This window comes from Carcharodon carcharias, chromosome 14 (genome assembly GCF_017639515.1).
Source record: "Carcharodon carcharias isolate sCarCar2 chromosome 14, sCarCar2.pri, whole genome shotgun sequence".
Taxonomy (NCBI): domain Eukaryota; kingdom Metazoa; phylum Chordata; class Chondrichthyes; order Lamniformes; family Lamnidae; genus Carcharodon; species Carcharodon carcharias.
In genome coordinates this window covers 130,155,564-130,443,921 of record NC_054480.1, presented here as the reverse complement: position 1 = coordinate 130,443,921, position 288,358 = coordinate 130,155,564, and the positions used below count along the sequence as shown (strand labels likewise).

The window sequence follows — 288,358 nt, the reverse complement described above, 5'->3', positions numbered from 1 at the left end:
CAACCCAGCCAATACCACCTCTGGACCGCACCAAACGCACACAGGTCGTTGAGAGGGGTGGGGTGGGGGGGGAGGTTGGGGAGGTTGAAATAACTTTCAGCCCACAGAAGTCGTCCTGCCTCTCCTCCTGACTGGATCGACGAACTCGCTCATCAGTGCTGCAGCCGTGACGGGCTGTGGGTGGAGGAGTGGAATGTAGGCGGCGAACGCAGCGTGATCTGCCCCCCGAATCCACTGCACATGGGTCCCTCGCAGCAAGAGAAGGATTTTAGGCCTAAAGCTTAACCAGTAATTTAAACATACATTTATTTACAGGATTACAAAACTGCTAACTTTTCCTCTTGCCCTGGTGCAATATATTCAATGATGGACTTTTATTACATTTGTGCTCCTAAATTTTCACTGATATGTTTGCAAAAACTATTAAAACACATGAATCTGCAACGCATCCGTGTAACAGCTAATCAAATGGACGTGGTTGGTTCCGAGGTCTGTTTTGAGATTCAGCAAGTACAGCTTGCATTCATGTCGCACCTTCAGCACAGTAAAACATACCCTTCGCAGGAGCATCATCAAACTGGGTTGGACACTGAGCTACATAAAGAGATTTAAGACAGGTGACCAAAAGCGAGATAGTTTTATGGAGCGTCTTAAAGGAGAAAAGAGAGGGAGAAAAGTTCAGGAAGGGAATCGCAGAGCTCAGTGTCTAGCAGGCTGAAGGCACAGCTAGCAATGGTGCAGTGAATAAAGTCAGGGATGCGCAAGCTGTCAAAATTAGGCAAGCACCGAGATCTTGGAGATTTGCAAGGTTGGAAGAGGTAGGGAGGGGCGAAGCCATGGAGGGATTTGAACACAGATGAGAATTTAAGAATCTGTTATGGTTCAGACACAAACCTCGCTTATGTCTATCCAAAGTGGGACGAGAGTTACCCAGCCAGTCTCTCCTGGGTGCAGGCATTGCCATAGTTTGCAGACCTGGGCAGCTCCAGGTTCAAGCCCTGTTGGCACGGGTTGGGTTGTCAGGTAGCACCAAGAGCTAGGGGAGAGGAAAATCAGCAAGGATCTTCGCTCCTGATCAGCTTGCAGTCACTTCCCAGTTGGAAAGTGCACATGTATTGTGCAAGGACAAGATAGGGTTTGGCTGTGATGGCTTCTGCAGTTGGATATGCTGCTGACACTCGGTGTCTTGGCTGACAGCTGAAAAAATTGCTGCTCCAGTACAGGGAAGTGGCATACTGGTATTGTCACTGAAGGCTCTGGGGACCCGGGTTTGAATCCCACCACGGCAAATGGTGGAATTTGAATTCAATAAAAAAAACCTGGAATTAAAAAGCCTAATGATGAGGATGAAACCATTGTTGATTGTTGTAAAAAACCCATCTGGTTCACTAATATCCTTTAGGGAAGGAAATCTGTTGTCCTTACCTAGCCTGGTCTACATGACCCACACCCACAGCAATGTGGTTGACTCTTGATTGCCCTATGAAATGGCCTAGACTCACTTGTCAAGGGCAGTTAGGAATGGGCAATAAATGCTGGCCTAGCCAGCGGCGGGCCACATCCCATTAACAAATTTAAAGAAGGGCTGCTAACTGTGAAACTGTACCCCCGGTAAGCAGCAGAACCTTCTGGAAACAGGTGAGAAGATTCTCAAAATTAAGGCCCAGTAACTATTATGGATCTAGAGTTATGAAACTATGTGAGTTATTTTAACTGTTCTTGGAATTTCCAATTCACCTTGTTTGAAATATTTCAGCAGTTTGTAAATTCCACCCGGACACTACTGTGGTGTCTTTCTCAGTCTGATTATATTTTTTGCTGTTTAAAAGTTGCCTGCCTGGTTTCTTGTAAACTTTGCCCATCCTCTGTCATACAGTCTGAGGACGGGATGGTTGTATATTTGCTCTAAGGGGTGTGCAACTTCCATTTGGCAATTAAACTCCGGTTTGAGCGCCGATGGTGTGAATTCAAGCAATTAGCGAGCCTTGCTGCTGGGGAGAGGGAGGGGGAGACACTCTGTCAAAGCTTTTCATCCTGAGTTCATCAGGACAGGTGTGAGAGTGCCAAATTTCAAAAGGAGCAACAATTTATACTGCATGAGAAAAGTGCTGGTTGGTGGCAAGTCGACTGTGGTGAAAGTGTTGCCATGGAGAATGCACCAGGAACCTGTTGTTCCCCCTATGCCTTTTTGTTTAATTCAAAATTGCCAGGACATGTTCCTTTTGCCTGCAGAGGACAGCAGGCATCTGTGTATGAACGTACGTAGCTTCCAGCAAGCCTAAGTGAGCCACTTTGCAAGCCCGACTGAATCTTTAATTGGTTGTCAGTGCAGTTAGGGAGCATGCTTTCTCTTGGCAGCTTTTAACCGCTTAGCTTTCGGTCTGCATCAAATCTCACTCACCTCCGTTGAATGTCGAGAAGTGGGATTAATAGGTTTGAGATGCAGTTCAATACTTTTTGGCTGCAGTGCTGTAGGTGTCCACCAGATGCCAGCAGTCAGCCTGTTTACAGCCTTGAAGCTTAAGTTTGTTCAGTGATGGAGTACCGGAGAGAAACCTTCATCGTGATTTAAGTTTTCTCTCTTTCTCAATGCTGAGCAAGCTACTGCGCGTCCCCAAAAATTTGCTTTCATTTCAAAATTCATCAAAGTTCTTTTTTACCTCTGCTGTGATTTTAAGTGAACTCCTGCACGTTATTTTATTCTTTCATGGGAATGAAGGAAGAATTCTTTATTTCACCTGCACATCGCTGACCAGGCCATCATTTGTTGCCCACGCCGAACTGCCCTTGACTGTGAGGCTTACTAGGCCATTTCAGAGGGCGCTTAAGCGTCACCTACATTGCTGTGGGTCTGGAGTCACATGTTAGGTCAGACCGGGTAAGGATGGCAGATTTCCTTCCCTAAAGGACATTAGAATCCTAGAATTGTTACAGTTACAGCACAGCCCGTTGTGCCTGTGCTGACTCTCTGAAGGAGCAATTCACTTAGTGCTGCTCCCCTACTTTTTCTCATGGCCCCGCAAATGTTTTCTTTCAGATAATTATCCAATTCCCTTTTTGCCTCAATTGAAACTGCCTCCGCCCCACACTCAGGCAGCACATTCCAGATCCTCACCACTTGCTGCATGAAAAAATTTTCGTCATATTGCCATTGCATCTTCTGTCAAATATTTTAAATCTGTGCCCCCTGATTCTTGATCCTTCCTCCAATGGGAGCAGTTTCTCCCTCTATCGAGACCCCCTGATGATTTTTCATAACTCTATCAAATCTCCTCTCAAACTTCCCCAGGGAGTACAATCCCAACTTCTCCAATCTTTCAACGTAACTGAAATTCCTCATCTCTGGAATTATTCTTGTGAATCTTTTCTGCACCTTTTCTAAAGCCTTCCTAAAGTGTGGTGCCCAGAGCTGGACACAATACTCCAGTTGAGGCTGAACCAGTGTTTTATCTGCTAGCAAACCATATGGGTTTAGATGACAATTGATAGTTTCATGGTCACCGTTACTGAGACTAGCTTTCATTTCCATATTTATTACTTGTACTTGTTAACTTATGAATTTAAAATCCACCAGCTGCCATGGTGGGATTTGAACCCATGTCCTCAGCATAAAATCTGGGCCTCTGGATGACCACTACACCACTATCTCCCTTGTCATGGAGATCCCAGGAATTGGAAGATTAATCTGGATTCTGCTGCGAGCAGTTTGGGGAGAAAAGACATAGGAGTTTTTTTTTAAATATCATTTTCTTTGAACTGTTTAGTTTATTAGTTATATAAAGTTAGGATTTGTGGGTAAAATGGTTGTAAACAGTTTAGGAACAGGAGGAGGCCATTTAGCTCCTCGAGCTTGTTCTACTGCCACTCATTGAGATGATGGCTGATCTGCATGCTAACTCCATATATACCTTTGCCAAATCCCCTTTACAACGTTGGATGATGAAAATCCATTAATCTAAGACTTGAGCGAACAATTGGCCCAGCGTCATTTGCCATTTGCGGATGAGAGTTCCAGACTTCCGCTATCTTCCAGTCGAACCGTGAAGAGCCTGTGCGTTTTCCAGTTGGTCCTGGGAATGGCGATAGGTCTCTGAAGATGGCCGTCTTGGGTGGTCAGTAGTGGGAGGGAGCACGGGGTGGGCTAGTGGAAGGTCATGAAACCTCCAGGAATGCATCCAACCAGTGTTGGGAACCCTAAAGGGCGGTGAGGAGAAAACCTGTGTTTGGAAAGGAGGAGGTGGGCAGTATTTGATTGGTAACTGTTCCAAAAATTTTTTTAAACCACCTTCTTTATTCTGCTGCCTTTCTTATTGGAATTGTGCCATTAGGGCCCATGAGAGACCTATAGAGTTTCTGACCCTGCAATCTTGTGTACCCCATTGAAAGTGGGTCCCGAGCATCGAGTTCTTTAGTTAAAATTTGCCTTTGCTCAAACGGGAATTGGCATTCCTTGCATTGCTGGAGCTGGAAGTTTATAGTTGGGGACTGTAAGCTAAGCCTCTACTCGTTGGGAGTTATTGGGTTTTGAGAGTTGCAATATTGCCAGGTTACTTCCACTTAATTAAATCCTAAAACACTTGTCCCAGAAATTAGTGAATTAAAACTGAGTGTGGTGTCAGCTGGGGCTCAGTGGCTTTTGCCTCAGAGTGGCAAGGTTGTGGGTTCAAGCCCCAGTCCAGATACTTGAGCACAAAATCTAAGCTGACACTCCCAGTGCAGCACTGTGGGAGTGCTACAGTTTCAAAGGTGTTGTCTTTTGGATTAGACTCCATCTGTCCCCTTGGGGTTGTTTTAAAAAAAAAGTCCAGCGGCAGTATTTTGATGAAGAACATGGGAGCTCTCCTCAGTATTCTGGCCAATATTTATCCATCAATCAGCATCTTACAGGAAAAAATTATTATTTGGTCATTTAATTCCAGATACCTCCCGCCCCCCCCCCCAACCAGAGAAACCCAGTGCTTCAATGGTGCTGTTGTGCATTCAACCAATGAAGGCAGATTGATCCAAAAATGAAAATAAAACCAGCGTAAATCATGTGAATTGTCCAGATGAAAAATATTTTTTGATTCCTGCAAAATTATTCCCCTGTAACAACCCTCCAGCTGGATCTTAAACTGATGAGTGCAAGACAAAAAGTTTTGATAGCATGTCTCTCTTTTCAGCAATACTCAGGTAAATATAGTTCATAGATGCCTATTTACATATCACTGGTTAGGATCTGGAATGCACAGCCTGACAGGTTGGTGGATTGAGGTTCAGTAGAGTGGCTTTCAAAAGGGAATTGGATAATAACTTGATGGGGAAATTCATAAAGAGTGGGGGCTGGATTGTTTTTCGAAAGAGCCAGCACAGACTCGATGGGCCAAATGGTCCAATTTTGGAATTACCACATTTCTTGCATTTCACACCCACCGTGTTATTTTATATCCTATCCCTTGGTTGATCTTTGTGTGAGAAACTTGCTGATGCCAGTCGTAAATATGCCTTTCACCTGTTTGAACTTGCTGTCATGGATCACTTTGGAGTAATGCAGCATTTTAATGCTTCTCTTCCTTTGTCCCATTTTGCTCTTAATCTCCTAGCTCTTTGGCCTGTCCATTCCCAATCCCACGCTTTCTTTCAGATTGCCATCTGTTTTCTACTTGTCTCTGGAGTGTTATTTAAATGCATGTCTTCAATAAACTTGAGGTCATCCAAAACTCTGCCTGTACTCTAAGTCCCATTCGCCCGTCAGCCTCGTGCTTGCTGACCTATGTTGTATCCCGGTCAGGCAATGCCTCGATTTTTAAAATTCTCACTCTTGTTTTAAAACCCCTCTGTGGCCTCGTTCTTCCCCAGCTCTGTAATGTCTTACCAACCCCACAATCCTCCGAGATATCTATGATCTTCTAATTCTGGCCTCTTGCGCATCCCTGATTTTAATCACTCCTCCATTGGCAACCCTGTCTTAGGCTGCCTGGGCCCTGAGCTCTGAAATTCCCTGTTTAAATGTCTCTGCCCCTCCACCTCTCTCCCTTAAGACACTCCAAACTTTGTGTCACCTGCCTTGTGTGACTTAGTGCCAAAATTTAATTTGCAATAATTCTGTGAAACCCCCTGGGACATTTTACTATGTTGAAGGATTTGTATAAATGTTAGCAGCTGGGAATTCAAACCCTCCTGAGGATGTCATGAAAAGCCCAAGTTTCTCCAATCTTTCTGCATCACTAAGCTAGAATATCTGATCTGGCATCACTGGCTTTTAATTAACACAGTAAAAAAAAAAAAATAGACTGAGTGGTTTCTTGCTATATTGTCATAAATTTGAAGCCACTGATATGCATTTGTGGGTGCATGTTTACTGCATTAATTGTGTAGCGCTGCCCAATTCTATAGCCACAAGCCACATCTGGCCAAGTGCATCACTGTGTAGTGAATAAGAAATGAGTAATGGATACAGTCGTGTGTTGTGCGATCCCGCATGGTGTATGCATATCAACTTTAACCATTTTGTGTACTTGTTGGTAAAGTGGTCAGATAAAAAGCAGTGTGTGTGTTTTTTTTTGGGATGACCCTTGTGGGTGCTGCACTTTCATGGTTACTGACTGCTGCTAGATGTTCATTGAATCAGCACAGAAGTAGACCCCTTGGCCCATCGAGTCTGCGCTGGCTCTTTTGAAAAACAATTCAGTTAGTCCCAGTCCCCTACTCTTTATAAATTTCTCCTTCAAATTACCTTTTGAAAGCTACTCTACTGAACCTCTACCAACCTATCAGGCAGTGCACTCCAGATCTTAACCAGTGATATGTAAATAGACATCTTATGAACTATATTTACCTGATTATTGCTGAAGAGAGACGTGCTTTCAAAGCTTTTTGCCTTGCACTTCATCAGGAGAGATGCAAGACACCTGGTGCATTCTCCATGGCGGCATCTCAACCAGCCGGAGTCCCTTTTCTCATGCAGTATAAATTGTTGTTCCCTTTAAAATTTGGTATTCTTCCATCTGTCCTGATGAGTGCGAGATGAAAATCTTCGACAGGATGTCTCCTTTTTTCTGCAACACTCAAGTTCTGTATTACTAAGTGACTATTTGCTGGTATTGTGTGTCAGGTGCTTTGCACTAAAATGTGTGTGTCTGGCTAAAACAGTTTTGGCATAGCCACTGCATCTGTGACTCGTAGTTATTCCTACTGGAGATTTGATAGAATATTGAATGTTTAATGGAATATTGGCTTGTGGTACCATAGATGGCCTCAGGATGGCGGCACAACTTCAGACCTGCAGGGCATTGCATCGGCTGCTGTCACTTTCTGAGTCCTCGTCTCATTAACAGTTTGTGTTTCTTTCGTTCATTTTGATATTTAAGCGTTTGATATTGTTCCCACTTTGTATCCATTTTTTTAAAAAAAAGACAAAAGTTGCATATGATCCATGACAAATTAGCTGCCGAATACATTGAATCACAGCAGAGAAGGAAGGCATTCAGCTCCTCATTATGGGGAGATTTAATAGAAGTGTTCGAAATTACGAAGGGGTTTTGGTGAGGATAACTTGAGGATTCCTACTGGCAGGACGGTCAATAACCAGAAGACATGGATTTAAGACATTTGGCAAAAGAATCAGAACAGAGAGAATGTTTTTTATGCAGTGCAGTGGGTTGTTGTGATTGGGGCAATGGAACCAGATTCAGTCATGACTTTCAAAAGGGAATTGGATAAATAGTTGATGGGGAAAAGTTGCAGGACTACGGGGGATAGAGCAGGGGAAATGGAACAAATTGGATAGCACTTACAAAGCACTGGCACGGACATGATGGGCCAAATAGCCTTCTGTGCATCATTCTGAGATTCTATAAGTGTTCTTCAGATAGCAGGCTGAGCGGAAATGCGTTCTGTGGTTTGAAGGTTTGCAAAGGCCGGACCGATTGGGGGTAACAGAAGTTTCCCAGACCTGTTATCGTTCTGAAATTTTCCCTAGTATTTTTTTTTTAATCTCCTTAGGAGATGAACATAATTGAAGAGACCCTACAGCAGTACATACCGTATGGGGAAGGCAGAAGGTTCAAGAACCATACAGCTTCCTCTTGTTCCCTGCTTTCTGATAATTCCACCTTCACCCCTTGTGACCTGTTCGGACTGCAGCAGCCAATTTATTTGCCAGTTAGTGCTTCGCTGCTGAATTATGGGCTGTTTTGCACAAATCTATATTTCACTTTTAACCCTTAACGCTTTTGGAGGAAAGAGGCTGCTATTTTAATTAGGTGCAAAACCTTGCCTCAGCAGGTAGTATTCTTGCCTCTGGGTCAAGACACGCTCCAGAGACTAAAGTGCAAATTTTGAGGGAGTGCTGCATTGTAGGAGGTGCTGTCTTTTGGATGTGATGGTAAACCCAGGCTCTATCTGGCCCCTGCATAGAACCATAGAAAAGTTACGGCGTGGAAAGAGGCTGTTCAGCCCATTTAGCCTGTGCCGGCCAAAAAAGGAGTCGCTCATTTTAATCCCACTTTCCAGCACCTGGTCCATAGCCTTGCAGGTTACAGCACTTCAGATGCAGATCCAGGATCCTCTTAGGTAGATGTAAAAGATTCCATGGCATTACTTTGAAGAAGAGCAGGGGAGTTAAGTTCCAACTGAAACATTCACTCCATCCACCACCGGCGCAGTGGCTGCAGATGTGTACCATCTGCAGGTTGAAATTCCAACAACTTGCCAAGTCTCCTTTGCTAGCACCTCCTAAACCTGTGACCCCTGCCAGCAAGAACAACAAGGACAGCAGATACCACCACCTCCAAGCCACACACCATTCTGACTTGGAAATACACATCGTGTATCCTTTATCTATAAATCCAAAAACCGAACACATCCAAAAACTGCAATTTTTTTGAACCTTCATCGACCTTTAGCGTGGGAAGTCTAGTTGTTTGTTTGCTGTGTTTACTTTGTGATTTTTGTGGTGAACATATCAAAAAGAAACTTATTACAGGTTACCTGTATTTATTATTCAAAGATACATCTTACTCTTCTAGTCATTTGATTTACTTTAGACTATAGCTAGCCAGGCTTAGACTATTATAATATAAGTTTATATGTGGTATCCGAAAACCGAAATTATCTGAAATCCAAAACGCAATCAGCCCCACGGGTTTCGAATGAAGGATGCTCAATCTGTATAACATCATTCCTTCAGGGATGCTGGATCAAAATCTTGGAACTCCCTCCCTAACAACACTGCGCGGGCCTACACCACGAGGACCACAGTGCTTCAAGATGGTGATTCGGTACCACCTTCTGAAGGGGAACTGGGAGTGGGCGATAAAGCTGACCTTGCTTGTGCTGCCCTTATCCTCAGATTGAATTCTTAAGAAATATAGAGGCTCAAAAAAAATACTCAGAACCAAGATCAGTGAACTCGTCACAGACTAGTGCTCTAACTTTGCATCTTCTGGCCTAAAAATGTATCCGTTGTGAATATATGAACCAGGAGCAGGAGTAGGCCACTCTGCCCTTTGAACTTGCTCCTCCATTCAATAAGATAATTGCTGATCTGATTGTAACCTCCTCTCTACCCCCGATGACCCTTCATCCCCTTGTTTATCAAGAATCTTATCTACCTCTGCCTTGAAAACACTGGAAGGCTCTGCTTCCACTGCCTTTTGAGGAAGGAAGTTCCAAAGACTTTCTACCCTCTGAGAGAAAAAAAATTCTTCTCATCTCTTTCTTAACTGGGCTGCCCCATTTAGTACCAATACTACATATAATATTTGCGCACGCACCCCATTTTGTGGAGTTGGAGCAGTTTGGACTGAATGTGGGCAAGGAGATTCATGCAAGTTCAGCCCCGGCTGGAGTATTGTGTCCAATTCCAGACACCATGGCTCGGGAAGGAGTGAAAGTTTTTGGAGAGGGTACAAAATAGATTAACGAGAATGGTTCCAGGGATGAGGGATTACAGATGTGCGGGTTGACTGGAGAAGGTGGGGTTGATCTACTGATAGCAGGGAAGGCGAAAAGGTGATTTTCTAGGGGCGTTTAAAATCATAGAAGTTGGAGAAACTGTTCCCAATGGCTAAAGGGTCGATGTCCAAAGGGCGCAGGCCAAAGGTGATTGGCAAACGAACCAGAGGCAACATAAGGAAGATGATTTTTGTGCAACGGATGGATAGGATTTGGAAAAGCAACAACAACTTGCATTTATATGATGCTTGTAGCATAGTAAAATGTCCCAAGGTGCTTCACAGGAGTGTTGTCACAGAAAATTTGACACCGAACCACATAAAGAGGTATTAGGGGAGTGGCCAAAAGCTTGGTCGGAAAAGGTAGGTTTTAAGGAGTGTCTTAAAGGTTTGGGAAAGGTATTCCAGAGCTTAGGGCCTCGTAACTGAAGGCACGGCCGCCAATGGTAAAGCAATTAAAACCGGGGATGTTCAAATGTCCAGAATCCGAGGAATGTGCATGTCTCAGAGGGTTGTGGGGCTGGAGGGCATGCACAATGTAGTAGCCTTCAAGTGAGGACTGTATAAATAATTGAAGGAGAAAAAAATAGGGATATGAAGAAATAGTGAGGGTGTGGGACTAATTGGATTGGTCTTCAAGTGAACTAGGCGGGCTGAATGGCCACCTCCTGTGCTGTTCTATTCTAAAATTCTGTGATAAATTCTGGAAGCGGGTTTGGCATGGACTATTTTTAATGACCGCACTTTCTTCTTCCTTTTTATTATTATGAAGCTAATATCTGCATACATTTCCTGCATTTCTCCCAAACAACACGTACAACACAGTTACAGGAAACCAGTCTCACTCTGTGTATGTAAAGGATATGCATTGGGAAGTAGCAGTTTATAGAAAATTGAGTGGCACGGGACCCATTGAATCGTGAGTAATGCCAGCGGGATTCAGTGGGTGGGGTGGGGGCTGTGAGAGTTTCCGCTATCCATCAAGGGTACATTTCCAGAGGATACAGGATGTGCGCCAACACTGAGTGTTCTCAGGTCTGATATAGGAACATGGGAACTGGAGGAGACCATTCAGTCCCATGACCCTGTTCTGCCATTCAATTAGATCATGACTGATCTGTATCTTAACTCCATTTTACCCACCGTTGCTCCATATCCCTTGGAATCATATAACTAGGGCTGTAGAGAGGGCTTTAAACTATGAACAGCAAGGGGAAATAAAGGAAGATTTGGAAAGTTAAAGAGAAAGAACAAGGCAGTAGTGCAGGGTGATGATATGGGTGATGGAAACCATTGTGTGACAGAGCATACAAATATGAGTGCACCAGCCAATATGGTGGGAGTAGGAAAAAAAATGCTTTAAATAGAGGGGGCGTGGGGGGGGGGGGGGGATTCAGGTGAAGGGAGATTTTGAAATCCAAATATTAAAATTGAGGTAATGCAAAGCATATTACTGTGGATAAAAACAAGCTGAGTGGGAGAGGAAGGGACAAAGAGTTTAACAATAATAGTGCATTGGAGAGTGAGGCCCATGCAGGGAATAGTAATAAAAAAAAATTGAAGTCACTTTACCACATACACAGAGCTTCTATAATATGATAAGTGAGCTAGAAGCATAAATAGAGATAACTGGTTTAGATCTAATCACCGTTACAGAAACATGGCTACAAGGTGAACAAGATTGGGAAATAAATATTCCAGGGTACACAACATTTCTAAAAGACAAGCAGAATGGAAAAGGAAGAGGGGTAGCCCTGATAATAAATGATGACATACGGACATTAGTGAGAAAGAATCTTGACTCAGAAAATTAGGAAGTAGAATCAGTATACGTGAGATTAGGAATAGCAAGGGCCAAAAAATGCTGGTGTGAGTAATTTACAGGCCTCCTAACAGTAGTTATACTGTTGCACAGAACATTAAATGAGAAATCCTTGGAGCTTGTAACAAAGGTCATGTAATATTTGAGGGGGACTTTAATCTTCATATAAACTGGACTAATTAAATTGGCAAAGATGGTCTGGATGAATTCGTGGAATAATTTTGTTACACTTTCCTGGAGCAATACATTGTGGAATGAACTAGGGTTTAAGCTATTTTAGATATAGTATTGCGCAAAGAGGCAGGGTTAATTAGTAATATCATAGTCGAAGATCTACCGGGGAATAGTGATCATAAAACAATTGAATTCCGCATTGAGTTTGAAAATGACATACTCCAATCACAAACAAGAATCTTAAACTTAAAGCCAATTACGTAGGTGTGAGGGGGGAGCTGGGTAAGGTCGATTGGGCAAATGGACTAAGAGTTGTGGTGGTAAATATACAGTGGGAAACATTTTAAAGAAATAATTCAAAATGTTCAACAAAAATACATTCCATTGAAAAACAAAAACTCAGTGAGAAAGATCCATATCTGTAGCTTGCTAAGGAGGTTAAGGATAGTATTAGATTAAAAGAAGAGGCTTATAATATATAATGAGGATTGGGAGTGTTTTAGAAACCAGCAAAAAGCCCCCAAAAGGTTGATAAGGGAAAAAAGTAGAATGTCAGAGTAAAGTAGCCAGGAATATAGAAGATTGTAAGAACTATATAAAAAGGAAAAGAGTAGCCAAAGTAAACAGTCTTTTAGAAGCAAAGAGAGGAGAAGTTATCGTGGGGAATGAAAAAAATGGCGGAGATGTTGAACAATTATTTTGTGCCTGTCCTCACAGGCAGAAGACACATGGCAGACTGGTTTAAAAATAAAAGCCCAATGGGATCCAGGGAAATGTAGCAAGCTGGATACAAAATTGGATCAGTGGCAGGAAACAAAGGGTCATTTCAGCCCCAGCCTCAGCAATTTTTTAGGAGGGAAAGTTCTAGATTTCCATCACCCTTCGTGTGAGAAAGTGCTCGTCACCTCCTGGTGTGGCAGTTAATGTAAGAAACTATTCATTGAATTTGAATGACTGCTGCATTTCACACCACTCTCTCCCCTGGAGAGACAATCGTTCATTTTGAGAAATCTTGCCATACAGGAGACCATTCGGTCTATAATGCCTGTGTTGGCTCCTTGTTAGAGCTATCCAATTAATCCCACTGCCCTAACATTTCCCCATGGTTCTGCAAATTCATCTTTTTCAAATATTTTATTCAATTTCCTTTTGAAAGCTACTATTGGAAGAAACTGTATTCCAGGTCATAACAACTCACTGTGTTTAAAAAAATTCTCCTCATCTCCAATTTGCCAATTATCTGTAATCTCAGTCCTCTGGTTACTGTCCTTCCTACCAATAGCAAAGACAGCTTGCATTTATATAACATTGTTTGTTAATACGTTCATTATATTTATGTTGTTATGATACACAGGGGAGGGGCATTGTTTAATTAATTATTTTGATCACATATATAAATAGGGGACTTCATGACTGGTGGGCACCACAGGGGCTGGAGTGCTTCCTCATCCCATAAAATCATGTTCTGATTTAATTTGGTAAAGGTTCCTTGAATTCTTTTCTTTAGTTAAGTGCTTCTTAGGGGGTATTCATTTGGTTTATTGGTTTAATTGTTTAACTGTTTTTTAATGTTATTTGGTTAATTGATCAATTCAAAAGAGTATAAAGCTGTGGGAGCTGGAGTGCTTCATCAGCTCTGAAAATGTCACTTTAATTTGGTTAGATACATTTTTGTCCTTTTGTTCTCGTGCCCCTTTAGGGGGCTATCACTTCAATTTGCTATTTTTTCCCCCTTATTAATGGCTTTACCAAGAGTATAAATAGGGGACAGCTGGGACACTGAGTGTGAGAGGAGAGGTATGAGACCGAATAATGTCAATGAACTCACTTGGTAAAGAAAAGCGCTGTCTCTTGGTTTTTGACTTCCCCAATGGGTTTAGATTCTGTTAACATTGTTAACAGACAATGGTTGGCCTACAGGTGAAGATTGGAAACCAAGACTTATTTTCAGACAGAAGGTTGTAATTGGAGTTACTTTGAGAAGATTGGCTGAAACCAATTGTAAAGTATCAGAGTATTATTTTCCACCATTGTTCTGTGAAGATGAACCTTTTGACCAATGGATGAATGTTGTGGATATATGGACATGGGTTATGTCCTTACCAAAGAAAAGGCAAGGAATGGCCTTAGCAGAAGCAGAATTAGGTGCAAAGTATTTTCAGAGCTACAGGCTCATCAACTGGACACTGAGGAAGGTTTGGATAATCTCTTAAAATTTATGGGCAAAAATTTATAAGAAAGATGACCTGTTAAATGCATATTTGGCATGGTCAAGCTTTGATAAGTTTAGAAGGATGGACGGTTATTCCATACAAGGTATTATTATGGAATTTAACAGGTTATATACAATATCGCAGAATGTCTATTTGGAGATCCCTAATTCAGTGCTTGCTTTCAAATTGTTGGATTGTGCTAAAGTATCAAACATGGTTAAGCTCCTGGATTTGATTGGAGTTAGATTCTCAGAAAGAGATATGCTTCTGGAACAGATGTCTGAAGCTTTAAAAAGAAAATTGGGGGGAACATTCACTTCCAGCTACTTTCATGGCACCAATGGGACCTTCAGAGGTAACACAAAAGATGGAGGATTCGATGTTGGCAACATTTCACGACCATTTTGATATGGGGCACAAGCTTCAATATGAAAGAAGAACTGCAAACAAAAGAAATGAGGATAGAAACTCTTTTTGTTGCTCTAACAACTTACAGGAAATGGGTAACAATGGCAGGAGAATGAATTCCAGGAATAACTGAGGAACAGCAAACAGCTGTTTCAGATGTGACACGAAATATCATACTGTGATGAATTGTCCAAAATGGAATAACAGGGTTTTTGAAATGACACATGAAAAGGAAGATTCGGAAGGGGAACATGCAATAGTGATCAGTCAGAAGGAATTGTACTAGCCACCAGAAGCTTTAGTCCAGTAATGGGTGTTCCAGTTGTGGACTCATTCAATTGTATTGTGTTAGACAGTGGATGCATGTCCACAGTATGTGGAGTGGATTAGTTAAGTCTAACCCGGATTCTCTATATAGTAAAAACTGAAGTAAGGTTAAGGAATATGGAAGTTCTGCTTGCTTCAGGTTCAGAAATGATAAACAGAGTTACAATAGCTGAGATGTAAACCATTTTATCAGTACAGATGTACTATCCAGTGAAATATCCTTGCTATTGAGTAAACCATCTATGAAAAAGGCTCAATGAAATTAGATTGGACCACGATAAAGCAATTTGATTTTGGAAAATTTGTGATTTACAATTTACACAATTGGGACATTATTGGGACATTATAACAAGACCTAACATTTCTAATCACTACATTAAAGAAGTGTTGATGACACCAGCAGGCAGAAGTTTAAAGGAAAAATGTCAAATTGTTTTAAATCTACATCAGCTGTTTGCACATCCATCTTCTCATTGGTTAAAAATCTTACTAAAGGATGCAGGGTAATGGATGATGAATATACTAAACTTATAGAATAGATCTGTGAGAAATGTGATATTTCTAAAAAATATAGGTGGATACTATCACAGGGCACAGTTGGTCTCCCAATAGCAAGAGACTTTAATGTAATTGTAGCAATGGACTTGAAGGTATGGGAAAAGGACAAAATCAATTTTCTCTTACGTTTCATAGACATGGCTACTAGATTCAGTCTGTCAACAGTAATATATAGTAAAGGCTAACAGGTCATTGTGGACATGATAATGGGAAAATGGGTAAGAGCTAGACTGGAAGCACTGGCTAAAATCCTGGCTGGCAATTGGTAGGGGGGGGGGGGGGGATTTTGCCAACAATGAACTTAAAACAATGTGTGAAAATATGAATATTATTGTAATGAACACAGCAGCAGAAAGTACCTTTAGTAATGGTTTAGTAATTGCTGAGATGCTTCACAAAATCTTGGCTGACCAACTGAGCTGTCCACTGACATCTACCCTGGCATGGGCAGTCCACGAGAAGAATTCACCTCAAATGGTTGGGAGGCAGGGGCTACAGTCCCTAACAATTTATTTATTGAAGAAATCCAAAAACACCTCGATGATGTGGGATCACCCCCCCCCCCAGCCTTAAAGGGAACTATGATTAGTTCAATTTTTTCTGAGTACTTCAGTCCCCTGCATGCAGGGACAAGGGCATTTATCAAGGCTGAAGCTTCAGAGAAAATTCGGCAAGTCTCACAGCTCTGCATAAGGCCACCAGAAATAAATTTTAATTCGGGGATATGGTATGTTACAAAAGGGCAGAAAAATTGGAAAGGCCCAGGTAATGTTATAGGCAGTAATGGAAAAACAGTAACTTTACAACATGGAAATCAAACTGTTAGGGTACATTACTCGAGGCTAACTGATTATACAGTTACAGAAACTGAACAGATAATAGAAAGCGAAGAGGCAACATGCACTTCACATATTCATACGTTGGATAATTATGAGGAGCAGATTATGCTAGATAAAGGGCTAATTGAATATGAACAGTGAAACTGAAGTGCAAGATAATGCTATTTATCCCAAAGAACAACTACTCAAAGTTGGCATTAGAGTAACATATATACCAGTAGGAGTCAGTGAATGGAAGGATGCCACCATGATAGGGAGAGCAGGAGAAACCACCACCAGCAAATACAATCATTGGCTGAATATACAAGATGAAGGACAGAAGGTAAGACCCATGGATGGGCAAAATGAGGTAAAGATGTGAGAGTTCTGAAATTGGACTGGGAAGTGGTTACAGCGCTAGAAAAGGATCATGGACTTGTGAAAGGGACTCTGATCGTGAGTGGGAGAGATCATGTAGAAGTTCAAAAAGAGATGGGAGGGAGAGTAGAGGTCATAGTTTGACAAGAACAATGACTATTGAACAGGCTAGGAATGCCACTAGAAGTAGAAGCCCTCATGATTGAGAAGTTTTAGTGGCTACAACAAATTAGAAGATAAGTTAATAAAGGATGCCAAACAAAAAGAGTTGGAAAGAATTTGGTGTACAGACAGAGATAGCCAGCCTATCTCTCAAGTGGATATGTACGGAAAAGATGCTTCCTGACAGCACAGATCAGGCTAAAGTTCGGGGTTTTGAAGAGAGACTTGGTGATCAAGATGTCAGAGTGGACTCCCCTACTGCAGGAAAAGTGAGCTTGAAGATTTTCTTAACTCTTTTAGCAACATGTTCCTGGGAATGTAAATCGATAGATGTAAAAGCTGCATTTTTGCAGGGTGAGAAATTTCAAAGGGAAGTGTTTTGAAACCACCTAAAAAAGCTGGCAACATAGAAAGGAAATTGGAAATTAAACAGGTGTGTTTATGGGTTGAATGATTCATCAAGGGTGTGGTATTTTTCAGTTAGCTCCGTCCTGTTGAAAGTGGGTTGTATTCAGCTAAAAGCGGACCTAGCAATGTTCTATTAGCATCACAAGGATAAACTAGCAGGCATCTTCATGTCACACATTAATGGTTTTCTGTGGGGAGGTTCTGCAGAATTTAAGCAATGGGCAATAGATAAAATGAAAAAGGAATTTAAGATTAGAAGTCAGGCTTTGGAGGCCTTTAAAACATATAGGGTAAGACATTAAGCAGAATAAGTTGGGAGTGACCTTTAATCAACAGTCTTAGTAGAAAATATCAATTATATCTGTTATGAAACTATAATAATTTTCATAATATTGTGGGTTATTGTAAAGTAAGTTTATTGGGGTGAGTATGGGTGATTCAGTCTGTGTGGTTTAATTAAATTGGAGTCAGCTAGACTGCAAGCTTGAAATTATCAAAAGGAGTTAGGTAGAAGGGTACTTGAAATGCTAAAGAGTAAACAGGGATGAGGTTTAAGCATATATGGTGTGAAGGAAATTTGCACTTTTAGATAAGCAAGGGAGTTGTTTGAATTTCAAAGGGATGGTAGGATGTTTACACTGGTAAGATAAGCAAGGCCAAACAGTGTGTTTATTTTTCCCAAAAGGGAAGAGGTCATATTGGTAACATGAAAGATTTTTATATTATGGGAAAAATAAATTTGCAAAGACATATGGAACAATGGAATTTGCAGATTGAAGACAGAACAACATATATAAAGGGGAATGAAAGGCTATGTTGGGGGGGGGGGGGGGGGGGGGGTCATGTAAGATCTAAGGGGAGTGTGTGAAACAGCCTTGAATAAGCCTCAAGGCATTTTTGCAAAAGTCTGCTGTGTCCAGTAACTAAAGTTGGACAAAAGTCTTTGGAATTCCACTGTCGAGTGGGTGCTGTGGTAACATGCTGGCTTGCTTTTTAAATTTAAAATCTATTTTGGACTGTTGCCTAAGGGGGGTGGATAGTTGGGAGTTAGGTTAATTAAGAATTTTAGGATTTGTTATAGTATTAAGTAACTGTAATCTTATGCATGTGCTTGAAATCTTTTCTTTTGTTAATAAATATTTTAATTTAGTTTTAAAAATCTTTAAAGGTCTTAGTGGACTCATTACTTCTGAATTCAGTTCACACATCTTCTCGTAATAATTACAGATTGCAAAGCCATTGTGATAGCATGGCCAAGTTTTCCTTGTGGATTTGGTCTGCCTGGCACACATCACCTGTCATAACACATCCCAAAAGATTGGGCCGGATCCGCACAAAAAGACGATCCTGCATCCAAGGAAGAAATAGACCAATTAAGAAGTTTGATTGGGCAGTTGAAGTAACTGTGCACTCTGACTAGACCTGATGCTAGTTTTGATGTATTGGAACCGAGTAATATGATGAAACATGCTACAGTTGAGGAAGTTCTGAGAGCAAGTAAAGCATTTAAGAAATTTAATTCAGAGAAATGCACATTCAAGTTTCAGCCTTGGGTGATCCAGAAGATATGAAGTTAATCATTTTTAGGGGTGCTGATCTTCCAGAATGGATATTCTAGTACAGCAGGGTTCATCATATTCTTGGTGAGAAACAATAACAAATGTTGTCCATTGGCCTGGGAAGCAAAGGAAATTTTAAAAAGTAGTTAAAAGCACCTTAGCTGCAGAAACACTGGCTCTAGCAGAAGCAGTAGATATGGGAATTTACTTTTCAAACATTTTGAGGGAAATCCTATACAACAGGCATTCTGAGAAAAGTTTACCTGTTGAATGTTATGTGGATATCCTTTCTAATGGGATAATATACCTTCAACGAGAGTGTGCTTGAGAAAAGGTTATGGATTGATTTTGCTAGCATAAAAGAAATGTTAGAGAGAAAAGAGATCTCCTACATATGATGGGTTGACGCAAATCACCAATTATTGAACTGTTTTACAAAAAGGAATGCTTGCTTGAAGAAATTGTTGGAGGTCCCAGAAGAGGGACATCTTGGATTATGATGGATTATACGAAATGTGGAAAATCATTTTTTTTCTTCTTTGATAGGTTTTGAAATTCTTTGAGTGTGTGATAAAGTTTATTTTTGTTTTTTTCATTCATGAGATGTGGGCGTCACTGGCTAGGCCAGCATTTATTGCCCATCCCTAATTGCCCTCGAGAAGGTGGAGGTGAGCTGCCTTCTTGAAGTCCATGTAGTGTAGGTATACCCACAGTGCTGTTAGGGACGGAGTTGCAGGATCAACAATATATATATGGATATATTTCCAGCTCAGGTGGTGGTGTTCTCATCTATCTGCTGCCTTTGTCCTTCTAGATGGTATGACTCCAACCAGTGGAGAATTTTCCCCCTGATTCCCATTGACTCCAGTTTTGCTAGGGCCCCTTGATGCTACACCCAAGTCGAATGCTGCCCTGATGTCAAGGGCAGTTACTCTCGCCTCACCTTTGGAGTTCAGCTGTTTTGTCCATGTTTGAACCAAAGCTGTAATGAGTTCAGGAGCTGAATGACCCTGGCGGAACCCAAACTGAGCATCATTGAGTAGGTTATTACCAAGCAAATGCCGCTTGATAGCACTGTTGATGACCCCTTCCATCTCTTTACTGATAATCGAGAGTAGACTGATGGGGTGGTAATTGGCCGGGTTGGATTTGTCCTGCTTTTTTGTGCATAGGACATACCTGGGCAATTTTCCACATTGCCGGGTAGATACCAGTGTTGTAGCTGCACTGGAACAGCTTGGCTAGGGCCAAAGCAAATTCTGGAGCTCAAGTCTGCAGTACTATTGCTGGAATGTTGTCAGAGCTTATAGCATTTGCAGTATCTAATGCCTTCAGCCATTTCTTGGTAGAGTGAATCGAATTGGCTGAAGACTGGCATCCGGAGGAGGCCAAGATGGATCATCCACTTGGCACTTGTGGCTGAAGATTGTAGCAAGTGCTTCAGCCTTGTCTTTTGCACTGATGTGCTGGGCTTCCCCATCAGTGAGGATGGAAATATTCGTGGAGCCTCCTCCTCCAGTGAGTTGTTTCCTTGCCCACCACCATTCACAACTGGATGTGGCAGGACTGCAGAGCTTAGATCTGATCCGTTGGTTGTGGAATCACTTAGCTCTGTCTCTTGCTTGTTGCTCATGCTATTTGGCATGTAGCTTCACCAGGTTGACACTTCATTTTTTAGGTATATCTGCTGCTGCTCCTGGCATGCTCTCCTGCACTCTTCATTGAACCAGGGTTGATCCCCTGCTCCTTGGTGGTAATGGTAAAGTGGGGGATATGCTGGGCCAAAAGGCTACAAATTGTGGTTGAGTACAACTCTGCTGCTGCTGATGGCCCACAGTGCCTCATGGTTGTCTGGTCTTGAGTTGCTAGATATGTTTGAAATCTATCCCATTTAGTATGATGGTAATGCCACACAACACAATGGAGGGTATCCTCAATGTGAAGACAGGACTTTGTCTCCACAAGTACTGTGTGGTAGTCACTCCTACCGATACTGTCATGGGCAGATACACCTGCAGCAGGCAGGTTGGTGAGGATGAGGTCAAGTATATCTTTCTTTCTTCTTTGTTCCTGTAGCGCCTGACCCAGTCAAGCAGCAGTATGGTACGTGGTGATCAGCAGGTTTTTTATCCCAGTTTTGACCTGATGCCATGAGACTTCATGGGGGCCAGAGTCAATGTTGAGGACTCCCAGGACAACTCCCTCTCGACTGTATACCACTGTGCCACCACCTCTGCTGGGTCTGTCCTGCTGATGGGACAGGACATAACCATGGATGGTGATGGTAGTGTTTGGGACCTTGTAAGATATTATTCCATGAGTATGACTAGTTGCTTGACTAGTCTGTGAGGCAGCTTTCCCAATTTTGGCACAAGCCCTCCAATGTTAGCAAGGAGGACTTTGCAGGATCAACAGGGCTTAGTTTGCCCTTGTTTCCTGTGTCTAGATCGGTGCCAGGTGGTCCATACAGTTTCATTTTTTATTGACTTTCTAGCCGCTGGGTACAGCTGAGTGGCTTTCTAGGCCATTTAAGAGTCAACCACATTATGTGGGCCTGGAGTCATATGTAAGCCAGATTAGGTAAGGATGGCAGATTTCCTTCCATAAAGAACATTAGTGAACCAGATACGACAATGGATTGGGAGCAGTTTAGAATTCAGCAAAAGTGGACAAAAAGATTGATCAAGAAGGGGAAAATGGAATATGAGAGTAAACTTGCAAGGGCCATAAAAATTGACTGTAAAAGCTTCTATAAATATGTGAAGAGAAAAAGATTAGCGAAGACAAATCTAGGTCCTTTACAGTAAGAAATGGGGTAAATTATGGTAGGAACGAAGAAATGGCAGAAATGATTATGTCTTCACAAAAGAGGACACAAATAATTTCCCAGAAATGTTAGGGAATCAAGGGTCTAGAGAGAGGGAGGAATTGAAGAAAATCAGTATTCGTAAAAAAAATGGTACAAGAGAAATTAATGGGGTTAAAGGCTGAAAAATCCCTAGGGCATGATAATCTACATCCCAGAGCACTAAAGGAAGTGGCCTTGAAAATATTAGATGCATTGGTGGTCATCTTCCAAAATTCTATAGACACTGGAGCAGTTCCTACAGATTGGAGGATGGCAAATGTAACCCCACTATTTTAAAAAAAAAGGGAGAGAAAAAACAGAGAATTACAGACCAGCTAGCTTAACATCAGTAGTGGGGAAAATGCTAGTCTATTATAAAAGACGTGGTAACAGAACACTTGGAAAACATTAATGGGATTAGACAAAGACATGGGTTTATGAAAGGGAAATCATGCTTAACTAATCTACTGGAGTTTTTTGAGCATGTAACTAGTAGAATAGGTAAGGGAGAACCAGTGGATGTGGTGTATTTGGATTTCAAGAAGGCTTTTGATAAGGTTCCACATAAGAGGCTAGTGGGAAAAATTAAATCCCATGGGATTGGGGGTAATATACTGACATGGATTGAGAGTTCATTGATAGACCAGAAACAGAGAATGGGAATAAATATGTCTTTTTCCGGGTGGCATGCAGTGACTAGTGGTATACGGCAGGGATCAGTGCTTGGGCCCCAGCTATTCACGATAAATATAAATGCCTTGGATAAGGGAACCAAATGCAATATTTCCAAGTTTGCTGATGACATAAAACTGGGCAGGGTTGTGAGGAGGATGCCAGGAGGCTTCAGGGCAATTTAGACAAGTTGTGTGTGTGGGAAAACACATGGTGGATGCAGCATAACGTGGATAAATGTGAAGTTATACGCTTTGGTGTGAAAAACAGAAAGGCAGAATATTACTTAAATGGTGACATATTGGGAAATGTGGATGTACAAAGGGATCTGGCAGGTGCAGCAAGCAATTATGAAGGTTAATGGTATGTTGGCCTTCATTGCAAGAGGATTTGAGTTCAGAAGTAGGGAGGTCTTACTGCAGTTATACAAGGCCTTGGTGAGACCACACCTGGAGTGCTGCGTGCAGTTTTGGTCTCCCCACCTAAGAAAAGATATACTTGCCATAGAGGGAGAGCAGCAAAGGTTCACTAGGCTGATACCAGGGATGGCAGGATGGTCATATGAGGAGAGATTAGTTCGACTGGGCCTGTATTCACTAGAGTTTAGAAGAATGAGAGGGGATCTGATTGAAACATATAAAATTCTAACAGGGTTAGACAGACTGGATGCAGGGAGGATGTTTCTCCTGGTTGGGGAGTCTAGGACCAGGGGCCACAGTCTCAGGATATGAGGCAGGCTATTTAACAGAATCACAGTGCAGAAGAGGCCCTTCGGCCCATCGAGTCTGCACCGACACGTGAGAAACACCTGACCTACCTACCTAATCCCATTTACCAGCACTTGGCCTATAGCCTTGAATGTTATGACATGCCAAGTGCTCATCCAGGTACTTTTTAAAGGATGTGAGGCAACCCGCCTCTACCACCCTCCCAGGCAGTGCATTCCAGACTGTCACCACCCTCTTGGTAAAAAAGTTTTTCTTCACATCCCTCTAAACCTCCTGCCCCTCACCTTGAACTTATGTCCCCTTGCGACTGACCCGTCAACAAAGGGGAACAGCTGCTCCCTATCCACCCTGTCCATGCTCCTCATAATCTTGTACACCTCGATCAGGTCACCCCTCAGTCTTCTCTGCTCCAACGAAAACAACCCAAGTCTATCCAACCTCTCTTCATAACTTAAATGTTTCATCCCAGGCAACATGCTGGTGAATCTCCTCTGCAACCCCTCCACTGCAATCACATCCTTCCTATAATGTGGCGACCAGAACTGCACACAGTACTCCAGCTGTGTCCTCACCAAGGTTCTATACAACTCCAACATGACCTCCCTACTTATGTAATCTATGCCTCGATTGATAAAGGCAAGTGTCCCATATGTCTTTTTCACCACCTCACTAACATGCCCCTCTGCCTTCAGAGATCTATGGACACACGCGCCAAGGTCCCTTTGTTCCTCAGAACATCCTAGTGCCATGTCGTTCATTGAATACTTCCTTGTCAAATTACTCCTTCCAAAGTGTATCATCTCACACTTTTCAGGGTTAAATTCCATCTGCCACTTATCTGCCCATTTGACTATTCCGTCTATATCTTCCTGTAGCCCAAGACACTCAACCTCACTGTTAACCACGTGGCCAATCTTTGTGTCATTTAGGACTGAGATGAGGAAAAAATTCTTCACTCAGAAGGTGGTCAACCTGTGGAATTCTCTGCCACAGAAGGCTGTGGAGGATGGGTCACTCAGTATATTCAGGAAAGAAATTGATAAATTTTTGGATTAGGGTCATTGAGAGAAAGCAGGAATATGGCATTGAGATAAGAGGATCAGCCATGATCATATTGAATGGTGGTTCAGTCTTGAATGGCCTACTCCTGATCCTAGTTTCATGGTCATCATTAGATTTTTAATTCCAGATTTTTTTGATTTCAAATTCCACCATCTGCTGTGGTGGGATTCTGAACCCAGGTCCCCAGGGCATTACCCCGGGTCTCTGGATTATTAGGCTAGTGACAATACCCACTATGCCACCACCTCCCCTAAAGAGAGTGAGTTTCAAGAAAGAGAGGGGAATCCTTTCATAGTATGTTAATTATATTGTTAAGACACAAGGTGAAGGGCATTGTTTAATTAAGTACTTTGACCAGGGGCAGCTGAGACACTGGAGCCTGAATTTCTCCCTGTTGGGCACACACGATTGACAGGCCTTGGAGCAACTGGGAAACGGGCCCCAAACTGCAATCGGCCCTGACCGCGATTTCACACTGGCTGGCCAATTAACGGCCAGCCAGCGTGAAACACGCACTGGAAAGTTCAGCGCTGTGGGGCGGGAAGAGGTGGAGGTGAGCACTTCCATTGAGCTCCCCGAAGGCAGACAGCTGCCCCAAGGAGCTGCAGACCTGCAAAAAATAAAATACAGCGCTAAAAAGCTGCAAAAAAAAAATGTCCACACATCACAATCAAGCACTTGAAAGCATACCTCATGAAAATGCTGTCCCTAGATATTTATTTTTATTTTATTTCCTAACGGAGATTTCATCCCGCCCTTGGATGAGGTTTCATTAAAAATGTAAAGGCCGCCTGGCCAATTCGCCCGTCCACCAACCGTAAGGTTGGATGGGCCACGAAAAATCACAGACAATTGTGCCGTTAATGGGCTTAATTGCCCGTTTAATTGTTGGCGGGCGCGCTTCCGACTGTTGCGCGCACCTGCCAAGTAAAATATTGTACAAGTGCACAATGACGTCAGGACACTCGCCTGACATCATCTTGCGCGATTTTATGCCCAATCGGGTCGGGCGCGTGCCCACCTGCGGAACGTAAAATTCTGCCATAGGTGTCGAAGGAGTGCTGTGAGACTGAACAAAGTTAATAAACTCTCTTGGTAAAGAAAAGCTCTGTGTTTTGATTTTGACTTCACCAACTGGCTTGGATTCTGTTAACACCTTTCACTATCTCAAGATGTGCGCTTTGCAGCCAATGGCGGGCTTTTGAAGTGTAGTCACTGTTATAATGTAGGAAACACAGCAGCCAATTTGCACACAGGGAGCTCCCACAAACAAAAATGCGATAATGACCAGGTAATTTGTTTTAGTGATGTTGGCTGAGCAACGAATATTGGTCAGGTCACTGAGGAGAATTCCCCTGCTCTTCTTTGCAATCAGGCCATGGGATCTTTTACATCCACCTAAGAGAGCAGTTGGGTCTTCAGTTTAATGTTTCACCCAAAAGACGACATTTCCAACAGTGCAGCACTCCACTGAGCATGTCAAGCTAGATCTTTGTACTCAAGTCTTATGAGTGGGACTTGAACCAGACTCCGACTGTCTGACCCAGAGGTAAATGTGCTATCCACTGAGCCACAACTGACACCTGGAAACAGTTTTGCTCTCTTTAGCCAATCTTTCATTGCCTGGTGATAGAGTTGTGGCAGTACCTTTACTTAACTGAGAAACAAGAGAGATCAGAATGCCTAATTCATCAATTGAAAGGGAATGAAGTAGCTCTATCAGAGGGGTCCCATCGACTGCAATTTGCGGAGTGAACAGAACAGATGGGTTGTGTGAATTGGGTTTTAAATTTCCTTTCTGCGATACCCTGAGGACATCTGCCTATTTTATAGATGTATAATCCTACTGACTGCCTATTTCCACCACACTGCCTGGTCCTTGTAGTTTGTGATTTGCAACTGAAGCCTTGACTGGTGTATTGATGCTATAAATAAAAACTACTCCTCGTTCTCATTGTCAATCTACCTCTTGGGTACCTCATGATGTTTCAGTTGCTGCAGTTCTTCCCACAGAACGTACTTGAATTGCTGCCTGTAACTCCACGAGACCACCCCCCACGTCATCCTTGACAGACTTATTGCTTCTGAAAGACATCCAGCTCCCCCACTATCCTCCTGACCATCACTATCCTCCTGACCATCACTATCCTCCTGACCATCAACCTTTCAAGGTCCATGATGTGCGTGCAGATCCTTTAGCGTCTTGTTACTCTGACAGGAGAGGTCGGCTTTAATCAAATCATGGAGCTTTTTATTTTATTCCCTGTTCATGTTTTCTCCTCTCCTGAAGGTGCTGGCTCTTATTGGGGTTTAGCTCCACAGCCTGAGTTTAAGTTCCAAAGATATCAGGGAATCTCCTGCGGCTGACACAGCCAACAATCACTCAAAACAGTTGATCTGGTCATCATCAGATTATAGTTTGTGGGAGCTTGCTGCGTGCAAATTGGCTGCCACATTTCTCACAACACAACAGTGACTGCACTTCAGAAAGTACTTCATTTGCTGTAAAGCACTTTGGAACGTCCTGAGGCTGTGAAAGGCATTGTACAAATGTAAGTACTTTCTTTAAACTAAAACTGGATTGCTCTACAGAGAGCCTGCATGGACTCAATGGGCCGAATGGCCTCCTTCTGTGCCGTAATGACCCTATGACTCTTAGACTCTAAAATCTGGATTTTGTTGGTCCATCCCACACCTACACTGCGAATACAAAGCCAGCGACCCCTTTGCAATCGGCTCGCCATGAGCTCTTGCATTGAGACGAGCTTAAGCGAATCATTGGCTACACTGTGTACACAATAAGCACATTGGAAGGAATGCATTCCCCGAAAAATTAATCACATTTTAGTTAGTGAATGCCAATGTTGTACGACATGCTTCTGATGCGCCACTCACCTTAAATACCCTCCAGCAATAATGCTCTAAATCCCCACCCCTATGGGCACAGTCCAGTTTTCAGTGAGGAGGGAGAGCGGCGGGGGTGGGTGGCTGGGTTTGGAAATCTGCAGTTGTGTTTGCCGGGCTGTATTTTTTTTTCCACAATTCAATGGCTATTGCATGAAAGATCTTGCACACTTCCAAACATACTTGCAGCAAAAATATCAGTGACAGCGCCGGGGAGGCTCTGAACCCTCCTCTGGGTCGGTAGTTGCACAGGGGCCCGGGTTACGTCTGTTACTGTCAAGCCGTTCATTTCTGCGCTGTCTGTCCAGGATTCCACTGACAGGGTTTTCCTAAACTCTGGCACAGGCCGGAGCACAAAACCAGGATCGTGCGTGTGAAACGGACATGACAGAGGGGTAAACCCGTCGAAAGTTTAATGTGGCTGAACAGTATAATCCTTCATCTGGAGCTAGCTTTTGACACAGTGGGAGCATCCCAGAAGTGGGGGGGGGGTGGGGAACCCAGTAAAGACTGGGTGATAAGAATACTGGTCCGAAGTGTTCTTGTATACCTTAAAATGGAACACCAGTACAAACTGGGAAATACCAGTACTGGTCCGAAAAGTTTCTTCCTTCTGGGGTTGCTGCCTCTGGATTAGAAGGTGCAGCATTCAAAACCCCATTCCAGAATGTCACGGCGAATCGTAACCAGAGCTTGAACTCAGATTTCTGGTTAATGTTCAAAAGGATGCTTAGACCTGGTGGGTGTGGCATAGCGTCCATACCGCTTATGGATTTTGAGAGCCCATAAAACCCTCCCACTGTACAGGACTAACCACCCACGGAGGGGTTTTCCTTCATTCACGCGATGTGGGTGTTGCTGGCCAGGCCAGCACTTATTGCCCATCCGTAGTTGCCCTTGAGAAGGTGGCGGTGAGCTACCTCCTTGAACCGCTGCAGTCCATGTGGTGTAGGTAGACCCACAGTGCTGTTAGGCAGGAAGTTCCAGGATTTTGACCCAGCGACAGTGAAGTAACGGCAATATATTTCCAAGTCAGGATGGTGAGTGACTTGGAGGGGAACTTCCAGATTGTGGTGTTCACATGCATCTGCTGCCCCTATCCTTTCAGGTGGTCGACGTTGTGGGTTTGGAAGGTCCTGTCACAGGAGCCTTGGTGATTGTTTATGCCATGGTCTGATACACTATTAATCGGTCTGTAAATCCTTCCATTGGCTGTGTCAGAGAAGACAGTGAAGATTCCTGGTGTCACATTTCCTCCCATCTTCCCCTCTCTGATGAATTTGATGTGAGCTGAATCAATGTTTCAAAGGGTTGTGAACCTTTGGAATTCTCTCACCCAGAGTGTTGTGGATGGAAATTTGTTGAGTATATTTAAGGTTGGGATAGACAGATTTTTGATCTCTTGGGGAATCAAGGAATATGGGGACAGCTGGGCAAGTGGAGCTGAAGCAGAAAATCAGCCATGGTCGTATTGAATGGCAGAACAGGCTCAAGGGCCGAATGGTCTACGCCTGCTCCTATGTCTTATGTTCTTATCCCCTTGCCTGTCTTCAGGGGTTGTCCAAACAAACAGCAATTAAACAAATGTTCTGATAATCTGTTTTAGTGATGTTGATTGAGTGATAAATATTGGCCAGCACATTTGCATATCTCCCCAGGTCTTCTTCAAGTAGGATTTTTGCATTCACCTGAGTGGGCAAGCAGAGCCTTTATTTAAAATCTCACCCAAAAGACAGTACCTCTGGCAAGTGTTGTACTCTGTCAGTCCTGCACTACGAGTGTCAGCCTAGATTTTCTGCTGAAGCCTCTGGTGTAAGGCTCAAGCCCATGACCTTCAGTCTGGTAGGTAAGAGTGCTACCCACTGAGCCAAGCCTGACCCCTTGGCATTAAACATCCACAAATGTCTCCTTATAGATATTTTGATGTGTGGGGAGAATGAAATTCATATGTTGGTAAAAATAATCATTGTTCCATTTGTGTTGGTCTTCTGCCTCCCATTCCCATTCCCAGAGCACTGTCAAAGGTTATCCCAAAAACCCTTATCTATATTTTTGCCACCTCTTGATTCAATTTCTTCAAAGTCCTCCGGGATTCCCATCCTAAATAAATTCACAACATGTCCAGGGTTCAGCCATTAATATCATGGCCTGCCCTAAATTCCACTCACTGATTACCCTTCCTCATCAATACACTCTGGCTCACTGTCTCCCAAAGTGATGCATTTAAACCCTTCATCCTCATCTTCATATCTTTCCACAGCTTCTCTTCTGTCTGTGCAACCTCCTCCAGCCTTACTCCCCCTGCTTCACCCTCTGCTCATCCAGCTGTAACCTGCTGTATTTCACCCCCCTTTCTCTCGCCCACCATTGGTGACAGAATCTTCTGCTGCCTTGGGCCTTGTCTTTGCAACTTCCTCCCTTAATCTCTCTGCCTCTTGTCTTCTCCCAACATCCTGAAAAATCTTCTCAAAAATACTAACCTTTTGATCAAGCTTTCAGTCATCTCTGCTCTTTCTCTCACCATCCCTTTTATTAATTTTATTTATTTGTTTATATATGAACATATGAATTAGGAACAGGAATAGGCCACTCAGCCCATTGAGCCTGCTCTGCCATTCAAGATCATGGCTGACCTGATTGTAACCTCAAATTCACATTCCCACCTACCCCCGATAGCCTTTCACCCCCATGCTTATCAAGAATCTATTTCAAGAATATCTTTATTTTTCTTCTTCTTACCTGTCCTGTGAAGTGCTTGAGGACATATTCTGTGTTAAAGAAGTAATACAAATACAAATTGTTGCTAAACGTGATAAGTGCTATTTGTCATTCTTGATCTTTTTGCGTCTGGAAGTCCAAGAGCATCAGCATGAAGCTGAGAAAAACACCTAATCCAGTCACTAGTGTGGAGTGTTGTACTCCATGGATGTGAGAGATGGACTCTGAAGAAAGAGGACGAGAGGAGGATAAGGAGATTTTCAAATGTGGGTTTTGCGGAGGATGCTCCAAATCAGTGGGATGGCCAGAAAGACAAATGAGTGGTTAGATCAAGAGAAGAAGTTCAGGAATCAAAAGGGTTGCTAAGTACAGTTAGAGAGAGAGAGAGATGGCCAGGGACAGACATTGGAAATGAAGACCTGACAGCCTTATCCCAGCAGCATTTGAAGGAGAAATTGAGGATAAAAAGAGAAAGAAGAAGAATGGGTGGGTAACATTGAAACATGGACTGAGGGAGGATTGAAGAAAGCTGGAGAAGAAGCAAAACAATGCCAACAGACCCACTGAAGCTCCAGTGAAAACGAACAAGTAATGTTTCTAATGTATATGGGACAGCTCAGTGTGTCGGTCCACTGATGGCACTGGTGCAACCATATTTTAGATTTGATGATATTCATTGTTCGTCCTGATCTCACAAAATAGCAACATCAGAGATCAAGAATCTAATTGATAAACCGAAGGCTTGGAGAAATATTGATCTTGAGGCCTGAATATGAAAGTGCATCTATTAGCAGTTCACTTCAAGGACTGCAACCACTTTTCTATTACACTGTAATACTCTTTCCTCTGCCCCTTCCTCTCTATCCCAGCTGCAGCCTACAAAATATACTGTACTGTAAGCACAAGATGTAATCAAACACAAATCTTCAAATGGGCCCTAAAAATAGTTTAACTTGATCCATTCCCCATTAACAACACTCAGTGGTCCAATGCCCAAGGGTTATGAACCTTATGCTGGTGATACTTGAGGCCCATCCTTGTTAATGGAAACTCTGTAAACAGTATGCAACAAAACAATTCAACTAGAAAAACAATATAAAGTAAACTCATTGTGTGTAATTGTTAGCTTGTTTCTTTGTTAGAAACCTGGAAGCATCTCCCCCCCAAAAGGTTGTGGATTTGGGGAGGGACAGTTGGAGCTTTCAAGACTGAGGTTGCTAGATTATTGTTACAGGGAAATGTATCAAATGATGCAGAGCTAAGGCGGGTAAATGGGGCTGAGGTACAGGCCACCGTGATCTCAGTGGAGCAAGCTCAAGTGGCTGAACGGCCTCCTCCTGTTCCTATGTAACAGGCTTGAGGGTTTGAATGGCCAATTTATTTTTATTCGTTCATGGGATGTGGGCTAGTCCAGCATTTGTTGCCCATCCTTAATCGGTGATGGTTGTGGCGGTGACCATTACTGAGATTAATTTTCAATTCCAGATCTATTAATTGAATTTTAAATTCCACCGCTGGTGTGGTGGGAATTGAGCATTAGCCCAGACCTCTGGATTACTAGTCTAGTGACATTACCACTATGCCATTATCTCACCTGTTACATAGGAGAGAATTTTCTCCCCATCGGCCGAGGGGAGGGGCAGGGGGAGGGGGGTGCTGAGCGGGCGGGCGCTCAGCCAATCGCCGACCTGAAAATTCTGGCCATAGGAACAGAAGGATTCCATTCAGCCTGTCAAGCTTTTTACATTGTGGGGGGGGGGGGGGACATAGTAGCATAATGGTATCGTCACTGGACTAGTATTTCAGAGACCCAGGGTAACACTTTGGTGAATCTGGGTTCAAATCCCACCATGGCAGATAAAAATCTGGAAGTAAAAATCTCATGATGACCATGAAACCATTGCCAATTGTTGTCACTAATATCCTTAAGGGAGGGAAATTTGCCATCCTTACCTGGTCTGGCCTACATGTGACTCCAGACCCACAGCAATGTGGTTGACTCTTAAATGCCCTCTGAAATGTCCTAGGAGGCCACTCAGTTCAAGGGAAAAATTAGGGATGGGCAACATATGCTGTTCTTGTCAGTGACACCCACATCCCATGAAAGAATTAAAAATAAAAACAGGCTTGAGGGGCAGAACAACCTCCTCCTGTTCCTATGTAACAGGCTTGAGGGACTGAATGGCCTCCTCCTGTTCATATATAACAGGTTTGAGGGGCTGTATGACCACTGTTTGGGATATCCTGAGGTTGTGAAATACGTTGTATAAATATAGCTCCTAAAGAGACAGCGAATTAATAAGAACAAAGGCAACATTAAAATGGATGCCTTTTGGTATGCATAAGCTCAGACTGAATGCTAACTTGATTTCGCAATAATAAAAATACATTAAGTTCAGATAAGGCCAGAGGTTAAATTTAACACAATGAAATGATTGCTGTCCTTCACCCTTTGCAACTGATCCCTTGCCTCACCTGCAATTATGACTTTCAATATTAATATTAGAGCACTCTTGGGAATAGGAAATAAGGTGTCACCAACCTCCTGTAAATCAGTATGCAGCCAGAAGCTTGATCTTTTAACATCGTGTGTATCCAGCCAATGAGGGAGCTTGCATTAATGCAGAAAACAACTTTTCTGTCAGGTTCTTGTGCTTTTCCAGTCAGAAAGTGAGATTTTTGCTTATTAGGTTCTCTGCATTGCATCTTGCTGTCAGGGCAATAGCAGTCAGTGGGCAAGGACAGGGCATCTCTTCAATCTTCAGGCTGCTGAGTAATGACATTAAAATAACCATAATCTGTTGACTTTTTTCCAGATTCCTCCTGACACTGCAGTATCCTCTGCTACTTCACCAAATGACAGCTCTTTGCCTGTACCCATTGACGATAGACCCTGCAATTTCCACACTGGTGCAAATTAGCTGCTGTGTTTCCTACATTAGAACCATGACTACATTTAAAAAGAGTATGTAATCGGCTGTAAAACACTTTGTGATATGCTGAGGTTGTGAAGGGCGCTTTATATTTGCAAACACTTTATTCTTTCGGACCCGGGATGGCTAGTTTTAGACAAACCCCCGTGCCCAATATTTCTGAGGTTAGTTCATTTGCATGGCTTCAGATGTAGATTTAGACAGTTATGAACAGAGAAAAATGTGTAACCGACACTTGCAGGAAAGGGGGCGATTAAAGGGGAACAGGGGTTTAAAAATGTTGGAAGGCTTTAGACTTGCTCAAAGGGCATCTCAACCCATTTATTGATGGGGAGAGAAAGACTAAGAGTTGACAAGAAAAGTTGAAGACAAGGGAAACTCAACCTCCATGAACCTTTTTTAAAATTTATTATTTCACGGGGTGTGGGCATTGCTGGCAAGATGTTGCCCATCCTTAATTGCCCATGCACTGAGTGGCTAACAAGGCCATTTCAGAGGGCAGTTAAGAGTCAACCACATTGCTGTAAGTCTGGAGTCACTTGTAGACCCAACCAGGTAAGGATGGCAGATTTCCTTCCCTAAAGGACATTAGTGAACCAGATGGGTTTTTAACCACAATTGATGATAGTTTCAGGGTCACCATTACTGAAATTAGCTTTATATTCCAGATTTATTAATTGATTTAAATTCCACCAGCTGCTGTTGTGGGATTTGAACATTAGCCTGGGCTTCAGAATTACTAGTTCAGTGGCATTAGCCTTCCCATCTCATCTCCAGGCAACCACTGCACCAATCCAGTGCCTGCTCCTCACCCCCTTCCCTGTCTGATGGCTGTGAAGTACTGCGTGAGGCAGCTTGTGAGGAAGGTTGTTCTTTATCCTCCCAGGTCAATAGTGCAGCAGAGTCACCGAATCTTAACGGCGCAGAAGGAGGCCATTTGGCCCATCATGTCTGCACCAGCTCTCCAAATGAGCATTATGACCTAGTGCCATTACCCTGCCTTTTCCCTGTACCCTTGCACATTGTTTCTATTCAAAAATCATCTAAAACCCTCTTGAGTGCCTCGATTGAACCTGCCTCCACCACACTTCCAGGCAGTGCATTCCAGACCTGAACTACTCGCTGTGTGAAAAAGTTTTTTCTCATGTCACACTTGCTTCTTTTGCAAATCATTTTAAATCTTTGCCCTCTCGTTCTTGATCCTTTTACGAGTGGGAACAGCTTCTCCCTATCTACTCTGTCTAGCCTGCTCATGATTTTGAACATCTCTATCAAATCTCCTCTCAGCCTTCTTCTCTCCAAGGAGAACAGTCCCACCTCTCCAATCTATCCTCATAGCTGAAGTTTCTCTTCCCTGGAACTATTCTTGTAAACCTCTTCTGCACTCTCTCCAATGTGTTCACATCCTTCCTATAATATGGTGGCCAGAACTGTACACAATATTCCAGTTGAGGTCTAACGAATGTCTTACATAAATTCAGCACAACCTCCTTGCACTTGGACTCTGTGCCCCTATTAATAAAGCCCAGGATACTATATGCTTTATTAACTGCTCTCTCCACCTGTCCTGCCAATTTCAATGATCTATGCATATACACACCCAAGTCTTTCTGCTCCTGCACCCCCTTCAAAATTTCACCCCTTATTTTATATTGTCTGTCCATGTTCTTCCTAGCAAAATGCATCACCTCACACTTCTCTGCATCGAATTTCATCTTCCACCTATCTGCCCACTCCACTTACTTGTCTGTGTCCTCTTGAAGTCCCAAGCTTCGTATCATCTGCAAACTTTGAAATTGTGCCCTGCACACCAAGATCTAGATCATTAATATGTATCAGGAAAGGCAAGGGTCCCGATACCAACCCCTGGGGGGTTGGTACAAACATTCCTACAGCCCGAAAAATATCCATTGACCATTACTCTCTGCTTCCTATTTTTCAGCCAATTTTGTATCCACGTTGCTACTGTCCCTTTTATTCCATGAGCAATAACTTATCTCAAGTCAGTAGTTTGGCACTGTGTCAAATGCCTTTTCAAAGTCCATGTACACCACATCAACAGCATTACACTCATTGACCTTTTCTGCTACCTCTTCAAAAATCTCCAGCAAATTAGTTAAACATGATTTACCCTTTAGAAATCCATGTTGGCTCTTCCTTATGAATCCATAGTTTTCCATGTGACTAATTCTATCCCAAATTATTGTTCCTAGAATCTTGCACTGAAGTTAAACTGACTGGTCTGTAATTGCTGGGCTTATCCTTACAACTTTTTTTGAACAAGGACGTAATGTTTGCAATTCTCCAGTCCTCTGGCACCACCCCTGAGTCTAGGGAAGACTGAAAAATTATGGCCAGCTTCCCTGCAATTTCTACACTCCCTTCAATATCCTTGGATGCATCTCATCCGGTCCCAGCGTCTTGTCAACTTTAAATACTGACAGTGTATTCAACACTTACTCCTTGTCAATTTTGAGCTCTTCTAGTGACTGAGTTTCCTCATCTGTCACCATGGCTTGGGTAGCATCTACCTCCTTAGTAAAGATGGATGCAAAGTATTAATTTAATACCTCAGCCATGGCCCCTTCAACCATATGTAAATTCCCTTTTAGGTCCCCATTCAGCCCTACTCCTCCTCTTTCCACCTTTTTACTAACTATGTACCTATAGAGGACTTTGGGATTCCCCTTTATGTTTGTTGCCAGTCTTTCTCATAATCTCTCTTCGCTTCTCTAATATGCTTTTTCAGCTCCCCTCGGAACCTTCTGTATTCCTCTTGGTTCTCATTTGTATTTAATTTCAATCTTCTTTTTCATCCAGGGAGGTCTGGATTTGTTGGTCCTACTTCTCCCTTTCGATGACATATTCCTTGACTGTGCTCGAACCAATTCTTTTTTGAAGGTAGCCCATTGTTCAGCTTCAGTTTTTCCCGCCAATTTTTCATTCCAGTTTATCTGGCCCAGCTCCGTTCTTGCCCCATCGAAATCAGCTCCTGTCCAATTAATTATTTTCGGTCTGGATTGCCTATTGACCTTTTCTACCATCATCCTAAAACGTATAATGCAATGATCACTGTCTCCTAAATTTTCCCCCACTGACATTTGATCTACCTGGTCCACCTCATTTCCAAGAACCAACAGTGCGTTTTTTCTTGTTGGATTGGACACATACTGCTATTGAAAATTCTCCTGAACACAATCTAGGAATTTTTCCCCTCTCCACCCTTTACACTACCACTGTCCCAGTCTACATTCAGGTAATTAAAGTCCCCCATTATAACTATTCTATAATGCCTGCATCTCTCTGTAATTTATCTGCAGATTTATTCTTCTAGGTCCTTCTCACTATTTGGTGGTCTATAGACTATGCCGAGCAATGTAATTGCAGCCTTTTTATTCCTTAGCTCTAGCCAAATTGATTCTGTCCTTGAACCCTCTGGGACATCCTCTTTCTCCAGCACTGCAATTCTTTCCTTAACCAATATCACCACGCCTCCTCCTTTCCTATCTCTCCTGAGCACCTTGTAACTGGGTATATTTAACACCCAGTTCTGCCCTTCCTTGATTCAGGTCTCTGTTATCACCACAACATCATATTTCCACATGGCAACCTGTGCCTGTAACTCCCTACTCTTATTTACTCTATTCCATGAATTCACATACACTCATAGTAACCCTGATTTAGATTTTGTACTTTCTCCCTTACCCCAACTTTACCTGTTAGCTTACAATTCTCTGTACTAGTGCTATCTGTCCTTCCCAGTATTTTGTGCACCCTGGTATTCCTCTCTAATGTTTTTCTTGGTTCCCACACCCCTGCTGAGTTAGTTTAAAGCCCTCCCAACAGCACTAGCAAAATGCCCACAAGGAACTTACTCCCAGCTCAGGTGTTCAGGTGCAACCCGCCTGGCTTGTACAGGTGCCATCTGCCCCAGAGCCAGTCCCAATGTTCCTGGAATCTAAAGCCCTTCCTCCTGCACCATCTTTCCAGCACGTCTGCTGTCCCTGGGTGTACTTCTTCCATTTTGCGTGGTAGCTTGCAGATGTCCTTGCTGCAAATAGAACCTCTCAGCACTTTGCTCTCTGATGTCTTGTCTTCTGTGAAGACGGAGTCCCTGTTGGTCATGGCCCGTTCAGTGCACCAAGAACTGGAGATTTTTTAAACAATTGTTCAATAGCGGGATATGGGTACTGCTGGCAAGGCCAGTGTTTATTGCCCATTACTAGCTGCCCTTGAGAAGGTGGTGGTCCAATGCCATTGATGTGGTGAAGGCATTCCCAGAGCGCTCTTGGGTAGGGAGTTCGAAGATTTTGACCCAGTGATGGTCAAGGAACTGATGGGGCCTTGGTTTAACATCTCTTCTAAAAGACGGTACCTTCAACAGTACTGCATTCCTTCAGTACTGCACTAGAGTGTCAGCCTTGATCTTTGTGCTCAAGTCCTGGGCCAGAATCTTCCTTCAGCATGTGGAGGTGGGCCCCGTACATCAACACGTAAAATGATGCGCGGTGATGTCAGGCTTCTGTTCCGATGTCACCGTGCATCATTCCGATCTTCAGTTTGGTGGGCACGCACCAGAGTCGGCTGCGCACCCGCCAAATTGTCAAAGGCCTGTTAAGGCCATTAATTAACTAACTAAAGTCAGGGCTGCCTGTCTGACCTTAAGGTGGGCGGGCGGGTGAAGAGCCCAGGCGGCCTTCGCATTTTTCATAAAACCTCATCCACGGGCGGGCTGAGGTTTCATGCAGTGTTTATTAATTAAATAAAATGTCTTATGAAAATTCATCAACATGTCCCAGTTCATGTAAAATGGCGGCGTGCAGCTGATCAGCTCTGCGCCCTCTCCCAACTGCCCGAGGGGGGGGATAAATTCTCCCCCTGGAGTGGGACTTGAACCTTCTGACTTAAAGGCAAGCGTGTTATCCACTGAGCTGTATCTGACACACAAAGCTGTGCTGGGGTACGGTTTGGTGAGTGACAGCTGCCCCCATTATCTTGTCCAAATGTGTATTATTCAGGTGCAAACCTAGACAACGTTGGGCAGAATGTTTTACGATGGTGCAGCCGTTTGCCCTCTGAGATGGATGTATAAGATCCCAGGACATTATTTCAAAGAAGAGCAGTGGAGTTCTCCCCAGTGTCCTGGTCAATATTTATTCATCAGTCAACATCACAAAAACAGATTACCTGGTCATTATGTAACTACTGTTTGTGGGAGCTTGCTGTGTACAAATTGACTGCCACATTTCCTACAATACAACAGTAGTTAAACCTCAAAACTACTTCATTGGCAGTAAAGCACTTTGGCTCATTCAGGGACTGTAAATATAAATGCAAGTTTTTCTTTTCCTTGTGGTAGACATCACAGACATGCCGAACCCTTGTCCTAACCTGACAGCACAGCTCAACCACTTTCTGGCACGAGTCACTGATAAGAGGTTTACTAGATTGACATCTGGAATGAGCAGGTTATCTTATGAAGATAGGTTGGATAGGCTGGGCTTGTTTCCACTGGCGTTTAGAAGAGCGAGGGGTGACTTGGTTAAAGTATACAAGATGCTGAACGTATTGATAAGGTGGACGGGAAAGGATGTTCCCCCTTGTGGGTGAGTTCAGAACTAGGGGGCACTTCTTAAAATTAAGGGTTGCTCTTTAGAACAGAGGTGAGAAGAATTTTTCTCTCAGAGAGTTGTGCGACTTTGGAACTGCCTCAGAAGGCAGTGGAAGCGGGGTCTTTGAATATTTTTAAGGCAGAGGGAGATAGACTTGGGTTTGATAAGGGAATCTAAGATTATTGGGTAGATGGAAATGTGGAACTTAAAACACAGACATCAGTAATGAACTTATTGAATGGCGGAGCAGGCTCGAGGGGCCGAATGGCCTACTTCTACTCCTATTTGTATGTTCATTTGTTCATATGTAAGTATTTAGCAGTAACTGCTTTCTTAATTTCACCCCCTCCCCTGAGTCTGAGGCCAGCTACATATTGGCATAGTCTGTGCAGCTCAGTTGCGCACTACAAAGCAGTCTATTAGCTGGAATGATCAAGGGGAGCTCCATTTCATTTTTTGTTTGAGAAGGAAAAAAAATTTAAAGATTTTGAGAAATGCTTGAATGTAGGTGGGTGGATGAAAGAGAAATATTTTGGAAATTCTGAAGCGTATTCCTTCATATCCCCCTCCGCTGCTGATTCCAGCCTTGCACAATTGGTGGCAACCCTTCATGCAACAAGTGGAAAGGCAAAGTTTGATCGTACGGTGTCTTAGCGCCACAATGACAGTGCCATCGATTTTCCTGATAAGCCCATTGTCAAGGCTGGGCTGTTCGTAACACAGTCCAAAATGGCAGGCAGTAGAAAGTCATAAAAACCTGTGCCAACCACACTTGTAGGGTAATTAATATCATCACCTCATCAGACAACAACAACTTGCTTTTGTATAGCACCCTTAACAAAGGTGAAGAGTAAAGATGGACATCGAGTCAGTGGAGGAAACCCGAGGGAATACCATTGGCTAATTGAGAATATAGGACAAGCAAATACTGTTAAGACCATGGATTAAACACCAGTAAAATTGGATCTTCTCTTTACTGCTTGCCTTTTATTAATCATTGGACACATCTGGGACACTGTTTCTTGATGGAGAATACCAACTTTGTTACCTCATCCATGGGTCTATTCTCTTTCCTGTGTGAGTCTAACCAATGAGTATCAACACGTTTTCCAGCCACAAAGTGCAGACCATTTCGGATCGAGATGAGGAGGAAATTCTTTACTCGAAAGGGTTGTGAATCTTTGGAATTCACGACCCCTGAGGGCTGTGAATGCTCAGTTGTTGAATATATTCAAAGCTGAGATGGATAGATTTATGGGTGCTAAAGCAATCAAGAGATATAGGGATAGGGTGAGAAAATGGAATTGATGGGAAGACCAGTCATGATCATATTGAAAGGTGCGGAACAAGCTCGAAGAGCCATGTGGTCTACTCCTGCTCCCGTTTCCTATGTCCTTACTGCAAGCCCATATCCTGTGCTCACTTAACCTTTTACCCTTGGGGTCAAAAGCAAGCACCCCCAGGATGTATTTTTTCCATTTTATAATCCAGGACACCGAGGCCAATTTATAGCACCCTGACTGCTGCCCTTAATGAGATCAACTAACTTAACACAGACTAACAATTGAGCCTGGATCCTTCTGTCTATGTAGCTCTGGAGTACATTAGATGGTACATTTACCCAGTGGGAAAAATGTACTCAAATGCTAATGATATGGTGATTACGCTGATTCTCTTGACACAGTTTTATATTTCTTCAGCTTTATAGTTCGGTGCCAGGGTATGATCAGAAAACAATTTCATAAGAAAAATTTATATATTATAAATGACAATAGATAGCACACCAATCAAATTTGTTGTTTGCAGGGAACTTCCTCTGATGTTCTGGCCAATTTGTACCCTCCAACCATCACTTCAAAAAAATTGCCTGCTGTCTGTGGGATCTAGCTGTGCACAAATTGGCTGCCACATTTCCTACATTACAGCAGTGATTGTGCTTTAAAAAAAGCCTTCTTTGGCTGTAAATGCGTTGGGATGTCCTGATGATGGTGAAAGACTCGTATTCTTTCTAATTGCTTTTTCTCTTTCTTTCTAGTTTTCTCTCTACATGAATTTCATTCTTCCCTTATATTTGCACCTCTGTAACATTGCTCACCTCCACCTTTCTTCGTCCCTCACTATCTTATCCTCATTCTTGTCTTGCCCACCCTCCTGTTCTTCGTCCTCCATAAATGACATGTTGTCCAAAGGTCTCCTGTCCACAGTCTGTCCCTCACTAATTCTTGATTGACCATCATCACCCAAAATGGATTGAAATGAAATCATTATCTACAAATCCCACCACAGCTTTGACCCACCCTCTGTCAGCATTAGGTTTGGTGTTCTCCAGCTCCCTGACTGTGACCCCCTGTGCATCTCCCTGTTCCCGTCCACTTCAGTTTAGGTGTTGAAGTCCTTAATTGCCTTTGGATCTTTTTTCTGTAGGTTATTTTCTGACTTTAAAAACACCAAAGCCATCTCTTTCTTCAACATTTTTGATCACCACCTACTGTAAAGGCTCAATGCTTGCTCCCTAAGAGATGCCTTCGGATGTTGTTAGAGTGCCTTTTGTGTTAGATTGACCATATAATTGTACATAGTTGTTGGGCTCCTTTAACTGGATTACGATGTAATTCCTCTCTCAAGGTAATGTCCTCGGTCGTCCAAATGTTATGACTTTCCACACATCTCTATCTCTAGCTGTCTTTTCCATGAGATTGTAATGGGGCAAATTAAAGAGGCAGGACCCAAGAACTACCTCAGCTGATATGGGGAATGAATTTGAGTTTTCAGGGTTATTAAGCACCAAGCTCTAGAATAGCTGAGTTAACCAGCTCTACTTGAGATAACGTGCCTGGCAGGTAATTGTCAATGGTATACTGGGCTAGAATGGATGATTTTTCTCCCTCCTCTCCCACTGTTAAAACCTTTACTTTACACCCGTTGAGTCAGGGATCTGCTGATTCCCATTTTAAGTCAGGATAGAATGGTCTCGGTTATCTCCTGCTACATAAGCTTGCAAATTCTGTCTAAAGCAGCTACTCTTTCACTTGCTGATTGCAATGAACATATCCTTGTGTCATCTTCAAAGCTGCCAATGCTTGAAATTGAGACAACCTCACAGAAGTTTAGTTCCGGTTCACCCCTTACTTACGTGAAGATGTTTCCAGAGACTCTTCAGTGACCCTGGTGGCACTTCCACCCAAGGGCCTTTTTTCCAGCTGGGACTAGGAAGCGAGTGCAGATTATTTGGCTACATGGGGCATCGCAGACCGAACAATCCTGTCTTCGCCCATAGTTGACAAGGTGTTCATTCCAGTTGTGGCCACTGGGCCAAATATTTCTCATCCCCAGACCTCTTTCTTTGCATGTCCACTACTTTCCAAACTGAACTCTTCTTGACTTGAATGGCTCAACGCCACATAGGGCAGCATTACCCACTGGACCATTGGGAAAATATTTTTTTTATTTTCGAACAAAACTTTTTTGAAATTTATGATTCTGGAACCAACAGGAGGAAAACAGTGGCCCAAATCTCCACCAAATTAGGAAGTTTTTCTTCAACACATGAAAGAGTATTTCATGTGGACTCCATTGAAAACAATTCCTTCTGCTTCCCTCCCCTCCCCTTCGATTTGTCCGAATTAAAAATGTCTGTTTCTGAACACAACACTATTCCATGGGATTCCAAAGGAACTTTCCTTTCCGGGAATTTATGATAACTGAACAAATAGCCACAGAGTAAGGTATCGATTGGAAATGTAGGAGTTATATGTTGCTAAAGGTGCACCAGACAAGTGGAGATTATCACTTTATCCTGTATGATTTAAAGGCTTGGCTTAGTGCTATCTCAGAGAATGAGCTACTTTCAAACTAACATCTAGTGAGTGCTGATTCTTCTTTCTCTCAGGCAGTTCCTCGGGATCGAGGATGATTTGCTTCCATTCCAGTTTGATGGTTCCAAGATGGCTGATAAGTCCAATGAGTGACCTGCAGCAGGTGGTGCTTGAAGGGTTGGGAAAATGGGGAGATTTGTGCACTCTCTCTGACGCCTCAACTTCACCTCTGTGTGCTCCCGATAAAGCTTCTCAGTGTCTTTCTAGATTAATCTTCTTCATTTTGGTCAGTCACATGCCAAGGGCTCCCCTGAATTGGCAGGGATGTTTGATCTATTCAGGGATACTTTGAACTGATCTTTAAAGCTTTTCCGCTGTCCTCCTGGGAGCCTCCTGCTGTGACCGAGTTCCAAATAGAGCAGTTGCTTCATGAGTCTGGTGTTAGGCATACGAATGACATGTCCGGCCCAGTGTAGCTGGTTTTGAGTGATTAGTGCCTCAATGCTGGGCAAATTGGCTTGGGAGAGGACATTACTGTTGGGCTGTCTTTCTTGACAGCCATTGGTTTTGGAGGATTGAAGACACCACATGTGGTGCTTCTCCAAAGCTTTGAGGTGCCTGCTGTAGATTGTACAAGTCCCTGAAGCGTGGGGAATCCCTGTAAACTAGGGCCTTTGTCTTGGGTTTGCAAACCTGGTCCTCAAATATTCTTTTCCTCTGTTGGCCAAAGGCTGAGCTGGCACATTGGAGGTGATGATGATGATGATGAATTTTGGTGATGTTAATTGACTGACAGTTGCTGAGGTTTCAAGTTAATTAACACCAAACTTTTGTTGCTACACATCCTATTTTTTTTAAGTGTACTTCAAACCAACAGACCACACTTTTGTGATATAGCTTAGACACATCCCACTACTCCTCCTCCTTGAGTTCTCTGCTCAAAGGCAGACCCAACGTCCACCACAGGTAGGGTGAGGAGGCAGGTCCCCAATCCATCCTAGCCAGGACAGGGATTGAACCTCTGCTATTGGCACCAGTCTAGCCAATTGGCCCCACCCAAAGAGTCCAGAACACTGTGACAGCAAACACTTTTACGTACATATTGTAGCCTGGAGGTATGGTTGGTCCAATTTTTTCCCCCTATCACATGGCTGACCAGGAATCTCTTCCAATCTCACATCCTGGCCATTGGCATATTTTACAAGTTGAAACTCATGTTATAGAGCACACCTTCCTTGGCCATGATATCCTGGAGTGGGACTTGAGCCTAGAGCTTCTGGCGTTAGAAGTAGAAATGTTACCCACTGCACCACAAGACTTCTTCCAGAGAATAGCAGCCTTTGTAAAATAAGTAGAATAAAGGACATGACACGTGCAGTAAACAAATAACTGGAGCATGTCTAATCTAGTCAGTTCAAGACTTGAAACTATACCCATATAGGGAAAGGTTCTTCCAGTTATGTTGAAGGGTCACGAGCACTTGAAACGTCAACTCTTTTCTTCTCCGCCGATGCTGCCAGATCTGCTGAGTTTTTCCAGGTAATTCTGTTTTTGTTAAGGTTCTTCCAGTAGTGATTTTCTTTTTTGTTATTTCCCCTCTGGATGTGAATGACACTGGCTCTTATTGTGTATCCTTACTTTTCCTAAGAAGGTGGTGGTAGACCTCTTTGTGAGCGATTGTTTTATAATTAAGTGGCTTGATAGGCTGTTCCTCAGGGCAACAAGTGTTAAGTGAGTACGTGTGGGAGTGGCCCAATTAGATAGGGCGGCAAGTTTTCTTCACTGAATGTCATTATTGAACTCATTAGGTTTATTGTTGGACAGGATGCTAGAAAATGTTTGTAATCTGACAGACCATCCCGTTCTCATCTTTAGCTTCCAACCTTTCAATCTCTGTTGGAAGGTTTCTTCTAACCCTGTGTCAGTTGTAGCTTAGTTGGTAGCATTCTCACCTCTGAGACAGAAAGATTCTGGTTTCAAGTTCCCACTCCAGGGCTTGAGCACAAAAATCAAAGCTGACACCCTGGGGGAGTACTGTACAGTTGGAGGTGCTGACCTTTGGATGAAACATTAAACTGAGGCCTCATCTACCTCCTGTGGTGGATGTAAAAAATCCTGAGGCACTATTTTGAAGAAGAGCAGAGGAGTTATCCCTAGTGTCCTGGCCTGTATTTATTCCTGAATCAACACCACAAAACAGATTATCTGGTCATTATCACATTGCTTTTTGTGGAAGCTTGCTGTGTACAAATTGGCTGCTGCATTTCCTACTTTACAACAGTGACTACACTTCAAAAGTATTTAATTGGCTGTGAAGTGTCTGGTAGTTTTAGAACATGCTATATAAATTAATTCTTTCTTTCTGTTCCTATTTCATCAATGGCTATTGCTAGTTAGAATTTCCTTCTCTGGTTTCTTCTAAGGCCCAATTCTCCTCTCTGCATACCAACTGTGTTGAATCAAAACTCATTGTACTATCTATTCTTAACTAAATTTTCCCTTCAACCTGTGGGATTCATCTCCTTCTACAATCTTTAGGCTTTCAAAACCCAAGTTTGGTGTCTTTTAGTCATGATATTTTGACATCTCTCCCAATTGTTTCTGACCATGTCAATTTTCTGTACCATTGTCTTGACTGAGGTATCTCAATTTGGAAAAGTCATGAGTTCTTGGGAAGATTTATTCATTTAAGTGCTTGCAATCTGGTACATTAGTGCATAATATGTTTCCAAATTTTCTATATTTTGCAGTCCATGAGATTCAAGTTACTGGTCTGGATTTTACACAAGATTCCTCACCATCTTTATTCAGGACTGACCAGTACCATCAGATAACCTCTAGTCCTGAAATTTATCGTATCTATTCTCCTTGCTGTGAGAAGTAGGATGTGGTGTTGATTCAAATATGAATTGCACACAAACTTATCCCAAAGGAAGTACATAACAATGCCAGGATGGCCAATTCTTGGAAAATGCAAATAGATACTTAATTATTCTCTAGTTGAAAGTACCATATGATCAACATTGTGCAAAAATTCCCACTGTGTATTGGACACCACCTTCTGTAGATATTAAATATCACTCTCTCCATCTTAAGCTATTTATGCCTCTTGAGCTGTAACCCAAGTACAAAGTGTTTGTATTACAATGAAAATATCAGGTCCCCAATGGGTTTGCCAGCATCATCCAGTGAGTGACAGCCATTCAAACCAAGTTCGCTTCAGGTAAAAGTTTACCGGCCTGAAACTTTAACTAGTCTAGTCCCATAACGCAGGAAATGTAGCAGCCAGTTTGCACACAACACGCTCCCACAAACAGTAATATGATAATAGCAAAATACTGCAGATGCTGGAAATCTAGAACAAAAACAAAAATACCTGGAAAAACTCAGCAGGTCTGACAGCATCTGCGGAGAGGAATACATTTAACGTTTCGAGTCCAAATGACTCTTCATCATAGCTAAGGAAAAATAGAAAAGAGGTGAAATATAAGCTAGTTTAAGGGGGGTGGTGGGACAGGTAGAGCTGGATAGAGGGCCAGTGATAGGTGGAGATTGCCAAAAGATGTCATAGACAAAAGGACAAAGGCGTTGACGGTGGTGATATTAGCTAAGAAATGTGCTAATGGGGACATTAAGGGTGGAAAGCAGAACGAGCAAGGGACAAATAGCCCTAGTGGGGGTGGGGTGGGGGGGGAATCGAAATAGGCTAAAAGGTAGAGATAAAACAATGGATGGAAATACATTTAAAAATAATGGAAATATGTGGGAAAAGAAAAATATATATAAATTATTGGAAGAAGGGGGATCGGAAAGGGGGTAGGGAAGGAGGAGAGAGTTCATGATCTAAAGTTGTTGAACTCAATATTCAGTCTGGCAGGCTGTAAAGTACCTAGTTGGAAGATGAGGTGTTGTTCCTCATCTTCACTGGAACATTGCAGCAGGCCAAGGACGGACATGTGGGCATGAGAGCAGGGTGGTGTGTTGAAATGGCAAGCGACAAGGAGGTCTGGATCATGCTTGTGGACAGACCGAAGGTGTTCCACAAAGTGGTCACCCAGTCTGCGTTTGGTCTCTCCAATGTAGAGGAAACCAGAGTAATATGATAATGACCATATCATCTGTTTCTTAGTGGTATTGGTTGAGAGATAAATATTGGTCAGGACACCAGGCAGCACTCCCCTGCTCTCATTTGAAACAATGCCGTGAGTTCTCTGTTTCGCCCCACAAATATTACCTGACCTGCTGAATGTTTTCAGCATTTCTGTTTTTATTTCAGGGTAGCTTTCTGTGTTTTTGAGATTCTAGTGTGACTTTGTGTCGTGCAAACTTGTTTTTGGAAACTAAAATTAGGCTCATAGGGTACATGCCACAAATTGATGTTGGCTCTAATTCGACATTTGTGATGAACAAAACACAAAGAGGCAGTTACGAAGTAGATCATGATACAGAATTGAAGAAAGCTAAGAGTGATTCAGCAGAGGTAGGGAAGTTCAAAGAAAAACAACATAAAAATAAAGCAGGGTAGGGAAGGGTGCTGAATTCATCTTTAAGTAAGGAAAAAGATAATGCAGCAACAATGATTGCAGGCTCTGGCTCTAACTCTTCCAAACTTTGGCAGCCATTCATTTGAGGTGGGCTGTATTCATGATCTGTGAAATAACTGGGTTCATTCCAAATCAGACATGGAGGTTAGTTAGCCAGACACAGAAAATATTTTTTTGTCACAGCTTTTTCTCCACTTCTCCTGAATGTACTGACTCTTGTCCCCAGGCTCTAGCATTTCTCCACTGCCTCCTCCAAGTTGTCATTCTTCATGTAGATGCAGACAGGTTGTTTGACCTGAGGGGGCATCACAGCCCAGCCTGATGCCGTCCACAGTTGACATCCATGTGCACATGTTTTACAGCATGAACCATTGGTTAGCTATCTGGATGGGAAGCTTGCCTGTTTTTTTCTCTCTCCCCACTTTCCTGCCTGGGGGATAGCAAAGAAAATTGCAATGGCCTTGCTGCAACACCAGATAAGATTGACAAATTTGGGATAGAACGGGACTTGAACCTGCAACCTTCCTTGTCTCTGCATCTCTATAGCCCACAATGCACAGAGTCATTGTGACAGCCTGAAGCATAGACAAGAGTAGGCATGCTGCATTGCATACATGTGTGTACTGGTGAATCACTGACTAAATACATTCTGCACAAGCAGAGTAAAACACGTGTATAATATTTTGATGTTAAAAAGGGTTCGCGCACATATTTGCCACATTGAGAGTCACAAGATGCCTAGCTTGGAAAAGTTTGATGCCAGCCAATTAAAAATTCCTTCCTGCGGAAATGTACATTTGGATTTGTTGAAGTGTTATATTAACATCCTGTTATGAAAGTGCCGCTTAATCACAAAATGTTAATGAGCCAATTCTAGCATGAACGTGTCTTCACCAAATTTTAATCATTTTTCATAATATCTGCTTCATCTAAGTCGATTCTTGTCTGATAACGCTTCTGTAACATGCCTACATTAAAGAGGCTATAAAAACGAGTGTTGTTATGTCTTAGTTTGTATCAAGATCTTCCAGTTCTCTCTCTGCTTTTTATTGTGGCCTCATAGATCTTCATTATCGGACTGGATTTTACTGATTATGGTTGCCTTTACTGAGGAGGTAGGTTCAATTCAGATTGTTTGTGATATTTTCGGGTAGGCAGGGGGTGCTACAGTGGCCCCAATGTAGCCTGGTTATAGAAGGTAAAAATTAATTAGTCTGGCACCCTGGATGTGGTCATCCAGGTCAGTGTCTGTACTTTCCACAATATTATCATTTTTGTGACCTTTCTAGTCCAATAAGAATTTTTTTATTTGTTCATGGGATGTGGACATTGCTGTCAAGACCAGCATTTATTGCCCATTTTTAATTGCCCTTGAGAAGGTGTTGGTGAGTTGCCATCTTGAACCACTGCAGTTGTGGCGAAGATACACCTCTGTGCTGTTAGGAAGGGAACTCAGCAACAGTTTACATTTTTATACTGTGCTTAATGAAGTAAAACATTTCAAGCTGCTTCACAGGAGCACTAGGAAACAAAATTTGACCTGAGCCACATGAGGGGATATTATGACAGGTGATCAAAAACTTGGGAAAGAAGTTAGTTTTAAGGAGCATTTTAAAGGAGGAGAGCTAGAGAGATAGAGAGGCGGAGAGGTTTAGGTTGGCATTTCCAGGTCTAAAGGCCGAGGCAGTTGAAGGCATGACTGCCAATGGTGAAGCGATTAAAATTGGGGATGTACAAGAGGTTGGAATTGGAGGAGCGCAGAGATCTCAGAGGGTCCTGGGCTGGAGGAGTTCATAGAGTTATGCAGGGGCGAGACTGTGGAGGGATGAAAATTTTTAAATTGAGGCATTGTCTGACTGGGAGCCAATGTAGGTCAGTGAGCACAGGAGTGATGGGTTTATGGGGCCTGGTGCGAGCTATGATACAGGCAGTAGAGTTTGGGATGCACTTAGGTTTATGGAGAGTGGAGGATGGAAATTAATGCAAATAGTTACAAGGTAAGAATGGTAGGTGTAAAGTATGAAAAATACCACACAGATCCAATAGGGGGAACTCTTCTCAGGTGAGGCTGTAGGCACATTATTGGAGTGGAGCATTTAACACACGCTATTTGTAACTGATAGCTTGAGTCTGACAGTGGGTGCACGAAATGCCAAAAATGTGCTGTTCCTTGGAGTGAAAATTTAGCGCTGAATGAAAACAATATTTGCACAGAAAACAAGATTTATAAAAACATTTGTGCACAAAATTGGCTGTTTCTCTACATTACAACCATGATGACACTTCAAAAAAATACTTCATTGAATGTAAAATGCTTTGGGGTGTCTGGAGGTTTGAAAGGTGCTATATAAATGCAAGTTCTTTTAATGTAATTCACTAACTTATCAACATTCATTTGATGCACTCCAAGGTGCTTCACAGCAGCATTATTAAACAAAATTTGACATTGAGCCACATAAAGAGATATTATGACAGATGATCAAAAGTGTGGTCAAAAAGGTAGGGAGAGAAAAAAGTAGAGAGGCAGAGGGATTTAGGGGTAAATTTCAAGGCTTAGGACTTAAGCAACTGAAAGCACAACTGCCAATGGTTGGGCAATGAAAACAGGAGATTTGCGAGAGGCAAAAGCACAGACATCTCAGAGGGTTGTGGAGCTGAAGGAGATTACAGAAATAGGGAATGGGAGGCCATGGAGAGCTTTGAAAACAAGGATGAGAATTTTAAAATAAAGGCATTTCTGGACTGGAAGCCAGTGTAGATCAATACACACAGCAGTGATGGATGAACAGGATTTGGTGTGCGTTGGAATATAGGCAGCAAAGTTTTGGATGACCTCAAGTTTATGAAGGGATCAGGAGGTCGACCGTGGGAGCATTGGAACGGAACTAAAACAGGATGCCGCACCCAATATAATGTTGGATTAAAGAAGTGTGCACATATTAAACATTGATACCTTACTATGCACACTATGTAATTTCAAAATTTCCCTGAATAAACATTATCTGGATTGTTGTTTTGCCTTCAGTCCATTCCAATGTGTTTATGGATCAGTCCAGATTTTCCATGTCTCCTTTGTCTCTGCAACACCCTTCTTGCAAAACCAATTCTGTTTTTTTCTTGCTGTCACCACAGTCCATGTTTTGCATTTTTCTTTCTCTTGCTCTGTCTCTCTGGGTTTTATCAGAGTCCAGTCCATGAAACGCTAAACTCCTGGTTCAGATTTTTGCAGTTGTCGAGTCTCCCTTGCTCTCCCCTCCCTCTCCTCTCTCTCTGGGCTGGCGGTGCTTGTTTACTCGACACAGCCAGAAGAAGTTTGCGCTTGGTTTAATGGTTCAAGGCTCCTCTGCTCCTCCAAATTGTATTTTTATTTTGTTGCTTGTCCACCAGTTTTACTCCCTCAAAAAAAACCCAATTCAATTTCAATTACTTTTAAAAGAAGAAACACAAGAGAAAGAGGAAAAAAAAACATTGGGAAAAAGAGAATCACTTTGGAATGTGTTGAAGCCAAAAGGGGGAAAAACCCATCAAGGATTTTCTGGTTGTTGTGCAGTTTGGCGCCTGGTGTTCTGATAATTTATTAAACATTTTTTTTTTGTTTGTGCCTTTGGTGAATTAGGGATCTTTTTGATATTTTCTTTGGGCGACTTTGCAATAGAAAAAAAAAGAAGAGGAAGCCTAGGCAGAAAGCCAAAGAAAATCAAGTTGATATTACTCAAGGAAAATTGTCTTGGAGGAGATTTTGGTTTGTCGTTTTCTCAACAGATTGTTTCCTGAAGGGATTTTTTTTTCTCTCTCCTCTCAGGATTGGTAATGTGGGGGGGAAAAGCGAACAGTTTCATCTTCCCGTGATATCATCGAGTTAAAAGGAAATATCAATATAAAAAAAAGGAGTTTGAAGATGATATAAAAGAGGAAGAAATGAGGGCTTTCTTGCATTGGGGAGTTTGGCAGTGAAGCCACAACCTTTTCAACTCCAATGTGATTTCCAGAGAATTTTTGCAGAAGAAAGAGATTGAGAAAGACTTCTTCAGCTGTTGTGGAAAAATTAATCCTCCAAAAAAACCTAGAAGCGAGGAGGAAAAAAAAAAGGGGAGTAAAATTGTTAATCTTCCTGCTCTCCCCCAACAAACTCACCAAAAAAGACTTTGTGAAGAAAGGGGGTGAAAAGGACAGATTAATCCTCTCCCCCCCCCCCCCCCCCCCCCCCCCTACCCTCATGGACAGAATGAAGGATTTTTTTCCAATTTAACTGCCAAAATCACTTTATTTAATCTTTGTTCAGAGAAAATTCAAGAAAATTGTATTTGGGGTGCTTCAAATAGTTGACCTTCTTGCTGGGAGATCATTTTTCTTGCTTTCGCCCCCTCCCCCCCCCCACTAAGTGCACTCCCAAGATCAACTTTTATTAGGGTTGTCCCTGTTCCCTGTCTTTTATTTTGGTTTTTAATTCAGTTATATCCAAGGCCTGTGTGTTTGTGGGGAGCCTGGGTGTTGATTTGGAGCTGCAACAAGAAGATTCTAGTTCCAGGATGGGGAGAAAGACTTTGATATTAGCCTTGGTGACTCTCTTCATCCTGGCCAACATTGGCCCAACAGAACCAAAAAGTAAGTGTTCAAAAACCTCCAGAGTAAAAACAAGCTTTATGACTTCACATTCAGAAAGGCTCAAATCTAATTATTTTGGAATGGTGTGTTTTCCTTTTACATTTCTGTTCACTTGTGTGGAAATTTAATGACATGTTCTGTCAACATCTGCCCTGGATTGCTATATAGTTTGCGGCCTAATGTGCACCAAAAAGCCTGGCGCTGGATTACAGGGGGCAAAAGCGACAGTTCGCACCAGCCTGGTTGGAGCTAAAATCGAGAGTCGGGGATTGAGCAAGGACAACAGGGCCTGTTTTTTTTTTAATTTTTAAAAAAAGAAAAGTTTTTTTTTTTAAAAACCTTTATTCTTGCAATGTGAAGGTTTTTTTTTTTAACCTTCTGTGACTAAAGCTGGTTTCCTTGGTCTTGCCCAGACCTGTAACTAAAGATTTTTTAAATGTCACTGTAGTCACATTGGTGAGAGGGGCAGGGCAGATGCAAGCTATTTAGGGAGACAAAATAAATTTTAATTGCTTGGGTGCATTTGAAAAGGACATACATTTTAAGGCAGCGTTGTGCTATTGGAATAAGTTGTACATTGGCTTCTGCTGGTTTGATTTAGAAATAGTATGCTATATATTTGTGAAACATCTCAGTGTTTACCCATACTGGAACTTTGAAAATATGGACATTTTTTAAAAAAATCTGCATGTATTAAGATATGTGCAATTCCAGAATTTTCTGTTTTTATTTCAGAATTTTAGTTCCCAGGCTCTGTTAACGATTGTGTGCTGATTTCTTGTTTAAGTCGTGAATCAGGACGTGGCCACTGATCCACTTTGAATCTCCCAAAATACCAGTGAAAATCCCGTGTAATAAAAATGAGATTTGACTTATTCAGTCAATGAATTCCATTTGGACAAGAGTCACTAATTGCAATCCCCCAAATAAATTAGATAGAGCCTTGGGATCCCATGTCATATAAAGTTGCATGAATTTCACCTTTTCGTGTTAGTGTAAAGCAGTGGCTCTTTATGGAGGAGCTGGGTTTTTAAAACGCTTCCTGTAAACTGTGTTCCAGTGAAAGTTGTGTCTGCAGCTTTAAGAAAGACTTCCATCCCTACTTTTTTTCAAAACATGTTGCAATGCGATTTATCTCCTCCCCTTGCTAATGTTTCACCTTTTTAAATATGCATGGGAAAATCATTGGTGAAGTGTGCTCCATTGTTCTGGAAAATGCAGTAATGTGGAATTTAACATTGCCCCAATAGTACAGAACAGAAATGTGCATTTAAAGTGTTCTTTTTAGTATGTGGTGACTGTGTTATTCTTGTGGGTGAATATCTCACCTGTGGAACCACGAGTTATAGTCTGATCTAACCGCAAGAGAATATATTGCCATCCGTTGGATGATACTTTGCCGCTGTATCCAAACTCACGAGTAATAAAAGTTACTTGCGCAGCTACTCTGAGGAGATCTAACAGATTTCACTGAACACTTTTGATAATCCTTTAAAACAGAGTTTTCAGTGCTGCTTGCTTGCTTTATTCAGCCTCCATTTAGTTTAAAAATATTATGATTGATGTATTCAGTTCTACCGGGACTCTTGCATGCTTGCCCCTATAAATGTTTATATTTTAATTTCTTTTTTTGAAAAAAAGAGTACTGTCTTGCTGTCAGGAGTTTCATTCAGATGCACGAACTGTTTCACTGGAGCTCTGGGACAGCGCATTTTATCCCAGAGAAAAGACTTGCATTTATATAGTGCTTTTCACGACCATCAGGTGCCTCAAAGCATTTTACAGCCAATGAAGTACTTTTTGAAATGTAGCGACTGTTGTAATAAATGCGACAGCCAATACGTGCACAGCAAGCTCCCACAAACAGCTTCTTCTTAGGCAGTCCCTTGGGGTCGAGGATGACTTGCTTCCATACTAACAATGAGCTCTCGGGTGACTGAAGAGTCAAATGAGTGACCTACAGTCGCGACAAACAGCAATGTGATAATGGCCAGATAATTGTTTTTTTACTGATCTGATTTGGTAAATAAATATTGGCCCAGAATGGTGAGTGTTGTGTGAATGGATTATTGCAATGGGTTGAGCATCCTTTTACCAAGGCTTAACTTGTTTGTGGGTGGGCGAAAAAAAGCTAAAGCAGGAATCTCTTGAGAACGGATACAGAAGCCTGCGTACCAGCAGGAGAATTCTAAGTGGCTGGTTTAATTATCCCTTTCCATCTGTCTCCTTTGTTGGCTCCCTTCCCCTCTACCTTTTCCCCTCCCTTTGTCATAGCAAAAGTGCCTGAAGTTTAATGAATTAAAAGTCAATTTCTAATATGTTGTTCTCAGCACAGGCTCCGACATGAGTGTCACAGTTAACTCTCCTGAGGGAGGGAGAGAAACAATTGGCTGAAGCTCATATTTGTGACCGCTGGTTAGTGACTTCATTCCCTCGTTGAATGTGACTGTGCAAGAGCATTGGAAGAAAAAAAAAATGTGGGACTGGTTTTGACAACCTTGCGTTTTCCACCCCCCCACCCCCGGTCCCCCTATCTTCCCTTCCCATTGTTAAATATATGGGCTTACACCAAAACGTACAAACTATCCATCCAACTTTGAGAGAGTTGAAGAAAAAATTGAGAGCAGGGAAATGAAAATATGGGAAATATCTTCCATTGGTTTGCTGATGATTAAGCATTGTGTACAGGGTAGAAGCTCCCTGGTAAAACATGGTTGTAGCTTTCTTTGAAAAGGATGTTTTACATCCACTTAGCAGGCCGGCAGAACCTCAGTTTAAGACGGGACTTCTGACAGCACAGCACTCTTTCAGTACTGTGTCAGGAGTGTCAGCTTGGATTATGGATTGAAGTCTCTAGAATGGGATTTGAACCCTCAACCTTCTGACTCAGGTAAGAGTGCGATCCACTGCGGCAGGGCTGATAGCTCAGTATCCTATTGCTGTTTGTGGGTCCCTGCCGTGTGCAAATTGCTTCACTGGCTAAAAAGTGCTTTTGGGGTGCCCTGATGCACTTTTGTAAAGCGTTGTATATATATTGAGGGAGTAATGTTGGCCAGGACATTGAAAGCATTCTTGGTCTTGAATGTCCACCTGAATTACCTGCATGGGCTTACGGGGTCTTGATCTGATGTCTCATCAGAGACAGCACTTCCAACAGTGCAGCACTCCCTCAGTACTGCAATGAAGTATCAAGCCTAAATAATGTACTCAAGTCACTAGAGTGAGCTTTGAACTCAAGTCTCAATATTTTGTTACCTGCTGGTTGTATATTTACTATAAGCAGCATTTCCAGCTTTGCACAAAGGCATAGTTAATGAAAACTCTGGTAAGTGATTGTAATGGACTTTAAACCAAATCTTGGGCCTCTTCAAGGCAGTCTTAAGGGTCATGCTCTTGCCTGTGAGTCAGAAAGTTGTGGTTTCACACCTTACGACATGATTTAACAATGTAATCTAAACATTCGCTTGGTAGCACAGAACTTGAATATTGCTGATAAGAGAGACACGTTGCCAAAACCTTTCGTCTTGCACTCATCAGGACAAATGCATGAATGCCAAATTTTGTCCGAAAAGACCTGCATCCTACCACACAATTGAGCAACATTGTGTATGAATTTCAGTGCTGGTGTGATGCCAGGTACGTAGGCTGTACATCCCAATGATTGGCTGATCGAATCAGACATGTTCCTTTGGTTATTCATAGTAATCAGAGTATGGACTGTACTCAAACAGTCCACGCTTGTGAAACCCAAAACACAACGTCTACTGTTAGATGTAATTCATCAATTCAGCAGCACGTGCTGAACAAGCCTGAGTGTGCCAATAGCTACACTAGCAACCAACTTAAGATAATCAGTCGTGCTCCTAACGTGACGCATTTACACTTGCTAGAAGTGACATAAATTCATACACAAGGACCTGTTCCCTGTAAACAAAAGGAATATGTTGAAACCTCATGCCTTTTTTGAATTATCTGGAGGCTTGGGGGAGCCTATAGCTCCCCATTGCTTTCTCCATGGCAACCCTTGGATAATGAGAGTCTACTTGTCAACTAATCAGCACCCTTTTCTCCTGTTGTACAAAATGTAATTTAGGCTGACCGCTCCGGTGCAGTATTGAGGGAGAACTGCCTTGTCAGAAGTCGTGTCCTTAAATCACGTAGAACAGAAAAACAGGCCTGACCAGTGTGTGTTGGTCTTTATCCTCCACGTAAACAGATGCCTTAATCCCTTGCGCTCGCTCTGTTCTCATATCCCGCCTATATTCCCCTTTCCCCTCAACCATTTGTTAAATGTTGACATAGTCTCTGCATCAATTAATTTAAACTGAGACCCAGTCTGCCTGTTTAGGTGGATGTTAAAAAGGTCCCATGGCACTTTGGGTTGAAAAAAGCTCTTCTCGTGTACTGGCTGCCAATCTGTCTTCAATTACCATCACTGTAAAACAGATTGATTCTTCATCCCTTTGCAGCTTGTAGGGTCTCAGTGTACGCAAAATGGCTTTTACGTTTCCTGAATAGCAAGAATCGCGGCATTTCAAAACGATTCATTGTATGTGAAGTGCTTGACGTATTCAGAGACTGTTGTGAAATATTGCATTGCTGTATAAGCGCAAGTCTTCTTTCGTTTCACCCGCATATCTTGAGAAGCAGCCCAGGTGATCTTTATATTCCAATATACCAAATTCTGCAGCGTGCTCTTTTTAAAAAAATTTTATAAAATTCTTCAAAAGATTGTCAGTTGGAGTGTTCTTGGTTGCAAACCATAATGTTCCTTGAGATTTGCCTAATGTACATTCTTGTCAGACTGCTTGTTGGGAAATTACTGAGCTTCATGTTTTGCAGTGATGAGGTGGAGGCAGCATCATTGGCAGAAGTCAGAAATGATACAGGAGTTAGATTTTCAGTGATCAGGGAAAGAGTGCACATTGGTAATGCACAGAGCTTGTTTTTATTTAAGATATTAGATCATGAATTACATTGCCTTGTGTATACCACTCAGAAGTGGCTCAGCCTTGTAGACATGGGAGGAATTGAATGGAAAGTGCTAGAGTGTTAGATTTGGCTGCCTGCCAACCAGGTTTTTTTTCTTCAGTATTTTTTTCTCTTCCCTTCTCGCTTGTGCTCGCTCTCTCTCTGTGCCTGTGTCTCTCTCTCTTTCTATCTGTGTGTCTCCCTCTCTCTCTGTCTCCCCACTTCCTCCTCTGCCACCCCCCCCAAACCTCCTGAGGGCGTTTGACCTCCTTCAAATATCCATTGTTTGTAGATATTGTAACTAAGTCCAGTCTTGTCCACATGTTCACCTTCCAGCAGAGGGGGGAGCAATGAGAGTCATTGGTTAGAGATGAGGAACCCTTGTTTCTCCATTTCACCGCCCCCAACCTCCACCCCACCCCTTCCCACTCTTTCTGGAGCTCCTGGTGCAAACACCTTTGTGGAAGATGATTGCTGTTGTTCACTGAAAAATATCCTCTGTCGTACGATTCATGTGTTGAGAGCACAGTTCCTATCTGCAAACTTTGCTTCCTCTTTCACAATTTTTCGTCCTGCTTTTTGAGTGAACGTTTACTATTATGAGTTGCTATGTCAACATTTCCTATACAAGTTTGCTATGCCAGATGTCACCATCTTTGTTCCCTGTAAGAAGATGTTGCGACCAGCCAGTTCTTTTTCAGTGTGCAGTACCTTTAAGTTTTTTTGCGTTTCTGTGTGGCATTTTGCACAGAGCAAGGCCTGCTCGGAACCTTCCAGGCTGCTACATCTGAGCAGTTTAGTAGAAACATTGGTTGACATGTACTTGCGGGTTCTAACATCAGGTTGTTTTGTGGAATTCCTGGGAGCATTTTACTATGCTAAATATGCTATACAAATGCAAATTGTTGTCTTCCAAATCTGTAGCATCTTGCACATGAGTCTGTGGTTAATGTGTAAGAATTAAAACAAAATATTTGCTATCCCCTGGCGTGAGCAATGCTGTTTCTGAGAAGCTGGTGATTGCTGCAGCCTTTGTGGAGGTGGAGCTACCATAATATTGTTGGGTAGGGAGTCACATGAAATTGACCCAGCAATGGTGGGTGATACATACCCAAGTCAAGATGGCGTGGGGCTTGGCGGGGAACATGGTGACGGCGGTGATACTGCTGGTATTGTCCTCCTCAGTACCGAAGGTACAAGATTACAATTTCTGTTTGTGAAGTTAATATCATTAATAACAACTCACAGCCCCCCCTTGCTGGTATAGAACTTTGAGTATTGCTGAAAAGAGAGACATGTTGCCAAAGCTTTGCATCTTGCATTCATCAGGACAAATGGAAGAATGTCATATTTCAAAAAATCACAACAATTTATACTACAGGAGAAAAGGGGTGCTGACTGGTTGGCAAGCTGCCCCTGATTGGCCGAGGCATTGCCATGGAGAAAGCACGGAGAACTGTAGGCTCCCTGAGCCTCCGGGTAATTCAAAAAAAGGTTCAAGGCTTGAATATATTTCTTTTGTTTGCAGAGAATGGGTCCCTGTGTATGAATGTATGTCATTTCTTGCAAGTGTATATGAGCCACATTACGAACTCAACTGATTATCTTAAATTGGTTCTTAGTGTCGCTTTTAGCTCACTCAGGGTCGCTCAGCGAGTGCTGTCCAGTTGCGAAATCACATCTAACAGTGGATGTTTTGTTTTGGGTTTTGCAAGCACGTGCTGGTTGATTTATGGTCGGTACTTTGCCTATTACAAACAGCCAGAGGAACATGTTTGATTTGATCAGTCAATCAGTTCCCCTTTGCAACATGTCTCTCTTTTCAGGAACAACTTATTTATATTGTACATTTAATGCAATAAAACGTCCTAAGGCACTTCACAGGAGCATTATTTAAAAAAAAATTATGGTACCAAGCCATATAAGGAAATAATAGGCAGGGTGACCAAAAGCTTGGCTAAAGAGCTAGGTTTAAGGAATGTCTTAAAGGAGGAAAGTGGTGTAGAGAGGGAGTTTCAGAGCTTAGTGCCTAGGCAGCTGAAGGTGTGGCTGCCAATGGTGAAGCAATTAAAATTAAGAGGCTGGTGTTGGAGGAACACAGATATCTCAGAGGGTTGTGGGGTTGGAAGAAATTACAGACATAGGGAAGGGTGAGGCAGCGGAGGGTTTTGAAAACAAGGATCAGATATTTAAAATTTTGACGTAGTAGAATACTGCCAAACTGTTCGCAGAGTGAAGAAATGAGTGCTGAGAATTTTCAGAAGAGTGTTGGGGGAAGTGATCTGAGAAAATGGCTGAGGAAATGGAAGGCCTTTATGAAGGTGGGGAGAGCCGTGGCAAGTTTTGAAGGACTGAGAGAGCGCATTCACAGTGTGGGTCCAAAGCAGCTAACGGCCTTGCCAGTGGAGAGGAGCAAAGGAAGGGTGGAATGCAAAGGAGGCCAGAAGGCCAGAATGTGAAGAGTACAGCTGCCACTGAATTCTTTAGTAAAGTGAAGGCCCATTTATCTATCTGTAAACAGACCAGGAGAGGAGAAGGGAGTAGTGAAGAGGTGTATTCTTTGAATGCTGAATAAGCCATGCAGTTTTAAAAAGTTTGTTTTTCAACCAATGTTTGCAAGCTGATGATTTAGGTGCTGCCATCCAAAATCCTTCTGACTTCCTTTATATGAAAATTATAATTTCTTTTAACTGCGGAGAGAATGTTTTAATTATCAGTCTCTGCACGGAATCGGTCAGAAATCTGCAGGGACATGACCATATTCATCATTTGTCGGGGTTCCTTGCTGTCTTGACTAAAATTTATATTTTCTGGGCTTAAGGCAAGGGCATTTGGGAATGAAATCATTGCAAAGAATCAGCTTGTGATATCCAGAGACAGGATTAGAGCGATGATGCTGATATTTGCCCTTACAAGATGTTTTTGCTGTGCTTTCCTGTTTTGAAACTACATGGAGTCTTAAAATTCTTTGTATAACTTAGCTGATTTAATCTGGGTCACTTCCATATTATTCAGTGCAAACATTTTCACCTTTCTCAGTCTCCCTGCATTCTCTCTTCGTTTTTGTTCCCCTCTTTGCTCTGTGGTCATTACTGCTCCCAATTATTGACCTTGTGTATTATCCCATATACTCTTACTTTCTGCATCCTTGCTGTATTGAAACTAAGACACATTGCACCATCTTCAACTCTAACTCAGCCTTTCCCAGAACCTTAAAACTAGGGAACTCCTTAACATAAGAATAGTACAGGACAAAAGGAGGCCATTTGGCCCATTGAGCCTGTGTTGTCACCTTTGAAGAACAGTCTCACTCCGCTGCCCTTTCCCCATATCTCTGCAATTTTTTTTCCTCCTCCAAGTGTTTATCCAATTCCCTTTTGAAGGAACTGTTGAATCTATACCCGCCACCCTATCCACTCCCTGCGTCAAAATAAGTTTTTCTTCTTGTCACCACTTAAATCTGTGCCTTCTGGTTTTTGACCTTTGAGCTATTAGAAACAGTTTCTCTTTACTTTACCCAAACCCTTTATGATTTTAAACACCTCGATCAAGTCTCCTCTTAGAATTCCTCAATCTTTCTTTACTCTGGCTGTAGTCTTCAAAACTCAAGCTTGGAGTTGACAGAATCCTTCCTAATTTATCTTATTTTACTCTCTTCTTAGTTGGCAGAGTCCTATCCAATCTGGTCTTGATTCTTCATCTCAGTCCTCTAATAGTTTACATAATACTAGCTGTCATGTTGATGTGCAGCAAAGGTGTGGTGACAATTATCAACAAATCGTACCTTGGTCTCTCCACCTACTCGCCTGGTATTTTCTCTCTTTCAAACAGGCAACACCCAACTCTACCTCTCCACCATGTCTCTTGACGCTACCTCTTTTTTTGTCAGGGCTGCTTGTACAGCACCTGGACCTGGATAAGCCCCAATTTCCTCCAATCAAAACATTGGGGAGGCTAAAGCTATTTATTTTTGTGACCCATCACAAACTTTATACCCTTCTCATTGATTCCACCCCGTCTCAATCATTATCTCGAGTTGAACCAAACCGTTTGCAACCTTTGGTGTCCTAGTCTGAGCACTGAATTTATTTTCAAATCCATATCATCTCCATCTCAAAGACCACCACCTTCCGTCTCCACAATATTGCTGACCTCTGCCTCGGCCCATCTGCTGCAGAAACCCTCATCCATATATTTATGTTTTGATTATTCTGTTGCACTCCTGGCCAACCTCTAAATTTCAATTCATCCAAAAGTCTGTTGTCTGCACCCTTACCTGTACCAAGTCCCACTCACCCAGCCAACCCACAAACCTACATTGGCTCCCAGCTCTTCAGTGACTCAAATTTAAAATTCTCATCCTCATTTGAAGTCCCTTCATGATTCTGCTTCTTTCCATCTCTGTAACCTTCTCCATACGACCTCCCATTAGTTCCTCTGAAGCTGGCCTCTTATTTGCTACCCTCCCTATCATTGGTCACCTTAGGCCCCAACTTTGGACTTTATTTCTAACCTCGACTGCCTCTCCACTTGGCTCTCATCTTTTTAAAACCCTTCTTGAACCTAACTTTGACCAATCCTTTGGTTTGCCCCTCCCTAATATCTGTGCCTATATCAAGTACCCATCCGTCTTCATGTCCCTCACTTTCCCCATGTTTGAGAGGTTTGCAAAGTTTAAAAATATAAGAGCTCTCCCCGTTTAAGACGGAGATGAGGAGGAATTTCTTCTCTCAGATGGTCGTTAGCCTTTGGAATTCTGTTCCCCAGAGTGCAGTGGAGGCTGGTTCATTGAATATATTCAAGGCTGAGTTAGTCAGATTTTTGATTGACAAGGGAGTTGAGGGTTGGGGGGAACTGACAGGAAAGTGGAGTTGGGGCCACTATCAGACCAGCTATGGTCTAATTGAATGGCGGAGCAGGCTCAATGGCTGAATGGCTTAGTCTTGCTCCTATTTCTTATGATCTTTGGTACCACGCGACCTTTCTTTGCTGCACATGAACTATCTAAGCATAAGTTTTTGGTTCTTCATCGAGCCTGCTCGAAGACTTGAACACAGCCCAGGCTGATGCTACAGTGCAGGACTGCAGGGTTCTCCTTCAGATATGATGTTTCAGTGACTTAGGTCCATCTTAAAAGATCCTGCAAAATGTTTGAAAAAGGTCAGGGAGCTCTGATGTCCTGATATTCCTCCCTCAATCACCAACAGCAGCAGCACTTCCATTTATATAGCGCCTTTCACGTATAAAGTATTTTAAGGTGTTTTCCAGGAGTATTGTCAAATACACCTAACCATAAGGCGATATCAGAACCAGTGACCAAATAAGTGGGTTTTAAGGAGCCTCTTAAAGAGGGAGAGAAGTAGAGAGGTTTAGCAAAGGAATTTTAAGGTTTGGGCAGCTGAAGGGAGAATACGGGTAAGTATTGAGGGTACAGAAGAGGCCAGAATGGGAGGAGTGCAGGGATCTTGGAGGATTGTCAGACTGAGAAATGGGTTAACAGGCTATGATATCTACAGACCACTTGTTATTTTTGGAACATGACTGAGCGCAAAACTGGTGCCTTGTTTTCCTTGTGTAACAACAGCATTTGTATCAGGCGAAGCTTGCAGGAATGTTTGAGTTGAGGTTTTGTTGCTCTTCCCTTTTTGAAGTGGTTCTGAGATTCGTGATAACATACTGCAATATTCTTGCTTTTTATGGCACTGTCTCTTGTTAGCAAAACACTTGCCCAGTGAGTGATTGTGCTCAACTGTGAAGGTGACTTGTGGAGATGTTCAAAGGGATGTCAGTTCTTGTGAAACAGTAGTTAGGATTAAGTGGCGCCTTCAGGGAAGAAGAACTTTCTCCCCACCCCAGGAGTGCAGAGGGAAAAAGGAAAGTCTTGCATTTATATAGCACCTTCCATGTCCTAAGGGTGTCTCAAAGCGCTTTGCAGCAATGAAGTCCTTTAGAAGTGTAGCTACCGTCGCAATGTAGGAAACTCAGCAGCCAATTTACACACAGCAAGCTCCCACAAACAGCAATGTGATAATGAGCAGATAATCTTTTTAGTGATGTTGCTTGAGGGATAAATATTGTGCAGGACACTGGAGGAGATCTCCCCTGCTCTTCTTACAAATGGTGTCATGGGATCTTTTATGTCCACAGATGAGGCCTCATCTTAACATCTCAGCTGAAAGATGACACCACCTCTGAGAATTCTGCATCCCCTCAGCACTGCAGTGGAGTGTAGATCTTGATTACGTGCTCACGTCTCTGGAGTGGGACTTGAACCCACAACTTTCTGACCTTGAGGCGGGAGTGCTACCCGCTGCACCGCAGCTGAGCTGAGGATTCATCGTTTTTGTAGTTTTCACCCCTTTTGTATGTATGGATCTAAAGCATTAAAACAAAAGCAGTTAAAATGAGAAATGGAGTCAGATGATACAGGGGTAAGGAGGGCGTAAAGAAGTGTTCTGCCTGAAACTGTTATTTTATGGTGACATTCCCCCCCCCCCCGCAACTGCCCCCTTGTCCCTACCTCAGCCACTGTGACGCACATGACTTTTTAAATTGGCCTTTACTGCCTTGTGAGTATAGGGAGGCAGTGGAAAAATCAGCCAATTTAAAATCTGGAAGGCATGAGAAGAAAATTTTTCCAAATTTTTCTGGGGAGTGCAGTGTCTGAGAAAGTAATTATTGACTATGTACTCAGTGCTGTTAGTCGTTTGTGGGATATATTGTATCGGCCCTGGAGGTTTAAGTCAGGAAATTTGGTTAATGTTGATGCAGATATGGATGGGAAGTTGTGGGAAGGGAAATTTAAATTGGCAGTGTCTCTGTGCTAATATTTACTGGGGTGTGTGGATCTCACTATGTTCTGTGTTTATGGTTATCGGATTTGTGTAATGGGGTTATGACTGTAGTTAGTGTTTAATGGGTTCTATGGTATTGCATCTACTATTATGATATTCTACATCAAAGAGTCACAATCATTACAGCGCAGAAGGTGCCCATTTGGCCCAGTGAGACTATGCCGGCTCTCCGTAGAGCAGTTCAGTCAGTCCTATTCCTCCACTCTGTCCCCTTAACCCTGCAAGTTTTTTTCCTTCAAGAACCCATCCAGTTTCCTTTAGCAATCATTGATCGTCCCCACTTCCACCATTCTCGTAGGCAGCGAGTTCCTGGTCATTACTGCCCGCTGCATTTTTAAAAAAAACAGTTCTTCCTCAAATCCGCTGAGGGATGTGCTTGTGTTTAGCGGGGTTTGTGAAATCTTTGCTCTTCATTGCTGTGCATATATTGATGGGGTAAGTGGCAAGTATCTGATCGTTGCTGTAGTCTGCACTTGATGTCGCTGTGTAAAAGTTTGCTTCAGTGTTTCTCCATAGACTTTTTGACAAGTTACGCTGTTAATGGAGAGAGATGTCCTATTCAATCACAATGCCAGATTAATTCTTTTCATCTAGTCAGTCCAATGGCATTTAACCAACAGCTGCTTTTATTCATTGTCTTATCCCCCAAGCACTCCTACAGTGGAGGAGCCATGAGCGTTGCAGTTGGAGTATGTTCCCACTTTGTCTTGGACAGAGACTGTTAGGATATTTTCATATTTACTGTTACTGTTTTTCCCATCCCTTTTTCTCAATAGCTAATTGTCTCTCATCTTTGAAGTGGCTGTCTACTTACACAGGTGTAATTTAATAGCTACCTTCCAGTAGGCTGCTGGGTGTCAAGGCCCGAAGATCTGGAATTCCCTCCCTAAACTACTCTGCCTCTTCCTCTCTCCCTCCCTAAACTACTCTGCTTCTCCCTCTCTCCCTCTTAAAACCTACCTCTTTGACTAAGCTGTTGATGTCTCCTACTTTGGCTTGGTGCCAGTTTTTGTCTGATTTAGTGCTCCTGTGAAGTGCCCTGGGGCATTTTATTATGTGAAAGGCGCTATATAGATGCAAGTCGTCATCACACGCGACCATTTTTTAAGAGCTTGAGCTGGTTGCCATCAGGGAAATCGAGAGTGGTAGCCCTCACAGTTAAACCCTTGATCCTGTCCAGGTGCCCATTCCCAGTTTAGTCAGCTGCTGGATGGTGATCTGAAGCATAGCTGCTTTTTTTTAATGCCCTCTTCTGTAACCTGGGGAGAGGGCAATGAGCATTACCGCTATCCTTGATGAGATTGGCCGATTCATTGTAAGCAGAAATTGGACTATGCACCCTGTGTTTAGAATGGATGGCTATAACAAGTTGTCTTTACGAGCTGACTCACTGTGGAAGCTCTGTGGCACATTTTTTTGACTCATGCATCATGAGGCTCACTGCACAATATTACAGAAGTAGGTGCGAAGAAATGGAACTGGACCCTGTGCGGGAGCCCCCGACTCGGCTGATTGCAGACTTCAGTTGAGATGCTTGCCCCTGTTGAGGCTGGAAACACTGTCAGATAGCGACATACTCTCAGCTGCTTTACGATTTACATCTTTCACAGCATAATATGAGCAAACACTGTAGAACTTGATTGTGTGTGCTATGCTGCTTTGAGAGGCATAGGGTCTCGGCTGTACAGCATATTTCTCCTTTCCCTTGTGAAATAACTACTGTAATTGCCTGAAGGTGTTAGTGACGGGACTTTAGTAGCTGCCATTTTTCAAGTGCAGCATGTGCTGAATTCAGTGTTTACAGATTTGCTCAGCAAGGCCAGGGGGGTCTGCGTTGGCTTTTCCACTGCTGAAGGTCAGTCCCTTGAAGTCTTGCTCGCAAAGTATTTCCACAGAGTACTTTTCCCTTTGGGGAATGAGGGGGTTTGTTTCAATAATTGGAATCAACTTTGCATTTTGTCCCTTCCGCACAGGAATTGGATGTGGATTCTCTCTCTTTTTATTAAAATTCATATTCTCTGCTTGCCACTCCACTCCATTACCCTGAAAAGTGATTCCCCACTGGGACACAGTTGATCGGGAGCTGGTTCTCTTCTTGTATTTTTCCCAAAGTGGCCAGCCTTCTTGAGCAACTGAGCAAGCTTAAGGGTGTGCAAGCTGTCAAGCTGTTTAATGGGATGGGGGTACCCAAAAGCCGAGGTCGACCCTGGATTCAGTGCATGTACAGCCCCTTTAGCCCAGGGGCACCATTGCAACTTGTAGCACCCTAGCTGTGAAATGTGCGCGCTCAGAAACAAAAAGAGAGAAAATGCTGGAAGTACTCAGGTCTGGCAGCATCTGTGGAGAGAGAGAAACAGAGTTAATGTTTCAGGCCTGTGACCTTTACTCAGAGCCCCATCATTAATTAAAATTCTGCATGGGTCTGGAGAATGAACCTGGGACTATCCTGGTCTGTATGGGTCAGAGGCGGGAACTGTCCACTGCGATGGCTGGTCGCAGAATTTCTACTTCAGAAACCCTTGTTAAGTTCTCGTAGGAATGGGAGGGGAGAGAGACTGTGGAATCTCTCTCTATGCCCTGAGGTTGGCTTGTTTATGTGCTGTTACTGAGCTCTGACGCAATGCTTTTGTATCTCTGCTCTCTGTACCTTTGTGTTATGAGCCAGAATGTTGCCTGCCAAGTCTTTGTTTTCTTTAAAGGAAGAGCCAAAATTCAACAAGCCCTGTAACGATGCAAAGGAAAACTGATTAAAATCACCAGGGTCCACCCCTTGCCCTCCCCCACCTTCTCAAGAAAAATATCGATAAGGGAGTAGATTGAGGAAGCAGAGTGCAATTACCTGTCCAATGTTCATTCTTCCAGAAAGTAAACACTTCTTGTTCAGTCAGTATCTTTCCTATAACCAGTGCACAGTTCCTGGCACAGGCACAGTAGGTTCAATCTCCTTAGACAGCACCTTCCAAACCCACAACCTAACATCAAGAAGGACAAGGGCAGCTGACAGATGGGAATAACACCACCTGGAAGTTCCCCTCCAAGTCAGACCCTAGGGATGGGGGAGAAGGGAGGGTTGTACTGCACCGTTGGGGCTGTATATAATTGTGGTCCAGTGTGAAGATGGGTTTAAAAAGTGCTTAGGTAGTTTGTTAAATCTACTGGGCAATTTATAAACAAACATAAGAAGAATCTCTCATTCTAAAAGACATTTCTGTCTATCGTCTCAGAATCATGGAGTGGTACTGCGTGTTATTGAGCTTGAGCAGAAGCTGCTCCTGATGGGATTGAACGCGATCACAGCCCACAGTATAAGTTGGGTGTTGCAGGATGATCTTCGCATTCTGTGCAGTATAGCCACAGCCTTGGAATGTGACCCTCGTTTCAGATTATCTCTGGCAGCCAACACATTTCAGCATCTAAACTACTCAGATACTGAACAGTTGGCAGAAGATGAGAGCACAGCTATCTTTAAGAACTTGTGATTTATGGAATGCCCCATGCCCTCAGAAAACCCCAACCTTTACATCCAATTACTATTTTTTTTGAAGTGCAGTTACTGTCATCATGTGACGGTCAGTTTCCGCATAGCAAGATCCCATAAATGACAAATGAGGTGAATGTCATTGGCTGAGGGTGGGATCTTGATTTAAGAGAGCAGCAAAACTTCCCATTCTTCATTGAATCATGGCATGAGCCTTCTTTCTCTGCCCAGCTGAATGAGAAGATGCAGCTTCAATTTAATGCTCATTCCACAAATGGTGCCCTTGCAGCATTGAATTGACAGGAACACGGCTTAAATTTTGCATCTGATTGCTGAGGTTCTGTGGAGATTTACACTATTTTTAGTGGCCACATAGATTAATTTGATCATACAAAAATAGACTGTCCAGCTGATTCTCCCCCCCCCCCCCCCCCCCCCCCCCCCCATGAGCCTCCTCCCACACAACTTTTATCTCACCCTGTCAGTTTTATTTCTTTCCCCCCCCTCGCATGCTTATCAAGCTTCCCCTTAGATGCATCAATACTACTTGCCTCCGTTACTTGAAGTGGTAGCGAGTTCCGCATTCTCGCCGCTCTCATGCTTTCTTTTGAATTCCCTTTTGAATTCGTTAGTGACTGCCTTATTTTTATGGCCCTCTGGTTCTGGACTCCCCCACAAGTTCAAAGTTTTCTCTACAGCTACTGTATTGAATCATTTCATTATCTGAAAGATTATTAGGTCACACCCCACAGCCTTCTCTTTTCTAGAGAAACCCTGTTTGTTCCTTTTATTTCATTTGGTTATAACTTTCAGTTTTGTCACACTTTTAGTAGAGTGATATGTCTCTTGAGAATTTCTTATCCCACTTTCTGGAGTGTTTTTAGTTGGACTGTGATAAATATTGCAATACCACTCCAATAAAGTTCATAGTATTTGACCTCGGAAACTTGCAGCTGCCCAAAGTAAACAAGTATTTTAATGAAGTTCAGGTGAATTTGTCTTTGCTTGCATTTATGCTGTGTGTATGCTTTGACTCGGCAAACCTCATGCTGCAGTGAGTTAGCAAGCATCTGAAACGTCGTGAGATTTCTTTATATACCTGCCTGAATGAGGTGTGTATGCAGGTGAAAGCTTGCAGAATAAATATATTCCTCCCATTGTCGACCCACTCACAATTTCCACCCCTCCTCTCCTGAGGACACTGACTTTTGGTGTGCCTCCAGTAACTCTCCCAGTAGTGGCCCAACCATTTTCAGCTGCTTCATCAAATGACCTTCCCTCTATCATAAGGTCAGAGGTGGGGATATTCTCTGATGACTGCACAATGTTCAGCACCATTCGTGACTCCTCAGACACTGAAGTAGTCCTTGCCAATATGCAGCAAGATCTTAATCACATTCAGAACTTGGGTTGGTAAATGGCTAGTAACATACGCTCCACATAAGTGCCGGACAATGACCATCTCCATAAGAGAAAATTTAACCACTTCCCCATGACATTCAGTGGCATTACCATTGCTGAATCCCCCACTATCAACATCATGGGGGTTACTATTGACTTAAAACTGAACTGGACTAGCCATATAAATACTGTGGCTACAAGAGCAGGTCAAAGGCATTCTGTGCCGAGTAACTCACCTCCTGACTCCCCAAAGTCTGTCCACTATCTACAAGGCACAAGCCAGGAGTGTGATGGAGTACTCACCACTTGCCTGGATGAGTGCAGCTCCAATAACACTCGAGAAGCTCGACACTATCTAGGACAAAGCAGCCGGCATGATTGGCACCCCATCCACCACTTTGAACGTTCACTCCCTCCACCACCGATGCAGTGGCTGTAGTGTGTGTGCCATCCTCCAAGATGCAATGTAGCAATCCTTCGAAATCACCTTGCAAATCTGCAGCCTCTACCACCGAGAAGGACAAGGGCAGGAGATGCATGGGAAACCACCACCTGCGAGATCCTCTCCAAGCCACACACCATCCTAACTTGGAAATATATCACTGTTCCTTCACTTTCACTGGGTCAAAATCCTGGAACTTTCTCCCTCACAGCACTGTGGGTGTACCTACACCACATGGACTGCAGCGGTTCAAAAAGGCAGCTCACCACCACCTTCTCAAGGGCGATTAGAGATGGGCAATAAATGTTGGTCTAGCCAGTGACGCCCACATCTTGAGAGAATAAATAAAATTGGTTACAAGTGACCCTTCTCCCTGTGTGAGTGTTGGAAGATTATTTGACCATGTGGGATTGAAGCTGCATTCTCATTCAACATCCAAGTACAAGTACAGGAGAAGTCACTGGGTGGCAATTGGATGGGAACCCTGTCTTCTCCCCATTCTGGCTCCCCCTCTCTCACTTATTAGATCATAAGGATGATCTCAGTTTGCAGCTCACTGGTCCAACGGAATTAAAGTTGGACTTCCCCCATCAGTATGGCTGAGCTGCCCACCAGACTACACGCTTCCAACTGAGCCAGAAGAGAATAATGCCATATTTTTCTTTCAACCTCCTTTTTTAGTCTTCTTGCTTCAAGCAGCTCCTGGAAGCTGATATGTGACCACCTTCCAAACCTGCATTGCCGTGTCAGAGCTTGGACTGAGAGCTGACCCCTGCATATGAGAAACAATTTTGAGTTTTATCTTTTGTGGCTTCATCTGATTACAAATGTGTTGTGCGTCAGAAACTGGTGGTGTGAACACAGGTGTATTTAAAAAGAACTTAACTGATTAAGATAAAAGCAAAGTACTGCAGATGCTGGAAATCTGAAATAAAAAAGGAAATGGTGGAAAAACTCAGGTCTGGCAGCATCTGTGGAGAGAGAAACAGCATTAATGTTTTGATTCTGTATGACTTCAGAACTCTGAAGAGAGGTAGAAATGTGGTGGGCTTTAGTATTCTATCTCCATTTCTTCTGGTAGATGTCATGACCACGGATCCTATCTCCGAATTATTTAAGGACATTTGAACTTTGAAGTAAGACCTGTTTTTTTAAAAAAAGGACGTACAAGCAAAAGCTGGCTGAGACTGTAAGATAACTACTCGCTATGTGGATTACTTGACCAACTAGTTCAGAGAGAATGGAATGTTGCACCTAAAAGGTTTGACATGGCCTACTTCAGGCAGAGGCACTTCAAAGGAAAAGATACAATGTAAACTGAACTGTAATCTCCTGTGCAGAGACAATGGGCATTGATTACCGTCTCAGCCGAAACCACTACCTGTTGAGTTGTATCCCAGATTGTGAACATGAACTGAGTTAAAAGAAAACAGATCTGGGCAAAAGACATGTTTGTTTTTCCCTTCCAGGAATGCACAAGGAAAAGGGGTTTGAAAAAGTCAACTGCAACTCTAGTTCCATGTGTTAGTCTGGTGTTTTGTTCTGGTATGTGTGTGCTGTGAGGGTCACAGCTGAAGAACGCCAACTGGGCACCCCTGCACTTGCAGGTAAAAAACGTCTTTTCTCTCTGATTGCTGGATGCAAGTCGAAGAGGAAACAGGACAGCCCCTTTCAGCTAACCTGCAGAACCAAAAATCTGTAAACCAACTGCTCAACTGCCTAAGTCAGCTCTACCAGAATCACCCCAACTTAATGGCCGCAACATTTCACCATCTACTTCTCACGGACAAGTCGAAGGACTGAATTGTATATCTTTTTAAACTTTTATTTCCAGGCTCATTTCTAATCTGTGTATATGTGTTTGCATTTTTATTATTTTTTCTCGTGTTTTAACTAATAAAATCACAGTTTCCTTAACTGAAGAAAGCCTGGTTACATTGGCTCTTTTTAAAACATTTGGACTGGGAAAAGGTATCCACGAGGGAAGGGATCTTTTTCAAATTAACCCTGTTGCGAGCAACCAAGAGGGTCAAATAAAGAAAGGGAACCAGACCATCTCCCCCCTCATCCAGGATCATAACAATTTGGGGTGCCTCATCCAGGGACTGGTCGTAATATAGACTGTCTACAAATATTCATTACAAGCTCACCGACTCCCACAGTTACCTCGACTATACCTCCTCACGCCCTGCCTCCTATAAGGACTCCATCCCATTCTCCCAGTTTCTCTACCTCCACCTTCAACACTATAAATCCCATCGCATTTCTGCCTCTCTTCAGCTCTGAAGAAGAGTCATACAGACTTGAAATATTCGCTCTGTTTCTCTCTCCACAGATGCTGTCAAACCTGTTGAGTTTTTCCAGCATTTTCTGTTTTTATTTAACTGATTAAGAGGTAGGTGTTGAGATCTGTGACTAAATGATCTTTGAACACACAGGCTGAATGTCCTTTCTCATCAACCGTCTTTATGGCTGGTGTAATCCAACCATTTGTTTATGTGCAAGAGCAGCTCCAGGTTTTTTTTTTTAAAAAAAGCTGCCTCCAATTTCTACTTGTTTCATTCCGACGAATGGTGGACCAAGGTCGGAAACTCGCCACGAACCCACATCCCTCCGTTCGAGGAGCCGTTGGAAGTATGTGGTTTTACTCAGTGTGCTAGTGTCCTTGTCAGTAAACTGTTACATAACTTGTGGTTGCGAAGCTCGTAGAGACGAAGCGAGATCCGCCTTTCTGAGTTCTTTGAGCGAACGTGTTTCAACCAGTCAGTGTTTTGGGGGATTTTTTTTTTTGAAGCTTTGTTTATCCAGCTGCAGGTAAAAGCTAATGAGGCCACAGCTGTTGGCAGCATTAATAGGTGAGAGCTGCACTATGTAGGGCACCAGGTAGCTGAGAATTGGAGCGTGATCAAAGGCTATAAACGTGTAGTTGTGCGGTTTGTAAACTTTAATCCGATTTTTCAAGGTTGCATTACAACCTTTACTCTTTATGTTCTTCTGATTATCTTCTATAATCAATTTTTGAAGTGTCTATTTCAATTTGTAAATTTATGATTTAACAATATTGCCAATGGTTGCGGATCAGCATTTGTGATGTGTTGCACAGAAACAGTGTGACTCATTGTCCCCACTGCAGTTGTGTACAAGGTGGGTACAGCTTGTTTAGTGTTCACTGGGCAATGTTACATCACTTACTGGGACGCATCAACTACAGACAAAAGGACTTGCACTTAAGCCTCTGTGTTTAGGTGCTGTTCCACTGTGTCTCTGTGACTCTCTCTATAACATCCTAGAAACCTTCATCCATGTCATTGTCTCCCTAAAGGCTTGACTTCTCCAACAGTTCTCCATCAGCTACCCAAGTTCCAATTTGCGTGAATTCCAAATCACAAGTTCTGCCTGCTTTCTACGCTGTGCTGCTTCTTCACCACCCCATCCTCACTGACTGCCATTGGCTTCCTATCCCCTCTCAAATGTATTGAATTCAGTGTCTCGTTTCTTGTCTACAGATCCCTTTATGGCTTTTCTCCTTCTGATGTATCTGCAGACAGAAGTCCAGTGTGCTATGCTGCAACAAGCCTATGTTGCTGTTCTGCTTCTGGCCTCCTGTGCTTTCCCCTTCCTCCACTCTTGGTGGCAAAGTCTTCAGTCGATATGAAGAATGCTACCTTCAAAAGACTCCTTTGAAACTTGTTTTTTTGGTATCATGTCTTTTAGTTACTTTCTGTACTAGAGCTGGGTGTGCTTTTCTTTCTGTTAGTCAGATGCCTTGGGATAATTAAGCTAAATGTGTTGTATAAAGGCAAGACATTTTATTTCACTTAACTTACCCCCAGCGCAGTGAATGACAAGCCTATAACTACCAATATTTCAGACTATTGTTGTTTGGATTCTCCAGATCAAGCAGTTGGTGAAATTTCACATACACCATTATAGTTGAAATCCTACTGGGAGGGTGAGAGAGAAGAAAACTCGTGACCTGACATGTTTGCGTTTTTATAGGAGATATGGCACTAGAGCCGGCTATTCAGCCCAGCCAGTCCTTGTCTATCCCAGTGCTAAACATATTCAACGATGGAGCATCCGCAACCCTCTGGGGTAGAGAATTCCAAAAGTTCACAACCCTTCGAGTGAAGAAATTTCTGCTCATCTTAGTCCTAAACGATTGGCCCCTTATCCTGAGACTGTGCCCCCGTGTTTTAGATTCCCCGACCAGCAGAAACAATCTCTCAGCGTCCACCATATCAAAGCCTTTCAGAGTCTTGTAAGTTTCAATGAGCTTGCCTCTCATTCTTCTTTCATTTTAAAGACCTCTTCTCTCAGCTTTCCTTTTTCGCTGTGTCTCCTGCCATAGCAAGATGGCTGCCAGTGCCCGACTGCATGTTCACACTGGCCTGCACATGCGTAGAAATCCAGTTAAGTCACACCAGTGGGGCCAGCAGGACAATGTAACAGGGATCCCAAGGTCAGGGAAATAATAAAAGCAGAAAATGCTAGAAAAACTCAGCAGGTCTGACAGCATCTGTGGAGAGAGAAACAGAGTTGATATTTCGAGTCCGTGTGACCCGTCTTCAATGTTATAATATGGTGACCGGGACTGCACTCAATACTCTTTTGATACCTCCCTCAAATTTGAAAGCACGTCGCAGATTGTGCGTTACATTGATTCTCGCTGTGTACTTGCTACCGCCTGGAGTAGCTGAGGCAAGCAGCGCAGATGTGTTCGTGGGGAGCTAGGTAAATACAGAAGGGAGAAAGGAATAGGAGGATATGCCGATAGGTTTAGATGAAGTGAGATGGGAGGAGCCTTGTTTGGACCATAAACACCAGTAGAGTACAAATGGAGGAGCCCAGCACATCAGTGCAAAAGATAAGGCTGGAGCATTCACAACAGCCTTCAGCTGGAAGTGATGAGTGGATAATCCATCTCGATCTCCTCCGGAGGTCCCCAGTATCACAGATGCCAATCTTCAGCCAAGTTGATTCGATTCACGTGATATCAAGAAACGGCTGAAGGCACTGGATACTGCAAAGGCTAGGGGCCCTGACAATGTTCTGACAATAGTACTCTAGACTTGTGCTACAGAACTTGCTGTACTCCTAGCCAAGCTGTTCCAGTACAGCTACAACACTGGCATCTACCTGGCTATGTGGAAAATTGCCCAGGTATGTCCTGTACACAAAAAGCAGGACAAATCCAACCCGGCCAATTACTGCCCCATCAATCTACTCTCCATCATCAGTAAAGTGATGTAAGGGTCAGCAGTGCTATCAGGCAGCACTTGCTTAGTAATAGCCTGTTCGTTGACGCTCAGTTTGGGTTCTGCCAGGGTCACTTAGCTCCTGACCTCATTACAGCTTTGGTTCAAACATGGATAAAAGAGCTGAACTCCAGAGGTGAGGTGAGAGTGACTGACCTTGACATCAAGGCAGCACTTGACCGAGTTTGGCATCAAGGAGCCCTAGCAAAACTGGAGTAAATGGGAATCAGAGGGAAAACTCTGCAGTGGTTGGAGTCATATCTAGCACAAAGGAAGATGGTTGTGGTTGTTGGAGGTCAGTCGTCTCAGTTCCAGGAAATCACTGCAGGAGTTCCTCAGGGTCGTGTCCTAGGCCCAGCCATCTTCAGCTGCTTCATTCAAACAAGGAGCAGGAGTAGACTATTCAGCCCCTTGAGCCTGCTCCGCCATTTAAGAAGATCATGGCTGATCTGCTAGTAACCTCCGATCTGCATCCCGCCTACCCCCGATGATCTATCACCCCCTTGTGTACCAAGAATCTATTCACTTCTGCCTTAAAAATATTCAAAGACTTTGCTTCCACCATGTTTTCAGGAAGACAGTTCCAAAGACTCACAACCCTCTGAGAGAAAACATTTTGTCTCATCTCTGTTTTAAATGGGTGCCCCTTATTTTTAAACAGTGACCCCCTAGTTCTAGATTCTCCCACAAGAGGAAACATTCTCTCCACATCCACCCTGTCAAGTCCCCTCAGGATCTAATATGCCTCAATCAAGTCGCCTCTTACTCTTCTAAACTCCAGCAGATATAAGCCTAGCCTGCCCAACTTTTCCTCATAAGACAACCCACCCATTCTAGGTATTAGTCTGGTAAACTTTCTCTGAACTGTTTCCAACGCAGGCACCCATATCCTTCGGCATCTTGGAGCTCCGCAATCTCTCATAGTTTAGATAATATGCTTCCCTTTTATTCTTCCTGCCAAAATGGACAGTTTCACATTTTCCCACATTATACTCCATTTGCCAGATCATTGCCCACTCACAACCTATCTATATATTTTTTTGTAGCCTCCTTACTTTCCTACCTATCTTTGTGTCATCAGCAAATTTGGAAACCATCCCATCCATCCCTTCATCTAAGTCATTTATACAAATTGTAAACAGTTGAGGTCCCAGCACTGATCCCTGTGGATCAGTGACCATCCTTCCATTGTAAGGTCAGAAGTGGGGATGTTTGCTGATGATTGCACAATGTTCAGCACCATTCGTGACTCCTCAGATAATGAAGCAGTCTGTGTGCAAATGTAGCAAGACCTGGGCAATATCCAGGCTTGGGCTGACAAGTGACAACATTCACACCGCACAAATGCCAGGCAGTGACCATCTCCAATAAGAGAGAAGCTAACCATCTCCCCTTGACATTCACTGGCATTACCATTACTGACTCACCCACTATCAATATCCTGGGGGTTGCCATTGACCTGAAACTGACCTGCTCTAGCCACCTGGCTACAAGAGGAGGTCAGAGGCTAGGAATCCTGTGGCAAGTAACTCACCTCCTGACTCTCTAAAGCCTGCCCACCATCTACAGGCACAAGTCAGGTGTGTGATGGAATATTCTCCACTTGCCTGGATGAGTGCAGCTCCAACCACGCTCAAGAAGCTTGACACCATCCAGGGCAAAGCAGCCCGCTTGATTGGCACCACATCCACAAACATTGACTCCCTCCACCACCGACAAACAGCGGCAGCAGTGTGTACCATCTGCAAGATGCACTGCAGCAACTCACCAAGGCTCCTTAGGCAGCACCTTCCAAACCCACGACCGTTACCATCTAGAAGGACGAGGGCAGCAGAGAGATGGAAATACCACCACCTGGAAGTTACCCCCCCCAAGCCACTCACCATCCTGACTTGGAAATATATCGCCGTTCGTTCACTGTCACCAGGTTAAAAATCCTGGAACTCCCTAACAGCAATTTGGGTGTACCTACACCAGGTGGACTGCAGCGATTCAGGAAGACAGCTCACCACCACCTTCTCAAGGGCAACTGGGGAAGGGCAACAAATGCTGGCCTAGCCAGCAACGCCCACGTCCCGTGAATGAATAAAAAAAATTTGGGCCAAATGGCCCAATTCTGTGCTATAAATTTGATGTGTAGGGAAACATTGCTGTAATTTTGCATGCAGTGAGGTCTGCCAAATAGCTTTATTGAAATCTTAAGACACCAGTGGCAGATTATTACTGAGATCATTTGTGATCAAAATCGACAAATTTGATACTCATTTTTTTAATTTAATTCTTTGAAAAATGCAGTCATCCTTAAACTATTTAATTGAAAGTGGGGAATAAGGTCTTGCATTTATATAGCACTTTTATGCTTTTTATGAATTATTTAGACTACTTCACTTTTTTCTGGAGCCTGGTATTGTTAGATTGGAAAACTTTTCCATCATAGTTCAGAGCACTTACACCTCTGGGATTGACAGGAAGGAGCCATAATCACTTTTCTTTTTAAATAACAGTGAAAACGGGCGAAAAGGATCATTCCTGCCAGAGTTTGAAGCAGAATAATCCAGATGTTGAATTTAAAAACCCATAACGAATTAAAATTTATGTCTGCATTTCTTAAATTCCGTAGTTTACTATCAGATTTCAGGATTGAAAATTTATTTTAAAATACTCAATTTTTGTTCAAAACTTGAAAACAAAAATTATTGAAAGTAACAGCCCAATATTTGAGTTATCGATCCTGTGAGTGGATTATCAGATAGCCTTATTTTGGTTCATTCCTGGAAATATGTATTTAAACTGAATGTATATCCTCCCTCTTCATAATTCAAATTGAGGTATCTGTCTGTTAATACATTTAAAAATTCTTGTCAATTTTTTTTTACCCATTATGCACTCTTGCAACCACATTTATAATGGAAACTGTCAGTGTCAGCATATCACACAGTAATTGCATTCTTCTAGTGAAATTGCTATAGGTTCACTGTCCATGACGGCGTGACATAAAAATTTATAATGCAAATATGTAACTATTTGACTTTAAAGTTCTTGCCCTGGTCCAGTTATACTCTGTCCTCTAACCCAAATTCCTCATAGAAGTATACAGCATTTAGAGCAGAGAAACAGGCCATTTGGCCCAGCTGCCCTGTACTGGTCTTTATGCTGCACACGAGCCTCCTCCCGCCCCTTGCATCTAATGCTATTAGCATAACCTTCTATTCCCTTCTCCCTCACGTCCTTATCTGCTGCCTCTTAAATACATATGTGCTCTTTGCTCATGGAAGCATGTTCCATATTCTCACCTCTCTCTGGGAAAAAAAAAATTCTCCTGAATGCCTTATTGGATTTATTAGTGATGTCTTATATTTATGGCCCCTGGGTCTGGCCTCGCTCACTCTCACATGGAAGCATTTCCTCAATGTCTACCTTATCAAACTGCTTCGAAATTTTAAAACGTCTATCAGGTCACCCCCTCAGCCTTCTCTTTTTTAGAGTAAAGATCCTAGCCTAGTCAGCCTTTCTTGCTGGTTATAACCTCTCAGTTCCAGTATCATTCTTGTGAATCTTCATTGTGCCATCTCCAATGCCTCTATGACCTTTTAAGTTGGAAGATTAACTTTGATCTTGCCTCCTGCTGTGCAATGTCATGAGAAGCTGAACTCTGATAGTGATTAGGATCATTTCTCCCCTTCCTGAGTTCAGGTACATGGTGTTCAATTGCAGTATCTCAACTGTAAACAAAAACAGAAACAGAAATACTTGGAAAACCTCAGCAGGTCCGGCAGCATCGGCGGAGAAGAATACAGTTGACGTTTGGAGTCCTCATGACCCATCAACAGAACTAAGTAAAATTAGGAAAGGGGTGAAATATTTTCCATATTTTACTTAGTTCTGTTGAAGGGTCATGAGGAATTGAAATGTCAACTGTACTCTACTCCGCCGATGCTGCTGGACCTGCTGAGGTTTTCCAGGTATTTCTGTTTCTGTTTTTGTTTTGGATTTCCAGCATCCGCAGTTTTTTTGTTTTTGTTTTTATCTCAATTGTAAACTCAGCTGAGCTTCTGACACCTTCTGCATTACAAAGGAAAACTATTTGTGCCTGTATAAAATTGCCTGCCTCTGCCCTTAACCAGCCCCTATGCTGCTGAAAATCCCCACCCAAGCCTTTCTCATCCCTTGACTTGATGGACAATTCAAGATGATACTCCAGTGCTGCCCTGCCTGTCGGACAAGCTGTTAAGCTGAGGCCCCTTCTCCCCTCTTGGGTGGATATAAGAACATAAGAACTAGGAGCAGGAGTAGGCAATTCAGCCCCTTGAGCCTGCCCCGCCATTCAATACGATCATGGCTGGTCTCATTTTGATTGATCGTGATTGATCTCAAAAAGGTTTCTTGATGCTATTTAAAGAAGAGCAGGGGAGTTCTTCCTGGTGTCCCGGCCAATATTTATTCCTCAATCGACATTACAAAGACAGATAATCTGGTAATGATCACATTGCTGCTTGTGGGAACTTGCTGTGCACAAATGGGCTGCTGTGTTTCCTGCATTACAACTGTGACTACATTTTAATTCCTTCATTAATTGTAGCATTTTGTGGGCAGCTGGAAGCTATATTTCATCCACGCAGGCACTCTCCTGTGTGTTAAACTGGACAGTGAGTGTTGATGGACTGAGTGGCGGGAAAGGGATCCGAGCCAAAGCTGCTCCTAGCGTTGCTCGACAACCAGACATTCACATTTTCCACTGGAAGGTTATATTATGAACCGCCTTGCTAATTTATTTCTCCCTTCTAGTCCTCCTGCCCAGGGTCACTCAGGCCAAATGCTCATACTGCTGTCCTAGGTAAGATTGCTGTTTCAGTACGGACTGGCATTTGAACTGGGTCTGTGCTGCTTGTTGAAATATGAGAGAAAGAAAGATAGATAGAACTTGTATCTATCTCGCACCTTTCACAATCTCCCAAAGTGCTTTACAGCTAATTAAGTTTTTTATTTGAAGTGTAGTCACTGTTGTAATGTAGAGAACATGGGGAAACACAGCAACACATTGCATGTCTATTGTTACGTAGGAAACGTGGATAAACCAAATGTTTGGGTTCAGAGGTCCTGATAGCAGGTAACGCATTCTTTTTAAGCAGAGTTCTTTTCTTGCTAACCCCTGTGAGTATTCGTTGAGCCTTGACACAAAAGGCGTATCGCCGATGGTGACCAGGTGCACGGCTACTCGCCAGCTTGCTCGCAGCCTTGAAGCAGCTGAAGCCTAGTTAATCCAGGATGTACAATAAATGCAGATAAAGCTACTTGTCTTTCACTGCAGCAAACAAATGTGGGGACCGTGTGTCCTTTTTTAAATTGTGTCCTCACCTGCTCGCCTGTTACAGATGGTACACTGATGAGGTATTTTGACTTTATTTTGAACTTTCAGCAAATCTCTGGTACAGAACAATGAAGAGTTTTATTTTCCATACCCGCCCATCGTTACCCTGAAAAGGTGGCAGTGCATCACCTTCCGTTTGTTTCCCACAGTCTCAATGACTACACTTCAAAAGTACTTCATCGGCCGTAAAGTGCTTTGGGATGTCCTGTGCTCTTGAAAGACGCTTTGTAAACGTATTTTTCTTATTTCAACTGGCTTGCTGGGCCACTTCAGAGGGTAGTTAAGAGCCACTCATGTTGGTGGTGCTACTAGAGTCACGTTTCTGCAAAGGAAGTGTGTCGGTTCCTTCCTGGAAAGATATTCGTGAGCCATTTGGGCTCTAACTCCAATCCGACAGATTTTAAAGTCCAATTTTTCTTTGAAAACTCATTCTCTAACTGCCCGGTGGGATTTCAACTCAGGTTACTCATCCAGCCCTCTGTATTACTAATCCAGTAATATAACCACTACAGTACCATACGTTATTTCTAGGACATTGTTGTTGTACATGCCATATTTCATTTTGTTTCAAGGCCCACACATGTACTTGTGCTAATTGTATGGCTGTGGTCTACTTTTCCATATGTAGCTTGCCCAAGTTTTAAAGGGATTGCAACTTGACAGTTGCTATCTTGAAACAGCACCTCCCTGTGTTTCTGCCGCCGCCCCCCCCCCCCTTTTTTTTTTCGCTTTCTGCCCACTTCTGAAGTGTTGACCTGTGTGGTTCCTTGATGGAAGTAGCTCCGAGCTACCTTGTCCAATTCCCCAATCATCAGGCTGAGCCAAAAGTGAGAGCCGTTGCTGAGGGGAATCACAGCCAAACCTGATCCTCGCTGAGCATGCCTCGACTTTTAAAGTTCTCACTTTTGTCCTCAATTTGCTCCATGGCCTCAGCCCTCCCTATCGCTGTAACTTCCTCCAGCCCCACAATCTTCTACTATCTATACTCATCTAATTTTAGCTTCTTGCGCATCTCTGATTTTAATTGCCCCACCATTGGCAGTAGCACCTTCAGCTGCCTGGACTCTAAACCCTGGATTCCCTTCCTAAGCCTCTTTGCCTCTCTTTGCTCCTTTAAAATGCTCCTTAAAACCTCCCTCTTTGATCAAGTTTTCGGTGACCTGTTTGCTTATGTAGTTAAAGTTCCTGTGAAGTGCATTGGGACATTTCACCATGTTAAAGGCCCTGTATAAATTCAAGCTTTTGCTGTAGCCAATGACGATGGTGGGTGCACTCGTGCATCAGGGATCACAGATTCACAAATGGCATCTGGAATCTCAGCCTGCTTCCCCTCTCTGGTCAAGATGTCCTTTTTTAAAAAATTCATTCATTCATTCATTCATTCGTTCATGGGATATAGGCATAGATAATAGGTCTGCATTTATACCCATCCTCAATTGCCCTTTGAGAAAGAGATGATGAGCTAATTGAGTGGATTGCTAGGGCACTTAAGTGTCAACCACATTGCTGTGGGTCTGGAGTCACATGTAGGCCAGACCAGGTAAGGACGGCAGATTTCCTTCCCTAAAGGACATTAGTGAACCAGATAGGTTTTTACGACAATCAGAAATGGTTTTATGGTCACATGTATGAATCACAAAAGGCTAGTAGCAAGTACAGGTAATTAGGAAAGCTAATAGAATGTTATCACTTATTGTGAGGGGAATTGAATACAAAAGTAGGGAGTTTATGCTTCAGTTGTACAGAGCACCAGTGACTGCACATTTGGAGTACTGGGTACAGTATTGGTCTCCTTATTTAAGGAAGGATGTAAATGCGTTGGAAGCAGTTCAGAGAAGGTTTACCAGACTAATACCTGGAATGAGCGGGTTGTCTTATGAGGGAAAGTTGGATAGATTAGTCTTGTATCTGCTGGAGTTTAGAAGAGTAAGAGATGACTCAATTGAAACATATAAGATCCTGAGGGGTCTTGATAGGGTGGATGTGGAGAGGATCTTTCCTCTTGGAGAATCTAGAACTAGGGGTCACTGTTTAAAAATAAGGGGTCGCAAATTAAAACAGGGATGAGGCAGAATTTTTTCACTCGGAGGGTTGTGAGTCTTTGGAACTCTCTTCCTGAAAAGGTGGTAGAAGCAGAGTCTTTGAATATTTTTAAGGCAGAGGTGGATAGATTCTTGGTAAGCAAGGGGATGATAGGTTATCGGCAGTAGGTGGGATGCAGATTTGAGGTTCTATCAGATCAGCCATGACCTTATTAAATGGCGGAGCAGGCTCGAGGGGCTAAATCGCCTACTCCTGCTCCTTGTTCATATCTCTACATCAGACTTTTAATTTCAGATTTTTATTTAATTCATATTTCACTATCTGCCGTGGCAGGATTTGAACCCAGAACATTATCCTGAGTGTCTGGATTACCAGCCCAGTGACAATACCACTGCACCACTGCTTCCCAGTTAGGTCTCCACTGTGGGACACAGTTTAAAAATTATTGTCCTTATATTTAAAACTAAGATGAGGTGAACTTTTTTTCTCTTGAGAGTTGTTAGTCTGTAGAATTCTCTCCCCCAGTGAGCAGTGGAGGCTGGGTCACTGAATATACTCAAGGCTGAGTTAGACAGAATTTTGACCAACAAGGGAGTCGAAGATTATGGGGGCCAGACAGAATAGTGAAGGTAAGATTACAATCTGATCAGCCACGATCTTATTGAATGGCGGAGCAGGCTCAAAGGGCTGAATGACCTACTCCCTTGTGTTCTTTTGTGGCCCTGGCTGCAGTCAACCAACTCTGCACAGATGGGGATCAAACCTGAAACCCTCCTGGTTTGCATGGCTCAGTTATTAATTCTCCTCCTTCGACAGGAGCGGATCAACTGGTCATTCATCTCGTGGGCTGTTGGTTCAGTTCTTGGCTGTGTGCTAAATAGCTGACACATTTACTTTCATAAGAGTCACTGCACTTCAGTGTAATTCATGGTATGTGCAGCGTTTAGCCATGTCGTAAAGCACGATATAAATATAAACTAGCTTGGAATTATTTATTTAAAACCAACTCTTCCAGGTTCAAAGTCTTCATTGTGGCGATTTGCACATGTACTCGGATTATTTTTTTTAATTAATTAAGGCGTTATATTCCTGAGAAAACTGCTTAGAGGAAGAATCATATTGCATACATAAATTCAGAGTGGCCAATGCGACAATGACCTAAAATCCCAGGCTACTTGTTTTCAAATATTCATTAACGTACAGTCCTTTCATTATCATTTTTACATATTGGAAATTTTGCACATACAAATTAATGAGATTACCTCCCTGTGGTCATCCAGCCAGTTGTTAATATGCCTTACTTTCTGCCCTTTCGAGCAGATCAAATGCTGCGCATGGATGGGTGTGCACGCGTACATACACACATACACACGCGCGTGCATGCATGCACATACACATGCATGCATGCACGCACGCACATGCATGTGCACATATGCACACATGCACACGCCCACATACAACACATGCATGCATATAACATGCATACACACCCACACACACGCACATGCATACACATATGTATGCGCATGCTCATGCATGCAAACCGTATACACACCCCCCCGCCAAAAAGATTTGTAAACCTAGTAGTAAGTCACTTTTATTTACACTGTACATCACTGTGGCGCTGAAAGCACAGAATAAAGTTGAAGTGCCTCATCAGTGCTGTCGTGTCTACTGATGATAAAGCTTTATGTTGGCAGGTTCTGTGAGATTTTATCTAAATTGGATTGGTTGAGAAGCAGCTGAGCCAAAGTCTGACTGACGGTTACGCAGCACATTTTTACAAAGATGAATCCAAAGCGTATTTCATGCATTGGAAACTAAAGTAAACATAAACTTAATTAGATCACACTTATATTTTTAACCACGTATGTTAGGTTTTTTTGAAGAACTATGACTGTGAGTTTATCGTGTGAACTTTGTGCTTAATAAGGGAGTGTTGGTGCTGAAAGATAGAACTTTTTTAAATTTTTGGTACACTTATGTCAGCATCAAACACTTTCTTGTCAGGCAGAGCCTGATTTAAGATTTTAGGATCAAGCTTCTTCTGCTCTGCCCCAACGATGTGTGATAGCTCTGACCACAACAAAGTTCTAACCCCCGCACTCCACCCACCCAACCGGACAGGTCTATGCTGATCTCGGCCTTGGCCAGCCAGGAGATTGTGGGTGCAAGACCCATTGGAGTCAGCCTAGATATTGTGCTCAAGGGACTCCACTCCTGAGGGCGAGCTGCACAGTCAGAAGCGCTGTCTGTCGGATCAGACATTAAACATCTGCTGTCTAGGGTGGACACAGAAGATCCCAAGTGTTATTTCAAAGAAGAACCTGGGAGTTCTCCCTGGTGTCCTGGTGACCAATATTTATCCCTGAATCAACATCACTAAAAACAGATTATCTGGTCATTATCACATTGCTGTGCTCAAATTGTCAGCTGCATTTCCTACATTACAACAGTGACTGCACTTCAAAAGTATTTTATTGACTGTAAAGTGCTTTGGATGTCCTGAGGTCATGAAAGGTGCAAGTCTTTGATCTTGGCTTGGTTGGAGTTGGGATGCTGCTATTGGGTGCAGTGTTGTTCTGCTTAGAGAGCGGGTCGGAATGAAGTTGGTGAGATCTGGTTACGGGGGGAGCGTTGTTGGGTGGTGTGGGGTTCTTGGGTGGGGACTCCTGTTGGGCTAATGAAGAAAGTAAGTGACTTCAGCTTGTTTTGGAGTTTTATTATCTCTTTTTCCCCTGTTATTCCATTACTGCCATTGTGCCACAAATATCAACAAATAGAAATTTTCCCTCTATTTCAAAAAATTGTTGCTCTGTTTCTACTGGATGGTGTATCTGTTGAACTTGTTTTGTGTGCCTCTCTTCATAACGATTTCTGAAGGATAGAATAAAAGACAGATGTGTCTGCTGAGCCATGACCGTGTAATCCTTGAGTAAACAAATTAAAAATGTAACAAATACGTAGACAAATTTGCTCTGTGGAGCCTGTCACAGCCCTGTGAGCTGTTGATGAGATCACTTATCAATTGGCATCTGTGCCTTACTTTGACGCACATGGATCTGTCTGGATCACTTGAACACATCTGTGACATAAGCATGTTAATCATCGCTGTCCTGGTTTCTCATTGACTTAATAAACAGTATTTGCTTTACATTTGAACTCCAGTGACTTGTTCGGCAGGCAAATGCTGCAGCTATTCATTTAAAGCAAGACGCCAGACTTGGCCACGCGATAAGTGACTAGTTAATCTGATTTTCTTTAATTGAGTTGGCTGAAGCAGGAATGTTGGACAGGATACTGGAGAAATCCCTGTTCCTCTCCAACTTTGATACGAACATACGAAATCAATAGGCAGGAAAAGACCAACAGGCCCATTCATCCTTCTCCACATTCATGATGGCCAGAGCATCATGACTTAAATTTTTTCACATTAAATTGCAAGTGTTGCCTTCAGTTTTCCAGAAGTGACATCTGCCCAAAATGCTTGAGGGGATTAGTGGCCTTCTCCTGTGCCTATGCATTCTTGAGGTTGCATTTTTATTTTGTCAGTTACTGAGGAATTTCTCTGATATGATTTTCTGGCTCTATCCACATTTCCCTCTGCCCTTTAATATTGTTGGGGCTTTTACAGGGAACTAGTTTCAACATGTGTTAAGTGGAAATCAAGCACAGGCTTTGAAAGCAGAGAGATTTTCTGCAGTTGACAGGTTAGAATCTGTGGCACATGGGAGAAAGAGCTCAGGAAACTTCAAATCCGGTCGATGTAACTTCTTAAAAATGTGATCTAATCCCCACCTGACTTCCCTCAGCCCCCCATCCAAACTCTGATTGATGTAAATACTCTTCAACTTTAGTGATTGAGACAGTTTCTAGACTCGGCTGAGGTGGGGGAGGGTGATGGGGAGCTGTGTGCTCCTCCTTAAGCGAGGCGTTGTCCCACTGTTTGCATTTGGCGTTCTGTGCTGCATCACTCCCGAGTTAGTTTAGTTAATACAGTTCATTAGTAACATCTCCTGGTTATGATGAAAGGTCACTGACATGAAGCATTCTCTCTCCATACATGCTGAGTGTTTCCTGCATTTTCAGTTTGTCTTTACAATTTCCAGCATCTGCTGAGCTTTAGTTCTAGTTAATTAGAAGAACCTGTTGCTATAGCGATGAGGGATAATTGTCAGTGGAACTGATAACACTCCGTGAGGCGGCTTGGCGCATTTACTATATTAAAGGTGTTCTATTAATGCAAGTTCTTTGAGGGAAATGCAAAGAGTGATGGCAGTGGCGGCAAAGACTGAGTTTGGAGAAATAAAATTCCGAGGATAATTTACAAGGATAGAGTGGGGGAATGGGACTGACTGGTTTACCCTACAGAGAGCCAGCATGGACTGAATGGGCTGAGTGGCCTCCTTCTGTGCCATTATGACTCAGTGACTCCAACTGCGATGAAACCCACATCGGTGAGCGCAGTAATTCGCTACTTCATTATGGGCTAGAGGGTTCAATTGATTGCATGTTTTGGAAACAGGAATGTTCAATAATTTTCAACCCCTTGGTCCAGCTGCCGATCATGGATTGGACATTTACCTTTGAATTTACGTGGATTGCCAGTGAATTTTTATAGTATCATTCATGTCCTTGGGCATCCCAAAACACATCAGTGGCAATAAATTATTTTTCGTAGTGTTTGTTTTGTTGCAGCCGTTTGCACACAGCAATGTCCTGCCGACGGCAGCGAAATATTCATCTGGTTTTAGTGGTGATCATTCGAGGGATAAATGTTGATCGGGACATTCTTTTTTTATGTGTCCATGGGATGTGGGTGTTGGTGGCTCGGCCATCATCTATTGCCCATGAACGAATAAAAAATGCCCTGGAGAACTGAGTGGCTTACTGGGCCATTTCAGAGGGCTTTTAAGAGTCAACCACATTGCTGTGGGTCTGGAGTCACTTATAGGCCAGACCGGGTAAGGACGGAAGATTTCCTTCCCTAAAGGGCATTACAACAATCGTTTCATGGCCATCATTAGATTTTTTTTTAATTGAATCCAAATTCCGCCATGGTGGGATTCAAACTCGGATCCCCAAAGCGTTTCCTTGGGTCTTTGGATTAATTGTTCAGTGACAATACCACTACGCCACCGCCTCCCCACATAACGTCATTGTTTTTACGGCTACTGAACAAGTAGTTGGAGCCATGGGGCTTAACCTTTCACTTGAAGGTGGCGCTTCTTACTGTGCAGCATTCCCTCAGCACTGCATTGAAGCATCAGCCTAGATTACGTGCTCAAATCTCTGGAATGAGATCTTCAGAGAAAGGCGCAGCTGCTACATCCGGGTCAAACTGACACACTTCCATATAGTAGGTGCTAGGGTAGCAACAGCATGCATTTATATAAAAGCTCTAACAAAGTAAATATCCCAAGGTGCTTTGGTGAGGCAAAATGATACCAGAGTTTTAGGGGGGTAATGGAGAGACTAAAAACACCGGCACAAAGATGGGTTTTGAGAAAACTTTTAAAGGTGGAGTGGGTTAACAGAGAAGCTTGTGTGTGTGGTGTCAAGACAGTGGGTGGCACTCATGCCTCTGAGTCACAAAGTTGTGAGTTCAAGTCCAGAGGTTGAGCACAAAAATCAAGGCCGACAGTCCCACAGTACTGAGGAAATGCTGCACTGCAGGAGATGCTGTCTTTCAGATGCGATGCTAAACAGAGACCTAGTTTGTCTGTCTGTCCTCTCATGCGGAAGTAAAATGTTCCTTGGCACTATTTTGACTAAGAGCAGGGGAGTTGTCCATGGTATCCTGGCCAATACTTATCCCTCCCTCAACATCACAAATCCGATTATCTGGTCGTTATCACATTGAGGTTTGTGGGAGCTTGCCGTGAACAAATTAGCTGCCATGTTTCTTACATTATAACGGTGACTGCACTTTAAAAGTTGTTTGGCATGAGCTTTGAGACGTCCCATAGCTGTGAAAAGTGTTGTACAAATGCAAATCTTTGTCTTTCTTTTTAATTGTGTCACCGTGGTGGATCATGCAAGCCAAGTCATTTTGGAGTGTTTGTAATTCTGAAGTTCATGCCTTTGTTATCTCCTTGTCATGACTATGCCAGTACTTTCTTGACCAGTCTTGCAGCTTTGGTCAACTTGATCTCATCCAATACTTGTCACCTGTATCCTAAATTGCACTAAGTCCCATTCATTCATCGCTCCTTGGGATGGCTGACTTAAAACGGTCCTGGTCGGGCAGTGCCTGCATATTTAACTTCTGAGCCTTATTTTGAAACCCCTTCATGACCTAGTCCCTTTCTATTTCTGTAACCTCCCTACAACCCTCTGAGATCTCTGCAGTCCTCCAATTCTGATCGGTGATGCTTCCCCAATTTTAATCACTCCCTCCATTGGTGACTGTGTTTTCAGCTGCCCTGAGCCCCAAGCTCTGGGATTCTCTCCCTAAACCTCTCCTTTGCTCTACCCCTCTCTCCTCCTTTATGCCGCTCTTAGAAGCCTATCTCTGGCTGAGCTTTTGGACATCTACCCTAATATCCCCTCATGTGGCTCGGTGTCAAATTTTATTTGGTAATTGTTCTTGTGACGCACCTTGGGACATTTTAACATTGTAAGGGTGCTGTATTAATGCAAGTTGTTCGTGTCAAATGTTTATATTTTAAAAAATATTTTTATTAGAATAGCTCCTTTTGTATTCTTCTCTGGATCTTCTTGATTCTCTCCCTGTGCCTAGAGATGCATGAGGCAGGCAAAGCACATGCTTACACCTGTTTCTGTAGCTAGTCTTTCCTGGAGCAGGCCACTAGACTGTTGTCAGAACCTACAGTTTGAGGGGTGCCACTCTGCAGCAAGCATGGCTGACCAGCAGACTCTCCCGTTCTTATTGCCTGCCATCAGGCATACTGGAAGGATTTGCAGGTTGATGATCAACCTGTTTGGCCACATTATGAACTCACCTTCCTTGGCCATCAAGCCCTGCAATGGGACTTGAACCTGGAGCTTCTAGCTCAGAGCTAGGGACATTGCCCACTGCGCCGCAAGGCCACCTCCTTTTGTATTACACTGTCAGCAATTATCCTTTCAATTATGGTTAGCACTGCAGGTGCAGAAGCAAGCCAAGGGTGTACCCACACTATGTGGACTGTAGCGGTTCCAGAAGGCAGCTCACCACCACCTTCTCAAGGGCAACTAAGGATGGGCAATAAATGCTGGCCTAGCCAGCGAAGCCCACATCCCATGAATGAATAAAAAAAAAGTGCATTTGGCTTGCTCTGTTGTCTGTTGGCTATGGCACCTTTTTGCCATCTTAATTCCAATTCCCTTTATCTCCATCAAAGTTTCTATAGAAACATTTCCTGAAAGTTCTTGGAAGGGTTTGAACTTTTACAGAGTTGATGTAAATTGTTGAAAAGTTTTTTTTCCAGTGTATTAACTAATGACCCTACGCGGTGAATTATTTCACGATGCCATAATAAACATTAACCTTCTCCTTTCTTCTTTTCCTCCTTAGTTTGTCAAAGCATAGATATTCGAAACAACATTACGCACTTGCAACAGCTGAGGAACTGCACCGTCATTGAGGGAAACCTGCAGATTCTGTTGCTGTTTGGTACCAAACCCGAGGATTTCCGTGGCCTGAGCTTCCCGGAGCTCACAATGATCACGGATTACCTGCTTCTCTTCCGTGTCTACGGCCTGGAGAGCTTGAAAGACCTCTTCCCAAACTTGACTGTAATCCGTGGGACGCGGCTCTTCTTCAACTATGCTCTGGTCATCTTTGAGATGCTGCACTTCAAAGAGATCGGCCTGTACAACCTGGTGAATATCACCCGGGGCGCAGTGAGGATCGAGAAGAACCCAGAGCTCTGCTACCTGTCCACGCTTGACTGGTCGAAAATTCTGGACTCAGTGGAGGACAATTACATCAAGTCCAACAAGGACGATCGAGAGTGCAGCGATGTCTGCCCAGGCACCCTGAAAGGAAAAAGCAGCTGTTCCCAGACTGTGTTCAACGATCAGTTTAACCACCGATGCTGGACAAGCGAACACTGCCAAAGAGGTAGGATTGTACGATGAATTAATGAGTGGCTCAAAGGGTGTTTAAAAGAGTTTGCTTGCCTTTCTCCCCTCTTCTCCTGAAGGTGCTGTGGTTACAGAATTCCAGATAGAACCTTCAATATTTTCACCGCCATGTGAACAGGTACATTATTTGACAACAGCCTCATTTTCCTTGACTAAACGCACAGGTTTCTATGCTTAATTTCATGTATTGAAGTGTCCGGCACTAAGGTCGACACACTTTTGTCGGATAACGCCATCAAGGGCTCTGGGTCAAAGGTGGGTCAATGGAGGGGGGTGGGGGTTGAGGTGCAAGTCAGCCGGGATCTAGTTCAGCACTCAAATCCTGGAGACTGTGAAAAGGGCGGATTCTGAACCACTGTGTGTTAGTGGCTGTAAGCATGTCTGAGCCCAGCAGCCATGTTTGGGGGGTGGGGGAGAAAAACAAGGCAAGCTGTTCAACTACAGAAGGCATCACAGCCGACTGCAGTGCTCTTCTCTCTCAAGCGGGCAGTGATGAGGAGCAGGATTCCTGAATGATTGTGTTTGTTTGTTCCCTGTCTCCCAAGGAATTGAGCTGTTGGAAGCGATGAGGCTAATATATCATGATTGACAACAGTTTGTTTAAGTTTGCTCTTATTGAAACCGGCCCTTCCACTGGGCTGACAAAGGTAACAGCTGCTACCCACTCGTTGCTTTGCCGCACTGTGTCTGGGAAACTAGAGATGGGTCCGGTGGAGTTCCCCTAGCTTGTCTTCATTCAGAATAGCAGCTGGGATTAAGGAGGAGGAGTGCTACATGGCTTTGAAAATATACTGTACTTTGTTTTAACAATATTTTGGTATGCTGTTAGTGGTGTAATTGAAATATTAGAGGTCTCTGCCGTTACCAGCGACAAATTCAGATGTGACCCTGCCTCTTCTGATTATATTTGATTTATTGCGTGCAGAATCATAAATTTATGACACAGAACCAGGCCATTTGGCCCATCGTGTCTGTGCTGGTCCACAGAGAGCTGAGCAGCCTAATCCCACCTTTCTGCCCTCGGTCTGTAGCCCTGCAGATCATGGCTCTTCAAGTATTCATCCAAGTACTTTTTAAATGTGGTGAGGTTTTCTGACCCCCTCACTCATTTTTTCAGGTTTCCTACTTTCACACCCTTTGGGTGAAAATGTGTTTTCTCATCTCCCATCCAATCCACCTCTTCTCTAATCCATCTACCAAGTACTTTAATTCTATGTCCCCTGGTGTTTGACCCCTCTGCTGAGGTAAATAGGTTACCTCTATAACTCTATCTAGGCCCGTCATAACTTAATGCACCTTAATTAAGTCACCCCACAACCTCTTCTGTTCCAAGGAAAACATCCCCAGTGTACCCAGTCTTTCCTCATGGTTAAAATTTTCATGTTCTGGCAGCATCCTTATAAATCCCCTCTGCAACCTCTCCAGTGCAGTCACATCTTTCCCGCAATGTGGTGACTAGAACTGTACGCAGTACTCAAGCTGTGGTTTAACCAGTGTTGTGTGCAGCTCCCTATGTTCTATGTCTTGGCTAATAAAGGCAGGCCCTCCCTATACTTTAATCACCTGCCACTGGTTTGAGGATCTCTGTGTTACCTCACACTTCTCTGGATTGAATTCCAATTTCCACTTTTCTGCCCACCTGACCAGAAAATTAGCTGAATGGAACACTTCAAATAGGTGTGACTGACGCTGTATGTCCTTTGTAGGTGTCAGTTTTGCTCTACCCCTCTACTTAGTGTCCAAGATTATATTACCAGCTGTGGCTCAATGGTAGCGCTCTAGCCCCTCTGAGTCAGAAGGTCGTGGGTTCAAGTCCCACTGTAAAGACTTGAGCACAAAATCTAGACAGATGCTCCAGTGCTGTATTGAGGGAGTGCTGAGTCTAAGGTGGCGTCTTTCGGATGAGACCTTAAACTGAGGTCCCATCTGTCCTCTCAGGTTGACTTAAAAGACCCCATGGCACTATTTTGAAGAAGAGAAGGGGATTTCTCCCATGTCTCCCACTCAATATTTCTCTCATCCAGTGCACAAGAACAGATGATCTGGTTATTATCTTCTTGTTGTTTGCCGTACGCAAATTACAACAGTGATTGCTTTCAAAAAGTAGTGTGGAACGCCCTTGAGGCCATGAATCATGGCATGGTTGTAGTACAGAGCGAGGCCATTTGTCCCATCATTATCTGTGCTGGCTCTCTGAAGGAGCGATTCACCTAGTGCCACTCCCCCTGAAACTTGGCATGTAAACGCAAGTCTTCTCTTTATTGTAACTGTTTGAAAATGTAATGACCTGAATACCTGTGTCAGAATGCAGAAGTGTTACAAAATAGTACACACCAGTGTGTGTTGGTTTAAGCGAAATAAATCTGACTGCATCGTCAGTGACTGGAGATGGGCTGTGATATGAGGGGCCCATTTTGCACAAATGATCTGTTGAATTGCTCTGTTTTTAAATCTGATTTTTTTGAAACCTGTATGTAAAGATTTGTTTTTTACGCTGCGGGTTTCAGTGGAACATGCTTCATGCACCCGTGCTTGAATCATGTGTGTGCCGTGCAGGCGTCTGTTGTGGTTTGGTTTTCATTTACATCCTCATAACCTTTGCTAAACTCGAAATGAGCATTTGCATCCCCATGTGTTTTACGCGTCAGAGGGAATGCACAAACCTCCAAACAGTCCACATACACAACCCTACACTACCAGCTGCCCCAAGTAAGGCAGAGTCTACAGATCATGCGCTGGACTTATCAGCCATTTCGGGAACCCGTCGAACTGGAGTGGAAGCAAGTCATGTACGCTCCTGAGGGACTGCCGAAGAAGAGAAGAGAAGTTTTGAATTGGCAGCATAGGGATTTCAAATGGAAATGGGAGAATTTGAAAGAGATACAGAATATCGCTTTGCTTGACAGAGAGAAGTTATGTATTTCTTCCTTCCCTTTTAGAATGTTCACAAGCCAATAAATTACTTGTGAAGTGTAGTTACAGTTTGGTAGGAAATTGTGGCAAGTGACAGAGCAAGATCGCAAAAAAAAACTGAGGTAAATGACCAATTAATCTGTGTTTTTTGGCAAAATGAGAGATTAATGTTGGCTGGCAATGAGAGAACGCTCCTGCTTTTTAAATAGTGCCATATGATCTTTAACGTTCACTGAACAAGATATAAGGGGGTTGTTCATGATAATTATTCAGTGCTTAGCCCCATTTGCAGCTCCTCAGATAATGAAATCGTTCATGCTCGCGTGTAGCAAGACCTTGGCTGATAACTGGCAAGTATCATTCATACTTGGCAATGACTGCTGACTGCAAGAGGGAGCATAACCAGCTCCCGATGATATTTGGTGTTGTTCCAATGGCTACCTTTAACATCCTGAGGCTACTAATTACCAGAAACTGGAGGAGGAGGCCCATCCTCAATGATGGAGGAGGCCAGCACATCAGTGCAAAAGATAAGGCCGAAGCATTTGCACCAATCTTCAGACAGAAGTGCCGAGTGGATGATCCATCTCTGCCTCCTCTGGAGGCTCCCAGCTCACAGATGCCAGTCTTCGGCCAGTTCGATTCACTCCACGTGATTTCAAGAAATGGCTGACGGCACTGGATACTTATAGGCCCTGACTATATTCCGACAATTGTATTGAAGACTTGTGCTTCAGAACTTGCCGTGCCCCTAGCCAAACTGTTCCAGTACAGCTACAACACTGGTATCCACCCAATGTGGAAAATTGCCCAGGCATGTCCTGTACACAAAAAGCAGGACAAATCCAACCCAGCCAATTACCGCCCCGTCAGTCTACTCTCGCTCATCAATAAAGTGATGGAAGGGGTCATCAACAGTGCTATCAAGCAGCACTTGCTTAGCAATAACCTGCTCACTGGCGCTCGGTTTGGGTCCCGCCAGGGTCACTCAGTTTCTGACCTCATTACAGCCTTGGTTCAAATATGGACAAAAAAGCTAAACACCCGAGGTGAGATGAGAGTGACTGCCCTTGACACCAAGGCCGCATTTGACCAGGTGTGGCATCAAGGAGTCCTAGCAAAACTGGAGTTGGTGGGAATCGGGGAAAACTCTCCGCTGGTTGGAATCATACCTAGCACAAAGGAAGATTGTTGTCGTTGTTGGAGGTCAAACACCTCAGTTCCAGGACATCACTGCAGTAGTTCCTCAGGGTCGTGCCCTAGACCCAACCACCTTCCATCAGTCAGGTCAGAAGTGGGGATGTTCTCTGATGGTTGCACAATGTTCTGCACCATTCGTGACTCCTCAGAAACTGAAGCAGTCCATGTCCAAATGCAGCAAGACCTTGACAATATCCAGGCTTGGGCTGACAAGTGGCAAGTGGCATTCGTGCCACACAAGTGCCAGGCAATGACCATTTCCAATAAGAGAGAATCTAACCATCACCCTTGTCATTCAATGGCATTACCATCACTGATTTCCCCACTATCAACATCTTGGGGGTTACCATTGACGTGAAACTGAACTGGACTAGACATATAAATATTGTGGCTACAGGAGCAGGTCAGAGGCTAGGAATCCTGCGGCGAGTAACTCACCTCCTGTCTCCCCAAAGTCTGTGCACCATCTACAAGGCACAAGTCAGGAGTGAGATGGAATACTCTCCACTTGCCTGGATAAGTGCAGCTCCAACAACACTCAAGAAGCTTGACACCACCCAGGACAAAGCAGCCCGCTTCATTAGCACCACATCCACAAACATTCACTCCCTCCACCGCCGGCGCACAGTGGCAGCAGTATGTACCATCTACAAAATGCACTGCAGAAACTCAGCAAGCTCCTTAGACAGCACCTTCCAAACCCATGATCATTACCATCTAGAAGGCCAAGGTTCAGCAGACACATTAGAACACCACCACCTGGAAGTTCCCCTCCAAACCACTCACCATCCTGACTTGGAAATATATCCGTTCCTTCACTGTTGTTGGGTGAAAATCCTGGAACTCCCTCCCTAACAACACTGTGGGTGTATTTAAGCCACAGGGACTACAGCGGTTCAAGAAGGCAGCTCACCACTGCCTTCTCAAGGGCAATTAGGGATGGGCAATAATTGTTGGTTTAGCCAGTGACACCCACATCCTGTAAATTAATAACCAAAAACTCAACTGAACCAGCCACTTAAATGCTGTGGCTACGAGAGCAGATTAGAGACTGGGTTTTCTGTGGCGACTGCCACACCTCCTGACTCCCCAAAGCTTGTCCGACCACTTACCAAGACTCACCAAGGTTCCTTCAACAGCACCTTCCACACCCGTGACCTCTACCACCTAGAAGGACAAGGGCAGCAGATGCATGGGAACACCATCACCTGCAAGTTCCCCTCCAAGCCACACACCATTCTGACTTGGAACTGTGTCACAGTTCCTCTGGAACTTCCTCCCTAACAGCACTGTGGGTGTACCTACATCACATGGACTGCAGCGGTTCAAGAAGGTGGCTCAGCACCATCTTCTCAAAGGGCGGTTAGGGATGGGCAACAAATGCTGGCCTTGTCAGCTACACCTACATCCTGTGAAAGAATTTAATAAAAGGCACAAGTCAGGAGTGTGATGGAATACTCTGCACTTGCCTGGATAGGTGCAGCGCTAACAACACTCAAGAAGCTGTGCGCCATCCAGGACAAAAAAGGCTGATTAAACATTCTCCTATCTCTCTATCACCAGGACACTGGCTGCAGTATGCTGCAGCAACTTTCCAAGGCTTCTTCAGTAGCACCTTCCAAACCCACAACCTGTATCACCTAAAGATAAAAGGGCAGCAGGTGCATGAGAAAGCCACCACCTGCAAGTTCCTCTCCTACTCGCACACCACTTGGACATGCATCATTATTCCTTTGCCATTGTTGAGTCAACATTCTGGCGGAGCTTGCCATCTAACAGCACTGTTACACACAAACTGTAGTGGTTCAAGAAAGCCCACTGCTATTTTTACAGGGCACCTAGGGCAGGGCAATAAATTGCCGCCTTGCAAGCAGCGCAACCTGAAAATGTTTGTTCGTTTATAAATTTCTAAAGTCTCAACTGAAAGACCGCATCTCTGACCATGCAGCATTTCCTTGGCTGACACTTTCAGTGCTGTACTTGGTTACGTGCTCGAGTCCTGCAAGGGGGCTTGGACCCCATGACCCTTGGACGCGAGAGCGCTACCAAGAGGGGCTGATGGTTTGCTGTAGTAGTTTTGTGGAACCACTGTTGATGTGTGCGCAACAACAATGTCGGCTTGGCTTTGCTGTGAAGTTGTTTCCCTGGCAACGCGAATGAGACAGCGCGACTCTTGATCCGTGACGTGATCAGAGTCCAGATCACAGCAGCATCAGTCCCCTGCACACCGAGGTAGCTGTCCCATGCCAGCTAGTCTGAGTGTTTAGTGAACTGCAGCTGCAGCACAGTGTCAAGCCTGGTTTACAAGCCCGTCATTCGCCCTCCTTGGCACTTGTAAAATTTAGCAGAGTTATTTCTTAAAAATGCATATTCAGAAAAGCAATCACACTCTGTGCCTGTTCTGGTGTTTTTAAACAAAAAAGGCATCTCCAGGGAGCAGAGCGCTTGAGAAGGTGGGTGGTGGGGGTGGGGGGGAGATTGGGTTGTTGGGGCTGTCGGGGGAGGTGCAGGGATCCTGCAGATAGTTTTGTAAATGTCACTGGTGGTTTACTTCCATTGCTGTGCAGGCACCCGCAAAATATTTTTCTAAGGCGCTTGATGTAATGTTTGAGGGAGTGGAGAACTGGAATCTGCTTCCCCTTGAATAACCTGTGGCACTTGCAGTGTTATTTGTTTAGGGGGGTGGGTGTGGGTAGCTTCTCACCCTCCTCCCTTGTGCGCACTCCCCCCACACCCACCACTGGTAGCATCCTATTGCGCAAGGCTCTAGCTGCAATATGAACTGTTGTTCCATCATCAGCCCACATGATTTCTAGCATGTTTTTCAGTCAGTCAGGTTTATGTAACCATGTAATAATGTGTTCAACTGATGGGCTAGTTTTTTTTTTGAAGCCACGTATATAGCTTGTTGAATAGCATATAATGAATAGAACATGGAGGAGGGGAAAGCGGCCCCACAACAAAGGAAATTAAAGGCAGATTATCCATGTGCTGTCAATTAAAGCCGTGTTGCTTTATTTACTATCGATAGCATTGAACTAGTAAGTTCTTTTGATAATACTACAGTAATAGTTATGTTTCAGAATTTTTTTTGTTCTTCTCTGGGTGGAGATCAAGCATGAACAAAAAAAAAACCTGCATTTCTTTTTTTGTTGTTGGAAATAACTGAAATTCCTAAAATGCTTAAGAGAATTGGGTCCCCCTTGAAACTGTGGTTTTGGGACTAGAGTTAGCCCGCAGTGTTTCGTCGCAATCTAAAAGTCTGCTGCAATTCCACAGGATCGGGCTGTAGCACAAAAGAACCGTGCGCCGTGAAACAGCGTGCGCAGGGCTCCAGCCCGACTTTGATCGGCTTATTGTATCTAGACAGGAGCTGTTCCATTCTCAAATGCTTTGTTTTTTTTGAGGTGGGGGGTGAGGGAGGCTTGGGTGGGAAGAAGGTCCGCTGAAAGACCAGGAGGATCACAGGCACACTTAAAACCTGACAACACCACATCGGCATAGTGCTCTACGCAGTGCCGGAGGGAGCAGACCCCCCTTGTGCTGTTGCGTGTGCGAGAGAGAGAGAGAGATCAGGGCTTGGGTCCAGAGATATATTGTTTTACCTTGCAGGGGTGCAAGAGTGACCATATGACCACACCGTTAATCATTTAACACTCCACTGATGCAGTACATAGGAGCAGGAGTAGGCCTTTATCCTGATCTGCTGAACAGGTGGAATGTGGAATATCTCTTATCTCAGTTGAAGTAAAGTGCTCCAAGTGTTGAACACAAAATGCAATTCATCAAATAAAAGACATCATAAATAATTCATTTCATGGGGACTATTGATCCAGGTTTTGGTTAACGGAGATTACTTCTTCCAGAAAATAATTAACAATCTTGCGTCACTGAATGTTCAGCTGTCCAAGGGTTTTTTGTCACAAGATGTGCGGCATCTTGGTCGCAAAAGAAAACCTTTCCTCCTAATGCAAAACTGCGGCACTTTCACTGCACAGAATCAAAACAGGAGCCATGCCAGACTTGAACTGGGGAGTTGGCTGTTAGCAATTTTAAGCTGGTATTAAGGCATCTTGCAGCAGCACTATTAACTGGTGAACTCCAGGAGTTAGACAGTTAACTGTTCAGAGCTGATGCTTCAACTGTTTTTACTCCACTCTAACCATTTTGTGGAGGTAGCTGACCATCGAATTGAGGATGCAATGTGATTCGTCCATACGTTGCTATCCATTTGCTGCTCACATACCGGTATATTTATCATATGCCGTAAATCTTCCTTGGTTGCAAACTTCTCAGTTTTCAATCGGATGGAAGATATTAGAGAAAGAAAATGCTTGCAATTCTGTAATGTCTCTCAGCAATTCAAAACGCTTCACATGCAGTGATTTACTTAGAAGTTCAGCGGTCGCTCTAGTGTAGGCGGATATGGCAACCATCTTGTGCGCAGCCCCATGCTGCAAGCAGCAACGAGACAAATTACAGTCTGTTTCTAGTGGCGTTGGCTGAGGGAAGAATGTGTGGCCAGAGCTCCTGGAAATCCCTCTCGCTGCTATTTTTTAAAATGCCAGTGGGATCATCAGCATTCACCTGAATCAACTGGAATTGACAGATGGGGCCTTGGAGAATAGTCTCTTGACTGAAGGACGGCACGCGAGGCAGTGAAGATATACTTCAGTGTTGTACTGTGTTACTTGGTGTTTTGCACTTTATGTGCTCTTTGAGCCTAAGTGGGTACTCATTTTACAGAATGAGCAGTTTACTATGCTGTGTGTGTAATGCGTTATTTATTGCTTGTTTGTAATGGAGGCTAGTGCTGATGACTGTGTTAGCTGGCCAACTTTTATGATTGGTTTCCATAAGTCAGAGCACCAACAGTTTTTTTTTTCTCCTCATTGTTGCGCTGATGGCTGTTCCTGGGGTGACTCCAGACTCCCTGGGTGTCGATTTTAGAAGGAAAAGCTTTCTGGTCACACACTGTGAAACAAAGAATAATATTACAGTAGTTAAACTCTTACCAAGTTCGAGTAGCATTGTATACTGAAATATTAGCCGTATGTGAGTTAAAATATGCAGTTGATTTTATGTTACAACGGAGCTGTGGCCTTATCAAGAACCAGGGGGTGAATGGCAACTCATTTATAATTCATAGCTTTAAAGCCAGTTCTCCATGAGAGAGAGAAATGTGTGTGCTTGCTAGGTAGAGTTCACTTACTGGATAGTAATATTGTAAATTTTATAAGAATGCGCTCATTATTTCTGGGTTAAAATCCAGGAACATTCTGCCCGTGACTTGCCTGTTGCTTTGTACATTTGCATTTTTCTGCATTTCCAACACGACCCTCAGAACAAATTGCCACACTCTTATCTATTCTTGGCTTGCTTTTCTTAATGATTCAGAAGCGTTATGCAGTAAAGTTCTGACCATTCTGTCTTGCTTTAAGTTACCCTGTACTGATGGCGAGTGAATGTTCCTCCTCCCTGTCTCTAACATGGTTTATTTAAGTTTTGAGACAGCTTATTATCAATGCAGTAATTTAAAAATAAGGTTTTGAGATTCAGCAAGGAGAACTTCAGGAAGTTAATATAATTGAGGGATGGCTTGTTCACTGAGGTGATTTGAATGTTAAATGTTCAGTTCAAAAATCACAAGTTCACAGTTGCAGGTTATTTCAATTTGGCCGCCTGATGTTTTTTATTCTTTCACGGGATGTCTATGTCGCTGGCTAGGCCAGCAATTTGTTGTGCATCCCTAATTGCTCTTGAGAAAGTGGTGGTGAGTTGCTGCTTTGAACTGTTGCGTCCATGTGGTGTAGGTACACCCACAGTGCTGTTAGGGAGGGAGTTCCAGGATTTTGCCCTAGCGGCAGTGAAAGAACAGCGATATGTTTCCAAGTCAGGGTGGTGAGTGACTTGGAGGGGAACTCGCAGGTGGTGGTGTCTGCTGCCCTTTCTCTTGGTGATAGAGATCATGGGTTTGAAAGGTGCTGTTGAAGGAGTCTTGGTGAGTTACTGCAGTGCATCTTGTAGATGGTACACATGTGACACATGCGCTGGTTGTGGAGGGAGTGAATGTTGAAGGTGGTGGATGTGATGCCAATCAAGCGAGCTGCTTTGTCCTGGACGGCATCGAGCTTCTTGAGTGTTGGAGCTGTACTCATCCAGGCAGCTGGAGAGTATTCCATCACACACCTGACATGTGCCTTGTGGATAGTGCACAGGCTTTGGGGAGCCGGGAGGTGAGTTACTCACTGCAGAATTCCAGCCTCTGACCTGCTCTTGTAGCCACAGTATTTATATGGCTAGTCCAGTTCAATTTCTGGTTAATGGTAACTCCCAGGATGTTGATAGTGGGTGATTCAGTGATGGTAATGCCATTGAATGACAAGGGGAGATGGTTAAATTCTCTCTTGGTTGGTGTGAATGTCAGTTGCCACTTATCAGCCAAAGTCTGAATGTTGTTCAGGCCTTGCTGCATTTGGACGTGGACTGCTTCAGTATCTGAGGAGTCATGAATGGTGCTGAACATTGTGCAATCATCAGTGAACATCCCCACTTCTGACCTTAGGATGGAAGGAAGGTCATTGATGAAGCAGCTAAAGATGGTTGGGCCTAGGGCACTCCCCTGAGGAACTCCTGCAGTGATGTCCTGGGATTGAGATGATTGAATTGTAACAACAACAACCATCTTCCTTTGCACTAGGTATGACTCCAACCAGCAGAAAGTTTTCCCCCTGATTCCCATTGACTCCAATTTTGCTAGGGCTCCTTGATGTCACACTGGATCAAATGCTACTTTGATGTTGAGGGCAGTCACTCTCACCTCACCCCTGGAGTTCAGCTGTTTTGTCCATGTTTGAACCAGGGCTGTATTGAGGTCAGGAGCTGAGTGGCCCTTGTGGAACCCAAACTGTGGGTCAGTGAGCAGTCTATTACTGAGTAGATAGCTCAGTAAGCTCTGTCGAAAACTCCTTCCATCACTTTGCAGATTGATTGAGAGCAGACTGATGGGGTGGTAATTGGCTGGGTTGGATTTGTCCTGGAGATGTTATATTCCCCTCTGACATGGGCACTCCTCCTGGTTAAGCTTTGGTGCTTTCACGGCCATGGCAATTTTTGCTTCCGTTTAGTGATCACAGATTCCTTTTTCCACTTGGTGCTGGGATTTGACTGTTGTCGCTGCTGTCTGCTTTGGATGGAAATCTGCTGTGCAGATGTGTGCGAGGCTGTATTCTTGCACTAGTTTCCTTAACAGGTGCTTTTTAAACTGCACAATTGTCGGACAGCACTTTTGTACATTGAGGGTACCTTTGGTTTTCCAGATATCTTGTTGTTGATACCAAACAGTTGCAATGATGGACAAAGTGTGTCTGTCATCTGGTGCACTCTTCCTTAGTGTTAAAGGGCCTTTAAATGGAGCGTTGTGTGGAATTTAAAGAAATTACCTGGTCATCTCATCCTCTATATTACATCCCATTGAAGTACAGTGGCTGTTGCATAAGCAAAGATGTTGGCCGTTTTGTTTGCAGCATCATACCGGATATTAATTACTCCATCTGCCTGAGGGCGGTAATGGTGCATGTAAAATCATAGAGTGGTTGCAGCACCGAAGGAGGCCATTATGCCCATCATGTTTGTGCCCCCTCTCTGCAAGAGCAACGCACCTAGTCCCAAACCCATGCCTTTTCTATGTAGCCCTGCAAATTTATTCTCTTCAGTTGATTGTCCCATTCCCTTTGAAAACCATGATTGAATCTGCCTCTATCACACTCTGAGGCAGAGCATTCGTGAGTGGCTGACACAATAACCGATCAATCTGTTTTTGGTAACAATAATTGAGAGAATAACCCTAACTCTAATTCCCCAACCCCCCTCCCCACCCATTGCTTCTCTTCGAACATCGTTATGGGATCTTCAATTCCCTTTGGAAGAAGGAAATTGCCATTAGCATCGTGCTCATCCGGATGCTATTGTTTTAACAGCCTAAATCATAGTCTCAAACCTTGGGAGTGAGGATTGGACCATAATCTCCTGACTCCTAGTTCAGTAATTCTCAAGACTCTTTTCATTGAAGGACCCCTTTTCAAATGGTTTCATAGTTACTGAATCCTCTATTTAAACTCTAATACTAAATAACACTCATAATTTGAAAGTGATGCGTTTAAGAAAGTGGGTGTTTACTGCCAGATATCAGTGAACTGGGTGTGTCTGCTTCTGGCTGCAGAACCTGTCTATCCTTGTCAGGAGCACGGAGGGAACTGGACTGGGGGGAGGGGGGGGGGTGTGAGGAGGGGAAGCAGACTGCAGGCAATACACTGAAGGTTGCTGAGGCGGGCGGGCGGGGGGGGGGGGGGGGGGGGGGGGGGGTGGTGGAAGAACCGGAAGATGGAGGGAAGCAGAGCATGCGTGTGATTGCCTCTCGCTTGTTTATCCTTGAACATGGCTCCCTGGGGCGGTTGTGAGGCTGGCCTTGCTGTGGACCCTTTGAAAGGTCTCTGCGGACCCCAGTTTGAGAACCATTGTCACAGTCAAAAGTACCCCAAAAATACAACGGAGCGAGGAAGGTAACAGCAAAGTAGATTATGACCATTGTGGTTAACATCTATTTGTATGAGATAAGCACATATGAGAGTTAACATCAGCCCAAAAATCTTGACTGTTTTAAAAGAAATTGAAAGGTGACACTCATCAGACAGAAAATTCTTGTCAGTTAATTGGTGCTTAATTTTCTTGAATTAGTTCATTTTTTTTAAAGTTTGTGATTTTTGGTTCCAGTCACTCAAATCACTTGATGAATAACTAAAATTAAATCTGTGCTGACTCTCCTCCTTTAAGTACAGCCATTGAGTCAGTTCAGGCCAGTTAATTAAATCTGGTTGTGGTGAACCACAGTGTCTAAATAGCATGTCGGATTACATTAAAACAAGCACAGCGATTCAAATTTCAATCTAGAAACAGTGTTCAAGTGCAGTTCCCGCACAATGCAAGAATACAATCATTCTTCAGAGAGTTTTACTTGTTATACTTTGTTTTGGGATGGGTTGCAGAAGTTAGCTTCAGCGACAGTGATGACGTGTGTATTTCCCCCAATTAAAAGGAGCTTACTTTTTTAAAAAAAAATAAAGTACGAGCCCTGATAAGTTTATTGCAGCGCTTTAAAATGTAAATCTCAGCCTAGCTGAGGTATTGCATGTATAAGGGCTGCATTATTCAATTTCATCCAACTCCCATTGCCAGAGGTTGTGGTGGAGGCAGGTTCAGCTGAAGCATTCAGAGGGATTTAGACCGTTATCTGCAAAGGAAAGAATGTGCAGGGTTACAGGGAGAAGGTGGGGCGATGGCAGGGGGTGAATTGCTCATTTGGAGTGCAGTTGCAGACGCAGTGGGCTGCATGACCTCCTGTGCTGCACTGTTTCTCTGATTTCTCTAGGCTGGGAGTTCATAAACTTTGTTGATGTTTTGCTGGTGTCTGTTACAGAATTCAAGGAGAGTTTAGGCATTTTTCCAGTGTCTGTGTTTTGTGAAAAATATAATTTAAACAAAAAACTCAAAATGTTTGTTCATTCAGAACCTCTACAATTTAAAGGACTCTTCTCTAGCCACAATGCCACTCAACTGGGAGGAGCTGCCTTCCTTCCAGAGATGTTCCGTTGGTATTGAGTTGTTTCAGCTATGGCTTCATGGCTAACACTGTCTCCCCTGAAACAGAGAGCACGGGTTTGAGTTCCATTTCAGAGAGCCAAGCACATAATCAGGTAGTGCTGTGCTGTCAGAGGTGTCGCCTGTTGTGTGAGGTGTTAAACCGAGGCCCTACCTACTCGCTCAGATGAATATAAAACGCACTCCGGCCACTGTTTCGAAGAAGAGCAGGGGAGCCCCCCCTCGGTGTGTTGGCCAATATTTATGCCTCAACCAACATCACTCTTTTTAAAAGAAATGTTATCACAGCGAAGTTTTTGGGGTCTTACTGTGTGGAAGGTGCTGTCCTATTTCCTACATGGTGCCATTGGTACCATGGTAAAGTGCCTTTGGAATGTCTGGAGGTTGAGTAAGGTGCTATATAAATGCAAGTTTGTTTTTTTTTGATTGGGACCCGCTTAATCCTGAGGATACGTGATGCTGGTAATATCCGGGGAGGCTGTATGATTCGTTGTTGCTCATAATTTCTATGCAGTGGTTCTCAGCCCTGCTTGAGCAAAATGAAACAATGATTTGGTGAGAGTGAGCCCACCATCTGCACAGATATTGTTGGCAATTTGATACCATCTGGCATGGATTGTGGCAACAGAAGAAGCCAAGCTTTATCTGATAAGGCTGCCATTGTTGTGCGTGCTGGGGATTTATGCAACAACCATCTTTTAACCCAGTATTAAATTCCTCGTGAGCAACATAGCCGACAGCACTGAGCAGTGCTGAGACAGTGGCTGAATACCTATTGCTGAACAATTGAATTATTTTGAAGGTTCTGGCTTTCCCTGCGTTGGTGCTACATGGCCCAGTGGGAGCGGTCGCTGAGTTCAACGTTGGCACGTTCTTATCTCAGGCGAGTGTTGTGAGGTTCGTTCTCTGCAACTGCCAGCGATGACATTCATGGTTTGCAAGGAAAGGCTTGTGCTTGTGCGCTTTGTGACATTGGTGTGTTTCCAGCTGAAGTTGACGATGGATGATTTAACTGCCTCTATACCCCCACAGCGGTGTTCCCTCTAAGTTGCATGAGTTATGTGGCTGCACAGCAATCGGGAATGTGTCGCGCAGTGAACCAACAGCCCTTGCACAAGCAATGTTGCCTTTAAAGTGCGTGCATGTGCGCCACACAGTGCAATAGGCCAGCCGTCCACAACAAGTGGAAGTTGGAGGAAACCTTGCCCCACACCCCACCTCCCAACCTATTGAATTATTTCCTGTTCCCTTACTAAAGACATTGAAAGATAAGGAGTTTCTGGAAAAAAGTGAATTATGAGTGGGAGATTATAGGAATTATTGTGATTTCAGCACATTGAGGATGTAAGTTGGAAGAAGACAGTTGTTTGGATTTTAGGAGGAATGAGAGGAAATTTGGAGCCATGGCCATTAGACTGTGATGGTGAGATAGAAAGACCGAGTGGTTGGGGAGGATGAGAATCATTCTGTATAGCAATTGAATGTTTATTTGTATTCAGGTGGTGGATATTAATTGGGAACTTGCTTAAATGTAGGAGCAGGCTTAAAGAGGGGTTGTTGATTGTGGGTCTCTGTCAGTAGAAGTTTGTAAGTGTAATTCTCATCTTTGTTTTCAAATCCCACCATGGCTTCGCTTCTCCTTATCTCTGTAATCTCCTCCAGCCTCTCAACTCTCTGAGATATCTGATTTAATTACCTGACTCATTTAATTCTGGGCCTCTTGATTATCCCTAATTTTATTTGCTGCACCATCAGTGGCCATAGGCTTGGCCTAAATAGCCAAGTGGTTATGGTACTGGGTTTGTAACCCCAAGATCAAGAGTTCAAATCTCACAATGGCAAACTATGAAACAATGTAACTTCATCTGAAACAGATGGAAACAGGTTTACTCAAAAGAGTATCAGTGGCCATACAGCTGACCTGAATTAGGGGCTGTGCCTGATTTATCCCAATTTTGTTGATTTGGTTTTCATTTAAAAGATTATCAGTGGCCATGCCTTCAGTTGCCTGGACACTAAGCTCTGGAATTTTCCCCCTACATCTCTCGACCTCTTTACCTCACTTTCCTCCTTTCAGACACTCCTTAAAACCCCCCTCTTTGACCAAGCTTTTGATCATGTACCCTAATATCTCCTTATGTGGCTTGGTGTCATATTTTGTTTTATAGGTGTTGCTGTCTGTTAGTTTTATGTGCACTTTATATGAAGCTTGAGTAAAGCAGTACACTTCTTGCCAAAGCAGATGTGGAAATCTTTATCCACAGGCTCTTTGTTGAAGTAGAAATTGTAAGAGGCGGAATAAAAATTTTAACTGGTTCCACCTGCATGGTCTTAATGGGCCAAATGGCCTCCTTCTGTGAAGTTATGACTCTACATTGACCTTGTCAGTTAACTATGATGGTGAATAGCTGATAACTTTTCAAGTAGAAAAAGGGTATTCCTTGATCAGATTTAGCTTATAAGTTATATCAAACAGACAATCTATTCTGTGTGCTTTTCAAAAACTACTTTTAAGGCTTTTTCGACTGCACCTTCGAAACCTGGGCTCTCCTCCATCTAGAAGGACAAGGGCAGAAGGCGCATGGGCACATCGCCACCTAGTTCCCCTCTAAATTATGCCCCGTCCTGACTCGGAAATATATTGCCGTCCCCTCATCATCATTGGGTCAAAATTCTGGAGCCACATCCCTAATACCACTGTGGGAGCATCTTCACCACATGGACTGCCATTGGTTCAATTAGGTGGCTTGCTACTGCTTTCTCAAGGGCAATTAGGGATGGACAATAAATAAAAGCAAAATACTGAGGATGTTGAAGATCTGAAATAAAAACAGAAATTGCATGAAAAACTCAGCAGGTCTGGCAGCATCTGTGGAGAGAGAAACAGAGTTAACACTTCAAATCCAATGTGACTTTTCTTCGGAATGAAATGTTGACCTTGCCAGCAATGCACACATCCCAGGAAATAATACAAGATACAATTCTAAAGAGGTTGCAGGAGTAGAGGGACCTGAGGCTATATGTGCACAAATCATTGAAGGTGGCAGGGCAGGTTGAGGAAGCGGTTCATAAAGCATATGAGATTTTGGGGTTTATGAATAGGGCAGAGTGTGCAAAAAGCAAGGTCGTTGCATAAAATACTGGTTCTGGTTCAGCCTCAGCGGCAGTATTGCTCCCAATTTTGGGCATCTCACTTCAGGAAGGATGTGAAATCATTAGAGAGGGTGCAGAAAGGATTCAAGGACATGGTTCTAGGGTTGAGGAACTTTGGTGACATGGAGAGTTTGAGAAGCTGGGGCTGTTCTCCTTAGAGAAGAGGAGGTTTAAGAAGGAGATTTGAAAGGTTTTCAAAATCATGGGTAGAGTACGTAGGGAGAAACTGTTCTTGTTGGTCGACGTGTCAAGAATCAGAGGACATTGATTTAAGGTGGATGCCAAAAGAACGACGTGAGGAAAATCTTTTTACGCAGCCAAAGGTTAGAATCTTGATTGCACTGCCTGAGAATGCTTTTTTTATTTGTTTATGGAATGTGGGTGTCACTGGCAAGGCCAGCATTTATTGCCCATCCCTAACAGCCTTTGGTCATTTGGTCAGAGGGCAGTTAAGAATCAATAACATTGCTGTGGGTCTGGAGTCATGTGTGGGCAAGACCAGGTAAAGGACATTAGTGAACCAGATGGGTTTTTACAATAATTGGCAATGATTTCCTGGTCATCATCAGTCTTTTTATTCCAGATTTTTATTGAATTCACATTTTACCATCTGCCGTGGTGGGATTCGAACCATTGCACTGGGTCTCTGGAATACCAGTCCAATGACAATACCACTACACCACTGTCTTTGCTGTAGTAGAGGCAGATTCAATCGAGGCCTTCAAAAGAGAATGGGATAATTGAATGAAGAGAAAAAAAAATTGCAGAGTTAAGGGGAAAAGGTGGGAAAGTGGGACTAGGTGAGTAGCTCTTCCAGAGAAATAGCATGGACACAATGGGCTGAATGGCCTCCTCGTGCACTGCAACCATTCTATAATTCTATGAGATTCCTCGGGACATATTCATCTTTGCAGATCCCAATGCACAGAAAAGTCAGGAGGGCTAAACCTGTAGAGTCATAGAGGTCTACAACACAGAAAAAAGCCCTTTGGCCCATCGAGCCTGTGCCGGTCAAACAAGTACCTAACTATTCTAATCCCGTTTTCCAGCATTAGGCCCATAGCTTTGTGTGCCATGGCATTGCAAGTGCACACCCAATACTTCTTAAATGTTATGAGGGTTTCTGCCTCTACCACCCTTTCAGGCAGTGAGTTTCAGATTCCCACCACCCTCTGGGTGAAATAAATACCTAACATCCCCTCAAGACCTCCTGCCCCTTACCTGAAATCTATACCCCCTGGTTGTTGATCCCTCCATCAAGGGGAAAAGCGCCTTCCTGTCTACCCTATCTATGCCCCTCATAATCTTATGCACCTCAATCATGTCCCCCCTCAATCTCCTCTGCTCCAAGGAAAATAACCCCAGTCTATTCAATCTCTCCTCATAACTAAAACTCTCCAGTCCAGGCAACATCCTGGTAAATCTCTGCACCCTCTTTAGTGCAATCACATTCTTCCTATAATGCGGATTCCAGAACTGCACACAATACTCTAGCTGTGGCCTAACCAACGTTTTATACAGTTCCAGCATAACCTCCCTGCTCTTCTATTCTATGCCTCGGCTAATAAAGGCAAATATCCTATATGCTTTCTTAAGCACCTTATTTACCTGTCCCGCTACCTTAAGGGACTGGTGGATATGCACACCAAGGTCCCTCTGATCCTCGGTACTTCACAGGGTCCTACCATTCATCGTGTATTCCCATGCCTTGTTTGTCCTGCCCCAGTGCATCACATCACACTTATCCGGATTAAATTCCATTTGCCACTAATCAGCCCATCTGACCAGCCCGTCAATATCCTCCTGTAATCCAAGGCTATCCTCCTCACTATTTACCACCCCACCAATTTTTGTATCATCCGCGAACTTACTGATCAACCCTCCTACATTCAAGTCTAAATCGTTTTTATATACCACAAACAGCAAGGGACCCAACACCGATCCCTGTGGAACCCCACTGGACACAGGCACCCAGTCACAAAAACAGCCCTTGACAATCATCCTCTGCTTCCTGCCACTTGGCCAATTTTGGATCCAATTTGCCAAATTGCCTTGGATCCCATGGGCTGTTACCTTCGTTATCAGTCTCCCATGTGGAACCTTATCGAAAGCCTTGCTGCAGTCCAAGTAGACTACGTCAAATGCATTGCCCTCATCTACACACATGGTCTACCTCTTCGAAAAATTCAATCAAATTGGTCAGAAATGACCTCCTCTTAACAAAACCATGCTGACTGTCCTTGATTAATCTCTGCCTCTCCAAGTGTAGATTAATTCTGTCCTCAGAATTGCTGCCAATAGTTTCCTCACCACTGAGGTTAGACTGACAGCCCTGTAGTTCTCTGGTTTATCCCTTCCTCCTTTCTTGAATAATGGTACCACATTGGCTGTCCTCCAGTCCTCTGGCACCTCTCCTGTGGCCAGGGAGGTATTGAAAATTATTGCCAGCACCCTTGTTATCTCATCCCTTGCCTCACTCAACAGCCTGGGATACATTTCATCCAGGCCTGGAGATATATTAGCTTTTAAGCCTGCCAGACCACTTAGAACCTCCTCTCTTTCTATACTGATTTCTTTAGTTATATCACGGTCCTTCTGCCTAATGTCCATACCCACGTCGTCCCTCTCACTTGTGAACACCGACACAAAGTATTCATTTAGAACCCTACCTACTTCTTCCAGCTCCACACACAAATGACCACTTTGGTCCTTAATGGGCCCTACTCTTTTGCTAGTTATCTTCTTACTCTTAATGTGCTTGTAAAATAACTTTGGATTTTCCTTTATTTTACCTGCCAATGTTTCTTCATGCCCCTTTTTGCTCTCCTAATTTCCTTTTTAATTTCCCACCCTATACACTCAATACTCCTCTAGGGCTTCCGTTGTTTTGAGCCCTCGGTATCTGCCATAAGCCTCCCTTTTTCTTTTTATCCAATCCTGTATATCCCTCGACATCCAGGGTTCCCTGGATTTGTTGGTCCCACCCTTTGACTTTATTGGAATATGTTGGCCCTGTACTCTCCCTATTTCCGTCTTGAATGAGTCCCACTGCTGTGATGCAGATTTACCATAAATAGCTGCTCCCGTCCACTCAGGCCAAATCATATCTGATCTTATTAAAATCAGCCTTCCCCCAATTTAGAACTCTGATTTCTGGCCCATCCTTGCCCTTTTCCATAACAATTTTGAAACTACCGGAGCTATGATCACTATCCGCAAAATGCTCCTCCACTGATACCTTTACCACTTGCCTGGCTTCATTCCCTAAAATTAAGTCCAGGTCCGCCCCCTCTCATGTAGGACCTTCTACGTACTGGCTTAAAAAGCTCTCCTGGATACATTTTAAGAATTCCACTCCCTCTAAACCTATCACACTATGACTAACCCAATTAATGTTGGAGAAGTTGAAATCCCCCACTATTACTACCCTATTATTTTTACCCTTCTCTGAAATTTGCCTACATATCTGCTCTTCTATTTCTCTCTGACTGTTTGGAGGCCTATAGTACACTCCCAGCAATGTGATTGCTCCTTTTTTGTTTTTCAGTTTTACCCACATGGCTTCATTTGAGGAGCCTTCTAACATGTCATCCCTTCTTATTGCTGTAATTGATTCCTTGATCAATATCGCGATACCCCCTCCTCTTTTACCTCCTTCTCTATCTCGCCTGAAGACCCTATACCATGGAATGTTGAGCTGTCAATCCTGCCCCTCCCTGAACCATGTCTCTGTGACAGCAGTGACATCATACTTCCATGTGTTAATTTGTGCCCTCAACTCATCTGCCTTATTCGTCAGACTCCTTGCATTAAAATAAATACCATCCGACCTTGCCAAATTCCTTTGTGCCTTAACTGGTCTATAATTTCTATGCCTTCCAGACTCACTTGCTCTCTCTTCTAATTTTGGCTGTGCATCTCCCCCTGCTGAACCTCCTGTCAGGATCCCACCCCCCTGCCAAGTTAGTTTAAATCCTCCCCAACAGCACTAGCAAACCTCCTGCAAGGATGTTGGTCCCATTCCGGTTCAGGTGCGACCCGATTTTATTTTATTTCATACTCGTTGCAGTTTTAATGGCCAGGCTTGCTGTTTGAAGTCTTTGCACAAGATTCTCATTGTTCCTGAATTAACCCTGTTTACTTCAATAAAATATAAAGGCTGTTTATAAATTTCACCAGTCTAAAGAAGCTGACTTCAAAATTAAAACCAGGAGCCAGTTTCAGGGAGACTATGACGGTTGTTTTTATTTGACTTGTTATTCACTGACGTGCCTGACCAAATATGCAGTTCAACCACATAATGGTGTTATTAGGAATCTGACAAATTAGCTGGGCCACTGTTCAGGTTTTTAACCTGTTCACACTCTGCAGGAAGAGTCAGATTTGGAATTGCCGATTAATTTGAATGAGAGAGTAATGCTAAATTAGGGGAAAGGGAGTAAATATCAATAATTGAAGTGACTACTTAGAATGGGATCCATTGATTCATGCCAGAGTTTGAGTCCGTGACTCCCAGTCAATTATTTTGACTAAAGCCCTATTTGACTATCAAAATGACAAGCTTATTTTTGTTATTTTCGCAAAAAACAGCTGCTTAATCTTGTTCACAGAGATAGAAAGTAATTAGAATACACAGCCTCCACTCATATGTGGATGAGTGTGTGTCTGCGTGCCCAAACTCATGATTGTAGTTCAAAATGATTTAAATGATGCTGCCCTTTATTATGATCTCACCCAACCTTTTCCCTTTTCCAAATATGCTCAGTATTTTTACTGGAATTAACTGGAAAAACAATATTGTGATTACAACAAGACAAATCGTGGAGCCCTTCAGTTTTTGACCCTAGTGTTTGCTGTAGAGTTAAATGTGCAGGAGCGTAAATGCACAGTGAACATTTCCTAAAACAGATAGTAGCCTGTGTGGATGAACAGTGTTGGGTTTGGAGCTGGGTGGCTAGATCGATTTGGCGTAATATGATTGAATAATAAATTTTGTTCGAGGGAGAGATGATTGGGCCCAAGACTAGCATTTTAAACTTATATGAGGGCAATTATGAGGGCATGAAAGCAGAGCTAGCCAAAGTGAACTGGCAAATGAGGTTAATGGATAGGTTAGTAGAGATGCACTAAAGGGACATTTTAGAATGCGCAGAATAGTTACCTTCCAACAAGAAGGAAAGATCCCAAGGGGAGGACCCACCCACCTGTGGTTAATTAAAAAAGTTAAAGACAGTATCAAACTTAAATCAAAATCATATAATTACGCAAGGACTGGTGGCAGGTCAGAAGATTGGACAGAATATAACGAACAACAAAGAATGACAAAAAGATTAATAAGGAGGGAAAAATTAGAGTACGAGAGAAAGCTAGCTAGAAATATAAAGGCGAATAGTTAGATTTTCTATAGATATTTAAAAAAGAAAAGATTTAAGTGTTGGTCCCGTAGTAAGTGAGTCTGAGGAATTAATAATAGAAAGTAAGGAGATAGCAGATGAATTGAACAGATATTTTGCATCGGCCTTCACTATAGAGGATACAAGGAATATTCCAGAGATAGCTGTAAATCAGGAAATGGAAGGGAGGGAGGAACTCAGGAAAGTTACAATCACCAGGGAAGTGGTATTGAACAAATTGTTGGAGTCGTGGGCTGACAAATCCCTGGGTCCTGATGGACTTCATCCTATGGCCTTAAAAGAAGTAGCTAGTGAGATAGTTGTTGCATTAGTTTTAATTTTCCAAAATTCCCTGGATTTGGGGAAGGTGACATTTGATTGGAAAATAGCAAGTGTAACTTCTTTATTTAAAAAGGGAGACAGAAAGCAGAAAACTACAGGCGAGTTAGCTTAACGTCTGTCATAGGGAAAATGTTGAAAGCTGTTATTGAAGCTGTTATGGCAGGGCACTTAGCAAAATTCAAGGCAATCAGGCAGAGTCAACATGGCTTTGTGAAGGGGAAATCATGTTTAACCAATTTGTTGGGAGATATTTGAAGGAGTCACATATGCTGTGGATAAAGGGGAACTGGTGGATTTACTGTACGTAGATTTCCAGATGGAATTTTGTAGGGTATCACATCAAAGGCTTTTGTGGAAAATTGAAGCTCATGGTATAGGGACTAACATATTGGCATTCATAGAAGATTGGCTAGCTAACACGAAACAGAGGGTAGCCATAAATGGGTTTTTTTTACTGGTTGGCGGGATGTAACACGTGGTGTGCCACAAGGATCATGTTGGGCTGTGAACTGTGAACTATTCTTTTGTTTACATCTTGGACAAGTACACTATTTTCTCTAACTGTATTTTTTCTTGAGAGTTTGTGTGTCTGTGTGTGTGAGAGTGCTAAGTGATTCAAGTAGTGTTTAGACTTTTGGGTTGAATGCGTGAATAAATAATCCTCTTTTTAAACCCACAAAAGCTTGCCGCTATAATTAAATTGACCACACACTGTGGGAACTAAGAAACAACACATCTTCCTCTCCTAAAACCAAACTGATTACGGACTGTAAGAGACAGGGTACAAGGGCTTCAGGTCACTCCCAGCCCTGTCCATAACACAAGTTTTGTTGAAATCCATCCACTAGTGTTTTTGAAATATATTGTTTACAGACAAACAGATGTGAAAACATTACCTCCACCACTGAAGGAGGAAGAAGTAAGAATGGAATGTTAAAAGTTGAACAATGCCCCACAGAGTGATGCTTATGAGTGCAACCGTACCCAGTGCAAATGGTTAAACTGAAAGAATGAAGCTCATTTATTTTATTTATATATATTTATATATATATATATATATATTATTTCTAGCAAAAGATCTAGAGGAGAGTTGAGATAAAATGTTTTCACTCACTTATCAGAATTTGGAATGTTCTACCTGAAAAGGTGCTGGAGGCTGTTACCGTAAATAATTTTAAGATGACGAAGAGTTTAATTTTTTTTTATCCATTTATGGGATGTGGGCTTTGCTGGCTGGCATTTATTGCCTATCCTATTTGCTCTTGAGAAGGTGGGGCGAGCTATTGTCTTGACTTGCTGCAGTCCATGTGCTGGTACACCCACAGTGCTGTTAGGAAGGGAGTTCCAGGATTTTGACCCAGCGACAGTGAAGGAATGGCGATATATTTCTAAGTCAGATTGGTGAGTGACTTGAAGAGGAACTTCTAGGTGGTGGTGCTCCTTGTCCTTCTAGATGGTAGCGGTCGTGGGTTTGGAAGGTGCTGTCGAAGGAGCCTTGGTGAATTCTTGCAATGCATCTTGTAGATGGTACACACTGCTGTTATTGCATGTCGGTGGTGGAGGGAGTGAATGCTTGTGGATGTGGTGCCAATCAAGCAGGCTGCTTTGCCCTGGACAGTGTCAAGCTCCTTGAGTGTTGTGGGAGCTGCACTCATTCAGGGAAGTGGGGAGTATCCCATCACACTCCTGACTTGTGAATGGTAGATGGTGGACAGGCTTTGGGGAGTCAGGAGGTGAGTTACTCATTGCACGATTCCTAGCCTCTGACCTGCTCTTGTAGCCACAGTATTTATATGGCTAGTCCAGTTCAGTTTCAGGTCAATGGTAACCCCCAGGATGTTGATGGCGGGGGAGTCAGTAATGCCATTGAACGTCAAGGGACGATGGTTGGATTCTCTCTTGTTGGCAATGATCATTGCATGAAACGTGTGTGGAATGAATGTTACTTGGAACTAGTCAGCCCAAGCCTGGATATTGTACAGGTCTTGCTGCATTTGGACATAGAGTACTTCAGTATCTGAGGAGACGCGAACATTGGTGCTGAACATTGTGAAATTATCAACGAACATCCCCACTTCTGACTTATGATGGAAGGTAGGTCATTGATGAAGCAGCTGAAGATATTTGGGCTGAGGGCAGTACCCTGAGGAATTCCTGCAGTGATGTCCTGGAGCTGAGATGACTGACCTCCAACAACCACAACCATCTTCCTTTGTGCTAGGTATGACTCCAACCAGCGGAGGGTTTTCCCCCAATTCCCATTGACTCCAGCTTTGCTAGGGCTTCTTGATGCCACGCCTGGTCAAATGCGGGCTTGGTGTCAGGGGCAGTCACTCTCACCTCACCTTTGGAGTTCAGCTCTTTTGCCCATGTTTGAACCAGGGCTGCAATGAACTCAGGAGCTGAGTGGCCCAAACTAGGCTCCAGTAAGCAGGTTATTGCTTAGCAAATGCTGCTTGATAGTGCTGTTGATGACCCCTTTCATTACTTTACTGATGATGGAGAGTAGACTGATGGGGCAATAATTGACCTGGTTGGATTTGTCCTACGTTTTGTGTACAGGACATACAGGTAAGGATGATAGATTTCCTTCCCTAAAGGTCATATGTGAACTAGATGGGTTTTTACAACAATCACCATCAGATTTTTAATTCCAGATTATTATTGGATTCAAATTCCACCAAATACCATGGCAGGATTGAAACCCGGGCCCCCACAGCAATACCTGGGTCTCTGGATCACTAGTCCCGTGACAATACCACTATGCCATCGTCTCCCCTTAATTATAGGATGTGGGACAAGGTGCAGCTTCTCTTTCAAAGCATGGCTATGACAGGCTGAATGGCCTGTAAGCTTCTGTGATTCGGTGAAAGGCTACACAATATATATAACCTTCTTTTCTGGCCTGTGTAGTGTCTGGTCTTTTGCACCTTGTAATCATTATGCAGCAGAATGATCAATCCATTGCAAGTTGCAAATGCCGCTGCCACAGTGAAGGTTTTCAAGTGGTAGCCAAAAGAGATGTGGAAAAACGAAGAGCAAGAAAAAGGCCTGGACGATGTTTTGCTGGAAGAACTGAATTCGTAAATTTAAAAATTATGATTTGTTTTCTGTCATGTTGCTGTGGTTGCTATCCTGTGTGGGTTTGCTGTATGCAACGAATGCATTGACGTTTATATAGATTACAACATAGAAACAGGCCATTTGGCCCCAACCAATCCACGTCGGTATGTGTCAACCCTGTGAGCAGAGTTTTCATCAATTTTATCCACCCTGTTCCATGAATGTTGCCATAGTTACTGCCTCGAACATAGCCTCAAAACTCCTAAAGAGGCTACTCCTGCCCTCGGTTCTAAATCTCTTACATTTAATCTTGTATCTTTTGGCCTCTCATTCTTGGCCTTTTGACTACTGGGAACCATCTGCTCCTGTCTACCCTGTCTCCTTTTCATGATTTTTAACATTTCTGGTAGATCATTATTTAGTTTATATTGTTCTAATGGGGTAAAAGAAAGCTCCAATCCTAACACATGTACCAGCCAGAATGTCTATATTGTGCCTTCCCTAAAGCTTCAATATCCTTGCCATAGTTTGGAGACCAATATGGCACACAGTATTGTGAGGTCTTATTTACAGTTTTATCTTATCTTGGGCCAGCAATACCTCTTGGCTTTTTCATCCTACACTTCTTGTGACAAAACCTAGAATTTTTTTTTTTCGCAGCCTTATCAACCTGAGGTACGACCTTTAATGCCCTGTGATCTTATATCTCTTGATCCCTCTGCTCTTCCACAGCACCGAGCCTATTTCCTTTCAGAATATAATTACTGTTTTTTTTAAACAAAAGGTATTGTCTCCAACTGCCACTTACTAGCCCATTCACTAGAGTGGCAAAAATAGGGTTTTGTGCTGTTGTTTCTGCTTCAGGAACAACAATGACATCAGTTGGACGAAAGGAAGTAGCAAGGGTCTGAAATAAATATTGCAAAGTAAATCTTGCAATGCAGCAATGTAAAGGAATGATTTGCATCATGGAGCCATATACGGCACAGTAGGTAGTTTTTTTTTCTTTCCTGTTGTAGGGGTGAAACCTGCAAATCTTCAGTCATTCCTTCGAAGCCCAAGTGTTCAAAATCTGTACATAATCCGCAATCTCAGTCTGTGACCTAAATTTCACCTCCCAAAGGAGTCAAGTACCACTGTTGTTACCCCACTGAAGCTTAAAGATTCACTGAGCTTTTTTCTTTTTCGGATGCTTGCCCAGGCATACGGAAATTCTTTCTGTACCTGCCAGGCATGGCCCGGTGGGTAGCACTGTTGCCTCTGAGTTAGAAGATTGTGGGTTCCAGCCCTATCCTTGAGATTAGAACATAAAATTCCAGGCTGATTCTCCAGTGAGGTTCTCAGGGAGTGCTGCACTGTCAGAGGCGTTGTCTTTCAGATGAGATGTCAAACCCAAGGGGCTATCTATCAACGCTTATTATTTTGAAGAAGAGCAGTGAGATTATTCCCAGTGTCCTGGCCAATATTTATCCCAATATCAATGTCATGAGAACAGATTACCCAGTATTCACATTACTGATTGTAGGATCTTCCTGTGTACTACTTGGCTGCCCTGTTCCCTACGTTACAACAGTGACTACCTTTCTAAAGTACTGCAAAGTAAAGAGTTTTGGGGCATCCTGATGGTGTAAAACATTCTATAGAAAAGCAAATCTACTTTCTTTGACTGTGAAGTTTGAGGATTTCAATCACTCTCCATGACTTGAGCATATAATGTAAGTCAACAGTTCAGTACAGTACCGAGCAAGTATTATCCAACAAACTCTAAGGGGAGTTTGGATGTTGGATGAGAGCAGAATATAGCTAGGTGGTGCTGCTCTAGCCGAATAGCTTGCTACCACTTGAAGCGTACCCATGAAGCCGTAGCCCAGTTCTCAGTTGGCCCCTTCAAGAGAGTAAATTTGGAAAGCAGTTTTTTAATAGATATAATTATAAGTTTTCAAACAGAGAAGCCATCCCACTCTAATCCCAGCATGGACCTCTGTTCAAACTATATTGCTGTGCCATTATTATAGTCAATGTTGCATCAGATAAAGTGGAGTTCCACAGCCCAGTGGTGTTGGTGGTTGTGTATTGGGCAAAATTACTGACATTTATAGAATATTAATGGAGGATTCTGTTTTTCCAAACAGGCAGGGGAATTAATTTTCAATAATGAGGCACTTTAATATTTTGATTTTGATGATGATGATGGATGTGCTGGAGGATAGCATGGCCACTCATGTCACAATCATCGAGCTGTTCAGGATGTAACGTGATTCTTTCTCATGTCCTATTTATAGCATCAGTCTGATCTGGACTGTTCTGAATCGCCTGAGTAATTTACTTTCCAGTTGATCATGAAGATGATGCTTCACATGTTTGTGAAGGCTCTTCTAACACCTTGCAGACTCCTGGACCGGATACAAGAGGAAGCTGCTTGTCTGGAAGGCGATGTTCCTCTCACCTCTAGCATCCAACTTTTTTTTTGCTCCTATCTTTATCTCTTCTACTTGTGTATTCTGTTCTATTCAACCTCCTCTTTCTCTTTCCCCCTCTAGATTGCTCTCTGTCACTTTATTCCCCCGTCTTGCTAATTGTTCAGAAGCATTTGGTGCCTTTGCCTCCTGTGTTGAAGTTGGAGGTGCAGAAGTGAATTAACTGAGGTACACGTTGTAGAACGGGTTTCAGCTGCTATGCGACAGAAAAATACGACGATCTCTTGATCGTTTCACCTTCATCTGGCGCAGCTTTTGTGTTTTATATCCTTGTACATGTATATACTATCATTGTCCATATACAAGATGCACTGCAGCAGCTCACCAAGGTTCTTTCCACAACTCCTTCCAAATTTGTAACCTCTACCACCTAGAAGGACAGAGTAGCAGGTGCCTGTGAACACTATCACTGGCAGGTTTTCCTCCAATTTACACACGAACCTGACTTGAAACTCTACCGCTGTTCCTATATCTCCATTACCTTCCTTGTTGCTGTGTCAAAATCCCGTGTGTACCTACACCACATGGACTGCAGTGGTTCAAAGAGGTGAGCCACCACCACCTTTTCAAGGGCAATTAGGGATGAGTCTCTCACATCCCAAGAATGAATTAAAAATTTGCATAACGAAGCAGGTAACCCTTAATGAAAGGTTCCACTCGAAATATAAATATTAATCTCTCTCAGATGCGGACAGCATTTCAAACATCTGTTTCTACCTTTAGACTATTAACCACGGCAATTCTATTTCTTTATATTTCTGCATCAGGGGGTTGCTATGCAGCTGATTAATTCTTCTGGTAGCATCAAAAACTCATTGAATGGTGCAGTGGGGTGACCCAGGGGCTAGTTGACCTGATGGTATAGAAATTGTGAGGCTAATTGTCAGCCCCCAACTGTTGCAGTGGCTTCAATCTGCTAGCTCTGCACACACTGGAAATAGAACTCGGGATCTTGTGGCTTGCATGGTTTATTGCTACACCAGGAATTGCTTTAATCTAAATTTCTAATTGTTTCAAAAACAATTTATTATTATTTTTTGCTCTGGAGGAAAAGTGTTCGAGTGGATATGATAGCAACATAAAGATAAAAGTGGAAATGCGAGCAAAGGTCAGAGTACAAAAGGGATGAAGATAACATCAATACACAGGGAACAGAAAAGGTTAGAGGAAGTAATAAATGCCTGATAAAAATAAACATGAGAACGTAAGAAATAGGAGCAGGAATAAGCCATTCAATTCATCGAGCCTGCTCTGCCACTCAGTAAGATCGTGGCTGGTCTTCTACCTTAACTCCACTTTCCCACACTATCCCCCGTATCTCTTGATACCTTTAGTACCCAAAAGTCCATCAGTCTCAGTGTTGGATATATTCTGTGACTGAGCATCCACAGCTTTCTGGGGTCAAGAACTTCAAAGGTTTACAACCCTCTGAGTGAATAAATTTCTCCCCATCTCAGTTCTAAATGACCGACCCCTTATCTTGAGATTATGACCCCTAGTCCTGGACTAGGGAAAAGCAACCTCTCAGCTTCTATCCCATCAAGCCCTCCAAGAACTTTACACGTTTCAACGAGATCACCTGAAGTAGGATTAATGAAAAATAAGAATATACTAAATTGCCTGTGTAGCATTGTAAAGAGAATTAGTAACAAAATGATGGAATTGGAGGCAGTAATTAGAAGTGAGAAGTGAATAGATGTAACCAGCATAACAGAAACATGGCTGCAGAGACGAGACGGTTGGTACCTAAATATATAATATACTTAGGGAAGGGAAGAAAGAGTGATGGGGGTAGCTGTGTTAATCAAATATTACAATAGCAATAACAAGTAAGAACGCAATTAACAAAGGGACCAAAACAGAGTCCATATATATATATTGAGATAAAGACTGTTTTGGTCAGTGTGTTGTAAGGGTCAGTCGACACACTAACATGAAACACCAAATAATGGAAAGGAATTGAACGGAGAGATATATGTGCTAATATCTGAAATTATGTGATATAAAAATAAAGGACGATAATGCAGGGGTTTCAGCTACCCCCAAGTAGGCTGGCAGGAAGAAAGTGACTGATGACAAGGGGATGGAGCTTTTGCATTGTGACTTCTTTCTGGCCCAGTATGTAAGGGGAAGGGAGCACTTCTAGACTCAGCAACGAGAAGTCAACTAGAGCAGGTTAAAAAAAATAAGCATGGATGCATATTTTGGGAGTGCTGATCACAATATAATAAGGTTCAAGATGATTGAGAAATATATGCAGTACAAAGATCAAATGGATTGGGAAAAAGTCAGCTATGAGGGAATGAGGGTGGAGCTAAGCTAGGAAAACAGAAAATATTGGCTGAGAAAGAAATAGAACAATGTGGGCAATATTTAAAGGGTGAGCATGATAGAGTTCAAGGGGAGTATATTCCAATAAAGACATGACCACACTAGCCAAGAATAAGATGGACCAGCCAAATAGAGAGTTGAGGTGCAAATTGAATTAGAACTGAAAGACATAAGTAAAGCATATGAATAGTCAAGGGTATGATGATGGAAGGGAATGTGATGAGATGTGGAAAGAGGTTGAAGTACAGTTAGGAAGGCGCAGAGGAAGCATAAAACAATGTTAAAGGATATAAAAGACATAGTACAGTTTTCAATAGGCACATGAGTGATAGGAGAATTAAGATATAGGACCGCGAAGGGATGAATGAGATAAACTCACAGGAGTTGACACTGAAATAGCAGGACTATTGAATAGATTCATTGCCTCAGTTTTCATTGAAGAGGCTAGCTGATAGCAGAACTAGTCAAGAGGTACAGTACAACAGTTAAGATAGAAAACATGGAGGTACTAGGCCAACTAACTTAAGGGACAGAAAGCCCCCAGTGGAGATGGATTGCAATAATGTGATCATTACTCCAGAGAAGATAGCAGAGACACTGGTATTCACATTTATAAATTCAATAGAAAGAAGAATTGTGTCAGAGGAATTGTGTCAGAGGACTGAAAATAAAAGAAAGAATTGATGATTTCTATCTTGAAGAAAGGAACACTAGTTGGCTTAACGTTAGTGGTAGGAGGAGGGACATACTTGCATTGGAGACAGTTCAGATTAAGTTCATTAGGCTGATTCCTGGATATGAGGTGTTGTCTTATGAAGAAAGGTTGAGCAGGTTCAGCCTATACTCATTGGAGTTTAGAAGAATGAGAGGGGATCTTATTGAAACAAAAGATTCTGAGGGGGCTTGATAGGGTAGATGCTGAGAGGATGTTTCCCCTTGTAGGGGAAATCTGGAACTAGGGGACACAGTTTCAAAATAAAGGGCCTCCCATTTAAGGTGGAGATGAGAAGGAATTTCTCCTCTCAAAGGGCTAAAGTGTTTGAAATTCTCTCCCCCAGCTAGCAGTGGAGACTGGGTCATTGAATGTTTTTGAGGCTGAGTCAGACAGATTTTTAACAAGGGAGTCGAGGGGGGGTGCAAGAAGGAAAATGAAGTTAAGGTTACAACCTGATCTTACTGAATGATGGAACAGGTTTGAGGGGCCGAATGGAATTGAAATTGAATTCAATAAAAATCAGGATTTAAAAAGTCTACTACGTGAAACCATTGGCGATTGTTGGAAAAACCCATCTGGTTCATTAATGTCCTTTAGGGAAGGAAATCTGCCATCCTTACCTGATTTGGCCCACAGTGCCCACAGTGTGGTTGACACTTAAATGACTTCCGAAAAGGCCTAGCAAGCTACTCAGTTGTATCATCAAACTGCTAAAAACATGTTTATATAGAATGAAACCGGATGGACCTGGCAGTGACCTAGGCACTGGACACGACAATGGCAAACTCAGCCCTGTAGACCTTGCAAAGTCCCCTTATTAACAACCGGGGGAAGGGGGGGGCTTATGTCAAAATTGGGGGAGCTGTTTCACAAGCTAGTCAAGCAACAGCCTGACATAGTCGTGCTCACAAAATCAGACCTTACTGACGACGTCCCAGACACCACCATCGCTATCCCTTGGTATGCCCTGTCCCACTGATGACTCAAGACTGGGCATCCATCAGGTGCTGTGGGCCATCAGCAGCAGCAGAATTGTACTCAACCACAATCTGTAACTTCATGGCCTGGCATACCCCCCATTACCATTATCACCAAGCCAGGGGATCAACCCTGGTTCAAAAGAGTGCAGGAGAGCATGCCAGGAGCAGCACCAGGCATACCTAAAAATGAGCTGTCAACCTGGTGAAGCTACAACACAAGACTATTTGGGTGTCAAACAGCATAAGCAGCAGGCTAATAGACAGAACTAAATGATCAGATCTAAGCTCTGCAGTCATGCCACATCCGGTCGTAAATGGCGGTGGACAACTAATCAACTCATTGGAGGAGGTGGCTCTGCAAATATCCCCATCCTCAATGACGGGGGAGCCCAGCACATCAGTACAAAAGATAAGGTGTTTGCTGCAATCTTCAGCCATAAGTGCCGAGTGGGTGATCCACTTCAGTCTTCAGCCAATTGGATTCACTCCACATGATTATCAAGTAAGGGCTGAAGGCACTCGATACTGCAAAGGGTCCTGGCAATATTCCGGCAATAGTGCTCCAGAACTTGCTGCGCCCCAGTATAGCTAAAACCCTGGCATCTACCCAGCTATGTGGAAAATTGCCCAAAAAGCAGGACAATTCCAACCCAATCAGTCTCGATCATCAGTAAAGTGATGGAAAGGGTCATCAATAGTGCTATCAAGCAACATTTTTTTTCATTCATGGGATGTGGGCATCGCTGGCTGGGGCAACATTTATTGTCCATCCCTAATTGTCCTTGAGAACTGAAATGGCTTGCTTGGCTATTTTGGAGGGCATTTTTGAGTCAACCACATTGCTGTGGGCCTAGAGTCACATGTAGGCCAGATTTCCTTCCCTAAAGTGGTTTCATGGTCATCAATAGACTAATCAAATTCACCATCTGCCATGGTGGGATTTGAACTCGGGTCCCCAGAGCATTACGCTGGGTATCCAGAGTAATAGTCCGGTGACAATACCACTACGCCAATGCCTTCCCTCCTATTGCTTCGCAATAACCTGCCCATTAACGCTCAGTTTGGGTTCCGCCAGGGCCATTCAGCTCCTGACTTCATTATATACTTCAAACATGGACAAAAGAGCTGAACTCCAGAGTTGAGGTGAGAGTGACTGCCCTTGACATCAAGGCAGCGTTTGGCTGAGTGTGGCATCAAGGAGCCCTAGCAAAAGTGGAGCCAGTGGGAATCATGGGGAAAGCTCTCCACTGGTTGGAGTCATACCTAGCACAAAGGAAGATGGTTGTGGTTTTTGGAGGTCAGTCATCTCAGTTCTAGGACATCACTGCAGGAGTCCCTCGGGGTAGTGTCCTCGGCCCATCCATCTTCAGCTGCTTCATTAATGACCTTCCTTCCATCATAAGGTCAGAAGTGGAGATGTTGGCTGATGATTTCGCAATTTTCAGCACCATTCACGACACCTCAGACATTGAAGCAGTCCATGTGCAAATAAAGCAAGACCCGGACAATATCCAGGCTTGTCTGGCGAGTGGCAAGTAACACTTGCATCACACAAGTGCCAGGCAATGACCATCTCCAATAAGAGAGAATCTAACCATCGCCCTTGATATTCAATGGCATTACCATTGCTACCACCGATGCACAGTGACAGCAGTGGGTACCTTCTATAAGATGCATTGCAGGAACTCACCAAGGCCCTTTAAATAGTACCTTCCAAACCCACGACTGCTACCACCTAGAAGGACAAGGGCAGCAGACACATGGGAACACCACCACCTGGAAGATCGCCTCCAAGCCACTCACCATCCTAACTTGGAAATATATCGCTGTTCTTTCAATGACGCTGGGTCAAAATCCTGGAACTTCCTCCCTAACAGCACTGTGGCTGTACCTACACCACATAGACTGCAGCAGTTCAAGAAGGCAGCTCACCATCACCTTCTCAAGGGCAGTTAAGGATGGGCAATAAGTGCTGGCCTAGCCAGTGAGGCCCAAATCCCATAAATTAATATTAAAAAATATAAATAGGGGATAGGTGGGACACTGTTGTGTGAGAGGCAAGCTGTGAGACTGAGCAAGTCAATAAACTCTCTCAGTAAAGAAAAGCCCTGTGTCTTGGCTTTGGCTTCATCAATCGGTTTGGATCTTATTAACAGCTACAAGTTTTATGTAACCTTGGTTTGAAAGGAGAGCTTGTGGTTATTAGAAGGAAAGCTGTTCCAGAAACCTGTGTTTCCAATGCTGTAAGTAGCCACAGCAGTGAATCATTCTGACTTTTATTGTGTGAGATAGGTACTTCAAGACATTTTATATACATCTTCTGCCTTTCCTCTTGGGCACAATTTCTTAAAAATAATTTTTATGTTGTTGAATATTTCAAAGGAATGATCGAAAATGATTGTTAGTTGAGTAATCTAAAGGAGGGTACAAAGATTCTTAATCATCTGGGTAAGGCTTGAGCAGTTCAGAACTCAACTGCTCCAATGGTGAGTAGATTCCTTGGAAAATGTTTGGGTTCTGCTGAGGTAGCCAGTTTCAAATGTGGTATCAGTAATAGGGATATTCAGATTGGTCTTTGCAACACCATTTTGGTTGGTAGCCCCTCTCAAACCCAGTTTTCTTCTCTCCTGAAAGCTCATACTCAATAATGGGGACAACTGCATTGGAATTGGTAGCTCTCTGGCAGCTTACCTGGCTAGCCACTTTCCCTTTTGAAGTCTCCCTGTTGAGGCTTAACAAGTGAGTGCAGGCAAACTATTGGACTGTGATGGCAAACACAGCAGTGTTCTTGTCTGCTGTTAATGACCTTTCAAAGAAGGGTTATTGGATAAAGCTCTGGAACAGATGCTCTGACTGATTTTTTTTTTTGTTACTTTGAAGTGGACTGACATTTGTATTTTCAGTTAATAATTACACTTGGGTCCCTTACTCCTGTTGCTGCTCTGCACTACACAACAGGCAGCAATGCATTCATTTCTGGCTCACCATTGTACTTGATATTCTGTATTTGAAGTGGATACTGAACAGATGTCATTTGAAGGATATTATGATATTTAGATTACCCATAAAGGAATAGATGGAAGGGGTGTTCAAAGCGAACGAAACATAAGAATTGACTTGGAGTTTTCCCATCAAAAGCTGTTTGTGATTCCTGAACAAAAAATCACGATATTGAGCATTTATTTAATGAAGAGCACCTTTTTTCTCAGGACAGGCTATATGGTGGAATATTAAGATATCAAGGCTTAACCTAATGACAATTCCACAAAACAGACGAATTATTATTCAATGTTCAGAAATTTAAAAACACAATAGATTAAAATTTACAGTTCTAGCCTGTAACTACATTTTACAATCTCTCCTCCCCAGTGAAACCTCCTTGAGGTGAATATGCCAAGTAGAGGATGGATCACCTGAGTTTGAGTAACTTGAGAGATTGAAAGGAATAAGCTCTTATCAATCTGTGCTACATCACATATAGCTTTGTTTCAATTTAATGCCTTTTATCCCCTCTACTTAATCTTTTTCCAAGTATTTATCCAAAGAGCAGAAGAGTAATCCTGGTGATTCTGGCCAACATTTATTCTTCGACCAGCACCTGTTGAAAAAAAATTTAACTGGTTATTTGTCTCAGTGCAGTTGGTGGGTTTCTGCTGTGTACATGTCAGCCACTACATTCTCCTACATTTACACGAGTGACGGAACTTCCAAAGACATTCTTTGGACGTGAAGCACTTTGAGATGTACTGCACACATGAAAGGTGCTGTATTAATGCAGGTCTCTTCCTTCCTCCCTTCCCTTAGAAATAGAGATAGAGACAACCATTTACACAATTCTGTGAGCATCACGGACCTTTTCAAAACAAAGGTGTACGTTGCTGTTAGGCGCGTGCGCGACGTACGTGCAAGGCTTAGGTTTGTTAACTTAATTTGTGGTTTCTTTAGCATATCAAAGTTTATTTTTATGCTGACCCCCAGCGTACTGAGAGAGTGACAACACATTTGCCTGATTGGACCATCTGATCTTTCCCTGTTCATTTTCATACACTCAGTTGGCTGGTGCATGAAGATGGCTGTTGTGAAAAGTCAGAGTTATAGAATAATACAGCACAGCAGGAGGCAGTTTGGCCCGTTGTATCTGTGCCAGCTCCATGGTAGAACTTAGCACTTCTCCCTCACTATTTTCCTGCGGCCCTGATTTTTTTTTTGTCCCTTCAAGTTTTTATCTAACTCATTTTTGAAAGTTATTATTGAATCTGCTTCCACTGCCTGTTCAGGCAGTGTATTTCGCTCACAACCCAGCACCTTACTAGGCTTTTAAAAAAAAAAACTGTTTCCTCATTTTACCTCCAGTTCTTTTTGAAACCAACTTAAATCTTATCCCTAGAAAACATTATAAGATTCATGTTGTGCTGGTCGAAAAAGAACTATCCAGCCATCCCCACCCTCCTGCCTCAAGGTTACAGCACCTTGAGTGCATATCTAAGGGCAGAATTTTGCCCTTGTCGGGTGGGTTCGGCGGGGGCGGTCAGGAAGCCAACTGGCGCCCCCCCCCCCTGGGCAATTGGGGTCCGACCGCAATTTCACACTGGCGGGCGGGGGAGGAGGGCGAGGGGGGGAGCTTTGCGCGAGTGCGCACTTGATCATCTCCTGAGGCACAGAGCTGCTCCAAGGAGATGAGTTTTTTTTTAAAAAAAAGATTTTAAAAATGATAGAAAACATGTCCCCTCATTGTGACTCTGTCACATGAGTAGGGATATGTTAGAAATGACATTTTAAAAAAATTTTATTTAATTTTATTTGATGTTGGGAACCTCACCCGCCGGTGGATGAGGTTCCCCCCAAAAAAATGCAAAGGCCGCTTGGCCTTTTTGCCTGCCTGCCAACCGTAAGCTTGGATGGGCAGCCAAAAATTTAAGTTAATTGATACTTTCAACCTCAAAAGGCCTTTTAATTGTTGGCGGGCGCGCTGCCAATTTCTGTTCGCGCCCGCCGACTGAACCATCGCCCGACTGCGCAGTGATGTCGGGACGCTCGCTCGATGTCAACTCGCATCATTTCACGCTCGAGTGGGTTGGGCGCGTGCCCGCCCACCAAGGTGAAAATTCTGCCCCAAGTGTTTTCTCAGCACAATGACGGTTTCTGCCTTTATCGCCTTTTCAGGCGTTGAGTTACAGACCGCCACCACCCTGGATGGTAACATTACCCCTCATCTCCCCTCTGATTGTTCTACCAGTTATTTTTAATTGATTTCCCTAGTTACTGACTTCTCTACTGATTTGAAATAGATTCTTCCCATCTAATCTCTCCGGACCCTTCATCATTTTATGCACCTAAATTAAGTGTGACCTCTGGTTACCGGCTCTCCTGCCACTGTAAACAGTTCTGCAGCAGTTCTGGAGACTCATGGCAGTGGAGGGAAGGGGTGGGAGGAAGCGGCTCCCTGCTGCTGTGGCTGAGCAGAGGCTGATAACTTTATGTTTGCCAGTGTTGTTGACTGTGTGACCTGCGCATCGGCAATCAAAAGCACTGGAGCAAAACAGAAAAACATTTCATGCTCTCAGCATATTTTTCTTTGTTTTTTTTTGATGTGTTGAATCAGAAACTAAATAGCCAGCTGTTCAAATATCTAAAAATCAGAAGGACTTAGTAAAGGAGGAAAGGTCACTGCCGAGCACTTGTGGTCCTCCGTTATTACAGCCACTATTTTGAGATTTTCAGTTCATTCTCCACTTGCTGTGTCTCTTTGTTCCAGTAATGTTCCCCCCCTTCTAATTTCTGCTCATCCTGTAATGAAGCTGCAGTTCCATGGATACTCTCAGCTCTCTATTACCACTTCCCAAGTAGCAGTTTGTCATGTGGAAGCTCAGCTAATGAAAGCTTTTTGGGCTGTTCTACTGTAGAGTACCACTGTTGAATCTGGTTCTCTCTTTACCGAAGTCCACAAAGCTGCATTCCCAGGTGCAAATCTTTGGGTAGCGAATAGGAGGAGGAACCAGTTTCGCGGCTGCTTGGAAATTTTGTAAGAGAGAATCTGCCTGCACTCAGGATCACAGCGCAGTGAACTTATGTTGTCTTTTGAATGTGTTTGCTGCTTTGTTAGAGTGACTTATTTTTACTATAACTGGTGTGTTGTGAGGAAGCTGGACTCAGTCTGTGAAGCACATACCATCAGGGCTACATCAAAAGGATGTACGAAAGCACAATACTGCGGATGCTGGAAATCTGAAATTAAAACAGAAGATACTGGAAAGACTCAGCAGATCTGGCAGCATCTTGGAGAGAGAAACAAAAGTAGAAGTTTCAGGTGTGTGCCCTTTCAGTTCCAATCAAAAGGTTGTTATTGCCTTTAACAGCCAGTGTCTTCCCGTTGTTCAGCTGCTCTGAATCCAACATAACTAATGTGGTGTTTAGGGACCAGTAAGTGTGTGTAACTCTTGAGTTCTGTGGAAATGTACTGTGTTGCTTTCTGAGGGTTGGAAAGTGTGCTTGTCTCTGTAGTGAGCCAGTGATTTGGATGAGCCTCGTTTGTATGTTAAGCATGCAGTGCCATATTTTCTTAACCTCTTTATAGTCAAATTATGCAACACACATTTGTTTTTCATCCTGTATCTGAAATTAAATTGAACGCAGAGCAGTGTTTGTTATGGGCGTACGGGCTTTAGGATTTGTGAGAACAAGATAACTCTGTTTACAGTTACAGAATCACAGAACTCTTACAGCACAGAAGGAGGCCTTTCGGTCCATCATGTCTGCACAGGCTCTCTGCATGAGCAATTCACTCGGTGTCACTCTCCCATATTCTCCCCGTAACCTTGCACATTCTTCCTTTTTAGCCAACAGTCTAATTCCCCTCTAAATGCTTGAATTGAACTTGCCGGATGGAAAATTGGTGCACTTTCATCCCAGCTGCTCCCAGTTGGTCAGATGGCATGACTCAGAGATTTACAATGACAGCACATGCGAGTCCCAAAATAATTAAATGTGATAGACAGGGGCTGATAGTGGAAAAGTAGTGTTCCAAATAATATAGTAATAACAGGGTAACTGGACTATAAGCCTATTAGAAGAGCATATTAAAAGTTTGACTACACTGCTTAAATCCTACATAATGTTGGAACTGTGTAAGGCTCTTGTTTGGCAAGTAGCTTTTAAAAGCTCTTCCACACTTCAAAGTTATCAACTTGATCATTAATCAGAGGAAGTGAGTTGTTGAAGGAATAAAAATAAAACTTGGGGTTTGGAGGAAGTACTAGTGTGCAACTTCTGTATTGTTACAAGAACTTATGAGAAGCAAGTCCAGAGGTCATCTGGGCAGCACTACATGTGCAGATTTGCTGCATTGGTATTGGTGCTCTGCCTATCAGTGTTGGGAGTTGTTCTTGCTTGCTGCCGTCCGTCATGGCTCATTTGGTAGCACTCAAGCCTGTAAATAGGAAGGTTGTGGGTTCAAGTTCCATTCCAGAGACTTGAGTACATCATCTAGGTTGGCTCTCCCTGTGCAGCACTGAGTGCGCGGAGGTGCCGTCAGATGAGATTTTAAACAGAGGTCTCGTCTGCCCTTTCAGGTGGATGTTAAAGATCCCATTCCATATAAAGAAGAAAGATAATCCTGGCCAACATTTATTCTTTAGCCAGAAGCGTTCAATGAGATTATCTGGTCATTATCTCATTGCTGGTTATCGGATCTTGCTCCATGCAAATTGGCTGCTGTGTTTTCCTTTATTGCTACCGTGACTACTACTCTAAAATAATTCATTGTGAATGAGCTATGGGATGTCATGTGGTTGTGAAAAGAGCTATATAAATGCAAATTCTTTTCAGATGTATTATTTAGGAATATTGATGGAATAGTGAACTGGATTTAAATTCTTGCACCAGTTTGAGTTTTAGTTGATCACGTTTGATAATAAACATGGGTTGACACAACATATGCTGTGAACTCTGCTTCTGAATCACCACCTAACCTTTTCCCCTTGTGTGCTTTAATTACTTTCACAGTGAAATAGGAAGTGATATTGGATGCACATTTTAAAGTTGTATTTATTTGGGAGCTTTCCAGCAGCAGTTACAGGGATTTTTAAGGGTTTGAAAGCAATGAGAGAGTATGTTTGACGCCAGATTGCTTTTAAGCCCTCACAAAGGCTGATTAAAAGTTCACTGAATGAGCTTCCTCTCTTTGTGTCGGAGTTCCTTTTGGAATGGGATGAATGAAGTTGTTGCGTTGTGTAACGGACTACTAATTACACAGTGCAAGCCAGGGATTGCTCTGTGTGTCAAAGTAATTCAAGCAAGTGTCAGTGGAGAGTGGGAATGTTGCAGGTTGGAGCAGTTGGGAGGTTACTGATGCCACTTTGCAATCAAATTAGTGGGTTTTGTACTTTGCCATCAGTCTGTGATAACTAGAAAAAAATAATTTTTCTTCTTTTTCTTTTCATTAGTTATCTCCTGTCACCTTAACTACCCTTTGCTTTTGTCATAGTGAGCATTCTTGACTTTTGGGGAGACGGTGGTGTAGTGGTAATGTCATTGGACTAGTAATCCAGAGGGGCTGGTGGAATTTAAATTCAATTAATAAATCTAGAATATAAAGCTAGTCTCAGTAATGGTGACCATGAAGCTATCATCAATTTTTGTAAAAACCCAACTGGTTCACTATCGCCCTTCAGGTAGGAAGTCTGCTGTCCTTTCCCACCTGGCCTACATGTTATTGTAGCAGTGTGGTTGACTCTTAACTGCCCTCTGCAATGGCCTAGCAAGCCACTCCGTTCAAGGGCTATTCGGGATGGCTAATAAATACTGGCCTTGCCAGTGTCATCCGTGTCCCATCTCTAAATCAGTGTCACTAATTATCTAGTCTTTATGTTGTTTTTGGGATCTTGCTGTGTGCAATTGACTGCCACGTTTCCTTCTTTACAAAAATACTTTATTCATAAAATATCTGGAAGAACATTACAAAACATTTCTAAATCACCATCACAAAAAGTACAATCAGATTCAACTTTTACAGATGGATCACAAGGTGCTTCAATACAATCAATGAATATTACAATCATTTCAATATGGTCATTACAGACAGTCAGACAGTGCAGTGGTATTGGAGTTGTCAGCATACATCATGTTGCACTCTGAGGTGCTTCAATACAATTATAATACAATTACTATTCAATGCATACATTCATTGTGAACCATACAGCCCGAGGGGTCTATACAGTTCCCAGCCCCTCGGTGCGCTATGGCTGAAAGGTCTTAGATAGCGACCTTTCCCCATTGCGCCTTTGTGGCGGCTGCCCCAAGCTTTAGTGCGTCCCTCAGCACGTAGTCCTAGACCTTGGAATGTGCCAGTCTGCAACACTCAGTTGGGGACAACTCTTTGCACTGGAAGACCAGCAAGTTTCGGGCAGACCAAAGAGCGTCTTTTACTGAATTGATGACCCTCTAGCTGCAGTTGATGTTTGTCTCGGTGTGTGTCCCTGGGAACAGCCCGTAGAGCACATAGTCCTGTATCACCGCACTGCTCGGCATGAACCTCGACAGAAACTACTGCATCTCTCTCCTGACCTTCTTTGCAAAGACACAGTCCACAAGAAGGTGAACAACAGTCTCGTCCCCACCACAGCCACCTCGAGGGCAACATGCAGACAGGGTGAGATTCCTGGCATGTTGGAAAGATCTGACGGGGAGGGCCTTTCTCACCACCAGCCAAGCTACATTTTGGTGCTTGTTGGAAAGTTCTGGCGATGAGGCATTCTGCCAAATTACTTTGACAGTCTGCTCGGGGAACCATCCGTCGGGATCCACCATCTCCTTTTCCCGCAGATCCTCTAAGATGTTACGTGCCGACCGCTGCCTGATGGACTTGTGGTCAAAGGTGTTTCTCTGCATAAATTTTTCTACGAGGGACAGCTGGTATGGCACGGTCCAACTACTTGGAGCGTTCCATGGCAGCATGGCCAGACCCATCCTTCGCAACACCGGGGACAGGTAGAACCTCAACACGTAGTGACACTTGTTTGCGTACCGAGGGTCTACATACTCAAAAATACTTATTTGGCTGTAAAGCGCTTTGGGATGTCCTGAGGCCATGAAAGACTCTGTAAAAATGGAAGTCTTCTTTCTCAATCATGCACATTAAATGAGTGATGAAAAGTTAATAAATGAAGAGAAGGGCTTGCATGCATGACCTCAGGTTAGCTAGAAGTGTGTGTTTTAGGGTCAATTAAGTACTTACTGAAGAATAGTAATGTTGAAATGCCAATTTTTGGACAGTGAAGTCCCACAACTAACAATATGGTAATCACCACGGTACCTGTTCTTAGTGATGGTTGGTTGAGGTATGAGCATTGGCCAGGATACTAGGGAGAACTCCCTTGTTCTTCTTGTATAGTGCCAGCATTCTCTTACGTTCCCTTGAGAGGGCAGATGGAAGTGCATCTGATAGATGGCACCTTTGATAGTGCAACACTCCCTCAGCACCTCACTTTATGGTCAAGTCTCTGGAGTGGGACTTCATTCCACCACCAGGTGAGAGTGTTAGCAGCTGAGCCATGCATGATGTTTGGCATCTTAATAAATCATTGAGATAATGCAAACCTGTTATCACAAGAGAGAGGGGAAAAAATAAACCTCAAACATAGCTTTGGTGAATTTAAGGAAATTTGGAGGTAGCTCTTACCAAATGGCCAATTATGTGGGCATTGGAATCCTGCATTGTGACTCCTGTCAAAAAGCTAAAACTGGTTTCGAATAGCCTGTTTCCCTGGTCTCCCTACCAAAGCATGTCCACACACAGTAAATGAATGCCAGGGGTGCCTCATCCCCTCAACAGCGATGCAATGAAGTAATGCGATACTTGGATGCAGCTTGCATTACTCTTAAGTAACAGCAGCCAGTCATGCAGGGGCTCCTTGTACCATTTTAAGGTGGCCATTACTAGTCTAGCTACGTTGCAGAGGGGAACATGCTCATTTTACAGTGTTTTTTATTTTGACAGATTGACGGAGTACGAAGCAGGATTTGCTTAGCTGCCAGCAGCAGCCAGATGACCGCATTCTTTTTGACAGCTTTGTTTGGCTATATTTTCTTTCCACATTTGCCAAAGAAATAAATGCTCAGTGATTGGCCCAGGAGTTAATGTAGATGTCAGTGCTGGCTCTGAAAACAAGAGCTAAATTGAAGAAAATAAAAGATACACCTTGACAGAGCCTCACAAATCCAATGGAAAACATTGCTTATTCATGGAAGTTCTTCAAAACAGTACTGAAGGTCGTGGTGGCTCGTAAATGTGAGGGCAGCCATAATGCACAGCACAGCATTTCAGTGATTACCTAGTAAAGCCACCAAGTAATTCTGTTGTTAGAGCTTATAGAATAACGCTGCACAGAAGGAGGCTATTTGGCCCAGTATCACTGTACTGGCTCTTGACAAGCACTATCTGATTAGTCCCATTACTTGGTACCTTTCCCATAGCCCTGGAAATATTTTTGCCTTTGAGTATTTATCTAATTCCCTTTTGGAAGTTGCCTTTCAATCTGCTTCATCACCAATACGAGTAGCACACTCCAGAGATGGGCAATAAATGCTGGCCCGGCCAGCAAAGCCCACATCCTGTGAATGAATAAAAAAAAACTCCAGATCATCAGAACACATATATCTGTGTCCTCTGGTTACCGATCCTCCGCCAGTCAAAACAGTTTGTTCCTACTTACTATTATCAAAACCCTTCACATTTTGAACATCTCTTAAATCTTCCTTAACCTTCCCTGCTCTAAAAAGAGCACAGTCCCAGCTTGGATCTGTGCTTTTTTGTTGTTTTAAGTAACCAGAGCTGCAAGAAGTGTAAGCTTCTCTTAGCTGTGTTAGCTTTTTTGGACTTTGAATCATCAGTGCACTTCTAATATTGAAGCCAAATGCTTCCAGGCAAAAAAGTTAGTAATTTGGAACTAGTAACATATTTCTATTGTGTGTAAATTAGGTTGACTGATGCTGTTTAGCTCTGTGGTTAAGCTATGTTTTTAGCTCTTGGGGTGTTTGTAATTGTTTCCTTTTTAAGCAGGGAAGAAATGTATTCTGGAGGATTTTTCTTTCCTTGTGCGGGTAAATTTTTATGCGATATGTATTCTCGCCAACAAGAGAACATGTGCATCTATTTTTCTCCTTCTTTCAAAGCACACAGAGGTACTTTGGTTCCTAAATTAAACAGCTGAAAAGCTGGTTAATAATGATAGATAAGAGAAGCTGGGGTAGTTTTCCATAGAGAAGAGAGGGTTGAGAGGAGGTTGGATAGAAGTGTTCATAATTGTGAGGAGTCTACACAGAGAGGAATTGTTCCCTTGGCAGAAGAGTTGAAAAACAGAGGACATAGATTTAAGGTGATTGGCAAAAGAAGCAAAGATGACTTGAGTGGTTAGCGTCTGGAATATACTGCCTGAGAGTGTGATGGAGTCAGATTCAGTTGTGGCTTTTGAAAGGAAATTGGATAAGCACCTGAAGGGAAAAATTTTACAGGGCTAAGTGGAAAGGCTGGTGGAGGGGCTGGGGTGGGGTGGGTGGGAGGGAATGTGGGAAAAGAGTAGGAATAGCTAAATTGTTCTTGCAGTGAACCGGCATGGGCTGGATGAGCTGAATGGCCGCCTCCTGTGCTGTAACTATTGTATAATTCTATAATGAAGAATGTGAATCTTAAAAGGGTAAGATGTGTGTATTTGCTACTTCCACCTACCACCACGCCCCCTTCACCCCCAAAGAGGGGAGCACTTTGTCAAAGTTAGGTGCCAGTTAGACTTGGTGAAATTTGTCCTTAGTTTTGGTGGGGTGTTTCAGTTTCTGTGGAGATGCATCGTACTTGAAGATTTGGATTCATTGAATGGTTAGAGCACATAAGGGGGTCATTTGGCTCGTTTTGTCCCTGCTGTCTCTCTGTAAGAGTGACTCACGTAGTTACACTACCCTACATTTTCCTCATAGCTGTGTGGATTTTTTCTCTTCAGGTGTTTACCCAGTTCTCCTTTGAAAGCCATGGTCGAATCTGCCTCACCACACTCCGAGGCAATGCATTCCAGATCCTCACCACCCACTGCAGAAAAAAGTTTTTCCTCATGTTGCTGTTTAATTAGTGCCCTCTGGCTCTCGACTGCCCCACCAATGGGAACAATTTCTCCCTATCTAATCTGCCCAGACCCCCCATGATTTTATCAAACCTCTCAACTTTCTCTCCTTTAAAGACCTTCTCCTCTCCCAGCTTCTCCAATCTAAGCGTGTAACTGTAACCCCTCATTACCGGAACCATTCTTGTGGTAGTTAAGTCCAGTATGTGCCCATAAAGCTACAAGTAGTCCGTGAACCCTTGGAATCTGACTATGGAAGCCCAGGAAAAACGATTTGATTTTGCTTTCATTTTACTGAATTGATCTGCCTTTGAAGTTGGTGCCTGGAGGTTTGTAGAAAATCAGTTTGTAGCGCAAGTTGTCTTATTATTGGCGAAGTAAGAACACCAAGATTGAATAGAAGAATAGGAACATTCATTTCGACTTACTGCTTTGCAGTATGCACTCTCTCTGTCCACAGTAATGGACCCTACTTATTCAATACCAGAGACCTTGTGCGCAGGTTAATCGTGGCTTGTTGCAGGGGTGGGGGTGGTAGAAAAACATTCTGATCCCATGAATTCTAATTTTCAGCTTTGCAGAGTAGGAGAAATGGCAGTTCATTGCCGGGTTATAAAAAAGGCTGTCTGATTGCAACGCTGACACTGGCAGAATAAAAAAATGTTTGTTTCATTGCTAACTGTGCATTTCTTTATTTGGTTCTTGAAGATTCATGAAGTGCGTTATTATAACAGGTTTTTTTTTTGTTGAGTGACCCTTTTGGAATTAAATACATAGTTCCCTGTGAAGAGGAAGCAGTAGTATGTGCAAGCTTTGTTTGTCCTTAACAGCTGATTTTGCCAGTTTATTGTTGGATTAAATGTAATTGATTATTTAATGAAAATTCATGCAACTTGTTAAACACAGCAATGTATACCAATTATATATAGTTTTTCAATTTATCTCCACAGGCCACGAGTACTCTTTTTAAAGCAGTTCCTCTCAAAGGATTTCTGATACTTTTATGTCTTGTATCATTGCATCAGGGCTTCCCTTTCCTGTGCATTTTGCATCTTAATTCTGACCCCTGGGGTTTAACAATTGCCATTGACTGATAAACCAAGGAACTTGGTGCACATGGAAGGTGAAAGTAAAAACTGGTTTGTACTCTTCAGCAATGGCATTGACTGTAAACAGTTGCTACATAACTATCTGCTCTCTTGCTGCTTCTTTTGGGACTGGTTTTTTTACACTCACTGGAAGGGTGCCAGTTAAATCCTTACCTGTCATGTCCGAGGGGATGAAGATTATTAAAAAAAAAGGAATCCTTTTCCCAGTCTTCATACTCCTCATTAATGGAATGTGTTGATGTGGTGTGTGTTGCAGGCAGGTTGTTGGCCGGCTTTGTTGCAGGTGTTCTGGCACTTAAGGCTATTCTGTAATGCATAGCATTGTCAAGTACATGAAGAATTAATCCATTCGCTTGCTAACCTGAAAGCCATGTCAGGAATCTAGCTGATTTGATTGGCTTGACCTGACCCATTCTATGATGGTTGCCATTGACACAGTATTTCAAACCTTAATTTCCTGATGGGTTTAATTTCTTGAACTTGCTGTTATGAGTTTGGATGAAGCTTCTAGCCAAATGCTTGCCTAAATGATGCAAGAGCCCAAGTTGATTTGTAATACTTTTGTGTAGTTTCCAACATAATTTGGCTCTGGTCAAAGTGCAGGTTGATTGCCCGTCACCTTGGTAGTGGAATGGTGTGTAAAATGGGAAGTAAGAATCCTGTGAGTAGAGGGAGAATGTTGAAGGCTTATTTGGCCCATCTTCTATTTGTTGTCTGGTAGTGCTGATTTAGTTAGTTAGATCTGAAGTGAAGATCATTTGCTCATTTAAATGTGGTTTAAGACCAACTTTGTGTGTCTTCTTAAATTAGATGGATGAGTTAAAAATGTAAGATAGCAGAGCAGCATAGATCAAATGGTTCCGAGAGTCTTCTCTGCCATTGAATTAGAACAGTGTTGATCTTGTACCTGAACACTTACTCACCCTATCCCCATGCTCCTTGACTCCCTTGATAATGAGTTCCTTCCTCTTAATCACAGAATCGTTACAGCGCAAAAGAATAGTGCCATTCTCCTCCCTTCTCCCCATAACCCTATAGATTGTTTGAAAATAAACAATCATCTAAGTCCCTCTTGGAATGCCTCGATTGAACCTGCCTCCACTGCACTCTCGGGCAGTGCATTCCAGACCCTAACCACTTGCTGTGTGAAAAAGATTATATTGTACCTTTAGCCTAATGTCGCTGACTCCCTAGTGTCCAATTGTTTATTTGCCTTTTTTGGGTCATTGGCTTGTTATTTGAAACAACAACTTTTTTGTTGAATTCTCAAGGAGTCTCATCTCATCATCAAATAAACAATCTGTAGGGTTATGGGGAGAAGGGAGGAGAATGGCACCATGTGAAATGCTCTTCGGAGAGCCGTGACATGATGAGCCAAATGGCAGATGTGCTCACTTCTAGGGTTTATTAGTTGACCGGAAATACTTGCAATGCCAGCAAATACGTGAAAATGGAGATTATTTTTCAGTGTGAATGGGTTTGCACTGTTACTCTGTTTGGTGAGTCCTGTCTATGTGATGCCCTGAAGGTGTTAACTCCCGCCCCCCACCAAAATGAAATAGTAATAGTGGCAATGTGACCTTTGTGTTGAATACTTTTGAACTTTGCAGCCACAGAACTCTGAGCAGTCTGTAGATACCATTCCAGATTGGATTTAGTATGATTTCTGCTGCATTATAAACAGGGATGTTTCATTATTTTGTTTGCCCTTGCTCGTTGCTTTAATCCGATTTGGTGGCAGAGTGGTCAGACATAATGAACCTCAAAATCTCTTTCTCTATCTTCTTTTGGAATAAATCAGAGGCCGTTTTTTGTAATTGGATGAAATTTTACACAAGTTATTAATTAAGTCAGCTTTGGCGACTCAGTACAGCTCTTTTGGTTCATTCAGATTATCTTCAGATTTTTACATAATCATAAGCTTTGATGATCAAAAACTTGCTAAAAGCAGAATCTACCGAGCAGAGGGATCTTAACTAAATGAATGAAGGAAAGGATGTGTAATTGCACCCCATCATGCACGCAATAAACATTTCAGGCCAATTGATAGTTTCTGTTGAGAAACTGGCCTTTAAAGTGGAGAGAAAAAAATGTTTGATTTGGAGGGATTGAGGTGACGCTGGTTGGGGTGTTACTGAGGATTTTTGCTACAGCTATACAAAGCCCTGGTTAGACTACAGCAATCCTGCATGCCACAACTTAGGTAGGATATACTGACCTTGGAGAGAGTGCAGCATAGAACAATACCTGGATTCTAAAGTTACGAGGGGAGATTACTCAAACTATGGTTGAACTCCCTGGAAGTTAGAAGGTTAAAGGGGGTGACTTGATTTAAGCTCAAGATGTACAACATCTACAGTGCAGAAAGAGGCCATTCAGCCCATTGTGCCTGCGTCGCTCATTTTAATCCCACTTTTCAGCACCAGGTCCATAGTCTTGCAGGTTACAGCACTTCAGATGCATATCCAGGTACCTTTTAAATAAGTTGAGCATTCCAGATGTCCACCAGCCTCTGGGTGAAAAGGTTTATTTATTAAGGGGAACTGTTGAGGTAGATGGAATCTAGGATTAGAACCAGGCCTTTCAGGGGTGAATTTAGGAAACGTTTCTACACACAAAGGGTCGTAGAAGCTTGGAACCCTCTTTCACAAACATCATTTATGCTCGGTCAGTTTTAAACCTTACATTCATAGACTTTTGTTAACCTAAAGGGACATGGGGTGCAGGTGGGTCCATGGTGGCGAGTCAGAAATCGGCCATAATCTCACTGAATAGCAGAACAAGCTAGAGGGGTTAAATGGCCTCTTTCTGTTCCTGTACTCAGATTTGATCCTTTGTTTGTGATGAGTTGGCTGATCTCCATAGTGTTAGGGGTAAATTGGAAGGAAGAAGGAAGTGGGCAAATTCTCCTGATTCATTTTTGTTCAATGTCGTCCATTGACCCACCTCCGCCACTGCAATCCCCTGGAAGTGTGTGTAGATGGAACATTGATCCACCTCCACCACTGCAATCCCCTGGAAGTGTGTGTAGATGGAACATTGACCCACCTCCACCACTGCAATCCCCTGGAAGTGTGTGTAGATGGAACATTGACCCACCTCCACCACTGCAATCCCCTGGAAGTGTGTGTAGATGGAACATTGACCCACCTCCGCCACTGCAATCCCCTGGAAGTGTGTGTAGGTGGAACATTGACCCACCTCCACCACTGCAATCTCCTGGAAGTGTGTGTAGATGGAACATTGACCCACCTCCACCATTGCAACCTCCTGGAATTGTGTGTAGATGGAACATTGACCCACCTCCACCACTGCAACCCCCTGGAAGTGTGTGTAGATGGAACATTCTGCTGGAACTTGTCTGGACTTGTCTAAGACTCGAGCACTGAGTGCCAGAGCACGATTGATATCCAAGGAACTTGATTTCAGCAAGAATTATCAACGTCGTAAGGAGAGAAAAAGGCAATTATATATAAATATAAAATAATTATATCTGTAGTGAGGATGATTTGAGTTGTTCAAGATTTGAAATGTCATTTAAGGAAGGTTTGTTCTTGATCTTTCTGACTTTGTCCAAGCCTTCTCTAAATTGCTACATGCTCTTAAATGGGGTCTTCTGATTACTTACTGATGTTATCCCCCTCACCACTCCATCCAGCCAAAGTAAACCCCCTGTCTGGTGAGGATGTGGATGGAGAGCCTTTGTTCATATGGCTCTTGGAGATGGAGCTGCAGAGGGATTTCTAAGGCAGACTAGTGGTTAAGGTAATCCAGTAATCAAGAGGTCAGATCTTGCCATGGCAAGTTGTGAAAATTAAATTCAAGAAAACTGGTGATTTGGGGATGCCAACAGATTGTAAAATCATTGCCATTCCTGGCATTTCCTAATATGTGACTCCAGGCCTGTAATAAATAGTTAACTCTTAATACCCTAAGCATGTCTTATGTTGAAGGAAAATGAAATACTAACTTGCTAGAACAAAAGTAAAACATGCTGGAAAAATTCAGCAGGTCTGACAGCATCTCTGGCGAGAAAGGCAGAGTTAACGTTTCGAGTCCGTATGACTCTACTTCAGAGCTAGGAGAAGAATCATACGGACTCGAAACGTTAACTCTGTCTTTCTCTTCACAGATGCTGTCGGACCTGCTGAGTCTTTCCAGCATTTTTTGTTTTTGTTTCAGATTTCCAGCATCAGCAGTATTTTGCCTTTATGCTAACTTGCTAGCATCATTTGCATCCTAAGAATGATTAATGATTTTAAAAATATAGTTTTCTTCTGCATCTGGGGGCTGATTTTACATAAAGGTTGCAAATGGTCCCTTAAGAGTGGCTTTTAATACCAAGATCAGGGAAAGAAGATATTATGAAGATTTATAAATGACTTGCAATTATCTCTTTTAGAATTATGGGCAATTCAACCGATTCTAGTTCCCCTTTCAAACAGCTGTAAAATTGCATAACTTTGCATGACTGTAATTAGTTTGGAGAAGGATAGTTGTAGTTAATTCCTCCATCCACTCCACTCCCGACATTCCTTGCTTCCAATTCTTGTGTCAACTGAGCTTTTTGCGATTAGTGACCCTGAAAGGAATCAGTATAACCAGATGAGTTGGCTTATTTTTGGTCAGAATTACTTTTCATTGGTGCAGCGACTTTTCTTTATTCATTCATGGGATGAGTGTGTTGCTGGCAAGGCCAGCATTTGTTATCCTTGAGAATGTGGTGGTGAGCCGCAGCCTTGAACCGCTGCAGTCCGCATAGTATGTCCACAGTGCTGTTGGGAGGGAGTTCCAGGATTTTGATCCAGCGACAGTGAAAGAATGGTGATATAGTTCCAAGTCAGGATGGCATGCGGCTTGGAGATGCTGTCGAAGGAGGATTGGTGAGTTGCTGCAGTACATCCTGTAGATGGTACGTACTGCTGCCACTTAGAGCCTGTTGTGGAGAGGGTGAATGTATGAGGTGGTGGTGCTTGTCAAGTAGGCTGCATTGCCCTGGATGAGTGCAGCTTCCTGTTGAAGCTGCACTCATCCAGGCAAGTGGAGAGTATTCCAACACACACCTGACTTGTGCCTTGTAGATGGTGGACAGGTTTTGGGGGACTCAGGAGTTGAGTTACTTGCTGCAGAATTTCCAGCCTCTACCATGTGTGTTCAAAAATCAGAAGAAGAACGTGGTACATGGACTCTCAGACATGAAAGTTTTGGCCTTTTTTGGGTTATTTTTGCACTAGCATGTTTGCTTTTTTCTCACTCACGTAGACGCAATAGCAGGATTGGGATGGGTTATGTCCAAATGACTGCTGTTTCACTGCTTCAGTTATTGACTTGAAATGTTGGGATATTTTAAACCCTTGCACTGTGACTCAGTTGCTGGAGGCAATATTCCCACAGGCTGTAAGCCCAAAGTTTGAGTTTGCAGATCTTGGCTGGAAGAGTTGGGATTCATGCAGCTCCTGATCCGGGGAGGGGAAGGAAAGTAATCTAAGGGTGTTGCTGTTGATCATTGACCCTTGATAGGATTTGCACTAAGGACAAGGTAATCTTAACTGTGATGCCTCTCACGTTTGAAGTAACCAGAGTGCTGAGATTGGATTTGAAGCATGGCCATTTTTGAGTGCATTCCTGAAGGACGCCTGCATCCCAGTGGAATTGCAACAAGCCTAGGACTAAAGGAGGCGGGAAATTGGCAAGAAAACTCCTGATACTGGTTTAAACCTTTATTTAGATTGACACGAGAGGATCTCCAAGTGACCTAAGCCTCTTTGTTTGAATGGCAATTTTATTTTTGTGTATAATTTTAAAGGAATTCCATATCTGGGTGGCATGTGTGGGAAGGTGCACAGCATTGGGACAAAACTTGATTTATGATTTTGTTTACACTAAAGCGTATTTTTATTAAAACAAGTACAGAACCGTTTTTTTCCCCCTGTGCTTGTGCACATAGGCACACGTGTTCATCTCCATGTAGAGTTACTAACCTCTGCAACTTTTGAATTATTGACGTGAAGAGGAAAAAAATAGCTTGACAGTAAGAAACAAACATTCAATCGCCCAGTGATTGCTAAAAGGATTTACATTTCAATGTTTTGGAGAGAGCGTACAGCTCCACCACTTTTCAGGACTAACAAACGAAGAAATAGACTTGCATTTACACAGCGCCTTTCACAACCTCAGGAACTCCCAAAGCCAATGAAGTGTAGTCACTATAGCAATGTAGGAAAAAAGGCAGCCAATTTGCACACGGCAATGCCCCTCAAACAGCGATGACATAATGACCAGTTATGCTGCTACTGGATAAGCGGGGGTGATTTGGGGATTTTTACGTGGCCAGGGTGCTGATGCCGTGAAAATGTTTTAATGAGAAATAAGTTGGTGAACTTTTGAACTCTTCTGCGAAATGCACTTAAGTATGTTCACTTAAGCCGTGCTTAAAGTGAGAGTGGACCTGTGATTACTGCTGAGGTAATTTCCCAGTTTCTTGATGTACGTGTGTGAACGCAGTTATTGAGAATGCTGAATTTATAATTGGGAGTCTCGCGATGGTTAAACTCAACATTTAGAATCTCCTGTCTATGGACTGGGTAGGTGAGTGAACTCACGGCACAGAAATTTGGGCCATGTCTGCATTAATAGAGCAATAACCTAACTGGGATCTCCCTGGTAGTTAAACATCTTAGCCAAAAGACAAAGCTCCAACATTGCAATACGCCCTCAAGTACTGCACTGAAGCGTCAGCCTAGATTATATGGTCAAGGACTGAAGTGAGGCTTGAACTCAAACCTTCTGGCAAAGGTTAGACTGCTATTACTGAACCAAGCTTAATATATATGAAAAACAATGCAAATGCTAAGACTTGGAAGTGTACGGCAGTCTGCATTTGAAACACTAACCAACCTTTATAAATGCTGTCAGATTTGCTGTTTACTTCCAGCATAGTCTGTTTTTTTACAGCTGCAAATTAGCTTTCCTTAACTTCCCAAATCAGCCACTCCATGGGATTACGTGCAGCTAAATGTTAGACTTTGGAGCTGAAATCAGACTGCCTGGACTCGCTTTCACATAGAAGTCAGCTAGGGAGAGGAGACCTTCATCAGTGTGGACTGCGTATTAAACCTGGTTTCTAGAGGTGAAAGGCCTGGTGTCATGCCCCCCTGTGTAACTCAGGGTCCTGGGATTTAATTTTAAAGAATATTTTAATTAATCCACTGTGTGTAATGTCATTTTGTCTGTAATTCCTCTCTCATTGTCAAGTTCAGCGGAGTTATTGGAACTGAGAGCACAGAAGGAGACCATTCGGCCCATTATGCCTGGGTCGATTCTTTGAAAAAGCAGTCATGCTTTGTTCCACAACCCCTTTTTGTCTCTCCAAGCTAGTTTCTCAGTGGCCCCGTCGGTTGCAGTTTAAATAAATTTTAACAGAAATAAGCGAGAAACCGTTGATGCTTAAGTTTATTGCAGTCATTCTGAAAAGGTTCAAATGGTGGGACTCCATCTTGATCTTTAGATGAGCCAAAGTGACCAGAAGACTTCCAGCTTCAGTCACCAGCAGATCCGATTTCAGTGTGCGTCCTACAGCTGCCCTGCATTAGAGGTGAAAATTAGGCAGAGTTCCCACCCCAATCATCACCCAGTTCTTCTGTTGGGTGCTGGCTTTGCAGAGGGGAGGATTGGGCTCGGCTATGATGCCCTATGCAGTTGATTACCCAGCTACCTGTGCTCCCAGGTGAACATCAACCAGTTGGGTGTTGCTGTGGTATCGTACCCCAACAAGGAGTTCATAGGCTCTTCAAAGAAGTGGAGTAAAATTTAGGGAGGAATAGAGTTTAAATGCTTTTAATTGGCAAGGGAACAAAATTATCAGCAATGAACCTGATTCAGGGAGGAACACTCCAGTTGTAAACATGCTCTGCGCAGCTTGGAAACTGGTGGAGATCCGGTTGCTGATGACCTTGTGATCACTAATAAAGACATATAAATATATTTTTATTCCCAATATTTATTAGTTGGAAAGTTAATGTCTTCATTAGCTAGAAAATACAATCCGCCTGAACAGAGACTTCTTGGTTCTGTTCCTTAATAACTGTGTTTAGCTAATTGCCCAGCAATGGCTCGCTGTCAGGCTGAATAAATGAACTCAAGCCATGAATATATTTTGATTTTAAAAATAAATGATGTATTTTTTTAAAACATCAACGCAACATGCAGTTACAGACACGAGAGGGGCTGCTGAAGGTCTTAACCCTTGTGCACAGTTTTCCTTGCCTGTTGCTGTTTGAGGGTTGGAGGCTAGAGAGAGACAGGTCAGAGTGTTCCCAAAGCCAAGATCATCAATGATTGCAAGTCTGAGTGAATCGTCACTGGGGTGATCTGGAGAGCATACACAGCACGGCAGAGACTAGAAGCACTATTAGGTTTGCAAATGAAAACACATACTGAAACAGGAGACTAGCACTATGGGGCTGCTAGCTTGACAAGAGGCTCATATGATACAGAGGAAAGAATTTTGAGTTCTAGTGTCTCCTTATGTGGCTCGGTGTCAAATTTTGTTAAGGCTGCTGTGAGGAGTCTTGGAACTAAGCTTTACTATGCTAAAGGTGCTACATAAATACAAGTTATTGAGTTATTGCTTTACAATGAACCCTTTTTTTAATTTTTAAAAGAATCCCCTGCTCTTTGTCTACTTTCTTCCCCTCCACCCTGAGGCTGGTGATTCATGCTGGGATGTGGTCCCTCCTCATATCTCATCCAAGTGGCCATTCTTAGCCTGTACTTAAGCCGAGTGTCTTGCCAGCCTGTGGGGGCACCACATTCATGCTGATAGGAATGTAGGAACAGAAGAAGGCCATTTAGTCCCGTCAGCCTGTTTCACCACTCAGTGATATTAAGGCTGACCTGCAAACGGACTCCATATAGTTTGCTTGATCTTGCATGTGTGCATATGAAAGTGGCAGATTGACACTGACAAGGAGACAAGTAGCCGGTGGCATTGGAAGAGGTGAGGAGAAACTCAAAGCTCAGCTGGCCGAAAAGAGGGCCCAGAGAAAATAAAGGCCAAAGGATCTTGCACCTTCTCATCCGACTGCCTTCCTCTGCAGCAATTGCGGCAGAGATTGCCATTCCAGAGTGGGGCTCCTGAGCCACAGCAGGCAATGTTTAACACAGTTGATCACCAAAGCACAAACCATCATCTCCTGAGACTGAAGGCTGCCAAAGCACGTGTGTAGACCTGCTAACAGAAAGCAGAAGTGATCAGCAACAGGAGCCCTTGCTGACTTTGGTCACTGTACTGTTCACGTCGTGGCCTGTACTTAGTGATGGCCAGTGTCCTGAATTAATTTGCACTGGATATTTGCCCAGAGCAGTAAAAAACTAAATGTTGGTGACTGTCAATTGACTACACCTAAATAATGTTGCTCAGTAGCTCCAGTGGTGTCCAGTGAGAGCATTCATTATACTGAACCATGATTTCGGCCTCTGTGTCTTGGTCTAATTATGACTCTTGTTCAATTACCCGATAACCTAGTGCTTCTGGCTGGGGTGTTTCCCAGTTCTGGAGTTACACACAGCTGTTGAGTTCTGATATGTTCTGTGGTTTTACTTGGAATTGCTGAAGTGTGTACCAGGAGAGATGATGACTAATCCTTGCAGTGCGTTTGAGGTTCTGCATCGCAAAGAAGAATTTTCTTCTCAAATTCAATAAAATCTTTTCTGCTGAAAAGTCCATGATTTTTGTTGAGTAAGGGTATCACAGGATCTGGGATAAAAGTGGGTAAATGGAGTTGAAGTACAGGTCAGCTATGATCTAATGGAATGGCAGAACACACTCGAGGAGCCAATGGCTTACTCCTGTTCGTGTGTTTGTAGGTATTGGGACAGAACAGGATTGAGCTTGACTGCAAAGCACTCTGCAGTCAAATAGCCTGAAAGTGCGCTGTGTGGTTCCTTGGACGGGGCACGGAAGAGCTTCAAATGGATACCAAATCCCAGCAAGTGGCATTGCGGAGAAAGAAGGTGAAGGAAGAGGGGATGCGAGGAGAGACACATCAAAGTGTAAACGATGGCATTTGACCTGTGTAAGAAGGAGAAGTTATTTCTTCATCTATGTCTCTCCGTTTACACCATTCTTAATCTAAATCAGCTGCTGTTCAGCCAGACCCCCCTCCCCCAAAAACACTGGGACTTAGTGTAGGTCGTGTCTGCTACACTCTGGCATGTGTTTTGTTCTCCAAGTTTGGTGTCTATAGCTATGCAGACGCCATTCAGGCTGCTGGTTCCACTTAGCAACGCCTAGATAGAAGTCCTCTTGTTTTCAAAACAAAACTATTTTCACACTTAGGAGAGTACCAGCATGACTCTGCTGTAATCAGAAATGTATAAACACAGACCTCTGTTATGCTTAAGCCATCTTAACCTGATCTTAATTGCTCCTGAAGTTTAGTTTAAAAAGCAAAATATTTTCCTGTAAATACTGCTGAAAGCAGTTACATGCGTCATTCGTCCTCTTCCTCTTGAGCTGTGTTTCCAGTTCACTGAGTGAGGGAGATCTTGTGCAGTGTCCGAGATGTGCCAAGGTTTGAGGTTATGGCTTTCTTTGCCATTGGTGTCAGACTAGGTCTTGAGTTATTGGTTGCAGAATTGATTAGAATGCTTCTCAAGAGTTTAAATTTCACCTGCATTCTTTAAATGCAGGGATATTTTTAAATAGATTATTTAATAATGTAGACTAAAACGTGGCGGGGGTGGGGGGAGGAATCCAGTGATTTCCCCCTCCGACCTCCCCAGCTAGAAACTGGGGCTCAGCTTTGATGGCTCCCACGGCCCAGCAGCATCCGTGTTTGGAGCTCTCGAGTGAGAAGTGGGAGCTTGAGCAAGGCATCTCCCGGATTCCAGCGCTTGTGGGAGCCTTCTACACCTGCCTGGGCAGGAAAATGGGCCCTTGGTTTAAAATCACACCCAAGAGGGGGAAAAAAAAAACACAACACCTCCAACGGTGCAACATTTTGTTGATACTGCACTGAAGTGTCATTGTAGATTATCCACTCAAGTCTCTGACGTGGTGCTTGATCTGAGCTACCTGCTTTCTAAAGAAATTTTTATTTGAACTTTGTATATGGTTTGTTAATGGGTAAAGGTGAGTGTTGACGTGGGTTTTTATCTTCTGTCCCTTCCTTCCTGGAAGGCAGTGACTCATGCTGGTTCATGGTTTCACACCTTTGAATAACTTTGAATAATCCCGATCTGAATTGGGGTATTAAGAGTGAGAAGGAAGCCAAGCTGTTTCAGTAATGACTCTGTGCCTTAGTGGAATGATGTAAAGTGGGATAGAATTGTACAAACCTGCATGTCCCCAGGTTAGAGCCGGCCAATGTTTTCTCTAATTTTCCTTCGCTGTGCCTGGCCCCATTTGTTGCACGTGAGGCCCCTTTAAGATTGCTGAGTGCATCTTAAGGGAACCGTGACTTGTGTGTGGTCTGTTTATCCCCTGTGCGATGCGTTCACAGTTGCTGGGCTGCCGCGCGCTCATGCGGCTTTGAGGAAACGGTGATGCCCGCTGTGCGCTAAGTTTGCTGATCGCAGCCTGGGTGGCTGTGAAGCCTCAACTTTCGTGCACCAGGGACAGGGATAGGTAATCAGTCAGGCATTTCCCCGCCTGATTTGGCTGCCCCACCAGCCTGCCGGAGGCACAGTGATTGATGTTGAGAGGCTAGAGGATTGTGGAGCCCTCTGTGTTTGAATAACCCTGTCAATGTTCAACTGTGGTGCTGGAGGATGAAAATATGGGTTCCTGGAGGAGGCACCCAGTGCTTGTGTATTGTATCCCAGTAGGAGCTGACACCTTAAGGAATTTATATTAGAATTACCTCAAAATTACAACATTGAACCAGGCCATTCAGCCCAACTGGCCTATCCTGGCCTTTATGCTCCACAAGAGTCTTCTCCCACCCTTCCTGATCAAACCCTACCCGCATAACCTGTTCCTTTCTCCCTTGTTATTATCTAGTTTCCTCTTAACGGTGCTCTGCCTGACCTACTCCCTGTGGGAATTTGTGGAAGAAAGCTGACACATTCCAGAAAAGACGAAAACATTTGGAGAAACTGGAGGAAGTGAGAGAATTTCAGCTCAGCATAACTGATATTTAAGATGGGGTGGGGTGGGGGTGGAGGATAGAATGCAGGGGGATGTGGGGAAGGATCCACTATTAAAAGTGGTGTAGAGCATCTGTTTGTGGCTGATGTGGAGGCTTTTGAGGAATTGGCTGATTAATGGTTTCTCTTTGCAAAGGCCTCCTTTCCTAGAACTAGAACCCACTGTACAGTATCGAAATCCAACTGAGAGCCCAGTCTAGTTTTAGTGGTTAAAGGGGCTGGGCTACACATCAGCTTCTTTTGAAGTTGTTTACGAAAGAGCAGGTAGTTTGCATTAGTATTAATGTTTAACATTGAAATGTGCCACAGCTAACATAAAATGGGTGGGGGGTTGTGGGGGTGGGGGTGGGGGCGGAGGTACAGTAGGGAAGAGTTTTTTCTTTTGCCTGTCAATTTTCTTTCCTCTCTACTCTTAGAAAGGTGATGAATTCTTGCTTTGGGTATGGCTCAGCTTGCTGGTCACCCCCTCTTGCATTATGCTTGGCAAAGCTGTATGGCAGCTGAGGGCTGGAGGGAGAGTTTGCAGTTGAGGCTGATCCTGACCTTGCCTGATAAAGATGCACTCCAACCTTCCCCACCTTAACCATGGGGGAACTAAGGTTAGTTGTAGTATCCCAATTGAGATCTAGATTGTATCGTAGCCCCTCTTGGTATGTATCATCTTCATCAGTTCTCTGCCTGAAGACAGGCCCGACTCACCATGCCACGATCTCCACCATGGGTAGGGCAAGGAGGAAGGCCCCTATTCCACCCCAGCTGGCAAGAAGATTGAACCCCGTGCTGTTGCCACCATTCTGATCCACACCGGCTGTGAGCCAACTGGCTCCATAAACAGGGACATGTACATTGTTGTTTGAAGCTATGGATAGTGGATGGTAGAGGCTCCAATTTTCTTTCCATCATATGGCTGACCAGGAATCTCTCCTGATCTTACTACCTGCCAGTGGAGTGTTTTGGAAGGATTTGCAGATTGATACTCAACCTGTTTGGCTGCATTATGAATGCGCCTTCCTTGGCCATCAAGTCCTGGAGTCCTGAACCTGGAGCTTCTAGCTCAGAGGCAGTGACACTACCCACTGTGCCACAATACCCCTGCTTTGATATGTATAACTCAACTAAACATTGACTTTACCCACCGAACCTTCCATGGCACTGAACATTGAATTTTTATTCTGGTATTGACAGTAATCCTCGAGGTACTAACGTGGTCAAACACACAGACTTAAGTTCTCTTTAGATGCCTCAGAGGAGGGCACTGAAAAACCTGAGATAGTAGATGGAAACTTAATTGGCCAAAATTTTATTTTAGACACGAAAGAGCCGAATAAGTAGATGACCAACATTGTTCTGCGCACTATCATGCAGCGCTTCAAGAAAGCCTACTTTTAATTAACATTTCATCATGTCACATTTGCCTCCATAACAAGGGTGATTACACTTTAAAGGTAATTAATTGGGATGTGCTGAGGATGTGAAAGGTGGCATATAAATGTAAGCTGTTTCTTTATAGACATTGAGTGCCACTATTCTATGCCTGCATGTTGGAAGTAAATACCCCATACTGTAAATTAATTTTGGTACAAGTATGGTAATGTGCCATCAATAAAATTGTCTAAAATTAAACATATTTTAGTAATTTGCTCTTTCAGGACATCATAAGATCTCAGTTTTCATTAGGGTTAATTTATTGATGTAAATGTAAAGTATGATCTTAATGGTCTTGATGCTAGATAAATGTTAATTTTAAATGTGATTGATGGATTTTGCTTAACCAAAGATATTAAAAGACATGGAGCAAAGGCAGATGTATAGAGTTTGATCGCACATCAGCCATGATCTCACTAAATAGTGGAACAGGCTTGAGGGGTTGAATGTCGTCCTCTTGTTCCTATGACTGTTTTACAATGGTACTTTAGGAGCACTGGGATTTTGTATTGGATTTTCAGGAATGCTGGGGGAGGGAGCAGAGGGTGAACTGTGAATTGCGTATGGTGCAGTTAACTGCATAGCATTTCGTCCAAGCTTTTATATTAAGTTAGCGGGTGACTTTTATTGCTGAGGAATGGGGAGGGGGAAATAGTTTTGTGGAACATTGGGCTGTTTTTGGTGAGACACTTCATGCCATTGTCATTGGCCTTTTGGAAGGTGGGTTTGGCTGGTGTGCAAGATGCCTAGGACTCTGTGTTCCAGCCTGACTGCAATTGTGCCAGTTAAGTTTCCATACTTGCCTGGTGTGACCCAAGGGTACTGCGTAACTCCTTGTCAAGTAGCTTAATCATGAGCAGTAACTTGAAGGATGGCTGCTCTCAAAGACATAGCAGAAAACCATTCCATGTGGTTGTGATTATTTTGCTTTCATTGTTCTTAACTCATTGCCCTCCACCACCACTCTTTTAATAACGGATTCTAGGAACCGCTGCATCTTCGAATTCACAGCTCTGCTGCTCGATTGCTGATAACTGATTTAATGGCATAGTAGACCGGGAGCTGGCAGACACCTGATTCTCAGAAGCTGAATTAAAAGCATCTATACTGCACCAGCATTCCACCTCCATCCCCCATCGCCAAGTTATACAGAGCTGGCAAGCTGTGAGTTTAGATCCGTATGTACATTGAGCAGCAGAGAAACAGTGAGCTGGAATAGGCTTAGGGTTGAATTGAAAATCCATTGGACTCTGCATACGTTTCCTGACGTATCTGTGCTTCACAATTGTATAAAACCCGCACAAAGATCAGTCGGCCCAAGTGGCCTATGTTTGCGTCTGTGCTTCACATGAACCTCCTCCTCACCTCACGCCATCTCAACCTATCAGAGTTTTACAGCACAGAAATAGGCCCTTCAGCCCATCATCTCCACGCCAGTCATCGAGCCCCTATCTACTCTAATCCCATTTTCCAGCACTTGGCCCTTAGCCCTGTATTCTATGGCGTTTCAAGTGTTCACCTAAATACTTCTTAAATGTTGTGAGGGTTCCCACCTCTACTGCCCTTTCAGCAGTGAGTTCTAGATACCGCCCCCCCATCTCTGAATGAAAACATTTTTCCTCAAATACCCTCTAAACCTCCTGCCCCTTACCCTAAATCTATGCCCCCTGGTAATTGACCCCTCCACGAAGGGGAAAAGCTGCTTCTTATCTACTCTATCTATGCCCTTCATAATTTTGTATACCTCAGTCAGGTCCCCCCTCAACCTTCTCTGCTCTAAAGAAAACAACCCCAGCCTATCTAGTCTCTCTCCATAGCTGAAATGCTACAGCCTAGGCAACATCCTGGTGAATCTCCTCTGTACCCTCTCCAGTGCAGTCACATCCTTCCTATAGTGTGGCGACCAGAACTGCAAGCAGTACTCCAGCTGTGGCCTAACCAACGTTTTATACAGCTCCATCATAACCTCCCTGCTCTTGTATTCAATGCCGCGACTAATAAAGGCAAATATCCCACACGCCTCCATGACCACCTTATCTACCTGTCCTGCTGCCTTCAAGGATCTGTGGACATGCACATGAAGGTCTCTCTGATTCTCTGTACTTCCTAAGGTTCTACCATTCATCGTGTACTCCCTTGCCTTGTTAGTCCTCCCAAAATGCATCACCTCACACTCTTCAGGATTAAATTCCAGTTGCCACTGTTCTGCCCACCTGATGAGCCTGCCTATATCATCCTGTAACTCTTTCGCGTACAAACCCGTTTCCATCTGTTTTCAGATGAAGTTACATTGTTTCATAGTTTGCTATTGTGAGATTTGAACTCTTGATCTTGGGGTTACAAACCCAGTACCATAACCACTTGGCTATTTAGGCGTCTAAGGCTTTCTTCCTCGCTATTTACCACACCACCAATTTTTGTGTCATCTGCGAACTTCCTGATCATACCTGCTGCATTTCATGTCTAGGTCATTAATGTACACTACAAACAGCAAACGATCCAGCACTGAACCCTGAGATATGCCACTGGACACAGGCTCCCAGTCACAAAAACAACCTGTGACCATCACCCTCTGCCTCTTGCCATTAAGCCAATTTTGGATCCAATTTGCCAATGTGACAAAACAGAAAGATGGAAAAATTCAAATTACCATCAAAATTTTCAGTAGTCTCATTTTTGCCATCCGGTGCATTTGGTCAACACACAAGTGTTTCAACTTGCTGAGTGTGTCCAGGTGTGTACTGTTAAATAGCCTTGTTTTTAACAAGGGGGTGCCCTTGAAGTTCGAATCAGAGTGCAGAGTTGAGATAATTTAGCTCTTAGGCTATGCTTCCATTATGTGTGTGCTTGCAAAAACACTCCTTTCTCAAGTGAAGCGGGGGAGGGGGTTGATCCAAAATTTAGATTTCTCAAAAGCTTGGCTTTTTAACCACAAATTTATACTTCAGATCTGACATTACGTAAAGTACAGTACAGATCAGTTTCTTTCAATACATTACATGAGGTGCCTCACTACGCTTGCCATTACAGGCTATATTTGCAACGTATGTTTAAAAGATGGATAACCGGAAGACGACACATGAAGCTGACCAACAGCTGTAGGAACCAAAATGCTGATGGCAGTTGCATTGCTTTTAGATTATACAGTAGGTAATGAAACTGAATTTGTTCATAGCCAGGCGGTGAGAACTCCCCAGGAGTATCCGAGGCCCTGCCTTTCCATCCCTCATCAGATTTCTAAACTTCCCTGCATTTTCTATCCTGCATGTTCCGGTTGCTGGATGCTAATACAACTTAATTTTTTGTAATGATGCCGCTGCCTTCATAAGTCAAGGTCGCGTGGTTCCTTGGATTGTGCATGTGTTCATGGGAGAGTCCAGAGAGTGCATCGATATTTTGCAAGGAGTCCTTTGCACGTAACTGTCTCAGATTCATAAGTTGTGCCTCTTAAACTGGAGTTACCTCCATGATTTGTGTTGACAGTTTAAGATTGCACAACTATTTTGGATGAATGCAGTGACCTTGTACCAAGGCTGCAATCTGTTGATTGTCGCAATAATGGTGGTTTTAAGACATTTGAAAATCGTTATTAGTAAAATTTTGACGTGTTGAATACCTGGCCTACAGCCAGCGTAACCACCAGTGATAACCAATAACATCCAGTCTGTGCCAGGGACACAGCTGTTTCATTGAGAAGGAAGTTTCAATTCATTCAGAAGGTCAGATGTATGTGGTCAAGGGGAAAATCATGGACAGTTCAATGTTTCAGTCTCCAGACAAATATTTGGTGCATTTGCTACATTGTCCCTTGGAGCTGATGGAATGATTTCAGCCTCCTTTACATTTCACTGTATACATAAAGTTTATAAAATTTAAAATAAAGTTTGATTTTTAAACTCTTATCCTTGTTTTCAAATCCCTCGTGTCTTTGTTCCCCCTCCCTATCTCTCTAATCTCCTCCAGCCCTCTGAGATATCTGCACTCCCCTAATTCTGGCCTTTTTACCATCTCCGATTTTAATTGCCACCATTGGTGACCTTGCCTTCAGTTGCCTAGTCCCCAATTTCCTCCTTGCACCTCTCTGTCTCTACTTCACTTTCCTACTTTAAGATATCCTTTGACCAAGCTTTTGGTCACCTGGACTTAAAGTCTCCTTGTGTGGTTCAGTGTCTTATTTTGTTTTATAATGCTCCTGTGAAGTGCCTTAGGATGTTTCATTATGTTAAAGTAACTATATAAGTATGTCATCATTCTCTCGTTCACAGTTATTAACTACAAAAACCCTTTGCACATCATTGCAGATGAGTGATTTTAAATCAGCACTCAGAAGATATCACTCCTTGTGTGAAGTGGTTCAGAGCAAGGATCTGTACTTGAAAAGTTAACTTAGTTGTGGGGTGTGTCCAGCATTTACTTTTTTGTGGCAAATTCAAGCCTCTACTGCTTTTTATCTGCAAGATAGAAATGGACGAGGAAGCCGTTCAACACAAAAACAGAATTACCTGGAAAAACTCAGCAGGTCTGGCAGCATCGCCGGAGAAGAAAAGTGTTGACGTTTTGAGTCCTCATGACCCTTCCACAGAACTGAGCGAATATAAGGAGAGGGGTGAAATATAAGCTGGTTTAAAGTTGTGGTGGTGGGGGGGAGAAGTTGGGGGGGGGAGAGAAGTTGGTGGGGAAGGTAGTGGTGTGGTTGTAGGGACAAGCAAGCAGTGATAGGAGCAGATAATCAAAAGATCAAGCCATTTAGTCAGTCTCATCCTATCTCACTTATCCAGCAGAGGAAAGAGGCCTCTTCCACAATTTTTGAATGATGTTGCCTCTCACAGCTCCAGAGTCCATTTGTGTGCTAATTGCTACTTGAGTGAAGAAGAACGTTTAACATCTATGTGCCTGCACCCCCACCACCACCCTGCCAGCTCTAAACTTGCCTTTTGCCACTTCATAATCTGTGTTACCTTGCCCTGATACTATTTAATCTGTAATGCTTTCCTATACTGTCTAATATCTTCTGTACAAGAGCCCATTTTCCGAACTCTCCTTCCGAGACCGAGATCCCCAAGTTTCTCCAGACTTTCATTAAATCTCAGCCCTAAAATCAAGGCTGACGCTCCAGTGCAGTACAGAGGGAGTGCTGCCCTGTTAGAGGTGCTGTCTTTCAGATGAGACATTAAAACGAGGTCCTTCTGCCCATTCAGATGGCTGCGAAAGATCCCATGGCACCATTTTAAAGAAGAGTAGAGCATTATTTATCCCTCATACAACATTACAAAAACAGATTACCTGGCCATTATCGCTTTGTGTTGTATGGGTGTTTGCCATGTGCAAATTACATAGATTACATAGAAACTAGGAGCAGGAGTAGGCCATTCGGCCCTTTGAGCCTTCTCTGCCATTCATTGTGATCATGGCTGATCCTCTATCTCAACGCCATATTCCCACTTTCTCCCCATACTCCTTGATGACCCTAATATCCAAAAAATTACCAGTTTCTTTCTTGAATATGCTCAGTGACGAGGCCTCCACGGACTTCTGTGGTAAAGAATTCCACAGGTTGACCACCCTCTGAGTGAAGAAATTTTTCCTCATTTCAGTCCTAAATGGCCTGCCCTGTATCCTGAGACTGTGGCCCCGGTTCTAGTCTCCCCAACCAGGGGAAACATCCTCCCTGCGTCAAGTCTGTCTAGTCCTGTTAGAATTTTATACGTTTCAATCAGGTCCCCTCTCATTCTTCTAAACTCTAGTGAATACAGGCCCAGTTGAACCAATCTCTCCTCATATGACAGTCCTGCTATCCCCGGTATCAGCCTAGTGAACCTTCGCTGCACTTCCTCTATGGCAAGTATATCCTTTCTTAGGTAGGGAGTCCAAAACTGCACGCAATACTCCAGGTGTGGTCTCACCAAGGCCTTGTGTAACTGCAGTAAGACATCCCTACTTCTGAACTCAAATCCTGTTGCAATGAAGGCCACCAACATACTGTTTGTCTTCCTAATTGCTTGCTGCACCTGCCTGTTCACTTTCATTGACTGGTGTACAAGGACACCCAGATCCCTTTGTACACCCACATTTCCCAATATATCACCAGCTAAATGATACTCTGCCTTTCTGTTTTTCACCCCGAAGCGGATAACTTCACATTTGTCCATGTTATACTGCATCTGCCATGTGTTTTCCCACACATAACAACTTGTCTAAATCGCCATGAAGCCCACTTGCATCCTCCTCACAACTCACAACCCTGTCCTACATATATATATATATATATATATATATATAGTGAATAGCTGGAGCCCAAGCACTGATCCCTTCGGTACACCACTAGTTACCTCCTGCCATCCGGAAAAAGACCCATTTATTCCCAGTCTCTGTTTCCGGTCTGCCAGTCAATCAATTCTCAATCCATGCCATTGGCTGCTATGTTTCTGACATTACAACTGTGCCTGCATTCGAAAATATGTCATTGGCTGTAAAGTGCTTTGAAACACCTGGTGGTTGTGAAAAGCCCTATGTAAATGCAAGTCTTTCTTTTTCTTTGTCCGACATCAGAGGTTGGTGTTTGAATTATTCCCCCCCTGTGTGTAATTCCACAGCAGAATGGGCCAGTCGCACGTGATTTTTATTTCCTCCTGCGTTAACTTAAAAAGTTATTTGTGATAAACCTATTGAAAAGCCAGCACTACATCCTAAAAAGTTAAAATTTGGCCAATTGCTTTTGAGTTTTACATACAAGAAGCTGCGATAAAGCTCTGAAACAGACCAAAGAGCTGGGTGTTTTGTCTTTTGAAAGGATTAGGAGACCATATGGCTAGTAATATCCACTTCTCGCTGTATCTGTTCTACGTCAATTTGAAATGAGACCATCTAACTTTTTCCTGTATGCAAGTGGATCCCCTGCCTTAGAGAAGAAGAAAAGTTGTGTCAAGGTATGATTTTATGTGTGGATGTTAACAGAATCTACTATAGTATCTGCACACTGTGAGCAGAGTTGGGTGCGTCTCTACTTTTTGCTCCCCCCCTCCCCCCTCTGATCTCACTGACTAAAGTAACTGCTTTTCACCCCAATTTCCTAGACTTGCTTTTGCCTGTTTGAAGTGTGTATTTAGTTATGCGCAAATGAAGATGAGAGACCGGGAAAGACTAGCTGGTCTATCAAGCCTTTCCACAGGACCTTCATCATTAAGCTCTAGTGAAAGGTGCTGTATGATTGTAAATTATTTCTATCAAAAGTCTCACCAATTACTTGAGGCTTCTACAGCATTCACTTCATCAGGGGAAGTAGCTGCTTTATTGTGGGGCTAGGTTAGGATATCGCTCCCTTATAAATGAGACACTTTACATGGGATCGAATTTGCGGGGAGGCAGCATAATGGAAAAAAATCACTGTTCTTAATTTGCTTCAAAATAAAATGTGTCAAGTGTTCAGTTTAAATTTTCACAGTCACACAGTGCAGAAGAGGTCCTTAGAGAAACACCTGACCTATCTACCTAATCCCATTTACCGGCGCTTGGCCCATAGCCTTGAATGTTATGATGTGCCAAGTGCTCATCCAGGTACTTTTTAAAGGATGCGAGGCAACCCGCCTCCACCACCCTTCCAGGCTTTGCATTCCAGACCGTCACCACCCTCTGGGTAAAAAAGCTTTTCCTCACGTCCCCATAAACCTCCTGCCTCTCACCTTGAACTTATGTCCCCTTGCGACTGACCCTTCAACTAAGGGGAACAGCTGCTCCCTATCCACCCTGTCCATGCCCCTCTTAATCTTATACACCTCGATCAGGTCACCCCTCAGTCTTCTCTGCTCCAACGAAAACAAACCAAGTCTATCCAACCTCTCTTCATAACTTAAATGTTTCATCCCAGGCAACATCCTGGTGAATCTCCTCTGCACCTCCTCCAGTGCAATCACATCCTTCCTATAATGTGGTGACCAGAACTGCACACAGTACTCCAGCTGTGGCCTCACCAAGGTTCTATACAACTCCAACATGACCTCCCTACATTTGTAATCTATGCCTCGATTGATAAAGGCAAGTGTCCCATTTGCCTTTTTCACCACCCCACTAACATGCCCCTCTGCCTTCAGAGATCTATGGACACACAAGCCTGGCAAAGGTGGCAGCAACAGCATAGATAAACAATCTTTCGAGGCTTGCTAAGAATGCTGGCCAATTTTTTTATAACAACAAAAAAGTCACTTGTGGATAATAGTCATGATGGCAGATGTGTGAACTTTTTATTCTGTGCCCTCTTAAACTGTGAAAAGATCTAGGCACCTAATTTTACATGTCTTATATAGAATTTGCCCTTCAGTATTTGAATTGTGCTAACAAGAGAACCTTTTGTAGTTGTTTAACAGCAGTATGATATGCTAGTTCTTACCAATGACCTGTTTAGGACAGAGTTAAGTTGTGTGAATGCTGTAATCAGTTGCTAGCCCCTGGACCAAAAGTCTTGAATGGTCATGGCAGTACCATGGATGAATTTTCCAAGGATGTATCTGCTATTAAAAAAAAAATGGCCTGCACTCTTAGCAAGCCTCGAAAGGTTGTTTATCTATGCTGTTGCTGCTGCCTTTGCCAGGCTTGTGTGTTTGGACTTGGAGTTTTAGGAACACAGATGCAGGAGTAGGCCATTTGGCCCTTTGAGCCTGCTCCACCCTTCGATAAATCATGGCTGGCCTAGTTGTTGTCTCAACTCCACGTCCTTGTCTGTCCCCCATAACTTTTCACTCCCTTGCCTGACAAAAATCTGTCTAACTCTTGTCTTGAATAAATATAATAACCCAGCCTCAACTACTTTCTGGGGAAGAGAATTCCACACACCAACAACCCTTTGGGAAAAGAAGTTCCTCCTCATTTCTGCCTTAAAAGGGAGACCTCAGTGTCCCCTAGTTTTAGTCTCCCCTGCAAGAGGAAACATCCTCCGGATATACACCTTTTCAAGCCCCCTCAGAACCTTATACATTTCAATGAGATCACTCATTCTTCTAAACTCCAGTGGGTATAGGCCTAACTTATTCAACCTTTCTTCATAAGACAAGCCCTTCATCATGATGGGAGGGGGATGAACTCAGTGTACCATACTGCATGGCACGCAACATTAGAAATGTGTTGGCTTAAACAGGGCTATGTTTTTATCCTATAACTTAGCAACCACAGTAGAACTTTTTCTATCTGTAAAAATAGGATAGGCATGTAAGTGTTCTAAATGACTCCTGGTTTCCTGTTATTGTAGTGATAGAGGAAGCTTTTATGCTTTGTTTTGCTGGAAGTAAGCTGCCAGTTTAAGTGCTAAATGAAGGAAGGCAAAGTGCTGCATTTGTTTAATTTTAGATTCCCCAATGTAAACTAGCAACCAGTGCCGTTCCCAGCCTGGAGGATTGAGTCAGGGCACAGAACCCTCATCCTCATAATGGTCACCTTTTTCCTCAGAGAACTCTTTTTTTTGGTGTGGCAGGAAATGCCATGATCTCCCAAATGTTTTCCCACATGGGGGTCATTGCGAGCGCTGCAAGACACCATACACTGTGGGTCATGTGCTGCTCTTGTATTGGGAAATGTGATCTCATGTTGTAGCGAGTGTTTTTCAAAACACAACTTTGCACTGTTGCTAGGTACGCTGGGCTTAGCCTTTTGTTACACGAAATTTGGTATCAAAGTGCTATTTCATATGGAATTGAGCAAGAATAAAAGGGCAGGCTGGCTGATAATAGAACAAAACCCAAAGGTCATTCAGTGCTGACAGTTCTCTGTTTGAAAAGGCGGAACACGCAAAGTCTGTTGCATTAATCTCGAGCCATTTCTGAGATTTTAACATTACATTTTATTTCTCTATTTCCTCTTTTTGTTTAATGTTGCCCGAGTATGTTTAAAGTAGTGTAGTTTTGTAATTGGATGGGAGAACTTGGGGTTGCATATAGTAAGTCCTGTCTTTCAGTGGCAGCCCAACTTTTTTTGGTGGGTGGAGGGTGGTTTGGGTGAGGTGTTGGGGTTGTTATAGATCTACTGAATGCAACAGAAAGGCAATATCTTTCCAGCCATGTTCGATTCACTTATTGTATCATCCCTACGTTTAATTATAGCCTATGACAGAAGCATCCAAGCTTTTTATCTTTGTGGGCCACTTGCATGCATTTGATTCAACCGAACAAGCAGCAGGGGAAGACTCTTAAACCAGCCTTGGCTCAGTGGGTATCACTCTTGTCTCAGACTTAGAATGTTGTTGTGGGTTCAAGCCCCACTTCAGGATGTGGGCAGAAAATTCAAGGCTGGCACTGCAGCACGGTACTGGAGTGGAAGGAGTGCTTCACCTGTTGGAGGAGTTGTCCTTCGGATGAGACATCTCATCATCTGCCTCCTCAGGTGAACACCAAAAATTCCATGGCACTATGTTGAAGAAGAGCAGGGGAATTCTCCTTGGTTTCCTGGCCAATATTTATCCCTCAGCGTCACAGAAAACAGATTATGCTGTTCATGGGAGCTTGCTGTGCGCAACTTGACTGCCACAATTTCTACTTTACAACAGTGACTACATTTCAAAAGTACTTCATCGGCTGTAAAGTGCTTTGGAACACGCTGTGCTCAAGGAAGGTGCCATATAAATGCCAGTGTTATGGCTCCCCACCCGATCTTCTAATACCTGGACTAACTGGAAGTAGCGACTGTGCTTTCATGGTATGTTTAAGGTTGTGAAGAAGAAAGGATTTATGACCTCTAACTGACTACGTTACAATATAAAATCAATCTGATAAACTTGGAGATGCCAAGTTAGTCCAAACTTAATGTTTTGGTGGCTTGCTTAAGTACGCACAGTGCAGGCACATTATAAATTTAAATACAGCTCCCACTAATTTGTGATATCATGTTGCTGATAATAACAGATTTAGTATTCTGATTTCAGACCTATCTGCCAAGTGTTGCTCCCTTTGAACTGCCAGACATTCAAAATCCTAACAAAGCAAATAGTTAGGAAAGAAAGTGGAAGTAGACCTGGAGCTACCTAACTTGTATGGGTTACATTGAAGCAGAAAAGATATTTCCATTCCCCTCACTCTCCTAGCTTGTGGAATGGCTGCAATCAAGCGCTTATGGTTATTCATATTGGTTTATTCCATGGAAAGATGCAAATTAATTAAATAATTTGAACTAAGCAACATATAAAACAAAGAAAAATGGGGTATTGACATTTAAAGAAATCCAGCAAATTTCAAGCTGTCAGCTTTACCTCAGTGGGTAACACTCTTGCCTTGGCAGGCTGTGGGTTCAAGCCCCACTCCAGGACACGAGTGTATAATCTAGGCGGGCACGCCAGTGCAGTACTGAGGGTGTGCTGCACTATGAGGTGTTGCCATTCGAATGAGACATTAAACCGAGGCGCCATCTGCTCTCTCAAGTAAACATGTAAGATCCCATGGCCATTATTTGAAGAAGAGCAGGAGTGTTCTCCCCGATGCCCTGCCCAATATTTATCCCACAACCATTACCACCCAAAGTGGATCTTCTAGTCATTTATCTCATTTGCTGTTTGTGGGAGATTGCTGTGAACAAATTGACTGCTGTGTTTCCCTTTATATTACAACAGTTGACTGCACTTCAAATGCTCCTCATGGTTTGGAAAATGCTTTGGCTCATTCTGGGGGGGGTGACAAAAGATGTGAAATGAATGCAAGATTGTTCTTTATCTGTTTCTAATTTTGAATAAAGGGAGGTCAACAGTAATTGTAAAATCCTTATTCCCACTTGGGCAAAGCATCAGAAAAGATTAAACTTGTGGGGCTAGTTTAAATGTTCAGCATTGTGACTCACTGGAGTTGTAAATATAACAGCTGTTTATTTTAGCTAAGCCCTTTTTGTGCCTTTTCCATCTTCCATTCCAAACACTCACCTTTGATTAGTGCTGTGTGTTCCCTGGCTGTGTTGGTGAGCAACACCCTCTTGCACGCTGTTGTGTTAGTTGCTTGTTATGTGTAGAACTGACAAAGACTTGCCTATCATAGCACATACATAAATTTGTTTTTTCTCCTCTCTGCCTGGAGCAATGCACTTCAATCTACAGGTTTTACTGGCTTGTTTCTCCTCCTCCTCACCCTGCCTAATCGAGCTGTTTTGTAATGTGTTACTTAATTTATAGCTATGCTTGAATTTTTGCCTGGGGCTGTAGTAAATTGTTTAATTCAGACTTGAAAAGCCAAGTGACAGTGAGCAAGAATCTACATTTTATGCAATGCATTAAGACATCAGAACAACAAAAATGTATATTTATGTAGCTCCTTTAACATAATAAAGACCCAGGGCGCTTCAAGGGAACTTTATAAAACACAAATGTGACACTAAAGCCACGTAAGGAGATATTAGCTCAGATGACCAAAAGCTTGGTCAAAGAGGTAGGTTTTAAGGAGTGTCTGAAAGTAGCAAAGTAAGGTAGAGAGGGAAGGGTTAGAAATTGATTTCCAGAGCTTAGGGTCAAGACAGCTGAAGGCAAGGCCACCAATCGTGGAGTGATGAGAATTGTCGATGCTCAAAAGGTCAGAATTGGATGAGTGCAAACATTGTGGAGGGTTGTGGGGCTGGAGGAGATTTCAGAGATGGGGGGAGATGAAGCCATGGAATGTTAGGGAAGTGGAATTGGTCCTTTTGATCTCCAGCGATTTGCGTAGGAACTGCAGATGGGCTATAAACTTTGAGCTCGGCTGCGAATGGGCCCTTGCAATTGAATAGTCTGTGCTTACTAACTAGTGCACACAAGTGCAATGGCAATTAGGTGAGATAGCAGCGCAGCTTCTTTCGGATCTTCACTCCAACATCAGCCGCTCTTGTCAAAGCTAAAGGTGTTTAGGGGGTGGGGACTGTGGAGGGAAAGTACAACATTTTAACTCCTTATGCATCCTCTTCAAAAATAGTCATTAAATTAAAAGGACCATGGTGTCACAAAACTGGTTAGATATTAGTCCCGGTTTGAGAATTGGGATTGGAGTCATTAAATGTCATTACTTTAGAAAGGATAAAAAAAATTCCTGGATTTGGAGAACTTGAATATGGCTGAAAAGAGAGACATTTTGCTGAAGTTTTTCATCTTGCTCTCATCAGGACAAATGCAAGAATGTCCAATTTCAAACAATCACAACAATTTATACTACAGGAGAAGAGTGCTGATTGGTTGGCAAGTTGGCTCTGATTGGCCGAGGCATTGCCATGGAGAAAGCAACGGGGAATGATAGGCTCCACAAGTTCTCAGGTAATTCAAAAAAGGTGCAAGCCTTGAACATATTTCTTCTGTTTGCAGAGAACGGGTACCATCTCTCCTGAGGTATAAATTGCTGTGACCGTTTGAAATTTGGTATTTTTGTGTTTGTCTTGATGAGTACCAAGATATACAGCTTCAGCAGCATGTCTTTCTTCTCAGCAATATTGCTGGATTTGTTACAAGAATGATCCTAATAAGTGCAGGATCAAGGAAAGTGTTGATAAATTTATCAGTGGTGTTAAGGAAAAATAAAAATCTGTGGGAGTGCGCTGGGAAACTGAAAATGACTGGTTCCCAACACACTATTAATCAGCTAACCCCTCCACCCCCATTGCGTATGTCGCTTGCCTGCTTTCAGCACGTCGGCAAGTATTCCGCATCTCTGCTCGACTGGTTCACACGTAGAAGCCCATTCACAGAGACAACAATATGCCCGCTGAAATCAGGCCATGAATAGAAGGAAGTGACAATGATGTGAGTCACCACAAAGATAAACAAAATTAATAAATGAATCAGCTGATCCATTGGAAATTAGTCAGGAGGAAACGCCATTTACCTCCTCTCTGTTTTACTGCCATTCCCATGGAGACGCTAATATTATTGTGATGACTGCATTAAAATATTACTGGGAAAGAATCGCTTGGCCTGCAGCAGGATCTGGCTGACCCAATCGCGCTGGTCTCCAGAGCACCCTTATACTTGATCGTGTTATCAGCAGTTCTCCAGAATTCCTGTGTAACAAAAAAAAAACTGGCTGGCTTTAGGGGGAAATTGTATATAACAGCAGATATCCACGCCTGTTGCAATTCCGTATTTGTTTTTAAAATCATTTAGATAGGACGTTTTTCACCTTCCAAGTTTTTGTGCGGAGAGATTACGGGATTTCCAGTCTTTTTTTTACTTAGTTTTTTAAAAAAAAAGATACCCTCTAACCTCCTAATCTAGCCTAAATTAGGGTGCGAAAGGAGACCTCTCTCTGTTTTTGGTATTGGCACACACGCCATATGTGTGTGCACATGTACACGTGAGCATACAGCACTTAGCTTTCCACCCTAATGCCCTTCCTTATCTCTTGCAAGTCATTCGGAGCTCCTTTATGAGTTAATTTGGCACAGACCATCTAGTAAAATGTTTAATAAAAAATTTCAATTTATTTAAAGTTGCTGCACCGCATTAATTTATTTTCTGATTTTTGGATTTGCAAAGTGAAAGCATTTCACCCTCTGCTTTCAGAATTTTGCCCAGTTTGTTGGGTTTATTATGTTTTTTTGTTGTAAACACTGAAATGTGAGAGCAAGCTAACACATGTTAATTAAAAATGGACCAAAAGTCACGAACAAAACTGAACCTGTGTGTATTTAATTCTTGGCATCTGGCATCAGGCCTGCAATTTAGTGGAGTTCAGGTGAGGATAGCGTTTGATTTAGACCAAAAAAAAAATCCCACTAAATCCTGGAAATCTGAGAGAGAAACCAAAAAATGCTGGAAATACACAGCAGGCTCTGTCTGTATCTGGGAAAAGGAAAAAGCAGTTTAATTTTTCAGATAGAAAACCTTTATCAGAATTGGGGGAAAGACAGGCCCTTCGTAGGGCAGTCAAAGCACGGGGGAGTGGAGAACAGGTAATGAAAACAGACAAACTATGCATGCAGTGAGGAGCGACCAGTGGCAGGACATATTCAGAGCTTGCTTCAGCCAGGCTGTGGGAAGGTGCTGGGAGAAAAGTGGCCCTAAAGCCAAGGACAGCGGGAGAATGGGAGAAACTGTAGGAAAGTGGAGAAGGCAGCTCAGCTATGAAGTCGCAGGTGGGAAGCCAGACCAGAGGCGACTGTAGACTGCATAGAAGAAAGGTGAGAATCTGCTATTCCCAGAGAGTTGATGGCATGGGAGAGAGAAAGACGAAAAATCATTTCATAAAACTGCAGTGAAAGACAAATTTAGGAACAAAATCTGGATGCTCTTCTCATTTAAAAAAAAAAATGATTAACGTTTCTTACGGTGAGCTGTGGCCTGGATACCACAAGAAGTGGGCAATAAAACTAAAGATCAACTTAAGAAATAGGAGCAGTGCTAAGCCATTTGGCCCCTCAATAAGATCGTGTCTTATCTGATCGTGGCATCTATTCCTGTTTCCTGCCTGCGCCCAATAACATTTCACTTCCCTGTAGATCAAAAATCTGCCTCACTTGGCCTTGAATGTACTCAATGACCCAGCCTCCACTTGCCTTGGGTGTAGAAAATTCTGAAGATTAACGACCCTCTGAGAGAAGAAATTCCTTCTCATCTCTGTTTGAAATGGGAGAACTCTTATTATGAAACTGTGCCCCCACCCCCGCCCCCTGGTTCTAGATTCCCCCGCCATGAAAGCTTGCAATATTGACCGCAAGTCTGCCAGGACAGTTCGAATTCATTTGAGGTTGCGCAGCCTAGCTGCCAGACGAGGTCAACTGATCTAGCCACTTCATCAGGCTTTCACGTCATTAGTGCAGCTGCAGTTGTCCATCCAGGATCAGATTTTTCTCCCATCTTGTGCGCCCATAACAACAGACACCCATCCGAGCCTTACCTGGTCCGGCCTGTATGTGACTCCAGATCCAGAATAAGCGCTTTATCATTAGTCTGTTGTAAAAAAAAACCCAGCGCTGCACAAAGTAAAAGCATGATAAGTGTGAGAGCACCGTTACTTCAAATACCTGCAACGGTTCAAAGAGAAGGCCCATCAATATATGGCCTTGGCTGTTATCTGATAAATTTAAGAAAGATTATATTGTGGCATTTATTGAGCTTGGTTGAACAAAAGAAGGAAAGTGATTATGATATGTTTATGTAGTGCCTTTCATGACTTCAGGGCGTCCTACAGCATCTTACAGCCAATGAATTCCTTTTTCTGAAGAGCAGTCACTGTTGTTCTCAAACAGCAGTCAGATAAAATACCCCATAATTTGTTTGTTGAGGAAAAATGTTGGTTGGGGCACAGGAGCGAACTGACCTGCCCATCTTTGAAATAATGTCATGGGATCTCTTTTATGTGTGCCAGAGAAGGGCTTCTGTTGAACATCGCATCTGAAAGGCAGCAGTTAACGTTTGTGCAGCGCTCCTACAGTACTGCACTGGGAGTAGCAGCACGGATTTTATGTTCAAGTCTCTGGAGTGGGACTTTGAAGCCACAAACTTCTGACTGGAGGCAAGAGAGTCACCCACTGAGCCAAAGGAAATGGAGGTGAAATGCAGGAACATTGAGATCCTGTTTGCAGAGACAGTGGAAACACCTGACAAAGCCGACCATGTGACCTGTTTGCAGCCTGCTGACTATAGAGGGAACTGCACTGTGTGTTCAATGTGATATGCTAGATTGTGGTGATGTTTGTATGTTCCCAGTCTTGGACAGGGAATGAATGGATAAGAGCTGTATCCGATTTAGAGTGCTGCTTCCTAAATGATCTCTGATTTCCTTTTAGGGACCTTGTATCACTCCGAGTTTGATGCTTAGCTGGCAGGCAAAGTTACACTGTTGGCTTCGTTTCACACTCTCTTCCTGGTGATTCATGGAACCTTTTTAATCTTAGCTTTGCCTGAGATGGCAATTCTGCCACATTGAGTGTGAGACCCAAGACTCTTGCCTTGAGGTGGTCTCACATCTCTCAGTTCCCCTGAGTTTGGGAGCAAGTTCATTTGCCAGCTTTGCATTGGTGAAAACTGCTTTGCATAAACAACTAAAGACTTACATTTGTATAGCACCTGTCAAGACCATAGGTTACCTCAAAGAACTTTACACCCAATGAAGCACTATTGAAGTGGGGTCACTGTTGTAATGTAGGAAACATGGCAACCAATTTCTCCCACAAATTGGAATGTGATAATGACCATAGTATTTATTTTTTGTGATGTCGATTGACGGATGAATATTGGCCAGGACCACAAGGGAAGAACTCCCCTGCTCTTTGAAACAGAATCATGGGATCCTTTACGTCCATTTTTGAGGGCTGGCCTGAAAGACAGCACCTCCAACAGCGCAGCCATAATCCTCCATAATTTGTATGTTGAATTCTGGTGTTGTGCTACCAGCTTGGTTGCAGAGTTATGTCCAGGCATCCCATGAAAATGAGTTCTTGAGTTTACCTCCCAGTGTTTTTTTTTGCCTTCTGCAGGGAGTGTCTTTAATTGTTTACCAGTGGCCCTGAATACACCCAATCAAATGGAGGGGCTGTTTACAAGGAAGTTGAGGAGAAGCACAATTTCAAAGGGCACTGTGAAAGATTACTGATGAAGGCACTTATAATTTAAATGAAATTTAGACTAAAATTTGAAAGCATGCATATAATTTTCTTGTCACGTTTAAGGAATACATGTTAAATATGGGGGCGTCAGTTTCTTGTGCAAAGAAAACAACCCTGAAACTGCTTGTTTAGGAATTTCAAAATACTCATCAAGAATGCATTCCTTGGAATCTTAAGGTTAAGGGGTGATTGGATCAAAATTTTCAAGATATTACTGGGATAAGACAGGGTAGGTGGAGAGAAGCTATTCCTGCTTGTTGGTGAGTGTTTGACTTGGGGGGGCATAATCTAAACATTGGAGTTAGTACACTCTTGAGTAAAGCTAAGGAACGCTCCCACACAAAGAGGATGGTAGAGATTTGGAACTCTCTTCCGCAGATGACGGTTGACAGTTCATTTTACATCTGATTTTGATAGACTTTGTTCACTTGCACTTCCCTCAATTTAGTCTACAGCATTCGCTGCTCCCAATGCGGTCTCCTCTATATTGGAGAGACCAAACGCAGACTGGGTGACCGCTTTGCAGAACACCTTCGGTCTGTCTGCAAGCATGACCCAGACCTCCCTGTCGCTTGCCATTTCGACACTCTTCCCTGCTCTCATGCCTACATGTCTGTCCTTGGCTTGCTGCATTGTTCCAGTGAAGCTCAACGGAAACTGGAGGAACAGCACCTCATCTTCCGACTAGGCACTTTACAACCTTCCGGACTGAATATTGAGTTCAACAATTTCAGATCATGAACTCTCTCCTCCGTCCCCACCCCCTTTCCGATCCCCCTTTTTCCAATAATTTATAATTTTTTTACAAATATATTTTTCTTTACCCACCTATTTTAAAATTTATTTTGATCTATTGCTTCATCTCCACCTTTTAGCCCATTTCAATCCCTTCCCCCCACCCATCCCCACTAGGGCCATCTGCCACTAGCTTGTCCTGCTTGCTACCCTTAATGTCCCCATTAGCACATCCTTTAGATAATATCACCACTGTCAACATCCCTTTGTCCTTTTGTCTATGACATCTTTGGCAGTCTCTTCTTGGCCTCCACCTATCACTGGCCACCTATCAAGCTCTATCTGTCCCACCCCCCTCTACGAGCTTATATTTCATCTCATTTCTATATTTCTTAGTTCTGATGAAGGGCCATGTGGACTCGAAACGTCAACTGTATCCCTCTCCACAGATGCTGTCAGACCTGTTGAGTTTTTCCAGGTATTTTTGTTTTTGTTCTAGATTTCAAGCATCCGCAGTATTTTGCTTTTATCTTAAAGTAAATGGAGTTACAGATCAGCCATAAACTCATCGATGTTGGAACAGGTTTGAGGGTTAAATGGTCGTCTCTTGTTCCCACATTTACTCCAGAATAACCTGACACTTAATTTTTCAATTATGTTCCATGCTCCAAGACTCCCCAACCAGTGGAAATAGTTTCTCTTTATCTATGTTATTTGTTTCCCTTTATATCTCGAAAACTTTGACTAAATCACCCTTAATCTTCCAACGGGAGGCTGGTTAACTTAGTTGGCGAGGCAGCTAGCATGTGGATCAGATTAATGATAATGATGGGGGGCATAGTGTCATTGTCACTGGACTAGTATTCCAGAGATCCAGGGTAATGCTCTGGGGATCCAGGTTCGAATCCTGCCACGATAGATGGTGAAATTTGAATTCAATAAAAAGTCTGAAATTAAAAGTCTGATGATGACCGTGAAGCCATAGCCGATTGTCGTAAAAACCCATCTGGTCACCGAATGTCCTTCAGAGAAGGAAATCTGTCGTCCTTACCTGGTCCGGCTTACATATGGTTGACTCTTAAATGCCACATGAACCAGGGCAGTGGGCAATAAATGTTGGCCTAGCCAGAGACGCCCATATCCCATGAACGATAAAAAAAAATAACAGCACAGGGCTTGATCTTCAATCTGGCTGAGGTCTACCTTCTCACCTTCACATAGTAAAAAAATCATGGCACTTAGCTGTGGTTTGGCGAATAATTGCCAAGGACATGCTTTTCAGCAGAGAACTCGAGAAGAAGAATCTAACTGTTCCCAAGTTCCTTGTTTCTAGGATTGAGCTCATTTTGGGTGTAAGAACATTGCTTCCTCTAGGCTACTGGGTGCAATTCCCCATTTTTTTGGCCCCCTCTTCAAACTCATTCCCACGCTCCAGACTCCATCGCCCTCCTTGACAACAGTCTGTTTACAACCTTGGTGTCATATTTGACCCTGAAATGAGCTTCCAGCCACACAGTCGTGCCATCATTACGACTGCCTATTTCCACCCCAAAACATTGCCCAAATTAGCCCCTGCCTCAGCTTATCTGCTGCTGAAATCTTATTCATGCTTTTTAACTCTAGACTTTACTATTCCAACATGCTCCTGGTTGGCCTCCCACATTCTACCCTCCGTAAACTTGAGGTCAGCTAAAACTCTTGCTGCATGTGCCTTAACTCGCACCAAGACTCATTCACTGACCATCCGTTTGCTTGCTGACATACATTGGCACCCAGTCAGGCAACGTCTTGATTTTAAAATTCCATTCTTTGTTTTCAACTTCCTCCATGGTCTCACCACTCCCTATCTCTGTAATCTTCTCCAGCCCCACAACCCTCTCAGATATCTGTGCTTCTCTAATTCTGGTCTCTTGAACAGCCCTGATTTTAATCGCTCAACCATTGGTGACCACCATGCCTTCAGTTGCTGTGGCCCTAAGCTCTGGAATTCCCTCCCTAAACTTTTCACCTTTCTACCTTGCTTTCCTCCTTTAAGACACTCCTTAAAATTGTCTTTTTGTCCAAGCTTTTGGTTGTCTGACCTAATATCTTCTTATGTGGCTTTTGTTTATAATACCCCTGTTAAGCACCTTGGGGCATTTTATTACATTAATGATGCTATATAAATATAAGATGTTGTTGTGAACCAGTTGCCCTTGTTGCCTTACCTAAATGGCGAGATCTTCCCATGCCAGAACGCTATCTCATGGGAATGCTGATTTGATAGCTTGTACACTTTCTGTTTCCTTGTTGTTCCACTGGCTGTTTAATTGGGATGCACTGCAGCAACTTACCAAGATGCCTTACCAGTGCATCCAAAAATTGTATCCTTCACCACCTAGATGGATAAGGCCAGCAGGCGCTTGGAAACACCATCACTTCCAAGTTCCTCTCCAAGTCAAGTGCCAACTCGACGTGGACATAGGTTGACTCTTCCTTCAGCATTGCTCAGTCAAAATCTGGAACTCCCTACCTAACAACAGTACTGTGGTGTACCTTCACCACACGGACTGCAGCAGCTCAAGAAGGCGGCTCACCAGCACCTTCTCAATTACAACTAAGGACGAGCAAAAAATGTTGGCCTTGCCAGCAATGCCGCATCTCCCAAGAATGAATTTTTTTCAAACAACATTTCTAATTGCTCCCCATTTGTTGTATTTGACTGAAGTAAACCACCTGAGCAGAAGCTGAGGTTTGAACTCATGACATTTTTTGGGATTAATTTTCAATAAACAAATATAATTTTAAAACTGTTCTTTCTAAATAAAGGCATACACGTTTACCTATGTAAGGCATTATTGAATCTTGGACCAGTAAGATCAAGTAGTTGATACGGTTTTACACCCAAAATACAAACTGTGCATTGACGGTGGGGTGAAGTTGACAGGGTAAGGTGGTGGTGGGGATGGAGAAAAAATATGTTAATTCATTGTGGCATTTATGATAAAGGCCTGTAATGTATCCGTGAAGAATAGTTTGACAATGTCGCCTTTTGAAGGCACTTGCGGTTAGGAAGCAGTGAGCAGCTCGATGTTTATCTGCCTAACCAAGGTGGTTGGTTGACATTCCCCAATCTTACACTTGGAACTTGTGCATAACACTGTAAATCAATACACATTCCATGCACATGACCACACACCTGTAGTTTTATTCTGAGAATTTACAGTTTGCCTTCCTCATTCGTCCCATTAAAGTTTACTGCAACAATCTAACTATTTTGGATGTTGCCTTGCCTTCAGGCATATAGCGTACACCTGTATGTGCATGTTTACCTCCTTCATTCTTGTAATAAATACTTGAGGAGAAAATTGCAGGGCTAAGGGGCAGAAAGCAGTTGAGTGGGACTAAGTGAGCAACACTTGCAAAGCTTTCCGCAAAATTAAACGTTCATCTGTAGCTAATGCGTCACGATGTTGGGTGGTTTATCAAAAACACTGGAGTGGTGGGAGAACTGCTGGAAACACATAGCAGGTCTTTCAGTCGCTGAAGAAAATGAAGGCATTTGAAATGCCTCTCTTGGAGTTGTTGTTTCTATTCCAAAAACCTTGTACGTACCTAATTATATGTATTGTACATATAGTCTATTTCCTGTTCGGGCTTCACCATATACCCTGCCTCACTGTGAGCACCTTTATCCACAATTGTAAATGTTGGACCTTGCATATGGCATTCACTTGTTCTCTATTACGCTATCCCAGTCACAAACTTCTACTTTTTTGTTAACAAAACCCAACATCACCTGTCTCACCTTGAGAAACGCCACAGGAGATTTGTTGATAAATAATTAAATATACAAAATGTGACCTGCAGTCGTTTCTTGGTCCCAGGCAAGTACATTAAGGTCCGCAAACTTCAACACCAGATGATTCTTTATGGAATGTCTTTTGTACTAACCACAGTGCAAGGACTGTAACTTGAGGCAACATAATTAGCCCGTTGTGAAATTACTCTGTCTTTCAACATCATAGAATTTGAGTAAATTCATGGTTTGTGTTTAGTGTCTGGCTTTGGGACAAGGAAGCTTATTTTTGCAGCAGCCTTCAACAAACATTCTATGGCAATATTGACTCTTTACAATAAAGTTGTAGGAGTGTGCACCAAGGAAATATTTAACTGTGACATAAAGTTATTCTATGGAACCTGTTGTTCTAAAGGGTGTTGTCATCACCCTGGAAGGTTTGTTGACACTCTGGGTAAGGTGTTGGTGGCACTGCGTCACTGCAGTTTAAAAATATAAACACAGAGTTGCATTTTTGTTTAAATTCTCCCATATCTAGAAGGCGCCTGTTTCTGTTGGCCTGTGGTTTCACGGACAACCTCCTGTACTTCATCCAAATGGCTATTCTTTACGTGTGAGCCTAGAGGGTGAATATCGTCAATCTGTACATCGAGACTAAGGGTAGTGAGGGTGTTGCTCAATACCTATTACCTGGCTCACCTTTGAGCATCGTCAAAGAGTGATCAGGAGCAGAAAGGCTGGTTGGTGCTTTGATACTTTGGCACTTAGACCAATTGTAGTAATCCAAACTGCTGCCCCTGCTGCTTAAGGTTGGAGGTTAGAGTAACGGAATAAATTCTCAGTGCAAAAAGTCTGTAACTCAACTATTCTGGAAGTTGCAGCTTTTACTGTTGACTTCATGCCGAACCACGACCCTCCCAACTTAAACCAGAAAGAACAGAATAATTGGTTCTGATTCACTTTTTCTGTGCTGCTTTCTTTCTTGGATATCCCAGGGAGATCTGCCTCTGTTACCTTCTGTCAGACTTGGCTTGCTGAAAGTTTTGCATCAGTTTTCCCAGTAGAAGAAGACAACCAAATACCAATGGTACAAGGAAACCTAAAAATAAGTTAAAAGAGGGAACCCAGTGGATTTAAATTTTGAAAAAATAAAAAGTGTTCCATTATTTTCTCCATTACCTTCTCTATCAAAACCTAAATCCACTAGGTTCTGCCTTCAGACTTAGTTTTAGGTTTCCTTGTACCATTGGTATTTGCATGTGGGCATTGCTGGAAAGGGCAGTGTTTGTTGCCCATCCCTAATTGCCCTTGAGAAGGGAGTTACAACAGGCAGACCTCCAGAATCTGTTGGTTTCCACACTCAGGTATTAAGAAATAGGTGCAGAAATTGAAGATACATTAATTGTAGTTCTGCCCAGCTCTCAAGATTGTAGCACTGAAATCAGTTGAAATCTGGAGCGCTGTTCCCTCAAAAGGCTGTCGATGTCGGGGGCAAGAAGGAGATTGCTAGATTTTCTTTAAGTGAGATATCAAGGGATATGGATCAAAGGTGTGTAAATGGAGGTAAGAGACAGATCAACTGCGATCTGAGTCGATGGCAGAACAGACTCAAGGGGCTGAATGATCTATTCCCGTTCCTCTATACTTCAAAAGCTAAAATAAACTTTTCCATTTCCCATCTAAACCCAACAGACTGTCACTGGGTATTAACCTTGTGGCTCCAAGCCTAGAATGTCTCCCATGCACCTTTGCAGAACAATTGTGTCGAAAATGCAATGCAATTGGCCATTTGCATCTCAGGCAATCCAGTTGTGCTTGCCCTGATTTCCTGATTTTCTTCATAGCTTGTTTGAATTGAGGTGGTGTTGCCTCATTGTGGAGGAATCCTGAATTGGCACACCCAGATCTGGGTCAGTACCAGCATCTTGAGGAATAAGCAGGACAACAGGAGCATTAATTTAAATGTTATATGCGCTGTCTGCGGTTTCCATGTTAGCCCATGCATCAAAGTGGCCTACAAAGTTTGGACATTTCTGCCTTAGGCTTTGTGACACAGTTTAGTTTCTTTTGAAGCGGCTGTTCAACAGAGCAATAATGGTTCCAATTTTGCTGCAGTAATTTTGCTAGTGTGCTAATAATTTTTTTTTTAGTTCTTTTTAATTGATTTGCTGTTGCAACTTCTGAAAGTTGGAGCTCATCTGATATATGTTAATTTTAAAAAATGCAGACATATTTGCAGCTTTTGCATAACGCTGGTGAATTGGTACCTGCAGATTTTCAAAATCCCAAAGCTTGAACTTTGGTTAAAAAGCAAAATCCTGCAGGTACTGGGATTCTGAAATAAAAACAGAAAATGCTGGAAACACTCAGTGGGTCAGTCTGCATCTTGACATTTAGCGTTTCTCGTTTTACTCCACCCTCTTTCTGCTTCTTTGCAATGTTGCTGATGTTTTGCGTTCATGTTCAAAAGTCTTTTTTAAAAAAAGCTCGCTTGCTCACTGCACTTTCCAGGGGGTTGGAATGGCTGTCAATTTATTACACATAATATCAGCCTAGGATTTTCCTCCACCTCCTCCTGATGACCCTCCCACGTGTGCTGGGTGGGCTCCTTTCCCATTTGTGAACATAAGAAATCAGAGCAGGATTAGGCCATTCGGCCCCTTGAGCCCGCTCCACCATTTAGTACGATCATGACTGATCATCTACTTCAACTCAACTTTCCCACCCTACCCCTTGATTCCGGTAGGGACCACAAACCTTTTAAGCTCATTCTTGAATATACTCAATGACCTGAGCACCTGCAGCCCTCTAGGGTAGAGAATTTCAAAGACTCACAACCCTCTGGGTGAAGAAATTTCTTCTTATCTCATTCCTAATCCTAAATGGATGACCCCTTCACCCTGAGACTATGAACCCTCATTCTAGACTCCAGCCGGGCAGGAATAAAGCCTCTCATCTTTTACTATGTCAAATTCTGTAAGAATTTTATGCATTTCAATGAGATCACTTTTCATTCGCCTTAAGCCCAGGGAATATAGACCCTTTCTAGTCCACCTCTTTTCATAGGATAACCCCCCCCCTCACCCCAGGAATCATTGTCGTGAACGTTCATTGCAACCCCTCTAAGGCAAGAATGTCCTTCCTTAAATGAGAAGACAGAGCCTACACAGTGAGCAGTAAATGAGTATTAGGCATCGCGGACAAATCTACTTCCATTGATGCTTGTTAACAGTAATCTTATAATTATTTTATTATTTTATGGGATGTGTGCGTTGCTGGCAAGGCCAGCATTTTTGCCCACACCTAATCGTGGCTATTGCAGACGGCAATTAAGAGTCACGTGTAGGCCAGACTGAGTAAGGATGGCAGAATCCCTTCTATTCATGAACCAGATGGATTTTTACAACAATTGATGATAGTTGTCATGGTTACCATTACTGTGACTAGCTTTATATTCCAAATTTATGAATTGAATTTAAATTCCACCAGCTGCTGTGGTGGGATTTAAACTCTTGTCCCCAGAGCATTAGCCTGGGCCCCTGGATTAATAGCCTAGTGACATTACCACAACACCACTGCTTCCCCTTGATGTCCCTGCCTAAAAACCCTTTGATCTTAGTATTGAAAATGTATTTGACTGAGCATTTTGGGGGAGAGAATTCCAGATTTTCCCTGCAGCATGTGTAGAAAAAAGTGCTTTGAGTTTACTCATTCAGGTTTGGCCTAATTTAAGATTGAGTCCCCTTAATCGAGGTTTTTATGCTACTTAGCATTTTGATGGGGTGAGTGGGGGGAAAGGCTCTGGATGGGGAATCAGTGACGAGTGATCAGCATTGTAAAGCTGGTCACTAACAGTAAGGGACATTTGGAGGAATTTCTTCTCAGTTTTGACACATCAGGGCATGTCTTGCCATTGGAGGTGGTCCCATCTTTAAAGAGTCAAATAGTTCAATATTTGAACCAGAGGAAGATCCAAGGCTATGGGATTGCTCTGACAAAGATGGGCAGAATGATCTCCTTGGTTCTTTATCACTGGGGCAAAAGGCTAATTGTTGCTAAATAAGCAATGCCAATTTTCATTACATGAAGTCCCTGGAATTTCACTTTTGTGATTGTGTTCTGTCCATTTCTCCCCCTTTTTTTAATAATATAAACCAGTGACCTTCCGCCGTACTCTCTGGGTCAGTTTATTACTTCCTCATCCACATCCCTCTGCTGCTCAGTACTCTGGCAAAATGTATGAATTGTTTTTAAAAAAAAATGCATAGTTCACACATTCCATGCAGAATCGCAATAAGCTAGCTGGTGGTGAGTTAGAGGAAGATTATTTAATCTTGTAGTTTGCCTGAAGTTTCGTAACCTACTGAAGTTTGCCTATTTAGGTTTACGACTTCCTCCAAACCGCTCGATTCAATTACTGCCTTGTAACTCCACAGCCAGCCCTCTATTATCCTGCATGAAAGCTGCAGAAACAGAACTGTAATTTCCATGTGTTAATGTCTGCAATTATTTTATCACGCCCAGTATCTTTTAACAGCATGTACTGTCTTAGGCCATAAAATATCAAATGCTGCAGCTGGCAGTTTTCTAGTGTGCGGAGCACCTGCTACAACGGCAAGTGTTTTGTAAGAAAAATAAATAAAAATAAATTCATTCTCTGGGTGTGGGCGTTGCCAGCAATTATTGCCAATCTCTAGCTGCCTCGAGAAGGTTGCGGTGGGCCATCTTCTTGTGTTTGATATAAACGAGTGGCTTGCACAACCGGGTTGGGAGGGCATTTAAGGGTCAACCATATATATATGGGTGTCAAAGTTGGAGTCACGTATGGGCCAAACCGGGTAAGGATAGGCAGGTTTCTTTCCATAGAACCATAGAAAGGTCACGGCACAGCAAGAGTCCATTCAGCCCATCGTGCCTGCATCGGCTGAAAAAAACGAGTCACCTATCCTAACCCCACCTTCCAGCACCCGGTCCGTAGCCTTTCAGGCTGCAGCACCAGGTATCTTTAAAGTGAGTTGAGGGTTTCTGCCTCAACCATCAAACAGGACAGCGACTTCCAGACACCCACCATCCACAGGGTGAAAAATCCACCCCCCCACCCCCCAAAAGGACATTTGTTGGATTGTTATGCCAATCTGACAATTGGCAGCACTTTTACTGTTGTTTATTAATCCAGTTTCTGGAGTGCTAGATTAGAAGCTATACAACTGTACCGCAGTAATCCATCAGCGTGACTCCTCTCCTATCTCTCTCCACTCGTGGTTGTCAAAAGTATGATTTTTTTTTTAATTCCCTGGACCAGTTCTCTTTGGATCTTGGCAAAATATCTAATGTTGCATTTATGCTGAGCCCAGTTGCTGTGGTGAGGGCAACATCTTGGAGATGGTGCACGGAGGGTTTGCCAAACTGGTGCTAGGGACGAGGGGCTTCAGTTATGTGGAGAAACTGGAGAAGCGGGCTTGTTCTTCTTTAGTGCAGGGAAGGTTAAGGGAATAATTTAATAGATGTGTTCAAAATCAGGAAAGGTTGTGATAGAGCAGATAAGGTTTCTGCTAGCTGGAAGGTCTCTAGGCAGAGGACACAGATTTAAGATAATTGGAAGAAGAATCAGTGAAGGAGAGGAGGACATGATAGGGGCCCCCTTGTCCTCACTTATCACCCCACCAGCCTCCGCATTCAAAGGATCATCCTCCGCCATTTCCGCCAACTCCAGCATGATGCCACCACCAAACACATCTTCCCTTCAACCCCCCCCCAACACCACCCTCTGGGCGGCATTCCGTAGGGATCATTCCCTCCGGGACACCCTGGTCCACTCCTCCATCACCCCCTACTCCTCAACCCCCTCCCATGGCACCTTCCTATGCAACCGCAGAAGATGCAACACCTGCCCCTTCACTTCCTCTCTCCTCACCGTCCAAGGGCCCAAACACTCCTTTCAAGTGACGCAGCATTTCACTTGCACTTCCCTCAACTTGGTCTACTGCATTCGTTGCTCCCAATGCAGTTTCCTCTACATTGGAGAGACCGAACACAGACTGGGTGACCGCTTTGCAGAACACCTTTGGTCTGTCTGCAAGCATTACCCAGACCTCCCTGTCGCTTGCCATTTCAACACTCCACCCTGCTCTCATGCCCACATGTCTGTCCTTGGCCTGCTGCATTGTTCTAGTGAAGCTCAACGTAAACTGGAGGAACAGCACCTTGTCTTCCAACTAGGCACTTTACAGCCTTCCAGACTGAATATTGAGTTCAACAATTTTAGATCTTGAACTCCCTCCTCCATCCCCACCCCCTTTCCATTTCTTCCCCCTTCCTTTTGTTTTTTCCAATAATTTATATAGATTTTTCTTTTCCCACCTATTTCCATTATTTTTAAATGTATTTTCACCCATTGTTTATCTCTACCTTTTAGTCCTTTTAGTATTCCTTCATCCCACCCTCACTAGAGCTATCTGTACCTTGTCTGTCCTGCTTTCTACTCTTAATTAGCACATTCCTTTAGATAATAACACCACCTTGAACACCTCTTTGTCCTATTGTCTGTGACGTCTTTTGGTTATCTCCACCTATTACTGGCTGCTTGTCCCAACAACACCCCCCCCCCCCCGACTTTAAACCAGCTTATATTTCACCCCTTTCCTATTTTTACTTTGTTCTGTTGAAGGATCATGAGGACTCGAAACGTCAACTGTGCTCTTCTCCACCAATGCTGCCAGACCTGCTGAGTTTTTCCAGGTATTTCTTTTTCTGTTTCTGTTTTTGTTTTAGATTTCCAGCATCCGCAGTTCTTTGCTTTCATCAAGGAGAGGAGGAGATTATTTTAAGCAGTGAGTTGTTGTGATTTGGAATGCACTGCCTGAAAGGGTATCGGAAGCAGATTCAATCATAGTTTTCAAAAGCGAGTTGGATAAATACTTGAACTGGGGAAAAAAAAATACAGGGCTGTGGGGGAAAGAGCAGGGGAGTGGATGAAATGGAGAGCACTTTCATGGAGTTGGTAGATGCACAATGGACCGAATAGGCTGCTGTGCCGATGCATCTGCAGAGCTCTCCCAGATGCTAAGGTTTGGAGAGTGTAGGCGGGAGTTCCTGCAAACTCAAAATAACTCAAGGTCGGGGCTCTTCTTCACTTCAAAACTGAGTTTTATGCCACGTCGGAGCTTTACTCCTTGCAGTGTCAAGCAATCCTAGACCGCTCTATCCTCCCCTCTCTCTTCCAGGGGGTCCTGCAATTTGTGGCAATGATGCTGAGGTTGCATTATAACCACACCCTTAAACTGGATGGGATGGTGTGTGGTAAGAAACATGTCCTTTATATAACATCCTTGACTTCCCACTCAGCATCAGAGTTGCCGTATCTGGATTAACGAAAGTTTGAGCAGGTTTAAAAAAAAAACTCCTTAAAATTTTGACAACTCTGCCAGATTTTTTTTGTTGAAAACATATGGAAGTTGTTCCGTGAATCGTTGGCTGTAGCTCAGAATCCCCAGAAGGCTCCTTTAAAGGTGGGGGTGTATGGGTTCACGAGTGCCTCTTACTCTCTACTAACTCTCACAAATAGCCATTGTGTGTATGTCTACTTAGACAATGAATGTTAGCAGTCCATTTGCCTGCAGGCAACACGGAGGAGTCTGGTCCTGTTTCCCCACCCTGACGGTCTCAGAAGGGGTTGTTAGATCACAGCCAGGAACCGAGATCTTTTCTTCGAATTAGTGCCATGGGATCTTTTATGTCTGCCTGGGAGGGCTGTTTAACATCTTATATGAGATATGGTGCCTGTGACAGTGCAGCACTCCCTCGGTACTGCACCGGAGTGCCAGCTTGGATTTTTGTGTTCAGGTCCTGGAATCCAGGCATCTGTAGAGCTACACCTCACCATGAGTTGGAAGCAGGTTGAATAATAATTTTCAAAAACGAATTGGTAAATATTTGAGAGAAAAGAATTTGCAGGGCTGTGGGGACAGAGCAGAGGGGAGTGGGATTAATTGGGTAGCTCTTTCAAAGAACTGGCACAGGAAAGATGGGCTGAATAGCCTTTTTCTGTGTCAGTTTATGGCTCTGTAGGACTAAATGTTACTTCCTTCAATTGATCCACCTATCCAGGATTCAGTTCAAATGGTCAGCTGCCATTGTTTGGTCACACCATGTTGTGTTTCAGAAGATATCGATCATCTGTGTTTTTTGCCTACACATACTCACTCTCTATGGGCTAGATAATTTGCAGGATTGCAAGGCCCATCCGTTAGTCTAACTCTTGTGCATTGCTTGCTTTGCACTTGGGCTAAGCGCTGGCCAGCGAGCATGAGCATTCCTTAACTGGCTAGTTGCAGCCTTCACTTCCGAAACCAATTTTGAATGCTGTGTCCTTCTGCCGTACGATCAAATTAAATGTGAAGAATGTATTAGAAAATCACGTGCAATAAGCACCAGCCTTCAGACACAACAGCTATCATACTTTGGATGTTTCGTTCTTAACCAAGCGCGTAACAGCTGTGAATAGCCAGATTTATCTAGAAGTTGCAAAAATGGCCATACGACGTCTCCTGTTGCTGGTGAATGAAACACATTTTAACTTTTAATTTTGTATTGTACATTAAATAAAAGCTAAAAGAAAATCAAATGATCCCCACTCCGTGCTTTCTTGTAAAGGTAGTGAGCCATTCACAAGCCAGCTTGAATCAATGAATCCTTCAGCCAGACCGTTGGCAGGCTATTTGACCCTGGAGGGGTTCACAGTAGAGGAATTCTGATCTTGAGTTCCCCACGAGGAGGACTCCAGCAGGGCAATCGTACTGCATTCGAATCGGAGGAGTTAAAAACTCTAGTGGCACCCAAACCTCAAGCCATCATTATAGTGGTGAGAGGGCTGGGCTAGAACTGTAGGTTTCTGTGGGGCTGAATGGCCTCTCTCAGCTACTTAACTTTGCGATTGGGCCTAGTTTGCTCCTATGATTTTGGTGGCATTGATTTGTTGAACCTTGGCCATGTCATTGGTAACTTGCTGAGTTGAAACCCTCTGCCCTAACTGCACGTTCTCCGGGTTCCTCAAGGCGGCTCACCACCACCTTCTCGAGGGCAATGCAGGATGGGCAGCAAATGCTGACGCCACCCGTGGCCCACGAAAGGATTTTAAAAAAAAAGCTGACAACACGTGCGTGCTGTCCTCTGCGAATGTAGGGCGGAGATGTGGTTCTAAAACTGTTGAGGGTTGGTGCATTTTTTGCTATTCCAGTGATGGCACCCAAGAATATAAAACTGCTGATGGATTTGAGAGGCACATTCTTGTAGTTCCTGAAGCTGCTGCAGAGTTTCTAATAAAACTTCTTTCTTTCGCTGATGCCTGTTTTTCAGTGGAGGTGCCATCAGCAAAAGGGCAGCAGACTTGGGGATCAGGCTCCTGTGTTGGTGCCTCTGCCCTCGGAATTAATGCATTTACTCTAAAGACCACCTCTGGCGGCTGGGTAAAGATATTTATTATTGGCAGAGGCCATGAACAGGCTGCCTGTCTGCCATTTCAGACTAGGAACTGTACAGGAGGATCAAAAGAGGGAAGAGAGCGCTGGGGGATATTTTAAGGGGGTTTATTTTAAAAGTAAATATCTTTTAGTGGTACAAAGTTCATTTGCAGTTTTTTATTTTGCTAAGCATATTGAAATCTATTCATCATTTGTGACACATTAAGTAGATAGGTCTTTGATTTTGTCTAGTAACCTTTTCCATACTCTGCACAGGGTTGAAAGCTACTGAAGGGTTAATAGCTGTTGGTTCACGCAGAGATAGGAGAAGCCCTTTGAGGGGTCCTACCTCAGGCCTGAACATATTGGCTAAGGCTGAGGGCGGTTCTGTTGTTGAGCCGGTTTCCTGTTCTGGATTAGTAAGGACTGGAGTACCTTTGGAGAGCAGCTTTAATCGCCTTAACCGGTGGCGTGAACAGGTCGGAAAGGACTTGCTTTGAATGAAAAGGATGGCGCATGACTGCACCACGCCTCCTTGCATTAAAGAATAAGGGAAAAAAGCACTTGCAGACAGGCAGTTTAACAGTCGCCTGGGCTGGTTGGAAAGGGGTCCATGTTGTTTGTGCTACAGCCAGGCTGACCCAGCATCACATGACAGGAGTTTTTTCCTGATACGATGACATGAAGTGTATATCATTCAGCTCCTGCTTCTTTAAGGAGCAGATAGATCTTAATGACTGCATCATTTTTTTTAATGCATGTTCTCCTCCCTTTCGTTTTTATTGGTAGAAATATAAATATTGGTCCTGGATTGTGGACTGTTGTTTTTATAACATATAAACATTTTAACTCCTTTGTCACTGTAACCCTTTTGAGTATGAGGAGTTTAACCTGATTGAGGGGAGAGGTGAATGCATCAAACTCCTTCTGCCACAAAAATATTTATTTTCAAGTGGCTTAGCCAGCCAACTGGTAATGGAATGTGTGACATTTGTGTAAAGATGTCTGGCTGCCTCTTGAATGAATGCAGAAACCCAATTTGTTGTTTTACTCAGGATTTAACTGGCTATGTGCCTAAACCTGGCTCATTGGCAATTCCGTCCTCCTCCCATAAATCTCCAAGGCCCATGTTGACTGAATTTTACGAGTTTAATTTGTTTTGAAGATCATCACTCACGGACACTGTCACTGGCTCAGGCTGAGTAGGTTTTGAGTTTCCCATTGGCACCGTGATCATCACTGGTCACTGCTCAACCAAACAGAAAAAAATTAATTACATTTAACTAGTGCCTTTCACAACGTCAGAATGACCCAGAGTCCTTTATGAAGTTGTGAAAGGTGTTATATCAGTGCAAGTTCTTTTTCTTTCTTTCTTCCTGGTCAACATGGCTCAGTTCCATGGAATAATTTTAATAACGACATCTGTATGAATTACAGGATACCTGTTCGGTTTCTGCTGTGTCACTGTGACTCAGTCAAATCCCAATCCAGGAACTTGAGCCCAAAATCTAGGCTGACACCTCTGCACAGTAGTGTGGGAATGCTGCACTGTTGGAGGTGCCGTCTTTCGAATGAGACGTTAAACTGAGTCTGCTTTCTCAGATGGATGTAAAAGGCACTGGGCTGAATCTTCTGAGGAGCGGCTATCACCATTGGATTGCCATTCCGCTCCTATTTTTTCACACCACGTTGGAGCTCTGTATTTCAGGCCCAGAATTTACAACTGGGTCTCTTCAGAAATGCAGAGCATAACTGTTCTCAGAGTCCTTCTTCGTTGTGCCGGATTGTTGGGGGAAGCCAAGCCACACTCCCTTTTTATGGCACTAGCTGCCATGTTTTGATAAATCTTCATTCACTAGCACGCTGAAAAGCTTTGGGACATTTAAATAGCTCCTCAGTGTGTTAATAAAAGAGTGTGTGAGTGAGATAAGTGGGCAGGTTACATGTTGTGGCAGAGAGGGGTAGGGTGGTTGTTGTGGCAGAGTGGGGAGGCCGGGCCGGGGTTGTGTCGGAGGGGAGCCGAAGGGTCGATAGAGGGTCAGGGGGAAGGCAGAGGGTCGGCGGGGGTGGGGGAGGGGGATCGTTGGGGGAGGTCAGAGTGTTGGAGGTCTGGGGTGGGGGGTAGTCAGAGGGTCGAAATGGGAGTTGAGGGGATGTCAGTGGTGTGTTAAGAGTGACAGTTGTATAGTTACCCAGAAATTAGACATGGTTTTTTTCCCTGGGTAACTATCCAGTTAACTGAGTTGGAACCCTCCAAAGTCTCTGACTGTAACTCGGAATTGGAGACATTTTTGGAGGGACCCCAGGAGCAGGGGAACTGCACATCTGAAGTTGAAACTTGGGACCTCCTAAGGGTAATGCACCTTCCAAGCTGCGTCCGTTCTCCAACTGTCCGGACACTGGAAGACCTGGGCCATTGTTTTGAAGAAGGCCAGGGGAGTTCTCCCCAGTGTCCTGGCCAGCATTTATGCATCCTGGTTATCTGGCATTTATCTCATCGTTCTCTGTGGGAACTTGCAAGCAGCATGATGATAACCAGATAATCCGTTTTAGTGATGTTGGTTGAAGGATCAATATTGGCCAGGAGACTATGCTCTTCTTTGAAAAATGGGATTGACCTGAAACATTAATTCTGTTTCTCTTGCCGCTGATGCCGCCTGACCTGCTAAGTATTCCTCGCACTTGCCATCTTTATGACAAGTTATTGTTGCTGGTAGTAAATTAATTTGAACTTCTTCAAAGCACCTTGTTTTAATTGGATTATAGATAAAAATGAATGAGAGTGTGTAAAGCACAAATTACAGACAATGGGCAGGGCATCTGTATCTTTAGACTTCTGCTAATACAGCCTCCTTAAGCTATTAATAACCCAGACAGTGCAAAAAGCGATTCAATTACAACAAAGCCTTTGTACTTTGAGAAAGTTAATCAGCTTAAGCACTTGTGCACAATAAAGCATTCTTTAACAATACAATGCATTATGCAGCAGTGTGGTGCAGGCACCTTCTAGTAATTACCTCCCCTCCCCAGGCACATTCCTGGTCTTGTCTGCACCATCTAGGCTAGTGGGAGTGGGAGAAAGGTAAGTGATATACTCCAGGGCACTTGTGGATATCTCAGAGACTGATGACTGAGTACCAGTGACTAAAAAGAGCGTTTCACTCTTGCTCCAGAACGATGTGCAGCATGACTGGATCGGTGGAGGGCAACTAAACAATGAGAAACAAAAATATGTTCAGAATTTTAAAAATGAATCAAGGGGGAGCTGGAGCAAGCTTAATGTGGATTCTGCAGTCAGTGTCAGCTGCAAACAACCCCCTCAGAAAATTTTACCAGAAGCAGAAAACGTCCCTTCCCCAGCAATTATCAATCATTAACTTGATAAACGTTGACAGAGCAACAAGAGGAACTGTCTGGGCAATAAAACAACCCCTCTTTCCCAACAACTCAAGAAAGTGTTGTAATCAAAACTTTGGGCCCAGTACTTATTGAAACTTTTAACCCATTTGACGATCACATCTTCTAAGACAGATGCTGCGTACATCAGAAAGAATCTGCTGTGGTTACACATGATTTCTAAACGTTTTCACAAGGATTTCGGTGAAACGTGATGCGAAGTGTATTAAACCTTTGTGGGCGTAATCTCTTGCAAGTGAAAATACCAAGAAGGAAAATTGTGTGTGTGTCTGGAGGAACTGATTGTTGTGCCATTTACTCTGGCACCTTTGCCAAGTGATTGTTTTGTACATTTGTGAGCCCAGGTAGCAGCAGTTCCAGTCTGTTTGCTCATGGGGATGCATTACAGTGAGATCTGATTGTGTCCTCCGTCTTTGTTCTACACAGCCAATAGAATCACTGGCTGGAATTTATCTGCATTCCCTTTTCTTGTACCCCCCCCCCCCCCACCCCACACACACACACACACACACACCCACCCCGGCTCTTCACGGTACCCATTGATTACTATGTGCTTGACACGATCGTGTCTGCGATCGATGTGCTCAGTGCAGACTGGGGATCAAGGCTGGAATCCTCCAGCCTCAGCCGTTGCTCGGTGGTAGCACTCTCGTCTTTCAGTCAGAAGGTTGTGGATTCAAGTCCCATCCTGGAATGCTTAGTCTATGCTGACAGGCAAGATGTCAAACTGATGCCTCATTCATCCTCTCAGGTGGATGTAAAAGATTCCATGACACATTTTGGAAGAACAGCAGGAGCTCATTTACGCTTGTGAAAAGCGACATACGTTCATGCACAGGGACCTGTTCTTTGCAAACAAAAGGAATATGTTCAAGCCTTGCGTCTAGTTTGAATTATCTGGGAGCTTGGGGAGCCTATAGTTCCTTGTTGCATTTGCCACGACAATCAGAGTCGACTCGCCAACCAGTCAGCACCCTCTTTTCCTGTAGTACAAATTGTTGTGGTTGTTTGAAATTTGGCATTCTTGTGTTGCTCTGGTGAGTGCAAGGTGAAAATCATCGACAGTATGTCTTTTTTCAGCAATACTTAAGAGCAGGGGAGTTCTCCCCGGTGTCCTGGCCAATATTTATCTCTCAACCAACATCACTAGAAACAGATTATCTGGTCATTATCACACGGTTTGTGGGACCTTGCTGTGTGCAAGTTGGCTGCCTCCTTTCACAATTGACCACACTTTAAAAGTACTTCATTGGCTGTAAAGCACTGTGCGGTGTCATGAAAGGCGCTATGTACCTTCACGTTCCTTTTCATTTTTCCTGACCAGTGTGTTTCAGTTGCATGCCAGGGGGTGAGTTTACCAGCAGAGCCATTCATTTGTGGTTTTACAGGCCTGCTTTTGCTTTTTGATTGGGTATAGAGTAAGGGAGTTTGTGCCGCTGGTAGCAACAGCAAAGTAAATTGCCCAGACTTGCTAAGGTCAGTGCAAAACTGTGGTGCTGCCCTGATCTCTTTTTCTGCATGAGATTAGAAGTTGGGGAGCAATCTGGAATGTAATGGAAATCAGTCCTCTCTTCTTATATTGTACCTGTCTCTTCCAGAGGTTTCATCGATGGTGTATTTGTCCTCATTGATTGCTTAGGGTGGTTTATATTTGCTTCTGGTTTTTGAAACTATGCTGAGCTGAGCCGAGGATACCTTCTCAACCTGTGACTGCACGGCAGCCAGTCAGTTAGCCCTCCAGACATACCAGATATGGCAATGGGAATGTGCCCCACCGTGGGCCTGACTGCAATGCCCATTGCCGAGGTCTCCCAGCACAGTTTAGCTGCTGTCTAAACCTTTGCAGAAAGCAACAGCCACAAGCAGCAGTGATTTGACAAACCTCCAGCTCATTGCCCACAAGGCAGCACCTATCCCGAGAATGGTAATAGCAGTATGTCCAAGAAACACTGTAACTGGGAATCTGAGCGGTGGCTCGGACGTATCACTCTTTCCTCTGGGTCTTCAGAGATTGTGGCGTCAAAACCCCAATTCAGAGATTTTAGCGTGTAATCCAGTCCAGCACTGTCGGGGGGTGCTGTCTTTCAGTTGAGACATTAAAACGAGAATCAGGAGGACATTAAAGATCAAGTGACACTACATTATTCAGTGAACAGCAGAGGAGTTCTCTTTGAGTTGTGGCCAAATTTCATCTCCCAATCAACATCGCATAAAAATCAGATTATCTGACCATTTTCTGATTGCAGTTTGTGGGATCTTGCTATGCGTAAATTAGCTGCTATGTTTCATTACGTTGCGGCACAGCAATTACTGTATTTGGAAAGAATGCTTAATTGGGTGTATAAAGCTTTGTAATAACATGAGGTCACAAAAGGTGTTTCTAAATTGTAAGTTCCTTTTCAATTCTCCTCTCTTTTCTGCCCCACACGATAATTTTTCTTTGTCCATCCCTGAATATTCTGATCTTTGATGGGGTGCAGTTTCCCAGCTGGCCATTCTGCATGTGTACATGTGAGTTCAATTAATATGGTGATAGCAGAATGGAGCTACACTGAACACCCTAACCCTTCATTAAGGTCTGAGTCTGTTTAGCTCCTCAGTGCTGATCTGTTAAGGTAGTTACTGCAGTTTGCAAAGGACTATCACATTAGCTAAGATGCTCACTCCCTTCCTCTTCGCCCCCTTCCCCTCCCCTGACCAAATCCCCTAATCCAGGACCAGGCGTGTAAGTATTCATTCTGTTTGAGGCACAGCATATCCACATAGCCAGTCATCCATGACTAGGAAAAGCGCATGAAGGCAGACTCTGATATATTGCTTTCCCTGAGGCAGGTACATTAGGTCTGCCTTACTATTCCACTTAGAACTGCACTACAAAGAAGAAAACTAAGGTCACTGTAACCGAGGTCGACATGGCCAAGATTCAGGAAAGTGGCAGTTTATGGCTTGTGTTGTGTACTATACACAATCCTAGCTGTCCCTGAGATGGGTAAGATTTTACAAAGACAGCAAATTCTGTCTGACTCTCTCTCCCCCACCCCGCCCGCTCCTGTCCGTCACCGTCCCCCGCTCCTGTCCGTCACTGTCCCCCGCTCCTGTCCCTCACCGACCCCCACTCCTGTCCCTCATTGCCCCCGCTCCTGTCCCTCACCGTCCCTCATTGCCCCCTCTCCTCTCCTCTCCATCCCCTGCTCCTCTTCTCATTCTTCTTTGGAGGCTTTTGCCCTCTCCCGTTTTTCTCTTCTCTTTCTATCCTCTTTCCTGTCCCCTTCTCTTTTTCTCTCCCTTTCTCCTCTCTCCCCCTCGCTTTCTCTCTCTCTCGCCCTTGCTTTCTCTCTCTCCCCCTCGCTTTCTCTCTCTCCCCCTCGCTTTCTCTCTCTCCCCTTCGCTTTCTCTCTCTCCCCTTCGCTTTCTCTCTCTCCCCCTCGCTTTCTCTCTCTCCCCCTCGCTTTCTCTCTCTCCCCCTCGCTTTCTCTCTCTCCCCCTCGCTTTCTCTCTCTCCCCCTCGCTTTCTCTCTCTCCCCCTCGCTTTCTCTCTCTCCCCCTCGCTTTCTCTCTCTCCCCCTCGCTTTCTCTCTCCCCCCTTCGCTTTCTCTCTCTCTCCCCCTTTGCTTTCTCTCTCTCTCCCCCTCGCTTTCTCTCTCACTCCCCCTCGCTTTCTCTCTCCCTCCCCTTCGCTTTCTCTCTCCCTCCCCTTCGCTTTCACTCTCCCTCCCCTTCGCTTTCTCTCTCCCTTTCCCCCTCGCTTTCTCTCTCCCTTTCCCCCTCGCTTTCTCTCTCTCTCCCCCTCGCTTTCTCTCTCTCCCCTTTGCTTTCTCTCTCTCTCCTCCCTTTGCTTTCTCTCTCTCTCTCCCCCTCGCTTTCTCTCTCTCCCTCTCTCCCCCTCGCTTTCTCCCTCTCTCCCCCCTCGCTTTCTCTCTCTCTCCCCCTCGCTTTCTCTCTCCCTCCCCCCTCGCTTTCTCTCTCCCTCCCCCCTCGCTTTCTCTCTCCCTCCCCCCTCGCTTTCTCTCTCCCCCCCCCTCGCTTTCTCTCTCCCTCCCCCCTCGCTTTCTCTCTCTCTCCCCCCCTCGCTTTCTCTCTCTCCCCCCCCCTTGCTTTCTCTCTCTCTCGCTTTTCTGTGCTCACACATCTTCCTCCTCTGTCTCTGCCCTCCTCTCTTTTCCCTTCCTCTTTCCATGTACGTTTCCTTTATCTCTATCTCCCTTGCTCACTTTTATTTCTCTATTTGTTTCTCTCTCTATCGGAAATTGAAATATGACGTTAAGGAAAGCACCATAAAAAATGTGATTTCCTAATTTACTGCTGCATAATTTCTTTTATGACTAATACAAAACATTTTTAAAAAGTTTTTGAATTCCAGATTAAGTAGCATTGGTGGGGATAGCAGCTGTTGATATCAGGTCACAGTAGTAACAGAAATTGAGTTAATCCTTGTCCATCTGGTGATCTAATATATGTAGAACACTCGCTCATTTTTTGGCCCACAGACCTATGCCGAAGGGGCACGCTGATTGCAATTGCATACAGCATGAAGGAATGCACTTAAAACTGCTGTGGTGTGGAATTCCAAAGAGAGAGAGAGAGAGCAGGGGGAAGAAAGAAATGGACAATAAGAACAGTATTGAGACTGGTTGGTTACAGCTCTTACCTGTGCCCAAAGGTACACTAGGGCTGTCAAAGTTTTCAGACCAATTTCAACCAAATGTATTTTTAATACAGAAAATTCTGGAAAAACTCAAGTCCGGCAGCTTCTGTGGAGAGCGAAACAGAGTTAACATTTCGAGTCCACATGACTCTTCAGTTCTGAAGAAGAGTCACATGGTCCCGAAACATTAACTCTGTTTCTCTCTCCACAGATGCTGTCAGATCTGCTGAATTTATCCAGCATTTTCTGTTTTTATTTCTGATTTCCAGCATCCGCAGTAATTTGCTTTTATTTTTGTTTGTACCTCTAATTCTATGATTTGATGATGTTTCTGTTGCTCATCCCTTTTCATCTGTTACAGTGTGGTCCCCTCTATTGGTCTCATTTTTTTTCGTTATGACTGCGTGCAGGAAAGTGAATGGGATGGCTAAAAAAAAACCCAATATATTTCATTTTGGCCATCTATCCAGTAAAAAAATCGTATGTCTTTTTGGTAAGGGCAAAGCCCATCATGTTGAGATTATGAAATTGTGACAGTCCAATTCATTACTGAGGATGTACAGTACTGAGGATGTACTGCACTGCTGGAGCTGCTGTTTGTTGGATAAGACATTAATCCGAGGCCCTGCCTGTTCTCTTTGAACATGAAACACCCTATTGCACTATTTTGAAGAAGAGCAGGGAGTGCTCCCTGGTGTCCTACTTAGCATTTATACCTCAACCAATATTAGTAAAACAGATTATCTGGTCACTATCACATTGCAGTTTGAGGGAGCCTGCTGTGCTCAATAGCTCCTTGATTTGTCCTGAGGTTGTGAAAGATGCTGCAGAAATGCAAGATTTTCATTTTCAGATCTGCTTCCATATTTTCATACTTTCTTGCTCCATTCTTTTTTTGCGTCCTCAACTTGCAGCTGGTGATCAAGTTTCAACCATTGGCCTCTGGATGGTGGAGTAGTGGTGATGTCATTGGATTAGTAATCCAGAGGCCCAGGCTAATGCTGCAGGGCCAGGGGTTCAAATCCCACCATGGCAGCTGGTGGAATTTAAATTCAGCTGATAAATCTGGAGTACAGCTATCAGCGATTGCTGCCGTTTAGGGATTGATGTTCTTTGGGGAAGGATATCTATCATCTTTGCGTGGTCCGGCCTACACGTGACTCCAGACCCACAGCAATGAGGTTGACTCTTATCTGTCGTCTGGAATTACCTAGCAAACCGCTCAGTTCTCAAGGGCAATTGGGGATGGGCAACAAATGCTGGCCTCGCCGACGACACCCACATCCCATGAAAGAATTAGGAAATAAAAAACTCACTTCCTTGACATCTCCCCTTTTCCACTGCTTTCCCTAAACCCTCATCAAAAGCCACCTGAAACTCATCTCCTGCACTACGTTTTTGGCCACCTCCCAATTACTACTTGATACCCGATCTGTCTCCACAATGAATCGCCTTGGGCATATTTTCTAAGATAAAGCTATGTAAGTGCAGGTTGTTGTTGGCGATTGGCAAGGTTGAAGAGGACTGGTGAGACGATGTGATAGATTAAAAAGTGGTTACGCGATGGCAAAAATTTAAAAATCTTTTGGATCACAGAGGAGCCCAAGACTGAAGACAATGCGAGGTTTGAAATCCTGGGACTGATAAAAGTTGAAGTGGAAAATATTGCAATTGAATTGGCATTTCTATTTTTTTTGCCCTCTGATTTAAATAGAATATATAGTACTCCTGTAAAATTTCTATTTCTGTCCTCCCCATTGACATCTTTTTATATTTGGAATACCTTTTCGCCCATCCCACTGCAAGTGGCTAGTAGGGGTAGAAAAAGAAGAAAATTTAATGATGGTTTTTGAAATATCCGCCTGTCTATCTTTTGGAGCAGACAAAAATAATCTCAATAAAACATTGTTAACCTGACGGTCTTGTTATCATAACTCAAGAATCACTGCTCTTGAGAATGTACAGATTTCATCTGTTGTGCAACTTTGTGAGCATGTGACATCACATCTTGCTAAAAAAGAAACTTGCTAATGAAACTTGCTGTCGCAACTTTTATACTGCGTGAGAAAATGGTGCTGATTGGTTGGCAAACTAACAAACTAACTCTAATTGGTCAAGATGTTGCCATGAAGAATGCACTAACCCCCCCACCCCCCCACCCCACACACACAATGCCTGGCCATGTTCCTTTTGCCTGCAGAGAACAGGTCCCTGTGTATGAATATATGTAGCTTCTAGCAAGCGTGAACGAGCCACATTGCGACCCTGATTGATAATCTTAAATTGGTTATTAGTGTAATTCTTAGCACACTCGGGATTGGCCAGCAAGTGCTGTCTGCCATGTCTGTTTAATGTGAGGTAGAACGACGTTTTAAACCCCACCCTTGCCTCAACAAAATTGTTGCCTGAGAGAGGTTAAAATTAGACCGAGTCCACAACTTGCCTGAGGTCACCCCGTTCCCACCAAATACTATCTTATCTTTGTCGACTTCCAAACCACATGAGGCTTCCATTACGGGTAGGTGAGGCAGTTTACATTCCAAAGTCTCAGCCCTTGGATACTGGTGGCATCATTACATGATTTTAATTTAATTAAAAAAATAAATTGAAAACTTATATAGAGCTTTTCACTGTCATTGGATGTCTCAATGTGTTTTACGGCCAGTTAATTATTTTTGAGGTGTGGTCAACTGTTTTAATGCAGGAGCTAAGGCAGTCTTGCAGCCCCGCAGCGGAACCAAGGTTAGGAGATGGGGGGAGGGTGTCGGCGACTGGCCAAAAGAACCATTGTAAGTCTTAAAGACTTACTTTTGTCAGAACTCTTTGTGGGCCAGCAGGAGTCAGAATGCTTCCTCCCCCTGAGCTCACGAGAAGCCCTTAAGCCTCCCCCACCACCTCAATTGTTGTAGTGCACCCCTCCCCAAACTCGATCCTAGATCGTCGGCAGAACCCTTCCTCCCACTGACTGCAGGGAACCATTTGCACAGGTTCCTGGCTGTTGCCTGCTACTGCCAAATTCCTGCTCCTACCAACTAGCCAGTTAGAGGACCTGGCCCAATGTCAGGGGAACTCTGGGAATTTTTAAGTTAACAAGGCTTTGCTGTTGAGTTCGGGGGAGGCTGCAGGTCCTTGGACAATCTGCGAACCCTGCCCACTTTGGGGCTCGAGCTCATTGATTTCCCCCCACCCTTTTGTAGTAAAAGAAAGACCTGCATTTATATTGCACCTACCATGACCTCTGGATGTCCTAAAGAGTTTTATTGCCAATGAAGTACTTTTTGAAGTGCAGTCACTGTTTATAATGTCGGAAATGCAGCAGCCAATTTGGGCACAGCAAGCTCCCATAAACAGCAATGTGACAATGAGCAGGCAACCTGATGTTATTGAGGGTTAAATATTGGCTAGGACACTGGGATAACTCAGCTGTTCTTCTTTAAAATAGTGCCCATGGGATCTTTTACATTAATCTGAGGGGGCAGGTGAGCCCTCAATTTAACATCTCATCCAAAAGATGGCACCTTTGACAGCGCACCTCAATACTGTTAGCCCAGATTATTGTGCTCAAGTCTCTGAGTTGGGACTTGAACCCACAACCTTCTGGCTCAGAGGCAAGAGTACCACCCGCTGAGCCATGGCTGACCTGGCTTCTTATTGAGACAGGAAAGGGGTGTGTGTTGGTTGTCAAATAATTTCTTTCCTGAGTTATTCAATCACCCTGACGTGTTCACTTTCAATTTGTGTTGACCTGTGTGTTTAGTTGGCAAAGAAGACTTGGGGTTATGTAGTCACTTGACGAATTGGATGCCATCGCAGACTGACAGTGCCAGTGTGCTCTAACTATCCACTTACCTATCTGTAGAACTTACATTTCTGTAGCCTTATCGTGATACCCAGAACGTCCCAAAGCCCTTCACATAACATATGTCATTATTTCAAATCACTGCTGTTACATCGTTGAACACAGCAGTCATTTTGCATGCTGAGATAATTGACAAGTAGGCCTTTTTCAGTATTGCTATTCAGGGGAAGAATTATGACCAGGGCACCAAGAGGGTTTCCTCCTCTTCAAATAGTGCAGTGGGTTCTTTTACATGTTGCTGAACAGACAGACCAGTGCCCTGTTTAGGAAGGAAACCAGGGTTTGGTTTTTACTCAGTTTGCCTTAACCAGTTTGCCATTATTATTAAATGCTTGGTGCTGTGTCTCTTTATAACTTCTCTTACATTCAAAATATTTTTGATCGTATTAGGAGGCCATTGCGCTGTCTGGTGTGTTTTGGGAGTCACCAGACCAGGTCAACCCCCATGCTCGATCTCTGTTCCATTCTATTCCCAACGTGGTGGCAGTTAATGCTGTTCCTGGAGCTCCGTGCCCATGAATAAGATATGAAGGGGATGGAGGGGGGTGGGCTGGGGGGAGAAGAGTAGGGGATGTTGCGGCATCAGCCACTCTCACTTGCTATCCAGTGATTTCAGAGGAAAGTGCATAAGTGTGTGGATGTGGGAGCAGATTCAGGCTGGGTTCGGCTGTATCAACTGCTCCCAGACCTTCGCCACAAGTGCTGCTTGGATAGATGGCACTATGACTGTTCCTTGTGGAGCCGTAATCAAACTAAATTCAGCACCGTCTCTCATGTAGCTCAAGAAATAAAACTTTTCTCACATGTCGTCATATGCCAAGCATAGTTTTGTGCACAATCCATTTTCCCCTTAATGATTTGTTCCACCTATCTTGCTTTCCCTTTTTATTAATAAGGGAGAAAAATAGTTAATAACAGAAAAGAGACACATTACCACACGCAGTGAGAGGGTACTTTAATATTCGAACTGCAGGAAGCATTCATGGAATGCTGCACCTCTGCTCGGGTTGAGGAGCAGGAGCCTAGCAAACTTGGGTGTTATGTATTATAGCAGTGCTTCAGAATCTTGAAGCTCTGTTTGCTCTTTTGTGTCTTCAAAGGTGAGAATTTAGCTTTTGAAGACCCAACCTAATCCCACACTATTATCTTTCCCAGTCTTTGTGCCTGTTCTGCTGACTTTTCTCATGTTGTCTTCTCTCTTTACCCCCCTCAGCTGTTTATCGTATAGAAATAAATTCCTCAAAAATTAATTTCTCTCTCCTATTCTTGAATGTCTTGAGGGTAATCTTGGCTTTGGGTGGGGGGTGAAGATCAAATCAACTGATTGTTAAAGTCAGTGGAACTGAGAATTGGGGTGGGGGTGGCGGGGTGGTAATATAACAGACAGCTGATCTGATAACACCTGCTTTCCACCATTGTCAAGGTTACCCTCCTTGCTTCAGAACAGTTTTCAAGGAACCATTCACCCTTCACTACACCACCCAGGTTAGCCTAGATCTAACATCAATAATCTTATTTAATCATGACGAGTGTCTCAGTCAGTTCTGGTCCTTTCCTCATTCGAATAGTGCACATGGGCATCAGCAGGATGTTGATCAAGATTAGGAACGCCACTTGATCTGGAAGTAATCCTGTGAGTTTCCCAGTCAATTACCGCCCAGCCAATTACTGCCCCATCAGTCTACTCGATCATCAGTAAAGTGATGGAAAAGGTTATCAACAGCGGCACCTGCTTTGCAATAGCCTGCTCACTGGTGCTCAGTTTGGGTTCTGCCAGGGCCACTCAGCTCCTGACCTCATTACAGCCTTGGTTCAAACATGGACAAAAGAGCTGAACTCTAGAGATGAGGTGAGAGTGACTGCCTTTGACATCAAGGCAGCATTTGACCGAGTGTGGCATCAAGAAGCCCTAGCAAAACTGGAGTCAGTGGGAATCGAGGAAAACCCTCCGCTGGTTGGAGTTATTCCTAGCACAAAGGAAGATGGTTGCGGATATTGGAGGTCAATCATCTCAGCTCCAGGACATCACTGCAGGAGTTCCTCAGGGTGGTGTCCTAGGCCCAACCATCTTCAGCTGCTTCATCAATGACCTTCCTTCCACCATAAGGTCAGAAGTGCTGATGATTGCACAAAATTCAGCACCATTAGTGACTCCTCAGATACTGAAGCAGTCCAGGTCCAAATGCAGCAAAACCTGAACAATATTTAGGCTTGGGCTGACAAGGGACAAGTACCATTCATGCCACACAAGTGCCAGTCAACGATCATCTCCAACAAGAGAGAATCTAACCATCTCCTCTTGACCTTCAATGGCTTTACCGTCGCTGAATCCCCCACTATCAACATCCTAGGGATTACCATTGACCATAAACTGAACTGAACTAGCCGTATAAGTATTGTGCAAGTACAAGAGCAGGTCAGAGGCTAGGAATCCTGCGATGAGTAACTCACCTCCTGACTACCCAAAGCCTGTCCACCATCTACAAGGTACAGGTCAGGAGTGTGAGGGAATACTCATGCCCGGTTGAGTGCAGCTCCAACAACATTCAAAAAGCTTCACACCATCCAGGACAAAGCAGCAGGCTTGATTGACACTTAACAAACATTCAGTCTCTCCACCACCATTTACTGTGGCAACAGTGTGTACCATATACAAGATGCACTGCAGGAACACACCAGGGCTCCTTAGCACCGTCCAAACACACAACCACTGTCACCTAGAAGGAGAAGGGCAGCAGACACATGGGAACACCTAGAAGTTCCCCTCCAAGCCATTCACCATCCTGACTTGGAAATATATTGCTGTCCCTTCACTGTCGCTGGGTCAAAATCCTGGAATTCCCTTCCCAACAGCACTGTGGTGTAACTACACCACATGGACTGTAGCTGTTGAAGAAGGCAGCTCACCACCACCTACTCACAGGCAACTAGGGATGGGCAATAAATGCTGGCCTACCCAGCAACGCCCACATCCCATGAATGAATAAAAAGAAGTCAGTAGGGCTCAGCTGCAGACACACTCAATGGGTTTTCCTTTCTTAAGTCCTGCATCTCCATATGCATGGGGGTGACCCTCTAAGTTGTCAGCTGTTAGAATGATTTTTATGTTTTAAAAAAAAGTACTAAAATGAGTTTGTTGATATCCAGTGACTTTGAAGGATCAAAATGAGTTTAGATTTAGAGCTCCAGTTTCTGATCCAGTGGCTACTGTAAAATCTGGGGTGCGTGTTGCACTTAAACAGGCTTTTATAATGTGCTCCTCATCCTTCACCATTTGTGCTGGAGTTGGTTGCACCTTGAGCTTTGGGATGCCAAAGCCTTGAGGTTTTCTGACAATTATTAAATGCCAACCCCACCCCCCCCCCGCCAAACCTGGTTCAATCTTCTCTCTGCCAAAGGTGCTCACCTGTAATTGCTGTTCTTGGTGTTGGACCTCAGTCAATAGGCTGGCTAGTTGACCAAGGATGTTGCCATATCCGATCCTGGTCCTATTCTCTCCCTTTGTCCATGCACTTGTGATTTCCAGTCTGAATAAATGGGCTCTGATTTGAGGATGGGAACTCTGGCTGATTTGGTACTTTTCTTTCCTCCTCCTCTCTTTCCTCAATGGTCCCAGCGCATGAATGTCACTACCCTGGACTGTCATTGCTACATGAGATCGCTGTGGCTTTCTTTTGAGTCAGCTGCTGGTGACTCCTCTTTGCTGCTGGCTGTGAATTGCCAAGCAGATTTTGTAGCTTGTCTAAACCAAACAATCTCCTTGGGGCAGAAAGTGGTGAGATCTGGAAGTGCAGGCTAATATAAAAGCATAACCCAGCGAAACCTCAAAGAGAAACATGCCTCTGTTATAGTTTCAAAAGGGTAAAAAATATCCCTTAATTACAGTATAGCTCTTAATGAACAGATTGGTGTTATATGATACAGGTAACATACAGTTAAATCTCTTGATTGAGTTACAAGTCATTATACCCCGAGGCAGTCAGTGTTTTAACAAAGGACATAGTATTGTAAGTGCCACAGATATATTTAGATTCTGGCTGTGGTGTTTGTGTTTACGCTATGTACATCTGTATGATCTATCAAATATGCTAAGTTAACTTGGTGCTTTGTTCACATAGATGGCATTTGGCAATGGACTAGACTGTCACATAAATGTGTCACAATTGGGGCATTCTGAGGCTGGAAGCCTGTCATTATCCTTGCTGTTGTCAGACTTTGTGTACACGTGATGCTATATGTGCTGTAGTTTTGTTTATAGTGTGCCTTCTTTCCCCAGTCAGTCCATAACCAGAACACCAACTAGTATCATCAATAAAGAAAACAAATTTACATTACCCCACTTTTGTTTTGCACAACTCAAAACAGGAGCTTGAATATAAAATGCACTTTTCAACAAAAGGAAATATACAATTAAATTGTAATATTATTACACATGCCCATAAATCGCTCCAGTCCTTAAGGTGTCCACCAGTCGTGGAACATCCTGAGGGTACAGGTGGGACACCACACACCTCATTTCCAGGGCCACTCAAATGCAGACAAGACTGTTAGCTAGAATTACTTCCCCCTCTGCCTCGACAAAGCTGTTGCAAAAACAATTCTCCCCTTGTGCTGATGGTGCTAACTCTCGACAGGAGTGTAATTCCACAGGCACCTGCATCCAGCTGGGTGTCCCTCTGAGGTAGGTTCCAGGGATGGAGGCAGGCTATTTGACTACAGACGGGTAAGCCTATTGCTGCTGAGCTCGTTCCAAAGCCTACATACACTTTCCATCAGCAGTCAGAGGGAGGCATTAAGGAAAGAATTAATGCCTTGCATTGATATAGCACCCCTCATAAACTTGGGATATCCCAATGTGCTTTAGAACCAATGAAGCGCTTTCTGAATTGGAGTCATTGTTGTAATATAAGAAATGTGGCAACCAGTTTGTACATAGCAAGCTCCCACAAACAGCAAAGTGATAAATGCCAATTATCCTGTTTTATTTGATGTTAGCTGAGGGATAAATGAGGGACATAGAGCAAAATGACTCTTTTTTTGACTTTAAGCTAAGTTCTCATCTGCCTACTTGAGTGGATGTTTAAAGGCCACGTGGACTTTATTGAAGGTTAGGACATTTTCTCTGTGTCCAAGCTGTGAGTTCTCAGCATGTGTCCAATCTGTAATCTCCCCAATTCTATAACCCTCCAAGAACTCGTGTTCCTCCAATTCTGGCCTCTATTGCATCCACCCCCCACCCTGGGCAATTATTTTCAGCTGCCTTCAGCTCTGGGTGATTTCCTCTCTGAACTTTTCTGTCTCTTAACTTCTCTCTCCTTGTTTAAGACAAGACACGCCTTAAATCATACCACTTCAAATGCCATTGGCCACCTTTCTTAATACCTCCTGATGTGGCTTGGTGTCAGATTTTGTCCAATAATACTCCTGTGAAAATGCTTTAGGATGTTTAATGTATTGCAAGTTGCTGACTAGTACCACCAAAAACAAATTAACTTGTTATCTCTGCTGTTCGCAGGATGTTGCTGACTGGAAACAGCTGCTTTATATGTTTCTGTAACACAAAATGATGCATGTATAAAGTGCAGTGACATGAGGCTCTTTGTTAAAGCAAAATGCTTTTAAATTAAAGTTTGTTTTCCCTTTTTTTTCGTCCTGTTTTGCAGTCTGTTCTTCAGAGTGCCGCCGGAAAGCCTGCACTCCCAGCGGCAGGTGCTGTCATGATGAATGCCTGGGCAGCTGCACGGAACCTGGCAGCGCGGCAAAGTGCGTGGCATGCCGACACTACTACTATAACGGTATGTGCACCCCAGACTGCCCTGCTGGCACCTACAAGTTTGAAGGGTGGCGCTGCGTGACCTTCTCCTTCTGCCAGATGCTGCACAATGAATGCAAACCTTCCAAGGAGACTGAGTGCACCCGATACGTCATCCACAATGGAGAGTGCATGCCCGAGTGCCCCTCGGGATATATAGTGAACTCTACAAGGTAAGCGCACAATGAAGTGCTAAATCATATAACCGCCCTGAGTTAGGCAAGCTGGTTGCTCATGGTCCCTGATCATAGATAGATAATTGGTTTGTTGAAAAATCATCATGAAGGCATGTGTGGAATTGTGACGATGATGCAAATAGGAAAATATAGGAACATAGGACGTAGGAACAGGAGCAGATCATTTGGTCCTTTGAGCCCCCTCCGCCATTCGATAAGATCATGGTTGATCTGGTTGTGGTTTCAACTTCACTTCTCATCTGCTTTCCCAGCCCCCCATAACCCTTGTCAATCAAGGATCTCAGCCTTGGATAAATTCAATGACCCAGCCTCCACTACTTTCTGAGGAAGAGAACTCACAGACTAGTGATCCTCTGAAAGGAAAAATTTCTCCTCATCTCCATCTTAAAAGTGAGACATCTTATTCTTAAACTGTGTCCCTTAGCCTCCCCACAAGAGGAAACACCCTCCAAGCATCCACCCTATCAAGCCCCCTCAGGATCTTGTATGTTTCAATAAGATCACCTCTCATTCTGCTGAGCTCCAATGGGTATAGGCCCAACTTGTTCAACCTTTCTTCATAAGATACGTCTTTCATCTCAGGGACAAGTCGAGTGAACCTTCTCTGAATTGCTCCTAACATAATTATACCCTTTTTCAAATAAGGAACCAAAACTTTACACAATACTCTAGATGTGGTCTCACGAAAGCCCTGTACAGCTGCAAAACAACTTCCCTCCTTTAATATTCCATTCCCATTGCAATGAATGCCGACATCCCATTTGCCTCCTTAATCACTCACTGTACCTGCATACTAACATTTTGTGATTCATGTACCAGAACATCCAGATCTCTCTGTACCGTAGATTTCTGCAGTCTCTCTCCATTTCAATAGTATACTGCTTTTCTATTCTTCCTGCCAAAGTGGAAAAGTTCACATTTTCCCATATTAAACACCAGCTGCCAAATTTTGCCCTCTTGCTTAACCTACATATAATCCCTTTTCATGTTCTTTACCTCCTCTTGACAATTTACCTTCCTACCTATCTTGGTGTCATCTGCAAATTTAGCTACCACACATTTGGTCCTTTAATCCACATCATTGGTACACATTGTAAATAGTTGAAGCCCTAAACTGATCCCTTTGGCACCCCCACTAGTTGCAGCTTGCCAACCAGAAAAAGACCAGGAAATAACAAGCAAGGTGGATAAAGGGGAACCTGTAGATGTTGTGTACTTGGATTTCTAAAAGGCATTTGATAAGGTGCCATGTCAAAGGTTACTACACAAGATAACAGCACTTGGTGTAGGGGGTAACATAGGGGAGTTCCTCATGGTAGTGTTCTAGGCCTAACCATCTTCAGCTGCTTTATCAATGACCTTCCTTCCATAAAAGCAAAGAACTGCAGATGCTGGAAATCCAAAACAAAAACAGAAACAGAAATACCTGGAAAAACTCAGCAGGTCTGGCAGCATTGGTGGAGAAGAGCACAGTTGACGTTTCGAGTCCTCATGACCCTACAACAGAACTAAGGAAAAATAGGAAAGGGGTGAAATATAAGCTGGTTTAAGGGGGGGTTGTTGGAACAAGAAGCCAGTAATAGGTGGAGATAACCAAAAGATGTCACAGACAAAAGGACAAAAAGGTGTTGAAGGTGGTGATATTATCTAAAGGAATGTGCTAATTAAGGGTAGAAAGCAGGACAAACCAGGTACCGGTAGCTCTAGGGGTGGGGTGAAGGAATACTAAAAAGGCTAAAAGGTAGAGATAAACAATGGGTGGAAATACATTTTTATCTCTACCTTTTAGTCTTTTTAGTATTCCTTCACCCCACCCCCACTAGAGCTATCTGTACCTGGTTTGTCCTGCTTTTTACCCTTAATTGGCACATTCCTTTAGATAATATCACCACCTTCAACACCTCTTTGTCCTTTTGTCTGTGACATCTTTTGGTTATCTCCACCTATTACTGGCTACTTGTCCCAACAACCGCCCACGCCCCCCTCCTTAAACCAGCTTATATTTCACTCCTTTCCTATTTTTCCTTAGTTCTGTTGAAGGGTCATGAGGACTCGAAATGTCAACTTTGCTTTTCTCCGCCGATGCTGCCAGACCTTCCTTCCATCGTCAGAAGTGGGTATGTTCGCTGATGATTGCTCAATGTTCAGCACCATTCGCGACTCCTCAGATACTGAAGCAGTCTATGTCCAAATGCAGTAAGACCTAGACAATATCCAGGCTTGGGCTGACAAATGGCAAGTAACATTCACACCATACAAGTGCCAGGCAATGACCATCTCTAACAAGACAGAATTTAACTATCGCCCCCGACATTCAATGGCATTACCATTGCTGAATCTGCTGCTATCAACATACTGGGGGTTACCATTGACCAGAAACTGAACTGGACCAGCCATATGAATACTGTGGCTATAAGAGCAGGTCAGAGGCCTGGAATCCTGCGGCGGGTAACTCACTTCCTGACTCCCCAAAGCCTGCCTGCCATCTACAAGGCACAAGTCAGGAGTGTGATGGAATACTGTCCACCTGCCTGGAATCAGTGCAGCTCCAACAACACTCAAGAAGCTTGACACCATCCAGGAAAAAGCAGTCTGCTTGATTGGCACCCCATCCACAAACATTCACTTCCTCCACCACCGACGCACAGTAGCAGCAGTGTGTACCATCTACAAGATGCACTGCAAGAACTCACCAACCCTCCTTAGACACCACCTTCCAAACCCACAACCTCTACCATCTAGAAGGACAAGGGCAGCAGACATATGGGAACACCACCACCTGGAAATTCCCCTCAAAGCCACTCACCTTCCTGACTTGGAAACATATCACTGTTCCTTTACTATTGCTGGGTCAAAATCCTGGAACTCCCTCCCTAACAGCACTATGGTTGTGCCTATACCACATGGACTGTAACGGTTCAAGAAGGCAGCTCATCACCAAACTTCTTGAAGGCAATTAGGGATGGGCAATAAATGCTGGTCTAGCCAGTGATGCCCACATCCCATGAATGAATAAAAAAAACTTGGATAAAGACCCACCAGAAGAAGACCCATTTATCCCTACTCTCTGCAATCCTTTATCCATGTTAATATGTTACCTCTTACAACATGTGCTCTTATCTTGTGTAGTAACCTTTCATGTGGCACCTTATCAAATGCCTTTTTGAAACCCAAGTACACCACGTCTACAGGTTCCCCTTTATCTACTTTGCTTGTTACTTCATCAAAGACCTCTAATAACTTAGTTAAACACGATTTCCCTATCACAAAACCATATTGACTCTGCCTGAACCCATTATGATTTTCAAAACATCCTGCTATAAATAAGCCAAGTAATCATAATTCATAATATAGCCAATCATTGAAATAAAAATAAAGTACAAAATAATAAAAGGATTGCACAATAACGAACATCTCAGTGTACAAATAATTACAATATCCTGCAAAATTCAGGTCTCTTTAGTTTACAGGATAGAAATGAAAGGTCTACTGTACCCTTCATTTTGTTACATTTGTAATGCTGGCCAAAAAGTAGAAATAATTACATGATCCGTGCATGTTTTCTTCTTTAAATCTGCTTTTTGTGAGAGATTATGAGCAGCAGAATTAATAACTGCTTGCACAGCCGTCGTGTAACTGTAGCCGCTGTAGGACAGGGGTTCTCAACCAGGGGAAGAATTTTGCCCTTGGCATGCTGGATTGGTGGAAGCAGTCATGACAGGGACATGGTTTTTAATTAAAAAGTAAAGCATTTGGAAATGTCATTCCGCCCGTGGATGAGGTTTCCAAAAAAATGCAAAGGCCGCTTTGGCCTTTTTGCCTGCCTGCCAACCCTTAGGCTGAGCGGGCGGTGAAAAATTAAAGTCAATTGTTAACTTAATGGCCTTAATTGGCCTCTTAATTGTCGGTGGGCGTGCTGCTGGCTCTGGCACGTGCCTGCTAACCGAACTGTCCCGTGATCGCGCGTTGACGTTGGCACGCTCGGCCGACGTCATCGCGCGTCATTTCCCGCTCGGTTGGGTCAGGCGCGCGTCCACCCGCCGAGCTAGAAATTCTGCCCCAGGAGTCCACGAGAAAATTTCAAGGGGCCTGACGAAAATAGCTAGAAAAAGTGTGGAATATTGACCTCATGCATTCTACCTCCGCCAAGTCCTCTTCCTTGCTAATGAATTCTTAAACCATGCTTGAGTGCGGCGACCCTGCGTGTCAGGTCACACAGGCACTGAAAGGCCCCCAGCTGAAACATGTCCCTACACCCCTCACCTGAGGCCCGACCTGGCACCCATTCCACTCAACTGAGACTTGGTGCCCTGCACCAGCAACAATTAAGCAAAACAAAATAATAAATATATATTAATCATTCAACTAATGTCAAACAGAAAAAAATACTTGCGTTGAATTACAAGGGGTCCATGGAATTTTTGTAACACTCACGGGTGCCTCAGAAGCATAAAGGTTGAGAACCCCTAATGTAGGAAACCGCTGTAGTGTAACCATAACTCCGTATTTAGACTTGGACAAAGAGTAATGTATCGAAGTTTGCTGATGATACAAAGCTGGTTGGGAATGTAAGCTGTGAAGGGGCCTCAAAGAGGCTGCGAAGAGGGATATATAGACAGAATAATGTGAGAAAGTGTGCAGTTACTCACTTTGGCGATAAGAAATAAAAAGCGGAATATTTTTTTAAAGGTGTGAAACTTCTAAATGTTGATGTTCAAAGACACTTGGATGTATTTATACAAGGAACACAAGGTTAACATGCAGGTACAGTAAATAATTAAGAAGGCAAATGGCATGTTGACCTTTATTGCAAGGGGATTAGAGTATAAGAATAAGGAAGTCCTTACTGGTGAGACCACACCTGGAATACTATGTGCAGTTTTGGTCTCTGTATTTAAGGAAGACCATACTTGGAGGCAGTACAGTGAAGGTTCATAAATGAGTTCCTGGGCTGAGAGGGTTGACCTGTGATGAGAGACTGAGTAAATTGGGCCTATATTCTCTGGAGTTTAGAAGGATGAGAGGTGATCTCATTGAAGCATTCAAGATTCTGAAGGGGCTTGATAGGGTAGACACGGAGATGTTGTTTCCCCTGGCTGAGGAAACTAGAATATGGGGATGATCATTCAGGACTGAGCTGAGGAGGAATTTCACCTTCTCTGTACCACTTGCAATGCAAGTAATATGGAAACAAAACTGCGCACAGTACTCCGGCTATGTTCACACCAGAGCCCTTGTAGCAAAGTTGTAGCAAAGTTTCCCTAGCCTGGTTCGCCAATCCTTTTGCAGTACTTGCCAACATACCATTTGCCTAGCTAATTGCTTGAAGTACCTGTATGCTAAGATTCTGTGCTTGTTGACCTTTATTGCCCTGGGTCCTCCAATGTCTGTAATTTAAAATTCTCATCCCTGTGTTTTTATCGCCTCATAAATTTGTCCCTTCTCATGTGTAACCTTCTTGACTACAAACCCCCTCCCCTCCTCAGCGCCCGTGTTACTCCTACTCTAGCCACTAGTGCATTGCCTCTCCGCACAACCCACCATTGGAGACTGTGCCTTCAGCTGTTTAGACAGCATGCACTGGGATTGCCTCCACTGGTGTTGTTTTGGTCACCCCTGTCTGCTTTATATCTTTATCATTGCCTTGCCGTCCAGTTCATTGGATTACGAGTTATATAAAGACAAGTTGCTATCCTTGTCGATTCTAAATATTTTAGATTTAGAAATGTATAGTGTGTTCTTATCCCCCCTTTTTAATTTTTGTTTCATGTGAATGCTCTTGACAAGCTGAAATAAACTCATGTCTGTGTGCAGAACTGGACAATAGCTATTTACGAACTGTGGGGTAGTGTGAAGGGGTAATCAAAGAGCTGGCCCCTTCCTCCCCGGCAGTTCATAAGTGGCAATTTAGTCCTGTAGGACAGAGATGAAGCTGTCAAACTATCAAAGGAGAGAAACAATCCCAGCCTTTGTTCCCTTCTTAACAGCATTGTGGGCGTACCTACGCCATATGGACTGCAGTGATTTAAGAAGGTGGCTCACTACCACCTTCTCAAGGGCAACTAAGGATAGGCAACAAATGCTGGCCACACCCCATGAAAGAATAATAAAATAAAGCTAAAACTGCCCTTTGTGTGCTGTCCAATGAAAAGGTGAAGAACTTTGCGGCTGTTGATTGCGTTTTTTTACCACCACGGAGACAAGGTGTACATTATTTAAACCTTTGTGTAATCCCAGTCCTTCACACTTTACAAAGCATATTTCCCCAGTCACAGAACCTAACCATACCTGCTTGGTGTTCAGTGGCATTACCATCACTGAATCTTCTACCTTTAACATCTTGGGGATTACCATTGACCAAAAACTTAACTGTGGCTACAAGGGCAGGTCAGAGGCTGGGAATCCTGCAGCGAGTAACTCATCTCCTGACTCCCCAAAGCCTGTCCACCACCTACAAGGCAGGAGTGTGACGGGTGAGTGCTGCTCCAACAGGGGGAAAGGAAAATGTAAGCATTTGTGTCTTTCATTAAAAACAGTAATTACATACATAGGATATATAGCACATAAACAGGCCATTTGGCCCAACAAGGCAATGCCAATGTTTTTGCTCCACTTGAGCCTCCTCTCATCATAACCCACTATTCTCTTCTCTGTCATGTGCTTGTCCAATATCCTCTTAAATGTATCTATACTGTTTATTTCAGCCACTTCCTGTGGTAACAGGTTCCACATTTTTATCACTCTTAGGAAAAGAAGTTTCTTCTGAGCTGCCTACTTGTTTTCTTGGTGACTGTCTTTTATTGATGACCTCAAGTTATGCTTTTCCAACGGGAAGGAGCATTCTCTCTGCATCCACTCTATCAAAAGACCTCGATGAGATCACCCGTCAGCCACGTTTTTTTACCTCTCTCTCTCTCTAACATACATACTCTATCACACACCCTCTTGCTCTTTCCCCCGGCCCCCTCTTTCCCCCGGCCCCCTCTTTCCCCCGGCCCCCTCTTTCCCCCGGCCCCCTCTTTCCCCCGGCCCCCTCTTTCCCCCGGCCCCCTCTTTCCCCCGGCCCCCTCTTTCCCCCGGCCCCCTCTTTCCCCCGGCCCCCTCTTTCCCCCGGCCCCCTCTTTCCCCCGGCCCCCTCTTTCCCCCTGCCCCCTCTTTCCCCCGGCCCCCTCTTTCCCCCCGCCCTTCCCCTCTTTCGCATTGTCACACTCTGCCATGCCTTGTCATTCTCTCTCTCCCGCGCACCTGCTCCCTCCCCCGCCTGCGTGCTGTCGCCAGCGTACCCTCTCGCTCGTGCATGTGCTCTCTCTTGCTCTCTCTTTAGTGCATGCTCTCTTGCGCGTGCTGTCTTTCGTGCATGCTCTCACGCATTTGACATTGTCTACTTGGACTTCAGCAAGGCTTTTGATAAGGTCCCGCATGGGAGACTGATAATTAAGGTAAGAGCCCATGGGATCCATGGCAATTTGGCAAATTGGATCCAGAATTGGCTGAGTGGCAGGAAGTAGAGGGTGATGGTCGAGTGGTGTTTTTGTGACTGGATGCCTGTGTCCAGTGGGGTTCCACAGGGATCGGTGTTGGGTCCCTTGCTGCTTGTGGTATAAATAAACGATTTAGACTTGAATGTAGGAGGGTTGATCAGGAAGTTTGCGGATGCCACGAAAATAGGTGGGATGATAAATAGTGAGGAGGATAGCCTTAGATTACAGGAGAATACAGACGGGCTGGTCAGATGGGCTGATCAGTGGCAAATGGAATTTAATCCAGACAAGTGTGAGGTGATGCACTTGGGCAGGACAAACAAGGCACGGGAATACACGATGAATGGTAGGGCCCTGGGAAGTACCGAGGATCAGAGGGACCTTGGTGTGCATGTCCAACGGTCCCTTAAGGTAGCGGGACAGGTAAATAAGATGGTTAAGAAGGCATATGGGATACTTGCCTTTATTAGCCGAGGCATAGAATATAAGAGTAGGGAGGTTATGCTGGAACTGTATAAAACGCTGGTTAGGCCACAGCTAGATCATTGCGTGCAGTTCTGGAATCCACATTATAGGAAGGATGTGATTACACTAGAGAGAATGCAGAGGAGATTTACCAGGATGTTGCCTGGACTGGAGAGTTTTAGTTATGAGGAGAGATTGGATAGACTGGGGTTATATTCGTTGGAGCAGAGGAGATTGAGGGCGGACATGATTGAGGTGTATAAAATGATAATGGGCATAGATAGGGTAGACAGGAAGGAACTTTTCCCCTTGATGGAGGGATCAATAACCAGGGGGCATAGATTTAAGGTAGGGGGCAGAAGATTTAGAGGGGATGTGAGGAAGAATTTTTTCACCCAAAGAGTGGTGGGAATCTGGAACTCACTGCCTGAAAGAGTGGTAGAGGCAGAAACCCTCATAACATTTAAGAAGTATTTGGATGTGTACTTGCGATGCCATGGCATACAGGGCTATGGGCCCAGTGCTGGAAAATGGGATTAGGATAGTTAGATACTTGTTTGACCGGCACAGGCTTGATGGGCCAAAGGGCCTTTTTTTATGCTGTGGACCTCTGTGACTCTATGACTATAACCAGTTTTTCCCTCTGTACCATTATTTTGCTTATGTGGTTTAATTTGGAATATTGTTCAGGATTAACCTTCTAATGGCAAAACCTCCTGTCTTGTTGACTTGAAGGGGATGCAGGCATTGAGAGGTAAGCAGAAGGCCAAAGAGGTTAGAAGAATTAGAGTAGAGATGAGAGTAGACTGTAGCAGTTGAAGAGCTTTCTGGAGTTGCTCCCCCTCTTTGCTAAAATTTCCCTGGTTCTACGCAGATTTGAGCTGCGAAAAATTTGGCTTTGTCATTGGTCGTACCTGGATGGAGTGCAGGCGCATGAAACACTCAAGGATACTCAATGACAGCTCTCCAAAATAAAATCATTGTATTTCCTTGAAAGAAGAAAGCAAAAGCTTCTCATCCAGTAGTAATAATATCATGGCTTACTGCACGTCACGTTCCCTCAGACTGTTCCTTTCCAGACTCTGTTTCAAAGACAACAGGACGGCCTTTTTTTTTATTGAACTGCACTGACCACCATTCATGCAGATCTGCACAAGCCAGCGATGTCTTGGTGACCCAGATGTTCTATTTCTGGATTATGGGAGTGACCGGTTCAATGTGGATCGTCATATCGAGCAGCCAACCCCCTTATTTCAGACAGATGTATTTGAGACCGTGTCAACCTTAACTTCTTGCTGCCCAGGGATGTCCAGCTGCATTTCAGCTCTCTGCTCCTGTAGGCTCTTTTTTTTCACCTTGTGAGGATAGCAGCAGAAAGGGGGGGGTTCTTCAATTGGCAATGGTACAAGTTTGTGGCCCGCCCTTCCCTACTTGGCGGCCCCCCAGCACCCCTCCCCCCACTTGTGGTCCCTCAACACCCCCCCACACCTTTGCAGCCTCTCTTTGCCACTCCACTCTTGGGGCCTCTCTTCCACCCCCCTTCATGGCCTCTCTTCTGCCCCCACCCCCCCACGGTCTCTCTTCTCTCCCCTCCCCCTTCATTGCCTCTCTTCTCTTCCCCCTCCCCCTTTTGCAACCTCTCTTACCCCTTCTTTCATGGCTTCTCTCAGCTCAGCTCCCTTTCAGGCACCCCCCCCCCCCCAAATGGTCTCTCCCTCCCCCTTCGCTCTCTCTCTCTCTCCCTTTACCACATCTCTCCCCCAACCCTTTGCTGCCCCTCCTTCCCCCTTTGCTGCCCCTCCTTCCCCCTTTGCTGCCCCTCCTTCCCCCTTTGCTGCCCCTCCCTTCCCCCTTTGCTGCCCCTCCCTTCCCCCTTTGCTGCCCCTCCTTCCCCCTTTTGCCCCTTCCCCCATTTCGCTGCTCCGCTATTCATCCCGCATGCCACAAGATCTGATTATCCTGGGTTATTGGAATGCCTGTCTGAATCATTGAAAGAGGTGGTCTTCCTGCACCACGGTGTTCTCAAAGGTCTAAAGGGGGTAGTGGCAATATGCTGAGTGTGTGCGCAGGGTCTGCAGCTCACTGGTTTCCTCTTCACCTTTCTTACCACAGATTTTGCCCAGTATACCAGTGGCTGATTTCTGCCTAGCTTGAGTTCTTGTTCTATCTTGTGTTCACTGACCTAGAATAGTGACAGTCACTGCCCCATATTGATATGCAACTGAGTTAGACCACGGAGTTTATCATCAGTTGTTGTACAAAGCAGGGCTTTGTGGCATCCATTAAATAATTGGGGTTAAGGGGGGAGGGTTGGATCTGTTGGTACCCGAGCACAATTTTTATTTTTAAGTAATTTCTCTAAACAGAAGCTTGAGTTTATTTATGACCCCCGCCCCCCCCAAACATCCAGATGCACCTCAGTTTGCCACTTGACATAGAAAACTGAAGATATGTTTACCTTGCACTGAAACTGATTTGGATCAGTGAAACTGCACCATCTGTGGCTTGGGTCAGCTGGGGATGGAGTTATTTTTTTGGCAGGCTTCGATGCTCTGCATCAACCTCCAGCTGGTAATACCCATCTAAATAGGTGCCTCATCAGTGAGGGTTACTTAACCACGCGATAGACAGCTCCTGCTGGCTGATCAGAGTCAAATTGGCAGTGGTTGTGTGTAATGTCTATGACCTTAATTGCACTGCTGAAGGAGATCTGCAGCTATGCAGTTCCTATCCGACAACGTCCAGAGTTTGTATCAATATTGAATGTCGCTCTTTTTTTTTAACTAAAGGAAAATTAGTTCCCTGTGTGTTTTTTTTTAATTTTGCACATTGCCCTTTATACGCCAGTAGTTTCTTCAGTACCTCCATCTCGACCTTGTGTTGCCCTGGTCAGTAAAGTTAAAATCAAGTCATTCAGGGCCAGAGAGGTCCCATGTCCATTCATTAATCTGTGTAACGTTAGTGAGGCCCAGCTGTAATGGGGGAGGAGGTATATTGCTGCTATTCCCCGTGGCAGCCTTTGGGTATAAAGAGTGGGGAAATCATTCACAGCTATTGGTTCTGGTGAGGATTCTGTGGATTATGAATGCCTGCTGAATGCAGAATTGGACTTGACTGTGAAGTCTTCCTGTGGTTGGATGAGTTCCAAATCTGGCAAACTAAACTTGCACAAGAGGCCTTGGGCTTTTGGTAGAGGAGTCAGAAGGGAATTGGTGCCTCACACCCAACAGGACATAGTGTTTTCACTAAGGTGGGGGTGGCGGGTGAGGGTTTGAAGTAAACAAGAAGCTTTTATTTCTCTTTGCATTATGTCCTACTGGTGTTTTAACACCTGTTTTGTGCCCTAGTTTGGTTGCAGATTTTCTCCTGATTTTATTTCCCACTAGTGCTGTGTCCTGATTTGATTATAGTTGCCTCTTGCTGTCCAATTAAAGCAGATTTATGCTGTCTGCTTCTGCACACAAGGCTCTGAGTTAATGCTCCAGTATCCGTGCAGCTGGCAAAAGAAACCAGTTTTATCCCTACAACTAAATTCTCAACTTACTGCTGCAGCTGATCCCCGGCCCTTTTATTGTAGAGTTTTCTTCACTTCCATCTATTATCAAAATCAAAAATTACTTAACCTTTTATACTTTGCAAGATGGCAATATATTGTATCCAGTCTCTGGTAAAGGCTCAATTACAAAACCATAGATCGCATTTGATTGGGGGATTCAGGAGGGCAGTAAGGTAATGGTCATTCTTTTCACATCTTAGAAAATGATTACAAGCTAAGCTGATAGAGAAATTCAGCGCCTGACCCATACAGCCCAAAAGTTTCAATTCCTGATCTGCCTTGAGTTAACAGATGCTGCAAGCAGCCCGGAGGTAGAAAGGGGATAAATTGACTTTGATTCTTGCTTCTGGTTATAGGTGAAAGACATTTGCATATCAATCAAAAACAAACCAGTTTAGAACCATTCAATTTCATATGTTTCATTTGCTTAAATTCAGCTTTAAAGAGGTATGATGGAATTGGACTCGGGTTGGAGTCTCTCCCCTCAGTAAAGGAAGGAGGAAAGATTTGCTTTTATATAGTGCTTTTCACAACCTCGGAACTTATCAAAAGTCTTTATAGCCAATAAAGCTCCTTGTAGCATAGTCACTATTGTAATGGAAATGTGGCAGTCAATTTGTGCACAGCAACACCTTCCTAAACAACAATGTGATAATGACTAGATATTTTTTCATGTTGTTGGTTGAGGGATAACTATTGACCAGCGCACTGAAGAGAGCTCCCTTACTCTTCTTTACATGGGATCTGAGAGGACAGACAGACAGCTTTGGTTTAGCGTATCATCCAAAAGATGGCACCTCCAACAGTTCAGTACTCCCTCAGAGCAGCACTGCATCAACTGATGTTTTGTCCTCAAACCTCTGGAGTAGGATTCAAACCCATCGCCTTCTGTCTCAGAGGCAAGGGTATTGCCCAGCAAGGCATATTATCCTGCTCAGTCATGAAGTATGGCCACCTGGACGTGGTACCAGTCTCTCCACAGCTGGATTCTGACCAGAGTCGGCACCATGTGGAGAGTAAATGTTGGTCATGTTTGTGAGGGGGAGAGAGTAGGGGAGGGGAATTGAATCCAAGGAATTAGGAAGATAATCGAAGTGGAGCAGCCTGGTGTAGCTTGTGACGGTTTTTATTGGAATGAATTTCCTAACTTGTCAGGTTTTGATATGATAATTAGAATTTATATTTTTAAATTCAGAAGAATGGAATCTGGTTACAGACTTCTCTCTTTCCAAGGTCAGGAAGTGTTGTAGACAAGGCTATTCTTTTGGGACTGATGTAATGTGTGTGTTTGGTGGTGGGGGGAATGGGGTGACGAAAAATTTATAGTTATAGGCCCAACTTGTCTGGGCTGGTAAATTGTCAGAAGCAAAGGGATTCGAGGTTTTCTCAGGGATTAAGTGTTTTGTACTATGAAGTATTAGCAGTTCTCTGATGCTTGGCATGTGTAGTTCCTTCTACCTGAAGAAAGAACTTGGATTAATAGAGCACCTTTCATGTCCTTATACTCTTCAGATAAGGTCATTGTTATGTACGGAAACAAGTAGTTTGTGTACAGCAACATCAACACAACAGCAACTTATCTATTGCCTTTAACGTAATGAAATGTCCCAAGGTGCTTCACAGGAGCATTATAAAACAAAGCATGACGCCTAGTCACATAAGGAGATAATAGGTCAGATGATTAAAAGCTTGGTCAAAGGGAAGTGTTTTAAGAAATTTCTTTATGCAGGTAAGCGAGCTGGAGGGTGGAGAAGTATAGGGAGGGAATTCTAGAGCTTGGGGCCTAGGCAAATAGAGACGCGACCTTATGATCCCACAAACAGTGTAATAGGTGACCAGTTTGTGTGTTCCGGTAGTGTGGTTGAGGGAGGAATGTCAGTCTGGACACTGCAGTAATTCCTCGTTTCCTTTCTAGAAGTGCCAGGGTTTTTTTTTTCACTCCACTTGAGCAGTTGGACCCTCAATTGAGGGTCTCCTGTAAAAGGTAGCACCTCCAAAAGCACTCTGTCAGCATTGCACTGAACAGCCTTCAGAGTGATTTGTTGCATGCCAGACCTTTCTGAGACGATGAACTGCTGTGTAAATCCAAGTGTGGCCACCTTTACCAATGAAATCAAATACAGCTGGCTTTATGAGACCAACCTCACTGTATAAAACATGACTGGATAACAACAGCTGTAATGCTTCTACCAAGTTTTGATAGCGGAGAATGTTTGGGGAAGGAATGAGTGTTTTTTCTTCATGATATTTTATTTAGACTGCTGGAAATTAGGTTTCATTCACGTTTTGCAGCAAAAAACCTTAAGTGGATTATTAATCGTAAAACTTCGCAAAATTGTCCAATTTGGAGAAAAGTGCTTTTCCTTGAAAAGAATTGTAGCTGAGCTGTGTTCCTGAGTGACTCGATTGATGTAGGGTTGGTCGGATACTGGATTGAGGTGATGTTTTACATTAAATTTCCCTTTGGAGGCGTGTCTGGCTTCTGCCTGGCAGTTTCCCACTGAGAACCGTGACTAACTCTACGAGGAATCGCAGTGTAACCGCCTTGCGGTGAATGGCATCGCGTTCTGACTTCCAGTGCGTGCTGCAATTAACTCCATGCACACTTGCTGCCTGGGCAGTCTCCTCTCTGTTCTTGTTTAAAAGTTCATTGTGTTATTTTGCTCCGTTCCCACATCTATGGAAAAGAAAGATTCCATCTACCCGTAACTGCATTTATCTCCTCCTCCGGGTATTGTTGCTTCTGAAACGTTTAGCTAATTTGTGGTTTATGACTAAACAGCCTTAATTTAAGCCAAGTTCTGGTTTTAACATCTGTGTAAACTGTAAAACAAGGGGAGGAATTAATCCCCATGAAGACTAGGATTGACTGACCTCTGTGCTCTCTTCCTCTTTTTGGTGTGGGGGGGGTGGGCAGTGGTGGTTGGGGGAAAGCTAATTGGTGCTTTAGTGACTTCAAGAGCCATGCCTTCTGATGGAATTATGTAACCAAGTCCAGCTCTCTCATGGCAGACTCACTATGCTGACTAACAGCATCGAGCTCTAGAGTGTTTGGCCAGCTAAGACCACCGAACCCGCTAAGACTTGCAATCTTTAGCCAGGGGCGCAGTTGAGAATCCAACTTAAATTGTGCACCAACTGAAAATTGTAGGGAAGGGGTGAACAGATGGGTGTGAATTTGTTCTTGCACCATCAATTTGGAGGTTTTTGAACCTGCTGCTCTCACCATCTGTATCAATTACTCCCTTTTTCCAACTGGCTTCCATCTGCAGAAGGCGCCTGAAAACTATTCTGCTGACCCTTGTCCCCGACAGCACAGGGAACCAGCATTCTGGATTTATATAGCGCCTTTAATCCTGCTAGACGTCCCCACACTTTACTGCCCATTTTTCCACACATCTTTGTAATGTGAAGGAGAATTCAGAGGACTGGGTGAGTCAAAAACTCGGTCAAAGAGGAGTTTTTGAGGGAGGCCTTAATGGAGAAATCCAAGTTTGTGGATTTTGACTCATTTTAAGAATGTTTGCAGCTGCGGTCCAGGTTTTATGAGCAGTCCCGTCCTCTACATGTTTAAGACCACTGGGGTTTGCAAAGCTGCCGATTTGCATCAATCCATTTGGAGCTGTTCCAGTTGTATTACTATAGAACAGTTTAATCTGCTTTTGTGAATGTCAGACAGGAACATCTCCTTCTTAGGAACAGGTCTGATCGGTTGAGCAAGCTTGCTTACTTACATAATCGAGTTTTTTTTAGACACTTTTTTATTGGCTGCAGCACATACAGTGAGTTGTTGACCAGTTGGTGACGTTAACTGCTAGTTAATGTCTTGCTGTTGTTTCCAAAATGAGCTGCTGCTGGTGGCAAGATGGGATTTAAAAAAAAATTATTTATTTTTTTGCAGCCTTTTCATGATCAAACTTTTCAGTTGATTTTCAGCAACAACAAGCATCAGAATTGGAGCAGCAATTTAATATCTCACCCTGCCTTCCACAGCAGAGTTAAAGCAATCAGCAGGCCTGCCACCAGCAGCTTCAACAACAGTTAAAACCATAACCTCAAGCTCCAACTCCCATCCCATTCTGTCCCTCACCCTGAAACCCCTCTCACCCTGACACTTGGCCTCTAATGCAACCTGTCCACCTTTACTTCACCATTGATACTGTGCCTTCAGCTAGTGAGGCAAACTCACCATACGCACTGACATTCTCTCCCTAGATACCTGACCTCCTTTAATGTCCTCTTTAAAAAAACAAGTTTTTCGTCATTCCTTCAACTACCTCCTCCTTTGGCTCCAGATCTATTTCATTTGCTCCTTTACCGCTCAGCTGTGGTCCAGTTGGCTGCACCCTCACTTTTGAGACAGAATCAAGGTCCCGAGTTCAAGTCGCACTCCAGGACTTGAGCACTAAAACCAGGGCTGGCTCTTCAGTGCAGCACTGAAGAGGGCATTGCTTTGCCGAAGTGCCGCCTTGCAGATGAGACATTAAACCGAGACCCTGTCCACCGCCTGGGGCGCACGTAAAACACCCCATGGCACTGTTTTGAAGAAGAGCACGGGAGTTCTCCCTGCTGCCCTGACCAATATTTATCTCTCAAAGAACTTCATAAAAACAGATTATTTGGTATTTATCACATTGCTGTTTGCGGGAACTTGCTGTTTATAATTTGGATGCTGCGCACCCTACATTACAACAGTGCCTACACTTCATTGGCTGTAAAGCATTATGGGACATCCTGCGGTTGTGAACAGCCTTTTGTAAATGCGAGTCTCTTCTCTCGGCGAAGCACCTTGAGGCATTTTTCAGCATTAAAGTGACCCTCTGGTCTCGCCGGCCGGATGAGGCCCCGTGCCATCTCTTTTCGGAAAGACCCACTGCATTAGGTGCCAATCAAGCACTTAACTTGGTAGCAGTGGGCCTTTGTCGGGGTGATGGTAGCTGCTGATGGTACTACGTCCGGCCAATGCCCAGATCCACTAATGGACCCAGGCACCGGTGAGTGATGGTGGGTCATGGTGGAGGGAGGCGGGGGCAGTGTCGGCATCGGCAGCAAGGGCAGTGGCTCTCAGTGGCATTAATTGCCCACTTAAGGGTCTCAGTTGGTGGTGGGCAGGAAGGTCATCCAGGAGCGGTCCCACCACGAATTTAATCGGGGAAGAGGCTGGAAGGCAGTGGGATCCCCGCCTGCCACCCTCCTGCCCAATTTAAGTGCCCTCTGCCCCCAAACTCACCATGGGCCAGGGCTTTAAATTCCGCCTTATGTAGTTGTAAGTGATTGTCTAGTCTTAGATTTGACTAAATTCCCTGCTTTATGCTGAACATTTTTCTGCTTGATTTCTATGGGAGGGTTTTCTTGTTTTTGCTGCCTTCCTTTGAGGGGTCAAGCCTGCTGCTGGAACCATGTATCACTTCTTTTTGGGAAATTCCCTCGTGTATTAAGTGTCAATCGGGCACTTAACTGGGTAGCAGTCTAATGACCCGTTCACAACTGCCCTGCTTGAGAGGGGGCTGAAGGAGACCCATTAAGTTTTCAGTATCTTGCTTTGGAGCTACATTAATTGTGTAAAAAAAAAATTCAGATGAATCATAAAAGATTGATAAACAAAGGCTCATCCCCATTTCGCAAAGGATCTTTTATAACCATCTGGCTATATTCTTCATTCAGAATCATAACGTTTTAAAATACGTTTACGGGATGTGGCTAAGCCAGCATGTATTACCCATCGTTAATTGCCCTTGAGAAAGTGGTGCTGTGCTGCCTTCTTGAACCGATGCAGTTCCTGTGGTGTAGGTACACCGATACTGCTGTTAGGGAGGGAGTTCCAGGACTTTGACCCAGCGACAGTGAAGGAACGGCGGTATATTTCCAAGTCAGGATTTTGAGTGGCTTGGAGAGGAACTTCTAGGTGGCGGTGTTTCCATGCACCTGCTGCCTTTGTCCTTCTAGATGGTAGCGGTCATGGGTTTGGAAGGTGGATACAGATTGACAAAGTACAGAAGTAGACCATTGGCTAAATCTATGTTTTTTGGTTACCAACCCTTCCACCAATGGAAACAATTTCTAATCAGGTGAAGGCAGTGGGGTAGTGGTATAGTCACTGGACTAGTAATTCAGAGACCCAGGGTAATGCTCTGTGGACCTGGGTTCGAATCCCATCACGGCAGATTCAATAAATATCTGGAAGTAAAAGTCTAATAATATCGTAAAAACCCATCTGATTCACTGATGTCCTTTAGGGACACCAGCTTCTCAAGGGCAATTAGGGATGGACAACAAATGCTGGCCTAATCGCATGAATCAATAATACTCATTGTAACCATTTATGATTTTGAATACTTTTATCCACTCAATTTTTTCTTCTGTAAAGAAAGACAATAGTCCCAAGCTTCCCAACTCTCTCCACATAACTGAAGTCCCTCATCCCTGGTAACAATCTGGTAAATCTGTTTTGCATTCTCTCCAAAGCCTTGGTGTCCTTCCTATAGTGTGATGCCCTGAATTCAACACAGAGTAATGGCCTCAAATGTGTGCAGCTCCCTGGTAACCATTTTTCTTTATGTACTCTTTCCTTTGCCAGCCTCTTTTGTGTACCATGCACTGGTCTTTGCCCAAAGATTTGCTCGGTGAATGTAAAGACCATCGAATCCGTGACAGCTGCTCAGGAACTGAGAGGTTGCACTATCATCAAAGGCTGCTTGGTCATCAAGATCCGCGGAGGAAGTAAGTGCCAGAAGTCATGTTGCTGTCTCAGCATGTTGTTACGTTTCTTGTCCACAGGTATCTCAGCATGAATGAATCCCTACAAATCTGCATGTTTCTCTGACTCTGAGCTAGAGTTAGAGACCTCAGACAGTTCCATGGGACTTACCTGAATAGTTACCCAGGAACCAGGAAATGTTAGATAGAAAAATCCTGGTCTAACTCCTGGGTAACTACAGAATTGATCCCCCAATCACTCATATTGTACCCTCCCCACACTACCACTGACCACCAGACTACGCTGCCAATAACTGACCTGACCAGCCCCTGACCTGACCCAACTACACATTTACCTCCCTACCTACTCACCCCTCTCATTCATCCATTCACCCATTCACTAACACCCATGTGGACCTTTTAAATTTACCATTTGGCAGCTAGTGCCATAAAAAGGTGGCATGTCTCATCTTTCCCCCCATCCCCCCTCCATTACAAACCTACAGACTGGCTTCTGAAGAAAATCTTTTATCTGCAAATTTATTAGACTTACTGGTAGAGATTGTGTGCAGAATATAAGGACCAGAGATGACACACAATTTACCTTTGCGGGGGAAGGAAAATGTAAGAAGTAAACATCTTCCAACAGAGAGAGAATCATAAAAGCAAAATACTACAGATGCTGGAAATCTGAAATAAAAACAAAAAATGCTGGAAAAGCTCAGCAACATCTGTGGAGCGAGAAACAGAGTTAACGTTTCAAGTCCGAATAACTCTTCTTCAGAATTAGAATCGTTATTTGTGATTTTAATTAAAAACAGTAATTACCTTTACCATTTAATTTGCTAACATTCCGATGGTGATATCTGTTCTGTGAAGTTTTCTTCCCCATTGATGGCTGGATTAGCGTCTATGCCTGGCAGGCTTTTTGTAGCATTTTCACAGGTGATTGACACAGTACCACTGCATTAGGCGGAAAAGCCTGACATTTTGCCTCTGCTCCTTCCAGGAGCTTATACTGTGATGCCATCAAGTTATAGCATCTGTTCGTGATAGGAGCGGCAGTAGGCCATTCAGCCCCTCAAGCCTGTTCAGTCATTCAGTCACAGTCAGTATGGCACAGGAGGAAGCCATTCAGTCCATTGAATCCATGCCAGCTCTTGGTGGAGCGATGCAGCCAGTCTCATTCCCCCGCTCTAACCCTGTAAGCCTATAAGTTTAGTACCTTCAAGTGGCCTAAGTCTCCAAGTGTGTCCCCTTTGGCAGTGCCCAGGGTTGACCTGGTTCAATAGGAGCAGACAAGTGGAAAACCTTCTGCTGATTGGTACCTCGAGTCCATTTATCTGCCTGAGTTCTATATCCCTTGATACGCTTATCTAACAAAAATCTGCCAATCACAGTCTTCAAAACCCCAGTTTCAGAATACAAATATTAAAGTTTGCCAAGTTTTTAAGAGGGCGTGAAAGTGTCATAAGAGTTCAAGACTTGGACGTTGAGTGAAATCTCACCTTTGAGTCATGCCCTCTTTGGGGTTTGGAGGGTGAAAGATCAGCTTTGTGCTTTGGACCACTTGGCTAGTACAACCTTAGGCCTGAGCTTTGACTTATGTGGGGCAGCCGAGTGAAGAGCTCCAATCCCTTATTGTTTTTCTTTATTCGTTCATGGGATGTGGGCTTTGCTGGCTGGTCCGGCTTTTATTGCCTAAACCTAGTTGCCCATGAGAAGGTGGTGGTGAGCTGCCTTCTTGAGCAGCTGCAGTCCATGTGGTGTAGGTACACTCACAGTGCTGTTAGGAAGGGAGTGCCAGGATTTTGACCCAGAGACAGTGAAGGAACGGTGATATATTTCCAAGTCAGGATGGTGAACGACTTGGAGGGGAACGTCCAGGTGGTGGTGTTCCCATTATCTGCTGCCTTTGTCCTTCTAGATGGTAGTGGCCATGGGATTGGAAGGTGCTGCCTCAGGAGCCTTGGTGAATTCCTGTAGTGCATCTTGTAGATGGTACACACTGCTGTCACTGTGTCGGTGGTGGAGGGAGTGAATGTTTGTGGATATGGTGCCAATCAAGCGAGCTGCTTTGTCCTGGATGGTGTCAAGCTTCTTGCGTGTTGTGGGAGCTACACTCACCCAGACAAGTGGGCAGTATTCCAGCACATGCCCGACTTGTGCCTTGCAGATGGTGGACAGGCTTTGGGGAATCAGGTGATGAGTTACCCGTCACAGAAGTCCCAGCCTCTGACCTGCTCATGTAGCCACAGTGTTTATATGGCTCGCCCAGTTCAATTTCTGGTCAATGGTAACCCCTAGGATGTTGACAGTGGAGGACCCAGCAATGGTAATGCCATTGAAGGTCAAGGGGCGATCGTTGGATTCTCTCTAGTTGGAGATGGTCATTGCCTGACACTTGTGTGGCACGAATGTTACTTGGCGCTTGTCAGCCTAAGCCTGGATATTGTCCATGTCTTGCTGCATTTGGACATGGACTGCTTCAGTATCTGAGGAGTCGCAAATGGTGCTGAATTTTGTGCAATCATCGGTGAACATCTCCACTTCTGACCTTATGATGGAAGGAAGGTCATTGATGAAGCAGCTGAAGATGGTTGGGCTGAGGACAGTACCCTGAGGAACTCCTGCAGTGATGTCCTGGAGCTAAGATGATTGACCTCCAACAACCACAACCATCTTCCTTTGTGCTAGGTATGACTCCAACCAGTGGAGAGTTTTCCTCAATTCCCATTGATTCCAGTTTTGCTAGGGCTCCTTGATGCTATAGTTGGTCAAATGCGGCCTTGATGTCAAGGGCTGTCACTCTCACTCTCACCCTTGGAGTTCAGCTCTTTTGTCCATGTTTGAATCAAGGCTGCAATGAGTTCAGGAGCTGAGTGGCCCTGGCGGAACCCAAACTGGGCGTCTGTGAGCAGGTTATTGCTAAGCAAGTGCCGCTTGATAGTACTTTTGATGACCCTTCAATTACTTTACTGATGATCAAGAGTAGACTGATGGGGCAGTAATTAGCTGTGTTGGATTTGTCCTGCTTTTTGTGTACAGGGCATACTTGGGCAATTTTCCAAATGTCAGATAGATGCCGGTGTTGTAGCTGTACTGGAACAGCTTGGCTAGGGGCGTGGCAAGTTCTGGAGTACAAGTCTTCAGTATTATTGCTGGAATATTGTCAGGGCCCACAGCCTTTGCACTATCCAGTGCCTTCAGCCATTTTTTGATATCATGTGGAGTGAATTGAATTGGCTGAAGACTGGCATCTGTGATGCTGGGGACCTCCGGAGGAGACCTAGATGGACCATCCACTCGGTACTTCTGGCTGAAGATTGTAGCAAATGCTTCAGCCTTATCTTTTGTACTGATGTGCTGGACTCCTCCATCACTGAGAATGAGGATATTTATGGAGCCTCCTTCTCCACTGAGTTGTTGAATTGTCCACCACCATTCATGACTGAATGTGGCAGGACTGCAGAGGTCAGCTCTGATCGGTTGGTCGTAGGATAGCTTAGCTCTGTCTGTCACTTGCTGTTTTTGCTGTTTGGCACACAAGTATCCTGTGTGACACCTCATTTTTATGTGCCTGGCGCTGCTCTTAGCATGCCCTCTTCATTGAATCAGGGTTGACCCCCTAGTTTGTTGGTAATGGTAGAGTGTGGAATATGCTGGGCCATGAGGTTACAGATTGTGTTCAAGCACAATTCTGCTGCTTCTGATAGCCCAGAGCGCCTCGTGGCTGCCCAGCCTTGATTTGCTAGATCTGTTTGAAATCTATCCCACATAACACGGTGATAGTGCCAAACACGATGGAGGGTATCCTCAATGTGAAGACGGGACTTCATCTCTACAAGGACTATGTGGTGGTCACTCTTGCCAATACTGTCATGGACAGATGCATCCGCAGCAGGCGGGTTGGTGGCACGTTGTTATTCTCTATTAGTCAGGTTAACACAGGAAGGTTTTCCTCTTGCCTGCTTCTATTGAACCATGTCAGGCATAGAGCACACTTCCATACAGGACACACTCAGAAACTGTGGTCACTCGATGTTACAGAACTCACAGGTTTATAGGGATGGACTGACAGGATCGCTTTACCAAGAGCTGGCATGGATTCAATGGACCAAACAGCCTCCTCTCTGGCTGTAAGGACTCTGTGGCTGTATGAAGGGGAAACGACAGATACATTGGCAAGAAGGGAACTGTCTGTTGAGACAGTTTGGTAGGCAGTGAAGCTGGATCAGCCAGTATAAAAAAAAAGAGAATTTAAGGATGAGAAGTACAGCACAGTTTTAAATAAAAGATACCTTAAGATGTTTAAAGGATAATTGAAGTTTTTAAAGGCTATTTAACATTGTTAGAGGATAATTTAGGCTTCTTAAAGGTATATTAAGATTGCGAGAAGTTTGTAACGACATTAAATAAAGGCCTAACCTGTATGAGGAAAGGAAAGGTGAAACGAGAGCAATAGTCCCTGTATTAAATGGAATCTGAAGTCGGTGCTTGCTGCTGATCTACAGTAATTTGCCTGACCTTTGGTGTTTAAAAAATGTTTTCCTTTGTGAAACAAACTGATAACTGCAACCCGGATCTTGCTATTGAATTATTGTTTCACAACCTTAAATAGCCTTTAAATACTCTTTACTTTGGTGATGGTATTGTGACAATGCCACTTCTAAATTGGTCGAATGTGTCACAGTTGAAACGGAGAGAGTAGTTGAAAGGGGATACAGTGAAGATTTGAGGGTTTAGATTGACTATGCATTTGGACAGGCAAATGGAAAATTAACTAAAGGTTTGTCATCAAGTTAAATAAGATTGTAAATTTATTGGAAAAAGTGCGCATCTTCTAAATGTGCAATGAATGAATTGGCAAAGTAGGACTTAAAGGATCCAGGTAAGCGGGTAAACTGTATGCTTTCAATTGATATTTCGATCCTAAGCCTGTTGGTGAAGTATGAAATTAGACACTAATACTTCTTTTGATAATGGCTTTATTTACAGAATGCAGTATTGCCTATGCCTGCTTTCTACTTCTAACCCAGTGCCCCAGCGGTCTCTCTTTATATGTGCTCTTAGTACTTATTTAAAGAATTCCCTTCACCTTTGAACCTTAACAATATAATTAATGTACCATGAACATCTGTGACCAGACAGTGTGGTGAAGCAATTGCAAAAATGCTAATTGACTTGTATTTCACCGTTTGGCCATATATCCTACAAGTGTTGAGATTACTTATTGTGCAGTGGTTAGACTTCACTTGGATTTCTGTGTTCAATTCTTGTCACCTCACACAAAGGATAGGGAGTAATCGACGAGAGAGAGGGGGTGGTGAACTTGGAGTTCTACAGAGATGGTGGGTAGAAAGCGTCCTCATTCAAGGATATAAAATATTAAATAGGACAGAAAGGGAGACGCAGCACGATTTCAAAATAAGCCAGGAGAGGAGAAGGGGATAAAAACCTTTAATAATGGATATTAAGAAGAACTAGCTTACACAGAGTGATGACTGTTTGCTAACCTGCTTGGCAGGTTATTCCAATAAAGCAACTGGGGGATGAAATTCCAAATACAGTTGGATGCTGTAACGAGTGAGTTTGGGTACGAGAGGGATGAACTTTGAAGGGCAAGCGGTTGTTTCTTGTCCTTGGCTCTTGTACAAAGAGACATTTATGTGACTAAGTTCTGCATTGCGAAACACTTTTGCTTCCCTTTTAACAGCTGAACTTTTTGCAATCTGGAAGCACTCTGTCCTCTGGTGTTTGATTGTGAAATTGCAGCTGATTTATGAAGATCTGAAAACTGTGGAGAAAGATGTTGCCTCCTCGCCCCAGACACTCATCACTCTGTATTAAAAAGTACTCCAAAATATCCACCTGAAATATACTTATCTGGTTCTCCCCTCTTGGTTTATTTTGGAGCAATATTCTGCATTTACCTTGTTATCACATTTAATATTTTATGTTGCTTAATGAGGTTCCTTCCCCTTTAACCACCACCTTAAAGAAAATCTGCATTTATTTGCACCCCCGCTGACCACTGGAAATCCCAAAGTGCTTCACAACCAGTGAAGTACATTTGAAGTGTAGTCACTGTTGTCATGTAGGAAACAGGGCAGCCAATTTGTGCCCAGCAAGCTCCCACAAACAGCAGTGATAATGGCCAGATCATCCCTTTTTTTGTGTGATGTTGACTGAGGGATAAATATTGGACAGGACACCAGGGATAGCTGCCCTGCTGTTCCTCGAAATAGTTTCTTTTATGCCCATTTGAGAGGGCAGACGGAACCTCAGTTCAACGTCCCATCTGAAAGGCAGCTCCTCTGGCAATGCAACACTCCCTCAGTACTACACTGGAAATGTCAGCCATGATTTTTGTGCCCAAGTCCTGGAGTGAGATTTGAACCCAAAAACTTGACTCGGATCAGATATAGGGGAGGTGGTGGCACGGTGGTAATGTCACTGGACTAGCCCAATGTTCTAGGGACAACTGGTTCAAATCCCGCCATGACAGCTGGTGGAATTTGAATTCAATTAATTAAAACATGAACTCTGGAATTGAAAGCTAGACCATGAAATTATCATCAATTGCTGTAAAAACCCATCTGGTTCACTAATGAAGGAAACCTGCTGTCCTTACCTGGCCTGGCCTACAATTGGCTCTAGATCCAGTGCAATGTGGTTGACCCTGAAATGGCCGAGCAAGTTAGTTCTAGGGCAGTTGGGGATGGCAACAAATGCTGGCCTTGCCAGTGACACTCACATCCCATGAATGAATAAAGAAAAGGTGAAAGTGCTACTCAATGAGCCATAGCTCAGACACCTTTATATAACCTGAGGTTCACCAACCTTTTACCCCCTTTTTGTGGTGAGCTAATTGGGGGTTGAAGTGAAATGGAAGCCCAAGTGAAGTCTGGTCCTTAAACAATAGCTATTCTACTTAGCGTTTCAGGAATAAAGAGATTTTTTAAAATAATAATTTTTTGTTTAAGCTTTTAGCCCACTTTCCACACTTCTTTTTCCCCTCAGTTAACCTGCTCCCTCTGCTTTGAGCCAGCCTGCTGTAGAGGTGTACGAGATCACCATGTCCGCTATCTATTTTCTATGCATAACATCTGTTTCCATCTCCTGTTAAGACCAGGAACTGCTGTATATAGCAGCATTAGGTGTGAACCCACTTCCTGCCTCTGTATGAGAGCATGCTGACCTTAGATTCTGCTAAAAATAAGTATTCTGTTTCCCTGATGAGTAATAAGCAGCTGAGCCCTATAGACCAAGTTCAGTCACCGGTCTCCATGGGGTTAACTGACCTCTGTATAGCGGTAGGACTAGGCACAACTACCAAATAAATTCCAGTTAGGACATCAAAAAGCCCCCATTCAGACAGAAGCTTGTGCCCAGTACACACAGTGCTACACTCGTACTCTCTCATACTCACATTCACGCTGGCGCACTCACTCACATTCATACTCACACTCTCACACTCACTCATCCTCACACTCTCATGCCCTCTCCCACAGGCGCCCACTCCCCCTCACGCCCACTCCCCCTCGTGCACTGTGTCTCATCCCCTCGCTCCCACCTCCTTGCGCTCACTTCTTCTCATACTCAGACTCTCACTGGCACGTATTCGCACTTTCACTCCCCATCAAGCACTCTCACACACACACACACTCCCTCATCCTCACTCTCAGTCCCTCACTTTCACCTAACCCCTCTCTGATGCACATTCCCTCTCCCACGTGCCTGCTCCTACTCATACTTGCACTGGCAGTCGCATTCTTGCGTTCTTGTTCTGGAAAGCTCTAGCAGTCACACGCTTACGCGCACTCTCTCTCACTCCCACGCAGTTACGCACTCACTCGCGTGGACACGCACTTATACTCCCTCGCTCCCGCCCACAGTCCCTCAATTTCACACACGCTCCCTCACTCTCTCTCACACATACAAACACACTCTCACTCCCTCCCATGTTCGCCCTCCCACACACACACACTGCCTAATTGTATGCTCCACATATATGCGTGTTCCAGCCAAGTGGTATCCCGTTTGCATGCTTTAACTTGGGCTCGCTCAAGCTTTTTGAGCAGAATTATAATACAGTGCTTCCCCAACTTTTTTAGCCTGCAAACCACCAACAATCTTATCAGCTGCTGTAGCTAAGAATACTAGTAGCCTTAAGTCCGCAAAATCAAATCTTTCTCTCTTTCCATCCCCTCAATCTCTTTACACTCCCTTTTTTCTGCCTCATTTCTCTATCCCTCCTCCTCCTCCCCATTATCTCTCTCCCACCTGCACCCACACCACAGACTCCTTTTCACTACTGTTTCTCTGTCTCTCACTGCCCTCCCTCATTGTGCACCTCATTCCTCACTTTCTTTTCTCTCTTCCCTATTTTGCCTACTGTCAGGAGAAACTATTTACAGCACAGACGGAATGAAATTTCGGAAATCTTACTCTGCTGTAATTAAATAGTTGTTTGGTAGTACAGAACTTGAGTATTGCTGGAAAAGAGATATGCCGAAGCTTTTCATCTTGCACTCATCAGGACTCTTCGCAAGAATACCTACATAAGGGGAAAACAACAATTTATACTGTATGAGAAGAGAGTGCTGATTGGTTGGCAAGTGGACTCTGATTGGCAGAGGCATTGCTATGGAGAATGCACCAATTGATGATGACTGACAGTTAACTGCCAAGCATGTTTGAAATTTAAACCAGGCAGCTTGACCCTGAATGGCCAAGGCATTGCCCTGGGCTGTATTTCTTTGAGGTCCCTCAGGTTTAGTGTTGCTGTATAATCACTGCCATCTGAAGTCCCTTTTGTCTGACCAATGGTAGCACTGTGAAGTTGAGAAAATTATAATTTTCTTACCTGTCTTTTCAGCTAACATTGCAGCGGAATTGGAAGCAAATCTGGGCCTGATCGAGGTGATCACTGGCTACCTAAAGATCCGCAGCGCCTATGCTTTGGTGTCACTGTCTTTCTTCCGCAGCCTGAGATTGATTCAAGGTGAAAATATGGAAACTGGGTAAGTTGTGAGAACAGTGGCTAATGTCCTTCAGGTGAGGAAATCGGCCGTCCTTACCTCGTCTGGCCTGCATGTGACTCCAGATCTACAGCAATGTGATTGACTCTTAAATGCCCTCTGAACAAGGGCAATTAGGGATGGGCAATAAATGCTGGCCTAGCCAGCGATGCCCACATCCCATGAACGAATTTTTAAAAATTTCCGAATTATACAGCTGATTAATTCCTCCCTCTTTGGATTAAACAAATACATTAAAACCTATCCCTAAAAATCAAAATTTAACAATATATAACTGTTCATCTCTTCCTTCATTCTGCCTTGTTACTGCACTTTTTGCCATTTGGCCAATTGATCCCCAGTTCTGGATCCCTGTCATACTACTTACCATTTGAAAGTTGGTAAGTAAACAATACCCAGTGTTAATTGTGCATCTTACATGTCTGCTTGCTAATGCACAATGTGATGTGAGCGTTGAACCTAAAATGGATACTACACTCACGCACCCCCTCCCAGTATGAACAGTCCCATATACATGCTTGCAGGTTCGACACCTTTTTGTACAGTGCAGCTGGTCCGTGCCCTTGTTAACGCCAGCTATTTTCCTTCATGACTTTATAGCAATCACTTGGTGTGAAAGGATTTTCAGCTCGCGATTCTCTAAAGCCATATAGTTAACACTCATACTACCTGTGTTTTTGTCACAGCCGAGACTCGAGGATAGAATACACGTAAGTGGTGGCCTAGTGGCATTGTCACTGGACGAGTATTCCAGAGACCCAGGGTAATGTTCTGGGGACCGGGGTTTGAATCCCACCTGTTGGGTGAAATTCGAATTCAGTAAAAATCCGGAATTAAAAGTATAAAACCATTGCCGATTGTTGTAAAAATCCATCTAGTTCACTAATGTCCTTCAGGGAACTAAGTCTGCCATCCTTACCTAGTCTGGCCTACATGTGACTCCTAGCCAGTGATACCCACATCCCGTGAACAAATTTTTAAAAATTACCGATTTATGCAGCTGATTAATTCCTCCCATATTGGATTAAACAAATACACTAAAACCTGGCTGAAATTGAGTACTGTGCACAGTTTTGGCCTCCTTATTATTCTTGCATTGGAAGCAGTTCAGGGAAGGTTCACTTGGCTGATTCCTGGTATGAAGGGGTCGTCTTATGTGGAAAGGTTGAACAGGCTGGGCCGATACTCATTGGAATTTAGATGAAGGAGAGGTGATCTTATTGAAGCACATAAGATTCTGATGGGGCTTGACAGGGTAGAAATATGGGGGAGTCTAGAACTAGGAGGCACAGTTTAAAGATAAGGGGGTTCTTATTTAAGACGGGGATGAAAATGAATTTCTTCTCTGAGTCGTTAGTCTTTGGAATTCTCTTCCACTGAGTGCAGTGGAGGCTGGGTCATTAAATATTGTCAGGGCTGAATCAAATAGATTTTAGATTGACAGGGGAGTCGATGGTAATGAGGGGGTTGGGGCAGGCAGAAAAATGGAGTTAAGGCCACAGTCAGATCAGCCATGGTCTTATTGATGGCAGAGCAGGCTCGATGGGCTGAAGGCATACTCCTTCTATTTCTTATGATCTTAATTAGTGGGTCGAACTAGGAGACATTCCTGGTTTGTGTGGCTGGTGACTGCATATGGCACATCATTTGTTCACTATTCTACTGAGGAAACAGTATCTGTCTTTAATTTGTCGTCTCTGGTTTTAAATTAATTTTTCAAACTTTAAATCAATTCAGATTTTGAATTTACCCTGATTTTAAACTTATTGAGAAACTAAATTTGTTTTCAAACATGTCTCTTCCTTTTGATTTGACATCCAGAAATTACTCATTCTACGTATTGGACAATCAGAACCTGCAGCAACTGTGGGACTGGAAAAAGCACAATCTGACCATCTCCCAGGGCAAGATGTTTTTTCACTTCAACCCCAAGCTGTGCCTGTCTGAAATATACAAGATGGAGGAGGCTACTGGGACCAAGGGGCGACAGGAGAGAACGGACATTGCTCAGAAAACTAATGGAGACCAGGCATCCTGTAAGATTTTGAAACCATAATATAAGATCAGGTCAAGAGTGGCATGCTTAGAATAGTTGTGTTTCTGTGTTTTTCTGTGGTTGATGAGAGTACAAGTATCACATTATGTTACTAATAGTCACACTGCTTCTTATCCTCCAGTGTTAGTTGATCTGTATTGGCGTGTACATGACTGTTTTCTATGCAAGAATTAAGATGTATAGACACCTCTTAGTAATTATAAGGCAATTACATTACTCTCTCCCGAATTCAGTTACTCTTACTGGGTGTTAGCCCGTTGATTTCAATTACTGTCACCCAAATGGCCTCACCTCTAGTCTAAGCCAAGGCAGTGAGTGTCGGACTATGCGACTCTGGAAGGCATCATAATTCCTCACTCACTCAGCTTGGGTTTGTTTTCCAGCAGGGCTTAGCAAATAGCGATCAGGAGTTGAAAGTCCAGCTGATTTCTTCCACTCTGGGGCACTGGAGATGTTTGCAGTGTCCCCTCTTGCCATATGGCTGGTATCAAGACATTGAAGCACAGAGCAGGGATCGAAGCTGAAACATCTGCTTGAAATACCTGCTTGATCTTGTCCTCACCATCCTGCCTGCTGCAGATGCATCTGTCCAAGACAGAGCAAGAGTGACAACCGCCTTGCGGAGCTGACATCTCGTCTTCACATTGAGAGTACCTTCCATCATGTTTGGCACTACCACCATGCTAAATGGGATAGATTTCAAAAAGATCTAGCACCTCAAGACTGGACAACCATGAGGCGCTGTGGGCCATCAGCAGCAGCAGCAGAATTGTACTCGACCACAATCTGTAACCTCATAGCCCAGCATATCCCCCACTTTATCATGACCACCAAGACGGGATCAACCTTGTTTCAATGAAGAGTGCAGAGGGCACGCCAGGAGCAGCACCAAGCATATCTAAAAATGAAGTGTCAACCTGGTGAAGCTACAACATAGGACTCTTTGCGTGCCAAACAGCAGAAGCAGCATTACTCTCTCACTCTGTCCTTAACAGGTCTATAATTTCCTCTGGCCATTGAGCCTGTTGTGCCTGTGCTAGCTCTCTGAATGAGCAGTTTACTCAGTGCCACTCTCTCACCTTCTTACCAAAACCCTGCACCTTCTCACCTTTCTCAAATATTGGAGTATGTTTGCAATTTTCTAATCTAGAGGGAAAATTTCTGAATTGAGGGAGCTTTGGAAAGTTATTGCAAAAGCATCTGCGAGTTCTAACTTACTTCCTTTAAGATCCTTGCTAGCGATAAAACTGGTGTTGTGATAGCAGAAGCAACAACTTTCATTAAAATGTGCCTTTAAAGTGGCGAAAGTTCCAAGGTGTTTCGAGAAATGAGGGAAGGCGGACGCCAAGATAAAGGAAGAGAAGGAAAGAGAAATGACCAAAAACTTGGCTGATGAGACGGGCATTACGGAGGATATTGGAGGATTTGGGCTGTGGGCGAGCAACAGAAGCCACGGTTGCCAGTGGTTTCAAAAAGAGAAGGAAGGCTATGCTGACGAGGCTCGAATCTGAGGAGCAGAGGGTTTGAGGGACAGGTGCTGTTGAGACGAATGAGGCTTAACAGATGGGGAGGGAAAGTCCTGAATCGGAAGATCACCAGACAACCTCCCTTTTTAATTTCCCCTCTGAAGAATTCCTTGGTGACTCAGGGGCTGACTGAGTCTCTCAGACCAGGAGAGTCCCAGATTGAAATCCTTTTTCTGTTCTGAGTTCGCTGAGGTGCATTTGTGTGGACTGAGTGCCCTTTTAAGTATTTTGTTTGGCACTTGCAGCTTCTCTTCCAATCTCCTCTGGCTCCTCACTTCGTAATCGCCTGCCACTTTCCGTATGTGACTTGGCACCAAGGTTATTTTTTCTAAAATGTTCTTTCAATTTAAGGTTTTGGCCAAATGATTTAACTTTGAGTGCCTGATGGTAGTAATTCCTGAAGTTTACTTTTTAGAAAAACAAAACTCGTCAGGGCGCCTGTCAAAACCCTGTAGACGTCTGGATTTGCAGCCAGGATTACCATTTTCTGTCTCCCCTTGGATATAAACCATGCTTAATTATCTCCGGTCAAACCTATGACTGGTTTGAGCAATTGGAAGGTGGATTGGACGCAAACGGCTGGAAAATACCTTTAATTTCCCCGTTGCTGCCATGCCTGGGTAGCACAATTGTTCACAAATTGTTCATTTAGGAATCGAGCCTAGGGAAGGCCCAGCATCCAGCAAAATTTGACTGGACTGACAGAATCACAGAATTATTACAGCCCAGGAGGAGGCCATTGAGCCTGTTGTGCCTGTGCCAGCTCTCTGAATGAGCAATTTACTCAGTGCCACTCTCTCACCTTCTCCCCGTAACCCTGCACGTTCTTCCTTTTCAAATGATAATTCAATTCCCTCTTGAATGCTTCGATTGAACCTGCCTTCACCACACTCTCAGGCGGTGCATTCCAGATTTTAACTACTTGCCATGTGAAAAAGTTTCTCCTCATGACTCCATTGCTTCTTTTGCCAATTGCTTTAAACCTGTGCCCCCCCCCCCCTTTTCCCCATCCTTTCACCAATCTACTCTGTCCAGACCCCTCATGATTTTGAATACCTCCATCAAATCTCCACTCAACCTCCTCTTCCCCAAAGAAAACAGTAAGGCTGTTACCTTTGGCTTCATGTCTCTGAGACTTGGAGAGTGAAAAAAACCCTCCTAATCCTTCCTAACTCCTGCTAGGAGGTGTCTGTATGTGGACATTTGATGAGGGCAAGATTGAGATGGGTAACAATAATTCCATGGTTCTACAACCCCTTTAGACTCTCACACAAGGCAAATAGGCACTTGGATACTTGAAGTTAGCAGTTAGAAAGAAAGATAAGTAAGGAAAGATTTGCATTTATACTGTGCTTTTCACTACCACTGGACATCTCAAAGCACTTTACAGCCAGTGAAGTACTGTTGATGTGCAATGACTCTTGTCATGTAGGGCAGCCAATTTGCTCGCAGCAAGCTCCCACAAGCAGCAATGTGATAATGACCAGATAATCTGTTTTTGCGATGTTGATTGAGTGGCAAATACTGGTCCAGGACATTAGGGCTTACTGCTCTTTTCGAAACACCCCCATGGAATCTTTTACATCCACCTGAGCAGTTAGATGGGGCCTCGGTTTAACATTTCATCTGAAAGATAGCATCTCTGACAGTGCAGTACTCCGTCAGTCCTGCCCTAAAGTGTCAGTTTTGATCTTTGTACTCGAGCCCTGGAGCGGGACTTGAACCTGGAACGTTATGACTCAGCTGAGCCACTGCTGACACTCTTAAGTTGCCCCATAACCGTAGCCAAGCATAATTCAGCACTTTGAAGGTGGGGGAAATATAAAATAACGGAGTTGGCTGAAATCCAACATCAGAACATTGGTGCATGCATGGTGTACTGTGCACCATTAAATGTTGATGGGGAAGTGTCTTCTACAGAATGGATTTGCTGCTAATTACCCAGACCATGACTGTGATTGCTTGTAATATACTGACCTCAGAACGCACTTCAACACGAGGGAGAGACACTGAAGAAAGAAACCCGGGTGTCCCAAAGGGTGGAATTAATGTATGCAGACAAAATGTGGCAATATAACTTCAAACAGTAAACCTGAGCTAAAATTGTGATTTAATTCAGATTTGTAACACTGAGGCAGTGTATGTAGATTTGGACCATCTCGCCAACCTAGTTTTACCCCCCCCCCTTGGGGCACGAGCTTGGGATGATAAATTTTACATTGTGCCCACTGTGGAAGCTTGCTTCAGGATTGCCATTTAGTTTTGTCTGCTGAGCTCCTGACTGGCTCGGTAGAAGCCAGTGAAAGGATTTCAAAATTGCTGGATTCCCCTGGGACCACTGGGGAAAATCTGCAGCCAGAATGTGAAGACTATAAGTGTGCACCTGGTCCGCCTTGAAGTGTTGACAGTGCAAATCTGGAGCAGGAACAACCAGATTGTGTTGGGGACCTGTTTTTATTTGAAGCAGTCGAGGAGTGTAAGTGTTATAAAATCATCTTACAGGAATGTAAAGAAGGAACTCGTGTCTTTCGCAATCACAGGACCCTCCCAAAGCTCATTCCTGCATGTTGTCATGAACACATGGTTATTCTCAATCGTTTTATGTTATGCCGACCAAAGTTAAGCTTCTGTTAAAAAAAAATTGAACAATGTTTAAGTGGGATGGGAAGAGGGTTAGATTCTCATGACTGTTGGAATCTTATGTGCCTGCAAAATACAAAATTGTGTTCTGCAAAGAGTGAATTATTGTTTATACTGTGACCACAAGAACAGGTCAGAGGCTGGAAATTCTGCAGTGAGTAACTTGCTTCCTGACTCCCCAAAACCTGTCCACCATCTACAAGGCACAAATCAGGACTGCAATGGAATACTCTCCATTTGCCTGGATGAGTGCAGCTCCAACAACACTTGAGGTTCGACACCATCCAGGTCAAAGCAGCATGCTTGATTGGCCCCCATCCATCATCTTAAACACTCACTTCCTCCCTCACCGACGCACAGTGGCAGCTGTGTGTACCATCTACAAGATGCGCTGCCGCAACTCCCCAAGGCTCCTTCAACAGCACCTTCCAAATCCGCAACCTCTAGCATCTAGAAGAACAAGAGCTGCAGACACTTGGGAACATCACCACCTACAAGTTTCCCCCCCCCACCACCCCACCAAGTCATGCACCAGCCTGACTTGGAACTATATTGATGTTCCTTCACTGTTGTTGGGTAAGACAAGTGTAACCTGCAATAGACCAGGAGCCCTCTGAAGCAGGCTAATGTGGAAGAAAGAAAGGATGCTGTTTGGGTATAAGGACCAGGCCATGTCAGAGGTCGTATGTAATGTTATATTCAAATATTAAATGATTAGGTGTAGACTTATAAATTCGAATTTTTAAAGTCTCTGACTCCTTCTGCTCCCCAGTTGAGTCTGTTACTGACTTGCTTATGTAATATGTATAAACTGTCATGAATGGCTTAGTTGTATCAGTAATTACATAACTGAATTATGGTTAGTATTGTAGTGTAGGAAAATATAGCAGCCAATTTGGGCACAGCAATGAGATGCATGACCAGATAATCAGTTTGTGATGTTGGTTACGGGATAAACATTGGCCAGGGTACTGGGAGAACTCCCCTGGTCCTCTTCCACTAGAATCTTTTATGTTCACCTGAGGGAGACTCAGTTAATCAGCCTGATCTGAAAGAGGACACCTCCAACATTGTCACACCTTTTTCAATACTGCACTGAAATGTTGGCCTGGGTTATATGCTCAGGTCTCTGGAGTGGGACTTGAATCTTTCGACTCAGAGGCAGGAGAGGGCTGCCAACTGAGCCAAGACTGACGCCTGAATTTAGATTACAATTTTGACTAGCACTTTGGCTGATGCCTGATAATAAGATGCTGGAAACTACTCAAGATTTTTGTTGCCCACATGGCTTGACAATTTTTCAAAGTCATGTTTATGAACCCCTCACCCAAATACACCTCCAGATTTTAAAAATAATTACCCCTGCTGCAGGCGTAACCAGTGCAGATAGGCAAGAGTAATTTTGTGAGGCTCGTGATGCACTCATTTGCAGCAAGCACTTGTCTATAACCCTTTATTTCTGATTTTTGACCTGCAGTGCTTCTGGTGTGGAACTTTGCACGGTTGTCCGTCTGACCTAATGCCCCCCTCCCTTGGAATCAGTGGTCCTGGGATTAGATCCAAATGACATTAGCTTATAAATAGATCTAACCATTGAGTTAATTTCTTGACCTCTCCTTACTTGTTAAGCATTTAAAGCAGTCTGTCATTTTATTCCACCTTTTTTTTTGTAAAAGGAAAACTATTAGAAATTATTTTCTTAATGTCAGTATTCTGCTGAAACCCCTCTCTGCTAAGTTACAGTTCCTCCGGAACCCTCCAGTTCCTTATCCATAATGACCATTTGGTATCTGAGGCTTTTCGCTTAAGGCAGGCCTGACACTCTACATTGGGATTAGACAGAAAGTTTGTGGCTGCATCATTCTCAGCGCAAATTGACAAGCACAGCAAGAGAGAAAGGAATTTCATAGGTATTTCTCTCCCAACCCTTGCTTAGGTGAAAGCCAACTCCTGAAGTTTGTTTCCAATAAAACTGGGACTGATAAAATTATGTTGAAATGGGAGCCATACTGGCCACCGGACTTCAGAGATCTCTTGGGTTTCATGGTGTTCTTCAAAGAAGCGTGAGTATCTTTTGAGAATGTCTGTATAATGAATTTTTGCTGCTTAAAGTTAGAAGCAGATACAATGCACTCGGAGTATGAAATGTTCACTTCGTTGCAGTGTGTGTGTGTATTGGTGCGTGTGTGTGTGTGTACATTTATACTTGGGTGATTCTGCAATCAGGAAGGAGAAATTGCTTCGTAGGAAGCATATTGCAACTAACCACAGCTCTGTGCCTACGTCCTGATGGTGCACACTGATTAAGCAAAAAAAAAATCACTAAACTGATAACTTGCCTTCACCACTGCAGGCGGGCACTTAGATATTGAGCAAAAGGATTGATGAGAGCAGTGGATGGTATGGGAGCAGCATCACCACCTAGTTACTCCTAAACATCACACAACAAAAAGAACTTCAATATTTTATAAAGTTTTTTTTTAAGTAAAGGCCTCAGACAAAAGCAGGAAATGTGTTTGATGAAGTTTTCATAAGATCGCACCTCCCTCAGATGGGCATTGTGGGGATACTGGTCAGCAGTAGCTGGCCAGATACTGAACTAGACTAGTTCCATAAATGCTATGGCTACTAGAGCAGGTTAGAGGCTAGGTATTCTTTGGCAGGTGCCTCATCACCAGACTTCCAAAGCCTTCTACAAGGCACAACGAAATTGTGATGGAATATTCTCCACTTTCTGGGATAAGTGCAGCTCTACATCACTCATGAAGCTTGACACCATCCAGGGGAAGCAGTCTACTTGATCCACAGCCGCTGCACCCACTTAAACTACCACCATCCCCATTAAACATTCCTCCCTCCACGTTGGTGCGCTGTGGTGGCTGGTATGCCCTGTCTACAAGATGCAATGTAGCAACTTGCTGTGGCTTCTTCAAAGCAGCTTAAAAAAAAACGCAACTTCCAGCATGTAGAAAGACAAGGGCAGCAGATGCATGGGAGCACCTCTACCTGCAAGTTCCGCTGCAGGTCACACACTGTCCCGACTTAGAACTCTATTGCCATTCCTTCACTGTCGCTGGGTAAAAATCGTGGAACTTCCTCACGAGCATCACTGTGGGTATACCTTTGTCACATGAACTGCAGCGTTTCAAGAAGGTGACTCACCACTACCTGCACAAAGGCAGCAAGAGTTGGGCAATAAATGCTAGCTTTACCAATGACGTTCACATCCCAAAAAATTTGTTTTTAAAAGTAGGGTGACTTTCAGGTTATTCTGTCAAGAGTGGGTGATGCAGACAATCACCTGTCATAAGTTGGGTGATGGACCTGTCTTTAATTTTGTGTTCCCTGAAATAGCCTTTATCAGAACGTGACTGAGTTTGATGGGCAGGATGCCTGTGGATCAAACAGCTGGAAGGTGGTAGACGTGGAACCCCCTGGACGGTCAGAAGGGAAGCTCCAGAACCCGGGGACTCTGCTTCGCGGCCTCAAACCTTGGACACAGTATGCAATCTTCGTCAAGACATTGCTAACGATAAGTGATGAGCAGCAGAATCATGGAGCCAAAAGTGAGATTGTATACATCCGCACCATAGCAGGCAGTAAGTTTTTAAAACTGTATGTTGTTTAATTTATACAACTTTCACTGATATTCACCCGCATAAAAGTGCCATCAGCTTTCACCATGACAAATTCCAGTGTTCACATGTAAACTTGTGATATTTTCACCTTCCTACCTATGAGGGCACTGCAGCACCACAGTTTGGCATCTTCTCTGCAGGGAAAGTTCCAGGTCCAACCAACTTTCCTTTCCAAATTCCTGTATATTTTGGTATTTAACTATAAATAGTATATGATTAAAGTTATGTGAAACTATATAGCCAGAATGTAAGACTTTAAAATGCTGACATAATATATTTTCATTCCTAATTATGCCCAGCCTTCTCACCCCAGTTCAGCTGAACAGTAAATTTGGGCCTGACTTTTTGGCAACGAGTATTTATTTTAGAAAGTGGATTATTTGATCCGTCAGTTTTTTTTTGTTCTCGATATGCAAACACGGTTTTGTTTGTTATTTTATATAGTGTTTCTTTTCGGTTACCTATGCCTTGTACTTTTTTTTATACTTTGATGGGGTGCAGGTGTCACTGGCAGTATTTGTTGCCCACCCCTAATTGCCCTTGAACTGAGTGGCTTGCTAGGCCATTTCGGAGGGCAGTTAAGAATCAACCACATTGCTGTGGGTCTGGAGTCATATGTAGGCCAGATCAGGTAAGGATGGCGATTTCCTTCCTTAAAGGACATTAGTGAACCAGATGGGTTTTACGGAGACTGAGACTAGAGATTAGACTATTACCAAGAAGAGCTTTCAATTCCAGATTTTATTAATTGAATTTAAATTCCACCAGCTGCCATGATTTAAACTGGTGTCCCCAGAGCATTAGCCTTGGCCTTTGGATTACTCGTCTAGTGACATTATCACTACGCCACCATCTCCCCTAGTAGTTAGTAACTTTCAGTACCCAGTGCATCTGAACCTTTACAGAATTTTCTTTTTGCCTCCCCTGCTTGTTGGTGTACAACCCAATATGTAACAGCAACTCCCCCCAGCACTGTCTTCATATGTGAGCTCCAGATATTGTGCTGAGGGTATGTCTGAGTAAAGCTTGGTCTGGTTGTCCTATCTCAGTTTTTTCAACAGGAGCCATTGAACAGCAAATGGAGGCCCTGTATAAGCAATGTAAATTTGAATAAAATAAGGAAAATATTTATAGCCTTTCAGATTATAGCAGACTCGATTGTAATAAGGACTGAGATGTTAACTATCAAGTTCATGAAGATGCAGGTGCTGTCACATAGGTTACCTTTAATGGTCGCTATTGCCTCCCTCTGCCCATGGCCATCACTCATTTTGAGTCGGGTGTGTTTGTGTGAATTTGATGCAAAACTCTCCCCATTCTGTCTCGACTATGAGCCTCTGTTTGTTTTGTCCAGACTTTTGGTGATGTTTCGGTAGCAGGAGAACACAAATTAGAACACGTGGACTATATGTACCCATCCCCCCCCCCCATCCCAAACCGCTGCTATTCAGTGCATGTTGCCAGACAAATCTGTTCGGAATAAAAATAAAAAATTCTGATTTTTCTCACATTGCGTTCTCAAGACTATTTAATTCCACATTTATTTCATGAGGCCCTTGCACTTAGATTTTGCTGGTGTTGCATCTTGGAACTTCCAGGGTCAGGAGGCTTGCTTAGCACTCTTGCGGCATTAATGGGTAACTCAGAAGAATTATGCAGTCCTGCGGGATAGGCCAAATGGATTAGAGGGCCTTTCTTGTCTCCCGTTTTGTATATGTTCCCTCACCTGCAAAAAAAACTTGCAAATATTCTGAATCGCCCCTGTTCTCTCTTCAGCTCCATCAGTTCCACTGGATCCGATATCCGTATCCAACTCTTCCTCCCAGATCATCCTGAAGTGGAAGCCTCCGACAGATCGCAATGGGAATATCACCCACTATCTGGTGTTCTGGCAGCAGCAGCCGGAGGACAGTGAGCTGTATGAATTTGATTATTGCCAGAAGGGTAAGTGGCAACTTTGGTGTAAATTGCTAATGAGCATCCAGTCAGTAGATCAGAGCATGTCCCGGTAGATCTGCTCTTGGGCTTGACTACTGCTGGCATCATGTGGCCCAAAGATGCAGGACGTTTCTGCCCACTTATCCAGCTTTCTGCCTCTGATGTGCAAATCACCTTATTTGTGGTTTTCACAGGAATATGGATGTAATCCCACCTAATAGAAGCTGAATTTTACTTATTCAGTCATCATGATAATGGCTGGTGTGCCATGTTTACCAACGCCTGTGCCTTGCCTCACTGATGGCACCCTCAAATCTGGCTCAGAAAGTCATGGGTTCAGGCCCCATTTCAGAGACTAGAACACATAATCGAGGTTGGCAATTCAGTGCAGTACTGAAGGATTGCTGCATTGTCAGAGGTGTGGTTTTCTGGATGAAGCGTTGAACTGATACACTGCCTTCCCTCTACATTAAAGATCTCATGGCACTGTGACAAAGTACAAGGAAGTTCTTCCTGGTATCCTGGCCAATATTTATCCTTCAATCAGCACCTAAAATGGACAATCTGATGCAATAGATTCTTCACTGACAAGGGAGTCAAAGGGTGTAGAGGGCATACAGAGAAGGTAGAGGCCACAGACAGATCAGCCATGATCTTATCAAATGTTGGTGCAGGCTCAAGGGGCCGAATGGCCTACTTCTAATTTGTTTTTGGGATCTTGCTGTGCATAAGTTAGCAGCTGCATTTTCCATGTTACAACAGTGACTACACTTCAGAAATGCTTCATTGGCTGCAAAGCACCTTGAGACGTCCTCAAAGGCGTCAAATAAATCCAAGCTCTTCTTTCTATGAGCATGGAAGCTTTTAGTGATTGGTGGGCACATATCATGTATGTAACATCCTTCCATCTGATCCCAATGTTAATTGTTTTTTTAATTGTTGCATGGCTCACTTTCAGTTTCAAATTTCCTTCCAGATAGAGGCTGTATTTTAATTTTTCAAAAGCTGTATCAGCCCACCTGGGTTTCATTGCGTGGCTGAATGAACTGCTGCAAAGGTTTGTGGCACGGGGAAGGCAGATAACCTTCGGACTATGCAGAACAGACAAGGTGGCTACTGAAGTCCACCTGAAGGTTACGCCATTTACGGACTCCCTCTGCTGTCTTCAGAAAGCGTTGCATTTATTTGTCACTTCATAGAATCACAGAGCTTCGAAGGAGGCTATTTGGCCCATTGTGTCTTTGCTGGGTCTGTGAACAATTAGTGTCACTGTTCCCACTTCCAAAGATGAACTGCTGTTTATTTGTATTTATACATCCTGAGGAACTAAAGCAATTTGCGACCAGAGAATTTGAAGTGTAGGTGCTGAGACTTTGTAACCAAATGCAGATTCAGATTTTTCATACAGCCAGGTCCCACAAAGTTCAGTAAGATGAATGATTGACCTCAAGATGAGAGCATTATCATTGATCCAGGGTAGTTCGATGAGATTCCTGAGCTCCCTCAGTGGCTTGGCAAGTGACCAGAAGATCCTGGTTCAATCTCCGATCTGTGGAGAGGCGGCCAGGCCAGCAGTTGAGAGTCGGCTCTTGACTTTGGAGCCTCAAAGAGTCAGGGAGCAAGAAAAACGCCTTCTGCTGCTGAACCCTATTCAGAGACCAAGTGTGTGTCAATGTCAGGTGAGGACAGGGCTCTGCCGTGATTCCCTGGGGTTAACTAATATGCTGCATGGGTTGTCCAGTGAAAAATGACCACTTGGGTGAGTTACCAGAGCGCAGAAGGAAACTGCTTACCTGGACCATCCCCTTCTCCACCCCCTATTAGACGGGAGATGAAGGGGTATTAAAAGAAAAGTCACCATCATAGCTCACTGTTGTGTTCACTGGGCTGCACTGCTACAAGAATTATGGTCTGGCGCTGAGGTGAGTTTTGGACTCATTACCGCCTGAGATTGCCAGCCAAGCAGTGCAACAAGGCTTGATTAATCCCTCTGCTTTCAGGTTCTCTTTAGAGAGGTGATTTGATAGAGGTGTTCAGAATCATGATTTTGGCAGAGCGGATAGAAATTGTTCCAGTTGGCGGAACAGGCAAGAACCAAAGGGCATTGATTTCAGGCGATTGGCAAAAGATGCAATGGTGACATGGGGAAAGCCAATTTACTCAGCAAGTAGGATCTGGAATCCACTGCGCGAGACTGTGGTGGAGATAGATTCAGTCGTGGTTTTTTCAAAAGAGATTTGAATAATTATCTGAAGAAAAACTTTTTCTGGACAGCAGGGAAAAGACGGGGAGCAGGAGTGGCTGAGTTGCACTTGCAGAGAGCCAGCATGGAGATCATGGGCTACACAGCCGTCTTCTGTGCTGTAACCACTGTATGATTCTATGATTCTAGGATTAAAGTTGCCGTCACGAGCGTCTACAACGCATGCTGACCCCGAGGACAACCAGAAGCGAAACCAGACTGACTCCGGTCACATGCCTGGTGAATGCTGTGCCTGCCCGAAAACTGAGTCGCAGCTTAAACGGGACGCAGAGGAGGCTGCCTTCCAGAAGACATTCGAGAACTACCTGCACAACGAGGTTTTTATGATCAGGTAACTGAAGGCAGAAAATCAGCTCTTTACACCTCAAATCACCTCAAAACTTCCAAGGGGTAGAATGTCACTGGTAGTACATAACGAGTGGTATTATAGGAGCTGCTTGCAGGAAGCTGTACCCTTTACTCAGCTCTGCTGTGGTCTTATGCAAATGAATAGATGGACTTCCGAGCAATACCACATGTTTTACACTGCCGCGCAAGGTAAATTTCTACCCTGCAATCTCCAATTCCTTGACATGTCAGACTCTGATTTCCCCACTGTCAGACACCTCATATCATTGGGTTGTTTCTGTGGGTGAAACCAGGCATTGCACCCTGGACAGACCACAGTCTTTTTATTTATTGCTACACTTTTCATTTTATTTATTTATTTTTTTGCCGATCCTCAGTATCCTGAGGTATGCTCAGGGTGTCACTGTCGCAATGCTGCTGCTCTGCACATTAATCTGAATTGGCTTGTTTCTCGTGTTAGTGTTCCCTCTTGTGTCAGTAAACCAATACTGCAGTGATTCTGAGTTTCGACAAGCCATTGTGCACTTTTGCCAGCTATTTTAAAAGAAGTTCCTGTTTGTTGTGTCTCAGACTTAAAAGCATTTTAACCTGTGAGCTGGGGTTATGTTAGCAGTCCAGTTACAGCAGGAAAAAGTTAGCAGAAGAATAAGTAAAGTTTGGATTCACAGTGCTTCTCTCAATTGTGTGTGTTAATTCAAATGCAAGATTGTTACTGTTATATATACACACACGCGCTCTTTTTTAACCACTTTACAATAGCCAGACAGATTACTTAATGGCCAGACAGATTGCTTAACAGCCAGACTCTATGCCACCCACTTACTCGCATTCCCCATTCTGCAGAAATAAGCATTCAGCATGGTTTGGACCACCCAAAATTCAGATTGACACAAAACCAAAGTGGAGAGAGAGAATGAAAGAATAGACCGACTGGAAGCAAACAAGACAGATGGGATTGGTCTAATGTGGGCTGGTATAGGACAATGTAAAACAATATACAGACATGACACACACAAATCAATGTTAAAATAAATTTAGGGTGGCTGCTGTCCACATTGTTAGTAGCACATTTCTGTAAAATGGGAAACTGATAGCATCTTTCCAAAATGTGTCATTAGTACATAAAGACAGATGTCCCCAATGCTGTTTTATTACATATTTATCTATGTAACAGTCACTGCCCATTGAAGTAATGCTTTGGCATCGAGATATGCCTGTTTGTGTAAATGGATTGCAGTGACACCAGAATTCAAAGCCTAAAGGATTAGTTGGTGAACTATTGACAAAATCTTAATATTTGTGCAGAAAGTTCAGGAGGTTGCAGTGGAAATGAATCTCTGAGTTTTGTGGCATGCAATTAAATATTTTGAATTTTTTTTTTGTTTTCTGCAATTCTTCTGTCTAGAAGGGTTGATGGTTTGACCCATTGAGTACAGAGTGTGAGCTGTTGGCTGGGGGAAGGGGTCAGGTAGTAAAAGCAAGGAGACTGTCCTGTTTGAAGTGGAATTTTCTGAATGGAACAGTACAGTGAAACATCACAAACCTAGTGGCAGAGCATGGGAAGCTTAGGAATAGGAGTGAGCCATTCAGCTTCTATTCCACCATAGTGTTAGATCACATTGAACTGTACCTCAGCTCCGTTTCCTATTGTCCACCGTCCCTTGATGCTGGTACCTAAAGCCCATCTCAGCCTTGAAAATTTCCACTGATCCATGGAGATTTGGGTGAGCAGGCACTGCCCTAATGGGTGAGTGAGAGCTTCACTGCACCAACTGTCGAGTGCTCAGGCACAAATTTGCACCTTGCTATGATTTCGTGTTTCAGCTAAGTTATGCGTCGGAGTCCATGTGCAATCCTCCCAAAGTGTGGAGGGAATGTAGAGGCCCAGAAACCTTGGTCCCTTCTAGCATATCTAGGGTCAACTAGATACAGTCAAACCTGAACGTCAGACAGTCACCTGCACAACAGCCATGTGAAGACTAACGAGCAGAGGCCCCCTACAAGCGATAGTATATATAATCACATAGGTGTGGTCCCATAGGAGTTAGTAACCCACAATATAATTCTGTCCAACAGTTGAATGTTTGTCACTGGTTGTGGAATCCATCATCAGCTAAAATATGCCTCTGCCTGGTATTTCTTTTTATAATTAAGTCCACTGTTTAGATTTAAATATTGTATTGTATATTAAAACGCACATCCATCCAAACTAAAGCAAGCCTGTCTTACACTTTAATTCTTCTCAACAGAATCTCACTTCACTAAAAGTTAATATTAGTGCAATGAAAATAGACTGCGTGACAGTTTAATTAACCCTTTCCATAAACCTTGGCTGAATCTGGGGAGAAAGTTCAACTGTACAGGCACTGGGGATGTCTGTGGACAGGTCTCCTGCCTACTTGTGCTGGTGGGCACATCAGTCTCCATAAGTGGGCTAAAAATATATATATTTTATAAAATGCTAGTTTGTTCAGGAATTTTGAACATGATGAGATATATAAATGACCACACCTGTTTGTTGCAATTTTAAACTGACCGCCCTATAACGCAGAGATTCACTTTATGAGATGGGAGCTAGGAATTTCTTGGGTTTACTCCTTCAACCTGCTCCTTGAAAGGATATCCTTTTATGCTGTGTCACAATTCATCCATCCTTGATATGTGATAGTTAGGACAAGTTTGTTTTGATAGGGTTTGACATCCTACGAAACATCTACATGTGTGCCGCTACAGGAAAGGGGAAGTGCGATTTTGTGCACAAAAAGTCCTGGAGGCAGTGAAAATGCTAATTTCTGAGGACGCAGGAGCGATAAACAAATCACTGATACTAACGCGAATACTTGAAGTTAATTTCCCTTACACCTGCCCTGAATTACGTACAATTTTTTCAAAATAAATTGAATGCAACAAAATCAGAGACTTCAGTCATCCAGGAATCAACCCTCAACACACAGGTTTTTAAAACAAAACTCGTTTAAAGTGGATGTTTTACTTTTGCAGACCTACACCTCAAGAGAGTGGTACTAAGGACAGTAGGTAAGGGAGTGTCTGAGTTCTGTGCTTTTGAAATCACGCTGGGTGGTGTGCAGGTGGCCATGTTTATAATTGTTAATAATTTTTAAAAGAATGACGGGGGGGAATCAAAAGAAATAAAAGATCAAATTAAAATCGTTCGAACAGCCCTTTGTTTGAGAAACTCTTAATTCCGCTTTTGCTTTTCATTCTGTGAATAATCAATGTTCGACACAAATATAACCAGAGAACTGTTTTTCTTGGCCATGGATATTTACACAACTAACTGCATTTTTAAATAAATTTTAGGCTCCAGTTAACTGTATGTCAGAGCTCCCACTATTCATTAGTGGCAAATATGCAGCAGCTTCCCCAACGTATTAAGAGATAGGTTGGTGTTTCAGCTGGACACCCCTTTATCAACCCCCACCCTCCCTCTCTCTCTCTCTCTCTCTCTCTCTCCCACAGGCCTGTGCCCTACCCCAAGCTTGAAGTTGATTCCTCTTTCTGGGGTACAGTGCTGTCAGCTCCTCATCTCTGAGTGCGGGGAGCCTGTGCATGTCAGCAAGCTGTTCGCCCCATTGGGAGGATGATTTGGAACTGGAGTACATCCTTGCACAATAATCCTCCAGTGCGCGCTTTCTAACAGGACTTGCAGGTCAACGACTGGAAACTGGTGCCACCCTTGCGCCCCCTCCCCAAAATCCAGGTGCTGAAACTGGATCTGGATCTGGATTTCTGAGTGCTCTTGAGTAAGCCCACCAACTTGAATGTGCGCGTTGTTTCTAAACTTCTTTGTTCCATATTTGGCTGTAAAATCTTTCGGCCCGTTGAAACAAATAGAAACGCCGAGAGATGAGTCGTAAATGGGAAACTATTTTAGAGTGATTGAGGCTGGATTTCCCTTGTAAATTTATTCCCACCCCCATATTTTGATGACATTTTTTCTAATTATGTTTTTTAAGACAGAGCGGAGGGCTAGACTTGGACAATTATTGGCACCTCGTGCTTATCTGTGAATTAAAACTTTTGGTTAGACTTTAAGGAGAGGTTTTATGTGATATTAGGCTTGTTGCTCACCACCTTCCAGCCTATCCTTTTTTCTTTGTTCATCCATGGGATGTGGGCATCGCTGACTAGGCCAGCATTAATTGCCCTTGAGAAGGCGATGGTGTGCCATCTCCTTGAACCACTGCAGTCCATGTGGTGTAGGTACATCCACAGTGCCGTTAGGAAGGGAGTTCTAGGATTTTGACCCAGTGACAGTGAAGAAACGGCGATATGGCTCCAAGTCAAGATGGTGTTTAATTTGGAGGGAAGCTTGCAGCTGCTGGTGTTCCCATGCGCCTGCTGCCCTTGTCCTTCTAAGTGGTAGAGATTGCGAGTTTGGATGTGTTGTTGAAGCAACCTATGTGAGTGCTGCGGTGAATTGTGTAGATGTGCACACTGCTGACAGCGGTCAGCGCTCAGATGATCAGGCACTATATAAATTTAAGCATTCTTTTTCCCTTGAAGAGGGGATTTTGTATGGGCTAACTGCTCTCAGTTTGCCTTTGACCATTTGGGGTCGCCATTGACTGCAGGTACCTGGTTCAACATCAGTCTCGTGGGTTTCATGGTAAGTCGCTAGTGCATTCTTTTATAATGTCAGGAATGTTACACCATGTAATGGCAAAATGTGTAGTTCTGCTGCTCAGGTAGAGCCATGTTTAAGGTAGCTTGGCCCTTTAAAGCATAGTCTTAATTCCTGTTGTTGTACTTCAGGTTTGCATCTCTTAGGCCCTCAGTTTGCAAAGTACTTCTTCAATGCATTCTACCTTCCAAATAAACTATACTATTTCATTGTAAATAAATTATATTAAAAAAGTCAAAGTATTGCCTTCATAAAGGGCAAAATATGGCTAAAATGGCAACTGAATTACTTCTGTGCATCATGGTCCAATTATTCCTCGTTGTCTAACCATGTTTCACCTGAGTTCTACATTTAGTTTTGACTTTCAAGGCCTGAAGTTGGTGAGAGTTCTTAGTAAGGGAAATTTACAGATTGGAAGGTGCTTGTAAGTTCCTGGCTTGAGGTCAGAAGAAAATGGACTGAAATGACAGCTGTTAATTGTTTTAATATTCTTTTTAAAGTACAATATCTGAAATGTGGCGAAATGCCCTCCAAAAGCTGAACTGGAGACCCGACAGCTAAAAATACTGACAGGATTCTGATTCTCATTTTAGGCTAGACTAGGCGTGAATGCGAAGATAAGTAAACAAGGGTCAGTGGTGTACAGAGGAAGCAAATCTTGATTCAGTTCAAACTATGGCTAGATTCTGCTTGGTTTGATTTTTATAGTCACTCATTTGCCATGGAGAGCAGTGAAAGTTAACTGAAGATTAAAAAAGCAAACTACCCACCGCAGATGTCCCCTCTATTTTTTTCATGTTTATTTTAATGCATGGCACCTTTAAATTTTTTTGCATGGCCACGGCATAACTTGAGTGGCCTGTGGGTATCTTCCCAGGGGCTGCACACCTGTGCACAGACACACCTGAAAGGGAACGTTTCTCACCACCTGAAAGACAGAAGCAGGCTAAGGTGTGGGCCGGATGCTTCATCAAAAGACAAATGACAGACCGAGAAGTCCATCAACAGTAGGAAGGGTCAAAACAAAAGATGGAGCACTTCCTAGTCAAAGACGTGAGCTTGGAGATGAAGATGGTGGAAGATAAACCCAACTTAGTGAAGGCAAGCTGGCTTTTCAAAAGGAGGTCACTGACATCTACAAACATTCACTTCCTCCACCATCGATGCACAGTAGCAGCAGTGTGTACCATTGACAAGATGCAGTGCAGGAATTCACCAAGGCCTCTTAGGCAGCACCTTACAAACCCACAGCCACTGCCATCTAGAAGGACAAGGGCAGGAGACACATGGGAACATCACTACCTGGAAGCTCCCCCCGTCCCCTAGCCATCCTGACTTGGAAATATATCTCCATCCCTTCACTATCACTGGGTCAAAATCCTGGAACTCCCTCCCCTAACAGCACTGTGGGTGTACCTACACCACATGGGCTACAGTGGTTCAAGAAGGCATTTCACCACCGGCTTCTCAAGGGCAAGTAGGGATGGGCAATAGATGATGGCCCAGCCAGTGACATCCACATTGCATGAATGAATTTTAAAAAAAGGAATGTTATAGCAGTGACAGATAAAACTAATTGATCTCCCATGGCATTGTATGTTTGAAAGTCAAACTGAAATGTTAGACCTCATGTGAAACATGGTTAGACAATGAGCAATAATTGGACCATGATGCACAGAAATAATTCCATTTGAGCCATATTCTGCCCCTTTTAAAGACAATACTTTGACTTTTTAAATATGATTTATTTACAGTGAAGTAGTATTGCTTGTTTGGAAAACAGAATGCATTGAAAAAGATTTTCTGCAAATTGAGGGCCTAAGAGGTACTACAACACCATCATAGAACCATAGAAAAAGGCCATTCAGCCCATCATGCCAGCGCCAGCCAAAAAGGGAAAAAAGAAACTAGCCTCTCATTTTAATCCTACTTTCCAGGACTTGGTCCGTAGCCTTGCAGGTTACAGCACTTTAGGTGCAGATCCAGGTACCTGTTAAATGAATTGAGCATTTCAGCCTCAAACACCAACTTAGGCAGTGAATTGCAGATGCCCACCACCCTCTGGATGAGAAAGCTTCTCCTCATGTCCCCTCCAATCTTTCTATTAATCATCTTAAATCTATGCCCCCTGGTAATTGACCCCTCAGCTAGGGGAAACAAGCCTTTCCTGTCTACCCTATGTAGGCCCTTCATAATTTTGTACACCACAATTAGGTCACCGCTTAGCCTCTTCTGTTCTAAGGAAAGCAACCCAAGCCTATCCAATCTCTCCTCATAGCTGCAATTTTCAAGCTCTGGCAACATTCTTGTAAATCTCCTCTTCACTATCTCCAGAGCAATTATGTTTTTCCTGTAATGTATGCCTAGAACTGTACACACAAAATTCCAGCTGTGGCCACACCAGCGTCTTATACAGTTCCATCATTATGTCACTGCTTTTGTATTCAAAACCTCGCCCAATAAAGGAAAGCATTCCATATGCTTTCTTGACCACGTTTATCCACCTGTTCTGCCACCTTCATGGACCTGTGGACATGCACTCCAAGGTGTCTCACTTCCTCAACCCCTCTCAATAATCTCCCGTTTATTGAGTATTCTCTTGCTTTGTTTGCCCTCCCCAAATGCATTATCTCACACTTTTCCGGGTTGAATTCCATTAGGTGCTGATCATGTGCTCTCTTACATCACTGTATGGGCGGCACTGTACTCTGTTCCCTTTAAGTGCCAAACTCTTATACTACACTCTTCACTTGCCTGGATGAGTAGCTCCAACAACACTCAAGAAGCTTGAAACAGTAGTGTCAGCAGTGTGTATCATCTACAAGATGCACTGAAGCAACTCACTAAGCTGCCTTCAAAAGCAACTTCCAAACCCGCGCCCTCTACCACCTAGAAGGACAAGGGTAACAGATGCATTGGAACACCACCACCCGCAAGTTCCCCTCCAAGCCACACACCATCCTGACTTGGAAATAATCAGTAGGTCGGGCAGCATTTGTGGCAAGAGAAGCAGAATTAATGTTTCAGGTCTATGGCCTTTTGCCAGAACTGGAAAAAGTTAGAAATGTAATGATTTTTGACCAAGTGAAAGGGGGAGGGTGGGAAGAAGAACAAAGGGAAGGTCTGTGATAGGGTGGGTTGCAGGAGATTTTAAATGACAAAAAGATTTCATGGTGCAAAGCCAAAGGGAGTGATAATGGGACAAGTAAAGAAACAAAGTATGTGTCTAGAAGAGGTGTGAATGGCAGGATAGCTGCCATAAAGTAAAGGAACTAAGGGAGAAACAAGGGAGGGGAATCACAACAAAGAAACATGAAAGAAAATGGGGCCAGAGGTTATGATGTTAAATTGTTGAACTCAATGTTGAATCCAGAAAGCTGGAAATTTTTATTCGCTCTTGTTGCTACTTTTGTCTTTCTTTTTTTAAAAAAAATGCTTCTCATCAACTCTGATTGCTATTGATGTCACCGTTCCTTTACCGTTGCTGGGTCAAAATCCTGGAACTCCCTCCCTAACAGCATTGTGGGTGCACCTACACCAAATGGTTGCTGCAGTTTTCTGGGAGGGTGTGACAAGTTTACATAGGTAGTTTCTAGTATAAATGTAGACACAGGAATTTATATTAGCAAAAACATTGACACAAAATGTGACCATGGAAACTAAGATTTTGTGTACAGGAGTGCATACTGGCACGCAGTTGATTATGCCAGCAGTCATACAAAGAGTGATTCCCTATATTATAACAATGACTACCTTTCAAAAAGTACTTAATTGGCTGTAAAATGATGTGGTAAAATGTTCTGAGCCAGGAGGCCATGGGATTGATTCCCATTCTAGCTTCTTGAGAGCTTGTAACCTGGGCTCACATTCTAGCATGGTACTAGAGGAGTACTACATTGTTGGAGGCGCTGCCTTTCAGATGAGACACTAAAACTAGGCCCCATCTGCTTGTTGAGCTGGATGTCAAAGATTCAAAGCCCCTATCCAGAGAAGACCAGAAAGTTCTCCTGATGTCTTGGATAACGTCATTGCCCTCGACCAACACCAAGAACAGATGAACTGGCTGTTTGTTCATTTGGTGTTTGTAGGAACTTCCTACTTGTAAGTTGGATATCACAGTTGCCTGCATAACAATGACTATTTCAAAAATGATTCACAGGTTGTAAATGATATTGGGTGCGCAGGGGTTGTGATAAGACACTATTTGAAAGCATGGTCTTGAACATTAATAAGAATCAAAAACGTGTAAGCCTGTGTTGGGTGCTGTCACCGAAACTACAAGCTTATTGCTTTTATAATTAAATTACGTGATGACTGCTGTTGCTATAATTAAGTGCAAGACGCAAGCAGTATTCCAGAACATCGCTCAAGTGAATTTCAACAGCTGTTTAGTCATGGAGAGGGCAGCACAGCAAAGTTTGATCATGTCCTCATGCCTTGTCCACTTATGAGCTGTCTAGTCAAAGCTTCTGAACAGTGATCAGAATCCTGGCTTATTTTGTTTCTTCCTCACATTTTCCCCTTTGCCGTGGAGTGCTGAGGCAGTGCTCCTGTCTAATACTGAAACTAGATTCAGCAAACTCAGTACAGACCAGTGATGAAAACGAAGAACTTCTGGTCTTTACTGTGGAAGATTGCTACTTGAACCACTGAATAAAAGCTAAACCTAAATTTTTATTACAAAAGCAAAATCCTGTGGATGCTGGAAATCTGAAATAAAAAAAATGGAAAATGCTGGGAATACTCAGGTCAGGCAGCATTTGTGAAGAGAGAAGCAGAGTTAATGCTTCAGGTCTGTGGCCTTTTGCCAGAACTGGGAAAAGTTAGAAATGTAATGATTTTTGACCAAGTGAAAGGGGGAGGTTGGGAAGAAGAACAAAAGGGAAGGTCTGTGATAGGGGGGGTTGCAGGAGATTTTAAATGACAAAAAGATTTCATGGTGCAAAGCCAAAGGGAGTGATAATGGGACAAGTAAAGAAACAAAGTATGTGTCTAGAAGAGGTGTGAATGGCGGGTTAGCTGCCGCAAAGTAAAGGAACTAAGGGAGAAACAAGGGAGGGGAATTGCAACAAGTAAACATGAAAGAAAATGGGGCCAGAGGTTATGATGTTAAATTGTTGAACTCAATGTTGAATCCAGAAAGCTGGAAATTTTTATTCACTCTTGTTGCTACTCTTGTCCTTTTTTAAAAAAAAATGCTTCTCATCAACTCTGCTATTGATGTTGACCAGTAACGTACTTGTGACATTTTTGGTAACCTTGATCAGTGAAGACAGCTGTTGCAAATGATCCTCTGCATGGAATCCTATACAGAGTAAGCACATCCAGATTAGGCTCTTGAGGTCCCACATTGTACTCCAGGGACCACTGGTGTTTAGATAAGCAATGCTAAGTGAAGGTGTTGCACAAGGGAACAGTTCTCACTATGACTTGCTTAATTGATGTCAGTTGATTTGTTAAGTGTTGCTGTCAGGGCTGCAATTTGCCACGTGTGCATTTCAGAGATAAAAGTCAATTATAGTGGAATCGCCATCCCTGCCATAATGAAGGGAGCTAATTGACCACAGCGACCTCGATCTTTCCTTGCCTGATGGACATACTTGTGCACATTTCAGTAAACGTTACTGGTTAGCAATTGGAAGCAAATCTGGCAGATTCATTTCTCCCCCCCAGCCTCTCCAAAGCCAGGTCACTGAATTTATTCAAAGTATTGAAACTTGCCTCAGATGAGATCCGCGAATCTGAATAACTGAACGGGATACCTCCTGGAATCTGCTGCCCAGTTCCATGCCACGCAATGCACTTGGCCATTGAGCCTTTGGCAGAGCCTCCATCTATCTGTTAAATAAAGGCTATGTGCCACATTGATTAATGCAAAATGCCAGTAACCTGTGAGACAGTAACACGTGTACCTGCCTTTTCAGTTCAAATTTTCAGTAAAGTCTAGACATCCAGATATTTCCTTTTTAAAGGATGCACTGCATCAGTGAAAGCAACTTCGTAATGCATTGCCATGACCTGGTTTTATCTATACCCTATAGCACTTTAACATGGAAGTATAAAACTGACCTTAAACATTTTAAATGTCCAGACAACTGTGCTTTTGATTCCGAGTTCCTTGATTTGTGTGTCTAGTTTATCCCATTGGATTACCTGATTATTACTGCTCTTGCCAGGTTAAGTTGTTGCAGGGTATAAAGGCTTTAATGTGCCGCTTTTATCACTCATGCACTCGCACCCTTGCTGTTGTGTTCTCACTTGCTGGAAGCCCCTCATTCACTTGGCACAGCTGCAGTAATGGCGCTGCCTGGCATCCTAAAAGGGGCAAGTTAACTGCACTGAGAATGAACTGGAGTGGCTCGTTGGTCTGTGATGAATTCATTCAAGCCAAAATAGTTTAATCCTGTGTGTTTTTTTAAAAAAAAAGTTTGTGGGTTAAGATGGCAAGAGAGTGAAGGTGCAACCCAAGATTCCCGTGCTCCCGCACTTGTGTGTGCAGTGTACTGCTGTCCCTTGGTGGGCCTGTAGGAGATTTGGTCATACCTTGGAAGCTTCTGCTCACCAGACTCTAAAATATTTGGGCACTGGGTGCCATTGGAGGCAGGAGTTCCCATTCTTTATGTTGCCCAGTGCCTACTGCTTGGAATACTATGGATGCCACACTGTTGAGGCAGAAATCACCACAACTGTCCTCTTAGCTCCCAAAAATAAATTGTGTGCTTTCCTACCTTTTCCTGGGCGTGATAGTATAGTGGTAACGTGACTGGATAGTAATCCAGAGAAACAGGAGTTCACATTCCGCCATGACATTTTGAGAAGTTGAATTCAGTTTTAAAAAAAAAACAAGCAAGTTCCTATCTGCAAAAGTGATCTTGAGGCTGTCGCAAAGAACCCAATTGGTTAATTAATGTTCTCCAAGAAGGAACCCATCCTTATCCAACTTGGCCTTTATGTGACTCAAGCCTCTCATCAATGTGGTTGAAACTTAACTATCCTTCGAAGTGGCCTAGCAGGCCACTCAGTTGCATCATGCTCCAGGGAAACTAGTGACGGACAGTAAATGCCAGATGGACAAAAATGCCAGCCTTTCCAGCGAAACCCACATTCCAAGAATGAATTTTTAAAACTACTCCGGAAATCACGTTGCCCCTCCTCTCCACAGCTGTCACAATGCTCACTTTTAGCATTAAAGCAATGTTTTAAAACTGCCTCCTTGTTGCCATTGGTTTTAGACCTTCGCGGAAACGTAGGGAACTAGTAATCTTTACGAATAGTAGCGTTCTGGATGTGACCACGCCTGCCTCCATGAGTAACGCGTCCGCAACAAAATCGCCGGAAGAGGAGTATCCAAAATTATTGGAGAAGGTGTGGATGAAGGAGTCTCTAGTGATCTCCAACTTGCGCCATTTCTCGGGGTACCGAATTGAAATCCATGCGTGCAACCATGATGTAGAAACTGGAGGATGCAGTGTTGCAGCCTATGTCAGTGCAAGAACCATGCCTGAAGGTAAGGGAGAAAGTAATGTTTAATTTCCTGTAATTTCTATTCAGCTGCAAGTAAAAGGAGTTCCCAGCAGCCTGTGGCATACAAGTTTTTAATTATAGTTGTCCTAGATGACGATCAAGTTGGGAGAGAAAAAGAGAGATTCAGGGACTCACAACACAGAACCACCTAGTGAGGAGAGACTACAAGTACATCTTGACTGTTGACATAGCAGAAGTGAATAAGGAATGTTGAAATGACAATTTAGAAGGCGTAATGTTGGCAGCAAACCCTGACCAAAATTATGCCAGAAATTAAGGTTTATGGATAAGATGTGTCTGTCCAACACAAAATTTAGGACTTCCAAAGATTTGTGGTGGGTGAATCAATCAAACAGCCCTGTAATTGTCAGACAGGTAAGTGATGACACATCTATTTGGGCAGTTCCTATTTACAGAATTACTTTTGCACACCCTGGGCTGACCCTTAGGCATGTCCAGAACGTTAACAACACAGAATGTTAGAAAGTGATGAACTTAATTGAATGTCTTAGCGGCATTTTTATTTAATTAATGCTGATTTAAGATTTATTTAATTCACCCCACTAGTAATTGGGTCATCACACACAAGCTAGTTTTGCTGTCTGTGGACAGAATGAATGAGCTTATATTTATAGAGAGCCACTCATGTTTTCGCAGCCAATGAAATACCTTTGAAATGTCGACAAATGCAGGAGCCAGTTTGCGCATGAGGTTCCACAAACAGCAAATGACCAAATAGTCTGTGTTTATTGCTGTTGGTTGAGTTTGGCCAGATCACCACGGTAGCTCCTGTATTTCTCTTCTAATTGTGCAATGGAATCTTGGGCACCTCCAGCAATGCAGCACTCCCTTAGTACTGCACTGGGAATGTTGGCCTAAATTATAAGTCGAAGTCTCCAGAGTGGGATTTGAACCCACAGCCTTCTAACTCCAAGACAAGAGTGCTGAACCACTTGGCAGCTAGTAGAGTGAGAAAACTTGCAAATCATCAGCTCTGGCAGTGCTTGAACCAGGTTCCAAACGTTGAAGCCCCCTAAATCGCTATGGTTCTGTTCCTCATGTTTAATTGGTGCTGACAAATTTTTGAAGTGTAAATCCAAGGAAAGTTTGTTCTTTATGTAGGGTGGTGATAAAATGCAACTCACATTAGCTGAGGTGTATTGGCTTGTGAGTTCATAGCTATGTTATCCACACAAGGAGTTCTGCTCCCAGTTTTGCAGTTGTCCAGAAGTGTTGAACAGGTCTCCTCACGGATCAGCCTCCTGGAACCACCTTTGTACATGTTCCAAGTACTTGTTACAGAGTAGACCTTTGTGAACAGTGCAGTCTGCTGTCTGAGAGGCATGATGTGCTGTGTGCAAACAGATTCCCCAAATAATTATGAATGTGTACCAAACTTACTGAAATATTTAGCCATAACAATCACACTTACTCCTGCTCTTCAACCTTTTTTAGAATCACACAGATATACGGTTTATCATCTCCCTCAGTCTGTCTTTACTCCTGGGTTCAAGTCCTACTCCAGGACTTGACCTCAAAGATCCAGGCTGATAACTCCAGTGCAGTGCTGAGGGAGTGCTGCACTTTCAGATGAGCCATTAAACTGAGGCTCCGTCCATCCTTTCAAGTGAATGCAAAAGATCCAATGAGACTATTCTGAAGAAGAGTTGGGGGGGTGCCGAATTATCTATGGTATCCTGTTGAATAGTCACCCCTCAATCAACATCATACAATCAGATCTGGTCATTATCACATTGCTGTTTGTGTGAGCTTGCCGTGTGTAAATTGGCTGCCACGTTTCCTATATTACAACATTTACTGCGCTTCAACTAAGTGCCTCATTGGCAGTAAATGCTTTGGGACTTCTAGTGGTTGTGGAAAGTGCTATATAAATGCAAATCTGTCTGTCTTCTTTCCTATATTCCATAAACTTGTAAAGCTCAAGATGCGCACTATTGCTCAAATTATTTAGTCATCTTTGCCACTCGTGGTGCCCTGGACTGTGCAGCTTGGTTACTCATCTAGGTCACCCAGTAGTAAAAATCTGAATCTGCACCTTGAGACACTTGAGATTGCAAGTATCACCTGATTTATAATGTGAAACATGGTTTGTACTGTCTCATGCGTTATTGGAGTTGTTCAGTTCAATTAAGATTTTTTTTTTTGTTTGATAGCAAAGGCTGATGACATTGTGGGCCCAGTCACACATGAGGTAATTGACAAAGTGGTTCATATCAAATGGGAAGAGCCGAAGAATCCGAATGGTCTCATTGTGTTGTATGAAGTGCATTACAAACGCCTTGTGGATTCTGAGGTGAGTGAGAAACATTTTGAACATAGTTATTGTGTAAAGACTAGTAAATTAATTGGACTAGCCACGTAAATACAGTAGCTACAAGTGCAAGTCAGAAGTTGGGAATTCTGCAGCGAGTAACTCACCATCTTTCTGCCTAAAGTCTGACCGCCTTATACACAAGCTAGGAGCGTGATGGAATACTTCTCTGTGGCTAACAACACTCAAGAAGCTCAGCATCATCCAGAACAAAGCAGCCGTTTGATTGGCACCCATACACCACCTTAAACATTCATTCCCTCCAGGAACAGTGGCAGCAGTGTGTACCAGCTACAGGAAGTGCTGTAGCAACTGCCCAAGGCTCCTTCAACAGCACCTCCCAAACCCGCAACCTCTACTGGCTAGAAGTACAAGGGCAGCAGACACATGGGAACACACAACCTGCAAGCTCCCCTCTAAGTCATGAACCATCTTGACTTGAAAGTATGTCCCTGTTCATTCACTGTTGTGGGCTCAAAATTCTGAAATTCTCTCCCTAACCATACTGGAGTGTACCTACACCACAAGGTCTGCAGCATTTTGAGAAGGCAGCTTACCACCACCTTCTCAAAGGCAACGAGGGATGGGCATTAAATCCTGCAGCGGTATCCATATCACATGAGAAAATTTAAAGAAATGTCCACATGGTCAGTTTATTTTCCTAGAACGATACCAAATGGAGTTGGGAGACACTTTAGAAACTTAACTACACCTCACTGCTCACTGATCAGAGCCTACAGCTGCATGTTACAGACAACTGTTTATATACAGGTTTTCCATTTTCAGCCCTTACGTAGCCAGTTTTGAAGCCAAATGTTGATATTAAAGTCTGCCCAAAAATTATGACAGTAGGAAATTGAATAGGAAATGGGTTAATGTGTATGATTTTATAATGTATAGATTATGGTTACAGAGACTTCCTGCTGTCTGAACCAGTTGGTGCTGCTCTATACTTGTACTTTGCCATTAAATGCAGATGATGTGTTATTACTGGTTACTGAACCTGCTTTAATTGAGCCTAAAGTAAAAACACTCTCTTCCAATATTTGTGAGAACTGACACTTGATATGATTTGTTTCGGTCTTTGATGCAGGAGATGCAACAGTGTGTGTCTCGCAAAAGATACCTTAACGAACAAGGTTGCAAACTGAAAGTGCACCATCCTGGGAACTATACTGTGAAAGTACGAGCCACCTCACTGGCTGGAAATGGCTCGTGGACGGAGCCGATTTCCTTCTGCATCCAAGATTCGAACGCCAGTAAGTTTTCTTAGGAAAGCCAAGTGGATCTGTTCTTAATCCTGACTGGATCTCCAATTTTCAGTGGTGTGGTAATGGGATCCAAATCTTCCGAATAACCCTTGAGGGTTCCCAGTGAAATCCGCGGGGCAGTAATCCCCTTGATCCTAAAATTGTTCTTTATTCAGGTATAAATGGCTATCATGCTCTGTACTGGCAGATTGGAATCATGGAACAGCTGATTCAATGTTGTACATTGTGTTTAGTTGTCAACATCAGAGACACATAAAGGGATCTTCTGATAAGTGATGCATTACGGGTAGCCATGGTCTCTTATTGATTAGCTCGTCGAATCAGGAGGAATTTCCCTAGATTTTTTCCTCGGGATTTGGCACGTGTTCCCTGCTACATGGTTTTTTGGTGTGTCCTTGTTTAGAGGTTAGAGAAGATGGTGCATGAGGTTGAGCTGTCTGATTGATGGGCTTAAGATTGACTGGTCTGCTGGTTTGTGCAGCAGTCTGTCTCATTCTGTGAACTATATTTACCTATTAACCTGACCAGAAGCTGCCTTATCAAGAGTGCCTTGATAATCGATGCCCTGTGGCGGTGATCATTGTGAACCAGAAGACATAATCTTTTCCGTCACATCTAAAAGTGGTGAGAGGAAATTTGCTAAGAGATGTGCTCGGAGAAAGTGAAGTAACTGGTAAAGTAGTTTCTGATGGGTTCAAATTTACCTTGAGTGGGTCAAAATAACTCTTTGGCATTTGGTTCATTGTCACTTAATGCTTCTTGATTGGTTGCAGTTTGCGAGGTGCCAAAGTGTACTTGGAAACAATGGTTAAGTGTTTCATGATTGGCTCTTAAGAAATTTGAGCCAGTGATTATTTTTATGTGGCGGGAAAGTTGCATTTGCAACTGATGGGCATCAAAACTTACATAAGAAAAAAATTACAGCCCTGTTACGGTGTTTCTTCTGGTTCATCCAAGATCTGGTACGGAACTGAGTTGAAAACCCTGACTCTGCTGAAGTACTTCCTGAAGAAATCCTAGCTAAATATCAATTGTATATTCATGGCCCCTAGGCTCCATGTCCTCCACAAATGGAAACATCTCTATATACACTCTCTCAAACCCTTTCTTTATCTGAAAGATCTCTATTAGGTTACCCCTCAATCTTTTCTTCCCTAGAGAAAAGCATTTTCCTGATAGTTGTAATCACTACTTCTGGTATCAGTGGCAAACTGAATTGCACATTACCTGTGAATTGTCGAAGACAGCAAATTGCTTGTAAATTTCAAGTTCCTGGTCAGGGGAACCCCAGGATGAGATAGCTGGCTTTCTACCCCCACTGCTCCCGGTTTCTAATTATAATTGCCAGCAGATTTTCCGTAGCATTGTTTATGGTAAACTGAATAGAACGACCATCCGAAGATGCTTGACATTGTTCTCAGCATAAGTGCAGTGGAGTGACCTACATCCTGATCTCACTAGAATATGCAGGGTCAATTGATTGAAATGCTTTTAACATGTGCCCTGTGCATCTTTGGCAACATCTTGGCTATGCATTAGAAGAGGGGAAATTTAATGTCAGTTATCCACTTGCAGAGGGGACAGAGCTGATGGATCCTGGCTAATTGTCTGAAGCTGTTGCTGCACTCACAGCTATCTCATACCGGGCGTGGAACATGTGCTCCTTACCCTGTGCAGATTGAAGGGCTGTGCTGCTTTAAAAACATGGGACAAGACAGATGTACTGTGTAATATATAACGTTTTGCTCTGCTGTAGTCAGCCTGTGTCACTTTAAAGCCACAATCTAATTGATGGCAGGCTCAGTTTATTTATCAATCAGAGTTTAATTGTTTGATCAGGAAGTTTTGCAGACTGGAATATCAGTTTCAGGTGGTAGCTTGGAAGTGTCTAATATATTAAGGTAGTTTTCCATCTGTAGCAAAATGTGAAGTCTGGATGCGCCGGACACACCATTTTAAAGATATTTTGAGACATCATTTATTTGTGCACTTATGCTGTGCACTTTCTCTAACTACCACAAGTTGGCCGCTTGATTGGCTCAATATCCAGCAACAGGAAACCATAAATGAAGAATTAAACCAACTGACCTATGCTGGCATTAATGCTCCACACAATCCTCCTTCTAACCCTCTTCATCTCACCCTATCAGCATATCCTCCTATTCCTTTCTCCTGTTTGTGTCCATCAAGCTTCCCATTAAACGGATCTATTCTGTTTGCCTCAACCACTCCCTGTGGTAGGGAATTTCCAATTTCTAGTTAACCCCGCATAAAGGAATTTCTGCTGAGTCCTTTATTGAATTTACTAATGACGAGTTTATATTTATGGCCCCTAGTTTCGGTCTCCCTCACAATATATATATATATACACTCCATCAAACCCTTTCATTATCTTAAAGACCTCTATCAGGTCAGCCTTCAGTCTTCTGTTTTCTATAGAAAAGCGTCTATCCTGAATTAGACATATGTTTGGTGCACTGCATCACCTTCTTGTGTTCACTCTTCTCAATCTGGCTTCCTTAATTCAGTGAATGCAACTCATTTCTGAAACAGTTGAACCCGCAGAAAAATTGCCGACTCTCCTTTTGCCCTGCAACATTACACAGTATGTTTTACCAAATCAAGTTGTGACCTCTTTAGACTAATTTTTTTTTCTTATTACACTTGAATACAGACCAAGACAGTGACTTCTACAAGATAATTGGGCCAGTAATCTTCGTTGCTTTGATCATCATTCTGGTTCCAGTTGTCTTCCTGGTAGTGAAGAAGAGGTAAGGACCATTCAGAACGGGGTTTTCCCAGTGATATCTTGACATTTTTTTTATGGTCCTCCTTCCTCTTTCCTTTGCTTCAGGTCTCCCAGTTAGCTAAATGTTTTGGTGTATGACTGGGTCCTTACAAAGATAGACACTGGTTTCTGAAATGTGCGAGTCCAGCAGGGGACCCCTAACTTAGCAAGGTGCTTTGAAGCACCAGTGCGCTGTTGCACAGCATCAACTTGAATACGGGCTTTGCTCCAGAGGAGTGAAAGAAGAATTTTTCTCCCCCAAATAAAAGTACATTACAAGACCATTCAAAGTTGAGATTACATAAAAGTGTGAACCAAATCACTTTCTTTCAAAACTATGTTTCTCGCTACATATAAAGCTAGTTTCAGTAATGGTGACCATGACAACCATCATCAATTGTTGTAAAAATGCCATCTAGTTCACTAATGTCCTTTGGGGAAGGAAACCTGCTGCCCTTACCTGGTCTGGCCTACATGTTACTGCAGACCCACAGCAATGTGGTTGACTTTTAACTGCCTTCTGCAATGGCCTCACAAGCCATTTGGTTCAACGGCAGTTAGGATGGCCTTGCCAGTGACAGCCATGCCCCGTGAAAGAATGGGGGAAAAAATTTATAAGTACAACATTCGTAACAAGTCAAAAACGCAGCTCGAGGGGTTTTGCAGGGTTCCACCCCATCGGTCTATTATGCCGGGGAGAGCCTTAGACTTTGCCCTGTGCCCATTGTGTCTTTGTGGTGGCTGCCCCAAGCTTTTGTGCTTCCCTCAGCATGTAGATCTGGAATGTGCCAGTCAGCAAAACTCTGTCGTCAGCAACTCTTTGCACCAGAAGACCAATGTGTTGCAGGCAGCTGAAAGAAAGCCTTCCACTGAGTTGATGGCCTTCCAGCAGCAGTCGATGTTTATGTGGTGTGCGTCGCTGGGAACAGACCGTAGAGCATGGAGTTCTCTGTTATGGAGCTGCTTGAGATGAACTTTGACAAAAACTACTGCAGTGAATGCAGAAAATGTGATACCAAACCGATAGGAGTCAAGAGAATAATGTTCCGGGTGTACTCCAACGTCAGATTGACAGTGTCAGGCTAGAGTTTTTATGAGATTGGCAGCAACAATTCATCACTTGCTAAAAATGTATTAATGTACTTCTTAAAATTTAAGTTTAGATTTTAGTGATAAGGGTTTTAGATCTTTTTTTAATGGTAATATCTGACCTGCCAAAAATATGCTTGGTTTCTGCTGACCATTTTATCTTTCAGAACCTTTGTAATATATGTTTTAAGGTGATTTGCAAAAGAAGCAATGGCGACATGAGGAAAATTTTGTATGTAATGAGTGGGCTAGGATCTGGAATGCACTGCCTGAGAGTGTTGTAGAGGCGGATTTAATCGTGGCTTTCAAAAGAGAATTGGACAATTCCTGAAGAGGAAGAATTTGCAGAGCTGTGTAGAAAAGGCAAGGGAATGGCATGAGGTGAATTGCTGTTGCGCAGAGCTGGCACACATGATGGGCCAAATGTCCGTCTTCTGTGCTCTAAGGATTCTATTTTGTATAAGTTCCAGCTTGCAAGTTGCATCTTCATACAGGTTATTATGACCTGGTGCGACTTTATCACCAGAATGGCATAATGAGCTTTTACCATAAGTGGTGTAAGAGACACTGCTGTGATACACATGATGCATTTTTTTTTGCCAATTTCCTGTTCTGATGTTCCTCCAGTAAGCTACTAACTGCTTCACACACAGTGTGGCGAATGTGTAGAACAGGCTAGCCAGGAAGATAGTGGGAGCTGGACAGCATTGATAAAACTCAGGACAGAGATGGTCAGTTTTTCTTTCGGCCAAATGAAAACTGATTGAGGAGTACAAGACAGAGAGGAAGAGAGTACGGGGGGGTAGAATAGGCTGTTGAACTTCAGCAAGAAAATGTTTGAAATACTCAGGAGTTCTGGCAGCACCTGTGGAGAGAGAAACTTAGTTAATGTTTCAGGCCTGTGACCCTTTCATCAGAATTGTGGTTGGGGGGTGGGGGAGGCTTTTTTTGATCTATATGGTCTTGCGTTGCTGTATACTATTCATTGGCCCTGTTTTTAAAAGAAGATTAATGCTGGAACTTGCTTTTCTCTCAATTATTTTGGGGGCTTTTTTTTTGGAAATGGAACGGTGTTTTTAACTAAATAGCTGAAGTAATAAAGTGAACCAAAAGATATAGTTATGAGAAAATTGAATAATCAATCAACAGTCATTAAATGTAAATGTGTTTTGCTCATTAGGAAATTCTGTTACCTTAAGTGATTACTGCAGATATTTTATTTTCTTGCTTTCAGACGAACTGAAGGACCCACTGGAATTTTTTACACTTCCTCAAATCCAGAGTACATCAGTGCCAGCGATGGTAAGTTCCTGAACTCTCAGAAATCTCTCTTTCTCTGATGCCTTTAACGATACACTTGTGGCAGCGCTGTCCTTTCCAGCATCTTCTATTCGGCACAAATTCCCAACTCATCCAAATGTAGTCGACCCAAGTCTTGTGCTTCACCAAGTCCAGCTCGCCTTTGCTTGCTAACCTGTACCAATTCCCCCAACTCCGGCGCCATACTTTCAAGGCCCTCATCTTCTCATCCCTGCGTGGTTTCAGTCTGTTCTCTCCCAGCAGCCTCCTCCAGTATGCATCTTGCACGCGTTTGAGACCCATCCTCCTCCCTTCCACAGAGGACAGAGCATCTGGCTATTGCACCCTTGCAATCTGAAGTTCTCAGCTCAAACCCTATTTGTTTTGCCACATTTCGTCCTTACTTTCAAAAACTTATTTAAAGTAGCTTTGGTAATTTGCATGAGCTAGTGTTTGCTGTCCAATTTCCCCAGCCTCCACCCATTGTGAATCATCTTTGTAATTCTTTTTGTATTTTAAAAGTGCTACATAAGTTTAGCTTGTTGGTTGAAAAGTTATAAGTTATAAGGATATAAGTTGACAGCTAAAAGGAAGTAGGAAGGTCATTCTTCCCATCCAGTTCACTCTTATCATCCAGGATCTGATTCTAAGTGCACATCCCTGTTTCTGACTGACTCAGTAATTGGTCTAATTCCCTTCTTGATTCTCGTTAGCCACCTCCAGCTCTACAACAGAACAAAGTCTCTGTGCTCTTCCAATTCTGACCTCTTATGCACTTCCATCACTTACGTTTGGCGGCTGTGCCTTCAGCTCCCTAAAACTTAATCTCTGAAATTCCTTCCCTAAACCCCTCTGCGTCTTTTTCCTCCTTTAAAACGTTTCTTAAAACCTGTCTCCATAATAACATGTTGGTTCCAATATCTCCTGACGTGGCTTCATGTCAAATATTGTTCAGTAGCGCTCCAGTCAAGTGCCTTAGAATGTTTACTATCATAAAAGGCATTAATATAATGCAAGCTGATGTTTTTGGTTCAGTGCAGCATTAAGTAGCTCTCTCCTCCATAAATCAATGACTTAAGTATTAAGAACTTATTTCCGAGCAAAGCTTAGCTTCAGTTAGGTTGATTCTCATTCCAGCTTTTCTTATCTTCAAAGACCTAGATAAGATAGAGATTTCCAGCATTCTCTCGAGCTGTGGTTATTGTGAATGTTCGTTCAGCGTAATGCCACTAAATGTTTGATATTATTTCTCCTAGTCTATGTTCCAGATGAGTGGGAGGTTTCACGTGATAAGATAGAGCTTCTGAGAGAGCTGGGGCAAGGTTCCTTTGGTATGGTCTATGAAGGGATTGCAAAGGATGTTGTGAAGGGATGTCCAGAAACTCGTGTGGCAGTGAAAACTGTGAATGAGTCAGCCAGTCTGCGGGAGCGCATAGAGTTCTTGAACGAGGCATCCGTGATGAAGGCCTTCAGCTGTCACCATGTGGTATGACATTTATATTCTCTCCTCCATTTATTAATATATCCTTGTGGGTATTACCCCTGTCTTCCCTCCACCACCAAAGAAAGCCAACCTTCCCCATACAGGAAAACATTGAAGTGTTGGAGGTAATGAATAAAGGGTCACTAGTGTCGGAGGCAAAGACAAAAAAATGACGGGGCACTCAGGCCAAATCAGCTTGTGTGAGAAGGGAAGAGCAGACAAGCCAGTGTTTCGGAATAGGCCCTTCAGCAGAATTGGGAAAAAAATACCAATGATCAGTATTAAAAGGGACAGACTAAAGGGAAAGGGAAAATAGAATGCACATATGCACTCTGACGCTCACTCACCCTGACGCTCGCTTAGTCAGCTTTACTCACTTTCTCAGTCTGTCACACACACACAGGCAGGCATGCACATGTATGGCCTAGATTCCCAACATCAGAGTCCTGTACTGAGGCAATTCACAGAAGCATAATCAGACAAAAATGAATGGCAAGAAAAAGATATTTGGAGGTGTGGCCAGATAGTTGGTCAAAGAGGTGGATTTTACAAAGGGCCTTTAAGGTAGCAAAATGGAGGGGCTTAGGCAGAGAACTTCAGAATGTGGGGCTGAAATGGCTGAAGGAAGAACCGTCAATAGCAAAGTAAATGGTTGAATGAGATAAGCTAACTGTTGACTGAATATAGTCCTGCATCATAGATATAGAATATGACATTATGCAATATAGAATGATGTCCTGCATCATTTAAACTGAGACTTGAATCTCTGTCTTCCTGTGTTATTCACCACCATGGGTGCAACTGGATTGTCAGTTGTATATTCATGTGTGTTTAATTGTAGGCAGGTGGTAGGCATTAACTGGGGATTCATGTGTACATACTTAATTAGACAAAGACTGAAATTTTGTTGGGTTTGGAGGCTGGGTTTGTAATGTGTAACTCTGTAAATAAATGTTTATAAAAGTGTGTAAAGATTGGCTCCAGTTCTGTCCTTTTGGAGAATAACATTGATCACTTCCTACCTTCCCCGCCCCCCCCATCACTGAAGGCCTCCTTTGAAGTCTCTATTAAAGATGAGATTGTTGTTGTTTGTTGGAGTATAGGCTGCACAGTGCTGCTTTTGAGCATTTTTCTTGCTGAATACAAGTTATGCTGAAACTTATGTTGGCCTTTGTAGGTGCGTTTGCTCGGTGTTGTATCGAAGGGGCAGCCGACTCTAGTTGTCATGGAGCTGATGACTCACGGGGATCTGAAGAGCTACTTGCGATCATTACGGCCAGATGCTGAGGTAACCTACCGTTACATCCTTGCCACTTTAAAAAAAATATTAAAAGTGTTCTGGGAAATACAAAAAAATTATTACCTGGTGACCTGTGGTGGCTATTCAGGTTTTCTCACTCGTTTCATGTTGTTTTATATTATTATATTTACCTGTTGAAAAGACAGCTGTGTCACATGTCACCGCCGAGTGATATTAGAATTCACCAGTATTTAAATACGTGCTGACTGTTACTCTTTGATAGCATTGTACACTTCTAAAAATGAAGTTTATAAAGTTCTCTGTAATCTGGAAGCTGTAACTCTTACACTGTTTCAGTTTTGCATTGCCCAAGGACCAAAACCTCTTGAATAAGTACGTTTCAGATGGTAAAACAACATATGTACTTGAGTATAAAATGACACAAATATGATCCAATCCCCTGGTAATAAAAAAAGATCTATGATGCTATTCATGTAGTGGTTCAGAGAGCAGGGATTTTGAATGCCTAGTGCACTGTCACCACTGTGCTCAGGCACAGATCTGGAGAGAGGGGTATGGCACCCGAACAGCAGAGGGGAATGAAGAACACTATGAAGGAGATAGGAAATGGTGTGAGGGAGAAGATGAAAGGGGCGTGGAGGATTATGAGGGGGAGAAGCTGAAAGGAGGTTAGAGAATGATACAAGGGAGCAGGTGACAGAAAGAAAAGAAAGGCTTGCATTTATATAGCGCTATTCACGACCACTCGACCCCCTCAAAGCACTTTATAGCCAATGAAGTACCTTTGAAGTGTAGTCATTGTTCTAATTTTGTGCTACAAAGATTTGGATTTGGAAGCTTCATCACAATCATGCAATTGCTTCGTGATGACATGCCTGCAACCATCTTGAGTAGGGGATCTGAAACAGATGCCTTCAAAACCCAGACCGAGGTCAAGCAAGGTTCTGTGACAGCCCCATACTCCTCACAATCTAACTGATAGTGGCTATTCACCTCATCAAAGATCAACTACCCTCTGCTGTGAGCAGTAAACACCATCTAGATGGAAAATTCTTTAACCTCAATCGTTTCCATGCTAAAGCTAAACTGACCACTGTGGTCAATAATGACTTGAAGTTTAAGATGTTTGCAGTGTCGTTGCCCACTCTGCACAGATTTTCAAACCATCCTTGATATCTTCAATTCTGCTTATGAGAGACTGGGCCTGTTCTTGAATGTTGCTCGAACGAAATTCACCTATCAATCCATATCTGGCCAGCCAAATATTTCACCTACCATATATGGAATGTTGAAGGAGAGACTCTGAAATATGTTGAGCACTCCCCATACCTTGGCAGCCACCTCCCTCGAAAGGTCACCATTGACGAGGAGATCCAAGACTGGATCAGCTCAGCCTTCTACAAACTAGCGAGTGTTGACAATAAAGGCCTTCGCGAGTCAGCAAGTTCTACCATGCACAGCAGTTGTTGTCACCACATTCCTGTACTACAGTGAGACCTGGACTGTATCGATAACACATAAGAATGCCAGAGAAGTTCCATCAACAATGCCTGTACCACATCCTCAGGATTCAATGGGAGAGCCATTGAACAAATGCTAGTGTCCTTCTTGAAGCAAGCTCCACAAACATTCAGGCAAAACCCCCATAAAATCAACTTTGATAGACTGGGCTCTGTGTCCAGAAGGTTGAAAACCATCTGCCCTGCCAGGTCCTGTTTTTTTCAACTCTCAAATAGTTAATGTTCCAGGGGAGGACAAAGAAAACACTTCAAAGACACTCTGGAACTCTCCTTGAAGCCCAGCATTGACACTAGTGACTGGGAGGAGCTTGCTAGCAATTGTCCAGAATGGCAACATCTGGCCTATCAAGCTTCATCATACTGTGAGTCCCAACGTCTTAACAATGCGATAGAGTGGTGGCAGAGAAGGAAAGGAAGCAAATCATGCCCTCTGGATCCCATTCCCTCATGGGACATTCTATCCCCTGCGCCGGAAGATGTGCGCGTTGAGAGCATCCTGTTCAATCACTTGGAAGATCCATGGCAGAAACTTGAGTAGACATCATCCTTGAATCGAGGGACAGCCGATGATGATGACGAGTATAGGAAATGCGGCAGCCAATTTGCGCGCAGCAAATTCCCACAAACAGCAATGTGATAATAACAGATGATCTGTTTTTTTTTGTGATGTTGATTGAGGGATAAATATTGGTCAGGACACCGGGGTGTGGGGGTGGGGGGGACTTCCCTGCTCTTTCTTCGAAATTCTGCAATCAGATCTTTTACATCTACCCAAGCAGGCAAATAGGGCCTTAATTTAATATCTCATCCAAAAGATGGCATTTCCAACAGTGCAGTGCTCTCTCAGTACTGCACTGGAGTAGCAGCGTAGATTTTTTGTGCTCAAGCCCTGGAATGGAACTTGAATCCAGAACCTTGTGATTGAGAGAGGCGAGAGTGTTGCCAACTGAGCTGTGGCTGTCACTCACACCTGAGAGTGGAGAATTACGCAAAGGAGCGAGTGAGAAGAGAGTGGCAGATGATTGGAGGGAGTAGCAGGAAGGGTATAGGAGAAAGAGGAGTAACATGGGGGGGCACCAGGGGCGATAGGAAATCGCGCAAGCGAGTAGGAGAAAGGGGTGTGACGCAATACACTCAAATCCATGGTAAGGTGGGACTGAGACTGGACAGGTGAGTTCACTGTCTTCCACCGCAGTGTCTGGCGTGTAAGACCACTTTGAGCCTCAAAATAGTGCCTTCAAGACTTCTATCTAAGTATATGTAATAAATATGTGCCCTTAACTTAGTCAGTAAAAGGTTCTTGTACAAGCCCCTTTTAAAGTTCATATCAACAAAGCTTTTGGAGCCCTAATGGTCTGTTGTGTCTGTAAATGGACAAAATAAACTATTGAACATTGTCTATTTTTTGCCTTGTCAGAATAACCCAGGGTGCCCACCGCCTACCCTGAAGGAGATGATTCGGACAGCAGCTGAGATTTCAGATGGAATGGCTTACCTGAATGCCAAGAAATTTGTCCACAGAGACCTGGCAGCTCGTAATTGCATGGTGGGAGAGGATTATACAGTGAAAATTGGAGGTAGGAATTTTTGGGGGACTTTTTGTCCATGGGGCACGGGCATTATTGCCCATCCCTAATTGCCCTCGAGATGGTGTTGATGAGCTGCTTTCCTAAACCGCTGCAGTCCATGTGGCGTAGGTACACCCACAGTGCTGATAGGGGGTTCTAGGATTTTGACCCAGCGACAGTGAGGGAACAGTGATATAGTTTTAAGGTAGGATGGTGAGTGGCTTGGAGGGGAACTTACAGGTAGTGGTGTTCCCATGCACCTACTGCCCAAATCCTTCTAGTTGGTAGAGGTTGCGAGTTTAGAAGATGCTGTTGACTGATGACAAGGTGCAAATTTTTGGAATAGGAAGGAACTGAAGGAACAATTCTTTAATATCACTGATTATCTGATAAGAGAAGCAAAATATGGGTTATTTATTTAAGTTCACAGGCAAATGAAAAGAGCCAGGCACCTATGGAAAGAAGTTAGGTAAAATCTGAAACTGGACAAATATGTGTTAGTCTGGGTAGGGTCAAGGGTGACAGAACCTTAGACCCATTCAAGAATCGGGTAGGTGCCATGAAGGGAGAAAGTAGGCCCCTTATTCTTGTGGGCGAGCCAGAGTGGGCTAAATATCCTCTATTTAACTTGCTATCTAGTTGAAATACGCAGATATTTCATTATGGAGCTGATTGCTTCAATGTGATGTGAATTGAGATGCAGTAGATATAGATACCTCTGCATTTATTTTTTTAAAATAGACTTTGGAATGACCAGAGACATCTATGAGACAGACTATTATCGTAAGGGTGGGAAAGGGTTGCTACCCGTGCGATGGATGGCTCCGGAGTCCTTGAAGGATGGAGTGTTTACTACATACTCCGACGTTTGGTGAGTCAATCTTACCGTACGTAACATGTCTGGACTGTGATCTAGAAGTTCTTGATTTTCCCAGGAGCTTCACAGGATGTTTATCTTGAGCCACACACAAAATTTGAATTGAACTGTTTCTCTCCTGTTACAAGGCAGTGCATAAAGAAAAACCTATGATTATGCAGTGTATTATTGTGTCTTACTTCTTAGACAGTGAATTGCGTTGAAGTGTAGTGCCTGGTGTTTTGTGCAAATGCGGCCGACAGTTTGCACATGGGCAGGACTAAAACTATTGTGACACGAAAGAAACACTTGCCCGTTTTTTTTGAAGAGGTGGAAAGCGCTGTATAGGAGCAGGAATAGGCCATTCAGCCCCTGGAACCTATTCCACCGTTTAGTTAAATCATAGCTGATCTACATCCTAATTTCATCCACCTCTCTCGGCTCCACATATTTAAAAAATAACTCTTTAAGAACATCACTAGTCATTATGGAAGTCGTGCTAAACCTTCAGAAATCATTGGTTAGGACCCAGTTGGTGCAGTTTTAAAGAGGATGCAGGAACAGAGACACCTAGGGATGTATATACACAAATGTTGAGGGTAAGACAACCTGAAAAGGTTGTTAAAAAAGCATATTGGATCCTTGGCTTTAATAGAGGAATAAGATATGAGAGTAAGGAAATCATGCTAAATTTTACAAATTGTCAGTTAGGTCTCAGTTGGAATGTTGTATAGCAATCCTGGAGACCACACTTTAGGAAGCATGTCATGGTTCTGGAGAGGGTGTAGAGGAGGTTTACCAGGGTGATACCAAGGATGAGGAACTTCAGTCATATAGAAAAACTGATTCACCTCAGGCAGGAGAAGGTTAAATGGAAACCCAATGGAGTTATTCAAAATTGTGAGTGGGGGGGTCTGATAGACCAAATAGGGAAAAAACAGTTTCTTTCAACAAGTCGTGACCAGAATCAAAAAAGGAATACAATTGGCAAAAGACCTAGAGGGGAAATGCAGAGAAATCTTTTCACATATGGGCTTGTTGAGATTTGCATTACCAGTAAGGTTGGAAGAATCAACTTCCATAGGATCTTTCAAAGAGCTAGCACAGGTACTATAGGCTGAATGGCCTCTTTCTTTAACTCTACTGAAGATAGAGTGGCGGTTGGAAGGGTTTTTTTTTGTCTATTTTTACTTATTTTTTAAAACTCTGCTTGTGCTGTATTATCAGGTCATTTGGAGTTGTGCTATGGGAGGTCAGCACTCTAGCAGAACAACCATATCAGGGACTGTCAAATGAACAGGTTCTTAAGTTCGTTATGGATGGAGGCTTTTTGGATCGGCCAGATAATTGCGCGGATAGATTGTGAGTATGATCTATTTAGCTGTTTTTCCCTCGCCAAATCTTCGCTTGCCTGTACTGGCTTCGGGCTTACTGTGCTAGTAATGCCAGTTATGGCACCCTTACCATTGCCCTTGCTGAGAGGAGTAAGCTTGTCTCACAGTGTAGATCAAACCGAAGACGTTATTTCTGATTAGGATGTCTCAGTGATTCACTCATCCAAGATCAGGCTTTTCATGTGATCTAAATAATTTGGAACCCCAAACTGCAATTTTCCTCCCCCACACTCCCCACCGTAATCCTCCCCCCACCCACCCAACTAACACATCTTCCGTCAGTGCTACTCCCCTCTCCCCAGCTCCATGCCTCCTCCCTGTAACTCCTCCTTTCTTTGACCCCAAACCTCTGTGATGTAGGAAATACAACTTGCACACAGCAAACTACTGTAAACAGCAACATGAGAGTGACCAGGAAATCGAGAGACCCCTTTTTTATGGTGTTGGTTGAAGGATACACATCAGCCAGAGCCCTTGGGGAGAGGCCCCTTGCTCTTCTTCGGAAATTGCTGTGGAACCTTTTACATTCACCTGAGAGGGCAGATGAGGGTTGCTATTTAATGTCTCATCCGACATCTGACAACTTCTGCACTTTCATTACTGCACTGAAATGTCAGTCTAGTGTCTGTCCTTGAGTCTCCAGAGTGGGGATCGAATTGTCCTGAACCCTCAACCTTCTGGCTTGGAGGCAAAAGTGCCACCAACTGAGCCAGCACTGGTGCAGCTGAAAGTGAAGAACTTCATCTTAAACCATTCACTGGGATGAGAGCAAGGAATTGGGGTTACTTTTGGATTACTGTAGCAAACTAGCATAGACAATAATGGGCCAAAATGTTTTTTTTCTTGCACTGTGAACCTCTATAATTCTATATATTACAGCCATAATTGCAGACTTTAATTTCCTCACCCTCTGCTTTTTGCTTTTAGTTTCTTCTGTATGATCCCCCGTGGTATAATAACCATTTCTTGTGCCCCTTTTGTTATTCCAGGCATACCCTGATGCAGATGTGTTGGCAGTACAATCCAAAAGCAAGACCCACATTCTTGGAGATCATAGAGATGCTCAAGGACGATCTCCACCCAAGTTTTCAGGATGTCTCCTTCTACTATAGCGAGGATAACAAGCCCCCCGACACGGAGGAATATGACATGGATTTTGAGAACATGGAAAGCATTCCGCTTGACCCCTCTTCTTACTCACAGACAGAGACCCCCCTAAGTCACAGCCGGGACAATGGGCCCACCATGGGCCTAAGAGGCAACTATGACGAACACATACCGTACACACACATGAACGGAGGGAAGAAGAACGGGCGAATATTGTCCTTGCCAAGGTCAAGCCCTTCATAACGTTTCTTCTACCTCCCATTTCTTTCTGATTTTAATTTGTTGGGCCCTTAGAATCTCAGGACTCGATTATGGCTGCCACAGTTTGCTACACAAGGAAAGGACCTTTGCCTTTGTTTAAAAAAAATATTTTTTTCTGCCAAGTGGCTTGTTATAAATGAATCAAACTGTGAAGAAACAAATCACACATTCTATAACAGTAGAAATATGTACACGTACATACTGTGCCTACATGCATGTACAAATATTACATTGTGCAAAGATACATGTGCACCCATACAATACATATGTAAACAGTTATATATATATTCTGATGCGCACACACATACAGACACACCAACACATAGACACACACACACACCACACATACACATGTACATAGACACACACAAAACCATATCAGTAAAGCATTTCCAAGGCTGCTATCAACATAGCTGTGGTTCCCAGCCAGGAAGTGACCTTTTGAACTTTCATCTGTGGAGTGCTTGAGGCTGAGGTTTAGGCCCAATTTTGAGGGAAAACATTTGTTTAGAAAAATAAATTAAATACAAAAAGCACCTACAGTTTAAAATGACAAAAGTCCAATTTAATTTTCCTGAAGCGTGAACTTCTTAACGGTGGGAATCTCGCGGAACATTAAAAGAAAGTAAACCTAAATCTTCTTTCAAATTCCAAAACCCTAACACTGATGTATACTTTTAAAAAAAAAAAGAAAATCACAGCTAGAAGTCATTTTAGATGCAATGGTTGGATAACAGTTCCTCAGACCAATAGCTGCTGCTTTCTCTCTTCTGTGGGTTTTAAAAGACAAATCCTGTACTTTCAATGTTTTTTGTACATAATTGATGTTTGTTGTATTCTCTCTTCACCAAGAACAGCTTTGCAATAATCAAGAAGTGTGTTTCTGAGGACCAGTAGTCCGAGAGGCACGATTTATTTTTGTAAAGTTTGGGCTAACATACCTGATTTTTTAATTTTCCTTCCCTGACTTTTGAGGGACGTTGTGTCAGGGAACGAAATATTTACAAAAACAAAACTCTGGGTTTCAGATTCTGCTTTATGCTCTACCACAGGCCTCTTAAAGGCTTTATTGTTGCAGCTTTTCAGACGGGGCAAAGCAAAAGGGTGATCTCAACAGCAAGGCTAGAAGCAAATGATCTGATCTTAAGATCATCCTTGTGCCTAACCATGTTGAAGGGACGTAGCTAAGCAGGAGGAAGGGGTGAAAGGAAATTAATTCTGTCTCGATTTGGGTTGGTAAGCCATGTGTTGGATAGCAAGGACAGGGAGGTGCAAAAAACCGGAAGAGAGATTAAATTTGCAGCTTTTTTGTGATGTTGTCTCGTGTGTTTCCAAGGGCCCCAGTGAAGACCATGGTTCTTTTAGATTTGAAAATGTGAACCAAGGAGCGGATGATGTGCCATATTTTAATGACAGTCGGCATATCCCTCAGTGACAACGTGAACACAACCCGATTGCCTTTTAAGCTCCTTTTGTCACTCATTCTAAGACTATGAAGTGACGATTCAGGCTAGAATAAGAGTTGGGAGGAGAATTGGGTCAGTGTGAAGGCAGCTTGCAATTCATATTTTGATGGCAGCATGTTTTACAAATAGACTGGGAATAAAATTTTTGCCCGCTCCAGAATAACTTTATGCTAGCACTTTGCTTGCCATTTATTCTAGACATGGGTTTGATTGGAATTAGGAAGGGCAGAGCAAAGAGGGAGGAACAACTATAATCTTGCTCGTGAGAGAGAGAGGAGTTGGCATTTTAATCCCTTCATAAATTGAGAAGGAATGATCACAGCCCCTGATGTATGTGTGTGTTGCTAGGATAAAATCTGAAACCTGGAGAATTAATTGGTAATTAGCTCTGCCTAAATTGCACATCACCTCAAGGCTTGTAAAGCTTCTGTTGCGCTCAATAACCTACCATCCTGACAGACATCAGAGAAAAAAAAAGTGGCTTTGTGTCAAGTACATTGTAAGTTCAGTGACTCCTAAGCTTTTAAACACAAGGCCTCAATCTGACCCAAGATCCACACGCCAAAATTGATTCTTTTTGCCTGAACTCTATGGCTGTGTGGGGGACAGGATGTTCCACTTCTGTATACACCAATCTGAGATCCCTCTTTCCCTCCCCACCACCACTAAGTGAAAGGGGCTGGGAGGAAACTGAAACAGAAAACCTTCTAGCTTGTGTGTCCTGTGAGTGATGATGGAAGAACTCGTGCTGTCCCTTAAGCCAGTGACAGGTATGAGCCTGTGGGATTAATGATTTCGAAAGGAAATTGGATGGGCTCTTGAGGGAAGTAAGCTTGCAGGGCTACAGGATACAGGGATAGAATGGGGAGATGGGTCTGACTGGATTGCTCTACAGAGAACCAGCATGTAATCGATGGGCCGAGTGACGACCTCTTGAAGTGTAAGTTGAGCTGGGGACGGGAGTGGCCGGGGGATTAGAAATAACATCACACAGGCAGCTATGTGTTGAGGCTCAGAAAAACCACTGTAGCATATACATGTTACGAATACAAAGACTTCGGAAACTAGCTGTCACAACTGTGAAGGCACAACAGGGAATGGAGTAAAAGGCAAGGTGATAGCTTTTAATGTAAATAAGACTGATGAAGTGCCATATGCTTCTCGTATCAGTATTGTGCTTTATCTATTGTCCAAGCTCCACTGATAGCAGTGTGATGGTTGCATTCCGACAATGCCTCTGTCTTTGTAAATGATGTTCCTGCTTTTGCTCGAAAAAGAGCCTGTCCCTGGAATCCTTCACAACTAGGAGTTGTGCTATTAATGTCCTTGCCCAATCAAATGCAGGAATTAGGATAAAGGGAGAGAGTCTTGCGAGAGAGCAAGTGTCGATTGGCAATGTACACTATGTTTGGATTATATGGGCCAAATGGCCTCACTCTGTGTTGTAATGACTCTGTGCCCTGCTCCAGGTAGACTGACTCATGTAGGGTTTGGAAAATAACTGGATAATTCAAACTCAAATGTCAATCGTTGAGACTTTTGGTTCCATTACATGGTCAGGTTAGGCTTTTTTTTGCCAAGTACTCCATTTTCCAGAACTCCAGATCCTGCAGATTTGAAATGGGGTTTATTCCACCGTGGGTTTTTGTAACTTTTAAGCTTTGGTAACATCAGTCTTCATTGGATTATCGTTTCCTTAATTTACAAGTGCATCAGTCACCAGTTGGTTGCTATTTGTTTCCACTAGGATTCATATCGAGCAAAAAATAGTTTATGTTGTTCATATCTCCACACTCCACAGCCTCCCACACCCTAGCAGAGATTGTAACTTTTTTTTTTCTGTGGCTGTGGTCAGACTCCAATACAAACCCAATACAGGAAGGAACGGGTGTAGGAGGTGAAGCAATCGCTGTGCTATCAGGCTTCCCCCTACTTGCTCTGAAGCAGTAGAACTGGCTCTAGGACAGCAGACTTGTGCTCAGCGCACTGCTGCCCGGCCTGTCGTCTTAATCCATAACCTGACAGGACTTAATCACCTTCCTTACTGACTCGCAGTAGCAATTTGTTTGCTTCAAACAGAAATATCGATCGCATCCGTAATAATATCTTGCCTCCATCATTATAAAAGCAATCCACAGATTACAGTCAACCTAGTGGGAATTGGGAGTGGGAGGGTGGGTAGCAGTGTCTGAGAGTAGCTCAGGCAAGTAACCTGGTGCTGTAAACATTGCAGGGTAAATGGCAAAATTGTGGCTAATTGCAAAGGATGTTTTACTCCCCGTTGTGGCTCAGTCTGCAGTCACTTTCTCTCATCTCCCTTGTTTGAAAGCACTTCTTGCATTCTTTCTCTCTGCCTTACTTATTCATGGTAAAAGTAACCCAGTCAGTTGGTCAGGCCTTCTTGGCTCACCAGGGACCAGCTGGGAAACTTGCACGTAGAGTGGCAGGGACAGAAGCAGAAAAGTGGCATTTTAAAACAAGACCGATGACTCGAATGCAAGGTGGATTCGAGGGGCGGGCTGGGGGGGGGGGGGGGGGGGGGGGGGGGGGGGGGGGCTGCTGGCAATGAGTACCCATCCCAAGTTGTGTCCCTTGAGCAGATTGTGTTGGGCCTGCCACCTGGCGCTGTTTCAGACTGTGTGGCAAAGGTGTTTTCGCTGGGCTGCCGGGTCGGGCGTTCCAGGAAGGAAAGGTGGTTGGGGCTCAGACAAAATGGCGGCTATGCCATCAGGCGGAAGTTACTCCTCAATAACGTTGAAGGGGAATTGGGAGGTGTCCGCACCTGTTGAGAACTGATACGTCAGCTGAACAGAAGCCGATGAGTGGGGGCATGGTTTCCACCTGACCATTCTGGGCCAGATTTAAATCCCAAATCTTGGAGGGATGCAGTGGAGGGAAGAAGGTGGGGATAAGTGACTCAAGGCCAGGGGGAGAGGGGGCCTTTCAAATGTATAATTGTACTGCCTTTGGGTGGGTAGGGGGAGTCGACGGTTAATAGTGAGTTGGGTGGGGGTGGGGAAGTAATGAGCTTATTAACAGAATTTGCTTTGTTGTGTATAGTGTGAAGTTGTTCGCTCTTAAGGTGCCTAGATCTCCTTCTGTGTAGCATTAAAAAAAATACCTAGCAGAAACCAAGACAGCCCCTCACTCTATTATACACTTAGCGGCTGTTTCACACTACAATAACCAGAGAGAAAATTCACACACTTTTGTAATTTTGAAGATTTTCCTATATTCAAAAAATTAATATTTTATTTATTTTTATTAATGTTATAGAGATCACTGTACAGAATCCCAATTTACAGTCTACACAAAACAAAAACAACAAAAAAAAAAGGTTTAGGATATGAAAATGTATTGTTGCTGATGAGAAAATGGGGAGAAGGATGTGGTGCGATGTAATTTTCTGGGACAATCTACCTCAGTGTTTCTTTCAGATATTAGTATATGTGCTACTCTCGGCATTTCACAGTATTCTGTTCTGGATCTAAATACATTTACAGTTTGTTTTTTTTTCTTCCTCTGGGTGTACAGGGCTGACTGATCACCGATTTAATCGGCACACACAACACTTTGCATTTTGGGAGTTGCCTCTTTTTTTAAAAAGAAATAATTCTACCTGCATGATTGAAATGGAAAATAAGGGAGGGAGAGATGGGGATGAGTGAGGAGGGAATAAAATATTCCTGGTCAGAAATGCAGAGGGGATAGTAAGGGGCTGAATGGTAACTTAAAACACAAATGTACTTGGGTTTTAAGCATGCACACGTGATTTTATACATTTTAATAAAATACATAATTGGAAATTTCTGGCACAGAAAGTCGTATATTTTAGGGTTGCCATGACTAAATAAAAAAAAAGACGAAGCATAATTCAGTTCTATGCTTGTTTTGCTCTTAAAAATTGTCAAGGGGAAAGATGCAGTTTGTTTTTTAAAAAAAAAATCAAGGCATGAGTAACATTTGATAAATTTCCAGAGAGCAAGTTCAGAATTTTCTCCATGAATTCTTTCGCCATGGCAAACCTCAGCCAATCAGAGTTGACTTGCCAACCAATCAGCACCCTTTTCTCTTGTAGTATGAATTGTTGTGATCTTTTGAAATTTGGTATTCTTGCGTTTGTCCTGATGAGTTCAAGACAAAAAGTTTTGGCAACATGTCTCCCTTTTCAGCTAAATTAAGGATTTGTATTATCTGGTCCAAAATTGGAGAGGCAACAACCCTGAATGGTAGCTGGTCTGGTCTGGGGAGGGAGTTACTTATGAAACTCTGATGGAATGGGGAAGAAAAGGTTTGTAGATGTCTGACTGCCAAAGGGGTTTTTTTTTTTGTTTTGTAAAACGAATGTTGCAGGTAAATTATCAACAAAAAGCAAAATAAAGAAGTTTGTTTTGCCAAATATGTAGCAGTCAGTGCGGCGATCAGTCGGCCCTCTATACTCCAGCGTGTGCTGTGATCTCCAGCAGCTTCAATAGTGAAGGAGAGGGTGAAACCGTTGTTAAACTCTGTGAAGCAGACAGTCGATACACAGTGTGTGTCTCAATATAGACAACATGCACCTACAATTGATACGGCATTGTTCCTTTGCAAATAAAATTATACTCTTAAGTGTGTGTTAAGACTTGCTCCAAAAATCCTTTTTTTTTTTCATTGCTGCTATATACCCTTGCTCTAGTTGGACAACCCCACTAACAGGACTTGTTCAGATGTTTCTTTTGCTCCAACTTCTGCTTATGGCAGAAACAACAATTGGTGATAGATTCCCCAGCTTTTTAAAACTGTGTGCCATTGACAATATGCATTGTGCCATATAATCAGGATGCTGAATCACATCATCAAAAATGCTCTTCATTCATTTAACTGATACTTTTCTTTAAAAAAAAGATGATACAGAGAAAAGAATCCAGTATAACCCTGGTACTTGCTGGTGAATGCCACAGCGCCATTGGCAAATTTTACCATTTTTATTATTAGCAATTGGCCCTTCTGGGTTTATTAGCTGGGAAATGTTAGTGATCAGGAGCTGCCTCAGTTAACCAACTGGCTGTTCTGAACAGAACCCATTCATATTCTTACAAGTTAGATTAGGAAGGTCATAACTTTTTTTTTTATTTTTAGGCAAAAGCCACCCTAGAATAGAAGATTCAGTTATTTGGCCAGTTTAATATACTGTAAACATTTGGGCCTGTTGTGATCTAGAATCAGTATTTATGTTTTCGCTGGAAGGGACTAACATGTCCCTTCAGAAAGCAGCAAACAAGACTGTAACAGGACCAGAAAACCCAACTGTTCACTCGTGAAATTGTGGGGGACGGATAAGTCTCTATGGGCCTGTCCCACTTTAGTTGAATTTAATTTCTATTGTAGTATTTCAGTTCTTGCCATTCAGTTTGGATTGTGCAGTGAAGATGTGCATTTGCATTCAGAACACCTGCAAGGTGGACGTGCAGACCTAAACTGGACCCCTTAACCTTGACCTAGCCAATCCAAATCAGCTCGCGGAGGTGAGGAATAGAGGGGTTATATTTTCCCCGTTCCTCCAAAATTTACGAATGAAAATATTAGTACATTTAAGTCACGACAGGAGGACCAGTGGCTATATATATAATATATATATATATAAAAACTTAATTTGATTAAAAAAAAAAGCTAAATAAACCTTCCACCAAATATTCAGAAGGAGTTTCTAACAGGAATGGGTGAGAAAGTCCGGGTTAATTAGCCAAGCAGTGAGAACAGACCGTAAGGGCACTTGAAAGTCAATTGAATGCTAAGAGTGAGTTTTAATAAATACAAGAGACGAGTCTCAATGCCTAGACGTGATTTTTGCCTAGGATACATTTTATTGGTAATAAAATAGTGGTCAGACTTGTCTTATACCAGGGAGAGAGTGTGTTTGCTGGAGTACCAGTAAAATGGAAAGAAAATCAATTGTAAACCCTGCAATTTTTTGACATCATGGTTACCAAAAATAATAACCCCTTGAGTATTTTTTTTTAAATTTACACAAATCATCTGGCCACATTTTGTCTTGTCTTAGACCAGGGAGAGAGTGTGTTTGCTGGAGTACCAGTAAAATGGAAAGAAAATCAATTGTAAACCCCGCAATTTTTTGACATCATGGTTACCAAAAATAATAACCCCTTGAGTATTTTTTTTTAACTTTACACAAAGCATCTGGCCACATTTTGGAGAGGATTGCGTTCTGTGCCAATCTGAACAAGTCTTTTGGGTGTTTTCTGGAGCGGGGGGCACTCAGTTATCAGGGGGTGTTTTATATGCAAACCAAGCAGGGCCATGAAAACGGATTTCTCTTTTTTTTAAATTATTAAACAAGTCGGACGTTTATGGATTATTTTGGCAAGAATTTAAATGAAGTGATTTAATATATGTGATTTTGAGCTGAAGGGAGAGGCAGGGCGCAGCAAGTCTTTTGTGCAAATATAACTTGTCTTTTTGCAAATTACTTTTATTTCTCATGCAGGAAGGAAAACAAAATATAAAGTGTCAGTAAGCGTACAGATTATGTGCACAGTTTATTTTTGAATTTTGAAACAGACCAGGGAGAGAGTACTTATAAAATCATCGCTGTTCCAAATGGTCGATTGCTTCTGCCTGGCAGTTAGCACAGACAAAATGTATTGAAGAATAAAAAAAGCAATGTGTTGGCTTTTACAGTATGTAAATATACGTCTGGTGTAAAATAGAGAAAGAAAGTGTGTTTTCATTAGAATACGGGGTGTCAGCAGGGCAACTATGTGTTCATACTGGTTACAGTTGCAGAGTCTTGTAACTGTGTGGCTTACAGTGTTACAAATGCCCAGTCACATGTAATTTCTGCATTTCTGGCAATATTTTTGTGTATTTTGAAAAAAAAACTGGAACTATGTTTATATCAGATCGTCTATATGGAACTGAAAAAGCCAGTCCCTGTGTGCCATGGCAGCCGGATGCCTCTGGAGGACGAGTGGAGAATTATGGTCACAGAGTGAGTGAGCTGTGAGGCGAAGTTGAACATGGAAACTGAAGACTTTTTTTTACACACACATGAAAATGGAATTGTCCGAACTTTGAGTTTTCCAATGTCTGGCGCCCAGCTCTAACTCTTACCTTGATCTCAGTTCACTAATGTGACACCGAATCATTCTCCATTGCCAGATTTGGGAAGAGAGGATATAGGGGCGAAAAGGGGTTGGGGGGGGGGGAGGGGTGGGGGGGGGGGCGCGGCGCCCTGGACAATTTGTAGCCTCACCCATCCCTCGCTCTTCAACGCGGTGCACCTAAGAGGGTGAGCGAGGAGACGAAGAGAAGGATATGGCTGCTGCACCCGAACTTTAGAACGGCTTGTGCTGACTGAAACAGGCACCTTTTGGAGGGCTTGGGGAGTCACTTCATGAAATTTTCAGTCAACGGGAGATGATGATTTAATCTTTTATTTGTGTATTTTTCGAAAAAAGCAAAAATTTCAGTTGGTTGTTAATACTGTACTTGGCTTGTTGTTACTGTAGTAAAAAAAAATGCAAAACTGATTCTTGAGAAAGGGTAATGTCTTAAACTGCTTATGCCAGCTTTGTTTTGTGATAGAGAATGCTTGCATTGTCTGACTTACATCTGCGTTTGCTTGGGGGACCCTTGATCATGAGAAGACGATTTAAAAACAAAACATCCCTCCATCTTTTTTATTCATTCATGGGATGTGGGCTTTGCTAGCTGGGTCAGCATTTATTGCCCACCCCTAATTGCCCTTTAGAAGGTGGTGGTGAGCTGCTGTCTTGAACTGCTGCAGTCCATGTGGTGTAGGCATACCCACAGTGCTGTTAGGGAGGGAGTTATTCCTTTTTTGTCACTGTAGCAGTTTGTTGCAACTGAGTGGCTTGCTCGGCATTTGCTAAGGTGGGATTTGAACCAGGGTCCCCAAAGCATTACCCTGAGTCTCTGGATTACTAGTCCAGCGACAATACCACTATGCCATCACCTCCCCATTTGCCCCATCATGTTGATAGGTGTTGTATACACTTCTCTGGAGAAGGCAGCAAGTTATCCATTGTCCAGTGCAGCTCAGTGGGTGGCATTCTGGTTTCTGACTGAGTGGGTTTTGGCTTCACGTTCCTCTCCAGGGACCAGAGCACAAAATCTAGGCTAACACACTCCAGTGACAGTACCGAGGGAGTGCTGCACTGTCTGAGGTACTGTCTTTCAGACGAGTCAGTGCTCTCATATGGATATAAACAATCCCATGGGGCCCTCTTGAAGACTAGGGAAGCTCTTCCCTGCCAACACATTTCTCAACCAACAGATTAGGGCCATTATCAGATTGCTTTCTGTGGGAGCTTGCTGTGCACTAATTGGCTGCTGCATTTCCTGCATTAAAACAGTGATTCCATTTCAAAAAGTACTTAATTGGTTGTAAAACGCTTTGGGAGGCCCTGAGGTGAAGGGTGCTATATAAATGTAATTCTTTTATCATTTCACAATATGATGATACTGTACTTGTATGCAACATGCATGGACTGTTGCTGAAAACTTCACTGTGTCCTGCAACCCTCATTCATTCCCTGAAAGTTGCTGCAAGGGCTCAGTATGAAGTCCCCCTCCCGATCCTGCTCTGCATTGAGAATGGGGCAAGGGGATGCTATCGTTAAGCAGGAGGGTCACTTGACAGTGTTTTAATAAGAGCAGTTCTTCCTCTTCTGAACAAATTTGGGCACAGGCCTGAATCTCAGAACTTTGATGTGTCCTTGGGAGTGGTCTCTTAGTAATTTTGCAGCTTAGGAATATGGCCCTCAGCAGAGAATTAGTGAGCAACATTAGTGAACTACTGAGTTATATAAAGACTGCAGCACAGAAACAGGCCATTCAGCCTAACAAGTCTATGTCAGCATTTATACTGCATACAAGCCTTCTCCCACCCCTCTTCTTGTAACCCTATCAGCATCACCTTCTATTCCTTTCTCTCTCATTTGCTTATCCAACTTCCTCTTAAATGCAAATGTCCTATTTGCCTCAACTACACAAACTTCCATTCTCCGGGAAGGGATGCTGAGGGGGCAGGGGGTGGTGGTGGTGGTTGCGGTGCTGTACCCCAGAAGATGGTATGACTAGGCTTCCCCCATGCTCCTACACCACACTGAAGGATTCCAGGCACAGCTACACTCCATGTTTCTCAGCAGACCCCACAGTGATTGCCAATCCACAGAAGATTTGTCCATTGTTTTGCATTTTTCCCTGCTCCCTCCCCCCGCCGCCACAACAAATGGAAACATCTTCTCTACCACTACCCTATCAAACCCTTGCAGAAAAACCTTTGTCAAATGACCCCTCAGCATCTCTTCTAGAGAAAAGAGCCCCAGCTTGTTCAACCTTTCCTGATTAGTATATCCTCGCAGCTCTGGCATTATTGTGAATCTTATTTGCACTTTCACCAGTGCTTCTATATCATTTTTATAATATGGAGACCAGTAGTTCATGTTGTCTGACCTGGTTTAATGTAACTTCTCTGTTTTTCAACTCTATCTCTAGAAATGAACCCCAGTACTTAGTTTTACATTGTTAAGGCCTTTTTAATCTCTGTCACTAGTTTTGGTTATTTGTGAATGTGTACCCCTTGATCCCTTTGCTTCCTCTACCCCATTTAGATTCTTATTGTCCATGAAATGTGTGACCTCTGTTATTCCTCTTAAAATGTACCATCTTGCAATTATCTATATCACAGTTTATTTTTCCAATTACACACACGTTCTGCAATTGTATTTATGTTGTCTTGTATTTTGTCACATTTTTCATTTGCATTTCCTACTCACCTCAGTTGGTCTTGTCTGCAAAATTTGAAAATATATTTCCAATTCCCGAGTCCAAGATGTTTATGGAAATGGTGAACAACTGAGGTCCCAACACCAATTCCTTAGCACCACTTCCCAACTTTTGCAAGCCTGAGCAACTATTGTTAGCCCCTAACACTGTGTTTGCTGTTTCATAACCAGCTTGCGATCCTGCTACCTTTGATTCCACATGGTCTGACCTTCATCATGAGTCCACTATATGGCATCTTATCCCACGATGCTAAAAGTTTCAAAATCCAAATTTATTACGTTTATTGTCTACTTTTTCTGGTATTTCAAATAATTCAATAAGGGAGGTCAAGCACGACCTCCTTGTTTGAAACCTGTGCTGACTACTTATCAGTTGCATCTTTGAATGAAGATACTACTATCTTTCCTACCATCAATGTTAGGCTAACTGTTCTATATTCCCTGAACTTGTTCTGTCTCTCTTAAGTATAGGATTCACATTAGCTGTTGGTTAGTCCTCTAGCTCTATTCCCTCATATATATATATATTATATATATATATATATGTGAAATACTGTCTACTGCTAACTCAACCATAACTTTTAATATATGTGGATGCAATCCATTGCAAGAGACTTTATCCTAAGTTCGATTAGTTTGCCAGTTATCTTCCTGATTTTTAATCTTAAATATCTTTTAAGAAAATCCCAGGTCAGAAATTGTAGAGATTAGAAAATACAAGCTCAATCAGAGGAGTGTGGAGTTTTATTATCTGATTCCCTTCCTGGTCCTGCACTGATACCTCCATTGCCCCACAAGGACCTATCCTTCGTCCCCTTCTATTTCTCACCTGAATGCTACCATTTGGCAACATCATCCAAAGACAAATCAGTTTCTATATGTACCCTGACAACACCCATCTCTTTCAACCCCTCCATATTATGCTTGGGATTTGGTAAATGCTGGCAAGTCTTATTTATTATTGGTTCCTAGTTATGCTGGTGGCTGGGCTTCTCTGTAAACTGCTGCAGTCCTCCTGATGCTGCCATAATGGTGTTGGGTATGGAGACCCAGGATATTGAAAAAGTGATGAAAAGAACGACACACACATCCAAGTGTGTGACTTAGTGGGGACTCTGGAGGTGATGACGTCCTCCATAACATTGTTGCCCATGTTTTTGGTGGCATGGGAGAGAGGGGCTGTCAATTTAACATTTGGCCGCTTAATGGTCAATATTACAGGTCAGCTTCTGTGTTGTATGGAAAAGTTCAGTAACTACACATATTTATACAGTGCAAAGACAAATAAATAGAAAAGAACAAGCTTTTATTTGGATGAAATGGGTTGGAATATAACTGGCGTGTAAAGCTGGGTTAATTTCAGGCACACGACCAAAAACTTCCAAAAAATTTAATGCTCAAGATGTGGACATCGCTGGCATTTTTTTGGCCATCCCTAGTTGCCCTGAGTTTGATAGTCCACTTTGGATGGTAGTTTAGTGTGGAGCTGGAATCATGAGTGGTCAGAGTGACATCACAATGTTGTGACTTGTGCCAGAGTGATATCGAGCTGTAATTTCACCGGCTGCTCAAACCTATATTGAACTATTTAAAAAGGACTTCTTAAAAACAAGAAATGACACTGACTTAAAATGTCTGCCGCAAGTCACTTGATCTCTGGTATTATAAGTTGACTAATTTTCTGGAAAGTTCCTACATGAATTACAATTAAGACATGCCATGACATCCTTGTCTGGAATTTCACACCTGGTGATGTCAAGAACTACTTCAAAAGCATTTCTTGAAAAAACTGCATGGGTCTCACATTTGCATTTCTAAAAGAATGCCTTTCAAGTGGAGACATAAAGTCTACTAGGACAATGGTTATATGAAAGATGTTTTCCTATGTCATCAAGATGGATAATGATTTATTCAGGGATTAATGGCTGGGACATTACAGAATCTACTCATCCCTGGCCATGATGATTCAGACATCAGTTAAATAAACACCTTCTGAAATCGTTATGGGCAGAGAGAGAGGTCACATGACTGACATAACCATTTTTGAAATATTTTAATACAGCATGCAAGCTACTAAAAAAAAATAGCCTGGAAAAGCGGCCAATGAAACAGTAAGGAGCTCCTCTCTCACAAATTAAGACCCTTCCTCTTTATTGATTAAAAATCCAGCACAGAGATAGTGAATTTCCATCTAAAGGAACCTCAGATGCAAAATTCATTGACTTCCAGAAATGATGGATTACATTTAAAAAAAAAAACAATTGTCTCTGGTAATTGCAGTTTTACATGGGCTTCAACTCAATTCCTGGAATCTAAATGCGAACCTGGAAAAATTTCTGCCACAGCTACCAGCAAAGGGCTTTTAAACAATGAACTCAATTTTTTTTCACATTTTGGCATTGAACTTTAATTTGGCTAAGAAAGTAACTACAGTTGAACTTGTAAATCTTGCATGCTTGTGTGTGTGTGAATGCAGATGGCAAAGGCCAAGGTGCAGGTTTACCTTTTCAGATACTTTTTTATATTTTTACCTGTGTGGGTTTTTTTTAACTCAATAAGAACCAACCCATTTTTGGTTGAAACTCAAGAAAGCCTGCTAGACTTGTTTCTCTGTGATCAACATGTAAAGGGTTAAGCACAGACAGTGAGTAAATACCTTCATCCTTCTAAATTCACAAAAGGAACCTTGTTATGGTCAGACTTGGAGTTGTATGATAGGGGAGTCATTTTTACCCCTCCTAACATGGCTATAACAGAAATTTGGGGCTTAACGTCTGGATTTGAATCCTCAGACTGCAAGAGTAATTGGAAATGGGAAATAAATCAACTCCTAAACATAAATTTAAAAAGCCCAGTCCAGATTTCTTTGTTTTCAACAAAAATGCCCCATTTGATGCCAGTGCCTTTTTAGAACAGATGGAAATTACTTTTGAGGAGTTAAAGGTCTGCCCATCGAGGAGTTAAAAAGTATACCTAAGGAATTGGAATTAGAGTTTCACCCAAAAGCCAGGAGATTTGAATAAAACTAGTGACCAGAGTATTAGGTTGCAAACCTGGGACAAGTGACCAAATGAAAGATTTAAAAAAAATAGAATTAGTAAAAAAGGAGGAAGGAGAGAGGAAAGAAAAGCAGGAAGGGAGAGAAAGAGCAAGCTTTCCAAAGAAGGCAGTGAGAAAGGGAGATGAGACTACATGAATTGTGTGGGGAGATAGAGGCAGCCATGAGAATAGTGCTCCCGAAAAGTCAGGGACCGTCTAAAGAGGCTGAAAAGGCTGGTGAAAGCCAGCAGGGAACCGCATGAGGTTTGGAAGCCCAATAGGCAGTGATGGAACAGGAAGTTGCCAAAGAGCAGGGAACTAGTAGAGGTTCAAAGGCCCTGTAGGAGGCGATAGAACCACGAGAGTTGGAGTAGCTCAGGAAGAGCCATGTGGACTGAAATAGTCCAAAGCCAGGCCAGTATAAATAAAATGGATCAGGATAGAATCTGAGAGAGGTGTGGTAGCTAAGGAGCAGCCATTTAAATTCAAAAGGGCTGAAGCCAGGCCAGCAGAAGTAGAAGAGGTCCATGGAGGACCTGTAATGGTTCTAAAGGAGGAAGGGGAAGGGAACATACCCTAAGACAAACAATAATTGTGGAGACCACAAGAGGAATGCCAGCGAAACCCATGTACGATTACCCACTAGTAAGCAAAACGAACCAGACCAAGTTTTAACCCTCAAGCCCAGCAGTGTTGATGGAAAATTCACCAAAAATGAAGTTCCGGATGCCAGTCCAGAATTTCTACAGGAGGCAAAAATCAAATTACAGCCCATTAACCTCCTAGAAATCAGATTTGTAAAAGTGCCTGGTTTGAGCTATTAAATTCACAGGTTATAGAGGTGACAGTGAGGGGTTAAAACCAATCAGAGCAGACCAGGCCAGCAATCAGGAGAATTTGCATACTAAGAGCCTGATCTGTGCTAAACAGCATGAAGGCAGAGCCCATGGGAGGTACAGAATACCACTACCCCTACACAGAATACCCCTATCCTTACAGGTAACCAAGAGCAGCTTGGCTGTCATCAGCAACCTGGGAGCTAACAGCCACATAAAAAAATACCCTTAGACATACTTAATCTGAAGTTACAGCAAGCAACCGGCACAGGGCTGCTCTCAAAATTATCTGCCATACCAACAGAGAAACAAAATCAGAACCTTGCTGCAAGACTAATGTGTTCAGGTGAAGACAGGTTTTGTTTTTGACCACCACCTGAAAAGGAAAAAGCAATGGAAGAGCATGTTATCCAGAGTCTAACGTGGTTTAGGATCACCTGGGAAGAGCAGAATGGATGCAATTAGATTAATAATTGTTGCCTCTTATTCTCTTCATATTTAGACGCCTGTAATGAAATGCTCCTTGAAATTCACATTTCATTCCTTGTGAGGTGGTTGTGTCACGATGATGTGACTTGTGCATGAGTGACAATCTGTAATTTCATTGGCTGCTCAAACATATATTGAACTGTTTAAAAAGGGCTTTTTAAATCAAGGAAAAACACTGACTTAAAATAGCTGCCACAAGTCACCTGGTGTTATAAGCTGACCAGTTTTCTGGAAAGTTCCTACATGAATTATAATTCAGACATGCCACGGCATCCTTGTCTGGAATTTCACACCTGGTGATGTCACAAACTACTTCAAATGCATTTCCTGAAAAATACTGCATGGGTCTCACATTTGCATCCCTATAAGGCTGCCTTTCAAGTGGAGATAGAAAGTCTATTCGGACAATGGTTATATAGAAAGATGTTTTCCTATCTCATCAAAATGGATAATGACTCAATCAAGGGTTAATGGTTGAGATATTACAGAATCTAATCATCCCTGGCTGTGAAACAAAAGCCACTGTTGGTTTAGACATCAGTTGAACAAACACCTTCTGAAATCATTGTGGGGAGAGAGAGGACATGTGACTAACATAACCATTTTTGAAAAGTTTTACTACAGCACACAAGCTATTCAGAATTAGCCTGGAAAAACCACCAATGAAGCAGTAAAGAGCTCCCTTCTCTCCTCCCAAATTAAGACCCTTTCTCTTTATTGTTTAAAAATCTAGCACAGAGATAGTGAATTTCCATTGAAAGGATCCTTAGGTGCAAAAATCATTGACTGCTAGAAAAAATGGATTATGTTTTTTTTTTAAAAATTGTCTCTGACAATTGCAGTTTTATATGGGCTTCAACTCAACTCCTGGAATCTAAATGCGAACCTGGAAAATTTTCTGCTGCAGTCACGGATACCAGCAAAGGGCTCCAAAACAGTGAACTTCCAATTTTTTTCACCTTTCAGCATTGAACTTTAATTTGGCTAAGAAAGTAACTACCTAGAGTAGAACTTGTAAATTTTTCATGCTTGTGTATGTGTGAATGTGGGTTGCGAAGGTTGAGGTGCGGGTTTATCTGTTTAAATATTTTATTTATTTACGTGGGTGGGTTTTTTTTAATTCAATAAAAACTAATCCCTTTTTGTTTGAAACTCAAGAAAGCCTGCCAGACTCATTTCTTTGCAAGCAACACATAAAGGGTTAAGCACAGACAGTGAGTAAATACCTTCAGCCTTCTAAATTCACAAAAAACTCTGTTACAGACAGACTTGGTGTGGTATGACAGGAGAATCATATTTTACCCCTCACATGGCCATAACAGCGAGTAAAGATAGTGGGTTTCCTCCTATAAAAGACGTTAGTGAACTGGGTGGGTTTTTAACAACAGCTTTGCAATCACTTTTACTGACGCTAGCTTTTTATTTCCATATTTTAAAAACTGAATAATTCTCAAGTCACTGTGGTGGGATTTGTACTCGTTCTCCCTATTACTAGTCCAGTAATGTAAACAGTGCACTATGCAAACCTCTAAACTAACTAATTTCCCACACATGTTTTGGCCACAATAATCATATAGCTAATTGTAAATTTAGCTAAAGCAACTTGACTTCTCTGTTCCAAAGAAGACTAAGTGTTAGAAATTGGGCAGTAGTGCAATGTGGGTGTTATCAGAGTGGCTGTCTATCATACACAGTGTCTGATATTGAATTCTATTGACTGAAGGTTATTAAAAGCAAGCAGGGGAATGGGAATTGACTAGGTGGTTCATAAGGGAATGCACCTGCACAGATTTGATGGGCCGAATGGCCCATCTCTATGCTAATGTTCTACCAGATGGGACTGAAGATCAAAGATAATGATTTAAGTTTTAGTAAAGGCTTTTAAACATTGGGAGAGAAAGACATGAATCGATTGCAGCATGTAAATTTCAGGAAGCAGAGGGCTTAATGTTCTGCAGCCGATGCTGCTGCAAAGAGGGTGCATGTGAACAATTTGATGTAAACTGGGGGTTTGGTGGGGAAGGGGCAGAGCTGGACAGGAGGTTGATCATGTAGGTGGGGACGAAGCAATCAGGGAGTTCGAGAAGATTTTCAAGTGGAGGCACCGGTGGTCAGGAACCCAA

The 288,358-nt window shown here is 43.3% G+C and overlaps 2 protein-coding genes across 6 annotated transcripts in view; both read left to right on the top strand.

Annotated features, from left to right (window-relative positions):
* use1 (unconventional SNARE in the ER 1 homolog (S. cerevisiae)) overlaps positions 1-68 on the top strand; it is a 20,298-nt gene extending 20,230 nt beyond the window's left edge. Inside the window, exon 8 of the mRNA XM_041203795.1 lies at positions 1-68. This exon is cut by the window's left edge and continues 210 nt beyond it. The gene's annotated coding sequence lies outside the window, so the exon portion shown is untranslated.
* Positions 69-50,809: 50,741 nt separating this feature from the next.
* On the top strand, positions 50,810-279,248 carry LOC121286826 (insulin receptor-like). 5 transcript variants are annotated; one of them, XM_041203886.1, is made up of 23 exons: positions 50,810-51,203; positions 88,538-89,086; positions 198,202-198,523; positions 216,627-216,769; positions 225,627-225,771; positions 227,611-227,825; positions 233,948-234,074; positions 235,366-235,610; positions 237,426-237,593; positions 239,980-240,181; positions 243,199-243,234; positions 252,076-252,350; positions 254,542-254,681; positions 255,793-255,958; positions 258,645-258,741; positions 261,082-261,149; positions 262,403-262,632; positions 263,807-263,917; positions 266,828-266,987; positions 267,720-267,849; positions 269,062-269,196; positions 270,218-270,562; positions 278,962-279,248. In XM_041203886.1, the coding sequence occupies exons 1-23, from the start codon at positions 51,128-51,130 to the stop codon at positions 278,978-278,980; spliced, it is 4,104 nt and encodes a 1,367-aa protein (XP_041059820.1). In that variant the 5' UTR covers positions 50,810-51,127; the 3' UTR covers positions 278,981-279,248. The 5 variants fall into 5 exon arrangements, with proteins under 5 accessions (XP_041059820.1, XP_041059823.1, XP_041059822.1 ...); XM_041203889.1 differs by lacking the exon at positions 243,199-243,234 and adding an exon at positions 62,322-62,537; XM_041203888.1 differs by lacking the exon at positions 243,199-243,234.
* The last annotated feature ends 9,110 nt before the right edge of the window (positions 279,249-288,358 follow it).

What these genes read in the sequence shown, in the direction of transcription:
- LOC121286826 (XM_041203886.1), top strand. Translation starts at nt 51,128, where the DNA reads ATGGGGAGAAAGACTTTGATATTAGCCTTGGTGACTCTCTTCATCCTG. An exon ending in AACGAGGTTTTTATGATCAG is followed by an intron (nt 240,182 to 243,198) that starts GTAACTGAAGGC and finishes TTACTTTTGCAG; the next exon opens with ACCTACACCTCAAGAGAGTG. An exon ending in TGCAAGAACCATGCCTGAAG is followed by an intron (nt 252,351 to 254,541) that starts GTAAGGGAGAAA and finishes TTTGTTTGATAG; the next exon opens with CAAAGGCTGATGACATTGTG.